The sequence below is a fragment of the Equus quagga genome, chromosome 8 (genome assembly GCF_021613505.1).
Source record: "Equus quagga isolate Etosha38 chromosome 8, UCLA_HA_Equagga_1.0, whole genome shotgun sequence".
Classification (NCBI taxonomy): Eukaryota; Metazoa; Chordata; class Mammalia; order Perissodactyla; family Equidae; genus Equus; species Equus quagga.
Window position 1 is genome coordinate 115,948,998 of NC_060274.1, and position 275,914 is coordinate 116,224,911.

The 275,914-nt window shown below is 41.7% G+C and overlaps 2 protein-coding genes and 1 long non-coding RNA gene across 5 annotated transcripts in view; 1 reads left to right on the forward strand and 2 right to left on the reverse strand.

Annotated features, from left to right (window-relative positions):
- DGKI (diacylglycerol kinase iota) overlaps window positions 1-83,891 on the reverse strand; it is a 424,575-nt gene extending 340,684 nt beyond the window's left edge. For both annotated transcript variants that reach the window (XM_046669970.1, XM_046669971.1), the window contains exon 1: window positions 83,491-83,891. In XM_046669970.1, the coding sequence (XP_046525926.1) occupies window positions 83,491-83,891 (401 nt within the window). The remainder of the gene's footprint in view (window positions 1-83,490) is intronic.
- A 25,780-nt stretch (window positions 83,892-109,671) lies between these two features.
- Window positions 109,672-220,859, reverse strand: CREB3L2 (cAMP responsive element binding protein 3 like 2). Of its 2 annotated transcripts, none has more exons than XM_046670596.1 (12): window positions 220,373-220,859; window positions 155,374-155,590; window positions 141,992-142,167; window positions 140,295-140,382; window positions 136,436-136,620; window positions 134,254-134,400; window positions 133,249-133,307; window positions 131,900-131,968; window positions 119,127-119,226; window positions 118,717-118,843; window positions 117,113-117,329; window positions 109,672-115,181 (listed from the first exon to the last, which is right to left on the reverse strand). In XM_046670596.1, exons 1-12 carry the CDS (start codon window positions 220,472-220,474, stop codon window positions 115,106-115,108), a joined length of 1,563 nt encoding a protein of 520 aa, XP_046526552.1. In that variant the 5' UTR covers window positions 220,475-220,859; the 3' UTR covers window positions 109,672-115,105. The 2 variants fall into 2 exon arrangements, with proteins under 2 accessions (XP_046526552.1, XP_046526553.1); XM_046670597.1 differs by lacking the exon at window positions 220,373-220,859 and adding an exon at window positions 207,380-207,487.
- Window positions 220,860-221,284: 425 nt separating this feature from the next.
- On the forward strand, window positions 221,285-224,153 carry LOC124244238 (uncharacterized). The gene is made up of 3 exons (XR_006889919.1): window positions 221,285-221,396; window positions 221,528-221,703; window positions 223,606-224,153. It is a non-coding gene; the product is annotated as an uncharacterized LOC124244238 (long non-coding RNA).
- Window positions 224,154-275,914: the final 51,761 nt, after the last annotated feature.

A 275,914-nucleotide genomic window follows, 5' to 3' on the forward strand; every position in this document is an offset into this window, starting at 1 on the left:
CCCCTCAGCAGTATTCCATGTTGCTACTCAGCCTCTTCTCCTAGAAATTCTCTATCACTTTCTCCTTGTTCCCCTACATTTTCCCCCTCAGGTTCCTTTGTGAATACCTAATCAGCTTTCTTGGAGGGAATATTTCACAGAGTTCTGTTCTGGGCCTTCTGTTCTTCTGCCTTTAAGTATTCTCCCTGTGCAAACTCAGTTATACCCAAGATTTTAACCACCATGGCACATGGTAGACCATCAAATCTCACACTTGGCCAAACTTCTCTCCTAGACTCCCGACCCATAAATCTAACTGGTGGATATCTCCACCTGGAGGTCTCATAGGCAGCTTGAACTCAACCTGACAAAACCAGAACTCTCCATCTGTGTATTCTGTCCTAAAGAATGGCACCACCTAGTAGCTCAAGCCCAAAAATTGTTTCTCCTTCATCGCTCATCCTTCACATCCAGATAGTGACCAAATCCAATTAGCTTCACTTCAGTCTTTCTCAAGCCAATTGAAGCTGTCTACTATCATAGACTTTTCCTAGGCACTCATTATTTCTGGCCTAGTTATCAAAGCATTTATTTCCCCTCAAATCACTCCCTACCTTGCTGCCAGAACAGCCCATCTTAAGGTCAATAGGATCATGTTCCTTCCCCATATTAAATCTTCAACAGCTCACTAAGGTCTATGACAGTATTCCCCAAGCTTAACTGAGGTTCTTCCTAAAAATGCAGATTCCTGGGGTGCCACCCTAAAATAACTGAAATAAGATCCTCCAAGGGAGTGGTCTGAGAAATAGTATTTTTTTATTGCGTTATAATTGACATGTAACATTATATTAGTTTCAGGTGTGTGACACAATGATCTGATCCATGCATACGCTGCAAGATGACCACAAGTCTAAGTGACCATCTGTCACCACACAAAGTTACAAAGTTTTTTTTGAGAAATAGTATTTTTAATATGTGCCATGTGATTCTAATGATCAAGTAAGTTTGGAAACTGCTGTCCTCTATGATAAGAGAGCACATCCTTCATGTGACAGCTGTTCCATTTAGATTATTCCCATGATTTCTCTCACATTCTATAATCCAGCAGCAGGGAACAAAAAGTGAGGAAAATATGTAACACATCTCTCTGTTCCAGTTCTCTGCCTTTGATGGCCATCGTAAATTGGTTTTCCATGTTGTCTCACACCAGGTCCCTACTGCTCCTGTCACTAAACTATTATAAATGCTGCTCCCTGAATGTGGAACACCCTCATCCCAACACTGACTATATAGCCAGCTCCTCCTCATTCTTCAAAACTGTTCAAACATCATCGTCTCCAAGAGGTCTTGCTTGGGTCAGTAACTCCCCCAAGACTCCCACCCACTCCAAACCTTTCTGAGGTTCATTTCATCTATGCTCCTCCAGCATCCTGGGCTCACCTCCATCAAAGCACTGTTACAGGATATACAGGATACTGTCTGCTTCTTGCACTCCCTTCTATAGCTTTTTTTTTTCCCTAATCCTAGCACCTAGTCCAATTCCTGGCAACCAGGGAACTTAACATTGTTAAGTGAGTGACAAAGAATGATCACAGTAGGATTTAGCTCCATTGTCTCAATCATTCATTTCTGTTTGAAACTTTATCATCTCATCCAAAGTATTCACTATCCCTCCCAATTTCAGATCACCTAAAATTTTAGGGGCCAGCCCTGATGGCCTAGCAGTTAAAGTTTGGCATGCTCCGCTTGGGTGGCTCAGCTTCAGTTCCCGGGCGGGGAACAACACCACTCAACTGTCTCACACAGTGGCAGTGTGGCAGTGGCTCACACAGAAGAACTAGAAGGATTTACAACTATGTAGTGGGGAGTAGCGAGGATCTCAACAAGATGGCAGCATAGGCAGACTCTGAACTCACCTCCTCCTCCCACAAACACAACCAGGTTACAACTATTCTTGGAAAAATTACCCTGAAGAGAAAGCTGAAAATTGGATAAAAAGAACCCCCACAACAAGGGAAAGTCCAGACTAAGGTGGAAGAGGCAGAAATTCCTCCTGTAGAGAAAAAAGCCACCTTTGTCAGTGGCAGAGCTTCACAGCCAGCCAGGCAGGAGCCACCCTAAGGTACATAGCTCTCCCTGGAGAAGTGGGAACCTTAGCAGGGGCACGTTACCAGTATAAGCACCCTTCAGACTCAGCACAACTGAGATGAATGTCATGTTATCTGGCTTTACTGGCTATTAAATGAAACGGGGAATACCCCCAGAAAGCTGAAAAAACACGGCTCTTAAAGGGCCCATGCACAAATTCACCCATCTCAGAGAGCAACCTAAAATCACCAAAAAGAAGGCTGCAAAGTCCTTTGGTGAAAAGAGACTCACCTGGTAAGCTCTGGGTGCATCTCGGCGAGAGGTGAGACTGCTCCAGAGACAGACATTGGTGGCAACCATTGTTGTGACCTAGTACAGGCATGCTGACACAGGTTCTGGCAGACACCATTGAAGTTCTTCCCCTGGCCTAAGAGCCCAGGGGTCTGCCCCTAACTAGAGTGCAGATTTAATCCAGTTCAGCCAGGGCAAGCAGCCCACCCTAGGGACTGGCCCCACCCAAGAGCAAGCCCTCAGGCTACTTGTCAGCCTGCAGTGACTGGGTGCCTTGATCCTCTACAGGCAGGCAAGTGTGTCTGCCTCTGTGGGGCAGGGCCTGTGTGAGGACCAGGTGAACTGTGGGGGGCGTTGGTGGAGAGGTGGCGGCCTTTGCAGTGGGGCGACTGGGTATGCTCCAGGGGGTCAGGAAGTGTGCACAGACCAGGGCTGTGTTGATAGGGTGCATGGACCTGTGGGGGTTGGGGCTTATCAGTGGCAGAAGACCTGTGCTTCACAAACAGCCACAAAGAGGACTGGCCCCACCTTCCAAAGCCTGAAACAATTGGGTGCTCCCATGCCTAGGGTCAGCCCTACTCAGCTGCAATCCTAAAAGAGCTGACAACAGCCTTGCAGGCCTGAGGCCTACAGCAATGGTAAGACCTTGAGCCTAGCAACCAGCTACACTGGGTACCTACTCAATTAACAGGAAAACTGCAACAGGAGTGTGCTAGTAAACCTTGCAGCTAATGATGCTCAGGCTCCCCAAACGTGATTTATGAACAGCCAGCCAGGGAGGGAAAAACTAAATTCTCTGGGTACCTGCAATAAGAGCAACCCTGTCACTGCAGAAGGACACAAGTAGCCCACACAGGTGTCGCTCCTGGATCATTTTGACTGGTGAGGAGAGGGAAGCACACTGCTAGGCATCAAAAGCATCTCTTAAGTAAGGCCACTTCTCTAAGATCAAGAGACACAGCTGACTCACCTAATACATAGACATAACCACAGAGAAAGAGGCATAATGAGGAGGCAAAGGAATACATTCCAAGCAAGGGAACAGAACAAAACCCCAGAAAAAGAACTAAATAAAACAGAAATAAGCAATCTACCTGACAAAGACTTCAAACAAAAATTCATAAGGATGCTCACTGATATTGGGAGAAGACTGGATGAAAACAGTGAGAACATCAACAAAGAATTGGAAAATATGAAAAAGAACCAATCAGAAATGAAGAATACAATACTGGAAATGAAAAATTCACTAGAGGGACTCAATAACAGAGCAAATGATACAGAAGAAAGGAACAGAAAGCTGGAAGAAAGACTAGAGGAAATCACCCAAGCTGAATGGATAAAAGAAAAAAAGAGACAGAATGAGAACAGCCTAAGGGAACTCAGGGACAATATCAAGTGCACTAATATTAATACTACAGGTGTCCCAGAAGGAGAAGAGAGAGACAAAGGGACAGAGAATCTATTTGAAGAAATAATAGCTGAAAACTATCCTAACCTAAGGAAGGAAACAGACCTTCAAGTACAGGAAGCACAGAGAGTACCAAACAAGATGAACACCAAGAGGTCCACACCAAGACACATTATAATTAAAATGTCCAAAACAAAAGATAAAGAGAGAATCCTAAAAGCGGCAAGAGAAAGGCAACAAGTGACATACAAAGGAAAAACCAATAAGGCTATCGGTGGACTTCTCAGCTGAAACCCTACAGGCTAGAAAAGAGTGGCATGACATATTTAAAGTGCTGAAAGGAAAAAACCTACAGCCAAGAATACTCTATCCAGCAAGGTGATCATTAAGAATGGAAGGAGAGATACAGAGCTTCCCAGACAAGCAAAAATTAAAGGGAGTTTATCACCAAGAAACCAGTTCAACAAGTAATGCTAAAGGGACTTATTTAAGTAGGAAAGAGAAGACCACAAATAGGGATAAGAAAATTATCAAAAAAACAGGCAATAAAATCACTGGTAAAGGCAAAAATACAGTAAAGGCAGCAGGTGAACCACCCATGAAAATAATATGTAGGTTAAAAGACAAAAGTACTAACATTACCTCTTTCAATGATAAGAGGGTAATGCATAGGCACACACAAAACAAGAGATTAAATATGATTTCAAAAACATAAAACGTAGGAGGAGGGGAGTAAAAGAGTAGAGCTTTTAGAAAGAGGTCAAGCTCTAAAGAGACTATCAACTCAACATAGACTCCTATATACGTAGAATATTATATAGGTACCTCATGGTAATCACAAACCAGAAACCTATCATAAGTAAACAAATAAGTAAGAGGAAAGAAATCAAACATATTACTAAAGAAAGCCATCAAACCAGAAGGGAAGAGAGCAAAAGAAGAAGAAAGAAACAGAGAAGAACTACTAAAGCCTTCAGAAAAAAAAAGTAACAAAATGGCAATAAATACATTTTTATCAATAGCTACTTTAAATGTCAATGGACTAAATGCGCCAATCAAGAGACATAGGGTGGCCAACAGGATAAAACCACAAAACCCACATATATGCTGCATACAAGAGACACACTTCAGACCTAAAGACACTCACAAAATGAAAGCGAAAGGATGGAAAAAAATACTCCACGCAAATGGCAAAGAAAAGAAAGCAAGGCTAGCAATCCTTATATAAGACAAAATAGACTTTAAAACAAAAACTGTAACAAGAGACAAAGAAGGGCACTACATAATGATAAAGGAAACACTCCAACAAGAAGATATAACACATGTAAATATCTATGCACCCAACATAGGAGCACCTAAATACTTAAAGCAATTATTAACAGACATAAAAGGAGAAATAGACAGTAACACAATAATAATAGGAGACTTTAACACTCTACTTACACCAATGGATAGATCATCCAAACAGAAGATCAATAAGGAAACATTGGCCTTAAACAACACATTAGTCCAGATAGACTAGTAGCTATATATAGAACATTCCATCCAAAAACAGCAGAATACACATTCTTCTCAAATGCCCATGGAACATTCTCCAGGACTGATCACATATTAGGCCACAAAATAAGTCTCAATAAATTCAAGAAGATCAAAATAATACCAAGCATCTTCTCTGACCACAAAGGTATGAAACTAGAAATCAACTACAGGAAGAAAATGAGGAAAGCCACAAAAATGTGGAGATTAAACAAAATGCTACTGAACAACAACTGGGTCAATGAAGAAATTAAAGGACAAATCAAAAAATTCCTGCAGACAAATGAAAATGAAAACACGACATGCCAAAATCTGTGGGATACAGCAAAAGCAGTTCTAAGAGGGAAGTTTACAGCAATTCAGGCCTACCTCAACAAACAAGAAAAATTCCAAATAAACAACCTAACAGTGTACCTAAAGGAACTGGAAAAACAAGAACAAACAAAGCCCAAAATCAGCAGAAGGAAGGAAATAATAAAAATCAGAGCAGAAATAAATGAAATAGAGACTGAAAACACAATTTAAAAAAATTAATGTAACCAAGAGCTGGTTCTTTGAAAAGATAAACAAAATTGACAAACCTTTAGCTAGACTCACCAAGACAAAAAGAGAGAAGGCTCAAATAAATAAAATCAGAAATGAAAGAGGAGAAACTACAATGGACACCTCAGAAATACAAAAGATTATAAGAGAATACTATGAAAAGCTATATGCCAATAAATTGGATAATCTAAAAGAAATGGATAAATTCTTAGAATAATACAACCTTCCAAAACTGGATCAAGAAGAAGTAGAGAATTTGAATAAACAAATCACCAGTAAGGAGATCAAAACAGTAATCAAAAACCTCCCAAAGAATAAAAGACCAGGCTCAGATGGCTTCCCTGGTGAATTCTACCAAACATTCAAAGAAGACTTAATACCTATACTTCTCACTCTTCAAAAAAATTGAAAAGGAGGGGAAGCTTCCTAACTCATTCTATGAAGTCAACATTACCCTAATACCAAAACCAGACAAGGAAAGCACAAAAAAGAAAATTACAGGCCAATATCACTGATGAACATCAATGCAAAAATCCTCAACAAAATACTAGCAAATCAAATACAACAATACATTAAAAAGATCATGATCAAGTGTGTTTTATTCCAGGGATGCAGGGATGGTTCAACATCTGCAAATCAATCAATGTGATACACCACATTAACAAAATGAAGAATAAAAATCACATGATCATCTCAATAGATGCAGAGAAAGCATTTGACAAGCTACAGCATCCATTTATGATAAAAACTCTAAATAAAATGGGTATAGAAGGAAAATACCTCAACATAATAAAGGCCACATATGACAAACCCACAGCTAATATCACTCTCAAAGGAGGAAAACTGAAAGCTATCCCTCTAACACCAGGAACTAGACAAGGATGCCCACTTTCACCAGTCCTATTTAACATAGTATTGGAAGTCCTAGCCAGAGCAATCAAGCAAGAAAAAGAAACAAAAGGGATCCAAATTGGAAAAGAAGAAGTGAAACTTTCACTATTTGCAGATGACATGATTTTATATATAGAAAACCCTAAAGTAGCTATTGAAAGACTTTTAGAAATAATCATTGAATACAGTCAAGTCACAGGATACAAAATCAACATACAAAAATCAGTTGTATTTCTGTACACTAATAATGAAGTAGCAGAAAGAGAAATTAAGCATACAGTCCCATTTATAATTACAACAAAAAGAATAAAATACCTAGGAATAAACTTAACCAAAGAGGTGAAAGATCTGTACACTAAAAACTATAAAACATTGTTGAAAGAAATTGAAGAAGACACAAAGAAATGGAAAGATAGTCTGTGCTCTTGGATTAGAAGAATTAAAACAGTTAAAATGTCCATACTTCCTAAAGCAATCTATAGATTCAATGCAATCCCTATCAAAGTTCCAACAACGTTTTTCATAGAAATAGAACAAAGAATCCTAAAATTTATATGGAACAACAAAAGACCCTGAATAGCCAAAGCAGTCCTGAGGAAAGAGAAAAAGCTGGAGGCATCACATTCCCTGATTTCAAAATATACTACAAACCTATAGTAACCAAAATAGCATGGTAGTGGCACAAAAACAGACACACAGATCAATGGAACAGAATTAAGAACCCAGAAATAAACCCACACATAGATGGACAACTAATTTTTGACAGGGGAGCCAAGAGCATACAATGGAGAAAGGAGAGTCTCTTCAACAAATGGTGTTGGGAAAACTGGACAGCCACATGCAAAGGAATGAAAGTAGACCATTATCTTACGCCATGCACCAAAGTCAACTCAAAGTGGATTAAAGACTTGAATGTAAGACCTGAAAGCATGAAACGTCTAGAAGAAAACATAGGCGGCACGCTCTTTGACATTGGTCTTAGCAGCATATTTTCAACTACCATGTCTGACCGAGCAAGGGAAACAAAAGAAAAAATAAACAAATGGGACTACATCAAACTAAAAAGCTTCTGCACAGCAAAGGAAACCATCAACAAAACGAAAAGACAACCTGACAATTGAGAGAAGATATTTGCAAACCATATATCAGATAAGGGGTTAATATCCAAAATATTCACAGAACTCATACATCTCAACAACAAAAAACCCCAACAACCCAAATAAAAAATGGGCAAAGATCTGAACAGAGATTTCTGCAAAGAAGATATACAGATGGACAACAGATACATGAAAACACGTTCAACATCATTAACTATCAGGGAAATGCAAATCAAAACTACAATGAGGCATCACCTCACTTCAGTCAGAGTGGCTATAATTAACAAGACAGGAAACAACAAGTGTTGGAGAGGGTGTGGAGAGAAGGGAACCCTTGTATACTGCTGGTGGGAGTGTAAACTGGTGCAACCACTTTGGAAAACACTATGGAGTCTCCTCAGAAAATTAAGAATAGATCTATCATATGATCCAGCTATTCCACTGCTGGGTATTTATCCCACGAACTTGAAAACACAAATGCAGAAAGATACATGCACCCCTATGTTCATCACAGCCTTATTCACAATAGCCAAGGCTTGCAAGCAACCTAGGTGCCTATCAAGGGAAGAATGGATAAAGAAGATGTGGTATATGTACACAATGGAATAGTACTCAGCCACAAGAAATGATGAAACCTGGCCATTTGTGACAATATGGATGGACCTTGAGGGTATTATGCTAAGTGAAATGTCAGAGGGAAAAAGTCAAATACCATATGATCTCACTCATAAGTAGAAGATAAAAACAATGACAAACAAATACATAGCAACAGAGATTGGATTGGTGGTTACCAGAGGTGAAGGGGGAAGGGAGGAGGGCAAAAGGGGTGATTAAGGACACTTGTGTGGTGATCGATTATAATTACCCTTTGGGTGATAAACATGATATAATCTGCACAGAATTCAAAATATATTACGATGTACATCTGAAAGTTATATAATGTTATAATCCAATGTTACTGCAATAAATAAATAACTAAACAAACAACTATGTAGTGGGGCTTTGGAGAGGAAAAAAAAGAAGAAAAAACAAAGAGAGGAAGATTGGCAACAGATTTTAGCTCAGGGCGATTCTTTCCCAGCAAGAAAAAAAGAGAGAGAGAGAGAGAGAGAGAGTATGAAGAATAAGGAAAGCCTATTAAAAAAAAAAAATTGGTTTCCATGTTCTCTTTATCCTCATAAGTTAAGACAAAAAGTCTCAAACAGGGCCCAATGCACAGAGTCCACAAGAGAAATCTCTCTGCATGCCTGTGAAGCATTGAGTGCAAGGACCCTGGAGACAATTCACATGGGATGATGCTAGCTGACTGTCCTTTTATACAGCTCATATTTATGGATCTTGTCCAGGAAGCTTTGGGTGTGAAGTGACCTGACACAGACACTGTCAAATGTCTTTCTGAACCCCAGAGACACCATATCTGCTGTATTTACTCTATTTAAGGTTTTTCAGGGCTAAATTTCATGTAAACAAAACATGCTTCTTGGGCAAGACATCCTCAGTAAGCCAGTGTTTGCATTTACGGATCATTCCCTTCATATCAAAGTACTTATAAATTTTCTGTTTCGTAACCTGTTCAAGAATCTTTTATGGAAATGATGTCAGACTCTCTCGTATACCATCCTCTCATTTTTGAAAACCTAGAAAATGTTTGCCTATCTCAGCTTTCCAGCTCCTGTCCCATTTATTATCCATGATTCTCCAAAGAGTCTAAATAGTAATTCAATAGCTTCTCTCTGTTACCCAGAATGTAATTCACGCAGGCCAAAAGGCTTGAGTCATGTAGCTCAGGCCGGTGTTTGCTTACACCTTCCTCATCCAGAGGGAATTTGAGAAAAAGGACTCAGATGAGCTTTCTTCTATAGTTATTGAAAGACAGGGGTGTATCCTAAACTCCTATAGTTTCCTTTAAAGACTCAGGCAAAATCCACTGACTTTTTCCAAGCAGAGTGATATACCTACAGACACACAGACACACATGGGTTTTGGAGTCAGACACACACACACACACACACACACATATACACATGGGTTTTGGAGTCAGAAAGACCATGGGGTATTGCACCTTTGGGCAAGACTACTAACCTGTATGAGCCTCAATTTCTTCATTTTCAAAATAAAGAGACTAATAATACTACCTTTCAGGATAGCTTTAAGATGTCAGTTAGTTAATACAAAGGCACCTATAAGTGGTACCTGCTACTACAACTGGCACCAGGCTTTTCTTCAAGCTATATGAGTAACTTTTAGCATGTAATTCCAGATTTGAAAAGGTCTAGAATAACGTCAGGAATCAGCATAAATCAATCAAGCACAGCGATGCAAGACTTCTCCACAAGACCTGCCGAGAACCACTTATCCATGGACCTTACTCCCCTTATATGTCTGATGTGAGCTTCACACCAAACGCCTAAAAGAGTAATGGAAGCCCCTCTGCGTCCCTGGAAAGCAGGTAGGCTATGTAGAAAATAAAGCCAAGAAAGACCAACACAGACAACCTAGAACAGAGTTAAGCATTGGCAGCAGTAGACCTGTTAGGATCACCCTTGCTAAGAGCTCTCAGATACAGCTTAGAAGGCAAGAGTTGAAGGAGCAGGTGAGCTGTGTATAGTTCCCAGGCGAGCAGGCAGGCCCTGCTGCACCCAGCTCTTATTCCATCAGGTAGAATCACCGCGGCTGTGCACGCCCCAGAACACTGGTCCACCCACAGCTGAAGCATTCTAGGGAACATCTGTGATGGAAACGCTCAAATCTTTCTTGGCTTTTGATTTCTTTTAGGATTTTTGCTTCCTTCTTCAGTTTTTAGACACAGCAACATTGAAATGTATATTAACTCTTATTCGCGCGCCCAGGCTTCAATGACCTCACCTCTTAATGAACCCAAGTGGGGCTGGATCAGTTAAAGTGTGAGACACAGAAAAGTATACTAATCCTCGTAGAAGTCCACTTCTCAGTCATTACGTGGGATGGACCCTTGGTTCTTAAACCTTTCTACATGTCTGTGGTTGTTGAGATATATTCAGGTTTCAAGAAAAAAATACCACTGTTTTTTTAGCCTTCTGAAATAGGAACTTTATTATAATTAGTCTAGGAATTTTGATTTGCCTTTCATGGGGAATTATTTTTCTTCAAATTTAACCTTTTTCTCTAATTTCTTTTCATACTCCTTTCTGGGCTCCAAAATAAGATCCTTCTATTTGAAAAACTAGAAAGGGTAGAATTCGCAAGTCCAGTGTCACCCACTCTCATAGCAAAGACTTCTTCCTTCCTAAAAAGAGTCACTTTCACAAGGATCGCTTAGGATCTCCTTAATGTGAGTCCCCAGCCCAGAGGACCCCTGCTTTTCACAAGGTCCAATGTCTGGTTCTTGGGCACAGTAGTGACTTCAACGACGAATGAGAGACAAGTTGGAAGTGAGAGAAGTGTTCCTTACTGACCTGCCTGAGCATTTACTTTCCTCTTAAGGCAAGAGAGAAGTACCTGCCCATTGAAGAGGCTCGGCTCTTCCACGTTTGAATAGCTAACACAACAGGCCACGCCTGTCTGCCCCCAGTCCCCAGGAGGCCTCCACCCAACATGGAGCAATTTTCAGTCTCTGTAACAATGATAAAAGCATGCTGTAATACCTCTAAGCAGTAAGGACAGAGTGGTCTGGGCCTGAAAACTAGGGCTCTAAATAAGTGACAGGCGGTCTAATGGTGTTGGCATTTGCTCAGTGTGTGCGTATCATCAGAATATTTATTTTAAGCCTCTAAGGGTGCCAAGTGATGGCTCCTGGGTTGACTTTGACTGGATCCTATCACAGATCCAGCAAGTATTTAATAAATGTGTTTTGCTGCTCATCTCAGATGTGAATGGTGTCACTCGAGAAAAGACCATGTTTCCTAACGTGCCCTACCCCTATTCTGACTCCATAAGTCCAGGGTGGCACTCTGGGAATCACTTTTTTTAATAAGCTCCCTGAAGCACACTAGAATTATTGTTCCAGGTGAGCAGACTCTGACACTTTAAATTAGTTTCATAATTCAGAGGAACTTTCAGCCCTCTTTTTGCCAAATATACACATCTAAAGGAATCCGGGGAGGGCCAGGATGGTTTCTGTTTAACTTGTTTCATATTACCCGAATAGAGCATCTCTTTTAGCAGTACTTAATAAGGACCTTAAAGTTCATGTAGTTCATTTCCAACCACAAAAGAAACACTGCTCTCTAACAGAAGTTCATCCAAGCCCTGCTTAAGTACCTCCAAAGGCAGGTCATTTACCACCCCGAAAGGCAGTTTGCCTCTACCAGTAGTGCTCATTACCAGGGTGGCCTTCTCTCCTGGTTTGCCTGGGGTGCCGCAACAGTCCCATTTCACACCTTATTTAATAAGCCCTCCTTTCACTCTTAAAGTTCTGGTTTGGAAGATAATGGATAGGGTGACCATATAATTTACCTACAGCACAGGATAAACTTTAAATTTCTTATCCTGAGATACAAAGATGTTCACAATCTCATCCCTGCCATCCCACTTCTCCAGTCTCATGGTCCAGGCCTACCTGCCAGGTACCCCAACTCCCACCAGAAATGCTCTCTCCTCCCATCTCACACATATGGAAACTGAGGCGCAGACAGTAACTTGCCTGAAATTTTGCAGCTTATAAGTAGAAGACTGTTTTCTTTTCCATCTAAATATACCCAGTTTCATCAATGGTTTCTCCTGAGACACTGCTTCCAGACCCTCAGGCCCTTGGCTAATTGCTCTTCTCCGGCAAGCTCTTATTCGCTCTAATAAAAGGTACGCCAGCAAACACGAGTATCCAGGTGCAGTCTAACCATTGAAGGGGCTGTTACTTCCTGGGATCAATACATTATGGTTCCATTAATGCAGCTTTTTAGTTGCCTCGTCAGATTTAGCAGCTTATATTGAGCTTTTAGTCAAACAAAACCTAAATGTCTTTTCTCTACCAGAACTACTGCCAGTAGATTTTTTCTCCCATCATCATTGATTTTTTTAACACCCAAATAAGATTTTACATTTATCTCTTTGAAATGTCATCGTGTTATTTTTAACCCAGCATTCCAGCATATCCAGATCATTTCAAGACATATTTTTGTCATCGATTACATTGGCCATTCTTTCCAGCTCTGTGTCTGCTACAAGTTTGATAAGCAGGCTTCTTGTGTCTTCTTCCAACCTGCTGGCAAAGCTACTGCCTAGGGCAAGTCCAAGAACTGGGGATCTCAAAATGATTTCACTGGTGACATTGCCCATCTTGTCTGTGCCATCACCATTTTCCAAAGAACATTCTTGCAAAAGGTACCCCCTTGTCAAGATTTAGAGTCATTGCACCTCAGCCCTCTGCAATGAGATGTGAACATGGGAATCTTTCTAGAAATGATGAAGCTGAATCACACCATTGACTAAACAATTCGGCCAAGTAGCCCTCATGCCAGGACCGACTCTAAAGAAAGGCAGAGCATGATATTGAGGTTCCAGGAAGGCCCTGAAATCCCAAAGCAGTCCAGCCTTCCAGCTGGCTAAAGAGAGAAAATCCATTATCAGAGTTTCATCCCCAAAGCCTTATCCATGTTCCTAAGAGAAGTTACACTTTACACCTTAAGGTGATACCAGACATTTGTACCTCAGTGTGACACAGAAAGGTTTTCAGAGAATACCACTGAGAAAAGAAGGCTAAGAGAAGCCTGTTGAACACAAGTTTCTCTGAATGTCAGATCTAGTTGCTGAAACCTGACTCTGAGTCCCTTTCATTTATAGATGAAGACAGGAAGAGAAAAGAGCTTGAGAGATCGTTCAGGATTTACAGTCCTGAGAGAAAAGGAAGAAAGGCATACATCAGGAAGCTCAAGGAGGAAGAAAAGTGAACGCACCCTACAGTTCTGAAACAATTCCTGTGGGGTTCTCCAACCTAACAGGAAAACGAAGCAAATTCCAGGAAACAAATTTTTTCAACAGTAACAGAGTCAGGCTTCCATTAAGTATGGCATATTAACAGGGTGTTTATCTCTGCTGTCTTCTCAAAATGCAATGTAAGGAAAGTGATTAAATTTAAACAATAAAATTCCACAAGGACAGTGAGAAAAGGAGAGATGATAACAGGAAGAAAAAAATGTCAACAGTCTTCTATAGAGGGAAACTGAATACACAAGTCAGTTTTGACCTAGTAGAACAAAGAAAGCTAAAAGTGGGCCAGCCCAGTGGCGCTGTGGTGAAGTCCGCAGGTTCCACTTCGGCGGCCCAGGGTTCGCTGGTTCAGATCCCGGTGTGGACATGGCAAAGCTTGGCACGCCATGCTGTGGTAGGCGTCCCACATATAAAGTAGAGGAAGGTGGGCACGGATGTGAGCTCAGGGCCAGTCTTCCTCAGCAAAAAGAGGAGGATTGGCAGCGGATGTTAGCTCAGGGCTAACCTTCCTCAAAAAAAAAAAGAAAGAAAGAAAGTTAAAATTCTCACAGAACAAGGCCAAGAAAAGACAAGCCAATTGGTACTGTAGGCCTCAGAAAGGCTGAGGAATTGGAAGCAGTGCCATGGACTTCCCACAAGGCACCAAGAACCCTCCTGATCCCCTCATCTCCCCACACAGCATGTGACCATGCCTCCTCCATCAGGGCAGGAGAGGAGAGATTTCCTTTCTAGAGAAATTGAAAGAGCACCCTCAGGAACCAGGGACCCCTGGGGAGGGTTTACATGGTAGTGAGGATGGTGCAGTGGTAAACACGAGCCCAAGGGAGAACAGTGTGAAAGTCAACATCCATGATGAAATCTTCTGTCCCCTGCCCCAAACTTGGCTCCCACAACACCTGTAGCAGACAGATATCCCCAGGAACAAGTCTGGAAGATTCTATTCTGGATAATCTGACCTGCCCATGGGAAAAGCTTCCAGATGATGACAACCGGGAATCCGCCACCTGAACAGATCTGCAGACCCTAGCTCACTCGGCAGTGAGGCCCACTAACTGACAAGCCCAGGCCCCCGCTGAGTGTGTCCCATCAGCTCGTAGAGCCTCCTTCGCATATGTGAACTGATGGCCACACATCTCCTGACGCTGTAGGAAAGCCACTAACACGGAAGACGGGACCCAAACACAAACTCGGGAAGAAGGAACTGAAAAATAAACAAAGGAACATGCCAAAAATAAGACACAGCTCTTGGGATTTAAAAACATCCAGAATCAAAAGTCAACAGAAGAGTTAAAAGCTAAAGTTCAGGCAACCTCCTAGAATGTAGGCCAGAAGATAACCAAGATTTAAAGGTAAGAAAATTAGAGGATCAATTCAGGACATACAACTTCCAGATAATAGGAGTTCCAAAAGGAAAAAAATGAAGAGTGAAAAACAATGAAGAGATAGTAAATGAAATGAAAAAAAATAATAAAAGAAGTGATAGTATACATATGGCTGCTTTATGAATAGTATTTACAAAATCATCATAATTTAAAGAGTGTAGTGGTTAAAAGCAGACTCTAGAGCCAGATTTACTTTGCTTTGAAGTCTGGCTCCACCAACTACTACCTGTATGACTCCAAAAGGCACTTCACCTATGTGCACATCTGCAAAATGGAAAAAATGATAGTCCCTACTTGATATTGTTGTTATGAAGATAAGTTAATATGCGTCTAAAACTCGTAAACAGTGTCTTGCACCTAGACAGCACCCAATAAATGTTAGCCATTATTTAAAATGTTATATAATATTACAGTATAAATAGTATCATCATTAATTTAACCCAAAACTTTGATGTAAATACATGAGGAAGAGAGAGGAAGGGAAAGGATATTAGACGGGACACAGGAACGCTAGCCTAACCCTCATCACTCACAGGAAGAAGACAGAGTATAACGTCTACAATTGGCAAATCAAGTAATAGCAGCATAAACATAGTATTTAGAAATGCAGAGGTAAATAAAGACCAGAAGGAAGAGCTAGAAGAATGGAAAGTTGCTGGGAGGGAGAGCAGCACTCAACAGTGTGGGGGAGTGGGGAGTGAGCCACATTAATATGAAGAGTTTATTTTCATAACCATTTAAAAACACACACATATTTAAGTAACCTTATCACACTGAGCTGAAACCCAGAGGGAAGACAATAGAGACTCTTACGAAGCAGCTTCTTCAAAAGCAAAGCACTGACTCAGAGCAAAAAATATCCTTTCCAGCTGCTTCAAACAAAAAGTAAGCAAAGAGCATGTTTCTAGTGGAAAGGGAGGCGACCAGACTTGGAGTGCAGGCCCCAGGCAAGATCACCCCGTGCCTTAGAGCACCAACGTGCCCTGAATTTTTGCAGCCCCGCCCCCTCAGGTCCCGACATCGGCCTTGTATTCTTGCCTTCCACCTCCCAAGCCAAACCTTCCTCGGCGCCTCCTTCACATTAAGGGACAAAAGAAATCACTGCAGCTTGATCGAATGCCTGTTAAATTGTGCTCTCAAGTCTTTTGAGTTTTCTACTAAATGGTCCATATGGTGGTTTCATCAGAGAAACTAACTCTTGCAGAAAAACTATTTCTTTTACAAGATGAAATGTGGGCACTCTGTATTCTATCTAAGAGGCACGTTGTAATAGTTAGAGGTGCCAGCAGATGAAAATACCAGCTAATATAAGAGATTTCTCAAGAGGTCAGGAGGGAAAGAAAGACAATTCTGTCTCCCTCTCAAAAAATGAAAAATGGGTCAGGAAATTCTGAGAAAAGACAGCACTTATGCATAGGAATTTATCATTCTGATTATGGAGCCCTATGACATGATAATCATCATGCTTTCTGCTTCTGCCACTTTCCAGGGAGAAATCAAGAAAAAACGCAGGAGAAGCCGGAGCAAATTAAACACGGTGGGAAAACTCTGGCTGAGGTCAAACCCAGCTAAGGCAGTTGAGGGCAAAGTTCTGTAAAATGATTTTGACCCCAAATGTACATGAAAATTTGCAGCTAAAGTGAAAGTTATCTCAACAAAAGAAGTGGGCTTAAAGTGAGCGGTAAAGAATTGTTTTAATCAGTCAGGGAAGATAAAACCAGTACCATCCACTGATTGATAAAAACATTAAATATTAGTTTTAAAAAATAATAAATTACACCCAGGGGGATTTTAATAAAACCTTTCAGGAGTTTTTAAGGTTTATTTCTTTAAAAACTTAATATCATCATATATTCTTGGTGTGAACTGATAAAATATAGAAAACAGTTACCTGCTCAAAATTATTGATGTTGACACAATCCTTGGGTGAAATCAGTAAACGTTAACTCTATAAGATCATCAACTTCCATTTTGATATAATTCTGCTTTTTAGTCCCAATCTGAGTTTGTTTTATCTTTGAAATCATATTCATTCATTTTTCATTTGAAAATCAAACCCTTTCTTAAATCTCTACAAAGCATTTACCTACTAGTCAGTGGAAACAAGATTCACATTGCATCATACATATAACAGATATTTTCAGTGTTATGGAAATCATAAACCCATAATATTAAGTGAGCCAAAAAGCTTCTTTGTACAAATTTAAGTGAGTTTTTTTCTTGAAAAGACAGAGTAATAGACAGATACCACAAAACATGAATCTTTATTTCAATGATATTTTAAAAATCAGAATGACTTGGTACGCTCCGATGATAGGCAGAGTGACGCTGCTTTGCTCTTGGAATAAAATCTGGCCTCATTAACTACTAAACAATCTGATAGATTGACTCAAATATGTCTAAGAGACCCTGGATGAGTCTGGAAGCTTTGTCAGTAAAACTAGAAGGACTTAAGGCCTGAGACAGATGCTCAGGTTGACTCCAACTCAAGTTGGGGAACACCTTCTAATAATAAGTTGACATTGTTCTTGGGTGCTCCAGAATCATTGAGAGGTGGCAGAAACCTCCAGGTTCGGACACAGGAATTGGCAGCTGTGGGCTGCAGGGAATAAAGAATCTCCCGGTACTGACACGGCCTTGTATGGATTTGTGATTTAAGGCTGTTCTGCACTACTGTTGTTCGCTCATTCCCAGAGAGAAAGTAGCAAAATAAAACTGGTGGCTGGTTTTATGCCTCTCTCTTTACGGTGCATTGCCGCATTCTCTTCCATGTTGGGGAAATTAAGATGATAAAATCTCATTTATTCTTTTTCCACTGAATGCAAACTTGTGGTCATTAGAAGTCTGTTGAGATACATTCATCATAAAGATAGAAATTAAAAATAAAAATATGAATAAAATGTCTGGGGAGGAAGATACTTAACTCCATGGCTACCTCTCTCTCAGCCAGCGTCATATTATTTAAATATGCCTTCGGTCTGTTCTGTCTCTCCAGTTAGACTGTGAACTCACAAGCAAGAGCTATGCCTTATTCACCCTTGAGCTCAGATGGCCAGCACGCTGCCTGGCACAAGCCACTCAACAGGTTTTACTTAAACTGAACTGAGCCTACTTAAAGAAGGCATTTAAAAAAAAAAAATCAAAGTAATACATACATTTGATTAGAGAAAAGGAAGCACGAGAGTGCTGTATAATGAACAGCCTAAGTTCCCAGAACTGCTTCTGGTCCTACTCCCCAGAGGCAACCACTCCCTACTGTGAGAATTTGTTTTTAAGGTTTCATCACATTTATTACTAATGCAAAAAAAAGAAGGAATAAAAAACGATGCCAGTTTCAAATTATTCATGTCTCTTTATTTAAATAGGCCCAAAATATTTGGAAACACTGCTGGCAGTTATTCCAAGTTGTTGTATTCACACATTCAACAAACATATATTGTTTGCACTGAAAGTGGTGGCATTTCTGTTTTCCTACTTTTATTAGTAAAGGCCAGCTTTCTGCCCCCCTAGGATGAAGAAGGCATAAGTCAGTGCAACACTAGAATTAGTGGGGACAGAGAATATGAGAACTGGACAACGGGGGTGGAGAGAGGAAGGGCGAGTCAGTGTCCCAATGGGATAAAGTGCTCCGAGTTAATGTTGCAGGCTGGGGGGGAATCGCCAGATGGAGAGAGCTGCTCCCCTTTTGGTTTCTCTCAGCTGACGCCATTCTGTGCAAAATGGGGCCCATAGGGCAATCGCATTATACCCCATTTTACGTCTACAAACTCTGTCTGCCACAGCAGCTCCACGTTCTAGGGGATGGTCTTCTTATTTTGAACCAGTAAAATAATCTGCAAAATCCTTTGGAATTCTTTATAATGGGATTTCTCTTATATTAGCAAATAGGAGCACACAATGATGCCACATTTATAGCACATAATGGTAGGAGACACTCTGCAGAGACATAACAATTGGGGAAAATCCTCATTCTGCTCAGAGTGAACAAATATGATTAACTTGCAGAGAAGATGCTATTAGGCTCTGCCAGAGAAACAGGTTACTGCTTTACAGAGTCAGCCAGAAAACGTGCCCTGACCCCCAGGAATTGCTAGTGCCCTGAAACAGAGACCCTGAGGGGCACCAGTGTGATGAGGCCTCCACGGATCCGAGGGAACGCAGAAGAACTGAGAAAGAAGCTACTGATCAGGGGGCTGGCTGAATGGGAGGCTGTGAAGACAAGACAAGGAGACCAGCTCAGAAAAATTCTGTTGGCAGAATCCAGATTTAGTTACAGCAAGAAGATCACCTTCCACCTAAACTGGCGGAGAAACCCAAGGCTCAGAAAGAAAAATAAACAAATAATAACAACCAAGGAACAAGAAGAATGGAGAAACTGATGTTTTCCAAATGCTTAAAATGGGCTGAGGTTTTACAAAGTGACTGACTCTCACTTCAATGCTAACCTGTAGGCATTATTTTCATTGTATAGATGAGGAAACTGAGGCTTCCAGAGGCTATAAAACCTGCTGAAGGCCACAGAAGTCATAAAGTGACTCAAATCCAAGACTGTCTGACTCTAAATCCATGTTCTTTAACATGACAAGGTTGCTGTCTAGGTGAGAAAAATCATCTATATAAATGCACAGGACATTACATATGGTAACACCTCTGAGGTTTATAAACAAGCAAGTCTGCCTCCATCAGACTATCAAATTTTTCAGTCACTTAAACTTACTTTCTTAACTGGGTCCCCTATAATATTTCCTCGGTGGGACTAAGTTGGGCCGATGTTTTAAAATACTACTAAGTTCTGGTTAGAGGATCCTTGACAGTCAACTGGAATTTTAGTTCTAAAAAATGAACTTTGCTTGGGGCTGGCCTCGTGGCCGAGTGGTTAAGTTCACACGCTCCGCTGCAGGCGGCCCAGTGTTTCGTTGGTTCGAATCCTGGGCGCGGACATGGCACTGCTCATCAGACCACGCTGAGGCAGCGTCTCACATACCACAACTAGAAGGACCCACAACGAAGAATATACAACTATGTACCGGGGGTCTTTGGGGAGAAAAAGGAAAAAATAAAATCTTTAAAAAAAAAAAATGAACTTTGCTTTAGACGGTGATTCAGTAACAGGAACATGTCTGTGAGTAAGCTGCCTGGTGAGTCCCGGCCCTGGGCCAGTGTCTCCAGCTGCCATTTAATCAGGGCGCTGCTAACACCTACCCCTTAGAGACACACTGACAAGGAACGACCCAGAGCCTGAACAGCACACTTCACAGATGCATTTCCCAACAGCGGAGAGGAAAGAAATCACTATTTTAAAACACACAAATTCCACTTTTTTACGAAAACAAAGCAGTGAAGTACACACAGCATTTAATAGAACTGTATGTGGGCTGTACCGAAGCGCTCCAGCAGATTCAATATTGAATCAAAATGAAACGATGGTCATCATCTGAGCGACATGGAAATCACATTAAAAACATTTTCACTGTTTAAAAAGGAGAAATTAATTTTAGCTCCAATTTTTCAAGCTGCCTTTTTAACAATCAAACTTTGAAATAGGTCAGTCCAGCAGAGATTTTCCTCCGAAAGCTACACGTTCGTGAAAAAGAGTGAAACAAGAAGCTTCGATACAATTTCCACTACACCAAATGTTCAACACTGGAGGACTTTTCCCCCCTACTGTAAATAAAATTAAAATGTTCACCTTTATACACAGGAATATAAGAAAATGGCATCCACCATTCTGCTGCGTGTTCATGTGTCTGCAACCCACACATTTACCATCACCCTTCCCCACACACACACAATAAAAGATAAAAAGGCACTCAACCTTCCCCTCATCCAGGGGTGCTTTTCTTTCCAGTGCTCCCACATGGCTGAGGTGCCGGCAGTAGCTGAGTGCTCACAGGTCACCTTTCCCAGATGGCATCTCCTCCAAAAGGACTACCTGATTTGTCAGGGAACATGGCCTGCCAGGTACAACACCAGCTCCACCTGCCTTATTCCCTCCTCTGAGCAGCCCCCCTCTTCTCTTCCTGACCCGCTTGTGCTAAGGTCCTATATGAAAAGGAGGTGGGAGGGGACGAGCAAGAGTCAAGATTTCTGTGATGTCACGGTGGCGTTATTAGTGGCTGCTAACCATTTCTGAAAAGACATGAAAATTCTTCATCTGCCATCAAAGTCTATAAGCTATTCTCAAGTCCTTCCATTCAGCAGTTTTTCCAGGCAGGTCTCCGCACACAGGTTTTTTTTTAACACACTAAGCTGACTCAGACGCATAGGCAGAAGTTCTCTGACTCACTTCTCTCTTCCTTCTTTCTTTCTTCTTTTTTTTTTTTAACTCCTTGACGCCTGCTCCACTAAGGATTAGTTCTTCTCATATAATGGGGGAAAATGGGTTCAAAGATCAAGCAGGGCAGTTCGTGACCTTTAATGCTCAAAAAAGTGCAAAATATCCTTGGGAGGACAATGAGGAAACAACAAGATTCAAGAAATTTTCCCAAAGTTGGATAGACAGACACTCATTCCAGGCAGGGAAATACTGACACTTCTCCGGACCTGCAGTCTTTCCTCTTCTCCCTCGCTTTCTACCCAGGTACCTCTGCCATTCCTATCTCTTGCCTACCTGGCTGTGCCTTTGATTTGGGGGTCTGTGGATGCATAAATGCTTGTGTGTACACACAGACACGCAAACAAATAAACATATACACATACAATGAATTTAATGTGTGTGGAATATAGGCAGGGTTGATGTACAGATTTTATACACTAGAACAGCCAGACCAGTTGCTAAACTATTTAAAGACTTCCATATCAATTGGGAAAGAGAAATCCCCTGCTTATTGAGTCTACAAGTCACTGAATGACACTGTCCAGTGGTGGCCACAGAGGCAGTTGACTGGGCCAAGGAGTGGAACTAGTGCAGATGCACCAAGAGCCTGGCAGTGATGGGACGGTAGAGCAGGCAGCTTGCAGGGTGGCACTTCACTGGGGGCCAAGACGCCAGTAACCCACATCCATGCACTCAGGTGCATGTCCAGCCGCCTCCTGGCTGTAACAAAGCCCTAGACTCAGGGATCTGATGCTTATCAATGCAATGAGTGAATCCTGAAATAGATTCATGTGTTTCCCTGTTTCAAATCATGGTTCATACAGAACCATCACTTAGCTAGAGACAGCTGCACCATACCAACTAGAAATCAACAAATGCTTTGGAAATTATTAGAAGGACATGATGAATGATTTGCCCTCTAACTTATATCACTTGGTAGGCAGTTATATATAGTTTAGTTTACTTACAAAACAGAAGAGACCATATTTTTAAGTGCTGAAATTATATATTTATTTATACTACTATACTTGTGGACAAATATTTTCATTACCATCTTGCTATATGTAAGCATGTGTGTGCATTCATAGATGCTTAGAAAAAAATATATAGGGCACATGGCACAGCAAGTGGTTAAGTATGGTTTCCTCTGGGGGTGGAAGAAGAGGTGTACTGGGGGCAGGTGTGTTTAAGTGAGAAACTTTCATTTTTACTCCATATTACCTACTCGTAATGAATAATGCATTTTTTACTTTTGTAATTAAAAGTTAAAAAAAAAATACACACCCACATACACATATACAAACATGCAATCAACTGTCTATGATCCGTCCAGGGGAACTTAATGGAGGAAGTGAATTATCAGTGTCTTAAACAATGATGAAAAGAGAGGCCTTTGTGAGAAAGGAGAGGCATTTGGGGAGGCCAGGTGCACTGTGGGAGGCTTGAAGCAAAAGTGGAATGAACATAGGAAGGCAATGTTTCACAGATTAATCTAAGGGGAAAAGAAGGGAAAAATACAAGAGAAAAGGAGGAGTGATGAGATAATCATTAATTGCAAGGAAACGACTTGGCAAACTTTTTTTCCAGCTTATAATTGACATAGAATGGCAGGACGTTTCAATTTAATTGGTGTGCAAGATGGTAATATGGAAGACTGTGGTATCATAAAAATATTTTTTTTTTATGTGGAAAAGGCATTGTCTACTTACCAACAAGACTTCCATGGGAACAGTATTTTAAGTTGGGATTCCACCAAGAAAGAATCTGTGTGAAATTAAGCAATGCTTATATGATTACTTAGTAGTCAAAAAAAACAAAAAACAAAAAAACCCTAATCCTAACCTTTAAGCCTGTGGTGATGAATTTCATAATTTATCTCAGTGTCACCTTGTTCCATAGGAGACACTCAAGCAACCTTTGCTTCTGCAGTCTCTGGTTGTACAGCCACCTCTCCTAGATCCACCATCCAAGCAGCCAGCAAGCTTATCTCTATTTCTGTATTTTACATGTAAATCACACACACACGAAAAAGGTGGACATGTCCAAATAAATGTGAAAGGATTTTGGCAACAGTGACAGCTGTGATCTAGCTTCCCTCAATGTTCCCCTGTGTCATAATGCTGGTTATGTAGATTAAAACTTTGCTTAATTTTTGAAATCATAACCAGCCTTTTCCTTTGTGTCCACAAAACTTAACTCACATCTCAATAGGTGAAATATTTGTGTCATTGTATAAATATATTTGCATCAGTATATATACGTATTTAAATCCTGACCTGGTAAGTTTTCTGAGGCTCCTGGAAGGCTTTGTTCTGGATAACTGAGGTGTTTCTGTAGTCTAACTTCATCTTGTTAATTTCACATTGGCATTTACATATTCGGGACCATGAGTAAGAGGACTGAGGGGAAATATTTTGAGATAGTCAGATACCTACAATTTACAATGCAACCATAATTTGACTATGAAGTCCATCCATCCTCATTTCTTTCCTTCCACAAGAATACTAGGTGATGGGCATTCAAAGGTAAGTAAAACATAGACTCTACTCTCCAGGGGCTCACAGTCTCAACAGTTCAAGTAACAAATAAGTAATTAAACAATTAAATACAAGTTGATAAGCTCTGTGATACTAAAATACACCAGGAACAATGGGAAATACGAAAGCATGAGTAATCCAGTTTGGAGAAGGTTGCCCTAAGAGTTGACACTTTGAGGGGCTGTCTTTTGAAGGACCATAGGAGATAGCCAGGCTACAAAGAAGGTAGGGGCATTTCAGGCAGGGACCATCATACATGCAAAGAAGGGGAGACTTGTGAGGGAAGGATGTGCCCAGGGAATGCCAAATGGTTCAATAAAGCCAGGGAGCACATGGAATAAGTATGGAAGAATCTAGAAAAAGAAGATGGAAAACAATGAGGAGCAATGAGAGCAATGAGGAGCCACTGAGGGGCTTGAAATCAAGGAATGGTTTGCTCAGGTTCACATTTTTGAAAGATCGCTCTGGAGGAGGTGGAAGAGGAGGCAAGGAGACCACTGTGTGCCAGTCGAAGATGTTCTGTCTTCTGCTAATAGTAAAGCAGCTTGGTCATTAACAACTGTTCCACAGACAACAATGATAAAATTTAGACAATTTTTTTAGAAAAAACACTCAAAAGCACTGGAAAGTGACCATGGTAAGGCAAAAACTGGAGCAGAGATTACCATTAAAAGGCAAACTGCAATGGCCACACATGGCTGGGGCTGCAGAAAACCTCAGCTTCCTCACAGATGATTTCAAGGAAGGCAGAACTACAAGAAAATTAGGGGAAAACTTTTGGAAAGGAAGAAGTCACAAGGGGGGAGCCTAAAATCTGCAAATGAAATTTCCCCAGATCCCAGGCTAAAACTATGCATGCAAATTAACCTTTGAGTCAATGTAACCCCAATTATACACTCAGCAGAGCTTTTTAAATAAAAATTGACAGGCTAATTCTAAAATCTAATTGGAAATGTAAAGGATCTAGAACAGTAAACAATCTTGAAAAAAGAACAAAGATGGGAAACTTACACTACATGACTTCAAGACTTATCTTTAATCTACAGTGTGGAATTGGCATAAAGACAAATAGATCAAGAGAACAGAATAGAAAGTCCAGAAATAGATCTACAATTATATAGTCAATTGATTTTTGACAAAGTCACCAAGCAATTCAACAAAGTAAGGAGCGTCTTTTCAACAAATTATGCTGGAACAGCCAGATAGCCATAAAAAAGAAAAAGAAGAACGAACTTAAACCCCCATTCCATACTAAGCGCAGAAATTAATTCAAGATGGATAATAGATCTAAATGTGAAAGCTAAAATATAAAAGTTTTAGAAGAAAATATAGGAGAATATCTTCATGACCTGAGGATAGGGTAAACATTTCTCAGGCAGGATATAAAAAGCAATACCATAAAAGAAAAATTAAAATTTTCTGTTTATGAAAAATAGCATTAGGAAAATTAATAGGTATGTATCAGACGGGGAGAAAACAGTCACAAACATATATCTGATAAGGGATTTATTTTTCCCCCAGCTTTATTGAGATATCATTGATTTTTAATGTATATAAGTTCCAGGTGTACAATGTGATGATTAGATATATATATATATATATTGCAAAATAATTATCACAGTAAGATAACACCCCCAACCTTTCACATAATTGCCATCGTGTGTGTGTGTATGTGTGTGTGTGTGTGTGTGTGTGTGTGTGTGGTGATAACATTTAAGATGTACTCTCTCAACAACTTTCAAGCATATAATACAGTACTGTTAATTATAGTCACTATGCTGTGCATTAGAACCCCAGATCTTATTCATCTTATAGCTAGGAGTTTGTATCTTTGACCAACATCTCCCATTTCTCTCACTCCCTAGCCCCTGGCAACCACCATTCTACTCTGTTTCTAGGAGTTTGACTGATTCCGCATATACGATAAGGAATTTATATCTAGAATTTTTTAAAATCCTATAACTCACTAATAACAAATTTTTTTAAAATAGTCTAAAAAAAAGCTTGGACAGACAAACACTTCACAAAAGAAAATATGTAAATGTCCTCTGAGAAATAATACTTTACATCATTAGTCACAAGGGAAATGCAAAATAAAACCACAATGAGATACCATTAGGTACCCATAAAAATGGCCAGATTTAAAGATTGACGGTACAAATGTTGGTAAGCATGTGGAGCTAGAACTCTCATACATTGCTGGTGGAAAGTGAACTGGTACTTTTGGAAAAGACCTAGCAGGTTTTTTAAAAAGTCAACATATACCTACCCTTTGACTTCCAATATTCCACTTCCAAGAGAATGAAAACACACGGCTACAAAAAGACTTCAAGAATGTTCAGAGTAGCTTTACTCATAGTAGACAAAAATTGAAAACAACCAAAATGGCCATCAACAGGAGAATCACAAGCAAATTGTGGCTTATTCATATAACAGAATAGTATTCAGCAATAATAAGGAATGCACTGCAAATACAGGCAACAACATGGATGAATCTCATATACATGCTGAGTGAAAGACGTTGGGGACAAAAGAATCCCTACTGTATGATTCAGTTTACACTAAATTCCAAAACAGGCAAAACTAAACTAAGGTGAAGAAAGTCAGAACGGAGGTTGCCTATTGAGGAGCAAGAAGCTGGAAAGGGACTGGGAAGGGAGGAGGGAACTTTCCGGGAGATGAAAATGTTCTACGTCTTCATAGAGGTGTTGGCTTTACCCAAAGAAGTGTGGGTTGTGGATTCATGTATCCAAACTGTACATCTAATATTTATGCAATTCAATGTTTATAAATTTTACTTTTTAAAAAACCTATAAAACCATCATTATCATCATCAACTAGGGAGTAGAAGGAGAGTTGAGGTATTATGTTGATAGCTGTCAAGACTAGGTGATGGTTACAAGGCAGTTTATTACACTATTTTGTTTACTTTGTATATATATGAAATTTTCCAGTATAAATTATTTTTAAAATTTAACTGCAGTAATTCATGTGAGAGATGATAAAGGACTGAATTAAGAAAGTAGCTGTGAAGTTAGACAAGATGAAATGAGTCTGGCTACTCTCCAGGAGGTGACTGGCGACCAATACTGAACCAGTGTGAGAGGCGAGAGAGAGAGAGAACAACTCGCAGACTCCAAGTCATCCATAATAGAACTGTATTTCCATATCATCAGTTTTCATAATAGTCTTCTGTACTTAAAAACATTATTTTGAAAGGTATCCACAGACATCCGCAGATTGCTAAAGGGGGCACCCACTGCACATAAGAGCTTAGGAATCCATAGACGACTCCCAGATTTCTGATTCGAACAATTAGGTGGACTTTCTAGGCGTCATTTATTAAGACTAAAGAGAAATTACATGAAGATGAATGGGTGTTAAGGACGGGGAGTAGGTTTCAGAGGAATGATATGAGTTAAGTTTGTAATATTTTGATCAGAGAAACCCAGTAAGCTGTCAGATATATGGGTCTGCATCTCAGGAAGAGGTCTGGGCTACGATGACAGATTTGGGAGTCATTAACACAGAGGAGATCATTGCAAACTGAGTTTCTTTCGGGCGCACAGCTTCTCGTCTAAGGGTGCCCTGTCTACATGGAAGGTTTGCACACAGTCCCCACAAAGACTGCCTGGTTCCACGGTTGCCATCCACTGAATCCGCCCCAAGAGCAGCCAATCCTGCTGCATTACAAAACTCTCCCCAACGAGACGAGAAAGTTTAAAAGAGAAGAGGGTAGAGAAATTACAAATATGTCACGAGACATTTCAATGAATACTCTCTCTGAGGCACCAAGAAACAACAGATACAATTTAAAAGAGGAACTAGACCACTTGTAAAATTTACCAAAGAAGATGGCTATAAACTGTTTATAACACTTATAATTGCTTAAGCACAACAAGGGTATAAAAGGATCAAGAATTGGACATTTTTGGAGGGATTTTTCAAGGGCACTGTTGATGTGTCAAGAATCCTCCCCCCCTCCACCCAAGGAAGATAGTAGTTAGGATTGCTTGTCTCTTCATCTCAAGTCAAGAGAGGGGGGCTTTAAGAGGCAGACAAACATCTGTCCTCAGCAGTTCATGCAGTTTAGGAGACAAGTAGATTTGTGTCCGGTTCACACCTGAAATACAGAAATAGAGAGAGGCTTGCTGGCTGCTTGGATGGTGGATCTAAGAGAGGCGGCTACACAACCAGAGACTGCAGAAGCAAAGGTTGCTTGAGTGTCTCCCATGGAACAAGGTGTGGGCTACGTGCTAGAGACAGCCATCTTGGGATTGGCTTAGATACTATCCAAAAGACCATAACAGAGAGTAGCTGGAGGTGTTATCAGAAGCCTAAGGGTTGAGAAAAGTGCATCCAGGAGAGCAATGCATTGCCCTTGTCTCAGGCAACTGCAAATATGAGATCCTCAGCATTGAGGGAGGGGAATTTGCAAAGATTCCACAAAAGAACTCCAAAGAGAAGTAGTCGGCTTAAACATCTGTTAAATTCAGAGAGCACTGATGCTAGAAAAACAATTCGTTACTAGTCAAGTAAGAACTTAACTGTTTCCTCCCTCCTCCTCTTTCCCAACCCAACTTCAACATTAGAGGGGTCTGCAGCTGAGACTGGCAAATAGAAGAGAAGCAGTGAAAGAGAACAGCACAGAAAGAGAGAAGCAGCTAACCACTCTCCTCCTCCCTGACCCCAGGGCTGTGGCAGGCCCAGGCTGGGAGAGGAAAGAAGCCTCAATTCTAAATCAAGTCCAGAGGTTTTGTTTGTTTGTTAGTTTTGGGGGTTTTCTTCCTGAGGAAGATTGGCCAAGAGCTAATATCTGTTGCTGGACTTCCTTTTATTTTTTTTTCTCCCCAAAGCCCCAGTAGATAGTTGCATATCCTAGCTGTAAGTCATTCTAGTTCTTCAGCATGGCCCGATGAGTGATGTATAGATCCATGCCCAAGATCTGAATTGGCAAACCCGAGGCCACTGAAGCAGAGCGCGTGAACTTAACCACTCGGCCATGGGGCTGGCCCCAGTGTTTTTATTATTATGGAGCTCTCTGGAAGCTTTAGTTACTAAATTAGTATAGGGTTTTGCAACTGAAAGGTTTTTTTATTACCTAAGAGTGACCAGCAGAGACAGAGAAGGACATGCCACACCATGCAGGTTTAAAGAATGAATGGAGGGCGAAAGAAAGACTGTTTTATGATTATGTCCCATGAGTCTGAGCTCAGTAATCCCAATTGTTACATTTTAATCATTACAGTGAATCTGGAATCTGTCTGATGGCTCTAGTTCTTTTGGTCACATCAATGCTTCAGAATTTTTTTTTTTTAATTATTAGTCTTTTACTAAAAGTGAGACATCAAGTTAGGCACTGTGGGAACATGATGATGAGCAGTTGCTCGTCTGGCTGCTTCCCCTCCCCACAAGCCTTCTCTGATGATACCCAGACCTCTGACTCCCATCCACATTTCCTTCACTCCTGGACCCATATTTCCAACTGCCTACTAGACAGCCCAGCTTGGTGGGGTTCATCTTAAACTCACATGTCCCAGGACGAACCTTGTAATGTTTTACAAATCTCCACGTCCTTCTCAACCCAATCTGCTCCTTTCCCTTCATTATTTACCCATCCCACACACCGCCAACAGAAAGATCTTTCTGAACCAGGACACTCAAGTCACTCCCTTGTCTGAATTTTTCAATAGCTCTCAGTCTCCAAAATCCAACCTCCCAGACAGAATTTCTCTTGACGGGTCTAGCCTATGTCTCGGGACTATTCAACCACCAGCTGTCCACATGCTTTTAAAGATCTCCCACACGTAGCTAAGGGCTCCCTCACACCATACCTCTATTCTGGTTTTTTTTAAAGATTAGCACCTGAGCTAACATCTGTTGCCAATCTTCTTTTTTCTTCTTCTTCTTCTCCCCAAAGTCCCCCAGTACATAGTTGTATATTCTAGTTGTGGGTCCTTCTAGTTGTGGCATGTGGGATGTCACCTCAACATGGCTTGACGAGCAGTGCCATGTCCACACCCAGGATCCGAACCAGCCGCTGAAGTAGAGTGCGTGAACTTAACCATTCAACCATGGGGCCCACCCCGCCCCCAATACCTCTATTTTGCTGGTCCAGAGTTGCTTGGAATGCCCTACCCACCCACAGGTCCCTAGCTGGAAAATGCCCAAATGGCACCTCCCCTGTAAAATTTTTCCTATGCTCTACAGGACGGAGAGTTAAGCAGGTTACATACCTCTGTGTTGGCATTTATCATATTTTATTTTAATCATCTCTGTGCTTACCTATTTGCCCTTCCCTTGGCTGCCCAACAAAACAAAACAACGCTCTTTGACAAAGCCCCCCTCCCTTTTTCTTGCATGCCACCATGATGCTTGGTATAGAGCAAGTGCTCATAAACATTTGTTTTAACTGAATTTAAGTGACACGAATTAATGACTTCAAGGAATTTTTAATTTAAAAGGAGAAATGAGAACACGGATTCTATCTTATTTATCTCTAACACAGAGTAGGCTTCAGTGTAAGTTTGGTGAATAAATGGATGCATAAATGAATAACAGATCGGAGAGAAAGCGGGGTAGCCCTACAAACGGAGCGGATGAAGACGACAGAAATTTAATAGAGAGAGACAGGACATACTTTTTTTTTCTTTGCATTTCTCGTTCCAGTACCCTACGCTGCAAAGCTTAAAATAAATGAATGCAAAAGAGTTGGAAGGAGGAGAGGTTTTCTTTAAAAAAATAAAATAAAAATAAAAAGACTGCCACCCACTACCCAAGCTGCCCTCCCACCAGAATGACTATAGTTTTAGCATCCATAATAAGATTGTGGCAGTTTTGAGAATGTTGCCATAGTAACCAACCTTAGCCCTCCCCCTAATATAAGATAAAATTTAGCAAAAGAAATAAATAACAGACTCCCATAGAAACATTATCAGACCTTTCCATATAAATAACCTAGGTAATTAAATGTTTCAAAACAGAATATTTAGAGAGCCGCGAAAAAAAAGATTCTACAAAGTTTATTTTTAAACGAAGGGGAAAAAAATCGCAAAACATCAGCTGGAATACTTGGCTGCCTGCATGGTTTCAAGGAGTCACAATTTCCCAACTTGCCTGGACAAGAACCACAGTCAGAACAGAGAAGCACAACTCTGTATTCTGATGCACAAGCAACACTCTTCTCAGGAACTCTCTATCTCTATTCCAACATATAAGCAAGACAACTCTCCCTTTTGGAATCCCCCAAACACAACGAGGGGCACCTGGAAAATATTATCTGTAGCAGACCCTCATAGTACTATTGCCTGGGTAACACTGTAGCTTTTCTACATCCATGCTCCCTTTCCTTTCAAGAATTCTCTAGGGGCCGGCTAGGCGGCGCAGCAGTTGAGTTTGCACGTTCTGCTTCTCAGCGGCCCGGGGTTCGCTGGTTTGGATCCCGGGTGCGGACATGGCATCACTTGGCACGCCATGCTGTGGTAGGCGTCCCACGTATAGGGTAGAGGAAGATGGGCATGGATGTTAGCTCAGGGGCAGTCTTCCTCAGCAAAAAGAGGAGGACTGGCAGTAGTTAGCTCAGGGCTAATCTTCCTCAAAAAGAAAAAAAGACGTTCATGAAAAACCAACACACAACACATTTAAAAATAAAACTCTCTAGTTGACTTGTCAATCTACAGCAGGGGTTACAAATTTGTTCTGTAAAGGGCCAGATAAATATTTCAGGCTTTGCAGGTCATAGAATCTCTGTCACAACTACTAGACTCTGCCGTCGAAGCACCAAAGTGGCCGCAAATAATACATAAATGAACAAGCACACTATGTTCCAATAAAACTTTATTTACAAAAACAGCCCAGCCAGATCTGGCCCCCAGGCCACGGTCTGCTGAGTCATTATTCATTAGTCTTCCTTGTATAGTTTCTATGTACCACAGGAAACACTGTACCACCATCTTTAGCCCAGTGGGAAAGCTAAGCACACAACAGTACGCAGCACTCAAAGTGGGGAGGAATAATCGTATCGATGATCCTAAGACTGACTCTGGAAATGACTGCAATAAGCTTCTGTGAGAAACTGTGAGCTTCCCTCCCATAAGAATTTCAAAAGCCAAATAGAAAACCATCTGTCAGAGCACAGTAGGTACAACGCTGCCTGCAACCAACTGGATGCTGTTCTACTTTAAATGGGTAAGAAACCTGGCTGACTGGCTTGGGGCCCAGTGATGCATCTCTATTCAATAAAGCAAATTATTATCAATCTGAAGCCTGGAGCAATTTCAACCAATTTGAAAACTTGGATGATTTTCTGAAGTTCCTTTAAGTTCTAGAAAGAGACTTGGATGCAGCTGGTGAAACAGAAAGAGCAGGACTCTGGAGGTAACTAGTTGTGTTACCTGAAACCATTGAATGACTGTTTTATCACCTGTAAAATGGGCACAACAGTGCCTGTTGCTGGATTTGTTGAGGATTAAGTTAGATAATCTATAGAGGACACATGCTATAGAATAAGGATTCAATTAATGTTAGTGCACTCCCTTTAAGGGAGCAGGCAAATCTCCAGCCCTTGGCTTCATTTTATCTGTTCTCTCAGAGAGACATCACTTGGGTCAATGTTGCAAGCGTTCAAAGAATAATTTTTTCTCCTGGCAAACTGCTGTAGAAGGAGCTATGAGCAACGCTTAAACAACTCATTAGCACAGAAATCCGTTTAAGAGAGCAACAGCATGTGACAAGCACCTCACCTCAGTAACTCTCGTCTCAGAACTCACAAACCTGCCCCTCTCTGTCTGTCCCGCTCCATTTCTGTGTGCGTCTGTCTGCCTCTGAGTACATGTTTTTCTCTCTTTCTTTCCTTGCTCTAAACCATTTTACGTCTTCCCCTGTCTCCTCCCTTGTCTTCCTCAATTGGCTGTGATATGAGCTGGAAGTATATTTATTTAATGGTTTCACATTCCTTCTCAAATGACCTAAATTAGGTTGCTGTTTCTTAAGCATGCCTGATTAATCTATTTGGTGAGTCAGTGGCCCTGATATAGAAAGATTCTCCACCCCTCTTCAAAAACCTTTGTAGCAAATCTCTTCCTAAAGACTCATTACTATTAAGCACTAAAGAAAAGCCTTGTTTAATGGAAAAATGCAAACCAACTCTAAATAGAAGGACCCAAAGAAACCAGAAGAGCTGGACTTCAGGATTCTACAGACTTTTCCAACTGAGACTAAGCCCCTTAATAGTTAGAAGACCCTATAAGATTCTTAAGCATGAAAATCAGCCACCACCATTTGTGGAAACTCCCCTTTTCTATCACAGCGATTCTTTGGTGATTAAAAGAACTTGTAGCTTGGAAAGAGATGCTAGATAACTCTCTATTTTAATTCCACTCTCCAACTTTCTGTCACTTGGTGACAGGGGTCGAAAAGGTTCCTGACTTTTGCTCTCTGGAGAAAAATATTCTCTGGAATATTTTATTTCAGTGGTGGGTGAAGAAATATAGTGAAACATGAATCACTCAATCCTTTCCCCTTCACTTCAATTATTCTGTCAAATAATCATGAAACTTCCAGATTTAGGCTCATGCACAAATGTACGTTTTGATATATTTCAGCCACACGAAGTAATGCAGTTTATCCACAACTCACTAAATTGGTTGTACCAAACATCTGAGTGGTCATTCAGAGAGGGTGAACTATTTAAAAGGACTGAATTAAATACGGCAGAGAAAAGAGGGTATCTTTCTACTGGTAGCACCGCTTTGAGCCATGAGCCACAGGTCTAGAACACATTGGTTTACCCATTAACACAAATAATTACTGAGCATCTGCTGTAAAACGCAACAGACGGGGAGAGCTGGCTTCCAGGAATCATGAGGACAGAGACAGGAATCCATTAGGATGGGAACGGACAAGGAGATAGGGGAAGAGAAGGAGAGAGAAAGTTAGTTTGCAAAACAGAAGATGAGAGATCAATAACCACTTTGCCCACTCCTCCAAAGGGGGAATATATTTATAATAGAAATCAACAGTAAAATGTGATTCTACTTAGAATCAATATATTTAGTTCCTACATTGAGAGATATTTTATTTCCCATTCATCCATTCATCAAAAATTTATTAAGCATCTATTACAAATAAGCACTGAGCTGGGTACTGATTTTGAGGAACAGAAGTGCTACTTAACAGCAACAGAAGGTCTCTCCTTCCAGGAAACAATCACATCACTAATAGCTAACATTTACTGAGTGCTTACCATGTACCAGGCATTTTTGTAGGCAACTTACAAGAATTAGCTCATTTGATCCTCACAATTGCCTTGTGAGAATGGTACAGAATAGTTGTTATTATTGCTATTGCATCAGATGGTTTCCGTCTGTTCTCCTTTCTTCTTTCTCTTTAATGTAAGACCCAAACTGCTTGGTAAGATTTCTCTCCTTTCTAATACCAGGAACTTCAGTAGCAACTGTCCTCTGTCTTGCCACTACCTTGATCTATGTCCACCTGCCTTCATCCCTAGATTATGGAAACAACCACCGAGCAGGTCTATCTGACTCCATTCTCTTCCCCTTCCAATCCAGCTAGCATTGTGCTGAATTTCAATCACTTTGAAATAAACATTTTTCCATGTTATTCTCCTGCTTAAGAACCTACAACATGCAAAAAATTGAAATGTGCTACCCCTGTCTGTCTCTAACTTTCCTTCTCCTTAATGTGTGATTCCTATAATACATTCTCAGTCAAACATCTGCATATCTGGGAGAGCCAACAAGGCTTTTTGGAGGGCTTTATATTCTGGAGTTTGAATGTGATTATTTAATTTGTTCATCATTTCTCTAATAACAACTCCAAATAAGCCTCCTCCCATCCCCACACACATTATTGAAAATTATCCAATAAATTTAAATACAAACTCCTACCAAGCTTTCAAGATCCCCATCATCGAGTCATAGCTTAAGTAATCTGCATCAATTCCCATAATTCTTATATAAATCCTCACCTCTAGTTAAGTTAATCTTCCTGCTGTTCAGTTCACAACAAATTTATTGAGCACCTACTCTATGCCAGTCACTGAGGATATATATATGAACAAGACATAATCTTCACCCTCAAAAATTGTACAGTTTTGGGGCCTGCCTGGTGGCATAGCAGTTAAGTTTGTGCACTCTGCTTCGGCGGCCCGGGGTTCGCCAGTTCAGATCCTGAGCGCAGACATACGCACCACTTATCAAGCCATGCTCAGGAAAGCATCCCACGTATAAAATAGAGGAAGATGGGCATGGATGTTAGCTCAGAGCCAATCTTCCTTAGCAAAAAGAGGAGGATTGGCAGCAGAGGTTAGCTCAGGGATAATCTTCCTCAAAAAAAAAATTTTACAGTTGGAGACCTACTGCATCTGATAAATAATTCCCCCCTCCATAGTTTGGCCCATATTTTCATACACCTGATATGCACTCACCTCCTCCCTTTCCTTTCCTTAAAGCCCAACTCAAATAATGCCTTTCTGGACCACTACGGCTCACAAAGACTTTCTCCTTCTCTGATATTTTTGAAGTCCAACTCTATATCTTCCTTATAAAATACTACAAGAAGGGCAAGACTGTAAAAAATTGATATCCTTTGAAACTTTAGGGAAGTAGATAATATACTTCTGAGATTTAAGTTGATAAAAATCAACATGAAATAGATTAGGCCAGCCAATGGCAGGAATCTTCCCAGGACAACCACATAAAGACGTAAATGTGCTACAGGCACGCACTCCTCAAACTTTACTGTGCATATAAATCACCTTATTAAAATGCAGATTCTGACCCAGTAAGTCTGCAGGGGGATCTGAGATTCTGCATTTCCAGCAAGATCTCAGGTGGTTCCTGATACTGTGGCTCCCGAGCTACACTTCATGTAGCAAGTCAACAACAAGCATATCTCAAGGGTCCCCAGCCAACAGCTCACTATCAACCAGTCAGTCCCAAAGCCCCACTGCCACAATTCTGTTCTGCTGGTTTTATTAGGGTTCCAAGCTGAGACTTCCACCCAGACTTCATTAGCAGCAGCAAATGCCCCTTCCCGTCTTTGATAATCTCAAGGTTTAATGGTAATATCTTGTTGTGGTGCCTCTGATACACAGAAAGTTGAGGTACGACATTCCCCTGGAGACATAAATATCAATCTCCCCAGAGTGGAAACCAGCACCAGACTTAATCATCCAGCTGTATCCTTTTAGCACACCCATTTCCATTTTTCTGATTCTGTACTCACCAAGCAACTTTCTGGATTGAAATCTGTGTCTCAAAAGCAGTCCTGATACTAAAATCACTCAGGAAGAAAAAACACTTGCAGAATGGTGCTCCATAAAAGCAATGAGAGCAGCAGCAAAAGTGGTAAAAATCAACATTTTCAGAACACTGGAAATTAACCAAAGGATTGCAAGAAAGATAGCTGATTCTCTATATTAGTAAGCTCTGTGGCATCTAACCCTGCCCCATTCCCATTTCCCTCTCCCCAACTCTGCAATAGCATTGAAAACCAGCAGCCTTAGAAACAAGGCAGCTGTGAAAACCAGTGACCTACCAGCTACTGGAGAGAGCAGAATGGGTCTAGAGCTCCCCTAAATCCTCATCCTCGGAGAATTATCACTACTGCCCCGCAGCTCCCTGGGAAAGTCCCATTCACAGGACTTATCTTTATTTGACCTGACTCAGATGTTATTAAGTGAGGAAATCCCTGTCCTCAGGGTCTTTCCCCAAAAGAATCAGGAATTGTTAAACATCACAGCTGCCTGAGGTGGTGACACCAGTTGGAGCAAACGAGAAGCTGGCCAAAAAATTTAAAATAAAATCTGGAGAATGAGATGTCCATAGGGAGTCTGCGAAAATTCTGACATATTCCGGGGAATCAAGAAAGCCATGCATATGTGCAGGGCCGTACATCGTTCTCAGGAAAGACCCGAGAAGGTCTTAATCTCTCACCAATGGCTGACCAAGCAGGAGGTGAAGGCTAAGGCAGAGTTGTAAACTGCCAGAGCATTGAAGGCATACCCCAACTCACACACATAGACCTGCAGCAAAGGGAAGGGAAATTAGTTGAAGGACTTTATGGAAATATCCATCTAATCATTAGCTAACCACTAGGCTAACCAAGCAGAGACTTCAGATGCTACATACAACAAAGAAGATAGACTTTACAAAATTAATAAAGTCCCTAAGAAAACAGCATTGATAACAACAAACACTACTACTGCAAGCAGCAAGGACAAACCCTGAGTCAGGAAGGCAGATAACTTGATTTCCAGAGATGCAACATTATATTATTTTAAAATTCCAGTTTTCAACAACCTAAAAAATGAGACCCATAATGAAATAGAAAAGTATGGCCAAAAAACAGAAAAAAATAATCAGTCAGTAGAAACTGTCCTTGAGAAAGCCCAGATGTTGGACCTACTACACAAAGTTTTAAATATTCAATGAACTAAAGGAAATCTTTCCTAAAGAATTAAAGGAGGGGCCAGCCTGGTGGTGCAGCAGTTAAGTGCGCACGTTCTGCTTCGGCGGCCTGGGTTCGCTGGTTCAGATCCTGGATGCGGACATGGCACCACTTGGCAAGCAATGCTGTGGCGAGCGTCCCACATATAAAGTAGAGGAAGATGGGCAGGGATGTTAGCTCAGGGCCAGTCTTCCTCAGCAAAAAGAGGAAGATTGGTGGCAGATGTTAGCTCAGGGCTAATTTTCCTCAAAAAAAAAAAAAGACTTAAAGGAAAATATGAAAAAGATGTCTCACCAAATAGACAATATCAACAAAGAGACAAATTATAAAAAAAGAGTCAAATATAAACTCTAGAGTTCAAATATACAATAATGTAAATGAAAAATTCTGGAGGGCACTGACAGCACAACTAAACAGGCAAAAGAAAGAATTAACAAGTTGAAGAAAGATCAATTGAGACTACCCAGTTTGAGAAAGAGAAAATAGTAAAGGAAAATAAAGTCTCAGAGAACTGTGAGACATGAACAGCATATTAACAGATGCAAAATGGGAGTCTCAGAAGGAGAGGAGAGAGAACAACTAGAGAGAACAGTTGAAGAAATACCAGACGAAAACTTCCCAAGTGGTGAAAAATATTAATCTATACACTCAAGAAGCTCAATGAACTCCAAGTCAGATAAACTCCGAGATCTGTATCTAAATACTCAGAGTTAAACAGTCAAAAGCAAAAAACAAACAATGTTGAGAGCAGCAAAAGAAAAATGATTCGTCACATGCAAGCAATCCTCAATATCATTAGCAGCTGACTTCTCAGCAGAAAACATGGAGGTCAGAATCCAATAGTATAATATATTATTAAAAGAGCTGAAAGCAGAAGACTGTCAACAGGAATACCAAATCCAGCAAAAATATCCTTCAAACTGAAGGAGAAATTAAGATATTCCCAGAAAACCAAACACTGAGCGAACCCATCAAAGCAGAACTGCCCTTCAAGAAATACTAAAGGGAGTCCTTCTGGCTGAGAAGAAAGGATGTTATGCAGTAACTTGAATACCCGTGAAAAAATAAAGACCGCTAGAAAAAGGAACCACATAAGCAAATGTAAAAGACAGTGTTAATATATTTTTGTTCGTAACTCTTTTCCCTTTCAGATTTAAATGGAAACTTCATAAACCAATAATTTTAAGATGTTGTTAGTGTGGTTATAATGTTTAAAGAGGTGATTTGTATGACAATAACAGCACAAAGAAGGAGGGAGGGAACAGAGTTATATATGAGCAAAGTTTTTGTATTCTATTGAAATTGAGTTGGTATTCATCCGAACTAGATTTTTTAAGAAAATACATCAAATGTAATCCCAGAGTAACCACTAAGAAAATAGCTCAAAAATATATAATTAAAAGGGAAGTAATACAAATAGTACACTAAGAAATGTATATTTAGCATCAAATAAGGCAGTAAGGAAGGAATAAAAGAACAAAAAAATACATGAAGGTCTCAAATCAATAACCTATCCTCCCACCTTAGGAAAGTACAAAAAGAGAAAACTAAACCCAAAGCAAAGAGAAGGAAGGAAATAATTAAGTTTAGAGCAGAAATAAATGAAACAGAATAGTCAAACAATAGAGAAAATCCACAAAATTAAAAGTTGGTTTTTTAAAAAGATTAATAAAATTGAAAATCCCTCAGCTAGGCTGACCTAGAAAAAAGAAGGAAACTTTAAAAGTAGGAATAAGAGAAGGACATCTCTACTGTTCTTACAGAAATATAGGGAATACTATGAACAACTCTATGCCAACTAATTAGATAAGCTAGACAAAAGAGAAAAATTCCTAGAAAGAAACAAACTACTGAAGACGACTCAAGAAAAAATAGAAAATCTAAATAGACCTATAACAAAGAGGCTGAATTCAAAATTACTGAATTTTAAAACTTCTCACAAAGAAAACCCCCAGGCCCAGATGGCTTCATTGGTGAAATCTACCAAAGCTTTAACACCAATCCTTCAAAAACTGTTGCAAAAACTAGAAGAGCACAAAACATCTTCCAACTTATTCTATGTGGCCAGTATTACCCTGTGTATTACGGTTCTCCAGAGAAATATAATCAATAGGAGATACATAGATATCTAGATAGAAAGTGTTACCAAGGATGTGGAGGAATTTGAACCCTCATTCACTGCTAGTGGGATTATAAAATGGTGCACTTCAGAAAACAGTTTGGCAGTTCTTCAAAATGTTAAACATAGAGATCCAGCAATTTCACTCCTAGGTTTAAACCCAAAAGAAATGAAAACATATGTCCACACAAAAACTTTTACAGCAGCATTATTTATTATAGCCAAACAAATAACACATATCTGACAATTAAAAGGAAGGAAGGTCTGATACATGCCACAACGTGGATAAACTTTGAAACCACTATGCTTACAGAAAGAAAGAAAGAAAGCCACAAAAGATCACATGTTGCATGATTCTATTTATTCGAAATGTCCAGAATAGGCAAATACATAGACAGAAAGTAGATGAGTGGTTGCCAAGGGCTGCGGGGACCAGGGAGATGGAGAGTGCCTACTAATGGATACGGGGTTTCTTTTGGGGATGATTAAAATGCTCCAAAAATAGATGGTGTGGATGATTGCCCAACTCTGTGAATATACGAAAATCTACTGAAGTGTACACTTAAAAGGGTGCATTTAATGATATGTAAATTGTATTTCAATAAAGCTGTTATTTAAAAAAAGCAGTCCAACTTCTCATAAGAACATATTGAGTTCAGTTATTCTGCCTAGAATTTATTCCTTTAAAAGTAATCATTTTGACATTATGGTTCATTAGTTTTTGGCTAGACTGGTTAAGAAGTCAATCTCCTGCTTTTCTAAGGAAAAGTGATAAAAATACACTTCTGAACCTCCAAGATTTAAAGCCAGAACACACAGGAGCCCAATGTGAAATAGTAGGGCTATCAGCGTCATCCAACTCAGTCAAAGGAATGCCTGAATGAAAGAACCACCAAATGAGAGATTAGTTACCATACCTCCCACACTACACAGGCATTGTCTGCTGTTCCATCAGGTGCATCCATTTTGCATCTTTAACTAGCTTTTTAACTCACTGTGATTATGACCCATGTATTTTAATTTTTTTGAAATTCCCCTCTTTAATGATTAGTTCATTACTAATTTTAAGTATTCAATGACATTAGAAATCATCTGGTTCAATTCGTCAGTACGTATATCTCCACATGACTGTTGAGAATAAAGAAGGAAAACAATGAGGCAGCAGGAGTATGGGGCATGGTTGTTTTCGGTAAATAGTTCCAGGACCTTCACAAGGCGAATGAGAAATCTCAGGTACCCAAGAGGTGTGAGGATCCCAGTTTCCTCCCTGTAGGATGTGGCAGGGCTGGGAGTGAGGTTGTTCTCAACAGAATTGGCAAATATACACTATATCCTTAGAACAAGTTGGATTGATACACTATCCAGGTGGCTTCTCACTGGTTTCAGGAAAGGAATAAAACAGTTTGTTGCTCATTTTTGATAGGTATAAAACCAGACAAAGACAAGATTGGCAGAGCAGAGATTCACCTCAGACTTCCTGGCTTCAAAGCTTATTGATAATCAAGGCTTATTTCTGAATTGTACACTCTTTGATACATCTCATATTATTGTTAAATTTTCTGCCCCCATCCAGTGTTCATGATGCCTATCAACTATCTGCTAGTTGATCCTCAATAATGATATACTCGGCAGAGTTCGGTAGTTAACCCCTCCATCAGAAGCTAAAGCAAGAATTTTGTATAACTTGGAGCAAAGAACTGCTGCCTCACCTTAGAAAATATACATAGACTTTCGAGGGTTTCATCCTAAAATGCATCCTGTTCAGCAGTGAGCTAAGTGCCGACACCCTTTCTGTAGTACAAATGTCAGTGCTCTGCAATTTTTCATTTTGCAAAGTGTTTCATTCTACCCTGTCTAATGAAATCTTGTGCTTCTCCTCCTATCATTCTTATCCACTGACTTGTCATTTTACTTCAGGGGCCTGAGAAACTTTTCATGAGGCATGGCTCGGGGATCAGGAAGAGAAGAGAAGGGAATATCAACCAATGCTAAAAAATCAACTGTTAGGGAGAAAGTCAAATGTCCCCCTAACTTTCAAGTCAACATCTCACTTCCTTCTCTATGCACTTGTAATTCATACTCTCCCACTCACATGGAGATGTCTTTTGTCATTTCCTTAACTTCAGGGACATTCTTGATGTTGCTTTGAACATACAAGAAAGAAGGCAAAAATCAATGAAGAAAGGAAACCAAGAAAAAGAAAGCAGATGGAGGGAGAATAACGAGAGGGTGAAGAGACCACCACTCTCCCCAAGCCCACCTGGCCTTGCCTATTTTCCTGCTATTGGAGCTGGAAATGGGATTAGGTTTCTGAACCTCATGAGCTGCTAAGAAAAAAACAACCAAGGTTGGAAAGAGCAAGGGGGAATGGACACCAGAAAAGTAAATAACAATGTCCTCTCCATCAGTATAGCTATAGAGTAGAGCGCAAAAACAAACACACACTAATAACATCAAAACATTAGCCCATTAGACCTAAAGACCAGAAGGCTTGGGACCCTCTAGTTCTCAACTCTGTGATTTTGAAAAAGTCAAACTGTAGGTTTCAGCTCCCAGTTTCACCAACCACAAAATGGATATAATTCTGACAGTGTAGTGAGTGGCACTGTCACCCTCTCTGCCACCACTACCTGCTGTGATGCGGGTCCTCACAAGAGAGTCTGATGAATCAGGATGGAGATTATTCTCTTTGATGACGTATCTCATTCCTAATCCTGAAATGGAAATAAAGGAGTGTGCGTACATGCCCAGACATGCACCCACTGGGGGTGAGGGCAGGAGGAAGAGGATTAGGAAATGTTCTAGAAGAAATAAATATGGGCTTGTGGCTGGGAAAAACATGAGCTGGAAGAACCGCAGACCTCAACTCTCGCTCTGCGGGAAAAGGTTTAACTTCAAGATGCGCTGCCTGTCACATCAGGGGAAACTGCAAAAATGTCTGTTTGGAAAGAACTCTGTTCCAGTTCTAAATTTACTCCATCTCTCCCTTTTGTTTCTGACTTTAATCCTTTGTTCCAGTTGTTTTCACACCTGAAATCATAATAATCTCCTATTAGTGATACCATAATTGTTCCTAAGTAACCACATGTGCTGTCATCAATAGCGGTTATGGCTCTACGGGGGTGTGAGATTTGCCCATTGATTTGTATAAGCTCTTGCCTGATGAAGAGATATCCTTCCTCAGGAGAAACGTGAAGGTGATTTGTGGAGACGCGCCAATTTTCCTGAGTAAATTTCATATCAGTGCCGAATTACAGAGGAGCCTTCCTCTCCTACCTGTCTCCTTCCTCTAACTCCTTCCCTTGCTGGGAAACAGTTTATCCCTGAGTCAGAGGAAGTCTGATGCGTGGCTGTTCTCCCTGCACATTTTACTCTGGCTTTTATTTAACTGGGTTTCATTTAACCAATATTTACTGACATTCCTTAATACAACTTGTGAAGCACTGTGCCAAATATTACAAAGAATGAAAAAAGAGAAGAGGAAAACCCTCAAGAAATGTATGATTTAGGAGGTAAAATAAGACAAGTACCGAAAGTAATGACTGCGAGGCAAATCAAAAGAAGGATCACAAGGTAAGTATCAATACTACCAACAGGAAAGTCCAAATCCAGGTCAGGTCACTTGCATGAAGGAAAGGCCAGCCAAGACATCCTGGAGACATAAGTGGGCACTTAGAAGATTTCAACATTTGGAGAGAAAGGATGGCGTGGTCCTTGCTGAGAGAGGAACATAGGTGAGACAAAACAAAATTCAGGACATGGTGAGAAGACCAGATTTTTGTAAGACAAAGCCAGATAAGGCTTTCACACAAGGATGGATCAAGACTGAAGTTCTGCTTTACAATTCTGATATCAGCAAGCGTACAAAATGGATCCTCATAGGAATCCTCTTCGCTGATGTCAAATTTTTTTCAAGAGTCATGCATATTCTATATTACCACAATTTTATTTGTACAACTTTTTATTTCTTCATGATGTTATTTTTCTCATGTGGTTTATCAACTAAGAGAACCAACCTTTCACATCTACGTGTCTGTCTAATAGATTTAACATATCATTTTGAAGACTCTTGAAGTTTTTCCCTGAGTAAAATTATTTCCCCCACCTACCCCTGAATTTCTTACACAAATGTAGTTGCACTTGCAGGACTTTCTATTAAAATACAAATACTTTCCTGCAGATGTGACATAGGAAGTCCATATCAAATATCTTGGAGAACTTAATAAGCACTAAATGTATGTTGGACAAGAGCAAGGGTTTGAGGGTAAGACACACCTGGGTTCAGATTCCAGTTCAGCACTCACTCACTGTATGATCTAAGCTGTGTGAGTAAATAATAGTATGAGCATGCAGTTTTCATTATCTGAAGAATAAGCTAAGAAGCATGTCCACTTTGCACAATTGTCTATTCTGAGGCTTGATTGAGATATCTCCTTTGTGAAATACCCGACAAACAGTAAGCACTCAATAAATGCTTTGAGAAGCATTCAACAGTAAGTACTTGGTTCCTCTTCTCTTCACATCTCTAGTTCCCAGTAAGATGCCTGGTATACAGTAGGTGCTAAATGCCTGATTTTGATATTGTCAAAAAAGGAAGCAGTTAGGCATCAACTTTGGACTTCCCCTTCCCTACAGGATTTACGAGCTTCAGCAGTTGCCTGGCCTCTCTGAGCATCAGTTTCCTCTTCAGGAAAATGAAGAAAATTACAGTTACTGTAAAGAGATTCTACAAGAAAAATATCTGTAACTTTCCAGGCACCTAAGGAAAGGTGAGTTTTTTCTGCTTTAATAAGATTTAATTGTTGGCTCTCTGTCCTGCTTTCTCTCTGGAAAAGAAGTCCTTCACTCATTCTCTCCTTTTAATGAGTCTTTCTGGCCCCCTGCAATCCATTTAACATAAATAAAACTATATCTGCTATTATAAATTATCTGCAAGAACAAAGGCAGGGCAGTTTGGAATTCTTTGAAGAAAAAATAAAAAGATTGGAACTATTTTGGTGTTTTCGCGCTGGCTGTTTAACACAGATACTAGCTGGGAGAGGATACAAAGGAATTCCTCCTGGACTTAGAGCTTGGGTGGACACAGGGAAGGAGAGGAAATGGGATATATATACTGTTTTTTTGGAAAGAAGCCTGAATTTAAAAAACTATTCACAGCATGGCTTTGCCTATCCACCAAAAAAAATGGGAAATTATGCTCATCCTTTGAGAGTAAAGTAAAATTTCTGTCTGTTTAGTCTAATCTTACTTTGTAGGCTCATGTAGTTGAATGGATATTCTTTCCAAATCCTCGTTCCTGTCTCCTTTTTTATGTTCAACTTAAATTACTTGTTTTCTAAGTCTGTGTTTTCAGCTGTGTTTCCACCAACTCATTCTCAAAGAGAATAAGTTAAGAAAAACCGCAGAGGCAGCTGGGCTGTATATTACCTACTTGTTTATACACCCCTGTCATTAAAAACTACAGGTTGACACACATGGATGACTCCACTATTGTACTGATGTTATTGAGCGCTATTTTGCCAAGATGCTTTAAAAAGATAATTTCACTCTGTATGCCTTTTCTCTTTTTTATTTATGTTTTTTAACATAATAGGTTCTAGTTTGTGTACATCTCCAGTAAATCCGTCTCTTTGTCTTTCAGCTGTGCTTGGGGGAAGCGAACGCTGACTCACATTGGGTCTGACATCTCTATTGAGTGTGACAGCACTCTCCTTACCTGCCTGACAACCACAAGTGCCACTTCTGGTGAGGGAGTGAATGGAGAGAAAAGCTTACCACCCCCTCTGGTGTCCAGGGGGGTGGGCAGAGCAGGTCCCTGGACAGAGAGGAGCCCCCCAGAGTCATTATGAATTGTTGAGGCAACCTGCTGGCGTGAGACTTCCTAGACAAGGATCCAAAGAGAAGCAGCTGTGGTTGGTTTCCCAAGCAGACGTGACACAATGATTTGTGACAATACAGTACTGTCCCCACTAGAAACAATGGAAAAAAACACGTTCTTCAAGGCCAAACAAGGGCAGTGCATAAGCATGCAACCGGCAGATGAATATGAAAACCTGCCATCAGCTTTTCTGAGCTCAAAAACTGAAATGATTCACATCTATTCTTGCTCCCATCCACAGCATTTCTCTTTTGCATGCTCCCCTTCACAACATTAATTCCACTTGCTCTCAGATGGGCATAATCTCTTAGAATTTAATAATTGGAAATACCTTCAAGATCACCAAAGTTCAAGCTCTCATTTTAAAGCTAAGGAAACTGAGGCTAAGAAAGGTGAAAGAAGTTATTTGAGTTCACACAGGTCAGCCAAGGCTGAGCCAATGTCTGAACTGTGGCCCTGAGTTGGAGCGAGCTAAACAAAGCATGAGGAGATCATTTCTGTGATGCTAAGCGATAATACAGGTGGCACTTGAATTGGGTAAGAGCGAGGTGATAGGGTATTTCATTTCCTCTTTTCGACCTCATCTATTATGAATCCCATGTGAGCACAAACAATTGTGCAGCCTCCCTTTTCTACCGACCCTGCCCATCCTGCTTTAGCATTCCGACTTACCAGATGAAGGTACCCACCTGAAAGACAGGAGAGGGGATGGCTTTAGAAGACAGGGGAAACAATAACAACAGGGATAACAAAGGTAGGGTTCTCGCTGATTGTGAGTATATGCCAAATGACCTACAACTTGCATTTCATTCATAGAATTGCTCTGAGTCAGGTGGTGTTATCCTCCATTTTGCAAAAGAAGAAACGCAGTCCAAGAAAGGTTAAGTAACCAGTCCAAAGTGATGGAGTCTGGATTTGAATTCCAGTCTAGCTGATTCTGAAGTCAATGCTACACCAGACTGGGAAGAACCAGGCACTGAACCTTTGCATCTGTGCTCAGGACTGAGGTTAGTAACAGAGCCAGGCTTCTCGTCCACCCACCTACCCAGCAAGCATGACATCATCCATGCCAGTAACCCAGCCAGGGTGAAGCAGTGCAATAAGAATTGTACAAAATCCCTAAAGGGCTCTATTTTCACCCCCACACACCAATCATCACCACCAACCTAACCGGCAGAGGGCACAGGGAAAGAGGAGAACAGGACCATGAAGGTGCTTGCTTCCCCTAGCCTATGAGCCGTAGGAAGAAGAAAGCATAAGGCACAAACGTAAGACCTATGCGAAACCCCTAAATCCTCGCTCACTGGAATAGTTTGCCATGTGTTTGGTGATTTGTCCTGTTTAACATGGAGACAAATTTCACTTTTGATTCCCAAATCTATCTGTGAAGACCCAAAATATTGTGCATCATGCAGTACTGAAATTATATGGTTTTTCAAATACTAGAACTTCTTTTTAATATAAAATGTTTCAAAACCTTCACCCAGGATCAGCTTTCTTTCCGGTTTGGATGCCTGAAAAAATACATAATGATGAAAAGAGACTAGGAATCAGTAACACGTCCAAATGAATTTTGTATTTTGTCATAACAGTACCAAGGTACATTTGGAACAAAGAAATATTACATTTATGCATGAGCTACATAGTTCATGCAGTTTTCAGACTACATCAGAAGTGCAGACAGATTTATGGGCCTCCTGTAATGATCCAGCAGTTCACAGGAGAGCCTAAATGAGCCACCACTAAAGTGAAGTTCCCAAGCATCCTCTAGGCCAGCGCTTCTCAAACTTTCATGTGCTCACAAATCTTCAGGGGACCCTTTTAAAATGCAGATTCTGGGGTCTGGCCCCATGGCTGAGTGGTTAAGTTCTTGTGCTCTGCTTTGGAGGCCCAGGGTTTCGCTGGTTCAAATCCTGGGTGCGGACATGGCACTGCTCATCAAGCCATGCTGAGGTGGCATCCCACATGGCACAACTAGAAAGACCCACAACTAAAAATACACAACTATGTACCAGGGCACTTTGGGGAGAAAAAGGAAAAATAAAATCTTTAAAAAAAAAAAAATATATATATATATAGATTCCAACTGAACAGGCTGGGGGGCCAGGCCTGAGATTCTGCATTGTAGCAGGCCCCCAGGTGAGCTCCTCAGGGGATGCTGTGCTGCTGTGAGTGAACACACTTTGAGGAGCAGGACCCTGGCGCTTGAACCAACCCAGGCCCCGCCCAGACTCACAACCACCTGCCTGTCCACTCGATCACGTCTCCCTTGCTCGTCAAGTCACACATCCTCTTGCTACCATTTTTCCTAAGGAGTGAATATGGGTGTGTGTGTGAATGTGGCTCCCAAAAAGGTGAATCTTGTCTCTTGGGCCTGGCTAATTCCCCTTTCACTCCCATTGCACTTACAAATCAGACTGTGTTACACAGCCAATTAAACTCTCTACCTGTGATTGCCTCATGTCTGTTTTAATTGCATTTGTGTTGATGTTGTTGGTGTTCAGCTGTAATTTCCTTGAGAGCAAGGACTATGTAGTTCTATATATTCTCCACAGCAACCAATACTTGCTCAATAAATACTTGGTGTTTGATAAATTGCTTGGATGAGAAATATATGCATCCTGGTATAGATATTAATGTGTAAACAGTTGAGTATATGAATGAAAGAATTATATAGACTAATTAATCAGTAAACATTTATTTCATAAAAATTATAGGTGTCATTTATTGAACACTTAGAGACAGGCACTGGACTAAGTGCCTTGTACGTCATCTCATTTAATTGTCACAAGGACCCTGGAGGGAAAATTCCAAGCCCATACTTCAACAGAGCGCTGCCTCTCATGAAGTGCCTACTATGTACCATAACTTGGTGCAAATCTGGTCGATGGTCATAGAACAAGGCACTGTCCTGCTCTCCAGGCAACTGCAGGCACAAATAATGAGGCTGCAATATGACAAGTATAATAATGCAGGTCAACGCAAAATGCCACGGGAGAAGAGAGACAACCATCTGGGAATGTTGAGAAAGGCCTAAGAACTGACATTTAAACTAGAATTAAAAAAATAAAAGAAGAAGAACCCAAGCAGAGACAGGGAGAAGAGCATACAAAGGTATGAGTACGTATGTGCAAGGCACGAGAGTGTGAAAGAACATGCTAAGTGTGAGGAGGCCCCAGAAGCTTGGCGAGCTGGAACCCACGTTGCACATGGCGGCATGCTGAGAAAGCAGAGTGTGACGCAGTGGTTCTCTCTGGGGAGGTGGAGGTGGCTCACTGTGGAATAAGTGGTCTCAGAATCACCTGGGGAGCTTTCTCAAACTGCAGATCCCCACCCCAGGCATGTGCTCTGTCTCCCTTCCCCGTCATCCATAAGCTGATCAGAATCTCTCTAGGGAAAGAGAGTTTGGGAAGGGAGAGTTGACAAGCTCCCTCAGGGATTCAGATATGGCTAACGTGGGTGAGAACCACTGCTCAAGAGGTACAATGAGCTCAGCATTGGGGGCTTTATCCCCTCGGATAGGCAATGGAGGCAAGAGAGCTTTAGAAACGGAGAAATGACAGAATCAGAACTATTTTTAAAAGATGCAAAGTATGGATTGGAATGGAGGAAAAGTAGAGACAGGGAGAACATGAGGCTGCTGAAATAGCAATAATAAAGATAATAATAGCTTAGACTTATTGACGTCCCAGGTACTGTTCTAATTTAATAGTGTAATCAACAGATTTGAGAGCCTGATCTGAAGCAGTGTCAGGAAGAATGGAGAGAAGGAATTGCTTCAGGGGAGATCTCTAATTGGGCAGGAGATGTGCCTAGTGTTATAAAGGTACTTGGTCATTGTGTATCAGTCTGAAGTCTTGGGCTGTCCTAACCCCTGTCCCTTTCCCCTCGGTATTTAATGATGACATGATAGACATCTAGGGTGTGTCCTGATGGGAAGTTTAGACACAGGGAGAATCTCCAGGGTCAGAGGAATTCTTGTTTAGTTGAAACCACAAAACTGTGAACAAAAGACAGGGTGAAAAATCTTCCGGAGCCAGCAGCAGTTTGGATGCTGCAGCCTTGGCCAAAAATGATGCAGGAGTACGGGGTTCTCCTGCTTTCTTGAGCAAGAGTCCCATACGTTTCCTGGGTTTGCTGAGCTCAGAAAATGGAGACCTGGGGTGCCTCGTGCAGCCTACTCAGAGAGGCCTCTGTGGCTATTGACAAGCCAGAGCAGGGGCTGTCTCTCATTGGGGGAGCCCTGAAAATGGAAAATAGTATGACTTAGAGTTGAGTTAATAAAAGAATGACTGGCAACAGCAAGTTCGGAGAGAGTCAAAATCTATAATGCTAATGGTGAGTTCCCTTCAAATTAATGGATTTTATGTACAAATTCATTCATCACTCATTTACTGAGTAGCTGCTATGCGCCAGGCAAAACATTAAGGGCTGGAACAAAGAGATAAAGGAAAACTGTTTTTAAAGGAAAAAAACCCACTAGACTATGAAGCCACTAAGCAAGTCTGATTGCCCCCAAGACATTTATTATTAAGGTCTTACTCAGACTGCTAGACAGACTTTATGGTGAAGGTAAAAGAAAGAACACGAGCACCATCAAGGTTACATCTTGACTGCTCACCAAAGTGCAAGCCCCCGACTACAGATCATTGCATTAGTGGAGATGGAGCAGGATGTCTGCAGGCACAAAGAAATGTCTCATTTGTTGAAATAACACCAGTTTATTTCTAACCCACACTGCCTGTCTATAAAGGGCTGGCTGGGGCTCTCTGGGACCCAGGCTGACAATGGAGAACGGTGCCTGTAAACTGTGGCAGAAGGAAAATAGATTGCTGGAGGGGCTTGCTTTGGCAAACAAACATTCCAGCCCAGAAGTAGCATACATCCTTTCTAATCACAACATATTGTCCAGAACTAGTTGTGTCCCGAACATAAAGGAGCCAAGAAGTACAACCTACCACACTCCCAGAGTGGAGACAGACAGAATATTTGGTGACTAGCATCAATGACTAACATAGACACGTGGCAGAGCTGGTCCTGTTTTAACTGACCATAATCCCAAAGATTGAGCTCATGAATCAGCCTTGATCAGACAGTCTAACACGTTTATTGTCAAGAGAGAAACTAAAATTGTTGCTGAGTTCTGCACCTGAAGCAATGGTGTGCCATCCAAAGATGAAGTGATGAAGAAAGGGGATGGATCTAATAACACACAAAATTGAGCTTAAAGTGATTAAACAGTAACACCCCTGAGCTACTCCTTACCTACTGCTATCAAGAGGCTCTTTAATGGTATTACACTGGAAGAGTTACAGGGTTTCAAAAATGGCAAGATCCATTCTGACCAAGAACTCACAAAAGGGATTTAATATATCCCCTCCCATCTCCCCACCCATAATCACAGCCTGCAAAAGCCACCTTCCCCCTAAAATAATTTCCTAACCAACCTCAGAAGAAAAGAAGCACAAAATAGTCTGTTAGAAAGACCAAGAAGTACCAGCATTTTATAAAGCCTATCAGGAAGAGCCGAAATCTGTCATGTAAATCCCTTTGATGTGGAGAAAGACTGAGACTTAGTATAAGGGCTGTGATGCAGCCTTCCAGATCAATCAGATTGTGCAGGACAAGAGTAACATGTATACCCATTTTGGACCAAGTCACACCGGTTAAAGGTGATTGAGCTCTGGTTCCATAGTGAAGAGAAATGCAGCCTGATCTCAGAACAAATTGTCCTTCCTTCATCATCGGTGTTAAACAAGTACAGGAAATGGAATCTTCATAATTTCTGATTGCCCTGGCAAAGCCAGGTAGGGAACAACTCTTGAAGTATCTATCTGTTCTAGCCTGGTTATATATTTTACTTTGTTTTGTATCTTGCAACAACCTGTGTGGTAATTGTCATCTATAGTCTACAGATGAAAACTCTAAACTTCAAAGAAGTTGAGAGGCTTGGTCAAGGTTCAACATCTCATAAGTAGTAGATCCCAGGAAGATCTCCTTCACTTCCCATTCCTCCAGGCCTCCAATTTGGAGGAGAACCAGTCTATTGTTGCAAAAAGTTAGTTTATAATAATACTTAATAGTGAAGGGTCTAGGCAGAATGACCTGGATATGAACCCAGCACCAAGTCTTCGAGTTGCAATTTGAGTTGCAGCTTCAACTTAACTATAAAATGGAGACAAGCGTCCCATCATATAGTCTTTATGATGAAAATAAGATTATATATAATGCTTAGGATGGGTCTGGTACATGATAAGAGCTCAATAAATGTCAGCTATCATCATCATCATCTAGGTTCTATATCCTAGAAAGGTGAGAGGAATTTAACTGTACCAAAAGTTATACCCAATCTCTCAAGGAGTTTCACATATATTTCCCTGGAGTCATAACGGACAGTGAAGTGCCAAGGCAAAATGACTGATGAAGAAACGCTGCTCTTTTAAGGTCATTATACTGAGCCCCTAACATGATCATCATAACTAAAATTTGATATCTCAATGTGTGAAAGACACTATTCCAAGCCCTTTGTGTGTATTAATTCATTTAATCCTCACTCACAATAACCCTACGAGGCAGTCTATTAATATCCCCATTTTATAGATAAAGAGATCGAGGTCAAGAGAGCTTAAATAACTTGCCCAACTCCATACACCTAGGAAGTGGTAGAGTCAAGATTTAAACCCAGGAAGCCTGACCTTAAAGCCTGTGCTCTACCCACTAAGCTATGCTGATCTGTGTAATGTTAATTAGGTGTAATTTTTGAGGCAATAACAATACAGGATGTGTTATATGTGTAAAATGAAAGATCGCAGCCTCCCAAATCATTGTTGCATGATGAATTGAAGTACGGCAAGCATAAGTTGTGAGAACAGTAGAAACTGTCAAGACTTCATCAAGGCAGAGCCTCAAACAATGACACTGTGAAAGTATGCCAGGACACAACTTGACATTCAATCAGAAGGAAGGGAGCCCCTCTTTTTAAGCAAAGTAAATAGACCAACGATGACGCTAAGAGGCGAGATCCACCCACGCAAGAGCAGACTTAGGGGAACCAGCTACAGTTCACGAGTGATTGGACTAGTGCTCACAGGTCTCATCAGCATTTCTAAGACAAAGAGAAGAGAGTCACCCTCAGGAGCATCACCTGCACAACAAAGAACAATTGCATATGGGCCTACTTTGGTGAAGAGGCTAAAAACCAATTCCTGTTTAGCCTTTGATTTCTCATTTGGCTTTGGCAAACTTAGAGTCTTCTTCATATGTGTTAGAGTAAATAAGTAAGAATGAATCCAATGCTTATATTCCCAGGGCAGATTCAGATCAGGGGGAAAGGATGAGAAGTGACCATGACCATCCCTTTGGGTCATGTCAGATTGGGATTTGCAGGGCTGTGGACATGAACACTTTAGGAACCATCGCCTTGGGTGCTGAGTGTGCTGGTGTTGACTTTACAGTATTAGACGTCTACCATTCAAGGAACAGAAACAGAAAGAAACTGACCTCTACTCAACTTCATCCTCCACATCGAGGACTTCTCCCAAGGACCTACAGTCTTTATCACACTCTGCAGTTCCAGACCACTTTGCAAACATGGCAGAAAGTCCTTAGCTATAAATTTCAAATCCTAAAACAGCTCTTACCATGAGACAGATGGAAAAATGCATTTTTGGCAAGATTCTAACCCACTCAAATGTAGTGATTTTTCCCCAAATTGAATTTATGAATTTCAAGCTGCATTTAATGCTGGCAAAATGCAACTTCCTGGTTCAAGATATTTAATAACTCTAATAGTTATTGAGTGAGATGTGGGCAAATGAGACTAATATATGGATATAATTTCCCTTGAAATAATCTCAGAAGCGAAAGCCCAAAGGAAAACATGTTCACAATGAGGCAAAATGGATTTCTCCTCAACATAAAAATAGTGCAGGACACAATATTAAACCCCAAAGGGCAACTTTGCTGCCTCTATTGATCAATAGTTTGTCCTTCCAATTCTCCTTTTTCAAAGGATCTCTGCAGTGGGATGAAGGAGTGGATGTGGAGGTATGATAAAGGATGGAGGGGAAGAATGAGGAGAAGAAGCCACCAGTGAAGGATGATGACCCCCCACTCACAAAAATCTTCATCAGGCCATTTCTAATAGCAGGACTGTCAGCTCAGGAGTTAAGAAAAACTTCTCAGCTCTGGAATGGAACACTGTCAAGTATTCTTATAAATTGGGGAAATGCCAAAAAGGGTTCAAATTCCATCATCAACTTCATCCCTCTTAGAAGGGGTGAGTCTCTTGCACTCCTGAGCATTTGACAGCTCCCAGTTTCTCTGACTACCTGGATTTGAGCTGCTCCAAGCAATGTGGCATACAAATTGAGGCTTGGAACTAGACTAAGAAATGCCCCAGACTCTCAATATATTATTAAATAGTATAAGCCTCCCTAGAGAACCAGCATAGAGAAGAATCTGAGCCTACAAATATTCCAGAAGCAGAACAAACTACGTAGGTATATACTTTATATTTAAAAACAAATAGTACATTGTTTTTAGGTCAAATAGGTATATAAGCTCAAAGAAAATACACTCCATGGGCAGCAATTTCCTGGCTCTGGATTACTCAAGACATCTCCAACTTTGGACAATGGAAGATTAAGCTTCCCCTTAGCCAGCCTGAATCTTACTGCAAACATGGAAATATCAATAATTATCTAAAGGATTTGCTCTCTTTTAGCCTCTCAGTAAAAAACAGGACTAAATAACATTGGCTTTCCATTCATAAAAGTAGAATTATTTGTTTTATTATTACTTTTCTTGGGTATTTACAGAATCCGCATTCCTTCCACTGAATCTTGCAAAAAGTCATCCCCCCTTTCTCCTGGGAGCAACTACAGAAAAAAAACCACACTGTGAATGCACCTCAGAGCAAGGAGAATGCAAGAGACTTCCCCTCCATATGTGAAGCCAGCACATCTGATCCCTCTTAGGAAATCATATTATTTGAGTTGCTGGTCCAGCTTCTGCAGATGGCTATGGTACTGAGCTAACTGCTCCCTTTTCAGAAATTAGCTAAAAGCTTTACTTAAGAAGATGGGAGTTGAGTCTATTGTGAAATACAAAAAAGAAAAACCTAATTGGTCTCCAAGTTTCCTCTTCCTCTGATGTGGGTTAGAAACAAATTTTCTAATGAAATAGTACATTCAGTCTCTCGATAAACATTCTCTAATTCACGTATTCAATATTATCTAACTGTTTATTGAAAGCCTACTACACATCAGTCACTGAAGTTCATACAAGGGACATGGACGTGAAAAACAATGAGGATCTAGGCCAAAAGAAACCTACAAGCTTGCATGATACTCGGAACACCAGCTATTGTCTAACGCCTCTCTGATATCACTTACCACGTTGAAAATAAAAAGTACTGTGGTAGAATAGAGTAAGAGAAAATGAATTCTACAAGGGAGAGGAGAGACTTCAGACTCAAGCTCACATCTAGCACAGATCTTGAAATGAGCCTCTGCCACTCTTTCTATTTCCTTTGTGGCTCCTTCTTACGGGCCCTTATACATTGCCACGACTTTACAGTGTTCTCTAGGTCCCCATTTCTTCTCATCCTAAAGACTATCTCCAAATAATCACGTTCACTCTCATGATTTCAGTTCTCATTGCAAAATCTGCACATCTACCCTAGACCATTCTCTTGAAAGTCAGATTCCCTTTTCCATCCTGATGGCTCACAGGTACCTCACATGCAATATAACCGACATTTAATTCAACATTTTCCCCATCCGGTGTAGCTCATCATCCTCTACGCTTTACCAAAGGTGGTAGCTCCAATAACCAACCAAATCTGAAACCCAGAAGTCATCCTTGATTCTTCCTTCATTCCCAATAAGTCATACTCCCTCAATCATTAAGTCCTCTTAGTTTTAAATTCTAAAGATTTCCCACATACCCTCCATCTCCTAGCTCTCCCCTTGCCCAGTTTATTTCACCTAAACTAGCACAAGAATCTCTACTGACCCATCCTCTGTGCAGTCATTTGAATAAACTAATTGAGAAGCAAATCTGAAAAACTCCCTTATCTAAATCCTCTCAGTAGCTACCCATATGAGCCATAAAATGGCAACAAGTCCTCCATTCTCAATACTGGCTCACTGCCCTTAGCATCAGCTTCCAGTGCCCAGGGCTTCCCCATGAAAGGCCTCTTTCTCTGCATAATATTCTCACAGAAGCTTCCAGGTTTTCCCTCCTTGTTCTGCTCTTCCAACCTGTGGGTTTCACCAACTCAGTCTGACTCAAGTTTTCAAGTCCAGACATAGTTGTATGGATAACTCAGATTAGAAGTCTCCCCTGCTGCATCCTGCACTGTTAGACATCAGTTCCAGCCAGTCCTATGCCACCTCCAGCTTCCGGAAACCCAACTTAGGCAAGAGTGCCAAACTCCTATTACGCAGGAAGAAACATCAAGACCTTTTCTTTCTGCGTTCATGCCTAAGAGGGTCACCCTAGGCTTCTGCTATCATCTACGTCTACCTGTTGCCTCAGTTGGAACTATTCCTGGCTGGATGTAGAGGAGACTGAATCTTTCAACAACAGGTCCCCAAGCTCTTTATATTCTAGTACCACCAGCCCCCACTCATATCCGTGCAGCAACCCTCTCTACCCCACTCCTCATAACTTAATAGTGCCCTCCAGTGTCAGGCAATCTAACTGCATGTGAAGAAGTGGTAAACTGAGAACACAATACGCTCTGCCCCATTAACCCCAATGGCCCTTCCCACAGGCGGTGAAACGTACTAAAGACCCAGAAATCCTCCCCCTTTTCTCCGTAAGGTGTGTTTACATCAGGACTCACTGAGCTCCAACTGGTGGCTCTACTATTAGGAAAGGAAAAGAAGAAGGAGAAGGAAACAAAGTAGTCATCTTCCTCCCTCATTTCCAGGTAGTGACAGTGGTAACCACCTGGCTTCCCAGCAGTGCTACCCAAGGCCATCAACATTATCTGCGGAGGTCAGGTCCACAGTCTCCTGCAAAGCATAGATTGGGTTGTTTAGACAGGAACTAGAATAAAATGACCCAGCTGCATGGTCTTAGTTCTGGCAACTCTAGAGCCACCAAAACAGGAACCCTGAGATGTGAGTGGCGAACAGTCCTACAGTAATGAGAAGCAGTTCTGCCACCCAGCCACAGAGACTCTGCCCCGAGGTTGCCTCTGAGCCAACCTGTCATCTTATATATCTCTGTGGTTCAATCCTGACATTGAAAACAGCCTGTAGAAACTTCCGAAGGGCCTATGTCAGGAATCTTGCTCAGCACTATGCCACCACTTAAGACACAATTTCCCAAGCCCAGGCCTGACTTGGAGGGCAGTGCTTATTGTATCTCCCTTCCTAACCAAAATATTCCCTAAGTAAGAGCAACCTGGTCATCAGCTTTGACCTATTGAGGTCATTAGACGCCCTCACTAAGGTAGCATACTCTATCCCCTAGAAGGCACCAATCTTTTCTTTATTAAATCTTCTACGTCCACTAACCACCCACCCTCTGATTTCTATCTGATCTGGCATTTCTGTTTGGAGGCACATTGTTTGAAATTCCTCAAATCCAGTTCACAAGTCCCCTACCCAGCCCCACAGAATTCTCAGGCTAACAGCCATAAAGAGCACGTGTGAATACACAGACCACCCGAGGCATTATACCTTCCTAGCACTACCACTTGTAAGACGTATAATCTTGAGAAAATACTTAACCTGTCCTCCTCATATATAGAATGAGAATAATCATAATACCTACCCCCCCCCCCGGGATTGTTTTGGGGAATAAATGAGTTAATACATGTAAACTTCTTGGAATAGCGTCTGGTATTATACGTAGTAAAAATAAATGTTAACTACTATTATTATCCCAGCAGCACAGAATCTGTATCCAACTTGCTGCATTCTTCCACCCAGAAACCCAGATATCAAACTTTTCCATGCATTTGCCTATGTGCCCCACACTAGCCTAGGTGTTAGAAATATAGCATCAAACAAGTCAACAACCTCGTGCTTATACTTTAAAGGAGAGACAGATAATAAAAATAAACAAATACATAATATAATATCAGACGGCATCAAAAGGCACAAAGGAAATAAAATAGGGTTGTGCAACAGAGAGTGATGGAGAAGGAGAGGCAAATTATTCTGTAACAGATGGGGTGGGCAAGGCAGCCACCGAAGAACTGACTTTTGAGCTAAAACTTGAATAATGAAAGACATGAAAAGATCGAGAGCAAGATTTCCCAACCTTGGCACTACTGACATTTTGGACCAGATAATTCTTTGTTGCAAGGGACTGTCCTGTGCACTGTAGGATGTTTATCAGCACCCCTGACCTCTAACCACTAGATGCCAGTAGCATCCCTGGAGATGTAACAAAATCATCCTCCTTGAATAATATTGAAACGACAAATTAAATGATAACGTTCTTACTATACTGGTCTCATTCCTTGACCCAACCTATCCACTTTACATTCCTGGATTATCAACCCACTTTCAATTTTCTATACAACCAAGTCATTTCCCATGGCCATGTCTTTGCTTATGTTGACTTCTTGACCTTTGTGGAAGGCCCTTCCCACCCCTCTTCAAATGAATAATTCCTTCCATTGAATAACTCAACTCAGCTCAAAGTCTCATTTTCTAATTTCATGTGTACATCTCTATCATCATACTTTACACACATACAGTTATGTTTTATAATTATCTGTCTACTTATCTATCTCCCCCCAACTAATCTGTGAGATTCCCGTGGTCAGGGAATGGTTCTTTTTCATTTGTATTTGGTGCCTAAAACACACATTGAGTGCTCGACACACACTCGATGTTTAATAAATGTTTGTTGAATGAATTAATTGCTAAGCCCTCAAAGATTTCACGATAATTTAGAGGCCAACAAGATATATACAGACATAACTCTCAAATAATAGCAAAAATGATACCTGACATAAGAGAAATAACAACAACGTGTTATTAGAGTTCAGATTCAAGAAAAGCTGCTTTCCAATGAGTACCGTACTCATTTCCATAGGACAAAGTAAATACTGGATATTGTTAAATTGTGCCTCTTCCCAGGCCCCAATACAGTCCTATAGTCATAGCCGATGGTCATAATTTTACTAGTGATCAAGAAAGGCCTCAAAGACAGGATGTGAGGATGTTTGTGCTTCATACTACCATCACTTCTACTGGAAAGCCAGTCTGGAGATATCAGTGGATTCTTTCAATGCTAAGAGCCCTAAGAATGCAGGAAACCCAACCTGTGTGTCTGAACAAGGCCTGTGCTAAAAAGTATCTTCTGATGTTCTTCCTGCCCAGCCTCTTTAAGACATCATGTCTACTAAGTTTGATTCCTGTATGTGTGTGTCACAGGCCTCTCCAGCCACAGCGGGGCTAACATCAGACAGTGTACACTGGTATGAAAGTACCAGTTGTCTACAACCAGTGTCCACGCCCACACCTTGTCCATACTTCAAATATTATTGTTCCACCCTTCAAATATAGAACTTATAGTTGTTCCGCACTTCAAATACCCTTCTTGGCTTCACCCATATTTGGCTGTCAAACCATGAGCGACACTGTCTCAGAACATGGGAACCAAACCACATAGAAGTCATTTATCCCTTTGGTTACAAAGATGAGCTAACTGCAGAGTATTTTGAGAAGATGGGCAGGCCACTGAGCTACAGACTCTCAAGACAAAACTGAAGAAAATACACCCAACTCAAAAGCAAACAGACAACTCAGAGACTGGGAAGTGTCTGGAGTTGGGCCACAATGTGCGTCATGTGGTTCCATAAAATAATAATCCCCTGGGGTTTAAAGTTCAACAGCATAAACTAACAACTTAGGAGTCCAGGAATGTGTCATCAACCACACAAGTGCATTCCTAAAATGGCCCAGCTGGAACATTCAGCTAAAGCTTTCTGCGTCTGTATGGTTCGCTAAGTTAGTTCCTGCCACACAGTTTTTTGCACATATTCCCATCTCCCTACCCCAACTCCCACCAGATTCCTACTCCAAATATGAATCAAAACTCAAGACAAGTGTATTACACAAAATTCATGCACAGATAACTTTTACTTCTATGCTTGTTGAAAGCTAATAGTACAATTAGAAATAATGCTAAACTTTAAATTTTTTCTTCCCTCAACTGCCCTAAACCACAGCAAGGTAATTATCAAATAAAACTATTGAAAAAAAAAAAAAAAACCAGGGCCACCCCAGTGGCACAGTACTTAAGTTCACACATTCCACTTCAGCAGCCCAGGGTTCACCGGTTCGAATCCTGGGTGCAGACCTACGTACCACTTGTCAAGCCATGCTATGGCAGGTGTCCCACACACAAAGTAGAGGAAGATGGGCACGGATGTTAGCTCCGGGCCAATCTTCCTCAGCAAAAGAAGAGAGGAGGATTGGCAGCAGATGTTCGCTCAGGGCTAATCTCCCTCAAAAAAAATAACAAAACAACCCTGCCGACTGCACAGAAGTGAAGATTTCCATTTTGCATGTGGTAATCCTGAGGCATAGATAGGTCAAGTGCTTCAGTCAGGATCAAAATCGTGATTAAAGGCTGAAAGAAGACTTAGATATTTAAACTCCAGCTTAACTCAGAACCTGGTGCTCCATGCCCCGCTTGATGTTACCTCTTAATATAGCTATTGAGTCCAGCCCACATTTAAACACCTACTCACAGACGTTACACCAGATAACACTCCTCAACGAAGCTGTGTTCCCAGACCCACATCTTTGTACCCACACAGCGAATCCAAGAATTTCAGACTACAAGAGATCTTAAAGATATCTAGCCCAGCCTCCTCAGTTAGCAAATTATCACAGTTCTCCATAGCCCACTGCAACTTCCCATCACCAACAAGGTGAGGTCGAAGCTCATATGGCGAGCAGCACTGCATCACCTGACCTATCATTTCCAGTCTCATAGCCTGCCAGTCCACTGTGAACCTGCACCCTGGGATCAACAAACAACTTGCCTTTTCTAGAATACACCATGCTTTTTCAAACATCCATGACCATGCTGTGACCTCTTAGGAGCACACTTCTATTCCTTGCATACCTACAGAATCAAGCTTCAACAACCTGTTCAAATGTCATCCCCACTGTAAGGCATTCTCTGACCCTTTCAGAGAGCATTACTGCCCCTTCCTGCATCATCCCATGAGCTTTTCACATGCTTCTGACATAGTTCATTTCTTACCATGTGTAAATCTATGTTGTTTGTATTTCTGTCTTCTTCCACTAGAAAGTGAGCTCCTTGAAGATAAGGACAGTATTTCATGCACCCATGACAGAGGGAACGAGATAAAAAGAAACAGAAGAAAAGACAGAGAGTGCTCAAGAAAGAGAATTTAAGAGATTTGCTCAAGATCACCCAAATGGATACATGAATTCCACATCACGGGGGCCCCAGTCACGTTCTGTCATCCACAACAGGAGGCACAAAGTAACTTTGCAATCAATACAACATCCCACATCCACCTATTTCCCTTCATTTTCTCTCCACCAGGACATAGTTTCTGGTTCTGAACATAGTTTCCTATTCACAGTTCTGCCAAAGCTCTGGTGGAGACACTTGCAAGTGAAAACCCCCTGCGAGGAGAAGACATTTGAACCTAGCATAGAAGAGCAATTGATGAGGGCCCTCAAGTGAACGGTTTAGTAAATGAGAGTCTTCCATGCAAGACTGGAGGGCAAATGCTCAGAAGGAACAGATACGCTTCCTTCTCCCAACAGTTGCTACTGGAACCGCTATTCCACCCCAAAGCCTCAACCTCTTAAGCTTCTAGCATACCAACCCCAAGGACAGTATCTCTGGGGGCTGTGGGTCTTCCTGGTTGTCTCTTGGATGTCTGGGAAAGCCCCATCACTGATCACAGCCTCTCTTACTTGCAAAGAAAATCAGCCAGGAACACTGGCCAAGAGATTAGCCAGCTGGCAGCAGCTCCAGGGATGGCGCTCGGTGAGCCCAGACCAGCCTCCCAGCACTGTGCAAGGGCCTCCCCTAGCCAGGAATCAGACTTTCCAGCCTATAGCTGGCCTCCTATGAAAGTGTCATAGCAATCTACCCCTCCCCTGGGCCTAGCCCAAGAGGGCAGCCCCTCCCCAGCTGCTACCAATTTGCACCTCATTAGCAACAGCCTCTCCCCAGTGATAGTCCCTCAGAAATCACAGACTGAGCACCTCGTTGGTGCTAAACGAACTCTGGGTGTTTTGGGAGAATGGCATCTGAGCTGCTAGGAGAATGAAAAGTCTCAGGGCTTCCCAGAAAATCAGGAGCGCACAGGCTACAGACAGAAGACGGAGAAGAACATTCTGTCTGGCAGGAATCAGTGGTTCAAGGTGAGGAGGTGCTGGCAATCAAAGGGATAGTCTGAAACTTTAGATGATGGCTGCAAGGCAAATGGTGAGCTGAATGAATGCACCTGGATTGTGGCAGAATGCCAGAGGGAAGTCACAAGAGAGATCTCCTCTACTTGGATGCTTGAAAAATAATGTAAAACTACCCATCCCCTCCTGTGTCACAGAGAGAGACAGATGAAATGCCTATGAAATTCTTAAAAGTCCCTTAGAAGTAAGATGCACTAAAAACATTATTGTCTGTTCAAAAATTCTAGAGAAACACTCTGATTTGTCAAATTTCCTATTGTTCTCACTGAGGAAGAACAGAGTGAGCAACTTCCAGTTCACCAGAGTGAGTTGGACACATACCTTTATCCCAACTCCCTCCAGAAATTCCCACTAAAATGAAAGTAAAGGAAATAAAAGACATAATTTCACAAGAAAAAATAAAAAGGCAAGACGACAGCAAAAAGGATGACAAGAAGATTTCTGGAAGCAGGAGAGTGAATTGAGTAGAGGTCACTGAATGGAGGCAGGGTAGAGAAAGCTGGAAATTAAGTGTATTAAGGGAGCAGAAGCAAACAAGAGGCAGATTCACCCCGGAGAACTCCAGGAAAGCTCTGGAATTGAAGGCATCAGGTATCGCTAAAGGGGAGGGTGGGAGGAGGGGCTGAAGTCTTTAAGGAGACTGGTTAGATCTCCATCATGAGCAGCCTAGTGGCTACTCCTGCCATACTCCAGCCAGGAGACGGGAGATTTCATTTCTAACCAGAAAGAACTAGAAACACCAACCACAACTGAGTTTGAGTAGGAGACCCTCTATTGAAAGCAGAGAGATCTACTGAAAGTCTGTAACACCGAATAATAAAAACTCCAGCCCCAGAGAAATAACAGTTAGATGTAAACTTCTTAAAAGGAAAGTGCAGCGTTCTTCTCTGAGGAAACTAAACAGAAAATATTAACATTTAGGGCTTTCCCAATAAAACAAAGCAAGTCCCCAAACAATCGCTCCATAGTGCAGCTTAATGGTCTAACAAGTCACATTCACGCAAACACACACACACAGAGCTTCCATTCAGCCTTTTGGGGCCTCTCTCTTAAATACAACTGGATCCTCGATATTTCAATAGAGTCTCCAACATGAAAAGAAGATACTAACATAAAAGAAAAAAAATTTTTTTGAATAAATCAGAGCTAATACAGGGTGAATAAAACTTAGGGTCCAAAAATTATCATTAGTATCCTCAGAGAAACAAGAGAAGATATTAAAGCCATGAAACAAGAATAGAGTTCTATAAAAACAAACTCTAGAAAACAAGAGCTTTTAGAAATTAAAAGTAGGGTCACAAAAAAACTAAAAATTCAATAAAAGGATGGAAAATAAATGAGGAAATCTCTCTGAAAGCAGATAAAAGGAAAGGAGAACTTCAATAGAAAAAAAGTTAGAGGAACACTCCAGTAGACACAATAGCTATACAATATAAATTCCAGAAAAAATGAATAGATAAAATGAAGAAAAAGAAGATATTCTCCCCTCACCCCCAAAAAATAATACCAGAAAATGTCTTAGAACTCAGTTTTCAGATTGAGGAGATCTAAAAAGTTCTCAACACCATGAATATATGTACTCATGCTAAAGCACAAAGCTTTGAAATTTCTAAACAGTAAATATAAAGAGAAAATTTTTCTTTAAACCCAGAGAGAAGAAAAAAATATAAAGTTACTGAGAATCAGAACAGCACTGGCCTTCTCATTGCAACTTTTGGAAGCAGAACAGCGATAGGAGAATGCCTTCACCATTCAGAGGCAAAATGATTTCCAATCTAGAACTCCATACCCTGAAAAACTCTCAATCGAGTGTGAAGGATAAATAGATACCCTCAGACATGAAAGGACTCAAAATACCTACCTCCTAAGCACCCTTTCCAAGGAAGCTACTGCAGGATGTGTCCCACTTCCTGGGAAACTTTTTCAACTCGGTCATCTAAAAATATGATGAAAGTTCATGGGAAAAAAACCCATCCAGGAATGTGGCATCGTTGTTCTTAAAATTGTTGTGTGCTCCAGTGAACTAAGCATAAACCAAAGAAGGAGACATGCAATCTGGAAAATAGGGGATTCAACTGTGGGAAAAAGCAATGAGAAATCAAGAAAATGAGGAAGAATGAGAGCTGTGCTACAATAAGTCCAGAAGGGGCGAGATGATGGAGGGAACCAGGAGGGCTGTCTACATGAAAAATAATGAAACGGATACATTATTTGATATGTTTAAATATAATAGAAGATTTATGGTTCTGCTAAGAAGTTTGTGGAAGAATTGGAAATAAGCCCACATAAAAATAATTTTTAAAATGAGACCAATAATACAAGAAAGGAAATGTCTTCAATAGCACACTGGGTGGTTCAGCTATGCATAAGATTTACAACATCAATAATAAGCTTTTATTAACGATTTAAGTAAAATTGTGATATGAACATATTGAAAAGATGAAAGAAGGGATACGTGCAGGGGGGGATAAAAGAGAATGAAATCCTCACCTTCTTATAGGAAACAGTTGAGAAAAATTACAGAACAGCACTTAGTGGAATATTATTTATAAATACAAACGTAGAATCCAGAAGAAACAGCTAATGTATCACAGCAGCTTTGGGGCAAAGGGAGTAGGAGAGAGACACAGAGAAGGGAACTGCTGAGTTTTGTTGTAAGCTCTGTGCTTCTAGTTAACTATGAACTATGCATTAAGCTACGCTTATGTATTGCCACACTTTGATTAAATAAATATTGTATTTAAAAACTAAAGCAAAAAGTTGGCTAATCCCCATATATCTGCAATGGCACATCTCCAAAACGATGTGTCCCATTAGCAAACCTATGCTCTAGAGCTGTCATTAAGAAATTTAATTACCCTGAGAAGTTCACAAGGTCCCCACATTATTCCATGGCAGATGACGTACATACGATTCAGCATGGTGATGGCATAGCAATAGCTTGCATTTATAACAGGCTTTACAATTTACAGAGCGCATCCGTTATTCCACTCAGTCTCAAAAACCATGCCACGCAGTAGGTACCACCAGCCTCATTTTTCAGATGAGGACACCGGGCATCAGAGACGGCAACAACTATCTGAGGGTTAGCAACTGACACACAAAGAAGCAAATCCCATCTACACACATATGCACACACCTACACACACACACAGACACACACACACTCGCTAGTAGGCAGTCATATTTTCTAACACAGATGAACAGTGACACATCACCAGACTGATGTTCTAATTATACTGATGCTGTTGTCAACGTAGGGCAGTGAGGAGTAAACATTTCTGAACGAAGGCTATCAGGAAACAAAAATGCAAGTCGCTTTTTTTCATTTAAAACAAAACTGGCTTCATTGAGTAACATGGAAAGATATATGAAGTTTTGCATCCAGAGTTTCGTATTAATGAATAGAATTATGACATTGCTTGGTAATCTCTACATTCGTAATAACTGGACTTGGTTGAAAAGCAGGTAAAGAGAGTTTTTTAATCTTAATCCTGAAATTAGTTTGCAGGCTGTATCCCATCAGACAGGTCGTGTGAGCCTGTGAGCCTGAGACTGCTCATCACTCCGGCTGGCCTTGAACAAAGATCCTATTCCTTCCTGCCGTTTAACATCCCTTTGATCTCAGAGTTGCTCTCTCTTCTACCCTATTTTTCTCTATTTTCCATTTATATGAGAAAAATGATGATTTTCCAAAATGCAAGACACGAGCCAGCTCTCAGGCATTGCAATGCAATGTACATAATGCAGAGAATAAGTGAGGCATCTTCCTAACCCTTCAGGAACAAGCATGAAAACCAGGGGACAGAATTGGTCACACTGACTTTCCACCACAATGCTGCACTCCATTTACTGAAGATTGGGTCTGAGAAGAATGCACAGTTGGCAGCTGAAAGCAAATCTTTCCTAGCTGCAAAATTATCTGTATTTCTATTAACTGATCCAGCCAATCTCTGTTCATGCAATAGTGTAAGACAGCAACACAGCTCTCTAACAGTGAAAACAAGCTGCTTGACTACTATTTTCTTTTTTTTTTTAAAGACTGGCACCTGAGCTAAGATCTGTTGCCAATCTTCCTCGTCCTCCTCCTCCCCCTCCCCGTCCTCTTCCTCCCCCTCCTCCTCCTCAAAGACCCCCAGTACATAGTTGTATATTCTAGTTGTAGGCCCTTCTAGTTGTGGCATGTGGGACGCCACCTCAGCATGGCCTGATGAGTGGTGCTAGGTCTGTGCCCAGGATCTGAACCAGCAAATCCCTGGGCCACTGAAGCAAACCACGTGAAGTTAACCACTCGGCCACAGGGCCAGCCCCCTTGACTACTATTTTCTAATAAATTCAGAAAACATATTTCTCCCATCAATTTGTTCAGCGATTTCTAAGCATTGTAATCTGGAAAAGAACTTCCCACTTCATTAAAAAAATTCCAATGATGTGATATTATGGGAGTTTCTCCAAAGAGAGAGAAAGTTCCCAGCTCAGAGGCAAGCCATTTCCCCAAATTTTCTGTTCAAAACTTAGGACAAAGTTGCTTTTAACTAAAGCATTACTTAACGACATCAAATCTAACCACTTATTATACTGCTTTATGTAAAAATGAGTTTCATGTTCAGACTCTGAGGACATCACAGTCTTTCCCAAATTCTCGTAAATTTGAGATTCACCCTCCTTCCTCCTTCCTATTGTCCTGGAGGCCTTAGGGGAGAATGACTCTCAGCTACCAAGGCCACTGCAGAGAGAAAAGGGGTCTCCCTTCCCACTTTATGACCCAGGGGAGGGAAGAAAGCTCTGGTCCAATCTGGAATGTTGAGTGGCAAGGCAGGGTGGAGGTGTCGCTTCAGCAGCAATGGCCTCTGCAGTAACAACAGTGGCTCGAGAAGGGGAACTGGTAATAGATCCACGGAGAACAAGGTCTTCCCACACTAGGTACAGGACGTCACCTCTCTGCCCCCAAGCCTGAACGGCTTTCTATTAACTACAAAATCTAAATTCTTCTGATGGCATGCAAGGCCTTCTGTAATGAGCATTCCATTTACCTTCCCTGCCTGATCTTCCAGTACACATCTCTAGGAACAAAGCAAAATTATTCCATAACTCACACTGCTGCCGAAATATGTCACCCATTTCCACCCACCATGTCCTATCTCATATGATTCCTACTGCCCGGATTGTTTTCCATACTCTCCCTCCTTATGTCCCATCTCCTCCTGTTGAAATCCTACCAACCCTTCAAATTCAATGCTCCAAGAAAACTTCTCCCAAGTAAAACTAACCTCTCCCCTACTCTTTTGTGTTCCTCCAGCCCAGATATGACCATGTGCATCACTTTATGCCTGCTGTTTACCTTTGTTCAAGCTGTCTTAACAAGTATAGAGTAGATATAACTCCTAATGAAGGCCCTTTATGCATGGATTTCTAGGTAGTGGAACCTTTTCAAAGATCTCCATTCCTTCAAAAAATTCAAATGTTGGATTTCAGGGGCTGTTCAAAAGAGACTGGAAGCAAATGGACTGTGTTCAGAAATTCTGTTTCTATTTTGCCATTTAGAGCTTAGGGCATGTTTCCTCCACTGAATCAATGATATGAACAAATCCACCTAGCTCTTGCCTCTTCCTCCTTCAAGGGACATTCAGCTCTCACCTGCTCCAGAGGATCTTCCACTCTTCAATCAGACGTAGGTGCCCTTCTTCTGGGCTTCCCCACCCTGTGCCCTGAACATCCATCTCTCTTGGTATTTATCACTCTGTATTGTTATAGGTCAATTCCTTGTCTCTCTCCCTCACTAGACCATAAATTCTTGATAATAGAGATTCTTATTTCTCTGTTATTTCTAGCACTTAGCACAGCATTGGCACATAGTAGGCATTCACTACATTTTTCATTTGTTTCCCTGGTAAGTTATAAGAAATGTGAAGCAACTTTAAGGTGGAAATCAGACATTCTTCAACTTTGGATTCCTCACCAAGGGCTTGAAATAATGCTTTGCACATATAACAAGTATTCCATAACTATTCCTATAACATAGCTAAGTTTCTATCCAGGAGACTGCTCATGTTATAAAACATAGGTGAGAAAAACCCAATGGATCTCCCAGTGATGCTTTTTTTCTAAGTACTTTTTCCTGATTTTCAATATCAAGACATCCAAGAAAGCACTCAGTCAGTGGGAGAGCCTCAGAGACCATCGAGATTCATGAATTTCATTTCTCATCTTCTGAAGCTCTCTCCTTTTCCATTTCTCATCATCCTCACAAATTATCTCACTGCCTTCAGCAGAAGACGCACATTACTCGGGTTATTTTTAGAACACCCTTGTGTGCAATATTGGCAGTTCAAAGCACCAGAGAGAATCCACACAAACACACAAGGATTCTCTTGGGACTTTTTCTTTGTCCTTGAAGCTCTTTTCATAGCTTCCTAAGGTCCTTTCTCCAGGAACCAGGTGAGCCACATTAAAGCTTTAAGTCCATGCGTTTATTTCCATGCCTCCCTGGTGAATTTACAATAAATATTTATTGAACGTGATGGGAACTAATGTTAAGAATAGAACAAGGAGCATAATGAGCAATTTATGTGACACAGACACAACCTGAAGCTGCATGTCTATACTCCAGGTTTATACCCTACGTCTTCAACCGTGCCCTTGCCCAAATGTCAGGAATCAGTAGATTCCCAAAGGAGGAGCAGTAATGCTTTTCCCCCACCCTTCACCCTATCCCCAAATGCAACTACCACAAGCTGAGCTAAGTATTTTCAATGGCAAAACAGCCAGTCCACCCAAAAGCTAGAGAACATGTTCCCTCCTGCATATAGTTCTGTATGTCTCGCAACAGAGGGGAAGATGCAGTTTACAAAGAAGAAAGAAGACCAACTCCCTGTCTTTACCCTCATGGAAATCATTCACCACTGTAGTGAGGAGAGAGAGAAGACATGACAAGCAGAATGATCAAAAACACCAAGAATGATTTTCCCCTTTTCCCTTTCTACAGTGTTTTCTCCTTCTTAGTTATACCTCTTAAGTATAGCTTCTTAATTAGGGAACTAAACTTCTTAATTCAAGAACTATATCATCCAAGGTGTGATTCAAGGATGACTTGCTAGAGGTGTCTGGAGGTCTGATAAATCAGTACCTTGACACTAATCCCTAAAGCAGCACTGTTCAATAGAATTTTCTGCAGTGATGAAAATGTTCTATATCTGTGCTGTCCAATACGGTGGCTACTAGCCATATGAGGCTTTTAACACTCAATGTATGGCGAGTGTGAGCGAGGAACTGGATTTTGAATTTGATTTATTAAATTAGTTTTGATGGGTACATGCAGCTAGTGTCTAATGTATTGGACAGCACAGCCCTAGGACTTGAAACAGTAAAATGCTATCCTCTTGACAAAATAAGTAATCTTCTTGGCCACCAAATATATGTTTATCCAAAGCGCAGATGGATTTCTTTATCAGCTCTGTGTCAACTCACTAAAAGAAAGTTCTCCAAAACCTCCCAGACAAATAGCTTACGCCATTTTAGAAGATTTGACCACAGGCGTTTCTCCACCTGCAGTAGGGTCAAGGGGAGGGTGGTGCTAGCATAAGTCTGAAAAATAGAGATAATAGTAAATAGTACTTAAAGAGAGAGCTTGCCCTTTCTCACTTAGGAAAGACAAGAGAAAGGGAGGGAGAAGGGCAGGGAGGGAGGGAGGGAGGGCCGGAGGGAGGGAGGAAGGAGGAATCTTAAACATTCTAGAAGTGTTTGGCATATGAACTAAATACAAAACGTGCCAAATAAACATTTAGCCAAACTGAAATGACAAATCTTAAGTGAAATGGCTGCAACCTAAGCAAAACTTTGGAAATGTCATCAGTAAGTTGTTGAATTGGCAGTCTGGAAATTTGGCTTTTGGGACGAGTTTTATAGCAATTGGCCTGCACCCATGCTAACCCATATACTCATGGCAAACAGTGGCCACAGAAAGGGAGCTAAGTCCCCAGAGGCATACCTACACTGTGCAGGTTGTGCCCAGGTAGAGACTGAAATCCAGCCTAAGTGCCACCCACCGCATGCTCGATCCTGGCTCTGGGGCTGACAGAGCTCAGGAGTAAGGGAGGATTTGTATTAATTTGCCCACCCAGTCTTGGGACCTGTTTCTAATTTGAACAAAGACACCATATGTGCTAATGGTGGCCCTGGTTAGACCAAATTTTTAGTTTACTGCTCAATTCTTATGAAGAAGGCCATGGACAATTCAGTTTGCTATCAATAGCTAGAAAAGTGAAGCTGATTAAACACTCCCTTAAGATAAGTGAAGAATAAAAGTGAAGATGGTTAGGCTAAAGAAAAGAGGGCTAAAGAGAAATGTGAGAGTTGACTTCAAATATTTGAAGACCTAGCATATAGAAAAAGCAGGAGAGTTATCCTGAATATCCCCCAGAGGTGAAAATGTGATACCAGTAGGTAAAAATAAAGAAGTCAGTTTTGGACTCAACATGGAGGCAGCATGGTATAATGGAAAGAAATGTGGGCTTTGGGTGATTTAGAACCGAGTCTGAATCCTGACTCCATCAATTAACACTTCTTTGACTTGAAGCAAATTATTTCCCTTCTGTGAGATTCAGCGTCCTCATCCATAAAATAGAAATAACTCAGACAGTCGTTGTGATAATTAAATAAAAGAACAATAAAAAAAAGGAGGCACTAAGTACCTAAATCATGCTAAGTATTCATTAAATGACAATACTTTCATTTTTCCTATAACAAAAACTTTCTAACAATTAGACCTAACCAGTGGTATAACTGTCCCCCTAATGTAGCCAAGAACTCCTGGCACTGAAGACATTCACCAGTAGAGACCGGTGGACCATTTGCCAATGATATTTTATCAGTTAGTTAGTTAATTTCAGTTGCAAACGACAGAAACCAACCATGGTTAACTTGAGCAAAAAGGAATTTCTTGGGAAGTTGGGATAGTTCACAATTCATTAGCAAAGCTGGTGATCCATGCTTGGAACAGACAGGAACCAGGGCAGCAGGAACTGTCCTACCAGGGCACTGCTGCTGGATATGAACAAACTGGCATCCTTGCCGACAGTCTTCTAAAGAGTCCAAGTCCAAAAGAGCCCGGGTGTCCAAGCTCAGCTCACACACTTGCCCTAAGGCAGTTTGGGGTGGCTGAGAAGAAGCACCCACCGCAGCTTCCAAAGACCTCACTAGCTTCTATGGTGGAGAGCTGGGCACCTTGATTTACAATCCCACAAGAGTGCACACGACAGGGTAGAGGTAACTCCCGAAAGCAAAATAGGGTATATTTATACATTTACAGCAGGATATAGCACAGAGTGCTTATAGTGCACTCGTGCTTAAGGGCACTGGCCAGGGAGTTCTCCTGGCATTCAAACCCTGGCTCCATTGCTTGCTAGCTGTAAGGCCCTGAGATGTTACGTCATTACCCTGTGCCTCAGTTTCCTCTTTTGTATAACTGTAGATAGTAATAACCACCCCATAAAGTTGTTGTAAGAATAACTGAAATATGTGCAGCACCTAGCACAGTCCCTGGCACGGATAGTAAGCCCTCAATAAATATTATTGTTACTATTATTAATATCACTATGAGTAATGCCAAAGGTGCACCACTGAGGACCTCCCAGATATGCTTTTTCTGAGAGACTCTTAGGATCTTGCTCCTCTGTGGTTTCACTCCAGGCCCAAAAGTCAATGATTTTTAGTCCCCTCCTCCCCAACCCTCTTGACTTGATTTCCTTGTGTAGATAATGGGTTCCAAGAACACCAGAGTTGCTTCACCAAAACTGTTGTGAGTAATTGTAAAAAGTGCACAATAAAATATATGAGAAGCACTAATTGCTGGAGAGATGCTCCAAACAACCACACTAATGAATCCAGCACTACGGTGGGAATAACCATTTGCCATTTGTGGATCCATCCGTGTATTATTTCCTCCAAACACTTCCTTTAGTTCCTGGAAGAGGTACTTTGCCATAAATGGGAGGACAATTTACTGGAAGTCAAAGCCCAGCTTCCACGTATCTCATCTGCTCCCAGAAAGAGGTATTTTCTCTCAAATGGCTTGAGAAGGGGGACTGGGGAGCGGTGTTGTGCAGTGCACTCTTAGAAAACAACAAAGTTTGCTCTCTTAACAATTCCCATGAAGCAGTTCTCTGAAGAAAATATATTTGCCTAGATATGCAAAAGTTTCACAACAGTTTTGCAGAGACGGCAGAAATGCCTTGAAAGGCAGGGCCACGGGCTTCCACACACGGATCATGCAGCCTTCAAAGTTAATGGCAGCACAGACAGAAAAATGTACCACCTGACAGCTTTGTAATTTGACATCTCCCCTTTTACACACATACTTATAGACATTAAATACACGTCTTCCTCTATACTCACACTCTTTCTCCTGATAAAACGGAACTCCATGACTTATGCTAGCCTTGTAGGGGATTTTCTTTCTCTTCATTTTCAAGAGCATTCAATTGCCAGAAAAAATCTCAATAGAATGAAATCTTGCCCACAATCCAACCCCATGGCTGCAACTAGATTTGGTTCTATGCCATATTACTTCAAAAACTTAGAATTCTAAATTACCCAGAGTATTCCATTGAGATGTTACCAGTTAACATCAAATATGGCCTCAAAAGCGTACCTGTTCGGCAGTCGTATTTTCTGGAGGTACTTCCAAATCCTTAAAGCTGCACGTAGCTTGTGCTTGCTGCTCACTCTTAGTTGCAGAACCTGGGGGTTTGGTTATTAGGTGGTCACCTATATTGAATTTTCTCCATATATTCAACAAAGGTGTTGAGGTGCCTATTTCTTCTCCTAAAATCAATCAGCCACAGGAGCATATGCTATATGAAGATGAGAAATGCAGTTGCTGTAAAAATGAAATGCTATTCTTGGAACACCTATGTCATTACTTGAACTGAATCTCCTTTACAATGAAATGGCTGCTGCTTAGCAACTAATGCAAAGGAAGAGCCTGACTATTTCTCTTTTTTTTCCCCCAGTAGGAGGAGTATTAAACATAAACCATCACACTGTGATTTCATGTCTTCACGTACACAGGAAGAGTAATGGGGATGACAATGAAGTCATCCTCCTCATCAATGCAGTATGGATTTCGAATGTCAGCCAGTAATCGATTCCAATTTTGTCCATTATGATCAAGAATTGAGATAAATTCAGATAAATGAAATTAACAAAAGGGAAATGCTGCTAACTATCTTTCCATAGAGAGGTGCATGGAAGCAGTGCCCTGAAGTGGAAAGAACATGGGACTTCACATCCAAAAACCAGCCTGAGCCTGGCAGTGCCCCTTGCTGGCATGTGGCTTTGGGAAAGTCTCTTAGTGGTCATGCCTTCTTCCAGAATTGTACAAGGGCTGTGAAAACAGCACCTGCTCTACCTGCTGCCTAAGATTGTTTTGAGGGTAAAATTAGATCAATTATGTGAAAGCAGTTTATAAATGGTAAGGCCCTAAAAGCACCAAGCACATTTTTACCATAAGTACCTAAATTTAGTCAATATTAACAGTTTAAGAAATCTACCGACATTTGTCTTTTTTTAAAAATCCCTTAGATTTTGTTATAATTCCTCACTGGCTCATAGAAAGCTTCTGTTTTAATCTTTAAATAGCTTTGACATTTATTTTTGAACTAGAGATATATTTTCCTAAGAAATTCTGAAGGTTTTCTTCAAATGTGAAAGAATGACTCAGGTTTTTGAAATGATCCTTTGGAACTTTCTAGGTGCCTTTAACTGAACACACGAACATACTTACGAATTCTGAAGGACGTTGTTATGGAAAAACTTACATTGCAAGTACTTGCAACCTGAACAGGCTCTCCAGTTAAAGGTGAAAAACTCAACTCTTCTAAGAATATTTTTAAAAAAATAATAGAATCATGCTTACTATGCCATTCAGCCACATAAAGCGCACATAAATTGGTCCTAATTTCTTCACTGGTCCCCAAGCGATTGCGCCATTACCCGCCTCCCTTCAAGTTCCACTCTAATTTCAACAAATCATAAGGTCTTGCACTAGAGATAGAATTTGAAGGGGGGAATACCAGGCTATAATCCCCATAAATCACTTCCTGGCCACAGGAAACCAGATTTATTCTCCCTCTCAAACAATGGAAAATTCATATAGTTTTAAAAAGAACCACCACGGAGCGCTCTGTCTTGGCCTCCCTACAACTGCCAGTAGCACGCAGCTATTCACAGAGCTGAGTCCACGCTCGCTCGGACAGGAAAGGAATTCTTGTTCTCTCCGCCCATCAACTTCTGTTAAGGCTTTTCTCTGGTCCTGTGGTAGGTCTGGCTGGGCCCCTAAGATGAAAAACATGGGTCTCTCCTCTCAAGGGATTTTGGTCTAATAAACCACTAGATGGTGAAAATACAGCTATTTGCACACAGAAAATGGGAAAGCATGAAAGAACCAGAGGGAAAAGCTGCATTAGGGAATATGCAAATGAAGGCAGAGATCTTAACTCTGCCTTTTACCTAGCTATGTGACCTCAGGCAATAAAGACCTCAACATCTTTATCTGTAAAGTGGAAACAATATAATCTCTGCTTAATTGAGGGTTAAATGAAATACTATATATACAATGTTTAGCAGCTCTGGGCACAGAGTATTTATCAAAATCAGTAACTTATAATGATTAATCTTTACAAGTAGGTAGGTAAGTAAATTAACACTTGCGGTCCGAATTTGAACCAAGAAAAGCTTTTTTCTTCTCCTGGCTGCACTTCGCAAAAACTCTGGAAGTGTACAGGCTGCCTTTGCTGCCACTGGGAATGGTGTATCAGAGGCCAGTGGCAAGGACATGAAGAGTGGTGTCTGTTGCTTCTTGGCCATCGTAAGAAAAGGCAGGAGGCTGTGGGTGTTCACTCTGCCAGGGAAGATCACGCTCTGTAGCTTCTGGGGTTCAAGGTTGTTCTACTTCCTGTGTTACTTTGGATGCTGAGGACAGTGCTTCCATTGGAGAGAAATAAAAATATGCTTCAGCTTAGTCTCTACATTGAGAGGGGGCCAATTTAAAAGAAAGAAATTGTTTTAAATCAGGCTCTCTTTTCAGAAACCTCCACAGGGAATACTCTCCGTCTGAGAGAGACTGCCTCAAACCCTGTCACACACATAAGGACAATGATAAAAACACAGTCCTTTCAGTCTGAAGAACGCTCCAGAAGTTTGTCTCAAAGTGATACTTGGAATCCTTTCCAACTGCTTTCACATAAGCTTATATAAAGTTCTTTTTTTATCTTTAAACAAATTGCTTTCAAGTGTTTTTAAAACAAAAACATTTTTCCATAGAGTTTTGACATTTTTCTCGTATACAAAGGAATGACACATTTTAAAAATGTACTTGGACCTTTCAAGGAGTCTATTTTCTGGCTATTTCCTGAAAATCTATGTGATACACAAAAACACAAACTGCCTTTTCTTTGCCTTTTGAAGAAAAAAAGGATTTACTCCCTCAACACTTAGTCCACTGTCCTGAGCCAACAAGTTTTACTTGTTCAACAAATATTTAATAATTATTTAAAATTTTTAAAAATAAATTTTGTTTGGCCTGGTTGAGATAACTGATAGAATATCCCAGAAGGCTGAGCCTTCTATTTTCTGAAATAATCCAGGACAGGTAACATCTGGGAAGCTGTTTTCTCTGATGCCAGGACACGGCAGCCAGCCATTGTCTGTACATACGAAGCAAATATCATCAAGCCAGGCCAGGAGAGAAATAATCTCTGTCCTAGAGCCCCTGGTGACAACTCTATTTCTAGTACCCCTGACTTTATCTACTTATCTAGTCCTGGCACTGAGAAGCTCTGAGACCTCTGTCACCTAACCCTCCATTTCTGGCTTCCTGCTCGCAAATGACCAGCTGGGAGGGTGGGCCACTGATCCCTGACCCCTCTGCACACTGATGGTGCCAGTCTTCTCTGACCTTGGCCTTCTGCCCGCTCCGATTCCCAGAGCACTCAGGAGCAGCAGAAAGCTGCTCCTTCATATCCTCTGGTAAGAGTGAACTATTTTTTAATAAGCTGTGAAAGGAAGAGTACATATTTTGTACCTTAATGAATGCCAAAATCTTTAAATTAAATTTCTTAAGTGTATCTATTTATTTTCATATTACCTGAATAATGTTATCACTAGCTCGTGACATTTGATTAAGGCTCAATATTTTGAAGAAGAATAAACAAATTTGCTCTTATTTGCTCAAATTTGGACTTAAGAATGGAAGACTCCCCTCTAACAAACACTAACAGCACTTATTTTGTGACAGAGAACATGACAAGTTCTCTATCCTTCAAACAGTCCTACAAGGTGGTTACTATATCACTACCATTTTATAGGCAGGGAAATTAAGTCACAGAGAAGTTAAGTAACTTACCCAAGGTCATACAGCAGGCAGAGGTAGAGAACTGAACCCAGGCAGTAGGGCTCCAAAGTCAGGGCTCTTAACCACTACTCCATTCTGTCTCTTAGGGGATTGAAGAGCAAGAATAACGAGATTTGACTGCAGTTTAATTATCACAATTTCAAGCTTGGTTATTCCCCCTCCATCCAACAAAAGCCAGACCATTAATATTATAGCTTAAATCAGAACTGGTTCCTTATCAGGGCATTATTTATGAATGCAAAAATCTAAAAGCAAATCTCCCCTTGAGACATAAGGACTACAGAAATAAGAACTACAAAAGTCCCTCAAAAAGCCGTTGCCTTTGAAAAACAGTATTTGTTCCATTTCAAAGGCTCACAGAACCTCAGGGCTAGGAGGAAAGAATGTCCAAATTGATCTGCAAAGACCCTTCTTCCCACCTTTACCTGGCCACGGCCCCTCCCTCAGCCAACACACACACCTGATGACTAGATTTCCTCTAACATAGCCTGAGCAGAGTTCACGCCACCTCTCTTTGACCGCTGTGGATGTCAGGAAACTCACCAGCCATTCTTCAAGTGCTTCCTATGTTATATGAATCAAAAGAAGCTGGCACTTTTTCAAAGACTTTGTTATTAAGAGAGTTAAAAACAAAACAAAGGCTTAAAGTCACTAAGCCAACTAAGGAATTCTTCCTAAAATAACTTTTCCACCAAAGTCAATCAGATGAGGCAGAAGGAGAGCTTGAGTGAAGTAATACAAAACAGAGGCTGCTGGAGGAACCTCAGGCCGGCTGGACGACGGTCAGGACAGATTCCAGGAACGCGGGCTAGCTATCTTTCTGCATTTCCAAGTTCTAAGCACAGAAGGAAAAGTCAACAGAAAATTCCCTGAGGAGAAAATCAATGATGCCCCTTGGAAAGGGATGAGACAGACAGAAAGAGAGCCGGAGAGCTAATTAGTGCTACTCAGAAGGCAAATTAAGGCCTTTTCTTTGACAAGCTGCAAATAGCTGGTTAAGTGAGAGCTTCTGCCACCCCTCTCCAGCCTCCAACAGCTGGCTAAACGGCTGGTGCAGGTACCCACACAGGAAGCTGCAAAGAGAAACACAGTCCTGGGCTGTTGGGCCAAGTGTAAATAAGAAAAAGGCAGGTCTTTCTCTGAGTCGAAAGGAAATCACAATTGAGATGGACAGGGAATGGATAACGGTAGTAGTTTATTCAAAGAAGGCAATTAAATTCATTCATTCAATAAATATTTATCCAACACCTACTGAGCAAGAAGAACAGGACTTGGAGATTCAAATGATAAGGTGCAATTTCTGTCTTCAAAAGAGCTAACAACTTAGCGGGAAATAATAATAATTAGAGAAGTTAGATCCATGCAAGTCACTGTTCTGAGTCCTTTGCATAAAGTAACTCATTTAATTCTCATAACAAACCTCTAAGGTAGGTCTTACTATTACCCCATCTTAGAGGTGAATACGCTGAGCCCCAAAGGGGTTGCATAACATGCCCAAGATCAGCTAGAAGGTGTCAGGTTCAAATCCTCGTCTAAGTCCCAGAATAGAAAATTACAATTCAGTAAGAACACAGCTGTTTGAAAGTGCCATGTGAGGACAGGGCAGGGCTAAGCATCAATCAGAGAAAGTGGACACATTTGAGCTCAATCCTAAGAAGGAGTTTGCATGGTGAACAAGCCAGAGAAGAATTACAGGAGTATTCTGTGCAAATAGACATCACTTAGCATTTTTCTTTCTTTAATCTCCTGCTTTGCATTGGTTTGTTATGCCTTGCAATAGGCATAACATTCCAACCAGTTCAAACAATTCCAACAGTTTAAATAGTTCCAACCAGTTCAAACAATTTGAAACTAGTTCATTTTTATAGCTATTTCAAGCGAATTAAATTTCAAAGAAAAAAGAAACGTAATGCTTAGATTTTGTTTCTCTCCTCACCTTCCTTCCTCAGTTATCCACCGTAAGAAGAGCTCTCAGAGGGGGCTGGCCCCATGGCCGAGTGGTTAAGTTTGCGCGCTGCGCTGCAGGCGGCCCAGTGTTTCGTCAGTTCGAATCCTGGGCGTGGACATGGCACTGCTCATCAAACCACGCTGAGGCAGCGTCCCACATGCCACAACTAGAAGGACCCACAACTAAGAATATACAACTATGTACCGGGGGCCTTTGGGGAGAAAAAGGAAAAAAATAAAATCTTTAAAAAAAAAAAGAAAAGCTCTCAGACCACCATTAATTTGCGGTAACAATGTCCTAAAACTACAACTATAGGGTCTCAGAAAAAATAATTAGGATCAGTGTTACCAACACAAACCCACGCAAGAAAGCAAGTGTCACAGCCCAACATGTAGGCAATGGTCCTTCCAGATGCTTCTGGTCTCGGAGAGGGAGTGCCTCTGAACCCACTTCAAGGACACCTCAGGATTGCATAAGGGATGTGTATCCCAGATCCTAGCCCAGAAGGACATGGAAAGTGCAGCCAGCCTGAGCCCTCACTAAGAGTCCTCATTTTCTCAGATTAGAAAGTGAAATATTTCAAAGAGCCAGCCCTAGTCTACTTTAATCTGACCCTACGAGGCAATGCTCTTGCTGCCACAGCAGAAATAAGCACCAGCAAAGCACCCTTCAACTTCTCCATCCTCTGATTCAGCAGGACCCAGTGCTGTCACCATCCCATGTGAAAACCAAGCCTCTGAAAGGTCAATCAGAGCATATTAAGTACTCTGGACAGTGGTTCAAGCGCAGTCTTGCATGTGTGTGTCCTGATGGCGGAAGTCTACACTTAGCCAAGTCCCAAGTAATTACTGGGGAAGGAAACATTAAATTAGAACCAAGGTTTTCATCCGATCTTAAAGTCTCTAAATACCTAACCAATATATAAAGCACAGGCAAAGACATTAAACTGATTTACAAAAGAGGATGCTGCATGCTGGTTGTGTATGGGGGAAAAGAACACTTCCCCCATACACAATCAATTCCCAATCAATTTCCCAAGAAAGAACTATGTCCACGCTATCCTGTTTGGCTTTCAACATCCCAATCATCCTTCTTATAATCACATAATCTTGAGCTGCAGGCCAAAACACAAAATGGAAATACTCTGTTCTTATTCCCAACCTGTAAAGAATAATAGATCCTTTTTTACCTAGTTGCCTAAGCTAAGAAGTTTAATCCTCCTTGCTGCTACTTCTGTCTCATACCAACAACTCCCCTTATGGAGGGTCTGGTATTAACATCCTCGTTTCTAAGTAGAGAAACTGAAGCACAGGCATCAACATCTCTTAAGTAATGGTAACTGCTCAGGCCTCCTTACAAGCAAAATCGCATTTCCTCATTGAGTCTGTGCTGCTCGAGGAGGTACAGACAGGCCAGCTCTTCGCTGGATCTAGGTTCACCTACACAACACCTGTGTAATCTTAATTAAAAGGCACATAAAACTCTGCAAGGACTATCTTCAGAGACATGGCAGGTGTCATGTAGGTGGTTTTGTTCTCAGAAGCAAAACCAATCTATTTCCTGATGATCATGAATTTATATTCATTTTCATTTCTGAAATAGTAGAGGAGTTCCTTAAAATTATATAGCCAAAGGGACATGGTCCAGAGAATAAAGTAGACAAGAGATAATACGCAATGACCTGTGGCATATTATGGAAAAGGTGAAAGAGCAGCGTCCACTGCACCCCGACATGCATACACATACACACCCATGGGGAGAGGTCAAGCCAGAAATGAATGTTTAGGAAATCATGGTGCAGTCGAAAGAGAAAGTCACTTAGAGTCACATCTGGGTTTAAACTCTGCCTCTTACCCAAGCTCTAAGCCTCAGATTCATTTTCTGTAAAATAAAAATAACCATAATCACAACATAAGACTGTCATGAAGAGTAAATAAGATAAAATATACCATAATACCTAGGGCAGCGCCTGGCACACAGAAGACAATAAACATTGGCAGCCTTCTCCTCCTCCTCCCCTGTGTGCTTCTAAAAGATTTTTTTCTTTAATTTTACTGACTTAAATGGGAATTCTTATGGCGGTTAAAAAAAAGAAACCCAGTTCCTACACATTATATAGTCACTGGCACATATGTATCTGTTGCAACACCATAATTTGCAAAGAAAAAGGAAGTAGTAATTTTAAGAGAAAAGTACCAGCTCACTTGCACTGCCTTCTAAACCCTTCAGCTTTACAGTCTCCAGAGACTATTTGCTCTAGGGGAGCCAAATCTAAAATAAAGGAAAAATTCTCATGGGAAAAATGGTTCCCTAAAAAAGGAAGAAAAGATAATGAGGGGAAATCGAGGGGTATATAAAGGAGTTTATTTTACTTAACAAAGTAAAAGTCAAGCAAAATGAATAATCTGCCTCCAGAAATAGTTATTTAAAGGCTTTTTGTAAAGGGCTCTGGTTCCTAAAAAGACAGGAGTCACTGCATATGCCCACCCACTCCTCATTTATTTTTAAACCCTAGCTTATAGGTTCCTTAGCAACAGAAGGAACAGATGAGACCCCCCTACACACACGCACACGCACACCCTAGCCCAAAGCCCCCTTCTTTCCTAACAAGTGTCGTTCTGCAAATATCTGTGTTCTTCAAAAGATATTTTTGACCTACCTGCAAATCTCCTCTTCTCCACCCCAAATGATCCCCCTTACACAGCAGCCATACTTCTCACCCCAGCTGAACCCATCTGCTTAGATTCCATTCTGTGAGGGCTTCCTGACCCCTCTCCATGAGCTCCCACCAGTCGCCATGCTCAGATGTACCCCGCAAGTGAGGTGGTGTGGTCCCCACTGAGAAGCCAACACCCAACTCCAGCCAAAGCTGCTTACAGACCATTGGTTAACCCACCAACAAAATGGTCAGGCCCGGCTACATCTGAATCCAGAATGAATGGCTTCCATGGCAAGCGGGTAGGCCATTCACCATAACTCTAAAAACAAACAATCATCATTGAAATGGAGACACTCTCTACGTTACCCAGGACAAACATGTGCCAGATAAAATCACCTACCTTTTCCATCTTTCCTCTGAGTTTGGGACTGCCTGGCCTTGTTTGGCTGGGCAAGGCTTATGAGTTCAAAGATCAATTGTTTAGCCTTTGGTAAAAAAATAGAGCAGCAATCCTCAGATATTAGTGTGCTTACACATTGCCTGAGGAGTCTGTTAAACATTCCTACCCCCAGAGAGCTTGATTTTGTAAGTCTGAGGTGGCGGGCATTTTTAACCAGACACCTGAGACGATGCAGAATCAGGTGGCTTGCAGAACTGGAGACTGTAAAGCTTTATTTACCAGGAAATGATGTTCACAAAGGAGGACCACCTCTGTGGATTGTCAGGCAGACACAGTATTATTATTCCTCTAGAGAAAAATGCTGTGTCTGGGTCCATGTCTATGTTTGCATGTGTACACACTTACACACACATGTGTGAGCATGCAACCCAGAAAGCCACGGCACCACACAGTACCCCTTTCCAGGAGAGAGGCTCAGAGAATGATCTCAACCAAGAGGCTAGCTAAAATGATTTCCCTTGCAAACTCCGGCTCTGTAGCCCTACCCAGTGAGGAGTCTGATGAATACCAATGACACAGGAGCATTTCTCAGCCCGAGAGGCCAGACCCACAATGTGCTTCACGTAATCAACTCCCTCTCCCACTCGCAGTTCCTAAATTAGGCTGAATGTAGTCCCTGTTCCCCTAAGGGCCAGACAGGCCATCGTACCTAGGAAGTGGAACTGCCTGTGTCCCAGCATCCCTCCCTAGAGCTACTCCACTCTCCACCACCTGTCTATTTTTAGAAACCAAAAATATAAAGAGAAAGATGTATTTGGTCCTGATCTACGTGAGTAACTAAAGGAGCAAGTCAGGTGGGAAACTCCCTCAACGCACAGTGAACAAAACACACTCTTTTGAGGGATGCGAGAGCAATAACCTCACCAGGAAGACCATTTCGGAGTCACCAGAAGCCAACACGCAGACACAGAGCACATGCCCTACTGGCTGGGGCCTCCAGTCCAGCATCGCCTGCGGGGATCCCAATGATTCATACGCATACCCCCATAAACACAACGCACACTCTCACAAACCCACACACCTCTGTCATCTGCTTTTGCTTACATAACAGCACATGGTGTGACAGGCTTAATACTTTATATGGGTTTCTGGAAAGGACTGCTAACTTAAAAGAAGTAGGGTCACAAGAATGCTTGTACTGACCCCTTTTCAAGAAATACTCCGACCCTAGCAAGTGCAAATTTTTGTAATTCTATGCTTGTGTTATCACCACAGCTTTTAAAATTAACAAGCAGTAAGGGTAGTTTCCGAAACTCTCCCACCTGTCCATATTTTTATTCTCCCCTGGGGATGGAGTGGAAGAGGAGGCAGAGAACCCACTGAACCTTCATTTCTCCTTTTTGGATCCTGACACAATTGGGGGTAATCTTTTATCATAATTTGGGGGCCATGTAACCCACACTGTGCTTGTCTCACAAATACATCCATCCTCAGGGGCAAGTATGGGCCCCTTTTGCCCTCACCCCTAGCTTGCCAGCGGGCCCCCCCCCACCCCCGCCCCGGTTGTCCTTCTCGGCACACCCAGGAGAGAGGGAAAGCCCTCCGTAAGTGTAACCCCCGTAACCAGTTGCCTGTCTCTAGACATGGATTCACATCTGACTCTTCCTTAGTGGGGAATTTCGATGCAGGTCCAACTTCGGTAAGGATTTCCCTTCCGGACAGCGCTGTTCCTTTCTGCCTCCCGGGTGATCTCAACTACCAAGTTAGTGCCAAAGGCTCATCCAGGGAAACCTGGAAGGTAGGGGGAGTGGCTGAAGATGACATCGGCTTAGGGACAACTTTGAGGACTTCTCTCAAGCAAACTAGCCATCTCTGTGTGTGCCTCCCCCTCCCACACACACGCGCGCGCCTTTTTGTTGCTGCTCTGACCTCAGGGACCCAGTCTTCTCTCCGGTTACAGGAGGAAACCAGGCGCACGTAGCTTCCTCCAGCCCAGAATGATGGGATGAGAAGAGAACACATATCCCCAGAAAGGGGAGGGAGAAGCAGAGACAGACAGAGAGAGGGAGAGAGAGAAAGAGAGAGGGAGCGCCAGATGCCCCCAACTCCGTGGAAGCGCCTCTCGGCGGGAGAAGTGTGGGTCTCCCGCCCGCGGCGGCGGCACCTGTCTCGGGCTGCCGGGCGCCGGCGCCTACCTGTAAGAGACCTGCTTCCGGAAAGTTAAGTTCCTCAGCTTCTCCTCCAGCGCCTCGTCCTTCTCCTTCGGGCCGGCGGCCGCGGGCTCTTCCAGGGCAGCGGCCCCGGCCGCCGCCGCTGCCCCCGCGCCCCGCGGGTCCGCGCCGCCCTCGGCGCCCAGGCAGCAGCTCCCGGCTCCGCTTCCGCCGCTGCTGCTGCCGCCTGTCGCCCCCTTCTCCTCGCCCGCCGAGGAACTGGGGTTCATGGCGACCGCTCCTGCGGCCGCGGAGGGAGGCGAGGCGGCGGCGCCGCAGAGGCCGGGCCGGCTGACGGCGCTGGCGGCCGCCGCTGCAGGAGAGCCGGCGGGTCCGCGCGCCACTGGCAGGGGCAGCAAATGGCAGCCCCTTCCCGCAGCATCCATCCGCGGCTGCACCGCACCGGGGCATTGTGGGAAACTCCGTGCCTCCACTCCCCCTCCCCGACCAATCAGAGGCCACCTCCCTCCGACTCGCCTCTCCCTCCCCCTACAAACCCGCGCCCTCCAGCCCCCTGGCCTTTTCCTAAACCGGGAGCGTGAGCCAGAGCTGAACTTGAACTCTGCCCTGAGGCGTCGGGCTGCAGGAGAGGAGGACAAAGGAGAGGGGTTAAGGTGCCGCCGGGCTCGGGGCGCTGGGCGCGAACACAGGCGGCAGGAAAGGAGAGCGCCGGAGGGAAACTCAGAGGAAAGCGTGCCGCGCCCTGGATAATACACGAGGAAGCTGCGACCGGGACGGGCGCGCTGCCTTGCCCGCGCAGTCGGTCCGTGAGCGGTAGCGCTCACCTTGGTCCCAGTCCCCTGATGCTGAATGTCCGGGGCAGCAGGCTCTCCACCCCGGTGTCCGGGTGTGCGGAGCTGGAGCCAGGCAGAAGCCGCCCTACGCGGGAGACCTTTGGGGGATGTAGGAGCGTGGTCGGTGCAAACCTGGGAGAGAATTCGTGCGCATTGTATATTAAGGGGGGCGGGAAAGTCAAGTTTAAGATACAGGCGGAGCGCCTACCTCCTCTCTAGGGGCGAAGGGTGGGACTCCATCCCTGAATCCTCCAGCTCAGCGTCTTCCTTAAACAAAGCAGTCTCTCCCTAAACAGCTGTTAATTCGATTGAATCGGATCCCAGGGCCCTCAGTGAAGAGGCAGAGAATCCAGGAGGCAGAAGTGAGGACAGGAGCGCTGGGGGCTGCTGCCGCGTCCGAGAGAGAAGGAGAGAAGGGCCTCACCCGACAAGAGGCTTCGAACCAGTTTGCACCCCACTGCTGAAACGAACCCAGCTTGCAGTCTCTGCAGATTTAACTGTCCACCTCACCCCTGTTTTTGTTTCTAACGTTATCGAAAACTGTATGGGGTTTGAATGATTTGTTACAAAGTGTGTGAGACAGTTTTCCAAGTTAGGAATTGCCACACAAGAATCTGCCGTAACAAACACGAGAAAGATCCATACTTAAGGCTAAGTGTAGTCACCAAAATATATACGTACATGTAAGAGGTAAGAGAACCAGACCAGTGAAGAGTTTCAGGTCGGTCTTGTGCAACCCCGGAGAAGTTGCTTGATTTCTTTTCTTTCATTTCTCATGAATGGAAGTAGGAGATTGAATAAAATACCCCAAACCTCTCCCGGTTTCCACATTCTGTAATTCTCTTCTTATGTACGTCATAATAAGCCAAAGGTCGGGGCATTTCCAGAGCGGAGTGAGGAAAGGTAATAAGAATAAAAATTTAAAAAATGGCTAGTGGTTATTAAGCCCTCATTTTCACGTGACAAGTATGGTGCAAAGCACTTCACACCCCTGTCTCTTTACATTTTCACAGCACCCCTCAAATGTGAGTAATTTCCCCCATTGCTCAGGCTCTGCACCTAGAAATTGGAAGAACGGGGGATCACACCCAGGCTGCCTGGTTGTAGGTCTTTGCTCTTCACCCCCATACAGTGTGCCCCACCTTCAGAGGGGACTGGGAGTGTTAGGTGGTTCTACAGTAATGTTAAATGAGAACACAAATATCTAAAACCAAGGAAACATCATCTTACGTGGAGTACGGGACTGCTTCCTAACTGCTCTCCATACCTTCTCCAATCAATTCTCTAACTTGACCCCTAAGATACTTCTGATATGTTATCCTCTACCTAAAAACTTTCCAATTATATCATATTGTCATTAGGGCAAAGTTCAAACAACCCTTTAACTGATTTTCAAGGCCACATTAGCAGTTGGTGTGCCAGCCCTGCCCACCTCCCCCTCACACTGACCAGATAGTGCCACTCTGAGTTGGACTTTGTACAAGTCCCAGATGCTCTCTGCTCCCGTCTTTGCACGCATGGGTCCACTGTCTCTAGTTCCATGCTCCTCTCATTCCTAATATTCACCTTGTCACTACTACACCTCCATCAGATTTTAGCTTACATGTCTCTCCTCATTAGAAGCCTCCACTGATCTCCTTCTGGACTGTGATGGGTGCCCCTCCAACAGGCTTCCATTGCACCATTAGATCAAACTTCAACCACTGTAACTGTTGGTCCCTTGTCTGTCTCTCCCACATGTAATGTGGAGGCTGTATGTTGTTTATCACCACATCTCCAATAATTAGCATGACAATTGTGCGTATTATGGGCCATCATTAAGTGTTTATTGACTTAGAAAAGAAATATAAATGGTTTTGAACATATGCTCAAATTCACTCATTATAAAAGAAATTTAACTTTAAACTATAATAATATGGCATTTTTTAGAATAAACAGCTTGATAATAGATAGTATTGATGAGGGGCTAGGAAAACCAACACTTTCGCAAATTGTTGGTGTAGTTTGGTGTAGTCTTTCTGATGGGAAATTTGGTAATATCTATCAATATTTGAAATGCACAACCTAATCAATCTAGCAATTCCACTTCTAGGAATTTGTCCTCTGATATCCTTGTGGGTGTACGCCAAAAATTTAAGACCGAAAATAACCTCAATGTTTGTTAACATAGGATGAATTACCTAAATTATTATTTGTCCAAACAATGGAATTCTCTGCAGCCACTAAGAGGAATAAGACAAACTGATACATATTAACATAAAACAATCTGAAAACTATGGTAATTAAAAAAGAAAAGCAGTTATTTAGTATGTTACCATTTACAGAAAAAAATGATAGCTGTTGATATAATATTTCAGGAAAGAGGCACAAGAAAACAAGGACACTTAGGCAGAGTTGAGTGGCTCTAGCTAGAATCTTGAGTTTTTGCCTGATTGAATCAGTACATACCAACAGGAGAAAGAATGTCTCCCAAGCTAACAGGAAAGCCAGCTGAACCAATCAGGTGTGTATTCGCCTGTTTACAGAGTGTAACAAAGATGGGCTAAACAAAGGAAAATAGGGTAAAAAAACATGGTCATTGAACGTGCACCCAAATTTAAGAAAGAGAGAAACCCTACACCTGAGAAACACAAATAATTCCAGCGTGAGACAAATGAATTCTTGTTGTGGGATGGCCTTCTGAGAAGTGACTTAACATTTCATTTATCATTTTAGACGATATATTTTCCTTTTCATGTTTCAATGGTCACTAAGCAACCTTGTAAATATTCATTCAGCTTCTTAGTTTCCTTGACTCTAACAAGTGGAATCCTTGGAAATGGGTCAAAAGCATTCCAATCACAAGAAAGGAAATTGACGCTCAAGTTCAAAAATGCATCTTTATGATTTTGAGTAACATAAGTACATAAACAGGAAAATGAGCCTCTCTGGGTATGTTAAGCATCCCGCTTCTAATCCCAGACCTCACTTGGACAGTATCTTCATCACTGGACCCAAAGCCATGCCCCCTTAGGTGGACTTCTTACCTCATCTTTCTATGATCAATTACTGTTCATTCTAAAACAGGTATCGTCCCTGTCTTAAATACCAAACCTGAGTCTCCTCAATTCTAAGCCTGATCAAAAAAACTTTAGGCATGAAGTTTTAAAGAAAGAAGAGATTTTTTTTAGAGTTTAGATAAGACCGCAAGATCAGTAATAAAGAAAACACTATATCTCACATCTAAAAAGTGTATGTAGTGATCAGAAATTTTCAGGAAATAACACAGAACCACCTTTTTTTAAAAAGCAAGTAACGCACGTAAACCCCCTCCACACAGACACACATGCACGTTTAGAATCTCGGTTATTAAGAGACCAACCTAAGGATAATAGAGCTTTTGAAAATATCGTCACTAAACTAAAAAAGAAAAGGAAGCTTCGGGAGTTGAGCTGACGTGTGTAAGCTTATTTCTGTCTCCCAACCTTTTCACTTGCTATTTTTACTGCCTGGAATGCTATATCCCAGAGGTTCCCAAACTTTCTCAGTTCACAGGACCCTTAGTGTCTCCGTAATTATTTTTCCTGACGCCTCTAAGCCAAAAGAAGAACCTAACATTTATCTTTATTAGGTAGTCAGGTCCTAACAATTTAATAAGCACTTATGTCTTAAACTTAGTAGGTGCTTAAAAAAATAATACTCACAAATTGGAAGGAAAAAGTGTTTGTGTTTCATTCTTAAATAGCCACAATTATTTACTAATGGGATATTAATGGGCACAGAACAGCTTCTCACACCTCGGAATCATATTGGACACCACCACCTCCATTTCCTGTTCCACATTAATTTTCACATGGTATTACTGTTTGTTTTTTTTTTAAACACTGGCACCTGAGCTAACGTCTGTTGCCAATCTTCCTTTTTTTTCTTCCTCTTCTCCCCAAAGCCCCCCAGTACATAGTTGTATATTCTAGTTGTAGGTCCCTCCGGTTGTGCTATGTGGGATGCAGCCTCAGCATGGCCTGATGAGCAGTGCCATGTCCGCACCCAGGATCCGAACCAGCCAAACCCTGGGACACCAAAGCAGAGCACGTGGACTTAACCACTTGGCCCTGGGGCAACCCCAGTATTACTCTTTATCAGAGCAACTACTGAAAACCCAGCTTTGCCAAGATAATGATATTATCGAAAGAAAGTAGCGTGATTCAGCGTTGAAATTGTCAACTACCTTGAACTGGTAGTTTGCATGGTGTCTAATAGATGTCAAGCATCACTGAGTTTCCCTCAAAAATTTAAAATATCCTGCAATGCCCCTGTGGATTCACAGCAGAACTGAGCATCCTTGTGCACAGTTTGGGAACTGTGGCTCTACCCCAGAATTTTTGCATAGTGTTTGTGTTTGTGTGGGTTCCCTAGAAAACAGATTTGGAGGCAAAGCTTACAAGCCAAAGCTTTATGGGAGATTGTAACCCTAGGACTTTATGAAGGGGAAAGAGAAGTAAGGCAGCAAAAGAGGGAAAATAAATTCAAGGCAGTGAGTTATGAGATGGCTGCAACCTCACAAATAAACATACCTGGTGGCTTAGTCACCAGAACTTCTTCCAGGCAGGCCTTACATCATCACTTATCTGGGAACATTCTGCCTGCAGAAGGAGAAGGAAGTTCTCTGCCAGTTTCCTTCCAGTCTCTTGTCTCTCACTGGTTGAAGTATGTCTTTTAGGGAATTAACTTATCCTCACTTCCAGGTTGTGTTACTGGTTCTTTATGGTGGCCTCTGGGGAACGCCGATCCCTACCCTACAGCAGGACTCTTCATCCCTTTCTGGAAGTGATGGGAGGAACCTCTAAGGATAGAGGCTGGTTGGGCCTGAGCACCAAGCTGTTGAGTCTCCTGCCCATGTGACCTCAATGGAGGCTGTGCCAGTGTCTGGCCCTCCTTGGGGGAGGCTGAGAGAGCTGGCAGGGGTAGGATATGAGGCCATGGCAATGGCAGCTGGGGCTGTCCATCAAGGAAGCAAAGAAACAGGGGGGTGGGGAGGCAGGTGGAGAGGCACATAAACTAGTTTTATACGCTCTGCTTCTTCTCATTCAGGTCTTACTTCCCATTCCCTTACTTACCTTGTCAGAGAAGCCTCCCTGACACTCCTTGAAATGCCCTTCTCAGCCGTAGCTGACATACAACTTGGTTTTATTCATTTTGTAGCTCTACTCACTGTCTAAATGGTTTGCCTATTTACCGTCGTCTTTCTCCTCTCATTAGAATATGAGCTCTATCTTAGTTAATGTGTTCAACAAAACTATACCAGGCACACAGGAGGTACACAACAAGTGTTTATTGAATGAATGAATAAATGTTATCCAACACTCATTTGCCTAGAGGGAAAATCAGAGGGCCAATTGGGAAGGTGCTGGGACTGTAAATTTACCAGCCAATAAGGGAAGAAGGGATCTAAATGAGGACTGTGGGTTAAACCCAAGATTCTCAGGCCTACCCCCCTGCCATACAAAATATGAAGCTGCAGTGGAAGCCTGTTGGATTAGAATGGAGAAAAATTTTTTGGATTCTACTGATAGGAATCAGTAGGAATTCCTTAGCACAGGCAGTCTCTAAGATAGATTTAAGTAAAAATAGAGCTATTACATCTCCAGGATGTAAGGGGTCTTCAGATAAACCAATCCAGCCTTCCATTCATGCACGGTGCTCCCACCGCATCCCTTCATGGGATCCTTTTTGGCCTTAACTGATATTACAGGGGAGTCACTACTTTCTGAGACAACCCAGTCATTTTCAACAGGCTGTATCATAAAATTCTTCCCATTTTTTCATTATTATTCCCTTATTCTAGTTGTTGGTGCATCCCCCTGCCAATAACATAATTTATGCTATTCCTTTACTTGAGCAGCTGGTTTGTGGACTAAATTGAAAGAATTAACATTTATTTCCATTAAATTTCCTCTTGCTGTCTTCTGACCATCATTCCCTCATCCAAAAGTCTTTGGGATCTGAAGTCTGTCATTCGCTGCATTCATAGTCTCGCTCGGTTTCCTATCAAGAGCAGGTCTGATCTGCAATATACTGTGAAGTCACCAATAAATTTCCTGAAAGGATAAGGTTAGGATCAAAATGTGGGGTGTACCGCTAGAAACCTCGATCCAGGCTGACAGTCATTTGTTTTACAGGCTGTTACTAAATGTTTACATGTGATCTACACTGTTCTAGGCGCTAGCGATTCATCAGAGAAAAACTAAAGCCCCTGCTCTCTTGGTGCTAACATTCTAGCGCTCCATTAATCAATAACATTTGCAAATAGTTGTTAAAATCCAAATTAAAACATCGAGTTGAACTTCCATTGAATCCATGTTGCTGTATTAATGTACAAAGTTCTGTTGAGGGACTATCTCTAATACTCTATTCCTATTGCATTTCCCCAAAGTATCAGACAAGAAACCCTATCAAAGAAAATTAGGCTAATCTAACGTGACTTTCTAATTAGCCCATCCTAATTTCCAAGGATATCTTTACTTTTTAAACATATTATGAACATTTCTTGAGCTTCTTCTTTACGAACACTGTGCTAATGCTAAGGATTCAAAAATGGACACAGTTCAATAAATTCCCTGAAAGAGTTTATCATTTAACTGTAATAAATAAAAAACACTTCCTTTCTTTTTCACTAAAAGTAATGACAGTCATGTGGCAGACACTATGGCCTTTTTACTCACAAGCCATTCATGTCTCCTTTCCCTCTCATCTTCCTAGACTTCAGAGATATAAAAGATAAAATACTCTTTCCCATACCGCCCTGCAGTGAAGTGTGACTGTGTGACCTGGTTCTGAACAAAGAGATCGAAGCCAAAATAACCAGATGGGGCTTCTGGGAAAGTGTTTTATTAGTACAGAAAGATAATATGCCCCTTTAGTCCTTTGCCCTTCTTCTTTCTTCAATTCAATGCCTAGAGGTATAATGCCATCTTGCAAACATGAAGACAAAAACCATTTCCTAAGGCTGGAGGAGTCGGATATAATGAGCCTTGGTCCTCAATGACTTCCTTGAGCAGTTGCCAGCCCAGGACAGCTCGCCTACCACTAGACTTTCTATTACGAGAGAAAATTAAACTCCAATCTGTTTAAGCCACTGTTGATCGGATTTTTTTAATTTGTTTGCAGCCAAATGCATTCCTAACTTTTAGTTGGCAGAAATGAATTCAGAAAAAATTTAATATATTGGTTGAAATATTCATAACAATCTAAATCAAATGGAATATTTGGGCTATATCCCCCCAAAATGGTACTTTTGTGAATAATTTCCAGAGTTAACTAGGAAATTAACAATATTACTCTTTAAACAAATCATCCTACTTCTGGAAATATATCTTAAATAAAAATCCCAAGTAAAAAGATTCTAAGTAAAGGAAGATATTTGTTGTAGAATTGTTTATATTGATGAACAAGTGATCTAACAGACCAAATATAGGAAAATAACTAAGTAAATTTTTCAAAGCCCATTGAAGGAATATTATAAAGACCCCAAAAAATAATAGTTATAAGTCTACATGAATTTGTCATACAAATTGCTGGTGAAGTGCTAAATGAAAACACAAGATATAAAGTTGAATACCATCATTGAAACTTTATAAAATATAGGTATATAAGTCAGAAAAGGAATGCACAAATAGGAAAATAATTGGTTCTGAGATGACTTCTAATTTTTTTTCAAAATTATTTATAGTGTTATAATTGTAAGACATTTTAGATGATAAATATTATTTTATTAAATATCATATTCTTTCAAAAATATCTTTTTGTACTTCCACCAGGAACAGAAGTATCATAAACTTTTGGTTCGGAATCACTGGAAATGTAAACAGAGCTATTTAACTTAAATAAATGGCATAAAACATTTTAATTCCGTAAAGGAGTTATTCTTGTAATATTGGGAAAGCTCGTTAAGGTTAGAATGGTTCCTCTCAAGAATGAACATGCAATGTGGAGTCAAACGAATTAAGAAATTTGGGGTTTTTTCATTTTCCTTGCATATTATGGACAATGAAATTATTTTCATAATTAAGATTGTCTTTTGCAAGAATAAAAATGGCAATAATAAGATGTCAGAGCTGGGGAATTTGGGAGATTATCTGTCCCCACCTTTCATTTCACAAGTGAAGAAACTGATTCCTAAAGGGGCTGGCCCAGTGGCGCAGCAGACAAGTTCACGTGATCCACTTCGCTGGCCCAGGGTTCACTGGCTGGGATCCCAGGCACAGACCTACGCATTGCTTATCAAGCCATGCTGCAGCAGGTGTCCCACATATAAAGTAGAGGAAGATGGGCACGGATTAGCTCAGGGCCAATCTTCCTTACCAAAAGAGGAGGATTGGTGGCAGATGTTAGCTCAGGGCGAATCTTCCTCAAAAAAAAAAAAAAAAGAAAACCCTGATACCTAGAGAAGTTAAGTGACTCACCAGAGGTCACATAGGTATCACATAGGTAGTTAGTGAAGAACAAGGAGTAGAGTCTGGTCTTCTTTAATGTTATTCATCCCCCAGAATAAACATTTATTCATTAAATAAGCATGTATTAAGTAGCTACTTTGTACTGGACACTGTGTTAAGCACGGCATTCAAAGATAAGTTGGAAACACACTACTCTTCAAGGATCAGAGTCTATGGGGTGAACAACAGGATAATAATTATAAGACATATTGACGTAAGTACTTATGTTCTGCTAGATTCCAAATGCCTTGGAGCATGACCTTGAAAGACGTAACAATTGATGTCTGAGGAGCCCAGAGAAGAAGTGATTTTTACCTTGCTTCCAAAGGTTTGAGTGGAATTTCACAATCTAGAAACAGTATCTTGCAAAAGCATAGAAAAATGAAGGAACCAGGTGTCCTGGAGAATGCCAAACACTTTAATATGGCACTGACTTGGAATGGAGGGGCAAGTGAGAAGTGGAGGTAGACAAGGCTAGAGTGGCATGTTATAGACACTTTGAGAAGTCCTTCTATTCTATTCTGAGGATTTTGAACTTTGGGGAACAGGCAAATAAAAATCATGGATTATTCCTAGGTAGGGAAAATAGTATAATTAGATATGTTTTGGAAACTTATCAAGGTGTGGAGGACAAAGCTAGACAGGAAGAGGCAGGAGGACAAGTTATGAAGTTATTGAAATAGTCCATGTAAGAAATACTAAAATAGGGGCTGGCCCCGTGGCCGAGCGGTTAAGTTCGCGCGCTCCGCTGCAGGCGGCCCAGTGTTTCGTTGGTTCGAATCCTGGGCGCGGACATGGCACTGCTCATCGAACCACGCTGAGGCAGCGTCCCACATGCCACAACTAGAAGGACCCACAATGAAGAATATACAACTATGTACTGGGGGGCTTTGGGGAGAAAAAGGAAAAAATAAAATCTTTAAAAAAAAATACTAAAATACATTGGTGGTTAGGGCTTCAATATATGAATTTTGGGAGGACACAAACATTCAATTCATAACAGTTATCTTTCACTATATACAAAAATTAACTCAAAATGGATCAAAGACCAAAATATAAGATCTAAAACTATAAAACTTTTAGAGGAATATATAGGAGAAAAGCTTCATGACATTGGCTTTTGTGAAGATTTCATTGATATGACACCAAAAGTACAGGCAACAAAAGTAAAAATAGACAAATTGGACTTCATAAAAATTTAAAAGATCTACATATCAAAGGACGTAATCAATACAGTGAAAGGGCAACCTACAAAATAAGAGAAAATATTCACAAATCATATATCTGAGAAGAGACTAACATCCAGAATGTAAAAAGAACTTCTATAACTCAACAACAAAACACTAAATAACTTGATTTAAAAATGGGCAAAGGATCTAAATAGACATTTCTCCAAAGATGATACATGAACAGCTAAGAAGCGTATGAAAAGACGCTCAACACCACAAGCAACTCAGGAAATGAGAATCAAAAACACAATGAGATATCATCTCACACCCATTAGAATGACTACTATCAAAAAAACCCACAAAAACCCCAAACAGAAAATAACAATTTGCTGGTGAGAATGTGGAGAAATTTGAACCCTTATCCACTGTTGGTGGGAAAGTGAAATGGTGGAGCCACTATGGAAAAGAGTGTGGCAGTTCCTCAAAAAATTTAAAATAAAATTATCATATGACCCAGCAATTCCACTTCTGGGTATATATCCAAAAGAATTGAAAACAAGATCTTGAAGAGAGATTTGCATACCCCTGTTCATAACAGCATTATTCACAATAGTCAAGAGATGGAAGCAACTTAAGTGTCCATGGATGAATGAATGGATAAACAAAATGAAGTATATACATACAATGGAATATTATTCAGCCTTAAAAAGGGAGAAAATTCTGACACATGCTATAACATGGATGAACCTTAAGGACATTATGCTAAGTAAAATGAGCCGGTCACAAAAAGACAAATACTATATGATTCTATTTGCATAAGCTACCTAGAGGAGTCAAATTCATAAAGACAGAAAGTAGAACGGTGGTTGCCAGGGGCCAGGGATAGAGGAAATGAGGAGTTGTTTAACGGATAGAGTTTTACAATATGAAAAAGTTCTGGAGATTGGTTGCACAAAAATGTGAATATACTTAACACTTCTGAACTGTACACCTAGAAATGGTTCAGATAGTAAATTTTTTTATGTTATACTTTTTTTACCATAATAAAAGTAAAACAACAACAACAACTTGTGGAAAGCTTCTGAAACAAGAGGTAAAAAAATATATTTGGGGAAAAAAAGGAAAATGAATCTATGCTGAGACCACACATTATGGAATCTGTCTTTAAGTCTCAGACCATGAGCAAGGAAAATAAATTCTCCTAAGAAGATGGGTCCAAATGAATAGGAGCCAGGTGAGGGCAATTGCAAGACAAGGGAAGAAATAATTTCCTGATGGAGCCATCTAAGTCAAGATGCCAACCCCTGCGCCAGATTTCAGGACATTGGAGATTGTTCTTCTCTCTTCATTAATCAAAGATAATGCAGAAATACAGGGTGGAATTACTTGGCAAAGAGTTTTCCACTTTCTGCCTCTCTGAGATGAAGCTGATTGGAGTGAGAAAAGTTCCCTGAGGACAAACCCTCCTGCTCTTAGGACTAGAGCTTGCCTGCAGCAAAAACACGATGCTCAGAGGGCTGCTTTTGTTATCAATATTCACAGTCCCTCTGGTGAGCCAAGTGCAATCAGCAGTACTCACCCAGGCCAATCGACCATCATGGAGTTTGCATTTCCCCTTTTGTTTCAAGTGAGTCAGGTCGTTAACTGGATTGCAGTAAAACCTCCCTGGTCCAACATTGCTTCTGCTGTCCAAGGGGCTTGAAAGCAGCTCCTATTCCATTTCATTGAACTCCTGTTTGACTCATAGTTTATACTACTCTTTCTCAATCCTCACTCATATACCGAACTCTCGTAAAGGAAAAAAAGATTCTTATCATCTCCTACTGACTCATTTAAATTCTTACAATTATAATTTTTACAAAACAAGGCACAGAGTCCTTAGATTAGTTACACGACTATAAAATCTGAATCATTTCCAAATACAATACAAAAGCAGACAATCCAAATATTCAAAATCACAGTTTTAATGTATGACGGGTAACGCTGTTTTCCCCATACTGAACCACCACCTTCAACATGCATATGGTCCTGTTTGCTCCAGAGCAGGTTCTTTTGAGATGGGTGTTTTGAGAATCCTCAGCTCTCTAGTCACATTTCTATACTACAAACTGTGAAGCCTTTGCTCTCACAGCCCGTCCTGGCTCCATTTGGCCTTACTTAGCACAAAGGCATCGTTTACATAATAATTCCATCTCTATCCTTTTGTGACTCATAAGCCCACAGTCACAAAATAGTGCTACTTGGTGATCAGTGTAAACGGGGCTCCTGAAATCACAGGTCATTTAGTATTGAGAGGATAATCTAGGTCACGCAGAATGGACATATACTATATTAATTTTCTAGATAAACATAAATAAAAACAAAAGTTTTAATTTTGAAGAGAAATAACAGAAGCCGTAGGTTCTTGGGGTCAGTTGAGGAACACTGCACCATACATCCTTTAGCATCCACTTAATACTTAAATAAAGTATTTCATCGTTTCCTACAGGACCCAATAAAACTATGCCCATTGTGCGCTGGAGACATGAACAGACATTTCTCCAAAGAAGATATACTGATGGCCAATAGGCACATGAAAAGATGCTCATCATCGCTGATCATCAGGGAAATGCAAATCAAAACTACACTAAGATATCACCTTACACCCGTTAGAATGATGACAATATCTAAAACCAGTAGCAACAAATGTTGGAGAGGTTGCGGAGAAAAAGGAACCCTCATACACTGCTGGTGGGAATGCAAACTGGTGCAACCACTTTGGAAAACAGTATGGAGATTCCTCAAAAAATTAAAAATAGAACTACCATACGATCCAGCCATCCCACTACTGGGTATTTATCCAAAGAGCCTGAAGTCAGCAATCCCAAAAGTCCTGTGCACCCCAATGTTTATTGCAGCACTGTTTACAATAGCCAAGATGTGGAAGCAACTTAAGTGTCCAGCAACGGATGAATGGATAAAGAAGATGTGGTACATATATACAATGGAATACTACTCAGCTGCAAAACAGAACAAAATCCTTCCATTTGAAATAACATGGATGGACCTTGAGAGAATTATGTTAAGTGAAATAAGCCAGCGAGAGAAGGATAATCTGTGTATGACTCCACTCATATGAGGAATTTAAAATTATGGACTAAGAACAGTTTAGTGGATACCAGGGGAAAGGTGGGGTGGGGGGTGGGCACAAAGGGTGAAATGGTGCACCTACAACATGACTGACAAATATTAATGTACAACTGAAATTTCACAAGATTGTAACCTATTAATAACTCAATAAAAATAAAATAAAAACTATGCCCATTGTCATAAATTATAATTGACCAATTGTTTGCTTGCCTCACAGGTTGCTGAACTGATTAAGATTCCTGTTTACTGCTTTGGAATCAATACCAGACAATTTATTTTTTTCCAGTTTTATTGAGATATAATTGACATATAAATTGTATAAGTTTACGGTTTACAACATGTGCCAGTCCATTTATTGGGTTTAAAGAAAATATTATTTATCAGGCCCAGGAAATGGATTTAGTCCACCTGTGGGTCATTTTAGGGCATGAAAAGCAGCTCTGTCAGCGCACCACAGGTCGTGCTCCAATTACCTGCATTCAGACCACAACACCTGAGCATTCACACTTCCTGACTTTCATTCGGCTAGACCCTAAGCTAGAGAATGGGAACTGGATTTAAAACATGCAAGTATGGAAAAATCTATACCAGTCCTTCCATGGTCAAACCCTATCTCAGAAGGAGTTTGTAGTGGAAAGGATGCTGGATGAGAAAGCCAGAGCCCCCCTTGCTCTGTCTTTGTCATCAAGTAGTCGTGAGGCCTCAGGCAAGTCACCTAACTTCTCTAAAATTTAATTATCTTATTTACAAAATGAAAGAGTTCAAATAGAGATTCTCTGAGATTCTTTCTCTCTCCAAGAATCTAATAAATATGAACAAGGTGGAATCTGGAGAGTTGAGGCAGACTGCCATCTTCACGTATTTTGTTGTCCTAAAGCCACCTGAAGGATGCCTTTACCACTCAATTGTTTCATTTTCCCCTCACGTCTTTCTCTTGCTCCAGCTTCCCCTTTCTTCTCTTATTCCTCCCTTCGTGCTCCAGATGGTGATCACCATCCAGGAAGAAAGAGGAGTGGCATCAAGAACACTTTCAAAGGGTATGACTGCAGAAGTTCTTAAAGATACCAGTGTGTTCTCTCTCAGGAGCAGATATGGATCCTTTTGATGTTTTTCTGTCTCAGAAAGCAATTTCATGAGTGCGTTTGCCAATCTGAATGTTGAACTCTTTCCAAAAGATCACTTCATCAAAGCTAATGGATGACTGCAGTCTGGTAGTCAAGAGTTCCTTGATGTGTTTCCTGCTTCATTACTCAATAAACATTAAATAACAATAACAGAAACGATACTATTAAAATCACTCTGGGTGAATTCTTTGAGATGGAAGGAAATAGGAAGGAAGAGGAGAGAACACATTAATAATGCAGGAAGTTGTAACTCATACAAAAAGAGATGTGTTTGTTTCCCCCAGCTCTGAAGTTGCCAAACTGACTTCATGATTTGCTTTGAATCTGTGAATGCTGACTGTTTTCAGAGTGTTGCTCTGCCAGGTGATGAGGTGGAAGCATCTGCCCTCCTGGAGGGATATGTAATCACACTGAAAATAGTAGCTCCACTGTGCTGGTTAAATTGTCATTACTCTTTAAAAGATGATATGGAGAGATTTAAGAGAGTTCAGAGTCAAGTAATGAAGACTACAAAAAAATTTAAAATGAGGAAAACAAAATGAATTAGAAATTTTATTTATTTATTTTTTGGTGAGGAAGATTGTCCCTGAGCTAACATCTGTGCCAATCTTCTTCTATTTTGTACGTGGCACAGCTTGATGACTGATATCATTTCTCCCTCCAATGGACCTGCAACAAAAATGCTGGTCAAGAAGGGAGGACTCTAAGTGCCCCTCTGATGCAGAGTAAGCAGGAACAGGCAGCCTCTCTCCCAGCCAGCTAACTGCTTCAGCCTCTGCTCCAAAAATTCCATCAGCTCAGCCAGGTAACTGCGCAAGGCAGCGAAGCAGATGGCAGGCCTCCTGTGCAGCTTTCTGGATTGGGGATCATCTTATCCGGCACAGCTATCTGGGCTGTCCAACAGGTTCCTAATTTGGAAAATGGTCCTATATGGACTGTCCACCAGGTCCCAATGTTTGACCACTCTAGTGGTTGAGGTGCTCAGGCAAAAAGCAGAAAGATTAGGGAGTCAGAAATCTGCACTCAAGTCATCACATCCCCCAAATCTCCCAGGGCATTAATTTAACCTACACCTTGAGAAAATGCTGGGGAAATGTCGCATTGCTTTTGAGGAATTCTTGGAACCTCTAGTTAATTTATTGGTTTCTCTCTTATTCTCTGTTCCACCCACAGTTTCACATATCTATTTCCATTTCTTGGTGCTCGTCTTGTACCACTTACCTGTGTGTTCCAGTAATCATTTTTCCATGCAACAAACAAATTCTTTCCCCCTCCCTACTTGCCCATTCTTTTGCACATGTATAGCCATTAAGATAAACAGGAATGTTTACGTGTTTCGAAATGTGAGTGATTGTCTCAGTGGAAGCGTTTAATAAACACTAATGGCTGAAATTCACTCCAGACCAAATTATTCAGACTCTCTTGGAATGGAGCACAGGCATCAGTATTTTGAGAAAAACTTCCCAGGTAATTCTAATGTATAGTCAGGTTTGAGAACCACTGATCTGGAAGTTTATTGGTTTCTCCTGGGCACAGCAATCTGGGCACTTGCCATGAAGTCAATGTTACTTGATAAAGTAGCCTGGTTTCCCATGGCCCTTGAAGCATTAATCAATAGGTGTCACAGTAGTTCCTGGAGCGGAGACATTCTGTGGGGTGGGTAGGGTCATTAAGGAAAGTGTTTTGGCATCAGTGGCAAGTCATAGAAAGGTTAAAATTCTAGGTATAGTTCCACTCTGTGAGGAATCTCTATCTAGAAACATTACATACAAGTAATAATAATTATAACAAATGCTTATGTAGTGAATGCCATGTGCCAGTTATTAATATATTACTTATGTTAACTCACTCTAAATTCACAATAACTTATAAGGTAGATACTATTATTACTCCCATTTTGCACATGGAGGAACTGAAGAGAGAGGTTAAGAGACTCGCCCAGGACAATGAAGCCCATGCATTGCAGAGTCAGGATTTTGAACCTTCACTGTCTGGCTTTAGGATCTGTGCCCTAAATAAATCTAAGATAGTAGAATATCTCTGGGGCAGAATCTCGTTATAGAACCATTTAATTCATCTGTGATTACTTAAGCTGAGCTAAACCTTTCCTCTTTTCCATGTCTATTTATGGGTTCTAATTTTGCCTTTTAAAGACAAATCTGTATCGTACAATGAAGGACTCATGTATCTAAGATTATAGAATATTAGAGCTGGAAAGTCCTCATAAATCAACCAGTGTTGCCCTGCCTTTTATAGATGGTGAAACTGAAGGCTAAATGTTTGAGATGGTTCCGAGGCTACACAGTTAATCAATGGCTCCACCAGAACAAAAGCAAGACTTCTCCTAAATTCCAATCCAAGATTCAATCCATAATGCCTCTCGAAGACAGCCTCTGTTCTCCTCCAAGATAAATAACTCAGTCACCTTCTACTTTTCTATATAGTGCATGACTCTCAGCTTCTTTATTTTTTGCCCTCATTTTGCCCTACTTCAATTTATCAATATTCTTCTTTAAATGGAGAACTCCACCTTCATTCCCGGCCATTTGGTGGATTAACTTGTCCAAAGACATTTCCCGTGGTATAGAATACCTACAATTCTGGATAAAATATAGAAAATATCTCTTTTAATATGTCTGCTTCATTTATTAAGCTGATTTTAAAAGTAAGGGAAATACTCAAAGAGCCAGAAATAATGAGAAAGTTTGCGCTAGAGGAATTTGCTGAGCCTTGTTAAGTAGAAGTGGATCTTTAATGGGCTCTGGAGCTGGGGGATACGAGATAAAGCCTAGATAGGCTAATAAGTTGGATTGGAGACCCCCACATAGCCAAGATCCTTGAAGCATTGCATCCACGGTGGGAGACCCAGAAAAAAACCCACACCACAGAGGAAGTTGGGAGGGTCAATTGCAGTGTGGATGCTTGGTGAGCAGTCAGATAATAGGAAGAAAAAGTGGAAGAAGAAGAGGAGAAGAAGAGGAAGAGAGAAGAAGAAAGTCTCCTCAAAAATTTCTAACTACATTTGTGTAGATTTGGGGTCAGAATTCGTACTAATTATATGGACACAACTGTATGAACACAAACTAGAAACTTAGTTTAAAGTAGTGTCAGGTAGGTAGAGTCTTGATACCTAGTAAAATAAAGGCAGATTTTCCTTGAAGGAAAACAGTTTAAATCTAGGCCTCAAAGAATTTCCACAGGTAAAGTTTCAAAGAAGATGAGTTCAAAATCAAATATCACAAAACCCACAAAAAGAGGCAAGCTACCATGAGTGAGAGTCCAAAGAAAAACAAACTGCAGAATCATCCTGCAAAAAACTGCACATCTGGGAAATATTAATACAGAATATAAAAGAATTGTGTTTAATATGTTTAAAAAATAAGAAAAGATATTGAAAGCATGATGTAAGAACAAATGACGATCAAAACAACTAGGCATTTCCTAAAAAACCAAATGGAGCTCCAAGAAAAATTAACTGCAATTAGAAACGCAATGGACATATTAAATAACATGTGGTAGACTCAAAGATGTGCCACCAGATTCCCCTTCAAAGAAGGACTTATCCAGCTGCAAGGTGTGTGATCATCAGACAGCCTCCAGCTATCAGCTCCTTCAGAATTTGCCTCATTGCCTTTCTCAAGGTCACCGGAGTAGCCCGTAACCAGTGACTGAGTGATGAGAGGATATAAAGTTTTTGACTGTTCCATCCCAAGGCAGGACAACTCTGATGGGAAATCTTTCACTTCAGAGCTCCCTGCTGGATTAGCTAGGACTTTGTTAAGGCTCCATTGCAGTTTGCCTTTTCCCTCCATCCAGTCCTGCTTCCTTCTCTTTCCTTTCAAAGGTTTTGCTCCCTAATAAACAGCTTATACCCCAAACTCAATTCCAGATTCTGCTTCCAGAGAACACAACCTGTAACACAGCAGATTAGACACAATGATAAGGACACCTATTAACTTGGAAAATAGGTCTAAAGGGATAACCACAGAAAGACAAATATGCAAGTTAAGAGATACTGCAGATAGAATAAGGTCTGGAATAAGAGAAGTCAGAGTTCTATGAGGAGTTAATAGAGAGAAAGGGGAAGAGGTATGATCTGAAAAGATAACGGCAGAGAATTTCCAAAATTGATGAAATATACCAATTCTCAGATTAAGGAAACAATGAATCTCAAGTAAGGTCAATAAACACATCATTGAGTTTATTATTAGACAAAGAAAAGGTCAAAGAAAAATAGCAAAAGAAAAAGTCAGATTACCTTCAGATAATCAAGAACTAGAAAAACTGATTTCTTAGCAGTAAAATTGGAAACCTGAAGACAATGGACTCGAAATATTGAGAGAGAATAACTGTCAATCTAAAATTGTCAAAAAAAATTATGTGATAGAAGTGTCAGCTAACATGGCAATCATATTGCAGTATATAAATGTATCAAATCAAATCAAATAAAAATAAAATAAAATTGTATACCCAGCAAAACTATCTCTTATGAATTAGGAAGAATAAAAGACAATTATAGACAAACTGAAGCTTAGAACAAGACTCTCACATGACCCTTTTCTTGTATAACACTGAGCAGGTATTTTTAAAATTCTGCTGCTGCAGCCTCCTCATCAGCAGTACCTGCCTCCCCCTCAGGTTTAACATTTTTCCTATCTTATCACCTTTTGAAATGTGAGAGGCAGCCAGCACTAGCTGAGAAGGGTTTAACGTTTTTCTGACCCTGGGTATTGTGACCATCAGTTTCTTTGGCTTTGGGTTTCCCAACAGTGCTCTCCACTATGCTTTTTAATCAATCCTCATCTCATGAATCCAGAAATGTAGCTGCTTTTCCTTCTTTATAGCTTCATTACTCATTAGAGATGTTACTTTAGCACTTGCCAGAGTAGCCTCACATACAGGTTGGGATTTCCTCTTCCTTTTTCTTGATGTGCTGTGTTGTTGATTTATTAGCACTGAACTTATGGCCAACAGTACTATAACTCATGACTGAATGGAGCTTATTGAACACATATATTCTCTGTAAGGCACACCACAGCTTTTTGCCCTTGGGAACACTAGACAGAACTTTAACACTATGCTTGGGGGCCATCTTAAACAGCAAAATCACCAACAAAAAGCACAAAAATGGGGGAAACATGGCACTAAACAGATCACAAAAGGACATTTGTTTAGAGTTTGAGAGCTGAGACGAGAAAGCAAAGTGTCACCTTGTTTGACCTTAACTGAGAACATGTGCATCGGGCAACTCAAATTTTTTGCTGCTCTGAGCAAGTCCATAAATTATCATGAAAGTGCTGTGAGTATTGATTTGGGGGTTACAAATAAATTTTAATGAGGAGGTGAATTCACACATAAGCTATCTGTGAATAACGAGGATCAACTGTGCAACTAAAATATTGCACAGAAATTGCATGAACATGGGAGAGTGGCTCAGAATTAAGGCATTCTAAAGTCCTTAAGTTGTTCAGGAAGAGAATACTTATACTAACTAATGTTTAATGTTTAAGATAAATATGCATTAAAAGAATAAAAATAGTGTGTTTCAAAAGAATAAAAAGAATGTGTTTTACTTCAAACAATAACAACCAGGTGTCATTTTATACCCAGCAGACTGGCAAAAATTAAAATGAGATAACATCAAGCATTGGTGTGAGTATTTGCAAAACAGAACACATATATTGCTGATGGAAATATAAATTGATACAACCATTTTGACAAAAGTTTGTCAATAGATAAGAAGGCTTATGATACGTATTTTAAAATGTGGTACCCAGAACTGAGTGGAATACAACATACCTGAATCAGTTAACTCAGAGTAGAGTGTACTGTTGACTCCTATGACTTGAGGTGGGTTCTGACTTTGCACTCACTCCACAACAGTCACATTCCAATGTGTCAACAGAAATTTCTAGATATATCTCTAAGCCAGAGCTTCCTCAATCTATTATTGGAAAGGTAAGGTTTTGGATCTAAAAATAGGTTTTCCATACACCAAGTGCTCTGCGTCTATCTCCCACCATCCACTTCACCCTCTTAGCTCTGCCTGCATAGCTGCCACCACCGTCAGGTACCCAGGGAAGGCAAAGACCTTGTAAAGCTTACAGAGGAGGTGTGAAATGCCATGCGGTCCTGATGGGAGCTCTCCCCTTTGCCATACTATCTTCTCCTCCTTTTAACCCAGGACACATTCAGCTTCTATGTTTTTGATCCCAGCTTGAAGATTGTTTTTAAATTTGTGTCAAAAGTTCTAGCTCCTAATTGTTAATAACATCTACTCTTTTAGACATGCTGAGCCCTTTATCTTTGTTTGTGCAAAAAGTCAGGCACCTCCAGAGCAATGACATCATCGGAGACCCTGCAGGTTTAGCAATGTCAGAGGGAGACGGAGTTTGGGCAGGGCAGAGAGAGACTCACTCACTGTTAGCCCTTGGTGCCAGCCTTTTACTACTACTTAGGCAAAGGTGGAGTGAGAGCAAGTGCTGAATCATCTAGAAGATTCTTGGAGGTTATTTGATTGAGATAATACAAATAGAACACTATACAGATACACACACACACATATATGTATATGCACACACACACACAGGAGAGAAATTCAAGTTACATTAAACAGTGCTAACCTCTACTCGATGTATTCTGATATTTTCTATTTTATTCTGTGCAATGTCATCCCATCCTATCCCATCTCATTCCATTCCATCCCATTCTATTCCATCCCATTCTGCTCCTCTTTTTTAAACTGTTGATCAAAACACACTGAATTGATTTCCCAACCCCTCAACCCTCAGTTTGGAGAACACTAGGCTAAAGAAAAAGGAACATTCTCAAATTTAAGACAACCAACCATTGTACACCATTAACGTTCTCTGACACATGTGAATGGACAACAACAGCCATTCAGATTTTTGAGGAAGGCTGATAATATAAAAGAGAGAGACCAAAATGGGGAGGAGAAATGAGAGAAAGAAGTGTGTGTGTGTGTGTGTGTGTGTGTGTGTGTGTGTGCTGGAAGTGGTAACATTTTTATATACCATAATAGAAACTAATAATAAATGTCTAAAATTGATACATCAAGTATTAGCAGCATAAACACATAATTTAGAAATATAGAGACAAATGCTTTTCTAAACTGAAATTCGTTACTTTCAAGAAGTAAGACTGGTGAATGGAAAAACGATAGAACAATGGACTTCTATTTTTCAATAAAACCTTTTTAATATTCTAATTCTTTTAGTCATATACAATATCACTGCAATAATTTTTTTTAATTTAATTATATTGCAGGAAACTTTTGTCGTTAGTTCCAATAGCACTTTTTCTACCTCTTTTTTCCTCATTATGCCAAACATGCAGTCCCTAATTCTAACTGACTTTCCCCGTAGCCCCCCTCCTAGTTCAATTTGTACCCCCTGTCAAGTACTGCCCCTGGGGTAGGATTGCACGGAATTAAGTGTTCAGTAATGCAAATACCATTTCTACCATATTTTTTTTTCTGCATTCATTTACAATTTAAACTGTCTCAACCATGGTAAAAAGCAGTACCAACCATTGAAAGTATTTAAATGATAACTAAGCCAAGAAAGGAAACATTCTGTGGATTGGGGGCACCTTTTCTGTCCTAGCAGTCTCTAAATATGCAGGTGGGTTTATATTTACATTCTTTTCTTTGAGGGGAGGTCTTTTCTTTGAACCAGCCCAAGCACATGGAACCTCTCATGCACCCATCAGGAGACTGAACTTGCCGTCTGTTCTATCGTAATACCAGGGAGGACATTAGTTACGAACACTCTGGCAGCCCCAATTCCCAAATACTTTTCACTTAAGAATCATTAAACATTTTGCAACAGACTTCTTGGAGAACAGCACAACAGCTTCTCTGGCAGCTTTCTTGGTATCCCTCAATGGTTATTTTAGTTCCTCCATCTAAAAACAACAGCATAGCAGGAGGAGGAGAACACATGGGCTCCCGTGGGGCCAGAACTCTTCTTTAAAATTGCCAAAAGATCCAGCAACAGCTGTGCCCATTGGAAGACAACATCAACTTGTGCAACCCACCCAGGCTCATCAAACTAAGAAGGATCAAGTATAATCAGCCTCTTGAATGGTGACTTGGATTATTTTGCAGGAAACGACTGAGATGAGCCATCTTCCTTCTTTTTCCCTCTCTGTAGAGACAGGGGAGTGTCTGTTCGGGAGTGTCCCAAATCCTGGGTTAAAACTCAGTCCTGGGGCTGGCCCTGTGGCCGAGTGGTTAAGTTCGCGAGCTCCACTGCAGGCAGCCCAGTGTTTCGTTGGTTCGAATCCTGGGCGCAGACATGGCACTGCTCATCAAACCACGTTGAGGCAGCATCCCACATGCCACACTAGAAGGACCCACAATGAAGAGAATACAACTATTCACTGGGGGGCTTTGGGGAGAAAAAGGAAAAAATAAAATCTTTAAAAAAAGAACTCAATCCTGCTAATTCTAGGAAAAAGAGTACGACAGTGGCACCTTGCAAAGCAATTCCATTGGAGGGGTCATGGATGACTTGGACAGCGAGGTGTCACCTGCCCAGATGAGGCAAGACGAATGGAGATGGTACTAGGTTGGGAATCAGGACAGCTGGTTCGTGATTCTGCTCTGCAGAACCTCACTCACTGTGTAACCTAATGTGGAGCCATTCAAGTCTCTGCAGCCCCCATTTCCTAAGCTAAGTAACAGAGACAGTAATGACTGCCCCACCTTCCTCATGGATGACATGTGAAAGGGCTCTATATAAAGCACAAGGTCTTACACAAGTGGGATCATTAAGAAAATTTTTAAACATAATTTTTGACACTAATGAAGGTTCCTCTCTCGGATTAAGAAGAACAGACCCCAGACTGCAATTTTTTTGTGTAGTGCAAAGAAAGGCAATCGATATGCAGACTCCTCCACCGCTCATAACCCAGCTGCCTCCCTACTCAGGCCTCTCATTTCCTGTCCCTCAGGGTGAAACTAACCACCCTCCCCACCTCCTAGACCCATAACCAATATAGTATCCTTTATTCTCTTTCTTGTGACTCCCAGAAAGTCAGCCACCAACTGATCTAGAAGCTGTCAATTCACATGACAGAAGCACCAGGTAAGTAACATAAACCAGTGAACCAGCCTGGGAGTTGGGAAATGTGCCCAGCCAGAAACGACTTACATCATCTCAGGGGCCGCCACTACTCGACACCTGAAGCTGCCAGGTCGTCCAGTCTCTCTGAAGAAGACAGAAATCGAGTTTTATGAGAAATCTTTGGATGCTGAAAGGTTAACCGATAATTTTTAAATGTTTGAGACATCATGAGACCAAACCAGAAATATGTGTGCATGAGCTGAGGGTTTGCAACCTCTGATCTAGGTTAATCTGTTTTTGTACAAGTAAATATCCTCAAGCCCTAAAAAGAAGCCTAGTGTAGTTCAAAGACTATGTCCTTGGAGTCAGTGAAGACCAGAGCTCAAATCTCTCATCTGCAGGTAATTTGCTGTATGACCTTGAATAAGCTTCTTATGTTTTGAACTCCAGTTTCCTCAACTGAAAGGGAGTAATTATACATCCTCCTTAAAGTTTTTGGAGGAAAAATGTAAGATCATAGACAATACATGAAAATTACCTGGCACATTAACAGGCACTCGATAAGTGTCTCCTTTTCCCTCAAGGCCAGCAAGTTAGCGGCATAACTATGCAAGAACTCACAACCCTACTATCTCCTGAATCCAGTTCAGTCTTTTCCCCACTGTTCCCAGTGTTTCCTTGCCTCTCTAGCCCTCATTCTCAGAGATATGAGGTCTGATTTACCCTGAAACCTGAGCACAGGACTAGGACTTTAGACATCTGCTCTCAGATTTACCTCTTTTGCCAAGAACAAGCCCCACCACACTCTCCAAGTCTCAATTTTCTTCTACAGAACAAAAGTGACATCCAGTGAAAAATGAAACAATACATCTGTGTTATATTATCCTAAATCACGTAGGCCCATTAGGAAAACCCAGAATGCCCACGAGTCTGGGATCAGCCTCTGATTTGTCATTTCAACACCTAAGGAATTTGCTTTAAAATTTAGGTTTTATTAGTATTCAGATATGGTGAGGCCAACAGATCAAGGGACAATTGCCATTGAAAACACAGCTTGCTTCTCATAGTTCCCAAGATGAGGGAACATGCCATTCCATGCAGGGCCACATAGGAAGCCCCAGGGTCGGTTCAGGAGGCAGAGGGAGTGAGGGGGAAAAGTAGGCAAGAGAGTTTATTGTGGTTTCTGCAGGAAGGAAGGAGCGAGGCGAGGTAAGCAGGCTTAGGCTGGCTAGTTTGAATCATTTCATGGGGCTCTGGGGTATAGAGACTATCTCTAGTTGTCTGATACCTGGCTCCAGGATGACAAGGGCAGGGAAACAGTAGTCCCTGTGAGAGCTGATTGTTTGGTTTGCATTCAAAAGGTGTGCTTGTAGGCAAGTCCTTCACTATCTCTAGGAATTGGCTAGCCCTGGGCAGGGCGGTCCCACCTGGATCAGCAAGGCCCCAGATGTCAAAGCATTAGAAATACAGAAAATATAAAGGCATGATTAATACAGAATGTTCTCAAATCAGTATTTGCCCCCTCTACACATCACTGGAACGGTATCAGTATGTCGAGGAGAAGGCTTCCATAATAGGCTCCCAATAGAAGAAAGAAAGAGGGAAGATGTGTTACTAGAAGACGCCACAGGGAAAGGCCCCTGGCATAGGAACAGAAGAAGAGAAGGTCAAGGTGCTCAGAGGGGAAAGGCAGTGGGAGATTAGTGCACCCCCGAGCCCAAAGCACGGTTAGGCATGCTGCTAAGAAAGAAAAGGGTTTTTTGCCAGGTAAGCATGGTTCATGGCCTCAGTCTCTAACATCCTGGGTACTCTCTCTGAAGCTAAATGAAGCCCCACTCCCTCTGAGAGGAGAAAATTAAATTTGAATGCAGAGATTGCAATGGAATGAAGATGATTCTGGTTGAGCGCATTGACCTTTATCAACTATTTCATCCGAATTTCTGGAGCATGAATCTGCATGAGGCGTCCTCTGCAATGGTTCATAGGAAGAAGGATCCTTCTCTTCTGGCTCAAGTCCAAGCCATCATTCTCCAGCATCCCGATATGGGGAAAGCAAAATCAAATCCACAGAGTTCTGAAATCCAGTTAGGGAACAGTTGTAGGAGACAACGAAAATAGCAGTCAGGCAGCATCAATCTCTAGAGAACACTGCTTTGCTTCCAGTGACTGACTGAAAAACAATTACACTCCTCAACATTCCTCCAACTGAGACCTGGATTCAGTACGAGATAACATACAAACTGCCAGTTTGAGACGCTTCTTTCAGTTCGACCAGATAATCAGGAAACGCAGACATACGCAAATTAGGCAGACATACGCAAAGCCACACTTATAAAAAAGGCAAAATGCTTTTAAAACCAGATGACCAGGATTTTAAGGACTGGACAGCATTTTACTATTTAAGAAAAAATATTTTTATTTGCAAGAAATGGAAATACAAAAGCATAACAATTCCAATTCATTTTCCAAACTAAATACAAGTACTCTACGAAGCTTTTTTTTTTTTTTTTTGGTATTTATTTAGCTATGATAAAGAATAAAAAGCCATAAAGAACAGCACAATATGACAGATAATAGACTCAGAATGTATTTAGACTTAAACACTGCTGCTCTATATAACCTGTTACAAAAGAGAAGAAAACTCAGCCTGTCCGTGTGTTATTAAAGCTCATGGTTGATTATAGCCCAGGGCCTGCTCAGCATTGTTTAAAAAGGGCCACTCACAGTTTGTCAAAGACTGCTGGTGTTTTCCATTGACTCACAAAGCGTTCTATCTGAAAGGGAGATTTTCTAAACTGTGTAGGCCATGGGTCCATGGTGCAAAAAGTTCATGTTTTTGTACTATGGACCCAGCTGGTGAGCAAAGGATAAGAGCAGAGAAAGAGAGCTAAAACTGCTGGTTTTTCTTTTCCAGGATGCAAAGCCTGCTAGCTGGAACTCACAGAAGACTGGATGAACAACACAGGAGATAAGCATCTGGTGGCCATCTCCAGCATGAGGCAAAGAACCAAGCATTGCACAGCGGGGCCAGCACAGGGAGCAGACACTGCATTTCCCGCCCAGAGAACCTTAAAGTTTGTATGGTGTTCACAGATAGGAATCCACTCACCCTAATCCACAAATTGCTGCACTTCCCATGACACTTAGCTGTTTACTCATCTCATAGTAACTAGTTGCCCTTGTTTTCTCTTTCTATAAAATTGAAAGACTTAAACTTATTTAGCACAACACCCAGCACTTAGTAAATGCTCACGAAATATTATTCCTCTTCCTTCTAGAAACCAAGACAAAATAAAGCATTCCTGAATTTTATGTTGCTCAAAATCACAAAACAAAATAACGCCTAGTTTTTTCCTGTGGCAAGTGATGATCCCTTGGCCACAGAGGCATCGACCATTCATCTTCAAATGAGCCAGGTTCCTTTGCACTGAGAAAAATGTTCCGCTATGAGAATTTATAATATCTTTAATCCCGGCTGGCCATTTTTGATGTGATTGCACTTCTACTAAATGGGATTTTCCTCATGGACAGAACCCCGTGTCTTTTCTCCTGATGTGCAAATCTGATCATGGCTCACTTTTAGGAAACCATTTTTGAGCCTTTTGAAACAAGTTCCTTCTCCCACACCCACTTCAATCGAATTCTGCAAGGCTATCTATAAAATCTCCCAGGGACAAAGGAGTCCTTGGTCATCCTGAATTCATATATAAGGCACATGTAAGGCACAAAGGAGTGTCCAAGACAAGGAGGAATGTGTGTGTGTGTGTGTGTGTGTGTGTGAGAGAGAGAGAGAGAGAGACCTAGCTCTTGTGTCTTTTGAGTATCTCTTGATCAATGAAGTTTCCTCAGCCCCCTTATTCCTCAATAGTCCCTAGGGCCTCATGCAGCACTCTTCCTCAGGAGTGAGTGACCGACTCATTGAATGAATGAATGAATGAATGAATGAAAAACCTGAGATCTGTCTCTGGCTCCTCCATAGCCCCGACTCTCTGCTGTAACTGCCCTCCCAAAGGGGTTTATCCTACCCCATGTCTCCTAATTGTCTTTGCTGCAAAGCATTCACATAATTGGATTCTCACCAGGGCACTGCCTGTTCACGGTTCCACAGGTCCAGCCAGCACTGCAGGCACGAGTGGTGGTGTCTTTAATGAAACTTCTCAAAGACTGCATTCAACGGAACCAAACTCCTGACTCCTGCAGACGAGGGGAGGCTGAAAACCTTCTGCTCCACCTCCGATCTACCCACGTTAGCAAGACTGGCATGGATGGTGCATTTCCTCAACAGGGGGCAGGATGTCTCCATTTGCGCCTCCTGTTCAAGTACACATCCCATAGGACATGTGTGTTCAGGCGAGCTGGCCCTGGGAGGGCCTGTCTTTCTGGTTTCGGTTGGTCTGAGGACATGGGAGGAAGGAGCCATGAAATGCTGAAAAATTTTAATGAAACGCTTGTGACAAAAATCCTGGACACCAACTCACTGCCAGAATGAAGACAAATCAATCCAACACTCCCCCTCTACAGGCACATGAGATTCACAGCCCTCTTCTGGCATTCAGGCTAAACCGAGAGATTTAGGAAGCAAAAAACATGGTATTTACAGCTGGTTTGTAAACAAGTTGAGCTAAAAGCCACTTTCACAACCTACAAATTAAGTCTCCAAATCAAAATCATTTACATTAACCAAAAGGTTATCGAATTTTGCCTACACTGGTGTCAAACCTCACTCCCACCTCCTGCCCAAAAGGAGCAACTTGGTCCAGCTGTCCGATTTTTCTATAACACTCTCTTTCTGCGAGCTAGGCTCCAGAGTCCCAAAGCTTCACAGAAACTCCTTCTTCAAACTGGCCCCGAGGCCTTTCGTTTGCAGTATCCATTTCTAAGTGCAAAGCCGAGAGCTGTGAAAAGAACCACGCTGGGGGGTCCGGGTTACTCAGGTCTCCTCCAGCAAAAAAGCATTTGTTCTCTGAATTTTTGCAAGACATCTCCTTCACTAGGGTAATCAATGAAAGGCAAGAAGAAAGCCTGTTTACATGATGAAAAATATAACTAATCTATACTTTAACTAACATATTTATTCTTTATGGCTTATGGTCGTGCTGACGGTCTCGTATTTTTTGAAACTGAAGTTTGGAAGCCGACGTCTGCTACTATTTGGAATCATCGAGACTAAGGGGTGTGACTGACTAGTCTATGGGACTGCTCTTGGGGGAAAACAAATTTGCTGATATTCAGGGCTGAACCCTAGAACAGAAGACGTGCACGCATCCATTAATTATCTGACACAATCTGGTATTATTCAACTCTTCTGTGCCCTCTTGACCTCATTACGTCCTCCTGAAGAGATAACTGTTTAGTTCCCTCTTCTCACCCACGCAAGGAGAAGAGGGCAGAATGTCGGTTCTTAGAACCCCCTTAAAATGGCCACTTGAGCTCTCAGGCTGGTGTCCCAGGTCCCTAGAAAACAGATTCAGTTCTGGAAGAATAGTTTCCCAGAGAGAAAACCCTGCTCTTGGAGGTCTGGAGAGAGTGAGATCAAGCATAGGTAGGAGGGGAGAAAAATGAAATCCTCGAGCTAGAAGGAGCTAGAAGCTCACCGCCCTTCCCCTCCTCCTTCATTCTGAAGAGCAGGTTTTCCACTCTGGCTAATCCAGGAGCCTTAAAAACCCCATTTGGTTCAGTTGCGGCAGGTGGGCAGGCTGATCCATTCTCACAATTCTGCCCCTAAATATGAAACCTTTCCTTTCTCATTGTCCAAATACTACTTGAGTTAATTCTATCGTTTTGCCTTCTTAGGCCCCCATAGGCTGCCTGTGCCTGATACCTAAGCCCAGGAGGACCTAGAGCAGAACAGCGGGAGAGAAGGAAGTAGACAGAAGCAGGTGTGGGGATGGGGCGGGGGGCGGGCTAGCATCCCCTCCTCGCGCACAGCTCAGGCGGTCTCAGCCCTCCCTGACCCACGCAGTGGACAGTGAGGACCGTGCAGACAGCAGGGCTGCCAGGACCAGTGCAGTCCCGATCTGCTTTCATACACTGCCGAGAAGATGAACTTGGCCATCTCCCAGTCTGGAACTCTCTCCATCACCACAGGCAGAGAGAGGAACCACTCACAGTGAGCCCCAAGTGTACCTAGGCAGACAAAGCAGGGATCTGCTTACGAGGTATTATGGCCAATGTTAACGACACCAAATCCTGGATCTGATATGGAATGGAAGGCCCAGGCATGGGCTTAATCCCTCCTAAGCAAAGCTTCCAATGACAATGCAGTTGGTGGGTCGAGTTAAAGGCCCTTCAGCTAGTACTAAAAATAAAATACAAAATGTAAGCAAGTTCCCTACACAAAATCTTTTACAAGCTAAGGAAAAACATTTAAGAGGAGTCTTCTACATTATACAATAAAAAGGCAATTTCCATTTCTTATTCGTATGAAAGAGGAAAGATTTTTTTAAACTACAAAAGTTACTTTAATCATTAAAAACTATAAAAGTAGGTTGGGGGTTAGGTTGTATCTCTTTGGGTGAGCTGCGAAGTAGCCAAACCTGACTACGGAAGGTAAGACTGTGGAGACACGAACGCCACCTACTCCGACCCCAGGCCTCAGGCCCACCCCTGTGTTGAGGCAGAAGAGGAGGAGAAAGCAGAAGAGCCTGGGGAGGTGGGCAGGAGGGGCCAGGAGCAGGCGTGGAGAGACAAGCTAGCAAGGTTGTCCGAAACGCTTGTTGTCAGGACCAGGGCTTCCCTTCTCTGTTAGGGGCACAGGACAGAAAAGGCCTCTGGCCACAGAGCCACAGGCCTGAGCACGGCACTGCTCCATCTCTCCCTCCGCGTTCATTCCATCGGAGGACACAGGCGTAAGGGGACTTCCCAACTGTAATCCCAGGCCTCCAGTAAAAAAAAAAAAAAGAAAAAAGAAAAATAGGAAAAAGAAAAGGAAATGAAACATGGCCTAGAAAGATCGGGGGTCCCAGAGCCCAGGGTGTCCTCCTAACTCCAAAGGCCAACAGCAGACTTCGCTGGCTTGGAGGGAGGCATCAGATCTCTTCAGTGTGGTGGTGCAGGAAGCCTCAGCAAGCTAATAAATACTATTTACAAATGGGGAGGAGAAGCCGGGGAGGCAGAACTATGGGATGTGGGGACACAGGTTATGGAGAAGTCCTACAAGCAATAAGATGGGGCAGGTTTGCCTGGAGTAGAAGAGCCTGATTCCTTCAGGCATTGCACGTGCGGCCTGAGAATATGAAGGGGGAGCCCGCGATCCAGTGCCGGGAGGACATCGGTGAGGGCTGGAAAGGGCATGGCGGCAGGGGGTGCTCACTGGAGGCCCTGGCCTTCCAGGGTTGATGGGGGTGGACACACCAGAGACCCAGGCTGAGGAAGGCAGGACATCTGTCGGGGCTTTGCCAGATCCCAACAGGCATCCTGGTGTCTTTGTGGCGAGAGTCTGGGGTCTTAAATGAACAACAGTCATCTTTTCTTCAAAGAGGTGGTCAAACCTCCCAGGTGAGAACCAGGCGGCATCTTTTTGGCACTATCGGTAGAAACAAGCCGGCTTGTCCCACCCCTGACCCTAAAATAACTTCCTATGGCAGTAAGCGGAAGGGAGGGAGCGATGCCAGACCCCCTTCTGCAGAGGGGGACATGGGGCTGCTGCTGAGGAAGGTGCCGTCACTGCAGGTGGAAATCGCAGGCTGTCCTTCCATCCAAAGCCACGACTGCTCGTACATGTCTTCATCCAAATTGGGTGACAAAAAGAAAAAGCTTATGACCAAGGGGGTTTGGGGACATAAAAGTAGAGCGAAGAGAAAGGAGGAGGTGGAGACTGCCTCTTTAGAAGGTGGCGTTCACTCTTCTGTCGAGTTCTACAACTTTTAGTGTTTCGTTACCCTCCAATTTGGCACTGACCCTGTGAAGGCAAGGAAAGGAAAAAGAAGTATTAGCCACTACTGTCAACTACGATCTTCACGTTTGGTCGACTAATGCAATCAGTCCGTGACTGCAACTTTGCCGGCTGCCCCAAGCAAGTTCCCGTCCTTCCCCTTCCTGGCAGCAATCCTCTGTTCCTGAAGTCTCTCACTACCAGCCTATCCACTAGTCCACGTTCCTGCCTTCGTCCTCACCCAAGAGGAGACATCCCTAGCCAGAGGATAAACATGGCGGTTTGATACTGAGCTGTCATAAAAGACTTTAAATTATTGTATTTACCGAGGATGGTTAGTCCCATGCTAGACTCTGGGAAGAGAAAATAAAAGGATAAAAGCTGGTCCCTGGTCTAGAATAGCTATAATCTAGATAAAGATTAAAAAAAAAAACTTGAAATAAGAATAAATATGTAACAAAATAAATGTTATTAAATGTAATATAAACATGTTATTAAATATAATATAAATTAAATGAATATAAATATGTTATTAAACAGCCTAGAAAGTCTCTCGGCATTCAGAGGAGGGCTATGAGGGCCTTGTTATCCAGGAGACATCCCAAAACAGGTGGGATTCCAATAGGACCTTGAATAGCTGAGCTGAGAGGGGAGAAGACTTCTTTCAGGAGCCAAGAAATCAAGCAGCTGAGTCTTTTCACTAGCTCCCAGTGGCAGCACTACAATTTCTTTATAATGGGAATAATAATAATAATGCTTAACCTCTTAAAGTATTTAAAAGGATTTATATATCATATTTGCATAGTGTTTAAAATAGTAAGCACTAGTAAATGTTAAATATGCATGTACAAGGCAAACATAGAAAAGTATAGATAATTATGAACCTTCTTCCTTTGTAGCATTAGGAGAAGAAAGCTGAAGAATTTGAAACAATCTCTCCCACTTGCGTTGGAATAGCATCATTTCTGGGTAGCAGAGAGTTCAGCTAGATCACCAACCACACCACTCACAACCAGGAGCTGTGCATGCAGACCCTCCTTCCTGTGCTGTCTGACATTCCCAGGTACCTCCCCTGGCACAATAACAATACTGGCAGTCACACAAGCCTTTATGTTTACAAAAAGACTTTTCCCCATAATGATCTCAGGGAAACAACTCATGGAGAATTGGAGCCAAGTATATGTTATTTTCAACATGGAAACACATATGCATAGTGTCTCTCAAATGAGGTTCCTCAATACAAATATCTAATTATAAATATGTGATTATATTGGGGCTGGCCCAGTGGGGCATTGGTTAAGTTTGTGCACTCTGCTTCGGTGGCCTGGGATTCACAGGTTCAGATCCCAGGCATGGACCTAGCACCGCTCATCAAGCCACATTGTGGAGGCATCCCACATACAAAATAAAGGAAGATTCGCACAGATGTTAGCTCAGTGAGAATCTTCCTCATGTACAAAATATATATATATATGTACTTATAATTATTAATATATGTTTATTTACATACAAATCATAAAACTATATATTGATTTATAGCATAATATCCATGTATCTATAATTAGAAGTCAAGAAGGTATCTTGAGGCTGCATTTGCATAGCAAGCACACTGCCGTTACTGGGCTGTATGTTTACTTGAGTGGCTTTGAGGGGAGGTTGAAGATAGCAAGGAAGGGATTCAAGCCCTCTGCCCACTTCTTGGAGCCATCACCGCCAGCTCCCTAATGACGCAGCAGACATGAGGGGAGCTCATACTAGGTCTTTTCCCCATCTCTGCTAAGGGCAGCTGTTGGTAAGCAGTGGATTCTCCAGAGTCCTTGGTCCTGAGAACAGGTCCTGAAAGAGCTGAGGGACTGGACTAGGCCAGTGGGAGAGTCTCCACCCCACATTCCAGGTTGCTGACTCATAAGCCATCATCTGTGCATCAGAGGAGTGGAATCTGTATCCATTTGACTCACAAGTGCTGCTGCAGCTCCAACAGCACTGACTTCTCCAGGCTGGTCTCATTCGAGAGAATGAAATGAGGAAGATCCACGTCTGGCCTGGACTCCAGCCCTGAAGCCCTGAGCAGGGAGGAGCCTCGGTCCCAGTGCCCAAGCTCCCCGGCCGAGCCTGGGGTGGACGACTCCTCCAGGGGAGAGTGTTCCTCATAGATCAGCAGGTTCCTGGATCTCACTGAGGACAGAGCAAAGTAACAGATATTAGCAAGAGACCACAGGGGCACACCACGTCCCGCCACTCAGTGCCCAGGGCCGGGGGCAGATGACGACAATTCGTAGGTTCTTCTTGCCCAGGACTGAGGGTGCCAACTGGAGCTGGCTTCCTATAAAGGCTTCAGGGTTTTAGAGTTTTCTGCATTGAAAAATTATACCAATTATACAGTGCTGGGAAAACAAGAGAAAAACAAATAAACACGAAGCAAACTGCTACCCTCCTGCTTTCAAAATAAAACTCGCCTCCGTGTCCACCCATAACCATCTGGGGGAGACAATTCATGGGGAATGAGAGTCGAACACTTGGAGATGTCTAGACTCAGCTAAAATAAGAAGCATGGAGAGAAGGTACAAGGGCAGAAACTGCATTTTCATTTAGAAACTGGAGAGAAGACGCAAAGCCAAGGCCATAAATCAAACGATGGAGACAGTCCCTTTTGTTTTATAGGATAGTTGCATAACTAGACGGCTCTGTAGCAATTTTCCACAACATAGAGACTATGTTTCCATTGGCTTCCATTTAAATTTAGAGACATATTCCATTAGGAAAAAAAAGAATGTCCCAAGGGACCACTGAAATTATTTGGTTGAAATGCTAGCATTTCAGTCATATACCTGGCAGGGATACACCTGCCTGGTGAAGACCACAGGCCTTTCAGAACTGCAAAACTGTGCCTACCCTAAATCTGATACCCCCTAATTCCACACTTGATCCTATTAGTGTATATGTGTACTAGCGCATACATTATGATCCCTACACACATTTATTTCCTACATTATTCAGAGACCATTAATCTAGGGAAGACTATCACGTACTTCTTTTCTAACATCTGAGTCTCCAAATTCTCCAAATCTTGGGCATAATGTTTTGTAAGACAGATTGATTCTTTAATGTCACTTTGCAAATTCTTACCATAATAATACACAATTCCACTGAGTGGGAGCAGAAATATAGGAATTCCCTTAAAATGTCATGGAAAGCTTAACACTTCCCCACACTTTTCCCTTCCAAAAGCCACATCTCTTCCCCTTAACAGAACTGAAAGAGGAGACATCAGAATTTGCCAGGGAACATGGTCTAGAGCAGAAGTTGGCAAACTGTGCTTTATTGATCTCCAGAGAATTCCCAGAGGTGCCTCAGCCCAGTGGTTGAAGGCACATGGGGAGACCCAGCAGCCTGGGCAACAGACCCCCACGTGCCTCGTGCTTCCCTTCAATGGAGAAGTTACACTTTTATTACTTTTTAAAAATTAGACTTTCATATAAGACTCCCTTCAGAAAGTTGAGCTTTCAGAAAGCTCCAGAGAAATGAAACAAGACACTTCCCAAGTTGTTGAGTGCTGTCTTACCAACGGAGGCTGTGTACGGCTCCGACATGGAATTCTGGCTGGGCAGAGCCATCTTGGTGGCAGAAGGATAGGGCCCATAGCCCTGAAAGAAGCTGCCAAATGCAACGGCAAAGCATAACACAACGACCTGCAGGGTGAGGGAGAACACGGAGAGCTGTCAATTGCAAGATCCACACAGCAAACCTTTAGACCTGCACCACCTGGGAGGTCCAGGGAGACAGACTGCCTGCCATCAGGCCAGCAGGCTGCACCCACAGGCCAATCGCTGTAACATCGCAGCAGAGAAACAGCCTGGGAGTGAGCGGCATGGTTCCTCCAACCCCACAGCACTCGGACTTGTCAAGCTGCGGAGAGACAAGCTTGGGGAGTGGGCCAGGACAGTTACGGTGCTGTTCCTTTCGGAAACTCACCATGAGGCAGGTGCCAGTCTGCGTGCCGGCCAACTTGCAGGTGCGCGAAACCTTGCCCATGACCAAAGTCTGAAGCTTCTGTAGTTGCTGCAGGAGAGTTCTGCAATTCAAGAGATCAAAACCATGAAGGAAATCTGAGAGAGAAGAGAATGCTTTTGGGTGATCTCTGCCCCTGTGCTCCAGGGATGTTGCTGGGACTTTGTGCCTGAATCGGAACAGAATACCAGGGAGTGTTTCCTTTGGAAGAAGATGCAGACGGCAGCGCCTTCCAGCATCAGTGTTGCAGAGATTCCCGGGGCTCAGAATCAGCCCACTTTAACAGCTTGTCCAGTCCCTGTGCTGTCCTCAGTAAGAGGTGAATGTCCCAAATTAGCCCTGATGTGCCGGGACTTGTCTGTCGGCCATTGAGAAAAAAAGAAAAAAGAACATGAGAACAACTGAAGAGGTGGCCAGAGATGGTGGCCGTGACTGGAAATGGCAACAGTATCACTGAGCAACGGGCACTCAGGTGGCAGATTGGAAGAGAGAGGGAAAGAGGGAAAACAAGAATGGCAGGGGGGCAAACAGCGAAGGGCGCCTCAATCCCCTGGTCCTTGAAGGCTCATAGTACCTCCACAGCCAGAGACAAAGGCAAAACAACAAAGGGTGAAAAAGCCTGCTCAACTGAACACATGCTCAGAGCCAGGCATCCTGAAAACCATCTTGTGATACAGACTCTGATCTTTCTCCAGGAAGAGACAAAGAGCAGGAGAAAAAAGAGTTGTTCTGGCCCTACAATCGGATGTGTGCATACCCTTAAAAGGGAAGGGTTTGGGACAAGAATAGTATATTCTGCTCTGTGTGACATCAAGCCGCAGAAAGAGCAGATGGGGAAATTCTTTGCAAATTCTGAACACTGCAAACCACAGAAAAGGATCTCACAAGACACCCTCCTGAATCACCCTCGCGATGAATTCTGCCTGAGCAAAGACTTGAGGCCCCTCCTCGCCCTCACCCCTCTTCTCTAAGCCAAATGCACATGGCAAAGTGGGAAGATTTTACAAGCAGATGCTTTTTCTCATGTCTCGAAGATTTTCAGAAAATTCATGCTGTGATGTAACATTGGAAAGCCAGACAAGTTCACTGGAAAACATCAGCAAATCACTCACTTGCAGAAGAATCCTGGGCTGCCATAGATAACTTGCCTCTCACTGGAATCCATCTCCTGAAGAGCCTTCAGATGCCAGAAGAAGCAGGGTTTCCTAGTGTATCCAACTTCTGCCCGGCAAGTGCCAATGAAACGAGTTCTCCTGGGCTTCAGGCAGTTAAGGACAGGTTGGGACCGAATGATACTGCTTCCAGCAGTGAGATGGATAAGAGTGGGGCAGCACTGGAGTAGCCCCCAGCACATGCAGTGGAGGGCTTCTCACTCAGAAACCCTGTGTGGCCACATCCACGTCATATTTTTAGCTTGTGCAGTGATTTTAATTTAAGCAAAACAAAATCGTCATCCTATTAATTAATATCGTTAATTTAAATTCTATTAATATGGAGGTCTTTTTAGTACTTAGTTGTACCTTTTTTGTTTTACGGTTATCTAGAAGTATAATCACATGTAGTTTTGACCTGGTTTGTTTATGCATATTTAAGCCACACAGTCTTTAAAAGCGTTCTGTACATAACTCAAGGCTGAGAAATACTGATGGCATGATTACTTTAAACTCTACTTAAAGAAATTCTGTCATTTGTGACAAGATGGATGACCCTGGAGAGCGTTATGCTAAGTGAAATAAGTCAGACAGAGAAAGACAAATAGTGCGTGGTATCACTTATACGTAGAATCCAAAAAAATGTCGAACTCATAGAAACAGAGTTTCTGGGCTGGGGTGGGGTAGGGATGCAGGGAGAGGTTGGAAAAAGGGTACAAACTTTCAGCTGTAAGATGAATAAAGTCTGAGGACTTAGTGTATAACATGGTGACTATACAACTGATAACACTGTACTGTATAATTGAAATTTGCTGAGAGAGTAAAACTCAAATGTCTTCACCAAAAAATTAAAAATCAAAAGGTAAATATGCAAGGTTATGGATGTGTTCATTAGCTTGATGCAGGATTCCTTTCACAGTGTACATGCATATCAAATCATCACTGTGTACACTTTGAATAGCTTACAGTTTTACTTGTCAATTATACCTCAACAAAGCTGGGGAAAAAGGAAAAAGTTTGCAACTAAATGATCATCTGATGCAGCAAGTTATTTTCCTCATGACACTTTTTCTCTCTTCTCCCAGGACCTCCCAAGAACACTCCATTCCTACCCAGTAGTGCAGCTGTCTTTTCAAAACTGAGAGCTAAGCGACCCACTGCATACCCACTTCCTGGTGAGCATTCATCTCACAGCGCTGAGATTTGGCTGGCAAGAGTATGCATTCTATCGACCACCATCTGTGACGCCAGCCCCAAAGCCCTCACTGGGTTCTCCCTGCTGTATTTCTGGAAGTCCTGGGGCAGATATACAGGTGAGCCCACAGATAAGACCTGCGTTTGACCATGTGACACAAATCCTCTTCCCTTGTATCTTTATTTTCTGACCACCTGCCATGGTACCAGTTTACAAGGTCTTTGTTGCCAGCTAAACTATGGAAAGGAGCCTCCCTGTTTCCTGGGTTGCCTGCTGAAGAGTCGCATCTGTAAGTGATGTGACTGCCACTTTTGCTGGGCACCTCAACTCCCACAGGACACTCCTACTGCTCATGCTGGCAGCCCAAGGTGCTGGAGTTTGACTGTGCTCTGTGCGTAAGTCGGGCTCATTTCTCCATCCAGGCCTCCATTAGACAGCAGCTTTCCAGATGTTACCAAAGCCATTTACTTTTGCTCTAAATCTTAAGGTGTTTTTAAAGTGAAATCACCATTTCCATTTTTACCAACAGTCCCTTTTTACCCACAATCATCCCACGCTTTGTCCCTGCCTATTCCCTGCTCCTTGGCCTGTCTCTAGAGCATGAACCTCCAAGAAAACCAATTCCACACAATACTCAGAATCACTCCTCCCTTCCAATTTCTGGTTGAGATCACTAGGCCTGGTACCCTGTTTCCTAGGATAAAGAGTCTCTCAGCCGGCTCCACGGTCCCTCCTGAAAACAGACCTCTAGCGGGCCAGATACACCTAAACCCCAACGGTAGAATGACTTAGGCTCAAGTTGGGACCCCCAGCTACAGGTGCAAAGTGCTACAAGTTTGGAAGAAGGACCATATAAGTCTGGCTGGGCAATCAGGGAAGGCTGCATGTTTACTAGTTGTGTGGCACTTTACTTGGCATTCATCAGCATATCCTCTCCAAACTCAAAGATAATTATATTCTGAATCCACTGCAAATGAAAATGGTTGTTTAATGGTCCCTGATTTCTAACAGTTTATAATTCAACTCTTTAAGATGAGAAAACATATAGTTTAAAATAGATTTTTTTCTAGCTTGAAATTTGGGCAGAAAGCAACAGTGATTTATAACATGCTGTTTGCTGCTGCTGCTGCTTCTACTCAGATTAGCGCAGGTGAACCAAACCGATGGGGGAAATGATGAGCCATCAATCAACAACACTGAGTGATTTCACCTGAGGAGAGTGGGTTAGCTCATCCAACCCAAATCTAAATAGATTTCTATGATCTGATAAAGCTTGGGAAATCCATATACACACATACAACAGAAACACTAATTTTCGTCATAAGGAAAGAAAATTAATAGCAATTGAGTGCCCACTGATTGAGTTCTAGAACTTCATACACTAAGATACTAAGTAATTGTCTCAAGTAAGAAGAAGACCTAAGATGTAAACCAAAACCCATCTGACTCCACAGTTCATGTAATTTTCAAGGTGGTACAGATGGTACCTAATCTATAACCTAATAAAATTAATAAGAAAGACTTCTTACTAGTAGATTCTTTCTTAAATCCAGTGACATTAACAGCATATTGACAACAGCCCAACAAAGAGAGATGTCCACCATTAGATATGAAAAGGTGACTATCAACAGGGACCAAGCTGCATACAGAAGAGCCACAATGAAACCCAGTCCAATGGCAATGAGATACATACTAACAAAGGTTCAGTGAAATGATACAAATGAAAACTCTAAGGGCAAACATACATGTCCTGGTTCATCTCTGGATACACCAAAGATAAAAAGTAAGTGATGGATAAAAGAATCAAGGATGCTCCATGCCCTACTTCAAGTGTCAGGAAGTCAAACCTCGGCTTTGCTTAGAAAATGGAAACTAAAAGACCTGTTATTCTGTCAGACACCAAAACAGCTGATGAGATGGCTTTAGGATTGCTAAACTGGCGCACATTCACTGGGACAGGGGGATAGGCTCTCAAGGCAGAGAAACCTGAGTTTAGATCTCAGTACCACTGCTATGTGCCTTTCATCCTTACTTAAGTCCTGAGTTTAGGCAGCTAGGCAAAGTTAATTCCCTTGACCTCATCAGCTAACAGAATAACGAGAGAATCCCCTCCTGGGCTACTGTGGGTTTGCTGAAGCAAATACACCTTTGAAGAGTGCTTGCTGTCTCTTTGCACTGATGTCAGATGAAGCCAGCCCTCTTCATGGGAAAGCCTGGGACCTCATAACTGAGACGTAGGTCTGAGATGATGTGGCACTTTCCCTGATGCCACGGGGACAGATGCCACGGCCTGCTGCGTTGGGAGCTTGGATGACAGCTATTACCCAGCTTGCATGAAAGCCTGGGAGGAGAAAAGGCAGCCATCAGATGAAATGGAAGAATGAGTTTAAAACTAAAGCTTTAAAAAGTCAACCATAGGACAGACCCCATGGTGCATTCACAGCTCAGCATAAAATTCTCCTTTATTACTGTATTTTAAATCATAAAAGATCATGGCTATTTATGGCTTAATGAATCCTTGGTCTTCCAGGAGCAACGTCTTAATTTAGAGAAAGGAGTACTCTTAGCAAATATTTATCTGGGCCAGGAGATATTTCACAACTTGTTAAATCGGAGTATCTAACACTCAATTGAAAATGTGGATTTTCGTCCTGTGGTGAGATGTAAAAATAAACTTAGTGGCTGTCCTCATACAGTTCCTTGCAAACGAGCAGTGGAAGGCAGCTGCCAGAGTTGCCCAAAATAAAGCATCACCCTGTATCTTGGGAGGCATATTAAAGGAAGTTGGGCAAAACATTCAAAAGTAGCCGAGAATGTGAAACACCATCTTATAACAACTGAGAAATGCCTCAACAGACTCATGTTTTCTTTGTATTTGGTTTACTTTTGTTTTCTTCTATTTCCTTTATTTACAAGAGAGAGTAGGGGAGAGAGAAGAGTTATACGGTTACTGCATGTTATACTTTGAACACTCAAGTAGCTAATTTCCCACTGGAGTCAGAAACCAGGACCCAGGAAAAAGAAGAAACCGATGGTTCCCAATTACTTGCTGTGCTGGGAGCTTCAAACCAGGCCACTCTATAGACATACTTTCTACTGAACCTTCTAACACATCTCACTCAGAAATGGAACTAGCTGGGCTCGGGTGTGTATATGCACAAATGTGTGTATATAAACTCTCTGGGTAAATCATTCTCCTACAGAGAAGAAGGAACTTTTTTCACATCCTTATGGAACTATCTAGAGCAGTAATTTCCAAATTCCAAATCATAGATCATTAGTGGGTCATGAAAACAAGTGCATTGTGACTGGCGTGGTTTTTAATGAAACAGAAGCAAATGGAACATACAATATCCAAGAGCATCATACATAGTAAAGATGTCTTCATTTGCGAAACATTCATATTAGTTACATATATGACATACCATACATGCAATATGTCTGGGTTCACTATACCAAACGTAAAATGATTATACTCAAAAATGTCTATGTGCCACTTATCTAGTGCATACATGTAAAAAAATTAAATATCAGTGATTATCAGGTGGCTTCATGATGGAAGAGCTCAGCATCCACGTCCTTCTGAAGAAAAGTCCCATCTGAGTCCCTCCTCACCCCTAGTCTTCTAGAGTTGGTGTCTAAGATTTGAGGGTTAGGAGCGGGGTATCCAAAAGCTGAACCATCCACCTCAAAGTCCTGGGGTGGAGAGTGAGGGGGTGGTAGGATCCAATGTTAATAATTAGGAGTCCTATATATTATATAACAATATTTAAGGAGACTCATGAACTATCTTAAAGACTTTTAAATACTAAAGTGAGACATATACAAAGGACAATCAATCACATTCCACTAAAATCCTAAACTCTGAATATTCATTTATTTATGATCATTTATGGAAGTTTCGAGGATTGTTCCTGGGGCTCTGGTCTAAATGAAAAAAAAAAGAAAGCATAATTTTCTCCTTTCTCTTTTGGTGCAAGTGCTACATTACAAGAAGAGCCAGAGGGCACTTCTGAAATATTCTATTACCTACTCACCCAGGAACACAAAAAACAGAGTTCTAGAATGTTTTCTGGGGCTGTGAAATTTCTAATTTCATCACTAAGTTACTCTAAAATGCCTTCCTAATCTCTCCAGGGAACTTACTCTGGTACCCAACAATCCTTGAAGTCTGAAATATTTTCACCTAAAAAGAAAGCTTCTACTCTTCATACAACCAGAAGTTAGAGAAAATGAGAAATGAAAAGTGAATTAAACCAAGATAAAGGTCCACAGAGGAGTAACTTGGGTCATTCACCAGCACTCCAATGGCCTCTCTGTGTACAGCAGGGGGCTGGGCTCATCCGGTTACGGTCAGTCCAAAGGGAAGAGGAGAACTCACACGTGGAAAATCCTAAGAGTGCATAGGGAGCAAATATACAAAACTGGTGCAAATGGATGCAGCAATGTGGCAAAACAAACAAATTAGGAGAGCAAAACATAGTCAAAGCCCAGTAGGCTTAGCTGGAAAGCACTTTCCCAGGAATTGTATATAGATTGTAAAGAACAAGAAAAGTAGAGGTAGACAAAAAGAAGGACTATAGCCAAGAGGAAGCTCAAAGAGGAAAATTAAGGAATTCTTATTTCTGATAACAAGAGAGATACGTATCAGAACAAGCATGTCCCTTACTTCTGTGAAGTCTGGAGAAAGAGTGCAAATGAGGCCCACATATCACACATCTCCTCCTCATCCAATCTACCCCAAGACAGGCAAACTCTGTCCATAGGTGCCCCAAATACCTGCTCCTTCCAACTCTCTCCAAGGCTGGGTTTGAATTCAGGATTCTTAGATTCCCCAGCGTTCCTCACCAAAAAGCAGTGGTATGGGCGGAACTTCTCCTGGCCACAGGCTGCTCCCTTTCTCTTCCCATCTCTGGCTGTGCCCCACACAAGTTGGGAGAGACAGTTCTCCTTGGGTCTCATGCTCCTATATGTTTCACTGACAACGCCATGACAAAAGTCCTGATTGCTCTTCTCCACGGGCCATAATATAGGTTGTTTATGAAGCTGGTAACCTTGAGAGAAGAGGTAATGTCTCCCCCGGGTGAAAACCAGGCTTAATTACTGCTTGCTATAAAAGCAGTGGATTCCCTAAGCTTAGGTTCCTTAGCTGTCACACAAACGCCCTGAGAACACAGCATCCACCCAGATCCATCACAGAACTTGAGGGTGAGGAGAACCGATGCAAATGTGCTGATGCGCATGCTGCTTGCTGTGCTGTGAGTAACGAAGTCCTTTGTCTCCGACCCAGGAATTTCATGTCTTCTGTTAATAAGATCAAATGGAATCCCAAATCAAACACACTGTGAAGGACTTCAGACACACATTTGCCAAGGTTCAAATTCCATACACAGCCCTCACAAAGAGCTATCTTTGGCCACCCTATCAGCTTAAGGGGTGGCCCACTGGTGGCCAGATCTACCATTTGGAGAAAGACTTGGCATAGAGATTCACACAGGCCTTGAAAATGGACTAAGGCCCTTGAGGCAGGGAATTCCAGGATCCCAGGTACCAAGGAATGATCTAGAAGGGGGAGAGTGAGAGCTCTGGATAGACACATCTCCTTGGTCCTGCTGACTACTCATCCCATGGAGAGGGGTGTGGCTAGAGGAAAGCTAGAGCAGGATCCTCTAAAACACAGAGTCCAAAGCAAGCCCTCTTGCTAAGGTTTAGAATTGGCCCTGTGCTGGGGAAAGGCAGTGGTCCTTGAAGGAGAGAGGGGCACAGCACAGGAGAAATCAAGTTAAGGACAGATTTAAAAATTAAGAGGCTGAGTTCTAGTCCCTGTTCTACCTTTAAATGTTTGGATGACCTTAACCTCATGAGGTCTCCGTTTCCTCTTCTATAAAATAAAGTGATTAGCAGTTAAATAAAATGACCTCTAAAGAGCATTTCAAGTCTCAACGCTCCTACAAGTCAGGGCTGGAGGAGGGGAGCTGTAGCTCACTGCCCTATAGAGGCAGGAGAGCAAAATAAGAAATGAGTGGAGGGGCTGGCCCAGCAGCACAGCAGTTAAGTGCGCACGTTCCGCTTCGGCGGCCTGGGGTTCGCCGGTTCGGATCCCGGTTGCAGACATGGCACCGCATGGCAAGCCATGCTGTGGTAGGCGTCCCACATATAAAGTAGAGGAAGATGGGCACGGATGTTAGCTCAGGGCCAGTCTTCCTCAGCAAAAAGAGGAGGATTGGCAGCGGATGTTAGCTCAGGGCTAATCTTCCTCAAAAAAAATAAATAAATAAAACTTGTTTAAAAAAAAAAAAAGAAATGAGTGGAGCAAATTGAATCACAAACGCCCAACACTGCTGGGCTGGGCAGAGTCTGCACATCAGTTGTGCAGAAGACAAGGATATAAAGGGGGAAAGACAGGATTTCTCAGGAATGAGACAAGCGTAGGGCCATCCAGAGAGCTTGTAGCTTAGAGAGGTGAATGATAAGCATTAGAAAGCCAAGAGGATCCTCTAGCGGCCATGCATGGGTCTCACCTGGACTTTTAAGTGAAAATGTATGTCCTGATTGAGCATACATTTCCCAGGGGCCCCATACAGAGGGCCCCCTGGGAAAGCATCTCTCATCTTACACGTTTCCCAATGGCATTCCATTAGCGGACCGCCTCAGCAAAGGAAGAGTGAAGGTGCCTTCACATGGCCTCAGCTCTGCTCCGAGAGCCTCCTGCAGTCAGGCTGCAGAAGGGTTAAGAGGACTTCTTCATCTCTCCCATCCCCATCCTCTTGCAGCTTTCTGAGCTCAGGTGAAAGGGTTTTTTCACCTAGAAGCCAGCAAGATACCAGGCAGCTGCTGCTGAGGCCAGTACAAACGGAAAGATTCAGGACCGACTCATTTCCGAGCACACATTTTCATCCGGATGGAAAAGTCCCCTAAGGGGTGTAGCACAGAAATGCTAAAATGCAAAGAGGTATACTTTTTCTTTAATTTGATCAATGATAAAATACCCACTCACCTTTCCCACCAGGTCATGCCATCGGAAACAATGGCACCCAAGGTGTCCCCCACTACTTCTGGTCTCCCAGCATCCTGTTCACATACAGCAGTCACTCCTACCTCTGTGCAGCTCCTCCAAAGGATAATAATACAAGAAGCATGAGCACGAACACAAACACAGGTGTGTGTTCATTAGGCCCAGCCCTGTACTTAGTTCAAACACTGGGTCACCTACACGACGTGACATGAGCAAAGGGTCCAAAAGTCTCCCCTTACCACACGCCCAAAGCACCGACTCCTCTTGACTGGTTTGGGCAGGAGATTGCCAAGGCTTACATTACAGTCACTTTGGCTAGTGGGGTGCCCTCTGAGTGGAGGCCCTCACAAGAAACAAGAGGAGAAAGGGGGAAGGGGCAGCCGCTGGGAAGGCAGGCCCACCTGCCCTTTGCAAGAAGCGCAGCTCTGCTTTTGTTTCTTGACCTCTCAAGTCAAAACACACCAAAAGCTGCTGCACTTTAGAAATGATGACCCTAGGAGCTCCCTGATGAGATTTCTGTGAGAAGATTAAAGATTAAGACATTGTCAGCCATTACGACCATGAAAGAGTTGTCCACAAGAGGTAAGCTTTGAAGAGAGAAGAAACGGGAGAAGACGCACAGGGCCTCTGGGGGAACCACAGAGGAGGCTCCTGACAGACAAGGGACAGAGCAGAGTACCAATCTCGTGAGGCAGACTTCTTTTCTTCAGTGGAGGTTCTAGTCAGCTACACGACGGGAGAAAGGTTCCACAGCCAGTAAAGAAGAGAAGGAAGATCGTCACTGACTCTCAGGGAAGAACATGGGCTATGCTGACCCCAAGCTCAAACATGTCATATGTTCCCATACCTCATGTGGTATAATAACCAACATCATACTAAAATAGCTACAGCCATTATTTAAAAAGATAAAAACAACTGGCAAAACACGGATTGTTGTCACATGGAATCAGATGTGCCTTATGTCAATGTCCCTCAGACGAGAGCTCTTTACCAAAATCTGATAGAAATAAGGATTCTGTAGAAATACATTTATTGGTATGAAACTATGGCCAGTATATTTGGTTAAATGGAAAAATTTCTTAACAAAACAGTATGTACAATATAAATACATACAAAATATTCCAAAATGTAAGCATCTCTCTAGGTGAAAAGATGGCAAATTTTTTTCTTTTTAAAATATATTTTCTAATTTTTTCTACAATGGGTCATGTGTGGGTTTTGGGGTTTTTTTTAAGTTAAAAAAATATAATACAACACTGTCGGCCTGGAGAGGGGAGGAGAGACACTTCATCCCAAGCGCCCGCTGCTCCCCAGCACAGCCCGTGCTGCATCTCTGCTGCCCCCATGTGGCGGCGGGAAGACCTGACACCCAGAGCCCCTAGACAAGACCAAACCTGGACAAAACTCGACAGTTATCTTGGATAGATTCCTCTTCCGTTTTTCACCAAATCATGGCCTGGATTTGTCCTACTTGTGAACAAGGGACTTCTGCGGCAGCAAGTGCTAGGATGGGCGTGAGAACTCCTATCTGCTTAGGATGCTAAAGAGATGGATACAGACTCTGGCAGGGGGTCAGGACCCAGAGAAACACTCTAGCAGGAGTGAAGGTGGAGATAAGAAGGGATGAAGCCTCAGGAGACTAATGGCCAAAGGCGACCGTGAAACCAGAATCCTAAAGCGGTACTGGAAACCATCTCCTCTGTCTCAGGGGATCAAGGCAATACCACATGGAGCTGGTAACAGTTACTTAATTCTGCAGTCTGTCTACAGGGCACTTAAAGAGACTGCCCTTCACCTGCTATATGAGCTCATGTTCCCAGAAACGCAGAGGCAAATTCAGTGGGGCCACAATGTCCAATATTCCCACTGATGGCAATTTTAACTCACGACTAGATTAGCCTATTCTTTGAGCAACAAACCATGAATATTTAGGAAATGGGAGCCAAATGTAATGTTATTATCAAAAGACATGCAAATAGATTTAACTTGATCCATTAACATTTGCAAAATTGTTATTAGGCATTAATGCTAAGCCTTAAAATGATTAATTAATATTTTGCTTACTTAAAAGTCAACTTTTCCCTGCTTGAATTGTCAGATCTATAACAACTAAGAGCAACAGGATCCCCTGACTCACAAACACCTTACTTTCCAAAGCACAGGTATGTGCCACATACACATAAACACACACATTCTGGATGAATGCTCCCCAACTCCAGTTTCTTAACCCTATACTTTAACCCTTTTCTCTTGCATATGACCCAGGGATAAAGCTCAATACTTGTTGTGGATAGCAGAGTGGAACCCTGCCCAGTCTTTTTGTGCCATCCTTTCACCTTCCAGCATTCTATCAGACAATGCTCTGCTGCTATTCATAGGGTTTTCATGGCCAATTTTTTGGGGAAGTGGGTAGGTGGGTGGTCAGGTCCTTCTTTCTAGTCTGTCTTAGTCTGGAAGATGAAACTTGTCCACCATGGGTGACTCTGCTGGTATTTGAAATCCCAGTGGCATAGCTTTCAGCATCAAAGCAACATGCAGCCACCACAGTACGACAACTGATGGACAGGTGGTGTGGTTCCCTGACTGGGAAATGAACCAGAGCTGCAGGAGTGAGAGCACCGAATCTTAACCACTAGCCCCACCCGGGCTGGCTTAGGCTCCTTCCGTACTGAGGCTCCAGACCCAGATTGTCTGCATCTAAATGCAGCTCTAGCATTAACTGTGTGACTGTGGGCAGATGACCTAACCAGCTGAGTCTCAGTTACCCACCTCTGAATGATGGAGATGGTAATAGGACCACCTCACAGAGCTGTTGGAAGGTTAAATGAGTTAATACGGTAAAGTGCTGAAAACAGCGCCTGGCACGGGGCATGCTGGAAGAACTCATTAACTCACTCTGTCCTGCAGTTATTTTTCAAAATGGGTTTGAAATGTAATTAATTAATTAGCTAATTAATTTTCAAAACTGTAATTTAAAAGAATAAACTTGATTTTCTCTTTTTTTCATGAATAAACACCATTTCTTACTCAAATTGGGCGACAGGGAAGTGGCCAGTACCTCCTTGTCCATGTCTGAAGTTTGATGTCCTTTTCAGGAGAACCAAAGATATTGACTTTATTTTCCTCCAAGCCTCTTCCTTAACCCGCTTATAATAGCCATGATCAGCCTCTTCATTAATCTTACTTCTTTTAGGAAAGTAAAGAACGTGGATGCGCATGAGTGTGTATATGCTGTGGGTGTGGGGCAGGAACAGGTGGGCGGAGTAGGGCTGTCCCGTGACCTCCATCTTCCTTCCGGCTCTGGTCCTGGATCCGCCCCGTCTTCCCTGCCTGTCAGTAGGCAGCGCCACCAGCTCCTCACTCCAGCGACACTTACCTATTGGTGTTCTCTAGAACCTCTACCTTCTTCCGAAGCTCCAAGTTCTCAGTTGAACAAGACTCCACCCTAGAGAAGAGAGAGAAAGAAGAAAAGTAGTTTTATTAGAAGAGCAAACACTAAGGCAGCAGCTAGGGTGGAGGTAGGTGGAGATCAGAGAAAGAAGACGGGCGTTAGTTGTTCTAGGGAGGTGAGGGAGAGAGCTCGGCCAACCTGAGTTGGCAAGAAGGAAAAGGAAACAAAAGAAAATAAAATTAGACTTGAGTAGCAAGTGCCTCAATAGTGGAAAATCGATAGGGATGGTACACAACATAAACTCTTTTAGGGTGTTGCAACCTTGTTTTCTCTCAGCCCTTCCCTCCTGCTCTCAATGCCCATCACACTCCTCCCTCTACACTACAGGAGTCTGGGCGCCGTTAACTGTACTCTTGGCCAGAAGGACTGACAGGAAGCCATGGGGTTTTGGATAGGGTGAGAGGGGAAGACAAGAACCCAGGACCTCAAGACAAGCAATCCGGGCGGTGGAGCATGCATGCCCCAACGAGGCAATAAAGAGATTTTCATTGAAACATCTTGACCCTGGATCCCTACAGAAAATGATGGAACAAAACAGGACTACTTAGCGCTAAATTACCACTATCTCAATCAGGAGGTAGAAGCACTAACTTTCAGTAGGAACTTCAAGAACCAGCCAGGATCCACTGACCACTCCTTTCCCCAGAGACACAAGAAGACTCATTGCTGGGGCTGGGGCCACATTCCCGTCTGAAACTGATATTAGTTGGTCAGCTGGAGAATTATTTCTAGGGCTAATACAAAATTGAATTGAATTCATATTTTTCTAACAGCCCTCCTGACCTTCCAGCCTTTTCAGAAGAACAGAAGGTGCCATCAGGTGTCTTTTGTAAAAAAGTCACTCGCCTATAGCATGAGCTATACTGGACAGAAATAAAGAATGCCACCTGACTTATTTCATTCTCTGTCTGCTTACTCTCAGGAGCGAGGGAGTGTGGCCAATGGGAACTGATTAATTAGCACTGCTCCTTCTGGCCAAACAGTGCCTCTCCTCTGAGGAGTTCCAGGAACGTGCCCAAACGTTAATATTTGTACTTGCTTGAAAGGAAGCCCTCAAGGACTCAAGGATCCTAAGATTGAGTGTACTAATTCTCACCGTCCGTATAAGCTTTTCCTTCTAAAAACCACTAGGGGACAGTCAAAACATAGCTGATTAACCAACCAGCTTTCATGGCAGCCAGAATGAAGGTTTCTCATGGAAAACAGATGCTCGGCACACACATTTCTCTATGTATATCGCCCAATAAACACAACCAGTTTGGCAGAAGGCTTACTTTTTCTCCAAGCTGTCCATGTATTCTTTCTTCTTTCTCCTACTTTCCTGGGCAGAAATCTGAGATATAAAAGGAGAAAAAAGGATTAAGTTCCAGCTATATCAGTAAACCGATTAGGCATAAATGCAAGACACGGAGGCCATTACCACAGAAATCAGCAAAGTCTTGCTCACTTTTGTGGCCACTCCTCATTTATTTAACCTGCTGGTTCATCTGTTAATCACTTCTCTCCTCTCTGGTTTCAACCAACCTATGCTCTCACCTACTTTCCAACAAACTAGGCCCTAGTGGTCAGAACAGAATACGTGGGTCATAAACCATCTTATGGTCTTAAATGATTTCAACTCCATGGACCTCCGGTGGTTCGACTATAAAATATAAAAGAAGACAGCTGGGCTTGGCCACATACAAACTCCCTCCTGGTTCTGCACATGGATGAAAGTTATAACTAAACTCATTCCTTCTTCCTCTCTTTGCTTCCTCCCTCCTGCTCTACCCATGCCTTAGGCTTGCCCCTGGGCCTCACCAGCCCTGATTCACACTGTAGGGGACTAGAACCAGGAGACTGCTGGACCCAGGTATAGAAGGGTGGTCTGCAGAATCTTTTTAATCAAACCTCTATCAAGAAAAAAAAGTTAAGCAAACACCTGCAATGTATTTATATTTATTTACAAATTATATACATGCCAATTAGAAGGAAATACGGTGCACATCATAAAACAGAAATTTAAAAGGTTGCAACAAAAAAATAAATGTAAATGGACGTTCTAATATTTTCCTCCCATCCCTGAATGGATCATCTTGGGCACTAAGGAGGGTGCACACCCGATTTGGGAGTCCACTGGCCTAGAGGATGGATGGAGGGGTTGGAGGAAGACAGGGGCAAGCCTTGGTCCCCACCATGGGCTGGGCCAGTGTTGGCCATTGGGAAGGGAGGGAGAGCATGTGGGCTTGGTTCTGCTCCCTGTCTCTGCTCACAGAAGTGCCTAGATTTGAAGGGCTCACCTTATTCTTGATTTTCCTCCGGATTTTCTTCAGCGCCTTCTCCTCTGATTTTGTCAGGGGTAATTTGGTGGGGATGGGATAGCCCTCAGCAATCAGGGTCCTCTTCTCCTCCTCTGTCAGGACCAGTGGGCCTGATCCCTGCAGTTTCTATGCAGACCAAGAAGCAGAAGAGGGTCAGAGAAAAACACCCAGGACACTGAGGAATCTCCTCCTGGGGGTGAGGAGAGTCTGTTATAATACCTTGCAAATGGCTGAGAGAAAAGGATGCCCATCTGCTTTTGGTGGTAAATGGGTACTTTACAGTAGAAGCAAAGATGGAGAAGACACTCTCATGTGACTGTTATAACCCAAGATTTATAATTCAAGGGAAAAGGTAAAGAAATATCCACCCATGACTTCCCAGAAAGTACCCCTCTAGCTGAAAGGTCAAAATTAAAGGACAGAATTCATTTCCCACATCCCTAGAGATTTCCTGGCCTTGAAGTGATGAAGGATTTACTTGGAGCTCTGTTTGTGGGAAAGAGTTTGGTTGTTCTCTTGAAAAAACAATTTTGTAAGATGCTCTCTACACACGAGGGGTCACTCCTTATCCTCTACTTACAGCTAAGGAGCCAGGGCTCTCAGGGATGCACCTATGGGCACTTTCCATGAAAGTCACTGGTCAATACGGTCACAGACTGTCCATCATCAGCAAGGATGAGAACTGTAGCTCATCTCATTTAACTCAAATTAGAATGACGTGTCTATAATTAGTCAAACAAATTTCATACCTGTTGCATATTAGCTCCACGTTAAATGCCGTGGAAGACTGAAAACAAATTCCACCTCGCAAGCAGCTAATGATCAAGATTGAGACTGAATCGATACACAAGAAAGGATGAGAGCAACTAAACGCTACACCGTAATATTAACTCAGGGCACATTAAAAATTTGGAGAAAGAGAACACTTGAATTTATGTGATTAAGGGAAGGATTAGGGTAGGAGGTAAGACTTGAATTGGGCCTCCTGAAAGAAAGGGGATGATTTACGTAGAGAGAGGAGGGCCTTCCACGCAAAAGGCAGTATTTTGAAGAGTAACTGAAGCAGCCGCTCTGCCTACCATGGGCAAGAAGTTCTTGAAGCAGCAGCGGGTTGGGGCACACATGGGGGGGCCCTTGGTACCAAGCAGAGGTATTAGGGCTTGACACCAGTAGTTAACAGGGAAACACAACATGGTTGCTGAGCAAGAGGATGATATGGGGGGATTTCCTCCATGAACACGTAGAACAGACTGATTGTGGGAGTACACACAGATACACAGGATGAACACTATTCCAGTAATCGAAGGAGTGAAGTGTCCGGTTAGAGCTGAGAAGGTAAAGATAGAGATGGAAAGAGTTAATTGCCTTGACTTCAGTAATAGTGATACATAAAAATGTGGCCACAACTCTAGAACTTTCTGAGACAGATTGAATTCAAATTTTCAAAATTATGTTCATCAATAGATGGTTCTTATCGAATTTTTACATATCTCATTTCATTTAAATTTGCTCTGCGTGATATTATAAATTCAATAAGGTTGACTATAATTTTTAAATCTTGAAAGAAATCAAGGAACTCTTCAGAACAATAAGAAGTTAATTATCTATCCCTATTTTTTATTTGGAAAATGGTGTCCTTATATTCGTGAGGGATGAATGACAACTCATGATTTCTACACCTGAGTCGCTAGGTTAAGAGCTGACCCACAGACAAAAGAGGGTTAAATTGTATTTTTGAGATTTAGACATCAAAGCGTCTAATCTCAGAGAGATTTCCAAACTCATGAAAGACTGCTTATTTAAAAAATAAGTTATTTCCTATTGTAGGTCATAAGGACCACCTAGATTGATGGTAAATATTTGTGATATAACTTTGAGGAGAAAAACAACACGTTTTTATTCCTCATGCTTATAGCTACATAAAATAAACGTATGAATAAAAACTGGAAGTGTGCACAGGAAGAGAATTGTGTTAGCTTTGTGAGATTATAGGCAGCTCATAAAAAATGTTCTTTTAAGATTATCACCTGCTTTGGCAGTTAAACATAAACTTTCTGATAAGAATGAAAATCAAGTGGCCCTGAATGGCACCCACTGTGGGCGAAGCTCTGAGTGACAGAAGGAAGGGGCTCAGGCCCAGAGACGCAGGTGGAATACTCACATGAGGCGCTGTGAGGAGAGGAGAACTGGAGAGGGCCGAGGGGGCCCGGGCCACGGCTCTGGCCGGGCTGTGGGTCTGGGGCAGGCCGAAGGGGTGCAGGCGTGGGTTGGGGCTCAGGCTGCCCTCTGAGTCACTGCTGTGGCTGCTGGGTGGGGTGGGCGGTAAGTGCAGGTGGTCCACGGAGGCTGAAAGAAGAAAACAGATTTCATCCATCAGACAGCAACAAAGTAGGACTCGGGGGGGTGGGGGTGGGGGGGCGGATAAACAACTGCACATCCATACAGAGGAACCCGGGACAGCTGAACAAAAGAATAAGGAATCTCCATGTGCCGATGTGGAAAGATCTCCAAGATGTATGGTCGGGAGCGGGTTAAAATAAATCAAGGTGCAGAACAGTGTATAATGGAGCCCTCCTTTTGTATGAAAAAGGAGAGAAAGAGAATACAGACTCCTATTTGTTTGTATCGGTGTAAAGAAACACTGGAAAATAGATAAGAAACTGATAAAATTATGACCTGATGGGGGCAGGGGGAAATTAGGGTAGATAGGGACTGTGTTGGCATAACTTTTCACTGTATTCATTTTGTGTAGCTTCTATTGTTTGAGTGGTAAACCATGTTAATATGATGATCTTTAAAAAAAAAATCGCGAAACCTGGGAGCCCATGAGGGTTTGAGAATAGTTCATTTATTTCTAGAGGAATGTGCATGGTAGGACTGCAGGCAAGATGCCAGGCATTCTTCATGTAGAAAATATGAAATCCATTTGTAGATAGATAAATAGGCACTGGGAAATAAAAGGGGCAGTGAGGCTTTCTCCTGCAAAGTCTCTCAGCATCTAAAAGTCCATTCCTCGCCTCTCCTTGGGGAGGCACACACTGGTTGCCAGGGCCCGCGAGCCGCAGTGGGCGTCCCTTTCCAGGGCAGCAGGAATGGGCTCCTGGAGGAAGAATCCACTCTGAGTTCAACCTGATAAAAAGAGTTCTGGGGTCTCATTCTTCTGAAATACCTTGAGAGCCAGCCACAGTTACTAAGCCAAGGGACATAATCTTGGGCAAGCCTTTCATGACTACACCTCTCCCAGGGCCCCCAGGACAACGCATCCCTTAGCACAACAGCTCTGAACTGGGCATGGTGCCTGGGTGCCTCCCACACCCCTGGGCTTGCCTGGCTAGAGAACTGCCTGGGGCCACGGAAGGGCCTCAGCCTGTTCCTCTTCTCTTCATCAGAGACTGCCTGACGTACCGGTGATGGCAAGGCCTTTCTGAGGCACAATGACCAACCTAAGAAAAATGGCCCGATCCAGAGCTGCCTTTGGAGGTGACAACAAAGTAGCTCTCACTCCTTCTAAAATACCTGAATATCCGAGGTAACAACAGGTGATGTCCCTCTCAGCCACCCCCACCATTCACAGAACACTTTTTTCCCTTCTTTCTCTCTTCTCTCTCTCTCTCTCACTGTAACCTTCCTCTTCCTCTTTTTCTAACATATTACTTTTTGCTAGATGTTTTCCTTGTTCTCTGCCAAATAGCTGCCTGGGTTTTTTAGTGTCTGTGAGCACTGAGAGCTAAAGAATATTCTAAAACAATCCTACATACCTCTATTGCCAACAGTTCCAGGCAGCTGAGCAGGGTAAGTGGGAGCCTTAAATCTGTGCTTGGCTAGAAAGGAGTCCTGAGAGGGTTAACCAAGGTTTTCGCAACGGCACAAATACCTATGGCACCTTATGGTGTTAAATAAATTAAACAAGGAGGCAATTAGACTGAGGTGGCCTTAATGCTGTGGCAGCCTACGTAAGCAAACCAAAATCTAAGCCTGTAAATGCCTCAAGGTTATGAAATCAAAACCTAAGGACAACCAATCACAGACAGCCACCTGGGCTGTAAGCTACAGCCAACAATCATTCCCCTACTTTGCTTCCGCCTCTACTCTATAAAAGTCCCTCGGAGCTTCTGTTGGTGGGGCACTCCCTACCACTTCCGGTTTGGCACTGCTGGATTCGAATTGATTTTTGCTCAAATAAACTCAAAATTTATAACACACCTCTGTTTATCTTTTAACAATGGTTAAAAGAAAAACAACACCGGGAGCTGACTAACCTGTTAGGGGCTCCCGTTGTCTGCACGCTGTGCTGGAACATTCGGGAGAACAAGCCAAGAGGACCTACCCAGAGCCTACCTGTCCCTTTCACTTGGCACCAGCCAAATAATACTTTTCTCCTTTCTAGGCAGAGGGTGTCCCACAAAAAACGGAAATGTATGACAGGAAACGCGAAGCAAACTTGAATCTCCTCTTTCCCATCTATCAAGAGCTACTGACCTGGCCACAGGTGCCTCAGTATCAGATTTCTAAATATCATGTGAAATGCCACTCTTAGGTTACTGAAAGGGCTGGGGACAACGAGGTCCTTTGCCTAGAAGCCCTGAGGTATCAAGGGGATTGAATTTCCTAATCTCTGTTTGTCTAGGATAATGAGAAAGGACCGCCATTCACTTTACTCTTGAAACATTTCTCCTCCAGCGATCCCAGATTCTGAAGCCACGATGGGATTTGCTGTTACACTTATGACACTTTCTGAAACATATTGCAACATAAATTAAAAGAGCAAGTGTATTCCATAGCGATAGCAGTAACAGGTGTCATAAAAACAAAAGGAATTACTTGAAAGCAAGTAATATATAAATTAGTAATATTTAGTATATAAAGCTGAAAGGAACTAATAATACATGTCACTCAGTGCAAAGAAATATCTCAATATGGATTCTAGTCATATTATTAATTTTTTAAATTTAATCCTTTCTTTACTGATAATAAAGGCAAATGCCAACCCTGATTAAATTCTCACAAATCAAATCCTGACTTAGCTTCTAGTGGAATGAAGGTAGACTAGGCTTCCATGAGAACTGTTCGTGTGTGACGTCAACACGTTAAGTACACACCACAGCACACATAGCTTTTCTATGACAAAGACAAATACAGATTTCTTATTTGTTGACCACACGAATAAACCGTCCTGCTAAACTTGGACTGAAAATATAAATACAAAGGGGGGTGATGGCATGACCAAAGGCACAGAATGAAGAAGAGCATGGCCCATGCAGGGGATCTGAGCCAACAAGGCAGACTGCTTCTCTACCTTCCACGAGACTTAGGGGTCTGTGTTCAGAAGTCCTGACAATGAGCTTCACATGAGAACAAAAGGGAGAAGTCAGAAAGAAACCGACATAGAGAAGAAAACAAAGGGAAAGCATGACAACTTCAAGTATGACATTACTTAGTTCTAAATGGATGGCAAGAAGCCCATGAGATACAGGAACATTACAAATAGGTAGGAGGCTCCTTGCAACTATTGTCATCCAAGATCAACGTTTAAAAATACTGAACGGATCAGAGAGAGAAACTGTGAATTCACTTTACAAAGGGTTTCAACTAGAGTTGTTTTAAACAGGCAAGGTGCCTTCATGGAGTCTGTTTCCTCGCTTCTCCTGGTCCTCACTCCAGTGCAGGGAGCTGGGTTCTATTCACAGGTTCACCAGGGTGGCCTCAGAGCAGCAGCGCTCTTGAGCGCCAGCACCCAAGTCTCACAGCAGCCTACAAAGGTTTGAAAAATCATCCTGGCCAGGAGTAAAAGTAAAGTAAAAGCTTCAGCTGGAAATTAAGCATGTACATAGATGGGTAAATAAAATTTAGCTTTCGAAATTTGTATTTAGAATCAAGATTTTTCAGAAGAGAGCTCTTTCATAAAGCAAGCTGTGCCTGTGGTACGAACGAACCCCAGCACATTCTCCCACATTCCCTTTCTCTTTAGACGCTGCCCCGACACCTCGTAACCCGAAGGAATGGAGGCAGGGCACACAGACCTTCTTTAGGAGACAAGTTTAGGAACTGATCCACTTCATGAGGCTCCAGCTTAATCTTTGGAATTATGGTCTGGCACGAGGAGTCAACCTAAAGGAAGGATTTCAAACACAGTTTTAAAAAACTAATAACAACCCTGAAGAAACACACAGGGGAGCTATCTGTCATCTGTGTCCCCCTCTCAGGGCAGCCTCATTTCTCGGGAGCCGGCTGAGGCCCCTGAGCACAAGCTGCTTCTTTGACAAGGAGGTGTTTTAGTTCTTAACCTTTCTCTCACTGCCAAACCTGGCATTACCGTTGATGGAACCCTCACAATTCTAAAATTAAAAACCCAGAGCTCACATATCAGTGCTTTTTTCTACTGTTTTTAAGGTAATATGGAGGTATTTTATCATGAAATAGTCTGGTAAGTTTTTAAAGGACCACAGGCCTCCACCAGTTTGTCCTGCAGTAGGAACTACGTGAGCCAAGCCCATCCATTCTCTCTAGGATTTCTGATAACTGACAACATCTAACCATGAAATACTCAGTAGAGAAAGGAGAAAAGGCATCTGGCCCAAGCACAGGAAGCAAGACCATAACCTAACCTTTCTGAGTTACACACTTAAAAATCAATTGAACTAGGGGCCAGCCCAGTGGCGCAGTGTTTAAGGTCACACATTCTGCTTGAATGGCCCAGGGTTCGCCGGTTCAGATTCCGGGTGCGGACGTGGCACCGCTTGTCAAGCCATGCTGTGGCAGGCATTCCACATATGAAGTAGAGGAAGATGGGCACAGATGTTAGCTCAGAGCTAATCTTTCTCAAAAAAAAAAACCTAAAAAAATCAATTGAACTAAAATCATGTCCAGCAAGGAGACTAACACATACTCTAGAAGCCCAGTCCAATAAAGGGACTCAGGCAGCTACTGAGAAAGGAGTGACAGAGGGCAGTTGCAGAGGTGTTCATCCTACAAGGCTTCATCTCCCACACAGATAGCGTGTAGGAGCACTAAGAATGGATATGCAGCTACGCTTCGGGTCTCTATTGCGCCTGAGTTACCTTGTCCAGGCAGACTACTCCCCCTTGCTCAGAGGAGACCTGACTTGAAGAATGTCAGGGGAGTCATTGTTAATAACCTGAGGCTTTGAACTTAAGGAAAGTTAGGACTGGCTTCCAACATCTGTAAGATGTACAAGGATGATTCAATCAAGCAAGGAAGAAATTCCAATTTCTTATGTACTCTACAGGTAATACAATAAGAACAAGTAGGTGGGAGACCCCTGTATTGGGTCAGGGCAACTCAGCAATGCCTTAGGAAGGTAAAATGCAACATAGGAACTGGCATTCCCGAAAGCCATGGCCCTGTAAGCCATGGATTGCATCATCATCTTAACCACTCCCTTGCCACAGGCTTAAAATCAGTCCTACAGAAAATTTTTTTTTTACCATGGATATTTATCTGTTTTATTTTGTAATAGAAATCATAGAAAAAATAAAATCAGACTTGCCACCAGTTTTTCTAGGCAATGCCTTTAAAGGAAGTAGATAATTAATGCTGACACCAAATCAATATATCCTTGATACATACATGCGTACATACATAGTCATATATCCTTAAACATAGACAGCCACTAGCTCTAAAAAGATTAAATGCCTTATTGGAGAATGAGGATCTGTATCTTTTGATCCAATCTGTTTATATGGAAAATTGAGTATACCCCAGCATTCATTTCCAGAGGAGATTCCTCCTTTTCAAAAGGAGTGGAGATGGCTGTGATGGTCAGAGTGACAGAGGGAACGAGTCCTGGGGGTGGTTCATCCGTAATCGGCTCTGTCTTGATGGTTGTTGATGGGAAGTCTGCAGACAGGTACCATTTCTCACTTTCCACTTCATCTATGGGAAAAAGACAAACACACATGTGAATTTGTTCGGGTCATCAGGCATAACTAAAACAAGTGACCACTGATCTTTCTCCTCAAAGAAAGCTCCAACAAAGAATCATTGAGAGTAGAATAACAGGAAATAAAGTGAGGATGTGAGAGAGAAGATCAATTGATAAAGAAATGAATGGCAAAGTAAGAGTCTACATTAATATTTGCTTGAGTGTAAGTGTGCCTCAAGAGGGATCATACGAAAGAGAAAAGTTGACTTCCTGAGCCAAGACGGAGGAGACCTGGTGGATGGGGAACAGGATAGGAGGGAGAATTCCAATGTGTAACGTTCTATACTTTTTGGTTTTCAAACCAAGAGAATGTATTATCTATTCAAAAATAAGTAAGCACATTTAAAAATAAGAAGTGAATGGTTAGCAACCAGGTCTCAGGAGAGAGGACCAGAGATGATGGAAACGAGGTCTCTATCCTTCTCACTGTCGGAAAGTTGTTTGTTTTCTTGGCTTTTTTCTTCTCACTCTCTGCCTTTTGTGCTCTTCTGTTTCCCTATGACCCCACTTATGCCTTAAACCTGATCTAGACTTCTAGAACTTTACTTAGCCCTCTGGGAAACTTCAGAGTTTGTAACAAACATCGGTCCCTTGCTGAAATGGACTAAATACTCATGCAGAGAAAAGGAATGGATCTTAGCAAGCCTGGGTCTTGGCTTGCCACTGGCTTTCATGATTATCACAAGGCCTGGGGATGGCAATGAAGCAACAAGACAGAACAGACAGAAGCACCACTATCATTTAACACACATTCTTCTAGGAGCCTACGCAGTACCATGTGATTCTTACCAAGTTACTTCAGAGCCAGTGCCTCAGCACAGCCCTGGAGAAGGGGGGAGGAGGGTAGGAAAGGAAAAGACAAGGAGGTTGCAAACAAGTGTAGGATAAGAAAAAAACAAGTCAGAGATTCCCAAAGTCAGTATTCCTTACCTGATCCCAGTTTTGCTAAAATAAAGCAAGGATATGCTCCTTGCTTTATAAAAACACTTAAACACACACACCACATGCTTAGTGAACCATTACTGTACAGGCAAGCAAAGTTATTCACATTACACTCAAGAATTAGACTCAAGTTTCCTTACGAAAAGGTAGATAAAAATCATTCACAACTGCTAGGGTTCGGGGGAGAGCAGGCACAGAAGCTAAAATCTGAAGTTCGCAATTATTAAAATGGTATTTCATAAGCAACTTCCTTCAATCACAAGAAAAAGTTAGATTCACATTCACAAAGAAAATTATTTTCTCCCTAAATCCAACTTATAATTGATGATTAATTATCAGAGCCCCAATTTATTTCCTGAGGTAAAGTAAAGATGCACAAGACTTCTGTTGGTCGAAGATGTTTTGCTTTCAGAGATGGTTCTGGAGAGCTGCTCGGTGCTGTGGTGTGCTGGGGGATTTCCATCACTCTCGGGGTGAGTGCCACCTCCTGGCCGAGGGGGAAGGGAGAAAACAAAGGGGCTTTTGATGGCGGCCAGAGGAAGGAGACCACACTGTACCTGACACAGACCTCTGCTGGCCAGATGGGCGCCTGGCTCAGGTTAGGGAAGCAACTGTATGAGGAGCCAAAAGAAGATTCTAGAACCTCTCCCCAAAGGAGCTTAGGAACTAGAAGGCTCTATCACATGTGAGAAAGACACCCTCAGGACAGATTTGAGGAAGGGCTGGAGAGACAGAGAGCGCACAGATCACACTTTCTCCCTTCAGCAATGATACGCTGATGCCTCTGCTTTCTGCAGTCAACACTTACAGCCTGTCCACATTGAGCAATATTTACCCTGGCAGAGGCTGGAAGAGAGAGAGTAAGATGAAATACAGCCTAGGTATATATTAAAATTAACAAGAAGGCGGCACCCCTGAGAAAAAGGTCACATGTAATTACCAGGAAATTGTGAGATCAGGCCCGACCCGCTGTCCATGCAGTTCTGATTATGGTGACGAAACTTAATCCACAAGGCAAACAAAAGAAACGGCAAAAACAAATACAAAAAGCAAATACAAAGTGAAATCAGTTCTTCCAGTCTAGCTAAGCCTTTCTCAAAGCACACACATTCATAAAATAGGTCAAGATAGATTATAGTCTTAATGTTCAGTGTCCTACACCTCTACTTAAAAATTCTATACATATATAATCATTGCTATAGCCGGGATGGAGACTGAAGGGCAAATGATGATGCTTGAACTGTGAAACAAAACTTGCTCTCTCAAAGACAACCAACTCTTCCAATGAGAAGCCGACGGAAGCTGCCTCTCCTCCCAAGCTTTTCTGAGGACAGACAACTGGTGGTGCCTTCACGCTTCCACTTCAATACGGCAACTTATTACTCTATCTTGAAAGATGTTTTTTGAGTTAGAAAGAAGTTTAAGGCCATCAAGCTCAAATATATTATTTTATAGATAGGAAACTGACACACAGGTCTAAATCACACAGCAATTTAGTAACAGAACCCAGATCTTTGCCCTCCTGACCAGAATTCTTTCCATTAAGGAAACGGCTAAACATGTGGATAAAGATTTTTGCACAAATATGCTCACGGAGGCATTATGTATAATCACAAAACACTGAAACAACCAAAACATTAAAGAGCAAGGGAAAGGTTAGTGAATTTTGGTACATCAATACAATGGGATATTTCGGCAGCCAGTAATGTTACACGTACAAAGCCTTTTTAATAACAAGGCAAAGATTTACAATAGAATATTAAGAAAAAAGCCTGGATATAAATCTATATACTAATAATGAAGAAAGTGATAGAAAAAAAGACTGAAAAGAAATATGCCAAAATAGTGCAACTATCTCAGGGGAATAATTCAGAACATGTGTGACTTTCTTTTTCTCTAAATGTTATACTATCTCTAAATTTCCTGTACTGGGAATATACTGTCCCTGGGTGATCACACGTGGACATGGCCTGCTTCTGCCTGCTCTACTTTATGCCTTATGACGGTAATTATTAGATAGAAGCCGCAGGGGTTCAAGGGGCCCATCCAGCGTCCCCTGACTCAACAAGAGTCAATGAGTACCTTAACACATGTAATAAATGACACTGTGGCTCCAGTTCTTCACTCCTCCCTCAATCCATGTCCTTTACCATGTAATTTTGCAGTGCCCTCCTAAGGCAGACTACTCCCCATCCTCAGACTGGTCACATGACTTGCTTTGGCCGATGGGATCTTAGTTTCCTAACATAAGAAGAGTCCTGAAATGTGCTTGCATGACTGGACTTACACACTTGTACTTTTGCCATCACATGAGGAGGATGTGCCAGGACAATCTACTGATCCCAAGAGAAGGATGACAGACACATAAGAGCTACCCCAAATGAACCTGGCTAAGATCAGCCAGCTCTCAGCAGGCCTTAGACATGTCAGTGAATCTAGCTGAATACAGCAAAATCACTCAGCTGTCCCCCACCTGAATCAGCTAATCTCCAGCCAGGGCACAGATGTGTGAACTATAATAATAAATGATTATTGTTAAAGCTAATGAGTTTTGGGGGGGGGGGTTGTTACGCAGTAACATCACTGGCTGATACAATGTAGCTGAATATACATACAAGAAGTTAAATCCATTTCATCAGAACCTATTGCAACAAAATAGCTGTACCTTGTTTCCGTTATAATTCCCCTAAACCATCAATTGTGACCAATATCAATAAATATTTGTAGACTGACTGATTAGACCTACCAGTTATATCACAAAATAAGTGACTAAAGATGAAGAAAGTCAGTCAGTAAGAAGTTTGCTGAGAACAACATTCCAGTGGCAGCTGAAATTAGAGAAAAGAGCTTTCACACTAAACTACTGGGTGTTGGCTTGTACTCTGTCCCTCAATGGAAATAAATATCAAGTCAGAGAAAACAAGATGACAGATGTAACCTATGAGGTAGGGGATTAACAAAGGATAGAGTGAAAGGGGATAAGTAGAACACGTCCGACAATTTTTCCACATGACCTTATTTTTGTAATTTTATTTTAACGGTAATTTTATTTTAAAGATCAGTAATGCCACCACGGCTTAGAACTGGAATTACCCTTAGATGTTTGAGCTACTGGCTAAATTACAAAAACAAGAGTCTACACCCTCTAATTCCTAAAACTTGAAGTTCAGACTTTGAATGAAAAATTTTTTTTTCTTAAATCGTGTCTACATGCCTTTTAAGTTTCATTTCAAAAGGAAAACATCACCCAATTAGGTCAGTAGTGCATACTGTGAGGCGTAAGAAGAACCCCCATATCATATCTGATTTTATTTAAACAGCTTCCTGTCCAAACTCAGTATGCCAAACTGAACTGGCACGTGTCCTCAGTATTGCCACATAGCTATCAGCAACAAAACAAAAACAAGCCACTGTCTCACGGTGATGAGCTAGTCCATCACAGCCAAGGACGAAATGGAGCAGCTACGAGCAATGGGGCTGGACGCCAAGATTACCAAGACAGCAGGGCTAAAAAAGACACAAAATTGAAGCCAATGCAAAGGCAACACCAAAATGCAGATCCTCAATCACTTCCATATGTGCTTCACAAATAACCGCATTGAATAGATACCGACTCCTGGAAAGAAAGATTAACTCTAAACTGGGAGTAGGCAGCATCTTTATAAATATGTTATAAATATTTTTATATATATACACACACACATACATATGTATATACAAAGTGTGCGCATATATTCGTAAAAAGAGAATCACATGGGACAAATACCCCTTATATGATGTACACACTTATACATCCATTTGCTATTCATATGACATGTGTAAAGTGAAAGAGGAATTTTTGTAAATTAAATAAGTATGCCTCATCTACATTCCTCAGCATTTGAGAACTGTGTCTGCCCTCTGAAATTTTTCAAAGGACGAGGCAAATCTTGACCGATTTTTGATATAAAAATCTCTTAAAGGAAAAATGCTAAGGCTGGGTTCTGGAGGCTGGGAGAGGGGCAAGAATTCCGTTGAGTGTGTCAGAGTCATTTTAAACTACAGCCCACCGCACAGTCAAGTGGAAGTTGGAGGACTGTCTGCCCATGGTCCCTCTCTGAGTGCCTTAACCCTGAAATAACCTTCAGCCGTGAGTGACATGAAGAGGTGCTGATCACAGTAAAAACAGCAAACATGTAACTATGAGTGTTTACTGTGTGCTAAGTATTGTTACATCTTTACACATATTAATTAATTTAATCCCACAAGGAACCACGTAAGGCACGTTCTACTATTACCTCCACTTTACAGACAAGGAAACTAAGAGAGGAAATAACTCATGCAAAGTTACACAGCTGGTACAGAGCAGACCTGGCGTTCATACTCAGGCAAACTAGCTCCATGGCCTGTGCTCTTGGCCACTATAGTATATTGCTTTTCAAGAGACCAATGATTAAACAGATCTCTAGCCAAGAGTGCTTATTCTTCAATTAATGTTATTTTGAGCCCGTAATTAGCCACGACAAGAGGTGCAATATTGGTTTTTTCTATACTTCTCATCTCAGTTTATACAGATTTCTCATCCGACGTTCTCAAGGTGAAGAACCCCAGTTTAAGACCAACCAATAAATAACTAAATTTTGAGTGCTCACTGTGTGCCAGGCCCTATTCTAAACGTTTTCATGTATCAGACAGGCCTCCGTGATCAACACGGCTTCTCTCAGATACCTCCCTCACTCCGTGTTCTTTCTCTGGTTGTGTATATAGAACCTCTTTGCCTTACAGCTGTCACTCATAGTGTGGCCAGAAATTATGTATTCAATTATGCAGTAATCTGCATAACGCAATAATAATAATAGCTGATATTTATTTAGTGCTTACTAACTGCCAGGCACTGTTATAAATGCTTAATGTGTATTAATTCATTGAATCCCTACAACAAGAGTATGAGGAAAGTAGTAGTATTATTCCCATTTTAAAGTTCAGGAAAGTAAGACCCAAGAGTTGAGCAACTTGTCCAAGATCACATCATTAGTAAGTGGCAGAACCCAGATTTAAATCCGGACAATTTGATTCCAGAGATTAATCACCATACTCTACCAGTGTTCTGTTTAGCATCTCCGGTCCTCCTGCAGGATACTGTGTTTAGAGTATGAATTAAATAAATATCTTGGAACAGATGATTGATTTCAAAAGATTTATTTAGTACACACACAGATCCTCATGTATATTTTTTTCTTCATTGAAATTATGACTCTCACTCATGAATATCCAAAGTCATTTTAATGCCAGATAGATGTAAACATTGCTTTCTCATACTATCATTGCAATGGCTAGGCAGACAAAGAAGTCATTATTTCACTTAAAAACAGGGGGAAACATCTTTATCCTTTTTACCTGTTAGAAAAAGAAAATGAAAGGTCATATCAAAAAAGGTGATGAACAGCAAAAGAGCATATACCACAAGCCCAGGTTTCAGACTTGGAGAGGACAACTGTTCCTCTGCTTGTCCAACCCAAGCACATTCTTTCTTGAGCCCACCCATGTCAGAGGACCCACCTACTCTCTGCAGGTGGAGGACAAACACATCTCCCTTTTCTACCCCTGAATCTACCCCTTCTAAGATGGCTCAAACTGATATTCTTGTCAGTAGCTCAAACTAAATGTGATGAAGATACAGCTATTCATTACTTCTCTGTGACTTTCTCTCATGTCTTACTTCGTTGGAAACATTTCAACATCAAGATGTCTTCAACACTGCAAACAGAAAACCTAAGTCATCTAAGACTCATCTCTCCCCTTTACTCAGCATCCTGGATCATGTGCTAATCCTGCTGTGGGTTTCATCCAATCCTTTCAAACTCCATTTTTTCTTTTTTTTTTTTCTTTTTAAAGATTGGCACCTGAGCTAACAACTGTTGCCAATCTTCTTTTTTTTTTTTTCTGCTTTATCTCCCCAAACCTCCCCATACATAGTTGTATATCTTAGTTGCAGGTCCTTCTAGTTGTGGGATGTGGGGCGCCGCCTCAACGTGGCCTGATGAGCAGTGCCATGTCCACACCCAGGATCCGAACCCTGGGCTGCCGCAGCAGAGTGCGTGAACTTAACCACTCAGCCACGGAGCCGGCCCCGCATTTTTTCTTTGCCATGCATGTTATACACCTTTGCATTTCTACATTCATGCACACCTTCCCTGCTCTGGAATCATCAGCATGAGACATTATTTTCTTCTTCTAGTCTCCAAAAAACACCATCCCATTTTCCTAAGGCCCTGATTCCCATCAAACCCTGAGTCTTTGTCTTCCACCAGGCTTCCACCACCTATTTCCCCCAAGCTATCTCATATCAGCAGCATCTGCTCATCTTTAGCTCATAGACTACTGTTTCCATTCTCACCTGTGAAAACAGCTCCATAAATTTAGGGCATCCATACTAAGCCAGCCTACCCAGCCATTCCTTGCCTCTGCTAGCTCAAGAAGCCCAACTAGGTTAATGAGAAGGAAGATGATTACTTATGTTCCTGGCCCCACCCTCTCTAGACCTACAACAGCCACAGTTGCCATCCTTTATTCCACCCAAAATAGTTACCTTGATTTGTGCATGTGCAAATACCATAATAGATCACTTGATATCAGCATATTATACGCTGAGTCTGTTGAAATTTTATACACTTTCTAACTTGGTTCTTGTATCATCTTAGGAAGAAGATTGAAATTAAAGTACAAAGCAAATGGATACCTAGCATCTCAATTTGATTACAAAGGAAAAGGACTAAAATAGAGTAATCATGAAGATACCCCCACATGTGGAGGCTCAAGCCTTGGTCATTCAAATAGTTTCTTATTCCTCAATCAAAGCATAAAATATCCACAAATATTCTGCTTGGATATTTCTGCTTATCTCTTTATAACTTCATTTTTTTTTTAATAAAAACAGAAAATCCTGCTTAGCATCTGGTTAACAGCCTTAACCACGGGCAGAAATGAATGAGCTGGATGTAGGATGTTTTTCTGGTGGTTTCGAAGACCAAGCCCACATTCCTAGGACTGGCTCCTGTGGTTGCAGAACCACATGAAGTTCTTTAGCTCCAGTGTTTCAGAGAAGTCTCCAGTCAAATTCAGCCCCGAAGAGAGATGACGCCTATGTAATCTTAGACCAGTATTTCTCAACCTTTTTTTGGTCACAGACTCTTTTGAAGATCTAAAAAAAGTTATAAATGCTCTCAGCAGAAAAACTGACAAATGTTGATAGCCCAAAATTTTGTATATAATTTTAGGAATTTACAGTCCATCTGAGGTTCACAACAGAATAACAGAATAAGAACACCAACATCTGCCCTATAATTGGCCTGGTGTTCAAGGAGGGAGGGAGAGGGAGGAGGAAGAGTAAGGTAACCAGGGAGAGAAAAAGGAAGGAAGAAGAAAAAGAAAGAAGGGTTATGGTGGGAGGGAGAAAGAGAAAGAAAAAAGGGAGAAAGAGGGAGAAGAATAAAGAGAAAAATCCTAATAATCTGGGACAGTCTCTACTCAAAGCATTTATCTTATCACTTTGTTTCAGGCTTAGAAGCAATTACAGAAGAATTGCATTTAATCTAAGTAATACGGGACAAGAAAATCTGAATCATTGGCTTTCCCGGGTATAATGAAATACTCACTCACTATCTATCACTCGAAACAATGACTCCTAGTATGGCTTAAGCTGTTTTCACAACGTTAAGAGATACAGAATATTAAATTTAATGCAAACAGCAATTTTTAAATGGTGCCTATTTATGCGTCGCCTAAAGAACCGTCCTCCTCCGTCGGGGAGGTGATCTGCTTGACAGAGCACGCAGCTGAAGAGGCAGCCCTGTGGACTGACCCTCCCATAAGGGGGATGCAAACTGGGGTTCAAATGGATACGGTAATTCTCTTCCCAAACATTTGCCCACCCATAGAACTCAGAAAAATAACTGACGCTAAGACCTAGAGCCAGCTTTCCTGGGCAAACTCCCCATCCATTCACGCACCTGCCTAACTTCAATTTCATACATCTTAAACAGTTACTACCTGTGTTCGTTATTTCCTACTTATGAAAATGCTTTTGCTGGCATAGGAAGGTAGCTTTTACTCCAAGAAAAACTGGTTCTTAACGAAGACAAACTGTGGATCACAAACTGTTTGCAAAATATATCTGCCTGCTGTACCTGTTCTCAGCAAATGACTAGCACCGTGCATTGCCACACAGGATCTATAAATAGAATGAGCGCCAGTTGGGGGAACTTAATGGTCTGTGCTTTGGCCTAAAGATAAGAAAGCCTTCCTGGAAAAGATCAACTGATTATTTCTCTTCACACTAAGCTATTACCATAGGTGGCTCCCATGGGTTCCTTTATGTTGCATTTATATTGATTAGAATTAAGGAACAAAGAATGGCATCATCACGGAAGAGAAATGGACCCTGAACTTTGGGAAATCTGCTTATTTGCAGTCATTTCACTAGGAATCTTGTTTTAGAAGAATCAATGTCCTAGCCTTCTATCTGCTTGCCTCCAACCATTGCCACTGTTTCAACTCTACTTCAAGCTTCGAGGCCCGAATAAAATTCTGCCTCATTCATGTAACTTTCCCTTTATCTTCAGTGGACGTGTTCTCTCTGCTCTGAACTTCTACAGTGTAATTTCCTCTTGGGACATTGCTCATATCCTGTCTGATAAAGTAGTGGAGTACATGGCATTTTCAGTAGACTCTGAGCTACAGTATAGGCAGGGTCTAAGTCTTACTATTGTGTCCCACAAGTATCTAGGACGATGCCTGCCACACCGTAGGTGTTCAACAAACATATGTGGAATTGAACAGAAAAGTGAATCTGCCTAGATTGTTTAGGCCATCTCTAATCTGCATATTCTAGAACTGCAAGGCTGTGGAACGGCTGACTAGTCCACAGATGATAACTGTCTGAACACAATATAAATATCACTACATTGTTATCATATGCCTGCCACAGGGCCTTTGCACTTGCCGTTTCCTCTGCCTAAAAGCCTCTACCTGAGACATCTAGTTCTTTCCCTCATCCCCTGGCTGATCTTTGCCAAATGTTACCTTCAAAGAAGGCCCTTCCCTGTCTATCCTATTTAAGGTTTGAGTTCCCCCCTGCTATGGTTTGAGTGTTTGTGTGCCCCCCCTAAAATTCATATATTGAAATCCTAATGCCCAATGTGATGGTATTAGGAGGTAGGGTCTTTGGGAGGTGCTTCTATCATGAGAGTGGAGCCCTCATGAATGGAATTAGTACCCTTATAAAAGAGACCCCACAGAGCTCCCTAGCCGCTCCTTTCATGTGAGGAAACAACGAGAAGTCTACAACCAGAAGAGGGCCCTCCCCCAACCATGCTGGCAGCCTGATCTCCAACTTCCAGACTCAAGAACGGAGAGAAATAAATTTCTGTCGTTTCTCAGCCACCTAGTCTGCTGTCCAAATGGACTAGGATGCATCCTTCTGCCCCTCCTCCAGCAACTCCTTTTTCTGATTTATTTTTCTGTCTATCACTGATCGCCATCTAATATACTACATATTTTACTTCTCTATTTTTTGTATTTTCTATTCCTCCCTCTCACATCCTAGAATGTAAACTCTATGAGGCAGAGATCTCTATAAATTGTGAACATTCCTTTACCTCCTCTCTCAATGCTTAGAATAGTCCCTGGTAGGTTAAGCACAAGGTTGGTACTCAATAAATAGCTATGGAATGAATTTTAGAATGAATCATAAAGCATTTACAAAACACCAATTCCTACATGGCACTGTGCCTGATCCTGTAAAAGACAATTGTTATAAGTGAAGAAATACCACCTGATCAAATACATGCAGCCCAGTGTGTCTGCACAGTTAGGGGGCAAGTGATGCATGGAAGAGCAGAGCAGGGGTCTGTCCTGTTGCCAGCACCAAAGGTGAGGAACATGCTTTAGTCTTCCACACTTTCCCCCTCAACAACTCAAGAACCACTAGGTGAATGAATGGCTACACTGAAGGCACTGGTAAAAGGTAATAAAGGAGTTCAGACAAGGAAGCAGTCACTTTACAGACATCACTATGAGGAGAAGTGTGGCAGTGAGCTTCTGAGTCATTCCCCAGTGATCCTGTCCTGGCGTTCATGTCCTTGTATGGTCTCCTGTCACAATGAATCAGGACAGAACAACTTTCAGAGCTGGGTCAGAAAGGGTCTCTCAGCTTCTGCCTTGGGCTCTTGGATCCCTCACTCTTTGGAGGGCAGCTATGCTCCCAACTATACCAAGAACGCATTCCTCACTCTGTGGGAAGCCAGCTGCCATGTTGTGGTAACACTCAAGCAGCCCCATGGAGAGGCCCACACGGAGAGGAACCCATTCACCAGCATCAACTTGCCAGCCATGTGAGGGAGAAACCTTGAAAGTAGATCTTCTAACCCTGGAAGAGTCTTCAGATGACCTCAGCCGCAGCCAAAATCTGATTTCAACCTCACGAGAGATCCTGAACCAGAACCACCCCAGTGAGCCACTCCTGAACTGCCTACCCACAGAAGTCATGAGAGGTAATAAATGATGATTATTTCAATTCATTAATTTGGGGAGATTTGTTAGACAGCAATAGATAACTAATACAAGAGGTATTGGAAATGACTTCCACAAAGGAAATAGGGCTTGAAAACAGAGGCATCAAAGGAATTGCAGGAATAATATAGGCAAGGCAGTGAAGCGAGTACGGGGGAAAACCATGAACAAAGGCAGGTACGAATGTGAAACAGAAATCATATCCACACAGAACCTCAAGATTGGAAGGAATCTTAAAAGTCATTTAGCCCAACACTTCATCTAACAACAGAGTCCACTCTTAAAATAATAAAACTAAGGCAGGGATTGCACGAATTTCTCTAAGCTGAAATTTTTGTTTTAGTTCTGCTCCCTCCCTTTCTTCCCAGGAGACTTGCCCTCACCCGACTCTCCTGATCTGAGGTAGAGAAAGTGGACAAACTACAGAGAAGGATTAAGTCATTATGCACCTAACCTCTTGCCAGGAAAAATCTGAGCATATAATTAGGCTCCAGCAGGGTCCAGCCAAGAAAGAATCCACTCACAGATTTGGGGCATTCCCTTCACTGAGGATATAAGGCCAAATTTCCTGGGCTGCTGATCAGTGCACCTCTACTCAAAGGAATAATGTATCTGAGATGCTAAAGAAAAAACCTATAGCATTTTCTGTCCCAAGATATGATATTTTATTGGTCCCAAAGTTGGTTCTTTCAGAGGCTGGTAACAGATCTGAAGCCCAACTGAAAGATGCATCCCCCACAAAGCTAACACTCTATTTGAAGAAGTAGATACAGGCATTTGCCTTTAACGAGAGGAAACATGAGGGAATTGTTCCCTAGGCAGCCACTGCAAAAGATGCTGCCATATGTACAGTGGTATAAGGAGTCAGGCAGGACACCCAGGTCAAGCCAGAGAAGGTCAAGTTACTGACTGTTTCCTATCACATCATCCTCTTCTGAGAAGAAGGCATATGTTGAACTAAGATTAGAGACTACAGTTTTTAAAACTTACTAAAGGTATTAAAACAGCTGGTTATACTTCTAGGAAAACAAAACATAGACAATCAAACTAAAAAGGTATACATACCTTAGAGAGTTGGGAAGATATAGCATATACCAATTAAAGGTCTATAGAGTAACGATCAAAACATCTTAGGCCAGGAAAACTAGACCTTTAACAAATACCATACCAATGGCATTGATCATGGGCATAAAAGGGTCACCAACAAGAAAGTCTAGGAATGCTCACCAAGATCTCATATACATGGGGTCAACGGAACATGCTGAAAATGGGTTAAGAGGATGCCCAAGGAGCTTCTATGGAGAAGAGTGGTCACAAAAATTCTTTCTCATAAAAAATGACATGACCTCTTGAAATAATGGACTCACTGGAATTATCAATCAAATAGGCCAACCTGATTTGTAAAAGGATGCTGTGCTGCCCAAACCACAGGGTCAAAGAAAGCAATTACTATCGTTCAGTTACAAGTTCCCAGAGTACAGTCTCGGGTAGATAAATGTGTCCTGTGCCTCTCTGCATTTCCCCTCAGCCCAAGCACAGAGCTTTACACACAGCAGGGGTGTGGCTAAAGTGGGTGCTGACGACAATATAGCACACACTCCACACCCTCAAAGAGCTCAGAGTCACAGGTGCCCAGGTCCCAGGTGTCTCCCCTGCTCCGAGTTTACCATCATTGAAGCTGTCACTGGTGGTAACGTGGGTGAATGGTGACTGGGCCCGCGGCTCCTCGCACAGGGAGTAGCTGTGCTCAGCCTGGATGAGAGGCGCCGGGGACGTTGGCGATGGCTCCACCTCCATCGACACACTCTTCTCTGAGAGGAAAGGGTCATTCAGGAGCTGACCCAAGACGTTCTGGGAAAACTCATCCAGAAGTTCTGAGAAGTGCTACAAGAAACAAACAAGGAAGAACTCAGTTTCTCTGAACCATGATCTGATATTTACACACAGATTCTAAGGCAAATAGATCACGCACTGCTTTAAATGAAGTCGCTAATATACAATATCCAGTTATCTATGGCTGTGTAGCAACCTGCCCCAAAACTGAGTGGCTTAAAATAACCACAAGTTATTATTTCTCACTACTCCATGCTTTGGGGTTGGGGGGTGTGGTGAGCTGATTTCTTCTGAGTTCACTGATAGAGCTACAGGGAGCTGGAAGGTTAGCTGGCAGCTGTGCTAGGCTGGACAGCTGGACACCTGGGCCTTTTGCTCAAAGAGGCTTTATCAGGCTGGGATTCCTCACATGATGGCAGAAATGTTCCAAGAGGGAGAAAACCAAAATAGACTCCACCTCTTGATGAGAAGAACAGCAAAACCCATTGCAGACCAGTGTGGACAGAGGCTAGCACGACTCACTAGTGGCCATCACTCTATCTACCACTTTTTGCATTGGGAATATTTTTAAATAAGCTATCCTGTATTTCTGTTGCATGAGAGTGCTATTTATAGCAAGGTGCCAAGTTCAAAGGCATCACAGGCAGCTTCCCTCTACTCTCCCCACCACCTGGACTTTGTTCCTCTGCAGCTTTTCCTGAATCTCCTTAATTTCTTCTCATCTTCCATTTCCAACACCATCAACTCCCTAACCCCCATCACGCCATTAAGATAATACAGGAATGGTCTGTACATATATTCACAGGGATTCCTACATTGCTTGGTCCTCTCAAGGAGCTGCAGCCCTGTCCACTCTCTCTCACTGACAGGAGGATATTCATGGTCTAAGGATCTGTAAGGCAGGTTTCTCAGCCTCAGCACTATTGGCATTTTGGACTGGATAATTCTTTATGACAGGGGTGGAGTTGTTCCGTGCGTGATAGAATGTTTAACAGCATCCCTGGCCTCTATTCACTCTATGCCAGAAGCACTCCCCTAGTTTTGAAAAAAACAAAAATGTCTCCAGACACTGCCAAACGTCCCTAGGGGAAAAAATCATTCTTGGTTTAGAACCACTGCTATAGAGTATATTAACAATAATAATAACAAAATTCAAATTAAAAGTCCATTTTGGCACCAGCTGTTAGAGCCACTTCTTCCTTCTAAACATTCCCTGAGTCATATACCAACAGGTGTCATCCTGATGGATTAAACTTTAGGGACACGTCTGGTATAGAAAGGCAGTCATGAAAGCAGGTACAGCAATAAGAGAACTGACTGCAAATGTGGATTCTTGGGGTAGGCAATGGAAACTCTTGGGATTCCCACGGATAACTAAGTGCTACCACTGAAATGAAGTGTCAGTGAAGGTGTTATGAAAATGAATGCAGCTTGGGAATGGAAGGCAGGAGGGGACCCTAAGGTCAGAGCTCTAAGATTAGGGTAGTTGTAGGACAGAGCCTCTCCTCTAATAAAGAAGAGAAGCAGACAACAGAGAGGAGCGCCTGGTAGGCTAGGTCCTTAAAGCAGAGTTAGATTGGTGGGGCTGCATCTCATCAGGACAGAATACAGAATGCAAGGAAGCCACAGGCCTTGGGCAAGTCCTCCTAGGCATCGATCATGTAGGAGAACACAAGAGGGTGGTTCGGTGGTTTGGTGCGTCTCTGTGTACAGACACACTGAGAACAGAAAGGGCCCTAGGAGCATCTAAGGCAAGAATTCCCAAATGCCAGCAGTCTGCATCACAATTACCAGGAGAGTTCTATTTCAGTCATTTTATAATAAGATATTTTAAGCATTCAGAAAAATTATAGAGAATAGTACCATGAATAGCTATGTAGTCATCCTTTGGAAAAAATCTTATTTTTCCATGTTTGCAGCTGCAACATTTTTTTCTTTACTCTTTCTTTCTTTATTAAGAAATAAAACATGAAGGGACTGTTCAAGCTCCCATCCATTCCCCTTCTTTCCTCTCAAAGTTAACTACTACCCTGAACTTGGTGTTTATCAGCCCCATTAAAGTCTTCACATTGTTACTACATACGTATGTTTCCATTACATACATATGAATTTTTTTAAACTTTAAACAAATGGAACCATATGTCACACATCCTTCTACAACTTTATTCTCTCAAAAAAATTTTTTTAAATTTATTCATGTTTATACATGTAGCTCTAGTTCCTTCATTTTAACTTCTGAGTTGTATTCAATTGTATTTATCCATTTCCTCTGGAGGGACATTTCAAGGTTTTTTTATTATACGTATATTTAATAAACATTTTTGAACATGAGGGGAAATTTTTAAAACATACAAATCCTATGACTTGCCTTCAGAGATTTTGACTTAGTAGGTCAAAGGCATCCATCTTAAAACCACCGTCACCACTGTGATTCTAACACTCACTTCAGTTTTTGAACCACTGAAAGTTGGCCCATTTCCACTCATCATCCCTCTCACTACACCACTTGACAATTAAATCCCTAGAAGTTTACAAAGGGCCCAGACATTCAGATAAGTTCAAGATCAGACAAAGATTTAGGGATTTGGAAGCTACCATGTGCTAAATTTTAAATAGGCATTGGGGATAGAAAATAAAAAAGAAGATAGAAACAGTCTATGCTTTCCTTGAGCTTAGCATTCAGGCCAGCGCTTCTCAAACTTCTACATGCATATCAATCACCTGAGGATCTTAAGACATAGATGCCGAATCACGTGTCTAGGTGAGCCCAAGATTCTGCATTTCTAACCAGCTCCCCGGTAATCCTGCTAGACCGTGGACCACACGTTGTGTAGCAAGGAGCAGAACAGCTGCAAGGATAAGATCAGAACCCAGCTTTCCTGATTCTACAATAACCTGAAGTCAGAGTGTGATTCCCTAAGCAGCTCCCCAAAGACAAATTAACTGCTTGCCTGATGGTGAATATTCTGCAAGTGTCTGACGGAGTTCCTTTCGAGACCAAAACTGAGGTAACAGAAAGAAAAATACATAACAGCATGTACAATGCAAAAGCAAGAGTTGAACTCACAGACCCGCATTTGCAAGCTACAGTTCTGTCGCTGGAGCTGCAGTGTCAACTCCCGGCCAGCCGCGCCGGCCCTGCTAAGCCTCTGGAATCCTGGTGTTCTGTGAAGCAAGGCTCTTCTTGACTGCCTGTGCTTTCCCATGGAAGTTGCCAGTTGGGGTACTCTGCTGACACTATGTTTTCTTTCTCCTGAGCAGCACTAATGAATGTTTTCACGAACATCCCCTGAATAACCAATAATAAACCTTCTCAAACTCTGCTAACCGTCCCTGAACTCCCCCAACTTTGGATTTTGTAGTAATTATCACGTTACCAAAGAACTTAGTCCTAAATGATAGGGAGTCCTAAACAACTCAAGAGTTGTTATCAAGCACCTTATGGCAACCTTTCCTCTAGAAAAAGAAACTCCTCAGAAGAAGGGACCAACTGTGCCTCACCACCACCCACACCTAGGAACTTAGCAAAGTACTGCGCACTGAGTAGGTCCCGGGGAGACACTTATGATTCAAGTGCCCAACTTGTCCCAACCAGACACTGTGACTCAGCCCAACAAATTGGCTCCAGCTGGGTCTCCTTGGCAGCCGTGGGCTCCAGGGCTCAGCAGACAGGTCAACATTCCACTGCCGGTGCAGGGACCAGGCCAGAATCAGCCCATCATCAACGCCAGCCAGTGAGAGAGGGGCACATGGCCTTGGAGGCAAAAAACCAGAGAAAGCAGCAAAGTGAGCCTCAAAGAGGGAGCCTTTCTGGATCCTGCACACATGTTAGCAAAGGACTACTCATGTGAACCCAAGGCTTATGAAATTTTAGTTGAATTCTTTCAAAGATATAGCAGAATAGCATTTTACCACTCGGCCTAACAGTTTAGTCAAGCTTTATGTGTTTACAAAGTACTTTTCTAGCTTTCCCCTCAATCAATGCTCATAATAATCCTGTGAAGGTGGTTTTAAATCCATTGTCCAAGATCTCAGTCACCTACTGTTTGAGCTGGCCTTGATCTAGGGTCATCTTATTTCAGGTTGACTGAACTTTTCCCACATTGTTTCTCCTTGAAAAGAGGTATTTGAGCTTCACAGTCCAATGGCATGGAGAAGTTCTAACAAGTGTAAAACCATGATGCCGATGCTGACGATTGATGACGATGTTGATAGGGTCAGGTGCTGAGCTCATCTGATGGACGAAGTGCTTAACATAGTGGACTTTGAGAAAATGAGTGAGGTGCTTTCCTCTAAGGTGGACATGTCCCTATTTATAGATGAGAAAACTGGGAGCTCAGTTTGTTAGGTACATTGCCCACAGTCTGGGTTGCACAACTGACAAAAGGTGGAATTGAGATTCCATCCCAAGGCTAACCAGTTCCAAAGCCCATGCAGTCTCTACTAGAGCACCCTGCCTCATTTAGGTCAGCCTCTAAAGCTGACACGTAGTGAAGACTGGAGTTTAAAAAAAACCATCTCATTGACAGCCCATCCACTCCTCCACTATGGACACACAGTCTTCCACATTCAAAGTGTACAAAAACGCCAGGGGGTTGTTGGATGGAGAGGCTCCTGGTATCACTTCTGTGGGACATCAGCAATAAGGATGGAGATATTTACTTGCCCTTAGCGCATGGTTCTACCCAAGAGTTCAAAGTAACATCACAGAATCTCTGGGTTGGAGGAAACCTCTTGACCGGGTTAAACCTCTGACTCAAGACATGAATGCTCCTCATCCACCTTAGTGAAGACCCTTAGTAACTTCCTTTAAGAATCCATGCCAAGGTCTCGTCTCCCCATTATCTAAAGATGCAGCATTTAATATCCTCCAACGTGACCCCAATCGTCCTGTAAAGTCTTGTCTCCCTTTATTCTAATACGTGATGCTTTCATCCTAACTCTAAGAGTCTCCATATGACATTGTGGCCATGCAGCTTTGGAGCCAGGCAGGCCTGAATTTGAATCCTGGCTCCTGGCTGTGCACGCCTGAGCAAGATCATTCAGTTCTCTAAATTTCAGTTTGTTCCCCCTGGAAAGTGAAGGTAACAATAAATAATGCATGTAATGCACCTAACACTTCACTGGCATAGCAATCAATTTTTTAAAAAGCTCTTTAAAAAAACAAAACCCTGTCAAAATTAAAACAATAAAATGTTGGTGTTTTCTTCCTTTCTTTCCTTTTTTTTTTGTGTGTGTGTGTGAAGAAGATTGGCCCTGAGCTAGCAGCTGTGCCAATCTTACTCTACTTTATGTGGCACGCTGCCACAGCATGGCTTGACAAGCAGTGCTAGGTCCGCACCTCGGATCCGAACCTGTGAACCCCAGGCCACCGAAGCAGGGTGCACACACTTAACTGCTATGCCATGGGGCCAGCCCCCTACAATGTCATTTTCTGCTTGCGCACTGGCTTCTCACACTGTCTTTCCTAGAATATCCTTTCATTTCCCTCTCTATCCATCAGGAAACTACCTGAGACAGAACAAATCTATTTCCTTTACAGTCATCCTAGACAGACACAGCTCGAATCGATCTTTCACTTCCCTTTGAATAAGTATATCTTAATTTCACTCATTTTTACTCTTCTTTGATGTTCCTTTCATTGCCAACTCACTTAAATCTTTTATCATTAGACCTTATAAACTCTGTAACCCAAATGTAAACATTTTTACCCACCTCCTCTGAGCCTACCACAGATCACAGACCATCTGTGCTCAAAAACTATCTCGGGTTTCCATCTATTATCATTGTACAAGATCCTAGTCAAACAGTAAATCAATCTGAATCAGAGCCTAGGCCTCCCAATAATTATAAATAAGCACTATCAAATGTTTAAAATGTATGTCCAAATACACAAGTCAGATAAATTAGGAAGAAACTGTTAACTTTACATAAATTAATTACTTTATAAAAAATTACCGTGACTCTGAAGCATTGACACTCGTGTTTGCAGGTCATTAACCAGTTGTCAAAGGAGCTTGAAAGGAAAGAATGGTTAATGATCTGGGCCACCTCCTGCAGCTAACAATTGCCCCAAGATGTGAGGTCAGGGGGATGAGGAAGGGGAGATAAAGGAGGAGGAAAATGAAGGATTCATAATTCTTGAGCTCAAACAACTGGCTGCATAAAGCTACTAAGCTGTCTTCCTTGCACTGCTCACCACTGAGGCTGATTCATTCAACAAACACAGTGAGCTGTACTCTGAGCAAGGCACTGTGCTGGACCAGGTGGTGGAAAGATGAATGAAGGTCATCTTAGAGACAGCCCTGTCCTGACACGCGACTTGAGTGATCTGAAGCTTACTTCCTGGGCTCCTACGGACTAACATGCTCACAGAGCAGCTCTAAAGTAGCTTTGCCCTCCTAAGGTGGGCCCAACAGGCACCTTCGTTCTGGAGCTACCTGAACAGCGCTGCACCAGAGCAAGGCCGGGAGTTCAAGTCCCAGCCCTGCACTCCACTGGTTGTCCTCTACCTCTTCTTGTAAAACTCCACCTTGTCTGTAAAATTCGTGTGTGTGTGTGTCTGTGTGTCTGTGTGTCTGTGTGTGTGCATGTGGGGGAAGAGAGATGGAGGGGACTTTGGACTTGATCAGTAGTTTTCACCTTTTTTTTGACTTGTGGACCCTTTGGGGAATCTAACGAAAACTTCCTGCCTGAAAACTGCCCACAGGCACTACATACAAACAAGGCGGGAGATTCCAGGCAGCTCACCCAACCCCTGAAGCCTGTCCAGGGATGGAAGAGAGAGGTATGGGGGACGGGGAGGGGGAGGAAGAAGGAGAGGGGGCTGGGGAGGGAGAGGGAGAGAAGGAGGAGGCCACGGACCCAGTTCAACACCCCCAGCAGAGCGAACAGTGACAACACACCAATAGTTATAGGTCATTGCTAACAACCTACTTGGCCCTAATACCCTATAATTTTCTAAAATGTTGCAGACAGTATAAAATGGAACTACCAAAGCTTTTCAACTTAAGAAAAGGAAGAGAGAAAATGCCTTTTTTCTGCTTCTTGGGTTTGTTAGCTTTGCCCTGTTCCCCTGCCAGGGACACAAAGCAGCCGGGGCCCAGGAGGGAACAGTTGGTGCCCAAAGCAGATGCCGCCGCGCCTGCCGCCTGCAAGAGGCCCGGGTACGAGGCCTGTCCAGCTCCATCTGCGCCCAACAAAGAAGCTCTCCTCCAGGCCTGCTGCCCGCCGCTGGCTGAAGGCTCACAGCGGAAGGCAGGTTTTACTGAAATATCGCAGCTAGTAGCCTTGCCCAGGGCACAGAATGCTCCAACGATTGAGCCATGGATGCACTGGATGCGGGGCGGGGGGGCAAGATGACAACCCCCAAAGCCTCAAAGAAATGCCGAGAACTAGTTTGGTGGGCACATCTCAAATTCACTTTAGAAACCAAGCTTTCCCTCCAGGAAAACATTTTTGCCAGTATTGCACAGGAGGGAGAGAGAAGGAAGAAAGGGGGAGGGAGGGAGGAGGGGAGGAGGGGGGAGGGAGGAAGGGGGAGGGAGGAGGGAGGAGTTGTCTTCCCAGCTGCCCTCTCCCAGGCGCCCACCTTCAAGAGGCTGCACCTTAGACCTGAGCTGCTCTTGCCCTGTGCACACGCCCTGTGCACATACCAGAGAGAAAATGGCCAGATGCCTACGAGGAGGAAAAAAGGCAACTTTGTCAAAGTCACAAGAAAAACAAAATGGTTCATGAGTCAAACCCTATTACAGTGAAATTTCATGAGCACCCAATAGTTTTCTGGTACCAAAATTTAAGTACATTACACATTTCTCTAAATAAAGAAATTTGGGCTTGAGCCTTAGCACTCTCTCATTACACAAGAAGTTTTAGGGGTTTTTTTGTTTTCGTTTTTTTCGGTGAAGTGATAGATGCTTTACTGAAATTTCACAATCTGTAGCAGAAATTGTTTTTTAAAGAGCCCTATTCCAAAACATACATACATAGGTTTGTAGTATCCAGATGTGCATTTCTTTGTAAAAGAAGTACGTGAAATAGGTTGATCAAATTCTAAAGGCATTGGGAGATGCTTATTTAAAGGAATCCTATTATAACTCTATTGGTAGGGTATACTCTATTTGTTGTAAAAAAAGTCACCCTAATTCATTCATTACGCAAAATGAATTTTTACATATGATATTTGCTTCAAGAGAGATACACCAATACTGATGCCTTTTAAACACATAATTTTTCATCATTAAAACAAGTAACAATGCACTGTCTCCAAATGCAATCTAATCCTGAATGGTCTATAGCACTTCTTCTTAGCTTAATATTTGATGTGAAAAAATTCATCGTTTCATTCTATACAAACAAATTAATTAATGAGATGAAGGGAGAAACACCCCGTGGGTGGCTCCTGCTGGCAAAGGAGAGCTAAGAGATTCAAAGTTAGCTGGCACAAAGAAATTCAATATGCCTACTTCTTGGCATATACATATATATATATATATAGCTGCAAATGTCCCAAAATGCACTTCTTAGTTCTTTCTGAACCCAAACTAGCCTTAGCCTGGTAGAAAGCCCCTTCTCTGGCTTAAATGGTATCCAACCAGTCCCCAAATGAATAAAAATGATATGAAAATATTATAATATCATCTTCCATGTTCAACACATAGAGTTCTACATATGACAAAACTCTTCTACATCATTACTGTATCTCATCTTGACAAGACCAAGGATTATCCAGAGGGTGGAGAAGGAGATTGTGGAGTAGAGTGAGTAGGGCAGGATTCCTGGTTTCTGGCTCCCATTCCCACGTACTTTCAGCATAGCCTGCTGCCTCCCGATCACTAGCACAGAGAACTCAGCAACCAGACTCCTGATTGCCACATACTTTTTGATTGGTAATTTGGGCCTGAGGTTAGGCCAATCTCCTCATATCACGGGAGGAAATCCTTAGGATCCTTTAAAGCAGGCAGAGCTGCTCCAGAAATAACATATAATCCATATGAAGTGGAGTAGTCCTCTTTGATTTGTTTTGAGAAACTCAAACCATCCCGGGAGTACTTCTCTTGCCTCTTCCTTCAGCCGCAACAGACAGCTGAATCTCCCAACAAATAAAAGCCCTTCAAAATCATGATCAAGCCAAGCATTCAAGGCTGAGGCAGTACAGAATACGCCATGCGTTCTCTCCATCTGTAAGGGGAGGGTCACAGGGACCCGGGATGTTGAGAGGCAGACAACTTGACAAATGATTCTTCCCTCATCCCTTTTTCTTCTCTTTGATCCCTAAGTCCAGAATCTTCCCCACACCCTCAATCCAGCAGAGCTTTCTGTCTGATCTATCCTACATGCCAAGGGCAACAAAATGTTTGCTTTTAACCTTCCCATGCTTAAAACTCTCCAATAATTAGATAATTCAATCTAAGTCCAAACTCCTGCCAATTAGAATTAAAATCAATTTAAATTTCTTATTCAGCACCTCCCAGTTAAATTCCCTGAAGAGGTTCTTCCTAATTGATGCTTTATCCTCTGTTGACACTCCTCCTTCTGTCCTTTATCTGCAATTTGCAGTTTTCAGCCCTTGTATGTTCTCTTTCTATAAGTAAATTCAGGGGCCGTTTGGTCAGTCTCTTCTCACTGGGACGCCTGCCCCCTCTACAAACATGACCTTCTCCTCTCAGATTCCTTCCACTCTTAAATGGAAAGCGACCCCAGTCCTCCCCCATTACACACCTTCCATATCAACATTTCAGTCTTTACTCCACGAGGAGATACTCAGGGCATTCGCGCATACCCCTCAGTGAAGGCAAAAGCTAAGATATTCATTGTTTGTACCCTCTTGGGTCCCACTCTAAAATAACTAAAATCTGGTATTTTGCCATTCCAGAAAAACTTCTCGTTGTGCTAACAGGCTCCCAATCTCAGGCTGATGAAGCTTGCAGAAATGTTGGGAATCATCTGGGCCAACCTATCATTCTAATTTGAGGACACTGAGGTCCGGGGTAGTACACGAAATCAAAGACTTGAGGGTTCACCTCTTTACACTGCAGATCCTGTAACAAGAAGGACAGTCACTAAACATGAGGATCACCAAAAGGATGACTAACGAGGGTCCCAGACATTTCCTCCATGGATTCTCTGAATAGGACAGATGTTTTGTAATAGGACAATTCTGTCTCCAAGTCAAGATCCAATGCCAAAGATGTCAGGTTTGAAAAATTAAAGGAGTCATAAAGTTTTCAGGAAAAAAAAATGGCACAGTCCCTCAAAACGTATCGTTTATTTATGAGCCTGATATGTTGTAAGAATTACTGAGATAATCTCATTCCTAGAGCACCAGGCAGAAGAGAAAGTGCTTCAGAAGTACAGGGTGCTATCTGCCTTGTTTAAATGTCCAGGGAATGACTCACTGCCAGGAGGCACCCCTTCATCACCCCCAGATAAGAGCAACAGGAATCCCATAGGTTGTCAAACTGGGAGACCCAGGAAGGTTCTGGCTTAAAGCCACTTAGATTCTTGCTCTGTCAGATCTCGCATGCATGTTCCACCTCTCTGGAATGCTGGCCAGCTGAAACATACCAGAGGATCTTAACCATCTAAAGGAGTGTTTTATGCACTGGAGTCATGAGTCAGAAGACATATCTTCTAGATCAGTTCTGTAATGATTAGCAATAAACTTGAGCCAATCACTCATGCTGTCTACTCCATTTGAAACTGGGAAAAATACAATCTGCCTGTCAAAAGTGTCATGAAGACAAAATGAATTCATCGGTAGTCTGATCCAGATATAATATGGATCTACAGTAAGTGAAAATTGGCTGAGAACCATTAGGGGAGTAGCAACATGAAAGCTACTTCACAGTCATCCATGTAGTTATTTCTTACCTCCACCTTGACTAGCCAGTTAGCAATGGCAAATACTGGGAGCAATGGTATGTGTTGGCTGTCTGCTCCCGCATATTCTTTCCTCTTATGAAACCCAACCAGCTGAGGAAATGAACCCTGTTCTATCTCCAAGTGCTACTAGAATCCAAGAGCTCAACAGTCTGGTCAAGACAGGATATCCTGGGGCCTGCCCCATGGCATAGTGGTTAAGTACGGCATGCTCTGTTTTGGCAGCCGAGGTTCATGCATTCACATCCTGGGTGTGGACCTCCACCACTTGTCAGCCATGCTGTGGTGGTGACCCACATATAAAGTGGAGGAAGATTGGTACAGATGTTAGTTCAGGGCTAATCTTTTGCAAGCGAAAAAAGAGGAAGATTGGTAACAGGTGTTAGCTCAGGGTAAATCTTCCTCAGCAAAAAAAAAAAAAGACAAGATAGCTTATCTTGGGACAGTGGAGAGTGAAAAACCACTGGTTAGCTCTCTATTGCCCCCCCACCACCACCACTGCCTGCTCCAAGCTGAGCCAATAATTCCAGTCCACTTACTAGAAACAAGAGAGATTGGAAAGGCAGGCTCCATTATTTTAAATGAAGAACCTAAAGTTAAGAGATGCCAAACCACACACCCCCAAAAGAAGCAAAATTTGATGTTTTTTCACTGAGAACAGTTCCTTTCACTAATAAGAGCTCAATAAATGTTAGCTGTTTCATTGCTGTTACTACTTCATGTCTTGTTGAAATTGGGACAATTTATTAAGCATTTCTCTGATCTATTAGCCTATTAAGACTATAAAAAATTATGAGGCTCATTAAATACCATTTATCCCTGGTGATATCCTAGACTCTAGTTTGACCATTTGCTTACTAAGAGGCTCAGTGTTCAATTTGTCAATTCATAGTTGATAAATCTTCCTTTTCCCCACTGAAAACCAGGCCTATGGCTCCAATCTCAAATACCTCTCCCATTCCTCCAGCTCCTCCATAGGTCACCCCTCCAAAGTCAACAACACTTTATCACATCCATATGCTTCTTCCGTGCCCTTTCCTTTTAAGCAGCAATCAGAATTGCTATGCAAACCTCTCGCTCCAACTTTTATAAGAGAACTGGGCACAGCCAAGCTAGATTATCAAGTTCCCCCTTTGGTGACACTGATGAGCAAAAAAAGGCCAGAAAACCCAAAGTAAGCCTTAGTAAGAAGAATGAGATGCTCACCCAGTGGGCAACTGAGAGCCCATGACAGAGCCCAGCAGAAAGGGAGGAAAATGGAACAACTTGGTTGTGAAAAAATGTCCTGGACATGCTCAAGATTCCTTTCTCTGATTCTAAGCAGCATCCAAATTTTTCCCAAAAGATGGATATTTTCAGGTTCTCAAGTCTTATCCTGGAAGTGGAGTGCCATGCTCCAAAAGGTATCCCTCTAAGTGCCCTGGCCCACAGGATAGTCCCTGTCGTCAAGCCACAGCCCTGCCCTTCCTCTTCATTGGACCTTGGAAGAGTCGGAGAATGTCCAAGGAAGGTGAAGAAAAGAGGCCATAATATTCTCTTTCTAAGAAAGCCCATAAACGGAATCTAGTGATCTCAGAGAACAAGCAAACGGAAGACATTCTGCAGTCCCTCTGGCAAACACGTGCAAACACCGCGTTAGAACTTGTTACCAAACAGCTGAACTGAGTATTTTTCTCCCAAAAGACAATGTAGAACAATGCTTCTACATTTTTTTCATGATTGGTCAGTGGTGGATGCTTACTGCATGATGAAGAGCGAGCATTTGCCTTCTGGTCACAAAAGATTCTTTTCCAGGACCCGTGAAGCCAATGGTCTCAGAAATTACATAAGGTTTGAAGTAATAACAATGCAATGCCTTGGTGGGGGTGGGGGAATATTGGGGAAAGAAAGTCAGCAAAGCTTATTAATAAATAATATAAGAAGTCAAAAGGGTAGCTGCTGCTGTAGCAGAAAGAATGCTGTGTTTGGGATCAAAGGTTTGGATTTACACTTAGCTCTGTCACAACCCGGCTCCGTGACCTCAGGCAAGTCATTTAACCTCTCTGGGCCTCCTTTCTTAGACTATAAAATAAAAGAGTAGGACAGCTGGTCTCCCAGGCTCCCTGAAGCTCTGACATTCTGAGACCAGTTATGATGTAGGTGGCCTCTGCTTCCACTCACCTAGGGGAGTAAAATAGCCTGAAAACAAATCTTAAGCCTGAGTCATTATTCCCTGCAACTCCCTCTCTCTGGTCTTTTCTGAGCCTATTTTGGCAAAGAATTAGTTCCCCTCGGGATGGCTGAGTTAACAGCTGGATGGTACTGGCTGATTTCCACCTTTAAACAGCTGGTCTGTGAGACAAACAACCAGACAGGCTTTTAACAGAAAAAGTGACTCAACTTTTGCAGACCAAGTATAGATGGAGAGAAATATCAGAACTAAAAAGTGCTTTCCGCTGACCCACACGCCCTTACGTGGACCAATAGCTTTCCAGCCTTAGCTATGCAGGACCTCTCTGAGAAACGAGGGAGAGAGAGAGGACAAGACAATTTCTAGGAAGCCCCAGAAAAATTCATGGCCATAGTTTCATGTTTTCTGCTCCATTCCTTAGACGAAACCAAAAGTTGTGAAGTAGTTAGAGGTTCTCAACCAGACCATGTTGGTATTTTAGGTAGAAAGGGTCTCCACGGATTGGGATTGTCCTGAACAGAGCCCCTGAACACCAAATGTGAGCTTCCCCTCCCCATCGTGACAACCAAAAATGCTACCATATGTTTCTAAAAGCAAAAGAGGCTAACTTTCAATATGTAGACTCTGCTGGATCATGAGGAATCTATATGTTAATTATGGTTCTTTCCATAGGCCTGTTTTCATTATTTCTGTGAAATGTGGCACTATGTCAAAAAATTCTCTTGATGACCATCTGAGTCATTGAATTGTATTCCGTCCACTGCCTAACGACCCACCAATATCTGACTGCCCTTTTTCCCATTCGTCCTAACACTCTCAACATTTGCAAAGCTCAGGTTTCCAATAGGTTAAACTTCTAGCTAACTTTTAAAGTCTGGGCTTGTAATAAACTGATCCTTTCCCCACCTTTGTTTAAACAGACTTTCGCCACCAGCAGCCCATTTAGAAGGAAAGGGGAAAGAAAAACAGCAACTCAACAAAGCTGTACAGAGAGCCTGTGAGGAGAAGGAAGGTGCAGCTGGACCACCTCACCGACTCGTGATGTCTGCAACGTGCAGTAAAATTAGTAAACTGTGCCAGTGCTCACACTCCAGTCTCAACAAAGTGGTTTGTTTATTAGGGCTTCTGGCTCACAAAAGAAGTATTTAAAAACTCTACACGTAGCCTTGGGAACAGACCAGGGGAAAAGTAAACATAAAGCACAAGTTTTGCCTTTGCAAGCAGCAAGCACTGTACTGCCGACGTTAGCGCTCCCAACAAGGGAAGAAAAATGAGGTCAGCACTGAGGGAAAACAATGGGATCACAATCACCGAGAAAGATTTACTATTCAGAGTCAGATAAGCCTGACTTGATAGTACCATCTATCTGTCTATCTGAAACTTCAAATAGCCCAGATAAGATTGTTTCAATAAATTACAGTATATCTAAGTAAGCAGCTATTAAAAACGTTGTTGTCAAAAGCTGTTTGTTAATAAATGCTGCCATATATATCACAACAAAATGTTCACAATGTATATCAAAGTGAAAACATATTACAAAAACTGAATTCCCCGTATTTTCAGTTATAACGTAGAGAATTGTCTATAAACACTATAATATAGAAATATATGAAAGGATATCTGACAAAACATTGACAGGACTTCTGCACAGTGTAACAGATGTACTTTTTTATTCTTCTTATCTGTATTTTCTAAAATGGAAACCTATGAGTTGATAACAGGGGGAAAAAGCATTTGTTTTTTAAAAACAGACTCCATTTAATCGAATCAAGCGAGACCTGTTTTAAATAGTCCTCCGGGAACAAAGCATAGTGAGCATGACTAGAGTCAACATTTTCTGCCCAGAAGATGGATAGTCTATATTTCGCTCCTGATAAAAAAATAACCCATTGGCAGGCACAGGCTTAAAGGACCACTTTGCAGGACAATAATAACCCACTTTTCCTCTGACACTTTAAATGTTAAATGGACAGAAATCTCTCTAACTTTGTCCTCTGTGTTGACAGCAATTAGGACCCACAACAACTGGACCTTTCTCCAACTAGCATGGTTACCTGCAAGTGAACGGGCCAGGTCTGTCTTGAAAAACAGCTTCAGTCAGAAACTCTGCGTGCGATGGAATCACAAACACTGGAAATGAGCTCCTCTTGATTCACCCTCTCCTCTCCAGGGTGGGCCCTGAAACATCTCCCAGCAATTGGCCGAGCAATAACACGTTTTCTTTTATAAATCAAAATTTCCACCCTGAGCCACAACAATTAAGGTTGTACCCTTAGATTGTTATTTAGTGGTAGTTTCTGTTCTCTCAGGACTTGGGGCCACCAGCCAAAAAAAATCTAAAATAGCATCTTTGATCCTGCTCTCCAATCCGTCTTTCCCCTTCCCAAATTACAGTCTACAACACGGAGGGAATAGAAAAGCATTGGCCGCTCACTCTCTTACCCACTGTAGAAGGCCGAATTCTAGGATGACCCCAAGATTCCTGCTCCCTGGTGGACAGACTCTGTAAGAGTGCCCTTGAGTATGGCCTGTATGACCTAGGGATATGGTTGACGGTGCTCCTTTGAGTCCCAGGTTACATTATGGTGAAGGTAATTTTTTTTTTAAGTATGCTTTTTGGTGAGGAAGATTGGCCCTGAGCTAACATCTGTTGCCTATGTTCCTTTTTTTTTTTTTTCCTCTCCCCAAAGCCCCAGTACATAGTTATATATCCTAGTTGTAGGTCATTCTGGTTCTTCTTTGTGGGATGCCACCACAGCATCAAGCGGTGTATACGTCTGCACCCAGGATCCCAACTGACGAACCCCAGGTCGCCAAAGCGGAGCGCGCAAACTTAACCACTAAGCCACAGGGCTGGCCCCGGTGAAGATAATTTTGCAGACATAATTAAGGTCCCAATTCAGTTGACTCTGAGTTCATCGAAAGGGAGATCATCCTAGTGGGTCTGATGTAATCAGGTGAGCCCTTTCAAAGAAGGTCTAGCAGTCAGAGAGAGTCTCCTGCTGGCTTGGAAGAGCAGGCCACCAAGAGATCTACAGACGTGAGAAACTGAATTCTGCTAACCAGCACATGAAGCTGAAAGAGGACCCCGAGCTCAGGAGGTACTGCAGTCCCAAGTGGCACCTGACTTCAGCTTGGGGAGCGAGACCCTGAGCAGAGGACCCAGCTAAGCCGTGCCAGACTCCTGATCCAGGGAAACTGTGAGATGACACACACCGCCGTTTTAAGCCACTAAGATTGTGAGAATTTGTTACATAGCAATAGAAAAGCTAATACACCTACCGACCGGCCACATATTTGTCCACTCCCTTGCCCACACTCCTCTTCTTGCCCATCTTCTGAGGATGTTTATGTGGAAGAAAAAAAGAATCCTGAGGACAAATGTGAGGGCTGAAGACTCCATGATCCTTGGAGTCGGCATCAAACTGGAGAGGGAGGCACTGCCCCTCCCTCACCTTGTCTGAGATGCTCCACCCCTGGTTCTTGACTCTGATGCTGTGCCTCACCTCCCTCTGTTCACTTCTTCTGGGAAGTCGGGCTGAGACGGTGGCTGTGACTTCATACCTGGCCTCCTGGATCACAGATCTAGGTTCGGAGAAACGTTTTTCCTGATAGACTGGCCAAGACCAAGTTGATTTTGTCTTTTAAGAAACTTTTACAAGAAAACTGAGGGGAGGAAGGGGGAAGAATTTTTGAAATGAAAGGAGTAGACAGATTTACACAGGACACATTTCTTGCTCTAACTTAACTAAAGGCTAGTCAGAGCCTGGCTTGGCTGGTGTGGCTCCTGGAATAGTCGTCTCCACATCCGCTTCCTTTCCCAGCACTGTCTTGCAGGAGGTGTACAACTGTGCCAGTCTCCCTCTGGCCCGACTTGCATTTGACTTGGCACCTCACTAGCTCTGGAGCCTCCCTCCCAGGTCCTCTCACTCCGGTTTCTGGCTCCATGGATGAACAAGGCCCTTCCTCATCTGACCTTAACAACTCCTCTCCCATGCCTCATACTGGGACCTTACAAGACAACACTTCTGCTTCACTCACTGCCTTTAGGCCTCTGTGCTCCTGTGTCTTACTCTCGTTTTCTGATCTCTTTGGCTTCAATTCACCTAAGCTATATTAAGAATTCACTAGGTGTAGAGGCAACTGTGCTGAATTCTAGAGATACAGAGATACCGTCATGCAGCTCAAGACCTACTAGGACTGCTTAAAACACACCTGCTAGAGGCTGGCCCCATGGCCGAGTGGTTAAGTTTGCGCACTCTGCTGCAGGCCGCCCAGTGTTTCGTTGGTTCGAATCCTGGGCGCGGACACGGCACTGCTCATCAAACCACGCTGAGGCAGCGTCCCACACGCCACAACTAGAAGGACCCACAATGAAGAATATACAACTATGTACTGGGGGGCTTTGGGGAGAAAAAGGAAAAAAAAAAAAGAAAAATCTTTAAAACACGCCTGCTAGTCCATTATTGAGGCTGGTACTACATTATTTTGAAACTTAATTCATGGTCAACCTATATTTCTCAGCGAGTGCCTAAGCTTCATGTAGCTGGTAGTCAAAGGAGCACCAGGGTGTGGACCAAAACTTACCTGCAGCTTCTCTATCTCCGATAAGTACACTCTATAAAATCGGGAGAAAACAAATGTAATAGAATCTCAGTGCCTAAGGTCCATCTCCCTACTAGACTTCTCACTATTAGACTGTTTATTTGCAGATACCCACTGCAATTGACAGAAGGAATTAGAATACTGATTCACCTTGGCCAACGTGAATCAGTAGAGGGAAATATTAATCTCTAAGGCTGTCCTCTCGGCCATCCAAATGTGTTCTGGGCTCAATACAAGGATTCCCTCGTTTGAATTTTCCCACTGAATCTACCAGCGTGAATATTAATGTTTTACTGAAAAATAGCCTCATGAAAATAAGCTGACCATCTCCATCCATGTATTGTCTTAGACTGCAAGCTCCTAGGAGGCATGTCGATGTTTTTTGTTGCCTTTGTTCTGTGACCCACACAACATAATGAACAAGTGGCCATTCAAATGAGTTCCGGTGATGACAATGAAAACCAGCATAATCACCAGGAATTGCCCATGTCAGTTTGTTACCCCATCCCAACCTTAAGGAGGGCTGTGCATGTGTTCTCAGAAACATAATGGGACATTCACACAAGAATGGGACAAATCCCAAACAAGTTATAGTATATGAAGGTACCCCTCTATCTAGTTGGGAAATGAGTCTATAGTTTACCTCAGGGTCCAGAGATCACTAGTGTCAGGGTAATCTCTAAGGCCAAGCCAGCAAAAACCAAATGTTGTTTTCTCTCAAGCAGATACCAGTTATCAAAGTTCAGGAAGAAATAGCCACTTGGACCTGGAGTTTAGCATTTCGATTGCTGACCCCATCATCCCTGCCACTGTGAAGTTTATGGTGACTTTATAAGAGCACTCTAGCAGTTGAGTTTCCTCTCCTAATGTCACACAGATATTTAAAAAGGACATGCTGGAAATTGTATTGTATAGATGTAAACTGGATCTAGAACATTTTATTTAGGACCCACACCTTCTCATTTAATTGCAAAATTATCAGGAGAAAGGGGATCTTTTCACACTCCCCTGAGCCTAGTAATTCAAAGGTTGGCTGCTTGGGAAAGCTTTACCTAGTTTGGAGATCTTATTGTGCAAGTCATCTTCTTATACTTCACTTTTCCCATCAAGAAAATGGGCATGGTGTTGCTCTAGCCTCTTCCCACACCACTTATTTGACCTGGGTCTGTTATATGTAGCAAGCCTATTGAACACTTCATTCAACAGCCAACACGTACATACAGCTTATCAGCATCCCAATCAAGATTAGGAAAAAAATCTAAGGGGGACTTCATTAATATTTATTTTGAAAGATTTATGTTTCTTATGCTAGGAGAAAATGATGTGTTATGGAAGATTAAAACTAAATCGTGACATTAACTTAGACATGCATTGATGCAGAAGCCAATGCACACTGTTTATTCAACAATGGTGCTTTTGAGGGTGGTACTCTCCAGGCAGAGTTACTAGGAAACACAGGTGACTGTCAAGATTATTTATTGATTTTCTCTAAGGATCAATAGATAAACTCCTTGTCAATATAGTTCTTACCATCAGAGGCACAATGAGAAAAATGGCCAAATATATTATTTCATTAAATCTTCACAACAAATGTATGAGTTAGGTAATATAATTATACCCATTCTGCCAATGCAAAACTGCAAGCTCAGAGACGTTTTACAACTTGCCCAAAGTAGCAAAGCTGAGGAAGGGGCAGAGCCAGGAAATCAAAATCAATTCTTCACACTCTTTCTACTCCACCATATCCCTCTTGATCCTCCATGGTGAAAATGCAGGTGGATACTACTGTGCACCTGTGGGCCACATGACAGGTACTGTGATTTCCAATGGGATATCTATTCTCACCAAGCAGGAACTGGTCAGAGAAAGGACCAAGATTCACTCTCAAGGCCTCTGCTGAGGACAAAATGCCTGACAGTCATTTCAGAAAGACAGGTTAGGTTAGGTACGCTTGCCATCAATTCACATTTGTGTCTGTTTCTGGGAAAATGAAGGTAACAATTCTATCTCCCTCACTGGTTCATTGTAAAGATCAAATTACATAGACCACATCAAAGACCTCTGCCAATGCAAAAGCCCTCAAAAATGGAGGGTGGTATTACTACATTGTCCCCTAGAGAGACACAGAGGGCAATTTTTCCCTACTCCGTGCTTCTGAGCTATTCCCTAGTAGTGCTGTTTTCAGGATTTGGTTTGTTTGGGGTGGGGAGTGAAGAGGATTATGGAGGTTCCACAAACACCAGAATAGAAGCATGTCTGTGTCCTGTTCCAAAGTGAGCCATTTATGGTTCAGTTAACTGTGGCGTAGCCAGGCAGAATAGCATACAGCTGATCCTCGTTACTTGTCGCTTCCATATTTGCAAATTTGCCTGCTTGCTAAAATTTATTTGTAACTCCAAAATCAATATTTGTTGTGCTTTCAGAGTCATTCACAAACATGCGCAGAGCGGCAGAAGTTTGAGTTTCTTGAAGTGCACATTTTCAGCTGAGGCTGAACAGGGCAACGCTCTGCCTTCTTGTTTTAACTCTCATGCTGTAAGCAAGTGGTCTACAGAGTGTCACATTTTTCACATTTTTGTTCTTTTTTGTCGGTGATTTTGCTGTTTAAAATGGCCCTCAAGTAGGCCAGCCGGTTGGCACAGTGGTTAAGTTCACACGTTCCACTTCCCAGGTTCGCCAATTCAGATCCTGGGTGCAGACCTATGCACCGCTTATCAAGCTATGCTGTGGCAGGCATCCCACATATAAAGTAGAGGAAAATGGGCACGGATGTTAGCTCAGTCTGTTAGCTCAGTCTCCCTCAGCAAAAAGAGGAGGATTGGCGGCAGATGTTAGTTCAGGGCTAATCTTCCTCAAGGAAAAAAAAATGGCCCCCAAGTACACGGCTGAAGTGCTGGCTAGTCTTTCTAAGCACAAGAAAGCTGTGATGTGCCCTATGGCAAAAAGACATGTGTTACACAAGCTTTATTCAGGCATGAGTAACAGGGAAACTGCATTAGTTAGTTCAATGCTCACAAATCAACAAAATATATTAAACAAGGTGTCTTTAAACAGAAATACACATAAAACAAGACTACATATCTACCAGTTGATGAAAATGCATATATAATGAAAATGAAAATATAGTGCATAACTACCCTCAAAATCAGAATGGACTGTAGTCATTAAAAGTTGTAAGTACAGAATATAAATTTGAGGCAGTGTGGGGAAATGACTGCTATGCATTTAAAGGGGTACCTATTAACTATCTAAAACCACACACATGAAAACGACTGGGAGGGAATACACAAAAGAGATAATAGTGCCTCTAGGGTAGTGGCATCATAGAAGATTTTTTTCTTATTTCTCCAAGTTTGGTAATATGTTATTTTCATGGTTTAAAAATAAAATTTTAAATGCAAAATAACTCCTACCATCAATATCTGTGAGAAAAATACCAAAGTCTTTATTGTCAATTCTATGACTAATACTATGTTAGGCAATCCCCCCAAAGGTAATTAAAACGATCTGGAGGCCTGGTGCAGTCAGATTCACTTTTCTGAGAACTTGAAAATGATCTTCCTTAATACGGATCTGACTTGTCCTCTAACAACACTGAAGGTTCTCTTCTTGCTTTGATTTCTACTATTCACTACCGTACAGTCAGCCTCCTGCTCCACTGCCCCACTCTGAGAGGACATGGCTCCCAGTCCCTCAGATTCTCAGCCCCTCCACTCAAACGTCGCCCCCGAAAGACAGTGCCTATGCCTCCTGCTGTAGTCACAGACCATTTTCATGGCATTTATCATTATCTGAAATTATTTATTTATCTGTTCCAGCCTTTATGGCCTGACCTCTGCCCCCTCGCTAGAATACACTGTCCATCTTGTTCATTGTTCCAAAGCCACCTCATCGCACCCCACCCCCTACCACACCTAGAAGGGCCAACTGGCAGATAGCAGGAGCTCAATAAATATTTGCTAACTTACTAACCCTTAGGTTTTCCTGATTCCTTTTTCTCCTTTGACCCCAAACCTGCCATAATCATTTATTTATCTATTTATCTTCTTCCAGGAGGAGTTTAGGAATACATCAATCATTTAATAAGTCCTTTCAATTTATACTTCTCGACATCCCTTGACTCCATCAAGATTTATTTCCTGGGAGACAAGAGCGTTCAGAGTTAGAGATTTAGTTCTCTCTAACTCACTGCAGTAGATAAGTGGGATACGCCCCTGGTGGTGTTTTGTTGAAAACCTGCTTATCACTTAGCTGATTAATTGCTACTCCACATAACACATTCCTTCTTCATGACCAAATTACTGCAAATGCCTTCCAACTTCTCTACGCACACTCCGGTCTGGCTGAGGGCCGAGGGACTGATGGATGAACAACAGTGTCTAAGATGTGCTGTTGGTCTGTGTCAATGTTCTTTATAAAGGGCCAACAATCCGCAACACAGGACCCTCCTGAAAGGGAGGTGTGTGTAGGGCTGTGGTGGAGGGGCGATTTGGGTGGGTGATAACCATCTGGAAATGCGATGACGGAGAAATCATTTTATCACTGTTGAAAAATTCTTTCTTCACTTACATGTGTTTTGAGGCCATGAAAGAGTACACACTTAGCTATCTCTAACATCACGTCTTAATCAGAAGGCAGCTGTAATATAGAAAAAATGCTCTACCTAATCCTGTTTTCATGATGGTTTCTAGGCAACTGCTTGATGCTTGATATGATCATGGGTTTTCACACAGCCCAGTAATATCACACGATCATGTCACTTTGCCAGGTGGAAAAAGAAGCAGGGGTTTGTGAGCAGCAAACATGGAAGAATAAATGGAACTTCCTTGAGGAATCGTAAGGAGAAAAAAATCCAGTCACTCTTAATAGAGAACAGATCAAAATCTTGAGAGGCCCCTGTGCGGGCTTTCTGTCTGGTATTTTGCAGTTCCACAGCATAACTGGAATTCCACCCTTTGATCTTGAGATACAGGTTGTGTTTGTACCACTTATGCATGAGAGATAACTAAAATGACAACTAAAATTGTGAACTTACCCATAGCATTTAACAATCACTGGGGGAAAAGTGGAGGGTTTTAGTGTCTACTTAATTTTGCTCCAATTGTATATTATTTTTCCTGAAAAGAAAAGACTAGAAATCAATCCTAGAAACACAGTTCACAGTTTATAACCATGTCTGCTCTTCCAGGTGGGGACAGTCGACAGCTACCCAGAAGTAGGAGCGGAGCCAGGAGGGGCTACGGGCTTGGGACCATCTCAGAGGTGCCTATTTGCTCCTGGCTCTAACCACAATGGCCCCAGCTTTCTATTTTCAAAACTGTTCAGCAAAAGGAAAACTAAGGCAAAGAAACAATCAGGATGCCACAAGGCGGTGCCAGCTTCTGCAACGACAGTCACACTTAAGTCTGAACTACTTAAGGAGAACCCTATTTTTAAAAATGGATTGTTCTGTTTTTCCAAGCTCCCCAGGTCCACCATGTGTGAAGTGCATCTGGAACAGCGAACGCAGGTGTTTGGGATGCTCACTCATTGTGCGGCAGGGAGAGGGGGCAGAAGAGGAAAGAGACAGGCAGGGGCATGAAGGGAGGGTGACAAACTGCCCTAAGTTGCCCCAGACTTTCTGGTTTCAGCACTGAAAGTCCTGCATCTTGGAAAACTCCTCAGCCCCAGGCAAACCGGGACAATTGCTCAACGTACAAAGGAATAAAAAGAAAACTGCAGACATTGCCTAAGCCCCGGGCGTAATTAGTCATTCAACACTCTTAGTCTCGAAGAACCCAGACTCAGGAAACTGCTCCGCGGTGTCGCTGCCCTAAAGCTGCAGAGAGCCAGCGTCTGCGATGTGAGAGCTTCCCCACCCTGCTCCCTCCGCTGGGAGTCTGGGTTCTTATTTAACACCAAAGAAACTCTACAGGGCAGCATGCCTCTACACAGCCACTGGCAAGGACACCATTCTTCCACCATTTTAACCTACACTGAGAGGTAAATTATCGATGGCCATGACAGATCAATTACTTTCCTGACCTCTATTTCTCACCAGGCCAGCCTTTTCTAAGTGGTTAGTGTATACACTATCTCTCCATCTAAAAATCCTTGCCCATTTTCCATCTTCATAGAGTGAGAAGCCTTCCAACAGGCATAGAAAAAGCACACATTCACAGACATTTTGTTCAAGAAGCCAGCGGCAACAGCCCGATGGATGGAAGTGAGTTGCATCCTACTTTGCTAAGAGCCACAGGAAAGTGTGACAATGGCAATGTCATGACTCAGTATTGCCACCCCACTCATCTCCCCTTAAGGCCTTCAAGCCAAACATAAACATCAGGTTCAAAAATACTTATTGAGCCTAGAAATATATACATCGGGGTGCCTGGCACATTCACGTATAATTCGTGATTAAAATTATGTGGTGGTTATTTTTTTTACCTATATGAGCAATGGATTTGTTAACTAAACTTATTGTGGTAATCATTTCACAATATATGGGAGTCGAATCAATATGCTGTACACCTTAAACGTATACAGTGTTCTATGTCAATCATATCTCAATAAAACTGGAAGAAAAGAAAAGAAAATTTGGGTTCTAATCAGGAAATAATTTGAAATAAAGAGTAATTCAGAAACTAATTTCACAGACATTCCTGAAACCCACCACCCAGACTTTTTAAACGTAAATCTGCCATGCGGGCCTCAGAGTTCCAAAAAAGACTTGAAATGTTACAAATAAAACTAGAACCCCACTCAAAGAGGGAGGTACCAAAGGAAAGTGGAACCTGAAGCTCAGAAAGATTAAAGAACATCCCTAAGGCTACACAGAGAGGCCTCCTGGAGCTTTCAAATCTTAGCCTTCCTTGCTGTAAGCAGAATTTCTCTTCTCTCACTGGGTACCTTTCAATCCACTTGAAATCATTCTTAATTTTACGCTTTAAACACTAATGAAGGCACTTGACTCCAGGACTCAGATTTTGCTGCCACCAAGTGCTAACAGATGCCACATATTTGGTGGCAAGACCAAACAGTCAATTGACCTCAGGAATGTAAAATTCTGAATCAGAAAAGACCTAAAAGGCCTTGTAATTACTTATAAACAGTTGTTTCCTGCTTATAATTAAGTGGAAATGAAATTAAAAAGCAGCAGTTGTGTGAAGAGAACAAGATAGAAGTAGTCATGTACAATTTCAACATAATCGAACATTTTAAAGGATCAAACATCAAATCAAAACTGAGCTCTCTTATTCACAAAAGCTCTCAAGCCCACTTCAGCCCCTTTCAGATTGCCATTTTCACCTACATTTTCCATCTCTGGGGCCCTGACAATCAATCAGAGTGTCATGCTGAATATTTTCTGAGAAGCCAAAGCCCAGAAACACTGTATTGAAACAGCACAAAATCACAGTGGCAGTTCTTTCATTTTGATCTGTATTTCGCAATCCAGGTTCTGAATGCCATGCTCAGGACATTTACCATGACGTCTCACCTGAAAAGCTAGACCATGCAAACAGGTGAAACCACATTCCCCAAGGCTAGATGAATTTGTTCACCCTTTTTTAGGAAAACGGATCTGCCCCTTGAAGGAAAGTGGCACAACTGAATTAACCCAGTTGTTGAAAAGCTGCTTTTAGAGATGAACAGCATTTCATTTGGTAAAATAGAGGCCTTTCTAAACACAGTGTGTGTGAATTTAATCCAATTTGCTCCCTGATAGACATTAAAATTCTTAGAATGTTTTGTCTTCCTTTTTTCCTGCCTCTCCACTCACACAGCTCCCACTAGGGTCTAAACAGACATAACGACATGGATTTCCCTAAACATCCAGAGCTCAGCACACCTCCCCGCCTTTGGACACAAGATTTCTGCAGCCTGGAATTCCATTTCCCTCCCTCTCCACCTGGAAAACTCGTAGTTCACAACCCAGCTTCTTCCCACCACCCAGGAAGTCATGTCACTGTGCACCCACACTGCACCCAGATCCCCTTACATATACTTCTCTGACTGCATTTATCACTTAACTTTGAGCATTTTCAGCTATTCCTCGCTCTTCAAGGATATGACCACAGGATCTAACACAGTGCCTAAACATGGTAGAAGCCAAATAAACACTTGAGAAGTCAGTGAAAGTCACGGCCCCTGTTGCTCTCCCTGCCCTTCTGTGCCGCATCCTGACCATCCACAGGGCTGCCTAGTTACACCATTCTGGGGTCACCCTTCACACTGAAATCTCAATTCAACCCTGACTACTTCCCTCCAGAAAAAATACAGCAACTGCAAGCTAAACAACCAGGCCATTCCCTCAACTGATAAAGAACCCTTGAACTGGAGAGAAGATGGATAATGCTTCGTTTTTAGAAAGTGAGAATATTTTGCTAACCCAAATAATTCCTACTCCCTCCATTCCATTTACCTGCCTCCTAAGTTTTCTTCAAAGAACACATCTGTAGAAAAATGACTGGGTGTAAAAGAAGAACGGCAAATGCAATGACATTTATCTCTCCTCTGCCAAGGTATTAACTGATCAAGAAGCAAAAACACTAATTTTTGCTGTAACGTAGGGTGAAATAATGAGCATGATATAGCATCTCCTTCCAGAAGGTGGAAGCACCATGTCTGGCATGTTCTGTCCCAAGCCTGACCCACTGAAGTCTTGAGGAGCTGTTACCAGTTCATCACTGTATCTAACCTCCACGGTCACCAAGGGAAGCAGGCAGCTCCCTGACCCCTCCACTTCCCTCCTTACTCATGCAGTTCCCCGTGGTCCATGGGAAAATAGCTGAGTCTAGAATTTATAGGCCAGAAGACAATTCAGAGAGTTAGTGCTACCCAAGGCATACAAGGCCAAGGCTATGGGTTACAGACTTGATGGTCTAACACAAGTTAAAAGAGCATTCATGTAAAAAAAAAAAAAAAAGAACCCCATTAAGTCTGAAACTTAGAGACAAACTACTGAGATATCAAATCTGGTATCTGGGGAAAAGGACTGGAATTTTACTCCTTCAAAATGATCAGAAAATCAATTCTTAGCTACTTAAAACAAACCCAGCAGCTTGAGATCATCTGATCGATTAAAAACAGAAAGAAATAACTTTATTTAAGGAACTACCTTATCTGTTTAGCATTTGCTACGATGCAATGTTTAAATGTTCCAAGAGATCCAGTTAATTAAGCGGAGAGGCTGTTTCCCATGTCACACTTTCTGCATCAAAGGACAATGAATAAGCTGCTCTTGAGCCAGGACCACCTAGCAGCCTCCAGCCAGGCCATCCAGCTGAGACTTCCCTATACTGCTGGCCACTGCCTGGATATGGGTAAGTGCATCTGGTCAGGGATGAAAGCCAAGGATGATCCTGTGGGGTCAGGGTCAACCTTCTGGCACCAGCACTTTGCAAACTTGAGCTCTGGACAAAATACTGTAAGGGAAGTAATAACTTAAGCATCTCTTTTCAGTCTTCAGACTAGCAATTCATCAGGGGGAAAAAAAGGATGAAAATTAAAGCAGAAGAGAAAGAATCTAAGGAACTAGAATTGACTTATCAATGAGGATTATAGAGTCCTCATCTGGGGAGGATTGCAAAAATGTCCTCAATCCTTTGCAGCTCCTCTCATTAAGAGATGGTCTCTATTTCTCTGCTCCTTGATTCTGGAACGGCCTTTTGCATTGCTTTGGCCAACAGAATGTGGTAGAAGTGATGTTGTCTAGGTTCTGAAACTGAATAGAATTTGACTAAGAGTCTTTGGCACTTTCAATCTCCCTCTTAGAAACTTGAGCTGCCATGTGGACAAGCTGGGGCTGGCCTGTTGGATGACGAGACACCCGAAGTCCAGCACCCCCACCATTCCCTTCCCCTTTTACTCCAGCTGATCACCAGCCATCCCTGAGAAGCAGAGCTTTCTAGCTGACCAACAACTGACCACAGATTCCTGAGTGAGTTCAGCAGAAGAACTATCCATCTGAGCTGAGTCCAAATTTCTTGTCCACAGAACCGTGGGCTAAATAATTGGTTGTACGTTTTAAGTCACTAATTTATTATGCAGCAAAAACTCATACACCATTCTCAAAAACTTTCTGGAAGAGAAGAGATGACCTTACATCTGAATGGCATTCAACTCCTTGAAGACAGGGAACCAGACCAACGATTTCTCAAATAATTCTGTAAGCTAGAGTGAATGAAATCATGATGAAAATCAAAGTTATATAGACCAAATTAAATTACCCAAGGTAAATTGCATCCTTTACCATTCAGTAAGGGAAGTGGGTACAAAATTTAGAAAATTTAAAGTAATTTTAGTACTGAGCTTACCAGTACAGCAGAAAATTGAATGATAAAGTACTTACTTCCCTCAGTAACTTTTCACTTTCACTCTTCTCCCTCTATTTCTCAGAAGTCTACTCTTCCATGTTCCCCTTCCCTAGCTTTCACAGTTTCCATTACTCCTTATCCCCATTGCAGCCCTCTAACAAAACAGCAGCAACAGCAGTAACTTCTGCTTATGGAGGCATTTTACTAGTGCTTGATATACACCATCTTGTGAATTCTCACAACCATCCTATTAGGTAAGTATAATTAGATCCATTTTATAAAGCAGTAAACTGAGGCTCAGAGAAGGTAAGTAATTTGCCAAGGTCACATGGCTTGAATGCGCTGGAGCTAGAATTTAAACCACCCTCTGCGTGATTACTCAGCTCGTGAATTTTCCATTACATAACACTGCCTCTATGGAATAATAAGCGTTGAGCTATTTGAACACAGATTTTCCATGAGAATGCAGGCTTAAAATGTGACTATAAATAAGTGCAAAAATAAACATATATATACATGTATGGGGGAGAGAAAGTGTGAAAAACAATAAAAGAGAAAGATGTAGCTGTGCAAACTGCAATTCTGCCAAAAAAATTGGAATTTTATTGATTTTGGCCAAAGCCTTTCTGAGACTTAGAGAGAGAGAGAGAAGCAAGACTATATGATGGTTAGGATTAGTGGCATATTAGCCTGCAACCATCCAATAGAAGACATCACTGAACTAACTTCCTCCGAACCCAAAGCATATACATGTGACGACAGCAGGAGAGGAACCACCTAAACTTCACAGAAACGCAACTGGTTAACTGTGCAGATTTGTGAACAGTTTTGCCATAACATAACCACTACTAAAATCAAACAGGTCCCATTTGAATGAACAAATATATATAATCGTATTCATCAACTACTTTAAACTTAAAAGTGAATTATTTCTTTTATTCAAAGAGAAATGTGGCCTTAAAAAGTAAATCTGTTTTCATAAGAAACTTTTTTTAAATTAAATCTTTCTATTCTGTATTAAGTTTATTTCCTTCTTCCAAATTATTTATAAACTGGAGAGGAGAGATGAAAATTTTTTAAAATTTTCGACTCTCCCCAGTTTTCCCAATTTAAATTCATCAGTCCAGTGTCCCTGAGGTGAGACCAGCACACAATCCAGCAGCGGTACGGGGGAAAGTGTGTAGGTCTTCGGAATTAAAGGGGGGAAGGACCCTCCCCCTCCACAGCCCAAGCAAAGCTGAGTCAGATTCTCTCTGGCTGAGCTGCTGTCACTCTGCACATCCAAGGGCCCAGAGCTGGGGAGTCCCAGACTCTCCCCACTTTGCTGCCTCTGGCGGGGGTCCTTTCTTCCCACCTTCACCATGACAGGACACTCAGGGTGCTCCTTCTGTGGACCAGTCACTAGGCCTCAAGCCCCTGCTGTGGTGCTTTGGAATCACTCTCCCATCACATGACCACACCTTCCTCTCCCCATTTCTACACCAGGCCGTCCTACCTTTCTCTCCTACCTTTCTCTCTGGTGCACTGGTCCCTGGAGCTCTGAAGCTTTTTCTTACCTTGCCCAGAGGCACACCTCACAAGCCTCTGGACTGTCACCTTGATAGCTGTCTCTAAGCTCTGTCCCTGGAAATTCTCAGACTCGTCCTTTGCTGTTTCCTGAAGGACTCTCCACCCCCCACCTTGCCCACCACACTGTCCAGGCCTCTCTCACCTGATCTGACGATGATGCCCTCCTCATGCCCCCACTGCTTATCTGGTCCCTTTTCTAGGAACTCAAATTGCTCCCCTGAGCCTCTATGAAACTGTCTCCAACCCTCTATTTCTCTGTCCCTACCCTACTCACCTCCACGCCCCTGCCCTTCTTCCCCACCTGCCATCCCATGGAAAGTCAGGGCCAAAGTCAGAAAATTCTTGCTCTCCAAGGGGGAAAACTAGAGAATGTCCAAATTGAAAGGGACCTTGGAGGTTTTTAAATTTAAAACCAGGCTCCGTGCAGGTACGCAGCACTTCCGAAGAGGAAGTCCTCACTAGTTAAGATACTTAAATGAATTGTTAAGCTGTCATACACTGAACTAAAGGCTTTCTCCTTATAACTTTCACTGGATGGTCGCGGTTCTGGCTTTAGAACTTCTTTGAAGACTATCATAAAGAAGGACTGAGTATTTATTCTCAGATCTTATCACTCCTCTGCTCAAAATCCTGAATCTCACCCGGATGAACAGCTGGCCCTGAGGCCCTCCCTTCTCTGCCCTCCACCCCCCATCTTCCTCCAGCATCATCCCCTCCCCGCCCATTCCTTTGCTCTCTCTGCTCCAGGCACTCGGCCTCCTCAATGCTCGCCATGCACCAGCACACACCTTCAGGAAGCAGTTTTCCCAGACACCTGGGTTAAGAGCTCCTTGACCTTCACTCCCTTGAGATTCAAATGCTACAATATCAGAGAGGCCTTTCCTGACCATCCTATGTAAACAAGCCACTCCACCTGTTTGTTTGTTCTCCTGTTTACGTCAGCTCCCCGAGGGCTGGACCTTTGCTTCATTCACTGCTGCATCCCCAGTGTCCAGAACACAGTACTTGGCACACAGTAAGGACCCCATAAATATTTATTCAATTCCCACCTGCTTCCATCCTCACCCTTCCTCATCACTCACAGACAGATTTGCTTTCTCTCACACTGGCCGGCACATCTAGCTTTCCTACCTAACCAGGTGATTTTGAAGACTGATTCTGACACATGAGCATTCCCTCTCGGCTTTGTGTCCCTTGAGTCTTCAGTCCCTCCATTTCTCCTCCCCTCCTTTCCTCCCTCACACCAGCCTCTTCCTATACTCCCCTTCCTGATCTGCTAACTTCTACCCAACGAAAGTCTTCATAAGGATATGGTCTATGTCACCTTCCAATTTGCTGATAAGGAAGACAAACAGCCACAGCCCTCCTGAAGACGCCTCTCTCCTTTGGCTTTAAGCCAGGATCTACATTCTCTTGACTACCTCTCAGCAAATCCATGCTACCTCTTAACCAGCACTGCTTTCTTCCTATTCACAAAGGATATGTTTAATAATCAGCTCTGGATGTTTTCCAGATATGAATGTCAAGCTTTTCACTTTTCAAAAATCTGTACCACACTTACCTGTCTCTAGTTTTCTGTTGACTCATACTTCACTTTGATGTTCCTTATACTGGTTTTTAACAATCCAAGTGACTTTTATATTTGTTCGAAGATAAACATCAATCCTTCTATTTTCTGGATACATTCTTTGAAATCTGGCCTTACTAGAAAATTCTCTAGTCACTCTCTGTTGTCATTACCTCCCATCTTTGTTTTATTGTTCATCTTTCTTATAGATTGAATTTAAATTTTCTTCTAACTTCATCCTTCACGAACTATATTTATAGTAGAGTCTTCGGCCATGGAGCTTACTTAATTTTTTCCGTGGATTATTTGAAATCCCCCTCCCTAAATTTCTGATACAGGCATAATTATGTTCAGGTGTTACTTGATTTGTTTTTATAACCTTAAAATAGAAATGGTCATTCCCTTCTTAGTTTGGTATTTTGTTTTGTTTTGTTTAGCCTATTTTGCTCATATGTGTTTGGCATACCTATTGAAGAAAGAAAAAAATTAAATGAACAAATGATGACAACATCAAAATAAGAACTTATCACAATCTATTTTCAGCAGAAATAAATTCCTAGAAATCTAAACAGGCGCCCTTATCTCCTTTAAAATTACCAGGTTAAAGAAACCCTCACTTAATCTACCAGCAAGTCTATACCCTGGCTCCCAAAATACTTGTCACTCCCGAATCAATCAGGTCTTTTGACAGGGGAATGTTTTCCTCAGGTATTTATCCTTCCCACACCCAACACAGAAACTGAAGCACCTGGGGCTATGGATCCAACAAATTCAAGAATTTTAAGCCATCCAGACAAACGAGATCATCCAGGTAAAGGCTTTCTGTGGGCCCCCTGCCCCCAAGGAGGGAAAGACAAGGACAGGCGTGATGTGCAAGGCAGGACGCATCGTGGAACTATCTGGACAAACTGCTTCCAAATTCTTCAAATTCTAGACTTTTCTTTAGATCAGAGAAAATCACAAGCCAGCATAGCAGTGAGTAAAATCAAGTTCCACTATGGGGATTATCCAATGGGGCAACAAGATAGATGAAGAAAGTGCCTGTGTGAAGACACTCAAAATGCAGCAAACCCCAAAACCAGAGTTAGATAGACGGACACTGTGGAGGGCAGTGCCCAACTGCGCAGACTCTTGCCAACTGTGTAATCACGTCTTCTTCAGACAGCTAACAATTTTCCTATAAACAGAAAGTTCGTTCTCCTCCCTCTTTCTGTCTCTCAAACACATATCATACACACACAAGCACACATTTTTCACTCATTATAGGAGAACAAGAGTCAAAAAAGACAGAAAAATGTGGAATTCTGCCAGTTTAAGCATTTGATTTTTTTTTTCTTCTAGACTAATGAAATAAAATCAATGACAAAAGCCACTGGATTTCAAGGCTTTGGAGCCTACTTCTGAAATATCAGAATATTATTATTAAAGTGTTAAGAGAACACACAGATGATTAAGCCAATGCTAGTGGTTCTTCTGGAATATTTCCTCGGGCCACCTTACCAGGAACCCTGGCCTCAGAAAGCATTGATTAAACAGTCTTAGAGAAGGAACATGGCCCTTGTGAGGACCTAGGAGCTGAAACAGAAAGCCCTGGGTTCCCATCTGAATGATGCAACTATCTGCAAAGCTGGGCGCCAAGCCACATGCTCTCTTCTCTGGTGAAGTGCACTGACTGGGGTGAGCTCTAAGGTCTTACTCCACTTAAAATTGTCCAATTCTACCTCTGAGGAGGAGCAAAATAAAGTGCTGTTATTTATGCCAAAGTCAGCAACTGGGAGATAAATCCACTGAATCTAGCTTCCTGGTCTAACGCAGAAATTCTTAAACTTTAGCATTATCTCAGTCCATTCAGGCTGCTATATCAAAATACCATAGACTGGGTGGCTGATAAACAACAGAAATTTATTGCTCACAGTTCCAGAGGCTGGGAAGTCCAAGATCAAGGTGCTGGCAGATTCAGTGTCTGGTGAGAGTCCACTTCCTAACAGACAACACCTTCTTACTGTGTGTTCCTATGGCAGAAGGGGCCAGGGATCTTTCTGGGGTCTCTTTTATTTTATTTATTTATTTTTTTTTTTGAGGAAGATTAGCCCTGAGCTAACTACTGCCAGTCCTCCTCTTTTTGCTGAGGAAGCCTGGCCCTGAGCTAACATCGTGCCCATCTTCCTCTACTTTATATGTGGGACGCCTACCACAGCATGGCGTGCCAAGCAGTGCCATGTCCGCACCCGGGATCCGAACCGGCGAACCCCGGGCCACCGAGAAGCGGAACGTGCGAACTTAACCACTGCGCCACCGGGCCGGCCCCTGGGGTCTCTTTTATAAGGACACTAAATCCCATTCACCTCCCAAAGGGCTACCGCCACATGCTATTACATCGGGGGTCAGGATTTCAATGTCTGAATTTGGGCAGGACAAACACTCAGGCCCTCGCAAGCATGTATCACAATCACCTGGAGCTCTATTAAGACACAGATGGCTGGGACTCACCCCTAGAGTTTCTCATTCAGCGGGTCTGGGTGGGGCTCAGGAATATGCATTTCTAACCAGTTCTCAGATGCTGCTGGTCCAAGTAGCACAGGTTGAGAACACTGGGCACTAGGGAAGTGACTTGCTGTTCACTGACGGGATCAGGGACTTAGGGAGCTGGGGTTGGGGGTACCAGCTGACCAAGGCAGGGGAGTCAAAGAAGACACAGACCAGAGAAGAGGGACAAATGTGAACAGCCATGAAATCCTTCCAGAAAGTGAAACCACAGGGCTAGCTGCCTCTTCTCAAATTATATCCTAATGCGTATTACTTTATAATTTGTGAAATAGATTGTATGTTATTTTGATTATACACCTTGCTTAAATACTTTTAAAAACTATGTCCTAATAAGCTTAGATTGCAACTTAACGCTCTTTCAGAAAGCAGGTAAGAACAAAAGCAAATTCAGTCAACAAAGAAAACTGGAAACACATTGATGAACCAGTGCTCAGGAGAAAGGAGTTCTTCTTTGGTTCACCACGTTCTTCCTGGTGTTGAATGCACAGATTTAAGAAGTGTGTGTTGATTCTAGCCATGGCTCAGAAAAGGGAAAGCTTGGAACAAGCTAATCTTTTGGAGAGAAGGGGAAGAATGCATCACTTTTGGCTATAGAAAGTTCAAACTGGAAGTTTTACAAAGAACATATTTTGCCTCAGTTTCGTGTCTCTAGAATGAAAAATAATAATAATAAGGAAATTATAAAAATTAGAGGGAAAAAGGAAGAACCAATGCAATAGGAGAGTCAGAGTTCCCTTGTAAACACTTTTAATTGACCAGCTGCAAGAACTGTCGTTCTGAATCATTTTTCTGCTTCTCTATAATACATATGAGCAGCATGCTCCTCAAGGTAATATCTCTCACTACATACAGATTCTCAAGTATCTGGGAATGGGGGTGCGGAAGGAGAGTGTTATGGACTGAATGTTTGTGCTCCCCCCAGATTTACCCATAGAAGCCCCAACCCCCAATGTGATGGTATTTGGAGGTGGGGCCTTTGGGAGGCAATTAGGTAAACATGAGGTCGTGAGGGTAGGGTCCTCATGATGGGATCAGTGCCCTTACAAGAAGAGATCTGAGAGTTCACTTGCTTGTACTCTCTCTTTCCCTCTCTCTCTCTCTGAACTGGAAGAAATAAACCTCTGTTGTTTAAGCCACCCAGTCTATGGTATTTTGTTATGGCAACTCAAGCTGACTAAGACAGAAGGGGAGTGAATCAAGATCAGCCCAGCAGTTTGGGCTCTGAGCTCATAAGCAAGGTATGATCATCTACAGAGAGACAATTTACCTAACTTCAGGCCAAGTACCCAAGAAGAAAAGAGCCTCTTTAATGTAATAGTCTCATCCCACCAACAGCAGATCTAAAAAGAGAATAAATGGCAGGCTTAGCTTGAATCTGAGCCCCCTCTCACAGCGGATCCTTCCTGGTTCCTTCCCAGTGCTAAGCCAAAAGAAGAGATGCTCCGCATGGTTCAGCAGCATGTCACCCTTGTCATTCACCTGAAGCTGATGGGATAGTTCAGATCAGGCACTTGGATTTTCTTCCAGATCCCAAACCCCATGGCTTCCAACTGGAGTTTTGTTCCTGATTACTGGAAGCTGCCTTACACGTTTCCCTCCCAGTACAGGAAGCCTACCCTGAACTCCATTCTGAAGGATCTTCTTCCATCCACTGACAGGTCAGTCTCAAATTGGCCACCTGCGTGAACTTACAACCATTACCTACCCAGGATTCCCTTCACTGCAGCGCTCCATCCACCTGTTGGGACACTATGTAAATACCTAACTCCACATAAACACTGTTCATTGAGCACTGACTGTGCCAGAGTCTTTGCTTTAACACGTATTATCCCTAATTCTCAATACAATACTCAAAGTAGATATTACTTTTTCCATTTGTGGGTAAAGAACACGAGACGTAGAAAGTGAAATTATTTTCCTAAGATCATACTGCTAGCCAGTAAAGACTTGCTATTTTAAGCTGTCTATCTGACTTGAAAGTCCACAGTCTTTCCAATACACCACAGTGCCATTTCTACGCCATCTTGGCACAGCCTGTCCTTTCCCCATCCTCCACTGCTGATGTCTCCCTAGACTGGAGCTGGTCACTCTCACATCCTCTTAGCCTCATGCTGTGCCAGGCTGTCTGAGCCTCCTCCTACAGGGTCTACGCTAGGTCAGTCTCCCAGTACACCCCCCCTCAACCCCACCACCTGCTCTCTGTCCCAACCCACAGATGAAGCCAATGTGGCAGCTCTCCCCCACCACACCATCAGTCTCCAAGTTGAAGCATAAAATAATCACAGTGCATAAGAACAAGTCTTGTGAACAGTATAGGTGGTGAGGGAAAAGGAGGGAGAAAGGAGAGGAAGGGAAAAAGAAAATGAGGAAGGAAAAAGGAAAGGAAGGAGAAGAAAGAATGAAGAAAAAAAGCAGAGCAAAGGAGACAGAGGAAGAAAGACGATGTGGTGCCCAGTAAAACAACCTGTGTCAAGTGAGGACATTCGAGAGGCTGCTTAGTCGAGAGAGACGGGAGAATCTGGAGCTGCAGCAAAATCTCTGATCTTCTCAGTTAAGCCAAAGCAAACTGCCCCCAGTGTGAGAAGAGAATGTGCATGATATCAAGATCGCAGATCATAAAAGCAATGTCTGATCTTTCAGTGGATACTGGATTTTTAAAAATCCTGCTATAAAGGACATTTGGGGAATGACTGGGGCCATTTGAACGTGGACATATTAGGAAATCACAGTGCATCAATGTAAATTTTTTTGAGCGATATGATTTTCATTGAGGTTGCTTAGGAGTATGCCTTTGTTCTCCAAAGACACCTGCTAAAGTATTTAGAGATGACACGTCATAATGTCTCAACTAACTTTTAAAGGACCAGCAAAGAAAACCAAAATACACACACACATATGCAGAAAGACAGAGGTAAGCTAATATGGTAATATATTAATAACTGGGGACTTTAGTTGAAGGATATATGTCTTCACTGTACTAATTTTACAACTTTCTCAGGTTTGAAATTTTTCAAAAAAAATTTTTTTGCCAAAAAAATTTAGAGGAAAAAAAATGATAAATTAGCCTCAACCTAAGAGGCAAACACTTCCATAAGCCTCAGGACATTTCCATGTACCCGATAAGCTCCTCCTCCTGACCTTGAAGCGCGGGTATGTGGGGAATAAAAGCTCATCCAGCTCTGGATTCAGGCTGCCTGCACTGGATACTGCGTACCACTGATGTGCAGGACAAGCGACTTAACCTCTTCAAGCCTTAGTTTCCTCACCTGCAAATGGGGCCAAAAACAGTACCTAACTCAAGGGGTTGATTGTGAGAGTTAAATGAGAACATTCACAAAGGTTATCATTATCATTGATATGAGAAAGGACAGAATATGTAACACTATCCCCACTTAACCTGCCCAAAGGACAAGGTGACTATTGTGTTTTAGAATTTTCTTTTTCTCTCTTCCTCTTACATAAAACACAGAGAAGCAATCTCAGAAAGATAGCATCTGCCAAAAACCATAGAAATTGGAATCGATCCTACGTCATGTCTTTAACGGGAGAACAGGGTGACGCCTCTTTACCAAATGAAGTTTCTCATAAACTCTGTTTCCTAATTTTACATTCACAGTGAAGCACTTGCAATGGAGAAACGGCAACTGTAAGAAAGAAAAATGAGCCTCCATCTGTGAGGACAGTTCACGGAGTGGGGCAGGGGCTCGGTAGGAAGCCCAAAGTCAAAACAGATCCTTTCTCTTGGCAGGGAAAGCTCAGGCCGAGGACCTGGAGAGCTGGCTTCTCCCTTCCCCACAGTAACTGCCTTGATGACTGAGAGTGTGGCCCAGACAGAGCACATTCCACAGGGCCGGAGCGTGGGCGTGGGGCCAGCAGCCGTTAAACACCACTTTTGTATCCTCCAGCAAGAAAGAATGTCTGGAACCAACAGCATGTGCCTTGTTCTAAGAACAGATTTCTCCTCTGGCTATTTCTCCAGCCTACAGAAGAACCGTTATGCAGTGCATATCCACCTATGCCGCACTGACTTTATAACTGTGTGTCTCGGCATGAGACACAGCAGAATATCCACACTTCTAAAAAGTCTTGAGTACGCTTCCAGCATCAGGAGGAACGTACTCCCTGAATTCAGTTAACAGGAATACTGAAAGATACACAACTTTGAAAGAAAAAATCAAGTCTACACAGAGCCTAAAGTTGCCCATTTATTCCCAGAATTTGAGTTACATATTTAAACAAAAAAAGTTTTGGAAGACATCTCAGTTGTTCCACAGGACACTAAGGGAAGCTGCATACCCCACAGAACTCGCTCGCTCTGCTGCAATGCTGTGACGAGTGGGCCACACAGAACTCACAACCTTACTCTGTGCAACCGGAATGCCCTCCAAGGGGTCTCACTCCCATTGCAAACTCTCTTACCACACGTTCTTCTGCCCTTAATCACGGACTTCTCTGGACAGTCACAAAAAGCCACAGAATGTTTATAATACATATTCTGTCCCTTTTCACCTTTCTAAAATTATTAAAAATTAAGCCAACTTATTTAAAAGAGAATAAAAAGGAATATAATCTAAAATTTTAACACTTGGATATTTAGTTAAGAAATACAAACATACACAAAATTAATAATACATAGGCATTAAAAAGCAATAGATAAGTATTAAAATAAGAAAAATGTCTATCATTGAATGTGAGTATGACACAAAAGCTATAGGAAAAATATGAATTATGGCTATATAAAAGAAATATTCATGGAAAAATGTCTGAATGCTGATTAAGCATAATAACAGTTCTTGATAAGAAAAAGCAAAACAATGAATCTAGAATAAGGGTAGATTTCTTATTTTGAATTCCACAGTCATCTAAGGGAACTAAACACCAGGTCTCTGTAATATTCATTCATAAATCCTTATGGATCAATTAACACAGGGAGAATTTTCACATCAGCAAGTTCCCATATGGACACCCGGGCAACACAGTCGTCCTGTTTGATTTGGGGAATGTCCCAAAATGCCAATGCAAGGAGAGAGGCTTCAGAGCCTCTGTAAAAACATTTACACATGGGAAAACACGCGCACACACACACACACATACACACAACAAACCCACACCAGAAAATTGAAGAAATAGGCTAGTATGAAGGACTGAAATGGTTTGAAATTCCTCAACTAATCATGGACTTAGTCATAGAAGCCTTGGGTCCTAAGGGGTGGAGATCCCGGCTGTGCTCTGAATCCATAAGCTCATGGTGGGTGTGTGCTCAAAGCGGAGAAACTTTTACTAAGTCGGCTAAGAACTACAGCAAGGAACACTCGACAGAGTTTCCTAGACAGTGACCCACAGGGGCCTGTTCTCTTTGAACACGATGGAGAGCCACGTGGCCCTTGGGAGCTGGAAGAAAGCACAGCTAGAGCACATTAGTCTACTGTGTTCCTCCGAGGGAGCAAGGACAAGGTAACGGGAGACGTCCTAAAGTCAAGAAAGCAGCAGCATAGGGCCCATCTGACACCAGCTACATTTCTCTGCTCTGAGACTTACTATGGTGGATCTGAGACATTAGAAGGGACAGGCTTTTTCTCCTAATGCCATGCAGGCAAAATGTGAGAAGGGCAAGAGGCGTCTCAGTCAGCCAGAGCTTTACAATTCAGTCTCCAAACCCTCCTCTAAAAAACCCATTTCTATTGATTAAACAATTACTCATACAGAGTTTCTAATTAATGACTCTCCTATCCATATTCACAGTTAAATTCTCCAATAGTTAATTATGCAAGTTTTCACAAGATTTCTAGCCGTCCAAAAACATTTTATGAGTTGGCGCTGTATGTTCTGAGGAGCATTTCCAAACCAATGATTGCTCATCAATGACTCTGCTGGGGCAAAGCCAGAGTCAGCTGGGAATGAGAAATGATGGAAGAAAGAACCAATCAGAGGCAGAAATATGCATACTATAAAATTAGAAATAAAAGAAATAATGCCAAACATCTGCCTTTTTTAAAAACCAACCTCCTTGTGTAAAGAATTGTGAATAAAAAGATTTGTCATACCTACCCCATTGAGGTAATTCACTGAACCAATATTTCTGAGTACTGCGTACTGGGGTACAATGGTGATGCAAAGCAAACAGATCCTTTCTCTATTGGGACTTACACTAATGAGACAGAAGATGTCAATCAATCAAAATAATGAACATAAAATACAAAATGTTGTAACTCCTCTGAACTAAAAGAACCCAGATCTCTAAGAACAGGGAGAGTTTCCTTAAGGCTTAAGTCAATCTAAAGGATAAACAGCAGTTAACTGGGAAAAGAGGAGGGGGAGGAGGAGGGTTCCAGACAGGGGGAATAGCATGTCCAAAGGCCCTGTGGCAGGAAGGAATATATTTAAAGAACTTAAAAAGACGACAGTGGTTCTTATGGCTGGAGCATAGATTGCCAGGGAAGAGGTATACAGAGGTCAAACCACAGAGGGAGCTGAAGGCCTTCTTAGGGATTGTGCTATTATCATGTCAGCAATATAAAGCCATTGAGGGGTTTAAGGAATGACAATGACCTAATCATATTTGCATTTTGTAAAGATTTCTCCTAAATTTGGGAATGACAAGAAGGAGAGAAGACAACATAGATGTGAGGACAGTTGATAATAGGTTACTGCAGTAGTCCTGGTAAAAGATGGGGATAGCATTGTCCTAATGAGGCAACTGAGGAGATGGAAAGTGGATGGAGTCAAGACATTTAGGAGGAAAAGGTCCATAGGACTGAGTGACAGATTGGATATGAGGGTTTAGGGAGAGGATGACGTCTAGAATGGCTTCTAGGTGCCTGGCCTGCTGGAACGGATGGATGACTGCACCATTTGCTGAGATAGGGAGCACGCTTGGGGTGGAACCTGGGGAGAGAAGCATCATAAGCTCAGTCTTTGATGTATTTTGTTGAGGAAACTTTGAGACAGCCCAGTGGAGAGACAAACTGGCAACTCAGGTCATGGAGAGAGATCCAGGCTAAAGATGTAAGTTATTGGCTTATCATAATATAGATGGTAATTGAAATGACAGAAGTTGCCCAAGAGAAGGTTCCAGAGTGAGAAGAGCTGACATTTCAGCATGGAGCCCCGAGACACTTTTAGAAGGTTGTATGACTCAAAGGAGAACACGGATGTGAATGGATTTTATAAACTGTAAAGCACTATAAAATTAGTTACTATAAACACCAAAAGGGCTTGGAGGCTAATATCTCTCTGTATTTTATAGGTGTAGAAACTGAAAGAAAGGTTACAGATCAAGCTCAACAAGGCCGGTAGTTGTAACAGACAGGACCGGGCAGGAGTTTAATCCATATCAAAGCTCCAAAAAGTCTAGCAGAACAGACTGTCTGAGTTCTCTGTGAGCCCAAGAGGCTCTGGGAAGTGGCCTTAGAGTTACTCATAATCAGCAGGGTATTTCTTTTCCAGAACCCACAAATGAGTCCCGGACTTAGGCCTCTGCAATAAGCTGGCTGCAGCTCCCAGGGGACTGGCTGACACACTGTAACCTCACATCTGCAGGATTCCTGCCCTTCTCCCTCCCTTAAAGGGCCTTTGTCATTTGTTCCCCAGCCCCACAGGCAGGACAGAAGGGCCTTTACTTCTGTACTCCTCAAGAGCCGAACGAAGTTGGGGGAGCAGGGAAGGTAGAGAGAGACTTTATTCTGCGCATTTCAGGGAGGACTGCACCCATGAGTCAGTGAGAAGCGAAACACGAGCACCACACAACCCACTTCTCGAGGCCTCGTCATCTTCTACTGCCTCTACACCCAATTTTAAAATAGCAGGAAAGAGAGGGGCAACCAAGCCTTGCACAAAACAGCTTTTATTTCTCCCTTAGGAAAACTGTTTTCAACTATATTCATTTGCTGGAATTAAAAGTGATTTCACCCTCCAAACAGTGACCTTAGAATCATTCTGTCCAGCTGCACAAATGAAATGCAATTCGGAGCAGGCCATTGGGAAAGGCACTGAGTGGGAGGTTGGACCAGATGACCCTCGTTGGTTTCTCCAGCTCCAAGATTCTTCTCCCATATGGAAGAACCAGATGTTCCTATATAAGAGTCAGCATCTTTCAAAAACATCTATTTTCTCTACACTAATATGTGAAGCAATGGCACTCAGAATTCCAATTAATCAAGTTTTGAGTTCGACATGGATATTTTATCAGCCCAGAGTTTGCTCTCACCAACTTTCTCTCTGGGGTCTTCCTGGGGTTGCTTTCATAAATGTACAATGGCCGCCCAGCCACCAGGCAAGTACTGAAAGCTGCTGACCCTACACTCTTTTCCCACAGCACAGATGCAGGCTCTCTCTACCCATCTCCACCATCAAGCCTTGGGTGGCATCAGCCCCAAATTAATCATCTGGAGAAGTGTGGAAGGATTTTTTTCCAACATTCTACTTTGAAAAATGTAAATCAGAGCAGAGTTGAAAGAATTTTATAATGAATACTGTATGCCTACCACCTAGGTTCTACCCTTAACATTTTATTGTTTTTGCTTTATCACAAATCTATCCACCAGCTATTCATCTATCACTCCACTTTACTTTTTACGTTTTACATGGTAAATTGCAGATCTCAGTACAAATACAAATCTGATCTGGGGACTACATAAAAAATTCTTATGCCTCATCTCCAGAAATTTTGATTTATCCTTGAATGGGGTTCAGGCATCAGTATTTTTTTAAATCTCCCCAGGTAATTTGAACGCGCAGACAAAGGGAGAGGCGAGAATGCACCTGCTTCCCATGAGCCATGACGGGTGGGAGAGGGAGAGGCCAGAGGGTGGAGATGAAAGAATGCCACAAGCTATGCAGCCTGCAGCTCTCAGTCTTCTTCTATACGCACACCGACGCACACAACCGACAAACGCAAAAGGCAAAGGATGCAGGGGTGGGGTTGGAAAGACTCGCCTTAGAACTGAGGCTGCAGCAGGAGAGACAGCTCTAGAGACACTCCCTGAGCTTACACACTGGCCCATCGCCCCTGCCTGGCTACACGCCTCCATCCTTGCCAGTTTCCTTCTCCCCCTCATGCTGCCTCCAATCTACAGGGGAAGGCTGCACGGAAATGAGGCTGCAGGTCTTCTCAGAATTCTAGATTCTTCTCAGAATCTAGGGAGAAAGGAGGCCCAGCAACAAATCCTCCTACGTTTTTTAGTCCAGATAATCCAGAAGCAGAATGCTCCAGTGGTAGCAGCCACTGAAGCAGCAGCACCTCCATTTCTGCTCTCATAGAGACCCAGAGCACACACGTGAAATGATTACGTGACAGCACAAAAATTGCAAAATGAAACTGTGGGGACAGATAATACCTATAGGAGTCCAGAAAAAGGAATGACAGATAGTGACTATCTTGGTATAGATAAGCCAGATTCTTGGGAAGAATCTTGGTATAACCCACTGGGCACCTAATCAAATAATTAGTAGCAGTATCAGAAAAGCCTGGATGTTAATTTCCTGTAGAAGACAATAGATAGCAACACCAATAAACCTTGGTTTAAGAAGTGTAGCAGCAGTACCCGGCAGTGTCTTTTAATTTGAACTTAATACCTTACAATTAGAGGGCATTCTTACCCTTTTCTAAAATGATTCCACATAAATAATCTCATTTAATCCTCATATCAACTCTGTAAAATCAGTGGGTATCAGGGTCGGCCCCACAGCCCAGTGGTTAAGTTCGCGTGCTCCACTTCGGTGGCCCAGGGTTTCACCAGTTCGGATCCTGGGTGCAGACATGGCACTACTCAACAAGCCATGCTGAGGCGGCATCCCACACAGCACAACCAGAAGGACCTACAACTAGAATATACAACTACGTACTTGGGGTACTTGGGGGGTGCGCTTTGGGGAGAAGAAGAGGGGGAAAAAAAAGATTGGCAACAGATGTTAGCTCAGGTGCCAATCTTAAAAAAAAAAAATCAGTGGGTATTATCATCCCACTTTATAAATGAAGCAAATAAGGCCAAGATAAACAAAATTAAATTAGAGACTATCGAGCTCAATGAACCCAAAATGTAAATGAGCTGACTTCTGACCACATTTTTGTAATCTGAAAGCGGTTTACAGAAAAATTGAAATCAAAGTCAAATAGGATAAGCTCTCTCAAAACAGACTTAACAATAGAAAAGATGAGCTTGAAAAGCAGTCAGGACAAAGCAAATAAAATGTCCTGAAGCCATTTCTGGTTCTAACCCCGGAAGCATTTCAGATGGGTGCAGAAACAGCACTCTTTTTATGAAACGCAGATAAACTTCAACCTGGGAGGGCCGTGCCTCAGTCTGGGATGATGTCAGCTCAGTTTACACAGGTTAGAGCATCTGTTAAAGTTCTGTGAATTTCGGGAGAGTCCAAGCTTTATCTCTGAATGGCCTATAAGACAGCTGGGTTTTTTTTTCCTTAATATGTTGGTGGAGCATAGGGGGGCAACTCTTAAAAAGCAAGAGATTTACACAAAAATCTGTATTTCTGGCTTATTTTAAAGCCAAATCACCTGCCAGTATTGAGTCCAAATTCCTGTCTGGCAAGCGTCTGTTGGAGCTGAGTGACTGCTGCTTCCTCTTAACAGGTCCCGAGCTCTCCCACTCTCTCCAGTCCCTCCTGCTCCCTGCTCCCTGCTCACTAACTCTGATCAGCCTCACTCCTTGACCTGCCTGACGCCTGAGCTCAAGTCAACCTAAAGGCAGATGGTCCAGGAAGGCGGTAATGGTCGGCCCTGATGCTATGAAAGTTAGTAAATCAGGTCTCACCGTTTTCAAATAATGGGGAGTAGGAAAGAATGTAGGACTCCGTTCAGGCAATGATACTGGGGATCAGGAAGCTAAATGATCCAGTCCATCCATTGTTATTCCCACCGAGTGAAGAGGAACGAGGCCTGTTCGAGTTAGGGCAGCAGGGGTGACTCAGTGAGGCAGGGGGCCGGGGCCCTATGAAGTCTGTGCCTCCCTAAGCCCCAGCCCACGGCAGCACTGACAAACAGTTGTGGAATGGAGACTTGGTGACAATCATGGAGACACGGGCATTCATTGTACCAACTGCCTGGGAAGACAACTGAGCAGCAAGTGAGGCGAAGGGCACTGATGGCATCTCAGAGGTTACTGGAGAACTCAGAAGTTGTGAGACAAAACTCGAGAATCACAATAAGAGGAGTAAATGATGCCACCCTGGGAAAAAGAAAATTTGAAACAGTGGTATCTTAAGTGCCAAATCTGAGGAAGTGGCAATGTCTGCCTGGAGTGCCCTGCTGAGAGAGGAACTAGGGTCCAGTGTGAGCTCAGAAGGTAAAAGAGCCAGGTTCAGAAGGAGGTGTCTGCTGCAGGCAAGGGAAGGAAGAAAAACGCCCGTGCTGTGCACCTGTCATCTCTGCTCCAATCGTCCCAGGTCGAGCATGTTTTATTCATGACCTTTCATGAAACTTTTGTTTTAGTCTGATTTTCCTACTTCCACCCGACAGGGTCAGGGCAGGGCAAACTCTGCTGGGTTGACCAGGCACAGCACCCCGAGGTCAGGCCGTCAGGCCAAGATACCCCAAAGCACAGGCTGCAACCTGTCCCACTGGCCTCTAATTTCAGAATAGGATTGCTGCCCAGATCCTTGCACCCCTGTCAGTGGAACATGCTGGACTCCCAAGTGGATGGTATAAAAGGGATTAGTCAGGGGGCTGGCCCTGTAGCTGAGTGGTTAAGTTCGCACACTCCACTTCGGCGGCCCAGGGTTTTGCTGGTTCAGATCCTGGGCGCGGACATGGCACCGCTCATCAGGCCACAGTAAGGCGGCGTCCCACATGCCACAACTAGAAGTACCCACAACTAAGATATACAACTGTGTCCTGGGGGGCTTAGGGGAGAAAAAGCAGACAAAAAAAAGAAGATTAGCAACAGTTGTTAGCTCAATCTTTAAAAAGAAAAAAAAGGGATTAGTCAGGAAGGGAGGGAACAGGAAGCTTAATCCAGATATAGAACTGACCCCCTAGAAAGGTTCATGAGGGGCCCAGTTTCCTGGGCTCCATCTAGCTTGACCTGGCATGGGTACTTGGTGCAGTGTGGCAGGGTGGGGATCCAGTCGGCCTCACAGGAGGGGCAGCAGGACACTCTAGCCAGGAGTTCTTAGACTTGAACACACAGGAATCAGATGGTGAGCCACTGATCCTCAGATCACCATCGAGAAAGTCTGGGGTGGGGCCTGAGATTCTGCAGCTGTGACAAACTCCCAGGTGATGCTGATCCTGCCAGTCCGTGGACATTTTGAGTAGCAAAGCCCCCAACCAGCAGTTCTCAACCTCAGTTTCATTTTGGAATCACCAGGGAAGCTGTTAAAAAATCCTGCTGCCCAGGCCTCATCTCAGAACCAATTAGATCAGAAGCTCTGGGGCTGGGATTCAGGCATCGATATTTTTTAAGCTCCCAGGTCATTATAAGGTGCAGCCAAGATCAAGAACCATTGCTCTAGGCAGTAGACGTGGTCGCAGCAGGAGCCTCATGGTTCCAGGGGGTTCATCTGGCCTGAGGCAACTTGGGGGTGACGTCAGCCAAGCAGGTGACCAGAGGCCCAGTTATGAAGAACTCAGATGGGGGGCCACACCCCTAGGCCTGGACAAACACAACTGGAGAAAGGGGCAGGAATGTTTTCTGGTGCCCAGGGCTTACCCTAAGCATCAAAGACACCAGTAGGGGCTGGCCCAGTGGCGCAGCGGTTAACTGCCCACGTTCCACTTCAGTGGCCCAGGGTTCGCCGGTTTGGATCCAGGGTGAGGACACAGCACGGCTTGACAGGCCATGCTGTGGTAGGCGTCCCACATATAAAGTAGAGGAAGATGGGCACGGATGTTAGCCCAGGGCCAGTCTTCCCCAGCAAAAAGAGGAGGATTGGCAGCAGATGTTACCTCAGGGCTAATCTTCCTCAAAAAACAAAAAACAAAGACACCAGTAAGAGCAAACCTAGATCCAGATTTCCCCAACCAGGGGACCAGGTTCCTAAAATACACGACTAGGCTTGCTCAGAGAGGCCCCAGAACTGGTAGAGTTACAGGCTGGAGGCTCTCAGTATTTCAACTAAGGGGGAAAACAAAACCAAGAAAGGCAAAATAGGAAAGAATTTTTCCACTGTTCGCCAATAAAATTCCTCAGTGACCTCTAAGCGTGCCTAGCTCCTCTCCTGGCTCCTCCTGCGCTTCATACATGGGCCCAGTTGCTCCACAATGTGACCCCTCCTGTGCCCCCACCTGCTCCATACATTTGGAAAGTCAGTTCTGCAGCTTCCAATCCCCCCAAAGACCCTTAATGATGCACACCATTAATGTGACAACCTCCAGGAAACCATCACCGGCTGGGGAGCACAAGTCCTTGCAACAAGGCAGGAGAATCTAAGACCAGATTCCAAACCCAGAGCTGAGGTTCTCACTCCATCAGGGCTGAGCCAAGTTCTAGAAAGATGGCAGATTTAGAGCACAGTCAGAGAAGGGAAAGGCCCAGGAGAGAGAGAGAAAGGAGGAGAGCAAAGGACACAAGAATGGAAAAACAGGGACAGGAAGGAGACAAGAGGGAAGCCGGGGTGGGGACAGGCGGGATGGAACCCAAGCAAATGCTCCAGCATCCTTCAGGGATTGTGCCGGGCCAGGAGTGAGCCAGCGCCAGGCTGAGACCAGACTCTAGGAGGGTTTGTGCTTTTAAAATGTATTTATGTTTACTATGTTTCAAAAATGATTTAAACAGCTTAAAGGAAACATATATGAGGTCAAACAAAATTCAAAATGTATGTAGAGAAGAATGCGATGGGGGGAGGACCGGGGAGCAGAGAAGGAGAAAAATTAAGGGTGAGCTATGGTTTAGCTCATGAATGAAAATGTAGGCCAGAGCCCTCCATTTAAGGTCAGAAAAGACAGCTTAACTTTTGTCTACTTTGAGTCCGTATCTTGAGAATACTACAAAATGACTTTAATAAGCAAGATTTTTTTTTGCTTATGACATAAGCCACTCATTTCTTAAGCAGTCTCAAAAAAAAGGGGAGTTTATTCCCAAAAAACAAAGACGAAGCATTAACTTTAGGGGGCAAACAGTCCAGGATTCAGGTGAAGAGCTCCCTTTAGTTGAGCTCCTCTTGAGAGTGGGACCCCCATGATGAGATTAGCACCCTTATAAGAAGAAAAAGAGAGACCAGAGCTCACTTTCCCCACCATGTGAGGACACAGCGGGAAGGCAGCCATTCGCAAGCCATGAAGAGGCCCTCAGCAGGAGCAGAATTTGCCAGCACCCTGATCCTGGACTTCCCAGCCTCCAGAAGGTGAGAAATAATATCTGTTGCTTAAGCCAGCCAGTCCATGGTATTTTGTGATGGCAGCCCAAGCTAAGACGGCTAGGTACTCTCGATGCCAAATACCATCCACCTGGTCCACTGTGGGGCTAAGAGCCTCTGAGACACTGCTCCCCTCATTTTTGCCTTCTCTACCACACATCCCTAAGGCAAGGCTGGAGAAGGCCCTGGAGCGCTATGGGACACACAGATCCAGCACTGAGGAGACAGACTGAGCCCCCAAGGAAGGAATCTCAGACAGGAGAAGCAAGAGCAGAAACGCAAGGTCAGGGCCAGCAGGCAGTCCTAGGAAGGGAAGAAGAGGATTGAAACCCAAAATCCAAAGGGAAAGCTCGTCCAGAGTTAGTGGTCTTTCAATATGTTCCAATAAACGAGGCCAACTTAATACTCCCTGTGCACACAGCGAGGAATCCATAATCACTGTCGATTCAAGGCTGCTCTTCTAAAGAAAACACCCCGGGCTGCAGGCTGGTGTGATTAAATGGCTCCAACCAGACAAGGCTGCTTACTCTTAAACCAGTGTTTTTACACACCATCGCTCTCCACCAAATAATAAATCTTTACAAATCCCTGCTCACAGCCAGTTCCTCCAAGTCGCCCTCCCGGCCTGGCTACTTGGTCTGCCATGGGCTTTCTTCCTTGTTAGCACGCATCTCCGCTTTGTCTCACACAGGCCATTGTTCGGGTGGCCCTGCCAGGCTTGGCTCCTCAAGGGTAAGGCTAAGTCTTCTACGGCTCTTGTGATCCCTCCAGGAGGCCAGATTCCAGGTTCTGCACTCAGAGGCAGCCCAGGAATTATTGTTGGCTGGCTGCTTTTCCTGAGAAAGCATAATCAGACCTTTGATTGCCATACACACACCGCCCATGTGCCTGCCACTCTCGTCTCCAGTGAAAGGGACTTCTTCACAGCCCACTCACATTCCGGCCACAGTTTACACATCAGGGGATGAGCAGCCCAGCCCAGGAGTGCCGAAAAGTGCAACGGGGGTTTTTGGCACACTGAGCAGAAATAGTAGGAAATAAACACTTCCCTTATGGGCGTCATGAAGGGGTTGTGCTCGACCATCTCAAAGGTCCCTACCAGACCTATGATCCTATAAGTTTGGGAAGGTGTCATTTTGTAGTGTAGCAGACACTGCTACTTGACCACTCAATATCCACCCTGCCTCCCTCCTCATTAACGGACATACCAATCTTGTTCAGGGTAGCAAGGTTTGCAGCTAAAACACTCACCTTGTGCCCTCTCTCGCAGTGAGCAGTGGCCAGTGGGACCTGAGAGGAATTCGGCTTAGAGGTTAGCTTTTCTAATACAGGTACTACCCCACTTTGTCCTCCCATTTCCTCCCTACTGGGGAGGCTGATGTTATGCTGGAGGTGAAGCAGTCATTTTGCAGTCATGAGGCAATGGCCATGAAGACAAAGGGCTACCTGCTAAAGATGGCAGAATAAAAAGGTGGGACAATCCTGAGCCCCACCAGCACCATTCAATCACTACACCGGCCCCAGAAGGCCTAGCTCAGGACTTCTTGATTCATAACATAAGCTTCCAGGGTTAAATTATTATATTTTGAAGCCAAGTGATCTATATACTTGTAATCTTGAAACTTTTGTTCTTAGTTTTGTTTTGATTATTTTCTTTTTTTCTAAAAGCAAATTTGGCTCAGGTAATGGTTTCTCAAAAGGGCAATGAAAAAAAAAAATCAACCCACCAGGATATTTTTCTTTTGGTTGGCAAACACCAAAGAACAAACTTCTCCACGGAAGTCGTCAGCATTTCATGAAAAAACCAACGAAGGGCTAACGGGTCTCTGAAATTGCCAGCTGTTTTGCAGAAATGCAGCTCCACAGAGAAGAACCATCAGGGACTCGTTCAAACTCGTTAGCCTCTATAGCTAAGGAGTTTCTCTCTTTGGCATTCACTCCCATTATCAGCAATGTTTTTTTTTTGGTTTAAAATAAAAATGCATAACTTCCAGCAGGGTTGGACATTTGGGCACCAGTTTCTAACAGCTCTTTCCCAAAGCCGTACTGAAATGGCCGAAGTAACAACAAGGTTACAGAAGGGGGTCCATCCACATGCTAGAACCTACATGCAACTTCTGTGCATAGAATGCTGCTGATCCAGATGAAAGGAAGGCACAGAAGAGCAACTTAGAACCCTGCTTCCCAAGGAAGCAAACTCAGAGGAGGTTCTCTTGCTAAACTCTACTTATATCAACTACGTTAGAAGGTCAAAGGCTGAACGTAGCTCAGGCCGTGGGTCAGGGGAGCGTGTGGCTTAAATGCCCTTTGCTGCAGCTTATCCACAGCACCCAAAGCTGCTCTGTGGGGAAGGCCCAGGGGCCGAGCAGTGCCCAGCAGACGGAGAGCCCTTCAGGCTCATTCCAGACACTGTGGGCAGGGCCCCACTGGGGCTGTTCCCCACCACACTTCCCATTTCTTCCCAACTCTCCCCGTGTGAATGGAGTCCTAAGCCTATCACAATTAGCCCCAGAAATGCTATTTATATTAGAAAAACAATGAAAACGATCTCAATGTCTAGTTACAGATGGTTGGTCCAGGGGATGGCAGGGACAGGGAATGGGCCAACCCCTTCTCGTCTTCCCTCTCGTGACCTGAAGAAGGTTAACACCTGCCGCCAACCCACCCCCTCAAAACCTACAAAGAATTTCAGTTCCACAGAAGCAGGTGCCTGAAAACTCGAAGCACGAACTCAGTCATGCAAATCAATACCGGCCTTGGAGCCTAAAAAGATTCAGGCAAGAACTAAAGAAACTTTTAGGGGTTTTTTTTCCCCTAAATATCTGGTCGCAATCAGGCCACATCAGGGTAAAGGTGATCAAAAGCTACAAACTCCCAGTTGTAAGGTAAATAAGTCCTGGGGATGGAATGTACAGCATCGTGACAATGGTTAACAATACTGCATTGTATATTTGAAAGTTGCTAAGACCGCAGATCTTAGAAGTTCTCATCACAAGGAAAACAATTTGTAACTATATGAAGTGATGGGTGTTAACTAAACTTAATCAAATAACAAATAAATTAGGCTTACATTAGAGAGGCTTTATTCTATCTACTACTATTTCCTTAAATTTAGAATTCAGCAAGAGTTTTCTTCCTATACCTCTCTGAAATTATTGGAGTAGAAAAATGGAGGCCAGGAACCCAATATCTCCTTAGAGGCCATGTACCAGGCACGGAGATAGACACTTTATTTACATCATGTCACTCATCTTCCATCATGGCCCTGTGGAATAGCCTCAGAAAGGTACCCAGTCACTCATTCACCCATTCATTCAGCAAATATTTTCTTGGACACCTATGATGTGCTCGGCACTGTTCTGGCAGCTTCCCAACAAGGCTGCGTACAGAGTGCCCCAAGCGGAGGCTGAGCCAACAGAGCCCCTGGGTTGTGATCAGCCTCATCCGTTACTTCAACACACAGGGTGGATACCACCGTTAGATATGAGGGCCATGTTGACAGAGCCAGAAAGCACTAAATAAATAATTTGTTGGTGGTGATAAGGGCTATGAAGTTTGTGCTGACTCCAAAATCTCGGCTTTTTCTCCCAACACTCTCCCACCATGGTTGAGCAATCAGCAGACAGCAGGACATTCAGAATCCCACAACAGAAAGAGGAAGGGTAAGAATAAGAAGGCTAAAAATTCACCAGGCTCAATCCACTCAACCATCCCACCCCTCAGCTGGGCCAGGCTTAATTTCAGTTTCCTCCTATAAGTCTGTATTTAAATAAAAAAAGAAACACTGGGTTTCGACCCACCTCATGTTCCTCCATATGTAAACACAGCTGAAAAACCAAATGTTTTTCTGGCTGCTACTTTTCTGCCTCTTTCTCATCACACATGAAAATGCTTACATTAAGATTTCCGGGGTCGCTGGAGCCCTTTGGTTAGAACATGAGGTCCTGGAGCCCAAGGCGGGCAGGTCTGTCTCCATCTGGGTTTGGTCTCACCTCCTCGGCCTCCTCAGCCCGAAGCCCCAGGCCTTCCAGCTGCTCCCAAATGTGGGTCACGGGCTGCAGGAGAGCCCTGGAAAGAAAACTTGCAAATCCAGAGCAGAACCAGAAAAACAACTCCTGGCAGTGCCTCAGAAACGAACACCATCTCAGGGTAGGAAGTTAAAAGTCATAGTTACAAAGATCGCCTTCGGGTTCTTCGGTTACAAAAAATACAGCATTTCTCCCACACGATCCCACCCTCCTTTCCAAAGGACAGTGTCCAGTGCCTACGCTATTTGTAAGTGGAGATGCGGGCAACACACCATATGTTAACTTTTTAATTATATCCCACCAAAATCTATAGGTCTGCTCCTAAATTGCTTGAAGTAGGTTTTTATTAAAACAAAACAAAAACAGCCTACACACAAACATTCACACATATATGCTTAAGGCCCTTGCGGGGTAATTTGGCTTCCTGTATGACTACAAAAGGAAGCTCGTCTGTGACTAATTTTAAAAAACAAAATTAAAATCAAAAGCTGCCAGAGGTAACCCTGGCTTATGAAGCCACATTCCAAAAGTGTCTAACAGTGGGATGCTGACAGCAGGGTAAGTTGTGCATGGTGGGAGGAGGGCAAGGGGTGGATGGGAACTCTGTACATTCTGCTCAATTTTGCTGTGAACTTAAAGCTGTTCTAAAAAATTATCTATTTTTTTTTTAAAGTTTATAACATAGGTGCTTCGTACTCACAAGATGTTTTGCTCTGGAAATAATGTGATAGAAAGTAATCTGTTTCCCAGTTAGTCAAGAGACCCACTTAACCCACACCGAGTGAAACTGTGGGGTGAATTCTAAACTTAATTTCTGCTTGCAGGAGTCTGTTCCGCTCCAAACTGAGAAGGGCTGCCTCGTTCCTCCTTGTGCAGAATTCTCCTCACTCTCGACTCCCTTCTTTCTTCGGCCCTTAGGTGCCGACTTCAGTCCTGGCCACAGGGCTGCTCCTCCCACAAAAGCAACATCCTGGATACAGCGCAGCAGACAGCAAGGGCGGAATCCAGCCCAGAACGCTGGAGGCATGGGGCGGGGGAGGGTGTCCTTCCAGAACCCCCTTTGTAGGTCCTGAAATCCAGGCCCTGCTTGTAGCTGCACATTTTCTTTGACGCTGCATCATTTATTTTAATGTTCCTTCCGCTGGAAAGCCCTCAGGCTCATATTCTCATTACAAAACCATTTGTCCTCAGCTGCCCCTATTTTTATGTGATATAAAAAACAAGGCAGATTACGGTTTTTTTCTATTTTTCTATTATTTGAAAATTGTTGACGTCTCTGTGATCAAACTCATCTTTGGCACTCAGTGGGTCCACCTGACACTTTCTCAGTGGCAAGAGTCAGAAGAAATACAGAAAGGAAAAGACTGAAGCCTTACAGGCATTTGATAAATCCCAACCCTCTTTTACAGGTGTGAGTCCAGAGACCATCCTTTTGCATGTTCCAAAGTCTGAGGACCATAATAACATATGCACACAGGGACACACGCACAAACCCCTCCTGGCCAACTGGAAGGACATCATGGAGGGATGGACTCAGGCTGGAGCGAGGAATGAAGAAAGGACCCTCATAAAACTGCAAGGGAACCGTGACAATCTCCAAGGCCATCTCTGAGGATTGATTTTAATCTTTTACAAAAACATAAAGAAAGAAAGAGGCAGTATTGCATATATCATCCACCCTGCCTACTTCCTCTCAGTTCCTGCCCTTCTGCAGGTTCTACTCTCTCCTGGAAACAAGGCCTCCACTCCCCGGGCACAATGCCACACAGCATGACCACAGGTACAGACCACAGGGAGGCCTCTGTGGCTCGGAGACACAGGTACTGCCCTGAGCTAACACACACACAGTCCTTGGAGTGCTTGGCAGTCGGCTGAAGAGCACACACAGCCGTTATTTACCTTGACCACTCTGCAACAACTCTCCCCTCTTTTGGATCCTGTGATGGGACTTTCCTGAATTTTCTCCACATTTTCCTGCCAGTTCTTTCTGAGTTCCATCTGCAGCCTACTCTTCCCCTGCCAACTCTTCAAGTGCCCCCTGGGCTCCATCCTCAGCTTTCTCTCATGCTCCTCACTCTCACCTTGACCTCCCTGGACTATCTTAGATGGACTATTGACTTCACTTCTCCCCCACTATGCTCGTAACACCCAAATATACGTCTCCAGTCCAAACTTCCTCCAGAATTCCAGATCCAAATTTCCAAATGCCTTTTAAGGATCTCTCCTGAACACTCCACAAACACATCAGAATCACCAAGTCTGACACTGAACACATTATCTTTCCCACCAAACTCATTCTTGCTCCAAATATTTCCTTTCTGAGTCAATGGCAGCACCATCAACTTAGTCTGCCACTTCAGAAAACAGGAAAGTCTCCTGTTTCCCCTTTCATCCCCCTAGTCACCAAGTCTCCATGTCTAGCTCCTAACTCTTTCTTGCATTCATATGCTCCTCCCTGTCTGGTTCAGGCCCTCAGTGTCTTGTTCTGCTTCATGGATGAAATACCAGCCAGCAGATCATCTTGCTGCCATTGATTCTGCCCTCCAATCCATCCTTCATAACAACTAAGATTTCCTTTTGAAAATACATCTCTACTCTTGTCCCTCTCTTGTAAAAAGCTTTAAAAGCCTCCCACCCTACTGCCCACAAAGGAACATCCAAATGATTAACAAAGCGTGCAAACCTTTTAAGATCTTGTTGCATCTCCCAACGCTCCCCACGGAGCACCCTATTCTCAAACTACCTAAAACTACTCGGGATTCCCAGAATCAGCCATGATATTTTACACATTCCTACTCTATATCTGCTGTTCCCACTGCCTGGAGATTTCTATTCCTATTTGTATTTCCTATTTATTTATATTTCCTATTTAATTCCTATTTGTACTTCAGGACCCACTGCAAATACCACCTGCCCTGCGAAGCGTTCCCAAACTCTCCATCTCCTTCAGAATTGTTATTCCATCCTCTGTGCTTCAGAAATACTTTGAATACGGCTCTAAAGCAAAACGTACACCAGGTATTTAAGAACTTGTAATTTAATGACTTGTTTACATATCTTCCTCCCCACTCTAGTGGGAGAGCCATGAGGTCAAGAATACATATCTTCCTGCCTGGAACACGCACAGGTTTAGAAAAGCAGTTCATTAAGTTCCTCAGATTGCAGGAAGGACCAGCTGTGAGAGATTTTTCCCCAGGATGCACAGATAGGAAGCAAGAGGAAGGAAGAAGTCAACGGTTCACCTTTAAAACACTATGATTGGTAACCTCAGATTTAAATGTCTGTACCACACAATTGGCCGGTGAGAAAGCATTTTCATCACAGATGCTTATTTCCTCCAAGTTTTCTAAAAACATCACCCTATCAGTTTGAACCCTGCAGGCTCTTTCTCAGCCAAAAGGAATTTCCCTTTAAACAAAAACTATTCAGACATTTCCAAGATATGAAATGTCAAAAACCAGGATTTTCCTCTCAGACAACTAGAAAACTGTTTGTGGATTTTTTTTTCCCCAGACTCATCTTATTTGCCAAGAAGTCTGAAGAGGGTTTTTTTGGTTTTGGTGGGGGGTTTTTTTTCTGATGTTAAAAAAATATTTCCTACCTCTGTGCCTCTCTGTTTTCCATTCTTTATTCTGTCTGGGTTTTACTGAAGCGAGGTTTCTAGTCAGAAATCAGAGGCTACAAAACGCAAACGACACCTGCCAACGCAGTTGCCCCATTGAAATAGGCAATCAACTGGATCTTCTTGTTGTTGCTTTATATTATCCACTTTCTAAAGATAAAAGACTCTCAAGGATAGGAGCATGATACTCAGCACAGAACTGTGGAGTTAAAGGAAACGCAGGGACGTGTAATACTAATGCAGCATTTACAGCTGGAGGAACTGACACCTGGGACGTCAAGTAACTTGTCCTACAATTGAGTTCACACATCTAAGTACTTTATGCTCCCAAGAAAAACTCTCTTCCAAGAGCCCCCATTGGTACTTCTAACAAGAAGCAGGCATAGAAATTTAAGTGGCTCAGAGCACCCCATCTCAACTCTTAAAAAAATTCAAAGCTCTTCAGTAATGTCAGTAAAGTTTAGATAAATTATACCAGAACAGAACAACTCAAACGCAGGCAGTTCAATTTGAGGCAATTGTAATGAGCTTGAAAGCAGCAATACACACCAGAGGAAAAAATGGTACATGATCTAAGAAGTTGTGTCTGACTTTTGCATTGACCTTCCACACAATCCTAGAAAAAGTTAGACATACCACCAGAGAACGCCACACAGGGTTTCCCCAGCGAAGAGTAAGCACGAACCCAGCCAAAACACGGCCTGCATCTGATGGGTAACATTGACTCCAGAAACAGCTGTATCCCAGTAATGCCTCATGAGCTTCTCATGGGTTTACACTGCAGGAGAGCTGAGTCACTAAACATTTCCTGAGATAAATGGGGTACAGTGATAAAGAGGATCAAAGTGTCTCCAACTCTTCTTGGTCAGAGTAACACATCATGAAGATTCAAGGGTTACCCAGCCAGAGCTGGTCTACAGCTAATGAGGGCCCAGAAGAATCTTGGGTCATACTCCAAAGATCTCCCATTTTCCGTCAGTAGACAAAGAACAGACATAAAAACCTGAGAATCGGCTGTTTTAAAGTTGACAGAGGAGCCCAGGGGAGCATACAGGGAAAAAAGAAGGCCAAGTACCAAACACTCACATTTTAACAGATGGTAAGGAAGCCAGTGAAGGAGGAAAAACTAAGCCTGCCAGAGTGTCATGGAAGCCAAAGCAAGAACAAGTCACAAGATGACCTTGTGGCCAATATTGCCTAATAATTCCATGGGGCCTACCAGGTAAGAACAGAGAAAAGACTGGAGTTAGTGGTTAGGGAGAAGTTGGAGGACCTTCTAGCAGCAGTAGGAACCAGAACATACAGGGTACGGGAGTAAGTAGAAAGCAAGGAAATAAAGGCCGTAACTATTAACCAGTTGTTTGAGAAAACCTGGCAGTAAGCAAGAGAGGAAAAATGAGTGAGAAGGGGCAATAGCATCTGGCAAACATGTGTTCAAGGCAGAGACCTGTGTTTATAGCAGAAGGTAGAAGCTCGGGAGGAGAGGAAATGAAGATGCGTGAGAGAAAAAAATTACAGGCCTCCTGTACTTCCTGAATGATGTCACACTCCTAAGCTCAGGACACCTCTTCCCCAGAGAGAAGACATTTGACTTAGGGGAGAGGGTACAAAAGTGTCTACTCTGGGCCAGGCAGTGACGTGTGAAGAAACTGAGACCCAAAGAGGTAAGGTAACTTGCCCAAGATCACCAGAGAACCAGTGGCCCTGAACACCAAAGCTGCCAGGCTCAAAGCCCACCCTTTCCACACTGACGCCTTCAACTCTACTCTAGAGGAAACTGGACTGTGATACAACCACCCTCCCTCCCATCTTGTTTCCTAAACTAAACAAGAAAAGATATTAACACCAAATAACCCAAGTCATTTTCATGCTAAATTTTCAGATTTGCAGAAGCATTTACAAGAATCCAGTTAAAAAAATATATTAACAAAACAGGCCACGGTCACTGAGCTTATCCATTCTCTAAGACCGCCTCACTCCATTTAACTGTGCATCAAGCAACTATGTATCTCTGAGCATCCTGTGCTTGACTAAGCATCCTGGGAGTAGAGGGCAGGCAAACTCACATTTCCTGTCAAGGAGCTTGTGTTCCAGCTTAGCAAATCTCTTTACTGTTCTAGGCCTCAGATTCTCCATAGATAAAATGGACCATTGCCTCCCATGTGCCTAATGGATAACCTAGACAATTCCATTCAGGGAAAAGTTGAGGTCACCTGGAACTTCATTTGGAAGAGCCCAAGATCATGTGGTGAGCAGAGCGAAGGAGGAATAGCCTCAAGGTTAACACAAAGAAGGTGGGTCTCGTCATTTCCTTTCAATCCTGACACTACAGAGGCAGGGAATGTGGACTCTACTCCCTCATTCATAAAATCATTCACCCGGCCAATTCAGACACCCTGCAGCCACAGGCCCTCAACCCTACCAAATGGCCAGCCAAGGCCTAGGGCCATTTGCCCCAAGACAGTCAGCAGAGAGGTCACAGCCAAGCCGGGCTGAGGCAGGTAGTTCAAGCTGCAAACAGGCACATGTGGCATTATCTTTATTTGAACAGCCATACGCAACTGGAAAAACAGCTTCTTTGAAAAATGATGTTTAGCTTTCTGCCTGCTGAAAGGTTGGAAGGCCTCGAACAGAACAAGTCATTCTTGTCTTGCATGGTGAGCGCGATTATAGGCTCAGCTAGTTACCTCCAGCCCTGATCTTTGACCTTGATGCAGAGAGTTCAGACAATATAGTTAATTCCACATTTCCTAGTTAGTGAGTTGGGACACAGCAGTACTACCTCCCTGACAGCCTTTGCATGCATTTCAGAGACTATTCCTGTCTTAGTTTTCCTTCATTGGGCCCTATTAGCACAGCTAAATAACGTCCTTAGATCTTTGCAAGTGGCACAGAACTTAGCCTGATCTTTTGCTACCGAGGCTAATTATTGTGGACTTTAAAACATTTTCCATTTGCTACACCATCTTTGTGAGAAAAACAGCCATTGGTTAAACAAACACATCTTTTTTTAAGGAACTATCAACTCAGGCTACTTTACGAATGATCATTACAAATGGTCACACTGGTTGAGACTCCAAAATCTCCTCCATCCCCATACGACTAATCTAAGCCAATCACGTCAATCCCTTTCTAGCCATTGGTTTAGAAATAGTAACGTAATCCAATCCTTTCCAACAAAATTCAACGAGAAATCAGCTAGGGGGCTTCTGAAAAAAGTTTCTTCCATCCTAAAAAGGGACACAAGGAAGATACAACCTCTCTTCTTCCTCTGGGTGTTGTCATTTTGAATTGAACCCCTGAAACTTATATGGGTTTGAGTTGCCTTCAGGTTGCCTCCAACCTGAAGATGAAATCTGCATATAGATGGATGAAATCTAGGTCCGTGATGACACGGAGGAGCTGCTGAATCAGACAAACAATAAGCTATAATTCTAGGCCTCTTGCGACATGACATAATGATCTACTTATTGTATAGGCAATCTTTATCAGTTTTCAGCTGCATGCAGCTGCAAGCATTGTAATTTAATTCATTTATCAATCTAGATGCACTGCCTCATTTCTCCTGCAACAGCAACTTCATATCAGAGCTCCCTGCTTCCATAGAATATTATCACTGAGGGATCTTTCAAGAAAGGGGGCAAGTACCAAACTCAGTACTGCCCTCTCATCTTTCAGGATTGTGCCCAAGTCACCTTTCACCAACTCACATTAACACCATGAGAACAATTGCAGACACAGTAATATAATGAGCCAAAGACTTTTCACCACGCCAATGAAAACTGCTTAGATCATAGATAAATTAGCAACACATGTGTAAGGCTGCCTTATGAATAAGGGCCACATGTATGGCATAGTGAGGACTCTCCCCCATGCCCCAAATATTCCTCCCCTACTTGCTGGCTATTGCCTTAAGTTCTCCATTTAGAGATTCACCCTTTCGAACTGATGTAATTATTGTTAAACATAAATGCCCACTTAGGGGTCATACGTTAAGACTTACAAATACTTCAATGTTTAGGATAAGTTTATCAAATCTTTCCTGAAAGCAAAATGTAAGAGTTGCAAAAAAGGAGTTGGAAAGAGAACACCATTCTGGGAACCACGTGGAGCCCAAGAAGGGAGGAAAACATGAAAGGGATGAAAGTGAAGAAAGGTGAAGCAAGGGCCTTGAAGACAAATTATACTTACTCCACAATCTGTCTCCTACCAGAGCTCCTCACCTTTATTTGCTTTGTGACCAGAAGTAATGATATTCTCAGGCCACAAGGGCCCAGGTTCCCCCTCAGAACCTGGCCAGGGGCCAACAATGGGAGGCGAACATCAAATCAAAAGTTTCAATATCCCATTGGAGCCATATCAGTCTCCGGGCCAGCCAGGAGGAAGGGGAAACCACTAGCCTGGGAGATTAGCCAACTCTATTCTGGCAATCAGTGACAGATGTGGAAGCCAGATGGTCTTTACATCCGGGTACCAGGCAGGTTGAACATTCCCTCAGCTCTCCACCTACCACTGTCTGGGATTAGTCATTTCACTTTAAGAACTAACTGGACATAACATTTTTGTAGCATAACCACTAAACAAATTTTACAAAGAATTGGATTTATACGAATTTAGCATTGAGAACAACCAGAACTGCTGTCATTCTCTTTGCAAAGACTTAGTAGTTCTTACCATATACTTTTTTAAAAGATAAAATTGTTGTAAAAATTTATGAAAGCTCTATTTTTCAGATCGCGAAACTGAGATATAAGAAAGTTACCAGGATCACAAAGTTTATCATACACAAACTCACTGTTAATCTTCCACCCTGAGAGCCCCTTCCCACCAGGCACTCCTGCTTCCTGTATTCTTCACCCAAGGCCACCTCCGACTCAGGGGTGTTGAGCATCAATGCACACCAGGTCCCCCTTTGCCCCCAAGGAAGCTCAGGCTAAAATTACCTCTAGTCCAGTTTTACATGGTGCCTTTAAGTTGTAATTTTTCATTTTCTAAATACATTCAGCAGGGAAAAATTTGAGCAGTACAAAAGAATAGAGTGTAAATAACTTCCTCTCCCTCCCTCCTCTCTTGACCTCCAGTTTCCCAAGTCCCCTTGCCAGAAACAATCAATTATCCTTCCAGACGCAGTCCGTGCATATATGATATGCACAGATAATATTTATAGACTGTTTTGTTCTTTAAATTGCAAAACCCCACAGTGAATTCCCGGAAATGTAATTGGCACAGAATCTTATAGGAACACAACATATATGTCAGAAATGTCCAACATCCAGGCAGGTTTGGGGGAAGGCACAAGATTTCTCACAATGATTTCAAACCATAAGATACACACATCATTTTTAGATCTGCCATCTTTTCGGAACACACTTTTAGACTAGATCCACTCTAGAAGCAACAGCTTTCATAAAACTACTACTCACTGATTTAAAATAGTATTTCATTATCTGTATGGGAACTATTTTTTAAGCTTCAAGAGAAAGCCCAAAATTCTAATAATTCAGGATCTAACAAGGAAGTCTCTATTTGCCCTATCTATGTGCTTCATTATTATGGAGACTTTGAACCTGTCTCCTCTAAGCCTTTGTCCTTCTGGACCAGAAAGTCTGCTTCCTAACTAACCAAATGAGAAAAACATTGGTCCTGATGGCTCACAGAAGGCGCCTGAGAGACGTACAATATCAGCCTCAGGCAACTTGAACCTCCTATGTTTTTAAAATCAGGTAGGTGACAGGTTTGCTCAAACAGGGCATTAGCAATCATGCATGTGGTAACTAAATCCCTATTTAGAGCAAATAGAGTGATCACACTAGGAAGATACAATGGTTGGCACTGCCACTTCAGGTAAATAGTAGCTGTCTTCAGGCGCAGCAGTTTCTGATTCCCCAATGATCCTCTCCCATCCTCTGACTCAGTTTCTTCTCTTTAATTCTGAGTCCTTCATTTATTTAGCATATGGGCGAGAACCTGGCCTTTGGAGGCAGGCAGACCTGAGTTTGAATTCTGATTCTGTCGCTAATGGGACCTTTACCAAGTCACTTAAACTCATTAAGCCTCAGTTTTCCTATCTGTAAAATGGGAATAATAAAAATGGCTCTCTCATTGGGTCATTAAGAGGGTTCGATTGTATAATTTTTGTAAAGCACATTTACCGTAATGACTTTCAGCATGGCCAGCTACATAATCTGTGGGACCCCAGTGGAAAATGAAAATGTGGGGCCCTTTGTTCAAAACTAAGGATTTCAGGCCAGCCCAGTGGCATACTGGATAGGTTCATGTGCTCCACATTGGTGTCCTGGGGTTCGCAGGTTCAGATCCCAGGCCAGACCTACGCACCGTTCATCAAGCCATGCTGTGGTGGCATCTCACATACAAAATGGAGGAAGATTGGCACAGACATTAGCTCAGCAACAATCTTCCTCACCAAAAGAAAAAAAATTAAGGATTTCAAGATGGTGACAGCAGAGCATGGAACCAAGTGTAGGGCCCTGTAGGACAGCACAGGTAGCAGAGCCATGAAGCCAGGTCTTCTTGTCAGATAATAAATGCTCAAGAGATTGTAGCTATTATCATATCTTACCACTTTCCTAACTTATATCTGCACCTTAGCCTCCCTGCAGGCTCTCGTCCCCCTGTACAAAGCCCAATCCATTCAACTTAGAAAGTTTCACTGGGCCATTCCAAAAACAGACATAGTGTCACAGAAGTAACCTGCATTTACCAGGAAAATAAGTGACCGAAATGAGGGGATCGAAAACAGAAGGTGATTTACCATAGGCTCTTGCCAGGCGCACTCCCACCTTAGGGCCTGTGCTCTGGCTCTTCATCCTGCTGAGCTAACATTCTCCCTACCTTCAAGCCTTTGTTCAGATCCACGTTCTACAGGATGCTCATTCTGATCACTCAATTCAAAATCATATTTTGCCCTTCCTCCATCCTGTGTTCTCCATTCCCCTCACCTTGATCTGCTTTTACTTCTTCTATAGCACTTACATTGTCTAACACGCAATGTCACTTACTTTCTTATTATGTCTATCAATTATTGTTTCTCTTCCCTAACACACAGACACACACACACACACATCCTGCAGAATAAAAGCTTTCCAAGGTCAAGAATTTTTGTCCGCTTTTGTTCATTGATATATCCCAAGTGCTTAGAACAGTGTTTGGCATATGGAAGATATTCAATAACTATTAATTGAAAGAACAAATAAATTTTTGAATGAACGCACAATCAGGCCATCCTTTCTCCACTTGGAGGTCAGGCCATTCTACATTATGGGCCAATAACTAGCTCTGCAACTAGATATCCAACAGTGTTCAAGAAACAGATGGGAAAGTTATCTGTTTTCAAATCTCTGCCAAACTCCCCTGAGTTTAGAAGGAATATAATCCAGTCGTCTGTGCTACTAAATCCAACACCTCTTTCAACACTAATTGATATACAGAGTTTGTTGGTAATGACTTGCAGCAATGATGAGTAGCATTTTATATGAGTGAGGTGCCCAGAAGATGTGTCCCTAAGTGACAGACATAAAAGTCATTTAGAAAAAATAAAATTAGAAGGAAAATAATCACACATCACTGCTTCATTAGAACGACATACAAAAACGGAGCCCTTAATACCAAAAGGAAGGTAAGGTCTCTAGCCCTGAAACTGTGCACAAAGATGTTAATTAGAGCCAGTCCAAGCTGTTCTGCCTGGAGTCGATGTCCCAGTCACAGGCAGCATCTCGAACCCTGGCCTGTGATCTCACAAACGCAAGCTGCAGGGCCCAAGAAAGGGAATGTGGACGCCTGCGCATCATTCATTCCACCAGCTGAAAGACAACCCCACAGCCGTGGCATTACAGCTGCTGGATGAGACATGTCCACAGCACCTTTAAGAACAAAAGAGAAGAGCTGCCCCTCCGCAAATGGTTAAAATGCAGCCCATGCCAGTAGAAACATCTGGAACACCCAATTATCAGAAGATATTTGACGGCCAACATGCTCGAAGTCCTCTCCGACAGGAAGCACATCTGGGCCCCCAATCCAAAAGCAGCCCACGTGCTCTCCTCAGGACAGGCTCTGTGAGCAAACCCAGCAGATCCGACCACACAGCTGGCTTTTGCCCCAGAGTGAACCACCACTCCCTCTCGGCCCTGCACTCTGCATTTTTTAAACAAACCGTGCTCAGCCACCACAAACACTCTGGTGGGAATCACAGGGAGGCCCTCATCCCTTTTCCCAAAATAACGTCAGCCAGCCAGAGGCAAAGGCCGAAGAGGTGGAGCCTGCAGGCCATTTTGCAAAAGTTTCAAATATCCTGGCACTGACCCCATTAAAAGAATCGTGAAGGGGACACAGCCAAGCCTCTCGTTTTCTTATTAGTGTTCTCCCTCGCTCTCTAATTACAAACTCTGCGTTTGTAAAAAAAGAAACAAAGAGATCTCACATAAAGTCGTATATCAGTGCTGGCTATTGGAAATCCAATTTCATTTTGCAAATTTAATACCAAAAAACTGAGACTGAAAACTTGAAAAGAAATGTGCGTGCTCTGTGACAGTATAATCCCCAAAGGGGTCTCTGAAGCATAAGACTGAAAAAGGAACTGGTGAGCTGTCCCACCATCTCCAAAGTCTTTCTGAAATATGCAACTGCCTCAGATTTTCCATATCCTTCTGCTGATCCTTCTCCTGAAGAGGGAGGAAGCCGATTTCTTGGCTGTTACAGTTAAAGAAGCCAAATAAAGTAGTCTTCCTCCTAATGCGAAAGGCCTTTCCAAAACACACACACACAGAGGTGTACTGCTTGAAATAAAAGTAAGAAAGCAAAGAAAGAGGGAGGCGAAGGGAATGAAGAAAATCCTACTTTATTTTGTTTAGTTTTCAAAAACCTTCCCACAAAAATCAGTAGTAAACTAAACAGAGGCATATTATTCTCAAAACATCTACCCCCTCTCCCGCTTTACAGCACTGATGGCAATAGGAAATATTACAGACGTAAAAAAGCGTCGGGAAAAAGTAAAAATTGCTAAAGGAACACAATGTGTCGTTACTGTTATTAAAAGTTTAAAAGGGCCAGCTGCCCACATTTATCTGTTCACATAGAAAGACCACATCTCTCCCCAGATCTCTTCATTCTGGGCATAACTCTTCCCAAATACTTCCATCCCTGGTCCCTGTCCTCAGCTGTTCCTTCGCTGACAACACTTCCCCCTTCCAAGCCGCCCCTCCGCCGCCCCGCTGAGTCCTCACCGTGTGATACATGAGAGCCTCGGTTTCCCCGGGCTCTGACAGCTCGCTCAGCTTGCGGTCCCACTGCAGGACGCTCTGCTCCCCGCTCTCCAGCACCTCCATGATGGTCCGAGGTGCGCTGGGCCGAGGATGCTGAGGCCAGGAAGGGAGCGGGCAGAGCCGCCTCCGAGGGCGATCCGGCTCCGCGCGCGTGTGTTGCCTGTGTGTCTATGTGTGCGTGCGTGTGTGCGTGTAGTTTATGCACTTAAGAAGGAAAACGTTCGCTCCTCTGCCTGGGGGCTCCCGTCCGGTGTCCACGGAGATGTGAGAATCCCCGGGGGAGACAGGCTGTCCAGGGATCAGACTGAAGGCTGAAGGGGTTAAAGCAGAGTGTGTATCCAAAATGAAGGCAGGAGATAAGCTCTCATCTCAAGAAAATCCCTTCGCAATAAGCCCACTTTCCACTACCGCTCCAGACACAAACTTTGAGACTCCCCAGAGCTCCTCAGCTCCACTCCAGGACCCTGTACGACTCCACCTCCCTCCAGGGAAGCGACCAATCGGATACTCACCTCGCCCGCCCTACCCAATGAGAAGTCTTGCTCTCCGCCCTGTCCCGCCCCCAAAGGCAGGGGCACCGGGAAGTCTCCGCCCAGGCTTTGGAATGTGGGCAGGGAGTGCCGTTGACGTCACCGGAGAACTCCTCCCGCCTGAGCACGGCCAGCTGCGGCTGTCTGAGGAAGCGGACCAATGAGTGCTTGGATCTGGGAGTGAAGGACTGAGGACGCGGCCAATGATAAAGGGGCTGCTGGAACGGACTGCCAATCAAATAGCGACAAGAATACATTTTATAAAAGAGGGGGTGAGCTCAGTTCCTTTGCTGAGAATCCACAGAAATTAGTGCGCCCGTCTAGAAGAAAGAGTTGCTGTGCGGCCAGATTTGTATACTGTCCTAAATATTTTTAAGTAGATTAGCTCATTTGAGTCTTTCGGCATTTTTAAAAATTGAATTAAGTATTATACACGAAGATAACTATTCCCCCTTGTGCGTGAATTTGTAGTAGCACATTCTAATAAATTGTTCTTCACATTTTTCGCCCTCTTTCTATTACGGTTTTCTCCTGACGTGTTTTGTTATGGGCTTCGCTTATTCTGTTTTTCCCCTCGTTCACTCAGCAGACGCTGTGGATAAGAGTCAATGGCTTGCGTTTCCAGGTCCTAGAGCAGTGAGCTAAAGAACTTGAATTCATTACAGCTTTTATCTCAGTGGAGGAGTCAGGCAAGAAACAGATAAAGAAATAAAGGCATAATTTCGGAAAGTGGTAACTGCTCTAAAGAAAAATAAAAGCAAGGTAAGAGGATGGGGCAGGTCGATGCTAGTTTAGATTGCAATCAGGAAGTTCTTTCTAGGTTGGTGATATTTGAGCACAGATCTGAACGAAATGAGGTTAGGAGAGGAGCTGGTGTTTCGCTGACTGACAGGGAGGCCAGTGTGGCTGCAGCATAATGTGCATGTGAGTGATGGGAGACGAGGCCTGAGAGATGGGCAGGGGCCAGACCACCAGTCCTTTTTAGATTAGGGAAGAGAGAGCCTATTATAAAGTATTTTCCTCCAACATTGTGATTTTCCTTCCTTCTTTTAGACTCTTCCTTTTAAGGAAACAAAGTCCTTGAAAACATAGTTTGCTCATTTTAAATATAAAGGAGTCTTTGGCAATTTTCTCTAGAAGTTTCTCAGAATGGAACATCCAGGTATTCAGCATTACTTTGTCCCCTTCACAAGTATTTCCTAGTGGGTGGAGTCAGTCAAATATTTTGGAATTCCATGTTGCCTTTAAGCAGCAGTTTATCATGGAAACTATTCCATTTGTCTGCTCCTATCTCCTGGATCTTTTGAGAGTATTTTAAGGCTTTAGTAGAAATTCTAGTGAATGGGCATACACCTTCCTTGTATAAGAGTTTTCTTATTTCTCTCTTGGTCCTTGGTTTTTACTTTCTAATCTGCTGCTTCCTTCATCGCATTCTTTTCAGAGATCATCTTTTCAATTTTTAAATACCTTTCCTATTTTTTTAGCATAACACTCATCATGAGCAAGTGAGGTAAGAAACATGTACACCCTCCTTAATATTGGGATACAAATATTTATCCGTCAGACGTTTCTGCTTTTGACCAAGTCCGCCTCTGGTTATGTTAGCAAACCTGAAGTGGGTTTGCCCACCTGTCACACAGCAAGCCAATCTCTGACACCAGGTGTAGCAGAACAAAGTAGGAATTGTTTTGCGAAGGGCTGAGCAAGGAGAATGGGCAGCTAACTCTGTAATCCCGAACTCCCCAAAAAGCTACAAGCAAGGGTTTTTCTCTCTCTCTCTCTCTCTTTGGTGAGGAAGATTGGCCCTGAACTAACATCTGTTGCCAGTCTTCCTCTTTTTCTTTTTTCCTCCTCCCTAAAGCCCCGGAACATAGTTGTATATCCTAGTTGTAGGTCATTCTAGTTCTTCTATGTGAGATGCCACTACAGCATGGCTTGATGAGTGGTGTGTAAGTCCGCACCCAGGATCTGAACCAGCAAACCCCGGGCCACTTTCGGCTGGCAAAGCAGACTTAACCACTTGGCCACAGGGCCAGCCCCAAGCAAGGATTTTTATTTGGAGTTGTAGGTAGGGGAGGGGGAGCTCGTGGTCTTGGGGGCTGAAGTTGTAAGAGTTCTTTGCACAGGTGCGACTATCTTTCATATTTCTTCATGGGTCGCATGTGCAAATTTGAGGGGTTCTATGTGTTGCATACGGCGGGTTTTTAGTCTGTGATATCTAAAGTTTACAATAGGTCCTTTTAGCTTCTCAATCCTCCTGCATGATGCTCAGTCGGGGGAGAGAGGGCTATCAGCCAGCTGCTTCCGTATCACCGGTCCTCCTGTTGTTCAGCAAGGCAAGCTCAGAAACTCTGGTTACTTTGTTCCCCACTTTAACCTTGTGGGTAGGAGGCATGGTTTCACCCTAATCCAGGGAAATTTTTACCTCTTCGTCCTCAGTTTCAGTTATGCCCCATGTGGTAGGCAGCTTCTAAAATGGCTCCAGTGATCCTGCCTCCAGGTGTTCACACCCTTGTGTAACTCCCTCCCCTGTGTGTGGGATGGACCTGGGGACTTTCTTCTAACAAACAGAATATAGCAAAAGTGATGAGCTGGTAGAAGAAAGAAGATTGTGACTCCTGACTTGCTTGTTCTCTCTTCTTCTCTTGCTTTCTCTCTCTGAAGGAAGCTGGAAGCCGTGTTGTGAGCTGCCCTATGGAGAGGCCCACATAGCAAGGAACTGAGGAAGGTGTGCAGCCAACAGCCAGCAAGGAACTGAGGCCCTCAATTCAATAACCCATGAGCACTTGAATCCTGCTGATGACCACCTGAGTGAATGTGGAAGCAGCTCCTCCCTGAATCCAGTCTGGAGAAGACCAGAGCCTTGTGAAAGCCCTGAGCCAGAGGCCTCAGCTCAGCCACATCCAGATCCCTGGCCCACAGAAACTAAAGATAACAAATGTAGGTTGTTTTAAGCCACTAAATTTTCCTTTATAAAATAAGTAATATAATAATTGGTACCCTATGTTTTTAACTATGACCATTGTCTAAAACAAATCTTGATATCCAGAAGCACATGAAGTTTGCAACTTTCCACCCTGCCCATTTTTGTAAAACTGCAGTCATTTTGGACGTTTTAAACACAAATCTTAAACTCAACTAAGCTGTGATACGTAGAATGGTTACTGTTTATACTGTGTGTTTTTGTTTTTTTAAGTTGGCACCTGAGCTAACATCTGTGCCAATCTTCTTTTTTTTTTTTTTCTTCTTCTCCCCAAAGCCCCCCAGTACATAGTTGTATATTCTAGTTGTAGGTCCTTCTGGTTGTGCTTTGTGGTACGCCGCCTCAGCATGGCTCGTTGAGCAGTGCCATGTCCATGCCCAGGATCCAAACCAGGGAAACCCTGGGCCGCCGAAGTGGAGCGCGTGAACTCAACCACTCAGCCATGGGGCTGGCTCCTGTGGTATGTTTTTGATTACAGCAGACAATGCTTTCTTTTCCAGTCATCTTTGAGAATAAAGGAAAAAATCTTCAGATGCAGTGGTTTTCTGTAGCATCTTGTCTATCATCTTTTGTAAATACTGGAGAAGCTTTGACCAATTTGACTTGAAGATGGAATGTAACTTTGCTTACAAAAATTGCTATTAAACTCCTGCTTAAGGTGTTCTGATTTTCTGTGAACACGCTAAAAGCGAAAAATAAATGTGAATAAAACGTGAAAAAATAAAAAATAATTTGTACTCTAAATGTTTGATTAAATTTATCTGTACTCTGATAATAATGTCACAATCCCTAATGGTGAGATTTTTCCGCCTCCTTTATTCCATGTGCCCGTCTCCCATTGGATATACACAAGACTTCTCACCAGCCCATTTCCTGTTCTACATCGTGAGTCTACAGTCTCCCTTTCCCTCTCATTCTTAGAACTTAACAATTTGGTGACTTTTTCCAGCTTCTTTGGCATCCTCTCAAAAGTAGCAGCATTGCTCCAGGTCTGCTCTTTTTTGACTTTTTTAATTGAGATATAATTGACATCCAACATTACGTTAGTTTCAGGTGTACAACATAATGATTTGATATTTGTATATATTGTGAAATGATCACCACAATATGTCTAGTTAACATCCGTCACAACATAATAACAAATTTTTTTCTTGTGATGAGAACTTTTAAGATCTACTCTCTTAGCAACTTCCAAATATACAGTAGAGTATTATTAACCATAGTCACCGTGCTGCACATTCCATCCCCAGAACTTAGTTATTTTATAACTGGGAGTTTGTACCTTTTGATCACCTTCACCCATTTCTCTCATCCCCCTCCTGCCCCACCTCTGGCAATGACCAATATGTTCTCTGTATGTATAAGTTCGGGTTTTTTGTTTTTTTAGATTCCACGTATAAGTGAGATCATACAGTATTTGTCATTCTCTGTCTGACTTATTTCACTTAGCATAATGCCCTCAAGGTCCATCCATGTTGTTGAAAATGGCAAGATTTCCTTCTTTTTTTATGGCTGAATATTCTGTTGTATATATACCACATTTTCTTTATCCATTCATCTTTTGACGGACACTTAAGTTGCTTCCATGTCTTGGCTATTGTAATTATGCTGCAGTGAACATGGGGGTGCATATATCTTTTCGAGTTAGTGTTTTCATTTCCTTTGGACAAATACCCAGCAGTAGAATTGCTGGATCATATGGTAGTTTCATTTTTTAATCTTTTGAGGAACCTCCATACTGTTCTCCATAGTGGCTACACCAATTTACATTCCCATTAACAGTGCATAGAGATTCCTTTTTCTCCACATCCTTGCCAGCACTTGTTATTTCTTGTCTTTTTGGTAATAGCCATTCTAACAAATATGAGGAGATATCTCATTGTGGTTTTGATTTGCATTTCCCTGATGATTAGTGATGTTGAGCATCCTTTCATGTACCTATTGGCCATCTGTATGTCTTCTTTGGAAAAATGTCTATCCAGATCCTTTGTCCATTTTTTAATTGTTTTTTTTGTTTTTTTGCTATTGAGTTTTATGAATTTTTTATGTATTTTGCATATTAACCCCTTATCAGATATATGATTTTCAAATATTTTTCCCTTTGTATAGGTTGCCTTTTCATTTTGTTGTGGGTTTCCTTTGCTGTGCAGAAGCTTTTTAGTTTGATATGGTTCCATTTGTTTATTTTTACTTTTGTTGCCTTTGCTTTGGGCTCAGATCCAAAAAATCAGTTCCAAGACCTATATCAAGGAAGTTACCGCCAATGTTTTCCTCTAGGAGTTTCATGGTTTCAGGTCTTCCAGTTAAGACTTCAATCCATTTTGAGTTAATTTTTAAGTATAGTGTAAGATAGTGGTCCAGTTTCATTGTTTTGCGTGTGGCTGTCCAGTTTTCCCAACACCATTTGTTGAAGAGATCGTCCTTTCCTCATTGTAGATTCTTGCCTCCCTTGTCATAAATTAATTGACCATATATGCATGGGTTTGTTCCTGGGCTCTCTATTCTGTTCCATTGATCTATGTGTCTGTTTTTATGCCAATACCATACTGTTTCAATTACTGTAGCTTTATAATATAGTTTGAAATCAGGAAATGTGATGCCTCCAGCTTTGTCCCTTTTTCTGAAGGTGGCTTTGACTATTTGGGCTCTTTTGTGGTTCCATACAAATTTTAGGATTGTTTGTTGTATTTCTGTGAAAATGCCATTGGAATTTTGGTAGGGATTGCATTGAATGTGTAGATCACTTTGGGTAGTATGCAATCCATGATCATGGAATATTTTTCCATTTAATTGTGTCTTCTTCAATTTCTTTCATCAGTGTCTTATAGTTTTCAGTATAAAAGTCTTTCACCTCCTTGGTTAAATTTATTCCTAGGTATTTTATTCTTTTTGATGCAATTGTAAATGGGATTATTTTCTTAATTTCCCTTTCTGATAGTTCATTATTAGTGTATAGAAACACAAAGATTTTTGTATGTTGATTCTGTATCATGCAACTTTACTGATTTCATTGATTAGTTCTAACGGTTTTTTTGGTGGAGTCTTTAAGGTTTTCTATATATAACATCATGTCATCTGCAAATGTGACCATTTTTCTTCTTCCTTTCTGATTTGGATGCCTTTTATTTCTTTTCCTTGCCTAATTGCTCTGACTAGGACTTCCAATGCTATGTTGCATAAAAGTGGCAAGAGTAAGCATCCTTGACTTCTTCCTGATCTTAGAGGCAAAGCTTTTGGCTTTTCACCATTGAGTGTGATGTTAGCTGTGGACTTGTCACATATGGCCTTTATTGTGTTGAGGTATGTCCCCTCTATAACCACTTTGTCGAGAGTTTTTATTGTAAATACATGCTGAATTTTGTCAAATGCTTTTTCTCCATCTGTTGAGATGATCATATGATTTTTGCCCTTCATTTTGTTAATGTGGTGTATCACATTGATTTATTTTCAGATGCTGAATCACCCTTACATCCCTGGAATAAATACCACTTGATTATGGTGTATGATCCTTTTAATGTATTGTTGAATTTGATTTGTTAAGATTCGGTTGAGGATTGCTGTATCTATGTTCATCAAGGATATTGACCTGTAATTTTTTTGGCTTATGGTATCCTTGTCTGGTTTTGGTATCAGGGTAATGCTTGCCTCATAAGATGAGTTTGGAAGTGTTCCCTCCTCTTCTATTTTTGGAAGAATTTGAGAAGGTTTGGTATTTATTCTTCTTTAAATGTTTGGTAGAATTCATCAGTGAAGTTATCTGGTCCTAGACTTTCATTTGTTGGGAGATTTTTAATTGCTGATTCAATTTCTTTACTAGTAATTGATCTGTTTAGATTTTCTATTTCTTCATGATTCAGTCTTGGTTAGATTGTACGTTTCTAGGAATTTATACATTTCTTCTAAGTTGTCCAGTTTTGGCATATAATTGTTCATAGTAGTTTCTTATGACCCTTTCTATTTCTGTGTTATCCGTTGTAATGGTACTCTTTCATTTCTAATTTTATTTATTTGAGTCTTCTCTCTCTTTTTCTTGGTGAATCTAGCTAAGGTTTGTCCATTCTGTTTATCTTTTCAAAACACCAGCTCTTAGTTTCATTGGTCTTTTATATTGTCTTTTTAATCCCTATTTCATTTGTTTCTGTTCTGATCTTGTTATTTCTTTCCTTCTGCTAACTTTTGGCTTAGTCTGTTCTTTTTCTAGTTCCATGAAGTATAAGTTAGGTCTTTTGAGATCTCTTTTGTTTCTTAATGTAGGCAATTATTGTTATGAAATTCCCTCTTAGAACAACTTTTGCGGCATTCCATAATTATTGGCATGTTGTATTTCCATTTTCATTTGTCTCAAGGTATGTTTTGGTTTCTCTTTTGATTTCTTCCTTGACCCATTTGTTGTTAAGTAGCATATTATTTAATCTCCACATTTTTGTGAATTTTCCAGTTTTCTTCTTGTAATTGATTTCTAGTTTCATACCATTGTGGTCAGAAAAGATGCTTGATAATTATTTTAATCTTGTTAAATTTGTTAAGACTTGTTTTGTGGCCTAACATATGATCTGTCCTGGAGGATGTTCTGTGTGCGTTTGAGAAGAATGTGTATTCTGTTGCTTTTGGATGGAACATTGTGTATATGTCTGTTAAGTCCTTCTGATCTAATCTGTCATTTAAAGCCAATGTTTCCCTATTGATTTCTGTCTGGTTTTATCCATTTCTGTCTGGATGATCTATCCAAAATTTGAGTATTAAAGTCCCCTACTATTATTGAATTGCTGTCTATTTCTCACTTTAGGTCTGTTAATACTTTCTTTATATATTTAGATGCTTCTATGTTGGGTACATAAATATTTACAAATGTTATATCCTTTTGTTGGATTGACCCATTTATCACTACCTAATGATCTTCTTTGCCTTTTATTGCAGTCTTTGTCTTAAAGTCTATTTTATCTGATATAAGTATAGCTACCCCAGCTTTCTTTTCATTTAAATTTGCATGGAATATCTTTTTCCATGCCTTCACTTTCAGTCTGTGTGTGTCCTTATATCTGAAATAAGTCTCTTATTGGCAGCACATAGATGTGTCTTAATTTTTTTTTAAATTAAGCCTCTCTGTATCTTTTGATTGGAGAATTTAGTCCACTCACATTTAAAGTAATTATTGATAGGTATGCACTTATTGCCATTTTGTTCATTGTTTTCTGGCTATTTTGCAATTCCTTTGTTCCTTTCTTCTTCTCTTGCTCTCTTCCTTTGTAATTTGATTATTTTCTAAGTGGCATGCTTAGGTTCCTTCTCTTTATCTTTTGTGTGTCTACTGTAGGATTTTGCTTTGTAGTTATCATGAGGCTTACATATAACAACTTGTATTTATAATAGTCTATTTTAAGTTGATAACAGCTTAAGTTCAAATGCATTCTAAAGCTCTATATTTTTACTCCCCCCTACATTTTGTTTTTCATGTGACAATTTACATCTTTTTTCTTGTGTATGCATTAACAAATTACTGTAGCTATAGTTATTTTTACTACTTTTGTCTTTTAACCTTCATACCAGCTTTATAAGTGACTAACCCGCCACCTTTAAAATATTAGATTATTCTGAATTTTACTACATATTTACCTTTACCAGTAAGGTTTATACTTTCATTATATTTTCCTGTTACTAATAAGTGCCCTTTTGTTTCAGCTTGAAGAAGTCCCTTTAATGCAGGGATCGTTCAATATCTGTGAATCAACCAATGTGATACACCACATTAATAAAATGAGAAATAAGAATCACATGATCATCTCAATAGATGCAGAGAAAGCATTTGACAAGCTCCAACATCTATTTATGATAAAAACTCTCAATAAAATGGGTATTGAAGGAAAGTACCTCAACATAATAAAAGCCATATATGACAAACCCACAGCCAACATCATACTTAATGGTGAAAAACTGAAAGTCATCCCTCTGAGAACAGGAACAAGACAAGGGTGCCCACTTTCACCACTCCTATTCAACATAGTACTGAAGGTATTGGCCAGAGCAATTAGGCAATAAAAAGAAATAAAAGGAATCCAAATTGGAAAAGAAGAAGTGAAACGTCTGCTTTTTGCAGATGATATGGTTCTATATATAGAAAACCCTAAAGAATCCACCAGAAAACTATTAGAAATAATCAACAACTACAGCAAAGTTGCAGGGTAAAAAATCAATTTAAAAAAATCAGTTGCATTCCTAAACACTAACAATGAACTAGCAGAAAAAGAAATCAAGAATGCAATCCCATTTACAATCTCAACAAAAAGAATAAAATACATAGGAATAAACTTAACCAAAGAGGTGAAAGTCTTGTACACTGAAAACTATAAGACATCATTGAAAGAAATTGAAAAAGACATAAAGAAATGGAAAGATAGTCCATGTTCATGGATTAGAAGAATAAACATAGTTAAAATATCCATACTACTTAAAGCAACCTACAGATTCAGTACAACCCCAATCAAAATCCCAATGACATTCTTCACAGAAATAAAACAAAGAATCCAAAAATTTATATGGAACAACAAAGACCCCAAGTAGCCAGAGCAATCCTGAGAAAAAAGAACAAGGCTGTAGCCAACACAATCCCTAACTTCAAAACATACTACAAAGCTATAGTAATCAGAACAACATGGTACTGGCACAAAAACAGACAAACAGATCAATGGATCAGAATTGAAAGCCCAGAAATAAAACCACACATCTATGGACAGTCAATCTTTGACAAAGGAGGCAAGAACATATAATGGAGGAAAGAAAGTCTCTTCAATAAATGGTGTTGGGAAAATTGGACAGCTACATGCAAAAGAATGCGAGTAGACCATTAACTCTAAATGAATTAAAGATTTGAATGTAAGAACTGAAACCATAAAAATCCTGGAAGAAGATATAGGCCGTACACTCTTTGACATTGTTCTTAGCCACATCTTTTCAAATACCATGTCTACTCAGGTCAAGGAAACAAAGAAAAAGTCAACAAATGGGACTACATCTGACTAAAAGTCTTCTGCAAAGCAAAGGAAACCATAAACAAAGCAGAAAGACAACACACCAACTGCGAGAAAATATTTGCAAATCATTTATTAGACAAGGGATTGATCTACAAAGTATATAAAGAATTCATACAACTCAACAACACCACCAACAACAAATCTGATCAAAAAATGGGCAGAGGACATGAATAGACATTTTCCAAGGACGATATACACATGACCAACAGACACATGAAAGGTTGCTCAACATCACTAATTATTAGGGAAATGCAAATCAAAACTACGATGAGATATCACCTTACACTAGTCAGAATAGCTATAATTACCAAGACAAAAAACAACAAATGTTGGGGAGGGTGTGAAGAAACCCAGAACCCTCATACACTGCTGGTGGGAATGGAAACTGGTGCAGCCACTATGGAAAACAGTATGGAGATTCCTCAAAAAACTAAAAATAGAAATACCATATGATCCAGCTATTCCACTACTAGGTATCTACCCAAACAACTTGAAATCAACAATCCAATGTAATATATGTACCTCTATGTTCCTTGCAGCACTATTCACAATAGCCAAGACATGCAAGCAATCCAAGTGCCCACTGACTGATGATTGGATAAAGAAGATGTGGTATATATATATACAATGGAATACTACTCAGCCTAAAAAAGACAAAGTCATCCCATTTGCAACAACATGGATAGAGCTGGAGGGTATTATGCTAAGCGAAATAAGCCAAACTGAGAAAGACCAACACCAGATGATTTCACTCATATGTGGAATATAAACAAACACATGGACAAAGAAACAGTTCAGTGGTTACCAGGGGAAGGGGAGTGGGGCATGGGCACAGGGGGTGAAGGGGAGCACTTGTGTGGTGATGGACAAGAAATAATGTACAACTGAAATTTCACAATAGTGTAAACTATTATGAACTCAATAAAAAAAAAAGAAGTCCCTTTAACATTTCTTGTAAGGTCAATCTAGTGGTAATGAGCTCTTTCAGCTTTTGCTTGTCTGGAAAACTCTTTATCTCTCCTTCAATTCTGAAGGACAACTTTGCTGGGTAGAGTATTCTGGGTTGGCAGTTTTTTTCTGTCAGCACTTTGAAGATATCATGCCACTCCCTTCTGGCCTGCAAAGTTTCTACTGAAAAATCTGCTGACAGTCTTTTGGGAGGGGCAGTCCCTTTGTACATAACAAGTTGTTTTCTCTTGTTGCTTTTAAGATTCTCTCCCTGTCTTGGATTTTTGACACTTTAATTATAATGTGTCTTGATGTGGGTCTCTTTGAGTTTATTTTATTTGGAACTCTCTGGGCTCCTGGATCTAGATGTCTCTTTCCTTCCCCAGTTTAGGGAAGTTTCAGCCATTATTTCTTCAAATAAGTTTTCTGCCCCTTTCTCTCTCGCTTCTCCTTCTGGGAGCCCTATAATGTAAATGTTGGTCTGCTTGATATTGTCCCATAAGTCCCTTAAGCTATCTGCACTCTTTTTTCATTCAGTTTTCTTTTTGATGCTCTGATTGGATGAATTCCACCACTCCCCCTTTGCTGCCCTCCAAAGATCTTGAACTACACCCTCCAGATGCCACAACACAGATTCCCAATCACATTCTGAATCCACACTCACACTAATTTGCCATTGAGACTGAGCCCACTAATACAGTACAGTTGAAACATTAGGGAACATTTTCTCAGTCAATTGGATGTTTGAAAATAAAATTTTAGGGGCTGGCTCTGTGGCCAAGTGGTTAAGTTCGCGCACTCCACTGTGGCAGCCCAGGGTTCGGGTCCTGGGCGTGGACATGGCACCGCTCATCAGGCCACGTTGAGGCGACGTCCCACATCCCACAACTAGAAGGACCTGCAACTAAGATATACAACTATGGATGGGGAGGGTTTGGGGAGATAAAACAGAAAAAAAAAAAAGATTGGCAACAGTTGTTAGCCCAGGTGCCAATCTTTAAAAAAAAAAAAAAGAAAATTTTATAAACCCCTACCTTAAAATTTTTATGGAGATAAACTTCAGATGGACTGAGAATATGTGTAAAATGAAACAGAACTATCCAGAGGAAATAGACATAATATACTTCTATAATTTGTGTGAGCAAGGCCTAGGCATAATACAAAAGGCAGAAAACATATAGGAAAAGCTAGATTTGTGCGTGTACATATACATATGTACACATAAATATACATCCACACAGAATATATAATTTCAGTGAATGGGATTAAAATGTTATACATGATGTTATTAACCAGAGTCTTTTTTAATGAAAGTCTTGTTTCATTACTTCTTCCCATACTCCCTTCCCATCCCAAGTAAACAGTGTTAACAGCCTGGTATGTACCTTTCCACACTTTTTTTTTATGTCCATATAATTTTATACAAATACACAAATAGGAGAGCTTGGTCATTGTTGTATTATGCACACTTCCCTGAATTTTGCTTTTCTCACTTAATAATAGATCTTGAAAATCCCACGTGTCCTCCAGTATAGACCTAATGTATTCTTGTTAATGACTGACTGAAAAAGGATTGTTAAAAGATAATCTGAGGCATGTTAAGAATTTTGAGTTTATTTGAGCAAAAATTTATTCAAATTGGGCAGCATCTAATCTAGCAGATAGAAAGGAGTTCTGAGGAAAGACTTTTATAGGCAAAAGGGAGCAGGAACAAGGAAGTTATACTGGGTCAAAAAGCAAGTTGCTTGTCACAAGGTTACTTTCCTTTAGGGGGTGACAAGGGTTGATCTGACAGATGACCTAACTATTGCTGATCAGTCAATTCCTGCTTGATTGGTTTAAGATTCCAATTCTAGGAGAGCCAAAATTGTAATTAAGTTACAGTCTCAGTTTGGTGACATTGGGCTTAGCATAAGCGACTCCATTTTGGACCTGTTATCTTGTTTTTAACAGGATAAACCACTTTTTATTCCCTAATTAATAAGCATTTACTCCATTTCCAGATTTTTACCTCTAGAAACATGAGATGACGTGAGATAATATGATTTTCTCTTTTTAGTTTCCCCATAGGTGACCTCCCGGTAATGGAAGATTAGGCTCAGGTTGTTGAATTTGAAAGCCTAGGAGCACCCAGTGCCCAAGGAGTGGGGATGGGTACCAGGAGTGGGGATGGGGGACCAGGAGTGGAACACAGAAAGGAGTAAGGAACTGAATGGCATGAAGGTCTGGGGAAGGGATGAGAACCTCATGGATATACTTTGCCATGCCACAATTTTGTCTCAGACTGGTGTAGGGTCCTCACCTCAGAATGTTGTTTGCACTGTGTCACAAGACAGGTTGGTGGAGACCATACATTACTTAAAGAAGGATGGAAGACACAACCAGAATCTAAAGTCTGAACCAGAAAGAACAGCCACTTAAGTTTCAGCCAGAATTTTGGTCATTTCTACAACACTGCCACCGTGTGGCTGTAGAACATCGCAGCTAGCAAACTGTGATAGGTTGGAAGAGCTGGGTAGTCATTAAGTAGAACAAATTTTCATGTTCTATCTTCATTTCCACCTTCCAGGTCAAATAGAGAACATTTCCATCAACCCAAAGAGTGCGCTTGTGCTATTTTCTAATCAGTACCCCCTTATGATCGCTTTTCCAACTTTCATTAGATTTGCCTGTTCTGGAGCATGATATAAATGGAATCCTGCAGTACACACTGTTTTGTGCAGACAGTCTCTATGAGATTCATCCATGTTGTTGCATGTACAGTCGACTCTTGTTATTCACAGTAGTTGAGTTCTGGAAAGTTGCTGCAAATGCTGAACCATTGCTCCTCGGGGAAATACAGGGTTAGGTTCCCGTGAGTCTCTAGTCTCAACAATTTCACCAACTGACAGATACATATAAACAAATACATCGATATATGTATATATATAATGTGTGTCAACCAATCAATACATGTAAACAGGCGAAATCGAAACAAATACCCTGTTTTATGTGTGTTTCTGTTTAGAGACACTTTAATATGTCTTGCTGAGTCATTAACACGGAACTCACTGCCAATAGCGCCATTGCTCACGCCTGAAAGAAGCTTATCCAAGACACATGCTTTCTCTATAAGGCCCATCACAGCCTTCTCGAGGTTGGGAACACTAGACAACACTTCAGCACTACACTTGAGGGACATTTTAAACAGAGAAATTAAGTCAGAAAGGACAAAAATGTGAAAAACAGAGCCTTAAACAGACCACAAAAATGATGCATTTTTATAGTATGAGCTGAAGCAAGAGGGCACAGCATGGCCTTGTTCATCCTCACTGGCAACATGCGTACCAGGTGATTCAAATTTTTCACCACTCTGTGAAATGTGCATGTCAATTAAGAACCTTGAAAATGACATGTTGGTTTTGGACTTACAAATAAGTTTTAGCAAATAGGAAAATTCTCAACTACAGAATCCATGAATAATGAGGATCGATTGTATCTATACTTTGATCTTTTTTATTAAGGAGCAATATCCTATTGTATGTATACAGCACTATTATCTGTTCATCTAAAGAGGGAATTGGGGTTTGTTTCCTATTTAGGGCTAAGCTTCTACGAACATTCTTGTACAAGCTGTTTTGTGGAAATATGCACACATTTCTCTTAGATGTTCCTATCCGTAGGTGTGAGATTACTGTGCATGTTCAGCTTTATTAGAAACTTTCAAACAGTTTTCCAAAGTGGTTTCCCATTTTATACTCTCATTGGAAATATGAGAATTTCACTTGCAACACACCTTCACCAACACCTGCTTTGGAACGTCTTTTTAATTGTATTCTGGTCAGTGTGTACTGCTGGTTTTAATGTGCATTTCCCCAGTGATTAATGATGTTGCATACCATTTCATATATTTGTTGATCATTTGGATATATTTTTGTGTGAAGTACCTTTTCAAGTCTTTCGTCACTTTTAATTGGGATATTTATCTTTCATATTACTTATTTATAGGAGTTCTTCATATATTCTACATATAAGTCCTTTGTCAAATAAATACATGTATTGTGACATGCAATGTAACTATTTTCTCCCAGTGGGTGGCTTGCCTTTTCACTTAACTTAATGGTGACTTGTGATGAGTGGAAGTTTAAAGTTTCATTGAAGTCATGGGGCCAACCCCTTGGCCGAGTGGTTAAGTTCACCCGCTTCACTTCGGCGGCCCAGGGTTTTGCCTGTTCAAATCCTGGGCACGGACATGGTACCACTCATCAAGCCACACTGAGGTGGCGTCCCACATGCCACAACTAGAAGGACCCACAACTAAAACTACACAACTATGTACTGGGGGGCTTTGGGAGAAAAAGGAAAAATAAAATCTTTAAAAAAAAATAAAAAAGAATTGAGTTGTCCAAATATTCTATGGCCTTAGTGATTTTTGTGTACTTGTTCTCTTCCTCGCTCATCACATAGCATTCTCCCTGTGTCTGTCTCTGTGGCTTCTCTTCTTTAAGACATCAGTCATATTGGATTAAGGATCCACCCTACACCTGTATGACCTGTCTCAGCTTAACTAATTACATTTGTAATGACCGTCCTTTCAAATAAGGTCACATTCTGAGTTACAGGGGTTCGGACTCCAACATATCTTTTAGAGGGACACTATTCAACAGCTAGAAATAAATTTAGCTTCAAAATCATTTTCCTTCATTTCCGTTCCATTAAAATGCTTTTTAATTTCCTTTTTGATCTCTTCTTTGACACATGGGTTATTTAGAAGTGCATTATTTAGTTTCCCAATATTTAGGGATTCCCCAGAAGTCTTTCTATTACTGATTTCTAATGTAATTCCCTGTGGTCATAGAACACACGTTGTGTGACTTGAATCCTTTTGAATGTATTAAACTTGTTTTATGGCTCACAATCTGCTCTGTCTTGGTAAATGTTCCTGTGTATTTGAGAAGAACGTGTGTTCTGTTGAGTTGGGTAGAGTGTTCTGTAAACGTTAATTAGGTCAAGATGGTTGATAGTGTTGTTCAAGTCTGCTATATCCTTGTCGAATTTTTGTCTAAGTGTTCCATCAATTATTGAGAGAAGGGTTTTGAGATCTATGACTGTAAGTGTAGATTTGTCAGTTTATCTTTTCTGACTATCAGTTTTTTGCTTCATGTGTTTTGAACCCTGTTATTAGATGCATAAATATTTAGAGTTGTTATGTCCTCCTGGTGAATACCCTTTATCAGTATCATTATGCTTAGAGTTTGCTGAGCTTCTTGGCTATGTGGATTTATTGTTTTCTTTAAGTTTGGAAAGTTTGGGCCATTATTTCTTCAAATATTTATTCTGTTCCCACCTCTCTTCCCTCCAACAGGGAATCCAATTACCCATATATGATGTTAATCAATGTGGTCCCACAGCTTACTTGGTATTCTTCTCATTTTTTAAATTCCCTTTTTCTTGTTTAATTCTCAATAATTTCTATTGCTACGGCTCTAAATTTAATAACTTTTCTTCTGCAATGTCTAATCTACTGTTAATCACATCCAGTGAATTTTCCATGTCAAATATTGTAGTTTTCATCTCTAGAAATTTGGTTTGAGTCTTCTGTATATCTTCTATGCCTCTATTTAATATTAATGTGACATTGTAGAAAAAATTAAATTTAATAAAAAATTAAATTTAAAATTTTTAAATTAAATATCTATATATAAAATAAAAGTTTAAAACTTTTTTAGAAAATACATCTTTTTCCCCATCTTTCTTCTCCTTCCCTCACTAACACCCTCTTCTTATGCCCTTAGGAATCCTTATTAATAAGCAACCTCATGCGTAAATTTCTCTATTCAAATTCATGCTTACTTATCCAGACACAGCATAAAAGCATACACACACACATGCTCACATATGCACACATGTATATATGCGGGATTTTTCTCTGAAAAGATGGGATTATATTATACAACTTCTCTCTTATTATCCTTGCTTAACAATGACACTGGGAAAATCCCTCCAGGTCACCTCGTAAAGCTTTCATTTATCTACTTTAATGACTGTGTAATATTCCACATACTAAAATGCATCCAATGATTCCACTATTTATGGACATTCTCTTATTTCCAGTTTTTTATTTTGTGGGATTTTGTTATTATTGTTACTGCTGTTTATTATATGTGACATACATTATACTTCCTAGTGTATATATATACACAAGAAAGTATATATATATATATATGTGTATATATATATATATATATCTCCTTGCACATATATATTAGTACAGTTTATCTATGCAATATGTTCCCAGGAGGGTAGTATTTCCCAGTGAGTATCTGCATTTTTTTATTTTCATAGATCTTATCAGCTTGCTTTCCAAAAAAGTTCTGTTTTTATTTCTACCATCAATGCTTGGACTTCTACTTTTGGCCAAGATGGAGTAACAGAGACTACATTTAACCTCCCTCCAGAAACAATCTAACAAACCATAAAAAATATATGAAAACAGTTTTTAAGACACTGGATGTTAGACAAGGAAACACAGTGATTCCTGAGAGAAATAGTATGAAATGCTATATTTCTCTTAAATGAAAAATAATTTCTTTATATATTAGAGTTATACCCATTTTGTCACCCATATCCTGAATTTAAAAATTATTTTTTTACACAAAGCTTTCTTCTTTCCACTGCTACAAACCAGTGAAACTGCATTATCATCTAAGAAAATTAACAATAATTCCCAAATATCCAATTAATATTCAAATTTCTGCAGTTGTCCCCAACTATCCTTTGTAGTTCTCTTTTTTTTTTTTAAAGATTTTATTTTTTTCCTTTTTTCTCCCCAAAGGCCCCCGGTACATAGTTGTATATTCTTCGTTGCGGGTCCTTCTAGTTGTGGCATGTGGGATGCTGCCTCAGCGTGGTTTGATGAGCAGTGCCATGTCCGTGCCCAGGATTCGAAACGACGAAACACTGGGCTGCCTGCAGCGGAGAGCGTGAACTTAACCACTCGGCCACGGGACCAGCCCCCTGTAGTTCTCTTTTTTAAAGTCAGGATCCAGTCACGATTCACACATTGTATTTATTAGTCTTTCTAGTCCCTTTTAATCTGGAATATTTCTTTATTCATGGCATTGACTTTATGAAGAGACAAGGCCAGTTGCCTTGTAGAATAACCCATACTTGAAATTTATATGCTTTTTACTCATGGTAACTTAACATCCTGTGAACTGGAAGGTGGGTCCAAAGGCTTGTTAGATCCAAATTAAACATATGGAGCAAAAGTGCCCAAAAGAGTGATGATGAATTAGTCCTATATCATAATATTAGTAGGAAAATAATAGCAAGTAGTGGGATCCCCAGTTTGATTGCTTCATTAATGTGGAAATTGCCTTATCACACTGATGTAAAGGTATGTTTTTCTCTTTGAGATGATATTTTGGCACAGTGCAAATTAACTTGTTGCCCAGTATACTTGGAAGTAGAGGTTTCCACAACCACTGTGATATTCACCTAAATTGACTATTTAATGGAAGTTTCAAAATGGTGATATTGTAATTCTTACATTAGTCACCTGCATTCTTCAGTAGAGTCATCTCTCACCAAGTAGAGATGAACTGTTGTTCCTTGCAAAATGCAGGATGAAAGTTTAATTATCTTTAACTAACAATTTCTAGAATGGGAGTAGGTATAATAATTGCCTGCAATGCTGGTCTGTGAATCTTTTTTTCTTTGTTTCTGTTCTTTTTAAAAATAACTTTGGACTCATAAATTGGTATTTATTCAATGTTTTTATAATCACTATTCTCTTTGATAATCAAATTGTCCCAGATTTGACCAGTGGGAGCTCCAGCAAACTGACCTCTGTGTTCTTGTGATGTTACCCTGGTAGTCTTTGAGCTTTTCCTTCTCTTTGGCACATCCAGAAATTGCAAGCCCACCTTGTCCTTTCCAGGCCCCAGTCCATATTCAACCACATCTCTAAAGAGCCTTAATTCCTTAGAGTGGAGAAATGTATTTAGAAACCTAGATCTGAGCTCTAGGAGGGCTCACTACTAAGATATCATTGCTTTTTGTCCCTTTCAGTATGCAGAATATACGTATATACTTTTAACTTGAGTTCATATTGATATATCCAACTCAAATTTAATATGACATGGCACGGTTTTATATTTGTAGCTCTCTGACACTGAAAATCTTAGTTCCTAATAACTTTAAGATATTTACTTATTTGTTTTAGCTTACAGTAAACATAAATGCTTTCAAAATTGCAATGCCAATATTACTATTGAGAACAAAACTACTGACAGAGGAATAAGATTTATTTGTAGTTCTCTCTCACACTCATTCTTTTCTCTTTTTTTAATCCTTAATCTATATCTCACTAAAGATGTACAGAGTTCTGTGTTCAAAGGTCGCTTGGAATAATTCTTTTTTCTCTGAGATTGTTTCTCTGAGACATACAGTTAGGTTCATTTGTTTTGGTTTGTTTTCTATTTTACGGCTTTCTTTTCTCCTATTATGATCTAATTTTATTTTATTTGAATTTTTAGTTTCTGCAGGGAAAGATTCGCCCTGAGCTAAAATCTGTTTGCCAATCTTCCTTTTTTTGTTAAGGTAAGCCTATATTGCAATGAATTTCCCGCTTAGTACTGCTTTTGCTGCATCCCATATAAGTTGGTATAGCACATTTTTGTTTTCATTCATCTCCAGAGATATGTTTTTATTTCTTCTTTAATTTCTTCAACGATCCATTGTTTGTTCAATAGCATGTTGTTTAGCCTCCACATCTTTGTCCCTTTCTTGGCTTTTTCCTGTAATTAATTTCCAGCTTCACAGCATTGTGATCAGAAAAGATGTTTGTTATTATTTCAATCTTCTTAAATTTATTGAGGCTTGCCTTGTTTCCCAACACATGGTCTATCCTTGAGAATGTTCCACGTGCACTTGAGAAGAATGTGTATTCTGCTGGTTTTGGATGGGGTGTTCTATATATGTCTATTAAGTCCAACTGGTCTAGCTTTTCATTTAATTCTACTGTTTCCTTGTTGATTTTCTGTCTGGATGATCTATCCATTGATGTGAGTGGAGCGTTGAGGTCCCCTACTATTATTGCATTATTATTAATATCTTCTTTTAGATTTGTTAATAGCTGCTTTATGTACTTTGGTGCTCCTATGTTAGGTGCATAGATATTTATAAGTGTTATGTCTTCTTGGTGGAGTGTCCCTTTGATCATTATATACTGCTACTCTTTATCTCTCTTTACCTGTCTTATCTTGAAGTCTGCTTTGTCTGATATGAGTATTGCAACACCTGCTTTTTTTTGTTGCTTCCATCCCTTCACTTCACTCTGAGCCTGTTTGTCATTGGAGCTGAGATGTGTTTCCTGGAGGCAGCATATTGTTGGGTCTTGTTCTTTAATCCATCTCTCCATTCTGTGTCTTTTTATTGGAGAATTCAATCCATTTACATTTAGGATGATTATCAATAAATGAGGGCTTAATGCTGCCATTTATCACTCATTTTCCAGTGCTCTTGTATTTCCTTTGTTTCTCATCCCATGTGTTTTGGTCTACCAATTGAATTATATAGTTTTTTTATGTTGAGTTTCTTTGTTTTCTCCTTATTTATTATTTGTGTCTCTGTTCTGCTTTTTTGTTTAGTGGTTACCATGGGGTTTGTATGCAAAATCTTTTAGATAAGATAGTCCATTTTCTAATGGCCTCTTATTTCCTTATACTAAACCAATTCAGTCCCTTTCCTCTTCCTCTCCTAAGCTGTTTTTGTTACATCTTATTCCATCTTGTGTTGTGAGTTTGTGGTTAAAATGACAAGATTATCTTTGTTTTTGGTGGTTTCCTTCCCTTTATCTTTAGTGCTATACTTGAGTATTTGCTAACCTGTTCTGATGTATAGCTACAATTTTCTGATTTTTGTCTACTTATTTATCTCCTTACTCTGTGCTTTGTAACCCCTTTCTCCTTTTTCTTTTTCAGGTATGAGGGCCTTGTTGAGGATTTCTTGCAGTGGGGGTCTTGTGGCTGTGAATTCCCTTACCTTTTATTTATCTTGGCAAGTTTTTATTTCTCCATCATATCTGAAGTATATTGTCTGTAGATAGAGTATTCTTGGCTGAATGTTTTTGTCCTTCAAAGATTTGAATATGCCATTCCAGTCTCTCCTAGCCTGTAAGGTTTCTGCAGAGAAATCCACTGAAAGCCTGATAGGGATTCCTTTGTAGCTTATTTTCTTCTGCCTTGCTGACTTTAGTATTTTTTGTCTGTCATTCACTTTTGCCAGTTTCACTACTATATGCCTTGCAATAGGTCATTTTACATTGACATATTTAGGATATCTGATAGCCTCTTTCACATGGATTTCCATCTCTTTCCCCAGGTTTGGGAAGTTCTCTGCTATTATTTCTTTGAACAAGCTTTCTGCTCCATTCTCTTCTCTTCTCCCTCAGCAATACCTATAATTCTTGTGTTGCATTTCCTAATTGAGTCAGATATTTCTTGGAGACTTTCTTCATTTCTTTCTAGTCTTAGTTCTCTCTCCTCCTCTTTGAAATATTTCAACATGTTTATCCTCAATTATACTTATTCACTTCTCTATGATGTCTACGTAAGCATTCAGGGAATCTATATTTTGTTTTATCTCATCCATTGTGTCTTTCATCTCCAATATTTCTTTTGGGTTCTTCTTATAGTTTCAATCTCTTTTGTGAAGTAGTTCCTGAGCTCATTGAATTGTTTCTCTAAATTCTCTTTTAACTTATTGAGTTTTTTGATGATAGCTATTTTGAATTCTCTGTCATTTAGATTATGTATTTCTGTGTCCTCAGGACTGATTTCTGACTACTTGTCATTTTCTCTCTGGCTTGGAGATTTATTATAATTTTTGATACTGCTAGAGGGCATGGCTCTGTTTTTCCACATCCTGGTATTATTGACCTCTGTTACTACCTATTGCCACTGGGTAGGGGTCAAGAGCTGTGTATTCTGAGCCCTCTGTCTTCCACCAAGATCCCAGGCTCTGGAGCCAACACTGGGCAGGTGGGAGGAGAGGGGTGCTTTCTCCTGCTGCTCTCACAGGCTTACTTGCTCTGCTCTCCCTATCTGCTCTCCTGGTGTGTTGCCTTGATGAGGTCACCCTCGCATTAGCTTTCACTTTGGTAGGGGTTTTTCCTTAGGTTGCCAGGGACCTTGGGGATCTTTGATGTTCTCACTAACAGCCACTCCTTCCCTGCTTCCCTCCCTCTTGGAGGCCATGCACAGTCCCAGATCCCAGTCTTTTGGGGAGGGAGCAAAGTTTTCTCTTACCCCATTCGACCTCCTCTGAGGGGGGCTCCAGCCTCTCCATGCTCTGACATACGGCTGTGTGTGTCTCTCAGATGTCTTTTGTGTTGTGTGGATGTCCTCTGTTGTAGTATGAATGTCTTTTTCATTGTATCACGGAGGGGAGAAATCACCAGTAGAGCTCACTCCACTGGGATGCTGACGTCACTCTGCTAATCTTCTTCTTTTTTTCCTCCTCAAAGCACCAGTCATGGTTGTATATCCTAGTTACAAGTCCTTCTAGATCTTCTATATGAGCTGCAGCCACAGCATGGCAACTAAGAGACAGTGGTGTGGTTCCACAACTGGGAAATGAACACAGGCCACGGACGTGGTGAGATCACCAAACTTTAACCACTAGGCCATCAAGGCTGGCTCTAATTTTATTTTTTAAATATGAAAAAAAAATATTTTTTAAGGTGAAAATTATGTCAAAAATTATATACTCACAGAAGATTTGCTTCTGTTCCAAAGCCTTCCACCATTACTCCAAACTACCACCACCTCCACTAGAGGGAGCTATTTTCATTCATTTCTAGTTTGTCATTCCAGTGTTTCTTTTTCAAAAATTTTTCCTCAATTTGCACCTTACAGTCAATGAAATATAGTATATCTGTGCCAAGCAATATACATTTTAGTTCTGATGGCTTTTGAACTTCACAGAAAGGATAGTTTATTATCTGTCGTTTTCTGGGGCTCTTTTTTTCCACTCAGGATGATATTACTGAGACTTGTGCCTGTTGTTCACTCATTTTCATTGAGGTGTACCATCTCATGGTGTGAATATGCCACAAATCATTTATCCTTCTGTCACTGGCGTTTGGTTTTTCTAGATTTTTTTCCTATTATGTATATACTCTTGTGAATATTCTTATTCATGTTTCCCAGCACATCACATCCAGCATTCAACAAATAATTACAAAACATGCTAAGAGCAAAAAACACACTTTGAAGAGACAGGAAAAGCATCAGAACCAGACTCAGATATGGCAGAGATATTGGAATGATCAAACCAGGAGTTTAAAACAGCTATCACTAACAGGCTAAGTGATCTAAAGGAAAAAATGGAAAGCATGAAGAACAAATGGGTAACATAAGCAGAGAGATGGCATTCAGTTCAGCTAAAATACTCCATGACATTGCTGCCTCAGCGTCTGTTTTGTGTTACCAAGCAGCCTGTGGGGGCCTTGGACTGACACCAGCCCCTCTGGTAAGTGGATGCCCAAGATAACAGCCTGAATAACAAAAGTAAATATAAGTCCTGATAAGACTCCCCCAACCACCCTCATGATAGGCCATCTACCCTGCCTCCCCGGGCCTTCACCTTGTGTGCCCCTTAGATAAGACCCCTGTAAATCTAACCAAAACCTCACTCTTTTTGGCTTTTATAGACCAATCCAGCCTTAGCCTGGGAACTCCAAGGCACTCCACCCACAGACCCTAATCAAGGCATATGCTGGAGGTCCTGCCCTGCTCTCTCTGCTGACACCCTGCCTGGACCTACCCATGTAGCCTTTCAAGGTGTGCCGTGTTCCTTCTCCAGGACTTGTGAGTAGTAAGCTTTTCTGTTTCACTTTCCCTTGCAGTCTTTTGTTGAACTGGGGCTCACCATCTGACATCTGGGGCCTCTACTTAACAAATGTTAATTTAACAAAGTCACAATAGATGGAAACTCTAAAAAGGAATAAAGGAAATACTAGAACTCAAAAACACTGCAACAGAAATGAAGGCTGCCTTTGATTGGTTCATTAACAGACAGGATATAAACCAAAAAACATCAGTGAGCCTGAAGAAATGTCAATAGAAACTTCCAGAACTAAAATGAAAAAGAAAGAGAGAACAAAATATCTAAGAACTGTGGGACAATTACAAAAAAGTGTAACACATGTGTAATGAAAATACCAGAAGCAGCAATAAAAGAACAGAAGGAATATTTGAAGCAATAATGACTGAGAATTTCCCAAAGTTAATGAGAGGCAATAAATCACAGATCCAGGAAGCTAGAGATCATCAAGCAGGATAAATACCAAAAAACTATACTTAAGCATATCATTTCCAAACTGCAAAACATGAAAGACAAACAGAAAATCTTGAAAGAAGCCAGAGGGTATGGGGAGGAGGTAAAACTCACCTATGGAGAAGCAAGGATATGAATTACCTTGGACTTCTCTTCAGAAACTATAGAAACAAGTAGAGAGTGGAGTGAAATATTTAAAGTGTTAAAAGAAAGAAAACATCAACCTAGAAATCTGTATCAAACAAAATGATCCTTCAAAAATGAAGGAGAAATCAAGACTTTCTCAGACAAACAAAAATTGAGGGAATTTGTCACCAGTAGACCTGCTTTGCAAGATCTATTAAAAGAAATTTTTCAGAAAGAAAGAAAATGAAATAAGCCAGAAACTCAGATCTATATAAATAAAGGAAGAGTGTTAGAGAAAGAATAAAAGAAGGTAAAAAAAAAGTTACATTTTTCTTATTATTACTAATCAAATAGATCACTGTTTGTTCAAAATAACAATAGCAACAATGTACTTGGAGATTATAGCTTACAGATAAGTGAAATGAATGATGGGAATGTTATGAGGATGAGAAAGAGAGAAACTGGGTGCACTTTATATAAAATATTTACACCATGAAATAGAATAGTGTTATTTGAAAGAGGACTTGGATTAGTTGTGAATGTATACCTCAAACTCAAAGACAATCAATTAAAAAAAAGATTTAAAGAAAGAAGTATACTTAGACATTAATAAAGAAGAGAAAATGGAATCATACGAAATGCTTGATTAAAACCAGAGAGGGAAGAAAAATAGTGGAAAACCAAAAAAGAAACAGCAAGAACAACAAACAGAAAACAGTAACAAATATGGCAGATCTTAATCCAATTATATCAATATTCACCTTAAATGTCAATGGTGTAAATACACAAAAGACAGAGACTGTCACAATGGATTAAAAAATAAAAGACAACTATATGTTGCCTGCAAGAAACACACTTTATACATAAAGACACAAATGAGAAGTAAAGGAATGGAGAATGATATACTACCGCTAATCAAAAGAAAGCTGGAATAGCTTTATTAATTTCAGACAAAGCAGACTTCAGAGCAAGGAAAATTATCAAGAATAAAGAGAGGAATTTCATAATAGTAAAAGGATCAATTCTCCAAGAAGACAATTCCTAATCTGTACACATCTAACAACAGTTAGATTAATGTTTTTAACAAAAAAGCATAAAAATACATGAGGCAAAAACTGCTAGAGCTGCAAGGAGAAAGAGATGAATCCACTATTATATTTGGAGACTTCAACACGCCTCTGTGAGAAATGGACAGATCCAGCAGGCAGAAAATCAGCAAGGATATAGTTGAACCAAATAACACCATCAAACAACTGGATCTAATTGACATTTATAAAATATGCCATCCAATAATAGAAGAATGCACATTCTACTCAAGCTCACATGGAAGATTCACCAAGATAGATCACATTCTGGGCCATAAAACACACCTTAATAATCTTAAATGAATAGATTAACACCAAGTATGCTCTCAGACTACAACAGAATTAAACTAGAAATTAAGAACAGAAAAATAACTGGAAAACCTCCCAAATACTTGGAGATTAAACAATACACTTCTAAATAATGCGTGGATCAAAGTCTCAAAAGAAATTTTTAAATATTTTGAAATAAATGAAAATACAACTTATCAAAATTTGTGGGATAAAGCAAAAGCAGCACTTTCAGGGAAATTTATAACATTGGACACATATGTTACAAAAGACGAAAGATCTAAAGTCAATAATCTAAGCTTTCACCTTAGGAAACTAGAGAATAAAGAGCAAAATAAGCAGAATAAAAGAAATAATAAAAATTAGAGCAGAAATCAATGAAATTCAAAAGAGGAAATCAATAGAGAAAATCAATGAAACGAAATGCTGATTCTTTTTTTTTAAATTATTTAATTGAGGTCATATTGGCTTATAACGTGTAAATTTCAGGTGTACATTATTTTATTTTATTTTATTTTTTTGAGGAAGATTAGCCCTGAGCTAATACCTGCCACCAATCCTCCTCTTTTTGCTGAGGAAGACTGGCCCTGAGCTAACATCAGTGCCCATCTTCCTCTACTTTATACGTGGAACACCTGCCACACCATGGCTTGACAAGTGGTGCTAGGTCCGCACCCAGGATCCAAACCAGCGAACTCTGCACCGCTGAAGCAGAACACACGAACTTAACTGCTGTGCCACAGGGCCAGCCCTGAGGTATACTTTATTATATGTCAGTTTCTGTGTAGACTGCATCACATCCACCACCAATAGCCTAGCTTTTATCCATCACCATACATGTGTGCTTCTTTACCCTTTTCACCCTTTCCCCTCCCACTTCCCCTCCAGCAACCACCAATCTGTTCTCTTATCTATATGTTTGTTTGTTTGCTTATCTTCCACATATGTGTAAAATCATATGGTATTTGTCTTTCTCTGTCTGACATATTTCACTTAGCATAATACCCTCAAGCTCCATCCATGTTGTTGCAAATGGCATGATTTTGTCCTTTTTATGGCTGAGTAATATTCCATTGTATGTATATACCACATCTTCTTTATCCAGTCATCAATTGATGGGTACTTGGGTTGCTTTCATGTCTTGGCTATTGTGAATAATGCTGCAATGAACATAGTGCTACATATATCTTTTTGAATTATTGATTTCATGTCCTTTGGATAAATACCCAGTAGTGGAATAGCTGGATCATATGATATTTCTATTTTTAATTTTTTGAGAAATCTCCATACTGCTTTCCATAGTGGCTGCACCAGTTTACATTCCCACCAGCAGTGTATGAGGGTTTCCTTTTCTCCACATCCTTTCCAACACTTGTTATTTCTTGTCTTGTTAATTACAGCCTTCTAATGGGTGTGAGGTAATATCTCATTGTAGTTTTGATTTGAATTTCCCTAATAATTAGTGATGTCGAACATCTTTTCATGTGCCTGTTGGCCATCTGTATATCTTCTTTGGAAAAATATCTGTTCATATCCTCTGCTCAGTTTTTGATTGAGCTGTTCATTTTTGTTGTTGTTGAGTTGTATGAGTTCTTTATACAGTTTGGAAATTAACCCCTTGTTGGATATATGATTTACAACAATTTTCTCCCAGTTGGTGGGTTGTCTTTTCGTTTTGTTGATGGTTTCCTTTGCTGTGCAGAAGTTTTTAGTCTAATGTAGCCCTATTTGTTTATTTTTTCTTTTGTTTCCCTTGCCTGAGTAGACATGGTGTTCCAAAAGATACTGCTAAGACCAATGTCAAAGAGTGTACTGCCTATGTTTTCTTCTAGGAGTTTTATGGTTTCAGGTCTTACATTTAAGTATTTAATCCATTTTGAGTTAATTTCTGTGTATGGGTAAGATAATGGTCTACTTTCATTCTTTTGCATGTGGCTGTCCAGTTTTCTCAATACCATGTACTGAAGAGACTTTCCCTTCTGCATCATATGTTCTTGGCTCCTTTGTCAAAGATTAGCTGTCCATAGATGTGTGATGTTGTTTCTGGGCTCTTAATTCTGTTCCATTGATCAGTGTGTCTGTTTTCCTGCCAGTACGATGCTGTTTTGATTATTATAGCTTTGTAATATATTTTGAATTTGGAGAGTGTGATACCTCTAACTTTGTTCTTTTTTTCTCAGGATTGCTTCGGCAAAACGCTGATTCTTTAAAAAGATCATGGGCCAGCCTGGTGGTGCAGCGCTTAAGTGCACACATTCTGCTTTGGCAGGTTGGGATTCTCCAGTTCAGATCTCAGGTGTGGACATGGCACCGCTCATCAAGCCATGCTGTGGCAGGCATCCCACATATACAGTAGAGGAAGATAGGCACGGATGTTAGCTCAGGGCCAGTCTTCCTCAGCAAAAAGAGGAGGATTGGCAGATGTTAGCTCAGGACTGATCTTCCTAAAAAAAAATAATAAAAATAAAAAGAACAATAAAAGTGATAAAACTCTAGCCAGTTTAACTCAGAGAAGACACAAATTACCAATATGAGAAATGATAGAGGGGCCATCACTATGGATGCCATGAGCATTAAAGACATTTTTAAAAAGAATATTATGAATAGTCTATACCCACAAATTTAAAAACCTAGATGAAATGGATTGATTACCTGAAAGATATAATCTACCAAAATTCACATAAAGAGATATAAATAATCTATTAAACAAATTGAATCAATAATTAATAACCTTTTAAAACAGAAAACACTATACCCAGATTATTTCAGCAGTGAATTCTACCAAACATTTAAGGAAGAAATTGTACCAATTCTCTACAATCTCTTACAGAAAATAGGAGAAAAGAGAATATTTCCTAACACATTCTAAGAATTGGCAGTACCCTAATACTAAAACCAAAGACATTACAAGAAAGGAAAACTACAGATCAATATCTCTCATGAACAAGAAGGCAAAAATCCTCAACGAAATATTAGCAAATTGAAGCCAACAATATGTAAAAAAAAATTATACATCACAACCAAGTGAGATTTATTCCAGGCATGCAAAGGTGGTTCAATATTCAGAAATCAGTTAATGTAATCCATCACATAAATGAGCTGAAGAAGTGTAAGCATATGGTCATATCAATAGATGCAGAAAAAGTATTTGACAAAATACAACATTTATTCATGTTAAAAACCTTTAGCAAACTAGGAATAGAAGAAATGTCTTCAACCTGATAAAGAACACCTACAAAAACCTACAGTTAACACACTTAATGGTGAGAAACTAGATGCTTTCCTGCTTAGATGAGGAATAAGGCAAGGATGTCTCCTCTCACCACTCCTATTCAACATCTGACTGGAAGTCCTAGGTAATGCAGTAAGACAAGAAAAGAAAATAGAAGGTATACAAATTGTGAAGGAAGAAATAACACTTTCTTTGATCACAAATGAAAAGATTATCTATGTAGAAAATCCCAAAGAAACACTGAAAAAATCTCCTGGAACTAATAAGCAATTATGGCAAGGTTGCAGGAGAGAACATTAATACACAAAAGTCAATTGCTTTCTTATATAACAGTTATGAACAACTGGAATTTGATTTTAAAAACACAATAACATTTACATTAGCACCTATAAAATGAAATCCTTAAGTATATATCTAACAAAATATATACAAGATCTATATGAGGAAAACAGCAAAACTCTGAGGAATGAAATCAAAGAAGGTCTAAAAAATTGGGGAGATATTCCATGTACATAGACAGGAAGACTCAATATTGTCAAGGCTTCAGTTCTTCCCAACTTGATCTATGGATTCAACACAATCCCAATCAAAATCCCAGCAAGTTATTTTGTAGATGGTAACAAAGTGATTCTACAGTGTATATGAAAAGGCAAAAGACCCAGAATAGCCAACACAATATTGAAAGAGAAGAACAAAGTCAGAGGAAACACTCAGAATAGCCAATATAATGTTGAAGGAAAAGAACAAAGTCAGAAGACTGATACTACTTGATGTAAGACTTACTATAAAGCTACAGTAGTCCCGACAGTGTGGTATTCATAAAAGAAGAGACAAACACATCAATGGAGCAGGTTAGAAAGACCAGAAATAGACCACATAAATATAGTCAGCTGATCTTTGACCTTTGACAAAGGACCAAAGGCAATTCAATAGAGAAAGGATAGTCTTTTCAACAAAGGGTGCTGGAACAACTAGCCAGCTACATGCAAAAACAAAAGAAGAAAAAGAAAAGTGAATCTAAACACAGACCTTACACCTTTCACAAAAATTAACTCAAAATGGATTATAGACCTAAATGTAAAATGGAAAGCTATAAAATTTCTAGATTATAACATAGAAAATCTAGGTGACCCTAGGTTTGGAATGAGTTTTTTCATACAACACCAAAAGCATGATCCATGAAGGAAAAATTTGATAAGTGGGATTTCATTAAAATTTAAAACTTCTGCTGCAAGAAAGACATTGCTAAAAAAAAGAAAAGATAAACCACGACTGGGAGAAAATATTTCAAAACACATATCTGATAGAGAACTGGTACTCAAAATATACAAAGAACTCTTAAACTCGACAATAAGAAAACAAAAAACCCAATTTAAAAATGGACAAAATATCTGAACAGACACCTCATCAGAGAAGGTTTACAGATGGCAAATACACACAAAAAGATACTCAACACGATATGTCATTAGGGAATCTCAAATTAAAACAACAATGAGACATCATTATACATGTTAGAATGGCTAAAATGTAAAACACTGACGACACAAAGGAAACAATAGAAAGAATAAACAAATGGGACTTCATCAGACTAAAGAGCTTCTTCAAGGCAAGGGAAAACAGGACTGAAACAAAAAAACAACACACCAATTGGGAAAAAATATTTGCAAATCATATATGCAATCTACATACTATATAAAGAACTCACACAACTCAACAACAAAAAATCAAACAACCCAATCAAAAAATGGGCAGGGGACATGAACAGACATTTCTCCAAAGAAGATATGTGGATGGCCAATAGGCACATGAAAAGATGCTCATCATCACTAATCATCAGGGAAATGCACATCAAAACTACACTAAGATATCACCTTACACCCATTAGAATGGCAAAAATAACCAAAACAAAAAGTGGCAAATGTTGGAGAGGTTGTGGAGAAAAAGGAATCCTCATACACTGCTGCTGGGAATGCAAACTGGTGCATCCATTATGGAAAACAGTATGGAGATTTCTCGAAAAATTAAAAATAGACATACCATATGACCCAGCCATCCCACTACTGGGTATCTATCCAAAGAACGTGAAATCAGCAATTCCAAAAGTCCCATGCACCCCAGTGTTCATTACAGCATTATTTACAATAGCCAAGACGTGGAGGCAACCTAAGTGCCCATCAACTGATGATTGGATAAAGAAGATATGGTATATATATATATATATATATATATATATATATATATATATATATACACACACACACACACAATGGAATACTACTCAGCCATAAAAAAGGACAAAATTGTCCCATTCACAACAACACGGATGAACCTTGAGGGTATTATGTTAAGTGAAATAAGCTGGATAGAGAAAGACAATCTCTGTATGACTCCACTCATATGTGGAAGTTAAACATCTAGACAAAGAGTAAGATTAGTGGTTACCAGGAGAAAGGGGGAGTGCTGGGGGCACAAAGGGTGAAGGGGTGCACCTACAACATGACTGACAAACAATAATGTACAACTGAAATTTCACAAGGTTGTAAACTATCATAATCTCAATAAAAAGTTTTTAAAAAGTAAAAAAAACACTGACAACACCAAATGCTGGTGAGGATGTAGAGCAATGGGAACTCTTGTTCATTGCTGGTGGGAACACAAAAAGAAACACCCACCTTGGAAGATAGCTTAGCAATTTCTCACAAAATTAAACTTACTATTACCACACAATACAGCAACTGAGCTCTTTGGTATTTACCCAAATGAGTTGAAAACTTACAGTCCCACAAAAGTCTGCACATGGACGTTTATAATATCTTTACTCATAATTACCAAAACTGGGAAGCAGCCAAGATGTCCTTCAATAAGTGAAAGGATAAACAAACTCGTATTCCGTACAACAGAATATTATTCAATGACAAAAAGAAATGAGCTGTCAAGCCACAAAAAGACACACATATTGCTGAGTGAAAGAAGTCAATTTGAAAAGCCTGCATTCGGTATGATTCCAACCATATGAAATTTTGGAAGTGGCAAAACAATAGTGAGAGTAAAAAGATCTGTGGGAGATCAGTGGTTAACAGGAGTTCACAGGGAAAGAGAGAGGGATGGAGAGTCAGAGCAGGGGATTTTTAGGGCAGTGAAACTAATCTGTAGGATACTGTGATGTGGATACATGGCATCATGCATTTGTCAAAACCTATAGAATATACAACTCAAAGAATGAAGCCTAATGTAAACTATGAACGTCAGTTAATAATGTATCAAAATTGGTTCATCAATTGTAACAAATGTACTGGGAAAGTGAAGAGAAAGGAATACATGAGAACTCTCGACTTTCTTTTCATTTTTCTATAAACATAAAAGTGCTCCAAAAAATAGTCTATTAATTGAAAAAAAACGTAGCAACTTAACCTGCATATTTCAAAATGTTTATAAAATTTTACTAACTCACATTACAATTAATTCTATTTTTTTTAATATTTTATTTTTCCTTTTTTTCCCCAAAGCCCCCTGGTACCTAGTTGTGTATTTTTAGTTGTGGGTCCTTCTAGTTGTGGCATGTGGGATGGCACCCCAGCATGGCTTGATGAGCAGTGCCATGTCCACACCCAGGATTCGAACTGGCAAAACCCCGAGATGCCGAAGCAGAGGACGTGAACCCAACCACTCAGCCAGGGGGCCAGCCCCTACAATTAATTCTATTTTGTCTGACCTTATAACTGTACACTATAAAAATCAAAGGCAGAGTTAATTCAGGTTTATTCTGATGATTGATTCTTTCTTGAGTTATTGCTAATAAAGTCCATGTTTACAAACTGTGTCACAAGAATAAACATCATTTGGTTCCACCACTACACAAGCCACAAATGAAGAGATTGCTACATATCAAAAATCTGTGGGCAAAGACTTTGTGGTACTGAGAAAGCAGAGAAAAACAGATCAATAGAACAGAATACAGAGCCAGAGGTAGACCCGAACAAACATAGTCAACTGATCTTTGACAAAGGACAAATTCAGTGGAGAAAGGAAAGCCTTCAGCAAACGATACTGGCACAACTGAACATCACATCTATATGGAATTGCAAGGGATACTTAATAGCCAAACAATCTGGAGAAAGAAGAGCAAATTAGGAAGACTCACACTTACATATAGCAAAACTTACTATGAAGCAAAGTAATCAAGACAGTTTGGTGATAGTGTAATGATAGATATAAAGATCTATGGAATGGAATTGAGAGTCCAGAAATAAACCCATGTGTCTATGACCAAGTGCTTTTCAGCAAGATTGCCAAAACCATTCAATGGAGGAAAAAATAGTATTTTCAACAAATGCTGCTGGGACAATTTGATAGCCACATGCAAAAGAATGAGGTTGGATTCTTATGTCACACCATACACAAAAATAACACAAAGTGGATCAAATATCTAAATGTAAGAGCAAACACTGGTCAGCCCTGGTTGCCTAATGGTTAAGTTTGGCATGCTCCGCTTCGGTGGCCCAGGCTCTTCCTGGGCACAGACCTACACCACTCATCTGTTGGTGGCCATGCTGTGGCAGTGGCTCACATACAAATAGAGGAAGATTGGCAGTGGATGATAGCTCAGGGTGAATCTTCCTCAGGGAAAAAAAAAGCACAAGAACTATAAAACTTTTAGAAGAAAACATAGGGGTAAATTTTCATGACCTCAGATTTGTCAATAGTTTCCTGGATATGACACCAAAAGCACAAGAAACAAAAGAAAAGATAGGTAAATTGGACTTCATCAAACTTAAAACTTTTGTTCATCAAAGGACACTACCAAGAAGGAGAAAATATGACCTAAAGAATTGGAGAAAATATGTGCAAACCATATCTTAGAAGAATCGAGTATCCAGAATATACAAAGAACTCTTACCACTCAACAACAAAAGACAAACAAATTAAAAAATTGGCAAAGGATTTGAATGGACGTTTCTTCAAAACTATATACAAATGGCCAACAAAAAAGGGAAAAAAGGCTCAACATCATTAGTCATTAGGGAAATGCAAATCAAAACCACAGTGAGATACCTATTCAGACCTGCTAGGATGACTATAATAAAAAAAGGGAAAATAAGAATGTGAGAATTGGAACCCTGCTACATTGCTGGAAATGTTAAATGGTGCAGCTGCTGTGGAAAACAGTTTTGTGGTTTCTCAAAAAAGTTCAACATAAAATTACCATATGACCCAATTTCACTCTATAAGTGCAAAAGAATTGAAAACAGTTGTTCAAACACATGTTCAGGAACATTCATAGCAGCACTATTCACAATAGCCAAAAGGTGGGAACAACTCAAATGTGAATCAACAGATGAATAGAGAAACAAAATATGATATAGCCACACAATGGAATATTATTTAGCCATGAAAAGGAAGGAAGTACTACAACACGGATGCGCCTTGAAAGAGTTATGTTAAGTGAAAGAAGCCAGTCACAAAAGACCATGTGGTATAGATTCTATTCATATGAAATATCCATAATATGCAAATCTATGGAGACGGAAAATGCATTAGTTGCTGCTAGGAGTTAGGAGCATGGGGGATGGGGCAGTGTACGGGGTTTCCTTTGTGCTGATGAAAATGTTTTAAAATTGAGTGTGGTGATCATTGCACACATCTGTGAATACACATAAAATCACTGAATTGTAAACTTTAAATGGGTTAATTGTATGATACATAAACTATATTCCAATAAAACTACTTTTTAAAAAATAAAGAGTAAGTGGTTTGCTTGAAATATTGTTTGGGGAAAAAAGAGGCATCAATTTCTTAAACATAACAATATTAAATCCCTTCACAGATAATACAAGGGAAAATCTCATGATTTTTTTCCATGTCTTTGTTTTTTTAAGTGAAAAATTTGCTATATTTACACCATCGCCAAACAAATAGAAAAACATTACTACTTTTCCAAATTACACGGCTAGATTTTACATCCTTCGGACAGTTTGATAATATCATAAGGTTACAAGCTTTTCCTTTAGAACCTTGAGGAGACACAGCAGTGATGGGGGCACCTTACACTTGGAAACTCAGTTACTTATGACAGAGAAAGAAGCAAGGAACAAATACGCAGACTACATTTGTCCCATTCCACCACACTGCCCCTTTGCGTGCCCGCACAGTACCCTGATGCTTGGACTTCATTGTGCTGGCACCGGCCCAGTGTGCTGTCAGCATCTGCGTAGTTTAAGGCCAAGAAGAACCACATATATCAAATCTTTTTGGGGAACAGATGATTGTAATGGGAGGATGTGTGGAAAGCCCAGACCTTTACACTAGTCTCCCTCTCCTTCAAAAACTGAGACATCTGCCGCTATGGTTACAATATAACATGCAAACAAACATAAGTGCCGATGTGCAGGATACTTAATTATTAACTGTTTGCTCAAATTTTTCTATTGTGGTTCAAAAGTTGCATGCTGTCAAGTACACAAATCTTAAGTGTACAGCTAAACAAATTTTTGCAAATGCGTATGTTCATTTAATCACCACCCAGGCAAAAGTGTGGGACATTTTCAGCCACCCAGAAGGGTGCACCCTACCAGTCAATAAACCTCTACCCAGAGTAACCGTTGCTCTGACTTCTATCACCATAGGTTAGTTTTGCCTGTTTTTGAACTTCGTTCAAATGAAGTCCTGTAGTATGTGCTCTTCTGCATTTAGTGTCTTTCACTTAACATGTCTGCGAACTTATCCGTGTTGTATGTCGTTCTTTTTTATTATCAGGTGGTTAGTGTTTCCATGGCAGAATTGTCCAACTATGGGAAGCTATCGGTACACACCCAAAAATGAATTACTAGAGTGGCCCTTCCAAAACCAAAGGCCACTGACTACAGATAGGCAACCAACTGTAACAATTCAGGAGGCAAAGAATTTTAAGAGTAACAATTAGGACATGCATACTGTGTTACTCTGTTTAATATTGCAGTATCTTTACAAAGTTCATTCCATCTCTGAAGTTCTTGGCCTCATTATCCACAGGCTAGACCATTCATGTAAACTGAATTTCAATAAACCTTTTTTTCAGGCTCTATTATGTTCTAGAAACTATGCTAGACACTGAGGATACAAAATTTTCCAGATCAGGTACCTCATGCCTAAGAACTCACTGACTAGGACAGAGATCTACTTAAATGAATAATCGTGTTTTAATGGGTCATATGCAATAATGCATTTCCTTCTTCTACAATGTTTCAATATTCAGCAGAGTTTGTTGAAAAAGTCTTCAAAACTGCATTTTTCAGCTCCCTGACCCTTGACCCCAGAGTCCCAGAATAGTTTCAGATTACCCCAGGTCAATGTCATGTTTACTTGATAAACATCATAGAAGGCCAAAATAAAGGTAAATGCTCAGCCTTTCACCAGACGAGCTACAGAGGCCAGCAACCACTGGAAGGAGAAAGAAAGAAACTAAAATAACACAATCATTGCAGCTAAAACCAGGAAAGAGGAAGAAGGGTGGAAGGGTAGAAGAGGGGAAGGAAGGAAGGAATGAAGAGCCAAATGAGCTCCCAAAACCAACCAATTGGGTAACTCTACATCACCACTGACTGAAAAAATAACAACAACTGTATGATGTCCAGGCTATTAAAATATCTATGAAACTAAAACACATGATAACAATGGCATAAAAATCAGAAAAGTGGTAGAGTTAAAGTTAAACCTCTGAGAAGAGATTAAAAGTAAAATTAATACACTTTTAATCAACCTCATTGAGGTATAATTTACATATATAATAAAATCCAATATTTAAATTCACATCAGTTTAGTCAAGATGTATAATAAATTAAAAATTAATTAAGAAATACGTGAGGGTTTTAGTTTCAGGTAAGCTGGAGTGAGCCTTCTCCAGCCTGACTTTCCCCCTGAGTAGAGCTATGAAACATGAAATAAGGTATGCGAAAGTTGTTTCAGGACAATGAAGAGTAAACAGGAGCAGGTGGACTGAGGAAGAAGACCAGAACTCAAGGACCACTAGGCTTCCTCAATATCCCCTCGCCAAACCCAAAGTCAGCACAAGGGCGCAGACAGAGAGGATGTCAGGAGACATCTAGTTTTGGCTTAAAGAGGGAAACTCATAATACTCCAAGAGTATGAAGATCCCCCACTTTTTTTTTTCTCCATTCTCCTATGCCCTAGTTCCAAAGCAATGCCATGGCAGGGGGTGTAGCTTTCTTAGGCAACAGGGACCAGCAGGATCCAAAACTGTGCAGAAAGGAAACCTTCCTCTCTTTTCAGTGGAGCCGCGGTTCCAGGCAGGTGGGCCCAACCTCTGTTGCTCCTATTCTCTCATCACACAGCCCTGGATACAGGCACACTTACAGAAACACACAATAGGGCAGCACGGTCACCAAAGCTTAAGCTCTCCAGATGCAGGACCAGAAAGAGAGCATTAAGGAACTAGAAAGTAACAAGGAGGTTGCAGTGAGGGAGAAATTTGGGAAAGTGACCCCACAAAGGTGTTTATGAACCACCCTGGTCTCAGCCCCGCACTGTGTATGCTTGGATACTGTTCAATAAATCAAGCACTTTGAGAAAGGGATGAACAGACAAACCACTGCCCAGGTCTCAGACTTGCCACCAGCAGGTGGATGTGTAAGATAAATCCAAAGATCATTGCAAAAACCTGAAAATTGAACAGATGATGGAACCACAGAAGGCAGGGGGAACCCTGTGGCCTAACCCTAGCCAGGTTGATTGCCCTCTAAAACAAAAATATCAACATTCTCCCAGAAACAGGATCCAAAGTCTTATAATCTGATATTCAAAAAGTCCTCGATAGAGGCTGGCCTGGTGGCGCAACAGTTAAGTTCGCACGTTCTACTTCTCGGCGGCTAGGAGTTCGCTGGTTTGGATCCTGGGTGTGGAGATGGCACCACTTGGCATGCCATGCTGTGGTAGGTGTCCCATATATAAAGTAGAGGAAGATGGGCATGGATGTTAGCTCAGGGCCAGTCTTCCTCAGCAAAAAAGAGGAGGATTGGCAGCAGATGGTACCTCAGGGCTAATCTTCCTCAAAAAAAAAATCAAAAAGTCCTCGATATAATCTAAATTTACATTGGATGTTAAGAACAAGGAAAATCTGAATTTGTGTAGCATAAAACCAAGAGATGTCAATGCCAACATGTCATAGGTGTTATAATTATTCAACAAAGATGTTAAAGCAGCTATTACAAAAGTACCTGACAAACAATCAAGAACCCTCTGGAAGCCAGTGTAAAAACAGAAATTCTCAGCAAAGAAATAAAAAATATAAGGAAGGACCAAATGGAAATTTTAGAAATGAAAAACATAACTGAAGGAGAAAACTCATTGGAGTGGAGCCACAGGAACTCTCATTCACTGCTGGTGGGAATGCAAAACGATACAGCCACTTTAGAAGACAGTTTGGTGGTCTCCTACAAAACTAAACAAATTCTTACCATATGATCCAGTAATCATGCTCTTTGGTATTTAACCAAAGGAGTTGAAAACTTATGTCCACACAAAAACCTGCACACAGATGTTTATAGGAGCTTGATTTCATAACTGCCAAAACTTGCATGCAACCAAGATGTCCTTCAGTAGGTGAATAGATAAATAAACTGGTACATCCAGACAATGCAATATGATTCACCACTAAAAAGAAATAAGCTATCAAGCCATGAAAAGATATGGGGCAACCTTATATGCATATTACTAAGTGAAAGAAGTCAATTTGGAAAGCCAACCTGTATGATTCCAACTATATGACGCTCTGGAAGAGACAAAACTTTGGAAACAGTAACAAGGTGAGTGGTTCCCAGGAATTAGGAGAGAGGGAGGGCTGAATAAGGAGAGCACAGAGGATTTTGGGGGCAGTGAAACTATTCTCTATGCTACTGTAGTGATGGATACATGATGCTATAAATTTTTCAACGCCCGTAAAATGTACATCACCGAGAGTGAACCCTAATGGAAGTGATGGACTTTGGTGGATAGTGCTGTGTCAACGGAGGTGCAGCAATTGTAAGAAATGTACCACACTGGGGGAGATGTTGATAGCAGAGGTGCTGCATGTGTGGGGGCAGGAAGTATGTGCACTCTGTACTTTCTGCTCAATTTGGCTGTAAATCTAACACTTCTCTAAAAAAATAAAGTCTAAGAAAAAAAAGAACTCACTGACTGGGCTCAGAGGCAGAATGAAGGAGAGCAGACAGAGGAAAGAAGCTGGTGAATTTGAAGACAAGTCGATAGAAACAACCCAATCTTGAAACAGAAATAAAAAACATTTTTGAAAAATGAGAAGAGGAAAATGGCTGAGTCAGGAACTCCAGGGCTCTGTCCCTTTACAAAAACAACTAATGTGCTGGCAAAACTGCCAGCGTTACTTTTTGCAGAACTTTGGAATCTAGTCAAAACGTACAACAACCAGGAGAAAGCCTGGGGAAGAAAGAAGCTGCTGCTTTGCAGGAAGAGAGGGCTGTGGAGATTTAAATTGCCCACCTAGCATCCCCTGCAGCCATGGGGACGGCATCCACAACCCTGGTGCATGATGCTAGTGCCAGAGGGAGCAATGCAGCTCGTATTCTTAAAGAATTGTGATTGTGGGTTCTAGACGGGTGGCTCCCAGAAGGAACATGCAAAGGCTTGCCTGTACTTTGCCTGACTCAAAGCATTCCTAGGGCTAGGGTGGCTGCCCAGGGGGATTTTGCTGTATACATTTAAAGACAAAATTATTGGCTGTGGCAGCCGGGGGCTAGGGATAATAGTTGGGACAAGCAACAGGCAGACTGAGAAGCCTAGGAAAAAAGAAGTTGGGAAAGGAGACAGGAGAGCCTTTAAAGGCTCCTAAGTATATAGGGGAATTGAGAATGCCACACATATTGTCAGGACTGGGTACATGTTCAAAAAGGCCTGAGAAGACGTGGAATAGTGGTTAAGTTTGGCTTCACTGGCCTGGGTTAGCTGGTTCAAATCCCAGGCGTGGACCTACACTACTTGTCATCCATGCTGTGGTGGCAACCGACATATAAATTGGAGGAAGACTGGCATAGATGTTAGTTCAGGGCCAATCTTCCTTAAGCAAAAACAAGAGAAAGATTGGCAACAGTTGTTAACTCAGGGCTAATCTTCCTCAGCAAAAAAAAAAAAAAAAAAAGCCCTGGGAGTACCCTAAGCTCTCACCTCTGACTGGCCTTCAGGCTCTGTGCAAGCTGGACATGAAGGATAAGGCAGAATTGTAAGCAGCCTGGCTAAGCATTGAAGGAATGCCCCAACACAGAGCCAATCAGCAAAGACTGAAGGAGTATTTTTTTTTGCTACCTACATTGAAGGAAACTGTGAAAACACCACATGACCACTAAGTTAATGGAACACAGCCTTCACAGAACAATACAGACTTAACAAAAATTGTTTAGAGAAGTCAAAACAAGCAGATAATAACAACCCACAACAAGCAGCAAAAATAAACTTTAAGGAGGGGGAAATATCTGATTTCTGGAGTTGTCCCACTGTAATATTCAAAATCTCCAGTTTTCAACAAAAAATTACAAAGCATGCAAAGAAACAGGAACATATGGCTCATTCGCTTAAAAAAAAAAGGAAATTAATAGGAACTGTCCATGAGGACTCTCAGGCATTAAACTTATTAGACAAAGATATTAAAAAGACTCTTAAATATGCTCAAAGAGCTAAAGGACATCATGGAGAAAGAACTAAAGGAACCAGAGGAACAATGTCTCACCAGGTACAGAATATCAGTAAAGAGACAGAAATTATAGAAATGAACCAAATAGAAATTCTGGAGATGAAAAGTACAATAATTGAAATGGAAAAATAACTAGAAGGGTTCAACTATAGATTTGAGGAGGGAAAGGAAAGAATCAATGAATGTGAAGATAGGTCAATTGGGATCATCCAGTTTAAGAAGAAAAAAGAGAAAAGAATGAAAAAAATGAACCAAGCCTCAGAGACCCATGAGACAATATCAAGTATGTCAACATATACATAACAGGAGTCCCAGAAGGAGAGGAGAGAAAAAGACAAGAAGAATATTTGAAGAAATAATGGTCAAAAACTTCCCAAATTAGATGAAAATCATGAATCTAAATATCCAAGAAGCTCAATGAACTTCAAGAAGCATAAACCCAGAGAGATCCACAGGAAGACACATTGTGGTCGATCTGTCAAATCCCAGAGACAAAGGGAGAATCTAGGAGGCAGCAATAGAGAAGCAACTCATCTCATACAAGAGATACTCTAAGAGAGTCATAACCAATCTTTCTTTAGAAACTAGGGAAGCCGGAAGGCAGTGGGATGTCATATTTAAAGGTCTGAAAGAAAAGAACTGTCCACGAATAATTCTATATCTGGTAAAACTATCCTTTAAAAATAAAGAAGAAATTAGCACATTCCCAGATGAACAAAAACAGAGGGAGCTCATCGCTAGTAGACCTGCCCTACAAGAGACGCTAAAGGGAGTTCTCTAGGCTAAAATGAAAAGATACTTGAAAATATATCGAAAAATAAAGAACAATCATAAAAGTAACTACATAGCTAAATATAAAACCCAGTAGTTTTCCATTTTTGGTTTGTTAACTGCTCTTTTTTTTCTTATATTACTTAAAAGACAAGTGAATAAAGCAATAATTATAAATCTATGTTAACAGACCCAAAATGTATAAAGATGTAATTTGTAAAAATAATAACATAAGCGGGGAGTGGAGTTTTAAAGGACCAGAGTTTTTACATGCTATTGAAATTAGGTTGGTATTAATTCAAACTTGATTGTTATAGAGTTAAGATGCTGATTGTAATCCCAGGGTAACCCTGGTACTGTGGACTGAATTGTGTCTCCCCAAAATTTGTATGCTGAAGTCCCAAAATTCATATATTCAATGTGATGGTTTTTGGAGGTGGGGTCTCTCTCTCTCTCTCTCTCTCTCTGACTTCTCAGCCTCCAGAACTGTGAGAAACAAATGGCTGTTGTTTGTCACCCCGTCTATGGTATTTTATTAACGCAGCCCAAGCTGACTAAGACATCCAGGAAAATTTTTTTTAAGTATACAGAGAAAGAAATGAGATGAGAATCAAAATAGTAATCTGCAAAAAAAAAAAAAAATCACTCACAGGAGAAGGCAGCAGTGGAAAGATTGAGGCGTAAAAAGGGAATAAGACGTATAGAAAACAAATAGCAAAATTGCAGAAGTCAGTCCTCCCATATCAATAATTACTTGAAACATAAGTGGATTGAACTCTCCCAGTAAAAGGCAGAGATTGGAGGAACAGATTTTTTAAATGATCTAAGTAAATGCTGACTGAAAGAGGCTCAGTTTAGATCCAAAAACACAGATAGATTGAAAGTAAAAGGAGGAAAAAAATTCCATGCCAAAAAAAAGTTCCAAAAGAGACCTGGAATAGCTAGACTAATATCAGACAACATGGACTTTAAGGTAATAATTGTTATAAGAAACAAAGAAAGACATTATGCATTGACAAAAGGGTCACTATATCAAGATATACCAACTATAAGCAGATATGCACCTAGCAAAAGAGCCACAAAGTATGTGAAGCAAAAACTGCCATAGTTGAAAGAAGAAATAGATAGTTTTACAGCAAGAGTTGGAGACGTCAATATCCCACTCCCAATCATGGATAAGACAACTAGACAGAAAATCAGTAAAAAAAAAATAGAGGAATTGAATGATGCTATGAAGCAACTAGATCTAAAAGACATCTTTAGAATACTCCAGCCAAAACGGCAGAATACATATTTTTCTCAAGGGCACATGCAATATTCTCTAGGATAGACAATATGTCAGGCAACAAATCAAGTAGTAATAAATTCAAAATGACTGAAGCCATAAAAACCAACCCTATTTATATATATTAACAGTGTATAATTGGAAACAGGAATTTAAAAATGCCATTTACAATAGCTCTAAAAAAAATTTCTGCTTATACTTAGGTATAAATCCAACAAAACACATACAGAATGTGTATGCTGAAAATGTCAAAATGCTGAAGACCTAAATAAATGGACAGCGGTACTCTACTCACGGATTCAAAGACTCAACATAGTAAAGATAACAAATTGATACATAGATTTAACTCAATTCCAATAAAAATTCCAGCAGGATTTTTGGAAACACAGACAAGCTGATTCTAAAATTTATATAGAAAGTAAAGGAACTAAAATAGCTAAAACACTTTCGGAAGAAAAGAATAAAATTGGAAGAATTATACTATTTGATTTTAAGACTTATAAAGCTACAACCAAGATTAGTTTGGGGCCGGCCCCGTGGCTGAGTGGTTAAGTTCATGCTCTGCTTCAGCAGCCCAGGGTTTTGCCGGTTCAAATCCTGGGCACGGACATGGCACCACTTATCAAGCCACACTGAGGTGGTATCCCACATGCCACAACTGGAAGGACCCGCAACTAAAAATACACAACTATGTACTGGGGGGTGATGCGGGGTCGGTGAGCCGAGGAGTCAAAAGAAAGATTTCTTGGACTCTCAAGATCTGGCAGTAGTGCTCTTTTATTTAGAGAACAGTGTGGAATAGCACGGGGACAGGACCCATGGGCAGTTAGGCTGCTGAGTGGGGACAGCGCCCATGGGCAGGAGGAGCTGCTGCTGCTGCCCCGAGTTGAGGGTTAGGTCTAATTTTATAAGGCATGGGTATGTGAGTCATCTCTTTACAAGACAAAGGAAAGAACATGAAAAAAGTTAAAATGATATCAGTGCAGGTGGGGTCTGGTCATTGGGTGATCCCATGACTTTTAGACAAGAATCAAATCGGATTAAGTAAAGGTCAGAAGCCACCACCCTAAATCAGTTACATGAGATTGCCAGACAGCAACCAACCCAAGTTCTTGCCTTCCCCATTAAGGGTTTCTAGGGACAAGGTCATCTCTCTTCTTCTTCCTGGTACAGAGAGGGAGGCACCTTTTACAGATAGAGATTTACCTTACAAACGTAAATGTGTCCCAACAAGGGCAAGTTCCATTCCCCAGAGCCTCCTTCCCTGTCCCAGTTTATCGAAAGCAATCAGCCCAAAACAATCCTGATGCCAAAGAGACATATCCTGGGGTGGCCAATTTCAGGTCCCTACAAGGTCATCCCCCCTTCCTTCACAAATGCAAATATCTCTCAAAGAGCAAGCAAATTCCAGTCCTTGGGGCCTGCTTCTCATCTGCAGTTTTAAAAGTAACCAGCCTAAAATCCTCATCATAAACCCCCCCTGAACCCATTTGGCCCCGAAATCTTTTGGAGATATGGATGATGGTCAGTCTTCTGTAACTACTTCCGGCTGTACAAGGTCATAGAGCTGTCCCTAAATGGGGCCATGGGTACAGGTAAGAGGTTCAGCGGACCGGAAGCCTGCGCCCATGGAGTCCAAGGCTGACAAGGTATACAGAGCCTCTGGAGACGAGAGAATCATTTGACGAGAGGTGGTCCAGGAGGTGAAACTTTGTTGATATGCGGAAGACAAGCAATGAAATAGACAACAAATTATTATTTTTCTCTGCTCTTTTATCTTTGGGACAATTCACCTGGCACTTATGACTGCCAGGCATAATAGGGAAGGTATACAAGAGATGCAATGCAGGGGGACGCCCCCATCACCCCTTGCTATAGGAATCCCACAGGCAGAACAAGTAGGACGCTGCCCTATGTTCAGGAGATTTTCAAGGTAATGGACCTGATGCGGGGTCGGTGAGCCGAGGAGTCGAAAGAAAGATTTCTTAGACTCTTAAGATCTGGCAGTAGTGCTCTTTTATTTAGAGAGTGGAATAGCATGGGGACAGGACCCATGGGCAGTCAGAGCTTCTGCTGCCGCCGCTTCTGCTGCCCCCGCTGGCATGGGGACAGAGCCCATGGGCAGGCAGAGCCGCTGCTGCTGCCCCCGCTGGCATGGGGACAGGACCCATGGGCAGGCAGAGCTGGTGCGTGGGGACAGGACCCACGGGCAGTCGGAGCTCCTGCTGCTGCCCCGAGTTGAGGGTTAGGGCTAAATTTAAGGCATAGGTATATGATTCATCTCTTTACAAGACAAAGGAAAGAACACGAAAAAAAGTTAAAATGGTATCAGTGCAGGTGGGGTCTGGTCATTGGGTGATCCCATGACTTTTAGACAAGAATCAAATCGGATTAAGTAAAGGTTAGAAAGGTTAGACGCCACCACCCTAAACCAGTTACATGAGATTGCCAGACAGCAACCAACTTAAGTTCTTGCCTCTGGCATTGATTAAGAGCTTCTAGAGATAAGACCATCCCCCCTTCTTCCTGGCACAGAGAGGGAGGCATCTTCACAGATAGAGGTTTCCCTTAGAAATGTAAATGTTTCCCAACAAAGGGGCAAACAAATTCCACTCCTTGGAGCCTGAATCTCATCTGTAGTTTTAAAACTAACCAGCCTAAAAATCCTCATCATAAGCCATTTTAAAATTAAGCAGCCTAAAAATCCTCATCAGACCCTTTTCTTTCCTCTTTCTTAAAGTTACAGTGACCATTTTTGGCTCCTTTTGAGCTTTGCAATTGAGAAACAAAGAAATCTTTAAAGTATCAAAGGCTCCACCTCTGGGAGCCCCCCTCTCTGGTTTCCGGGCCTGATCACCCTGGCAATCAAGTGGGGTGCCCTCTCTTGGCGATTTACTCGTTAAGTATTTTAGGTGCCTACTGAGTTGGTTATGAGGATAGGAGACCTGTGATTTATTCTGTGAACTGTCCTGATGGTGTTGTGTGCCCCGGCACGGGAACTGCTGTGTGACCTCTATCTCGATAATCCTTGGGGAAGAGGCCATGAGGGTGAGGCCTGATCTCTTTTCCTTTCTGTTTGTCACCTCCTCTCATCACCAAGTTGAGGTTAAGTTCAGGCTGGACCTGAGCAGAACCTGGACCTTCTGTAAAATAGAAAAATTGAAAACTTTTTGCCAGGGACTTAATTCTCAACCCTGGCATAGGGAGCCCCAGCTCCCAGCCGGCTCCAGGCCTTTGCCTCCTGCTTCCCTGCCTGGCTCACCTTGTGCTGGCTCAGGGACTAAGTGCCCTGGGCTAAGTGGGATTTGACTAGATCTTATAACTACGTTGATGCCTGCACTCAGGCGCCTTTGCACTCTTTCTCTGGCCTTGTCAGTCAGACACCAGCTTTACCGCCATGAGGAATGCCTCAACCCGGAGACTCACCCCCTGGGTGTATTTTAACTAGTTGGAAACGCTTTCAGTTGGATGGGTTATGCCCCAGAAACTCCAGCTTGGAGAAAACTTGAGGAGTTTCTCTGTGCCTTTGTGATGTACTTGGACAGGTAGGTCAATCTAGAATGTCATTAAGTTAAACCCAGTAACTTCCAACTGTCCTTGGAAAATCCTTGCAAGACTGGAAATACAGCTGTAGAGGCAGTTCAGATTCCACCCCCGTTCCTTTATCTCAAAAAGGATTATCATCTCCCCTCTCCAGGAACTATCTAGCCCATCACTAATTCCTAAGACTGAAGAAAAAAAAAAAAAGAAGGGAAAGGTCATAAGCGTTCCCTTGCCAAGAAAAAAAATCTAGCATCTTGAGTGTCTTCTCCACAAATATTAGTAAAAAGGTTCAGAACAAAATTCGGATTCACAACTAGGGAGCATTATATTATTGTACCTGATTGATGGCAGTGATTTTTAAAACAATAGGTGTGAAGGCTCTGTGTCTGTGTGTCTGTATGTGTGTGATATTTTTACCCCCGGGTGATATGGCCAAAACTAAGAGCTCTGTTTAGTTGGCTTAAAGTAAGCGCTTACATAAATTCTAAATGCAATAGAAATTAACCCAATGTCTTTTAAGTTAAGATGACATGGATTAATCTTTGGTTAATGAAAGTTTAAGTTTGTTGGTTTGATTAAAATGTTTGGACATGTCCTCCAGAGTTAGCACTGCATATGCAGATATGCAGCCTGGGTTCACTAGTCAAATAAGTGCATGTTGTCTGTTAGAAATTTGCCAGCATAATAACTTTAAATGATAGCTGTTTGTCTAATGTCTCAAAGTTTTTGTGGGTAATCTAAACATCATTATTGGGAACAAATGGTTTAGATATAAATGAAATAAGAGTTTATAGATAACATTTTTTAGCAATAATTATAGTTTGTGGTATGTGTATGACAAATAAAAATGGCAAGCAATAGGATATATTGGAGTATATGAGGAAGACATTTGGTATAAACCTAATTCGGCCTGACTTTGTTTTTTCCAAAAGGGCCTGACTGTGGCTGTTGAGCACGCATTGTATATCTGCTTAGACATTTCCTATGGCCAGAACAAAGGCCCTTGAGATAAAGGTGCAACTTCCCCCCACATTGGCCTTTCCTTAGGGATAAGCATCTTTCCTTAGGCAGGAACTGATTGAGGCACTCACCTTTGACCACCCAGCTCACCTGTGACCACTCAGCTGGAGACAACAGACTACCACCCTGCTGTGTTCACTGAGAGAGAAGACCTACCTGCTGTTTCCATCAATCACTGTGCCAACAGAGCAGTCTTGCAACTATTGTAAAAGGGACATGTCAATCCTATGTGAAACATACTCTCTGGGGGTATATAACCACTCTGTGCACCCCACTTCTTTGGTGCCCTTTCTTCCTTCGGGAAGAAAGGCCCCGGGTTATAATCCTCAGATTTAAGCTCAGAATAAACTCACCCAAATTTTCTTTTATAGATTGGTTATGGATTATTTTCGTCTACATGTATTTAAGATAATTCCAAAATCTTTTTGGTAACTTGAAACTTTGAAGTTTTGCTAGGTTAATTTACATGATAAAATTCGTTGAGTAACTAGACCATTTCCAAATAAGATATTAGACATTAATTGATACGGGGTCGGTGAGCCGAGGAGTCGAAAGAAAGATTTCTTGGACTCTCAAGATCTGGTAAGAGTGCTCTTTTATTTAGAGAATAGTGTGGAATAGCATGGGGACAGGACCCATGGGCAGTCAGGGCTGCTGCATGGGGACAGGGCCCACAGGCAGGAGGAGGTGCTGCTGCTGCCGCTTCTGCTGCAGACATGAGTGGAGAGTAAGGCTAAATTTAAGGCATAGGTATATGAGCCATCTCTTTACAAGATAAAGGAAAGAACAGGAAAAAAAAGTTAAAATGGTATCAGTGCAGGTGGGGTCTGGCTATTGGGTGATCCCATGACTTTTAGATAAGAATCAAATCGGATTAAGTAAAGGTCAGAAGCCACCACCCTAAATCAGTTACATGAGGTTGCCAGACAGTAACCAACTTAAGTTCTTGCCTTTGGCATTGATTAAGAGTTTCCAGAGATAAGGCCATCCCCACTTCCTCCTGGTGCAGAGGGGGAGGCATGGAGATTTCCTTCACAAATGCAAATGTCTCTCCAAGGGCAAGCAAACTCTGCTCCTCGGAGCCTGCTTCTCATCTGCAGTTTTAAAATTAACCAGCCTAAAGTAATCCTCATCATAAACCCCCCCCTGAACCCATTTGGCCCCAAAATCTTTTGGAGATATGGATGATGGTCAGTCTTCTGTAACTACTTCCGGCTGTACAAGGTCATAGAGCTGTCCCTAAATGGGGCCATGGGTACAGGTAAGAGGTTCAGCGGACCAGAAGCCTGCGCCCGTGGAGTCCAAGGCTGACAAAGTATACAGAGCCTCTGGAGACGAGAGAATCATTTGACGAGAGGTGGTCCAGGAGGTGAAACAGGTAAGATTGCCAGAATCTCTGTAAACAAGGTACCAGGCCCATGTTTTCAAGTGGCTGTATTTCCAGAATGTCCAATCTTATTCCTCCAAGGCAGTATTGTCATATCCGAGCCTGTATGTTTCTCAAATAGGACATTCCGGTCAAAACCTTGGTAACATAATCAATGTGTCCTGTTATAAGGAGAACAAGATTCTTATTGAACTTATGCAAATAACTAGATTGCCATGAAATAATCATACTCACTCACAAAGAGTTTCCAAATTCTAGAGGGATCAGGTAGGGAGAAAAAGATAAATGTTTCAGTTTTGCTCATAAAGGTATACTTTCACTAAATTGCTATAAGTCATAGTTAGCATAAGAGAAAAAATTTCCTTAAATCTGAGAAAACAAAACACATCAAAAACAATATTTCAAAGTCATAAAACATTATAATCATCCTCATCAGTTCACACAGTCCTGTATAATCAATTCTTGAGCTTAATCTTCTGTTAGCAGATCTATGAGCTCAGTTTGTTAGAATTCTGTAATTTCTTACCCAGTTCGGTTTTACAATCTGAAAGTTTATCAGAAAGCTGTAGTTTAGAACCTTTGTGTCAGAATCCTTTCCAGGAATTTCTCTAAAGATGAAACATATTTGCAAAAGCAAAAAGCATCACAGTAAAACAGCAACTGTCTGTAAATGGACAAAAGACTCAAAAGGGCAATTGACAAAGAAACTTGGCTACTTCTGTGACATATAACACTTTAAGATAATAACTGGAATTATGACTGATAACAGAACAGATTAGAATTTTAGGAATGCTATATAATATTAAGACACATGTATTATTAACATTCACCCACATAATACCAACTAAGAAAGTTTATCATCGCTTATTTGACAATGCTTCCCATGTAGTTTAATAGACCAAATAAGCCTAATTAGTTTAGCATTTTTCAAAAGAAACACTTCTATTCAGGACTCGAATAATTTTGACGAGAAGCTTGTCAAAAATATCAAAAGACTTTAAAACACTTGTTCAAACAACGCTCACTGTGAAACAATGCTCAGGTATCCATTCAAAGTGACAACAGAAACAATCAAAAATCTTAAGAGTGACCTCAGTCATTATTTTAACAAAACAGATTTGTCTTTTAGGTAGACTTACTCAAAGGAACACCTTTTATAACCTCTTTATCAAGAGCAGACCAAAAGTTCAGGAAAATCATCTTGAGAGAAAAACCAAATTTTAATTTCTGCACCAGCTTATTATTAAAACTCATTTACTTAGTTGGATTTACTTTAATCTACTTGACCAGGTATAAAACTCCTTTCAGAATTTCTCCTTCACAAACTTTCTACAACTTTCTTTTTGCCTTCAGAATTTGTCCCAAAGTCTTTCTTTTTTCCTTTCTAGTACATTAGGACAAATTTATCTTTCTTAACCCAACAAAAATACTTCCAAGCTTTATACCTCTTTACTGAAAACATACCTTTTAACTTTCCTTGAATACAGAGCTGTTTTCCTTATTAATTTCCAGTAGCTTTAATTATATAGGTTAATAAGAACTTTTAACCCTTAACAGGCCATAGTAAACACTAAAAGGTAAGCAATTACGACTTGTCTTTTATATCAGCATTCTAAACACTTCATACTTTCTAGAAACATGCCACTTCACAATAAAACACAAAGCATGTTTTTAATAGACCCAAACGCTTTTAGCCTCTTTACAATAAGAAGCCAAAAGTAAATAACTTAGATATGTTTAGCAATAATGTTTCAGTGTTCTATCCAATTCAAAAATGACCCAGATACTCAGATTTTTATAATTTAACTTAACTTGGCAAAACTCAAGATTGTTACCAAAAAGAATTTCAAAGCTTTTTGTGCCCCCCCCGAGTATACAGACCATAAAACAGTTATTGTACCCACTTTTATCTATTTAAACCGTTTGTTTCCAACAATTATGTTCAGATTACCTATGAAAACGTCACGAGACATTAGACAAAACTCGTCATCATTTAAAGCTACTATTTTGCTGACGAATTTAACAGACAAGTGAACTTATTTGACTAGTAAACCCAGGCTGCATACCTGCATCGTATGCAAATACCGACAACTCTGACAAGACTATTTTCAATCAAGCCAACAAATTTAAACAAGCTTTCATTTACCAAAGGTTAATTCGCATCACGTTAACTTGAAAGACATTGGATTAACTTCTACTACATTTAGAATTTATGTAAGCGCTTACTTTAAGCCACTTAAACAGATCTCTTGATTTCGGCCATACCGTCTGGAGGTAAAAATATCACACATATAATGTACACATAGACAGGTGTACACAGAAACTGCACAGCTATTGTTTTAAAAATTACTGCCGTGAATCAGGTACAGTAATACAAAAGCTCACCAGTTATGAATCCAAACTTTGTTTTGAGCCTTTTTACTAATACTTATGGAGAAGACACTCAAGATGCTAGATTTTTTGCAAGGGCAGCTTATGGCTGTTTTTTCCTTTCCCCCCTTTTTTTTTTTTTTCAGTCTTAGGAATTAGTGATGGGCTAGACAGTAGTTCCTGGAGAGGGGAGATGATAATCCTTTATGAGATAAAGGCACTGGGTGGAATCTGAACTGCCTCTAGAGCTGTATTTCCAGTCTTGCAAGGATTTTCTAAGGACAGTTGCTCTTGATTTCCCAAAACTGGATTGTAACTTGAATGACATTCTAGGTTGATCTACCTGTCCAATTACATCATAAAGGCACGGAGAAACCCCTCAAGTTTTCTCCCAGAGGGAGTTAGAATGCATCCACAGGGTGGGTCTCTGGGGATGCTTAGGGGCGTTCCCCATGGTGGTAAAGCCAGTGTCTGACTGACAGCACCTGGAGAAAGGGTGCAGAGGCCGATTGTGGGTGTTGACATAGTTATAAGATTTAGTCAAGTCCCGCTCAGCCTGGGCACTTTGTCTCCGAGCCAGCACGGTAGAGGCAGGGAAGCAGGAGGCAAAAGCCTGGAACTGGCTGGAGGCTGGGGCTCCCAGTGCCAGGGTTGAGAGTTAAGTCCCTGGCAAAAGCATTTCAAGTTTTCAATTTTACAGATGGTCCAGGTTCTGCTCAGATCCAGCCTGAACTTAACCTTGACTTGGTGACAACAAAGGAGGTGATGAAAAAGACAAAGAAAGGAAAAGAAGAGATCAGACCTCGCCCTCCTGGCCTCTTCCAGAGGGTTATCAAGATAGAGTCACACAGCAGTTCCTGTGCTGGGGCACACTATCCTAGCACGACAGTTCACAGACTAAATCACAGGTCTCCTACCCTCATAACTGACTCAGTAGGTGACTAAAATACCAAATGAGTCAACCATCAAGAGAGGGCACCCACTTAGGGTTGCTGGGGTGATCAGGCCCAGAAACCCAAAGTTGGGGCTCCCAGGGGTGGAGCCTTTTTAAAGATTTCTTTGTTTCCCAGTTGCAAAGCTCAAAAGGAGGCAAAAATGGCCAATGTAACTCTAAGAGAGACAAAAGAAATGGGTCCATTACCTTGAAAATCCCCCCTGAACCTAGGGCAGCATCCTGCCATTGTTCCTCCTGTGGGGTTCCTATAGCAAGGGGTGATGGGGGTGTCCCCCGGCATTGCATCCCTTGTATACCTTCCCTGTTATGCCTGGCAGTAACAGGTGCCTGGTGAATGGTCCCCGAGAGAAAAGGAGAACTTTAAGAGAGATGAGAGAAAAGGAGCCATTACCTTGAAAATTCCCCCATCGGGGTTCCTGTAGCAAGGGCTGATGGGGGCATCCCTTGAACATCTTCCCTATTCTGCCTGGCAGTAATATCATTTCCAAATAAGATATTAGACATTAATTATTAAATGTAAGTTTATCTACTTTTGGCTTCTTATTGCAAAGAGGCTAAAAGCGTTTGGGTCTATTAGAAAGTGTGCCTTGTGTTTTATTGTAAAGTGGCATGTTTCTGGAAATTATGAAAAGTTTTTAGAATGCTGATATAAAAAGACAATTCATAATGCTTACCTTTTTAGTGTTTACTAGGGTCTGTTAAAGGTTAAAAAGTCTAATTAACCTATATAATTAAAGCCACTGGAAATTAATAAGGAAAACAGCTCTGTATACAAGGAAGTTAAAATGTATGTTTTCAGTAAAGAGGGTATAAAGGATGGGAATATTTTGTTTGTTGAGTTAAGAAAGATAAATTTGTCCTAATATACTAGAAAGTAAGAAAGCAAGCATGGGACGAATTCTGAATGTAACAAGAAAGTTGTAGAAGGTTTGTGTAAGAGAAATTTTGAAAAGAGTTTTGTAACTGATCAAGTTGGTTAAGATTAAAATGAATCTAATTAAGTAAATGGCGTTTAATATGAAAAAGTAAACTGGTACGAAAGTTAGAATTTGGTTTTCTCTCAAAGGATGATTATCTTGAACTTTTGGCCTGCTCTAAGTCTACCCAAAAGACAGAAAATCTGTCTTGTTAAAATGATTTCACATCTTCAGAAAGAAGTCTCTTAAAATTTTGACTGTTTTAGCCATTTACCCTTGACTAATTCTGTTGTCATTTTATATACCTGAGCATTGTTTCACAGTGAGGGTTGGTTCCTATTTGAACAAGTATTTTTAAAAAAACTTTTGGCACTTTTGACAAGCTTCTCCCTCAAAAATATTCAAGTCCTAAATAAAGGCTTTCTTTTGACCTGGATGAAAGAAGAGGATTTCTCTGGGGATTTTCAGAGGGCCCCTGGGACTTCACAGAGAAATTTGCTCTCTTCCTATAAGGTGGAAGATTCTAAACTAATTAGGCTTATTTGGTCTGTTAAATTACATTGGAAGCATTGTCAGATAAGTGATGATAATCTTTCTTAGGTGGTATTATGTGGGTAAATGTTATTGATATGTGTTTTGAAAATTATATAACATTCCTAAAATTCTGATGTGTCCTGGCTATCAGCCATAATTCTAAATATTATTTTAAGGTGTTGTGTATCACAGAAATAACCAAGTTTCTCTGTCAATTGTCGTTTTTAAGTCTTTCGTTGTTTACAGTCAGTTGTTTTACTCTGATGCTTTTTGCTTTTGCAAATATGTCTCATCTTCAGAGGGATTCATGGAAAGGACTCTGACACTTACTCTGGAACACAGTTTTCTGATAAAGTTTCAGATCATAGAACTGAACTGGGTAAGAAATTACAGGAATCTAACGGAGAAACTGAGGACCTCATAAAACTGCTAACAGAAGATTAAGATCAAGAACTGATTATACAGGACTGAAAGAACTGAGGATGATTATAATTTTTGTGACTTTTATTTGAAATATTGTTGATTTTTTGACGTTTTGCTTTGTTTTTTCAGATTCAAGAAAATCTTCTCTTTTTTCTTGTGCTATGACTTATAGCAATTTGGTGAAGTTATACCTTTGCGAGCAAAACTGAAACATTTGTCTTTTTCTCCCTACCTGATCCCTCCAGAATTTGGAAACTCTTTGTGAGTATGGTTATTTCATGGCAATATAGTTATTTGCATAAGTTCAATAAGAATCTGTTCTCCTTATAACAGGACACATTGGTTATCTTGCCAAAGCTTTGACTGGAATGTCATATTTGAAACATACAGACTCGGATATGACAATACTGCCTTTGAGGAATAAGGTTGACTTTGTGGAAATAAGCCACTTGGAAATACGGGCCTGGTACCTTGTTTACAGAGATTCTGGCAATCTTACCTGGTAAGTAAGGAAGCTTGCTTATCTGTCAGGTGCAAGGAACCTCGAAATATTTTGGGGAATCTCAAGAGAAGAGAGAAATCCACCCAAATCTAAGGTACTGCAGGCAAGGTCTGATGGCACAAACCCTTGGCTTGGCTTTCCTGGCCTCGAGAGGTCTTCAAAGTGCAATCTGAGATTTCTCATAAAAAATTCCAGCAAAGCAGATTTAAGAGCCTGTATGATCAATAGCTATTCTTGCTGCACTTATGTAAATAATTGGGCCAAGTTTCTTGAAACTAAGCTTATTTTGCAAACCAATTAGTCTTAATTTGGCTATCTTTGGTAAAAATGAGGGTGATTTTAGAGAGAAGAATTGTGTTTCAGTGAAAAACCGTAATACACATTTGCGGATCTTAGATCCTAGTTTTGTTAATTGTCTTTGAGGTTTTTTTTCTACCTGTGAACTGGACTGGATCCTGAATTCTTCTGCTGAAATATCTGGTTACAAATCTCCAAACTAATGTTTTCAATGTTTTTTTTACCTCATTTTCATTTGGAATCATTGAGAATTGAACCTGT

Bases quoted from the DNA above. Each gene is read 5' to 3' on its own strand.
- CREB3L2 (XM_046670596.1), bottom strand. From the start codon at position 220,474: ATGGAGGTGCTGGAGAGCGGGGAGCAGAGCGTCCTGCAGTGGGACCGC. The intron at 155,591-220,372 runs GTGAGGACTCAG...TGTTTCTTGTAG, and splicing joins AGGCTCTCATGTATCACACG to CACTTCTCAGAACTTCTGGA. The intron at 142,168-155,373 runs GTAAACTCGGAG...TTTTTCCCATAG, and splicing joins CAGTGACAGCTTCAATGATG to ATGAAGTGGAAAGTGAGAAA.